At 40.4% G+C, this 265,027-nt stretch overlaps 13 protein-coding genes and 1 long non-coding RNA gene across 33 annotated transcripts; 9 read left to right on the top strand and 5 right to left on the bottom strand.

Moving 5' to 3' along the window:
- The first annotated feature begins 16,742 nt into the window (after nucleotides 1-16,742).
- dhcr7 (7-dehydrocholesterol reductase) lies at nucleotides 16,743-23,597 on the top strand. The gene is made up of 8 exons (XM_051380630.1): nucleotides 16,743-16,834; nucleotides 17,997-18,102; nucleotides 19,567-19,789; nucleotides 19,860-19,950; nucleotides 20,063-20,276; nucleotides 20,366-20,570; nucleotides 21,312-21,443; nucleotides 21,802-23,597. Exons 2-8 carry the CDS (start codon nucleotides 17,999-18,001, stop codon nucleotides 22,264-22,266), a joined length of 1,434 nt encoding a protein of 477 aa, XP_051236590.1. The 5' UTR covers nucleotides 16,743-16,834; nucleotides 17,997-17,998; the 3' UTR covers nucleotides 22,267-23,597.
- A 21,957-nt stretch (nucleotides 23,598-45,554) lies between these two features.
- On the top strand, nucleotides 45,555-51,900 carry LOC127352154 (uncharacterized). Its single transcript, XR_007881050.1, has 2 exons — nucleotides 45,555-48,798; nucleotides 48,885-51,900. It is a non-coding gene; the product is annotated as an uncharacterized LOC127352154 (long non-coding RNA).
- Nucleotides 51,901-74,958: 23,058 nt separating this feature from the next.
- mmp15b (matrix metallopeptidase 15b) lies at nucleotides 74,959-105,876 on the bottom strand. The gene is made up of 10 exons (XM_051379312.1): nucleotides 104,809-105,876; nucleotides 97,526-97,674; nucleotides 96,949-97,071; nucleotides 96,337-96,644; nucleotides 92,626-92,787; nucleotides 91,706-91,902; nucleotides 87,819-87,957; nucleotides 84,077-84,227; nucleotides 82,829-82,947; nucleotides 74,959-82,299 (listed from the first exon to the last, which is right to left on the bottom strand). Exons 1-10 carry the CDS (start codon nucleotides 104,926-104,928, stop codon nucleotides 81,779-81,781), a joined length of 1,989 nt encoding a protein of 662 aa, XP_051235272.1. The 5' UTR covers nucleotides 104,929-105,876; the 3' UTR covers nucleotides 74,959-81,778.
- A 3,940-nt stretch (nucleotides 105,877-109,816) lies between these two features.
- On the top strand, nucleotides 109,817-121,508 carry LOC127351899 (adhesion G-protein coupled receptor G2). The gene is made up of 14 exons (XM_051379875.1): nucleotides 109,817-109,975; nucleotides 112,039-112,109; nucleotides 112,214-112,283; nucleotides 112,499-112,640; nucleotides 113,746-113,865; nucleotides 115,394-115,519; nucleotides 115,881-115,926; nucleotides 116,090-116,184; nucleotides 117,626-117,741; nucleotides 118,170-118,438; nucleotides 118,554-118,641; nucleotides 118,970-119,099; nucleotides 120,617-120,773; nucleotides 121,175-121,508. Exons 1-14 carry the CDS (start codon nucleotides 109,968-109,970, stop codon nucleotides 121,273-121,275), a joined length of 1,539 nt encoding a protein of 512 aa, XP_051235835.1. The 5' UTR covers nucleotides 109,817-109,967; the 3' UTR covers nucleotides 121,276-121,508.
- Nucleotides 121,509-121,526: 18 nt separating this feature from the next.
- Nucleotides 121,527-127,589, top strand: LOC127351900 (piggyBac transposable element-derived protein 3). The gene is made up of 3 exons (XM_051379876.1): nucleotides 121,527-121,665; nucleotides 121,920-123,445; nucleotides 123,679-127,589. The coding sequence occupies exons 2-3, from the start codon at nucleotides 122,871-122,873 to the stop codon at nucleotides 123,959-123,961; spliced, it is 858 nt and encodes a 285-aa protein (XP_051235836.1). The 5' UTR covers nucleotides 121,527-121,665; nucleotides 121,920-122,870; the 3' UTR covers nucleotides 123,962-127,589.
- A 643-nt stretch (nucleotides 127,590-128,232) lies between these two features.
- Nucleotides 128,233-135,969, top strand: LOC127352042 (adhesion G protein-coupled receptor G3). Of its 2 annotated transcripts, none has more exons than XM_051380125.1 (14): nucleotides 128,233-128,377; nucleotides 129,072-129,145; nucleotides 129,487-129,696; nucleotides 129,903-130,071; nucleotides 130,672-130,837; nucleotides 131,009-131,128; nucleotides 131,527-131,649; nucleotides 132,174-132,213; nucleotides 132,372-132,478; nucleotides 132,713-132,828; nucleotides 133,615-133,883; nucleotides 134,354-134,459; nucleotides 135,140-135,462; nucleotides 135,594-135,969. In XM_051380125.1, exons 2-14 carry the CDS (start codon nucleotides 129,094-129,096, stop codon nucleotides 135,704-135,706), a joined length of 1,914 nt encoding a protein of 637 aa, XP_051236085.1. In that variant the 5' UTR covers nucleotides 128,233-128,377; nucleotides 129,072-129,093; the 3' UTR covers nucleotides 135,707-135,969. The 2 variants fall into 2 exon arrangements, with proteins under 2 accessions (XP_051236085.1, XP_051236086.1); XM_051380126.1 differs by lacking the exon at nucleotides 128,233-128,377 and adding an exon at nucleotides 128,493-128,879.
- Nucleotides 135,970-136,530: 561 nt separating this feature from the next.
- LOC127352043 (adhesion G-protein coupled receptor G1) lies at nucleotides 136,531-150,456 on the top strand. 14 transcript variants are annotated; one of them, XM_051380128.1, is made up of 13 exons: nucleotides 136,532-136,684; nucleotides 136,766-136,879; nucleotides 137,031-137,085; nucleotides 137,569-137,656; nucleotides 138,279-138,407; nucleotides 139,212-139,370; nucleotides 139,454-139,508; nucleotides 139,600-139,691; nucleotides 140,037-140,155; nucleotides 148,758-149,038; nucleotides 149,305-149,407; nucleotides 149,557-149,882; nucleotides 149,970-150,456. In XM_051380128.1, exons 1-13 carry the CDS (start codon nucleotides 136,627-136,629, stop codon nucleotides 150,086-150,088), a joined length of 1,698 nt encoding a protein of 565 aa, XP_051236088.1. In that variant the 5' UTR covers nucleotides 136,532-136,626; the 3' UTR covers nucleotides 150,089-150,456. The 14 variants fall into 14 exon arrangements, with proteins under 14 accessions (XP_051236100.1, XP_051236088.1, XP_051236093.1 ...); XM_051380133.1 differs by lacking the exon at nucleotides 148,758-149,038 and adding an exon at nucleotides 145,248-145,528; XM_051380138.1 differs by lacking the exons at nucleotides 148,758-149,038; nucleotides 149,305-149,407 and adding exons at nucleotides 145,248-145,528; nucleotides 145,796-145,898.
- A 447-nt stretch (nucleotides 150,457-150,903) lies between these two features.
- LOC127352045 (E3 ubiquitin-protein ligase TRIM21-like) lies at nucleotides 150,904-153,987 on the bottom strand. The gene is made up of 2 exons (XM_051380142.1): nucleotides 153,890-153,987; nucleotides 150,904-153,489 (listed from the first exon to the last, which is right to left on the bottom strand). Exon 2 carries the CDS (start codon nucleotides 153,477-153,479, stop codon nucleotides 151,860-151,862), a length of 1,620 nt encoding a protein of 539 aa, XP_051236102.1. The 5' UTR covers nucleotides 153,480-153,489; nucleotides 153,890-153,987; the 3' UTR covers nucleotides 150,904-151,859.
- Nucleotides 153,988-155,158: 1,171 nt separating this feature from the next.
- On the top strand, nucleotides 155,159-161,705 carry slc7a6os (solute carrier family 7 member 6 opposite strand). The gene is made up of 5 exons (XM_051380146.1): nucleotides 155,159-155,402; nucleotides 156,512-156,841; nucleotides 158,998-159,204; nucleotides 159,728-159,857; nucleotides 160,775-161,705. Exons 1-5 carry the CDS (start codon nucleotides 155,214-155,216, stop codon nucleotides 160,906-160,908), a joined length of 990 nt encoding a protein of 329 aa, XP_051236106.1. The 5' UTR covers nucleotides 155,159-155,213; the 3' UTR covers nucleotides 160,909-161,705.
- Nucleotides 161,706-161,927: 222 nt separating this feature from the next.
- Nucleotides 161,928-172,016, bottom strand: slc7a6 (solute carrier family 7 member 6). Of its 2 annotated transcripts, XM_051380143.1 has the most exons (11): nucleotides 171,915-171,970; nucleotides 168,029-168,058; nucleotides 166,995-167,577; nucleotides 166,130-166,255; nucleotides 165,542-165,686; nucleotides 165,315-165,438; nucleotides 165,100-165,203; nucleotides 164,839-164,935; nucleotides 164,556-164,705; nucleotides 163,417-163,600; nucleotides 161,928-163,309 (listed from the first exon to the last, which is right to left on the bottom strand). In XM_051380143.1, the coding sequence occupies exons 3-11, from the start codon at nucleotides 167,482-167,484 to the stop codon at nucleotides 163,242-163,244; spliced, it is 1,488 nt and encodes a 495-aa protein (XP_051236103.1). In that variant the 5' UTR covers nucleotides 167,485-167,577; nucleotides 168,029-168,058; nucleotides 171,915-171,970; the 3' UTR covers nucleotides 161,928-163,241. The 2 variants fall into 2 exon arrangements, with proteins under 2 accessions (XP_051236103.1, XP_051236104.1); XM_051380144.1 differs by lacking the exon at nucleotides 168,029-168,058 and having other exon boundaries at nucleotides 171,915-172,016.
- Nucleotides 172,017-173,572: 1,556 nt separating this feature from the next.
- Nucleotides 173,573-191,812, bottom strand: LOC127352041 (adhesion G-protein coupled receptor G5). Of its 3 annotated transcripts, none has more exons than XM_051380123.1 (15): nucleotides 191,794-191,812; nucleotides 183,714-183,786; nucleotides 182,625-182,890; nucleotides 181,984-182,170; nucleotides 181,383-181,428; nucleotides 180,984-181,098; nucleotides 179,667-179,789; nucleotides 179,016-179,132; nucleotides 178,053-178,095; nucleotides 177,832-177,938; nucleotides 176,781-176,896; nucleotides 176,420-176,682; nucleotides 176,222-176,321; nucleotides 175,753-176,027; nucleotides 173,573-174,737 (listed from the first exon to the last, which is right to left on the bottom strand). In XM_051380123.1, the coding sequence occupies exons 2-15, from the start codon at nucleotides 183,775-183,777 to the stop codon at nucleotides 174,616-174,618; spliced, it is 1,944 nt and encodes a 647-aa protein (XP_051236083.1). In that variant the 5' UTR covers nucleotides 183,778-183,786; nucleotides 191,794-191,812; the 3' UTR covers nucleotides 173,573-174,615. The 3 variants fall into 3 exon arrangements, with proteins under 3 accessions (XP_051236083.1, XP_051236084.1, XP_051236082.1); XM_051380124.1 differs by lacking the exon at nucleotides 191,794-191,812 and adding an exon at nucleotides 191,037-191,509 and having other exon boundaries at nucleotides 176,420-176,679; XM_051380122.1 differs by lacking the exon at nucleotides 191,794-191,812 and adding an exon at nucleotides 191,037-191,507.
- A 6,179-nt stretch (nucleotides 191,813-197,991) lies between these two features.
- On the bottom strand, nucleotides 197,992-205,485 carry LOC127352047 (synapse-associated protein 1). The gene is made up of 9 exons (XM_051380145.1): nucleotides 205,180-205,485; nucleotides 204,388-204,506; nucleotides 204,104-204,170; nucleotides 202,974-203,047; nucleotides 202,697-202,836; nucleotides 202,412-202,563; nucleotides 200,418-200,467; nucleotides 200,138-200,300; nucleotides 197,992-198,784 (listed from the first exon to the last, which is right to left on the bottom strand). Exons 1-9 carry the CDS (start codon nucleotides 205,379-205,381, stop codon nucleotides 198,654-198,656), a joined length of 1,098 nt encoding a protein of 365 aa, XP_051236105.1. The 5' UTR covers nucleotides 205,382-205,485; the 3' UTR covers nucleotides 197,992-198,653.
- Nucleotides 205,486-206,015: 530 nt separating this feature from the next.
- On the top strand, nucleotides 206,016-210,221 carry phospho2 (phosphatase, orphan 2). Of its 3 annotated transcripts, none has more exons than XM_051380147.1 (4): nucleotides 206,016-206,123; nucleotides 206,645-206,722; nucleotides 206,971-207,065; nucleotides 207,197-210,221. In XM_051380147.1, exons 2-4 carry the CDS (start codon nucleotides 206,652-206,654, stop codon nucleotides 207,760-207,762), a joined length of 732 nt encoding a protein of 243 aa, XP_051236107.1. In that variant the 5' UTR covers nucleotides 206,016-206,123; nucleotides 206,645-206,651; the 3' UTR covers nucleotides 207,763-210,221. The 3 variants fall into 3 exon arrangements, with proteins under 3 accessions (XP_051236107.1, XP_051236108.1, XP_051236109.1); XM_051380148.1 differs by having other exon boundaries at nucleotides 206,049-206,294; XM_051380149.1 differs by having other exon boundaries at nucleotides 206,049-206,350.
- Nucleotides 210,222-214,928: 4,707 nt separating this feature from the next.
- LOC127352044 (kelch-like protein 23) lies at nucleotides 214,929-221,763 on the top strand. The gene is made up of 7 exons (XM_051380141.1): nucleotides 214,929-215,113; nucleotides 215,811-216,062; nucleotides 217,341-217,598; nucleotides 217,944-218,513; nucleotides 219,566-219,702; nucleotides 220,033-220,185; nucleotides 220,371-221,763. Exons 1-7 carry the CDS (start codon nucleotides 215,103-215,105, stop codon nucleotides 220,682-220,684), a joined length of 1,695 nt encoding a protein of 564 aa, XP_051236101.1. The 5' UTR covers nucleotides 214,929-215,102; the 3' UTR covers nucleotides 220,685-221,763.
- The last annotated feature ends 43,264 nt before the right edge of the window (nucleotides 221,764-265,027 follow it).

Here is a 265,027-nt window from a genome sequence, read left to right as displayed (position 1 = left end):
GGAATGTGTCCTGATGACCCTGATTAATCACTTTTATTTAAAAATATCACTTTCATAACCCCTGTGTGACCTGTAAGGACTGCTGGTTGAGGTACTATTATAGGATCCCAGGAAATTGTGTGGTTTTGATTTGTTATTAGGGAACATTAATCTGTATGGAAAGTGACAGTCAGCAAACTGAGGAGAGTTAGGCTCATTAGTTCAGTTCATTTGACTGGAATCTGTGTGACCTAACTCTCTGTCAACAAGTGTGTCAAAGTTTTTAAGTGTCATCATGATGATTTAAAACACTGAATGTTCTACTCCTAACCCGCCTGAGTGTTCACTGGTTTCCCAGCCCCTCACCATGAATCAAAACATCATGAAATTCAACAAGGACACACATTTCTTTCCCTTTAAACTTGACCTTTGACCCTTTTTTGAAAGTTAAGATAGTCTGTCTTTGTATTGTCTGCATAATAATAAGGGGCCAAGGCAAAAGGTATTAACTTCCATTTGATCACTCACTTGGTTAACTGATCACTATATAAAATCAGTAAAGGATAATAAAAATAACATCTACATAAACGTAATTTTGTTTGTTCTGCGTTTCACAACCATCTCCACCAACATTTTACCTTGAGAACAATGGGTCATTCTTAAGAGCTGGCTCCAACACTGTTTGCCTTAAAACTCTATTAAAGCTAGTGTGTGTGTGTCAGAAATGCTTTGATGATAGATATTAATTATTACCACGCTGAAGCTGCGGTGTTATGCCCATGTATTACAATAGGCATTACATTGTAACTCCAGAGCCTTAACTGAAGAGGACCTAAAGGCAGACTACCTTAACAGAGTACCTTAACTCAGCTTGAGTGTTTGGAGCGCAGTAGTTCCTCAAAGGATGCTGATTGGTTCGTAACCACTGTGTTCGGACACAAGCACATAGATTTAAGCCTGGCAAGATGGAACCTAGTGTGACCTTGTGATTTTGTCATTTTACGAGTCAAGGTTCCTCACAACGTTACCCTGGTTTCTTCAAAACTACAGGAGAAGTCAATGAGTCTTGTACTCCCCCTTGCAACTCTTGTGGTAAGGTACCTCATGGGAAATAACTATTAAGGACTATTATAGTAATTGTACTTTGGCCACTTTGTGTTGAATTCATTCACCACTTCTGCCAACATCCCCTGTTTGCATTAGAAGGACTTTAGGAGTGGTTAGCAGCACTCCTAAAGTCAGTTTAATCAGCATGTCATTTGACATGTGTGGCCAAAGTACAATTACTATAATAACAACATTAAAGAATGAAATTGACAAAAACAATGTAAATGCAAATAAAATAAATAAAAATAAAAGAGATTACACATTATCTATAAGATTTTTCTAATATATAACAGTTATGCCACAAAACCTGTGATGTACTAGACTTAAACCTGCAATGACTGTTTATTGTTAGTTTTTTTGCTGTAGGGGGCAGTGAACATAACATTGAGGTGTGAAACTGATATGGCAAATGTGATAGCAAACAGTTAGCTGATTACAGAGAAACATAATCATTCATTTAGAGTCATGTTTCTGGCCACCTGGCTAATGTAAGACCAATATACACTTTCTTTTATATCTGCTTTTGGTCTCTACCAACTCCTGAGGGAAATATCTGGCTCCTGAGCAGCTAAAGTTCCATTATGTTCACTATCTTGTCACCAACTGTGTCTGTCTGCTGTTTGGTGCTGAGCAGGTGGTGTACTGTGGGTTTCAGAGCTGTTCTGCCTGCTATAGCCGGATGCAACCCTATGAGAGCAGTGACAGTGAACAAAAATTGTACAGCAGCTAAACACTGAGCTAAAACCCGCTGTAATGCTCCATAAAGCCAAAGGGAGCTGAAGATTCTCTGTAGGTTGGTCAGTGCCAGTGACCCCTTTCACATAGTCACACAGTGATCCTGAGAATATATTAAGATGACTCTGGTCATAAGTTTCATAATAACTGTTGTTGATATCACAATGCCTCTAGTGGAGACAGTTATGTAATTCTCTAGAAGTCACAACTAACTAAAAAAATGTTTCCTAAGGCAGTTCTTGCATGAGTAGAAATCCTTTTAGTGGGAGTTTGGATCTGTTTCAGTGCCCTTCCTTGACAAGAACAAAGCTCCTGTTTTAAACATTATATTTTAGGTAATATTAGGTTTTGCATGTATATTAAGATAAAACTGAGCCAAGAATAGGAAACAATTGTGTATCTGCATAAATCTGAAGTAAAAAAGAGCAATAACTTTATGTCTGCATGCGAACTGTACTGTACTTACAGAGTACTCAAGTAACATGATACAGTAAGCAACCAGAGTGATGGTTAAAAGGTCAAAGGTCACAGTGCCCTGGATATTCCTGTGACCACAGGTGGATCATGTCAGAGAGAAGTGCTCGGAAATTAGACATCAGCGGGGAGTGGTATAGGATCTTTTTCTTGTATCAGTTTCAGGCAGTAAGGTGGTATTGTCACACGATAACCTCGTGAGGATTTCAGAATGTGGTGTCTTAATTATTACATTTTTATTGGAAAGGCCTTTGCGTCGAGCTGAAAGAATCCCAGAAGTCAGGAAGTCTACTCAAGATAAATAGAAATGCAATTCCAACTTAAGAATCCGATTTTTTTTCTTTGATATTCCTAAAATCTGAGTTTTGGTGACACAATACAAGGTTTTCATCAGTTGGTTCATCAGTGACAAAAAGCCACAGGACCTTTATTACCTTTTGTCTACCAAGTTCCCTCCGGGTGAGCCCTGGTCTAGAAGAAACAGTCCTTGTATCTACACAGAGCAGGTGACAACAGGCACTCACACACATGCCAGCTCTAATCTCATGCCAAATTTTCAGCATCCTTAGAGAGCCCTTATATGGATAAAGGAGAGGACACGCCCATGTGAGCATCTCCAGCGTGTGTGTATGACTACCATATGTGCACTCTATATGTGTACGTGTTTGTGTGAGCATTCATGTGACGATGACAGTGACCTTGACAGGAGGAAGGATGTAATAGATATCACATGGTCTTAGCCTAGCCCTTCCTGTGTGTTTATCCGTGTACTTATATTCACGCATTTTCTTGTCTTTCCTCTGTACAGTTTGCTCACACACTCTGCGGTCACCTTATAACACCCAGAAGACTCAATGATTCGCGTGGACTTGGAAGGAAACTGAAGAGCACGTGTTCAGTTGCAACAAAATCCTCCTTTGGCTCTCATTATCTCCCATGAGGCCTTTCCTGAACAGATCAGCTTAGAGAGTAAACATACTTCAAAGAGTCATGAAAACAGTGTGGCTGTATTAACAGCTGTGTATGGTAAAGTGACAGATTCCAGCCAGGTTAAATCAATTTGACAAGGTTTTACTGCATTCCTAACTGTGGACCTGGTTTCTATTTAAAGGTGTCTCACGCACAGCTACTGGAGGGCCAGACAGTCCTGTTTCTTTCCCTTTATACAAATGAAAACCTTTACATTTTATCACCTGCTCTCCTGTCGGTATTGGACACAAAATTTACCAAAGAAAATCTGAAACCTTTTTGTTGTTGCTGTCACTGTTGTGGATAAGCATCCTAACATTCACAATTTGATTTCATCTGTGCACATGCATGATAGGGATGTCATTTTCTACACAATTTATGTTTATTATAAAATGTACTTGTCATGCCAGAGCACCAGCGTCTCAGACTAAAACAATGGGCACTATGGCTAACTAGACTCCACTGACAAAACATTTTACGTAATTGTAAAACACACTTCAAATTAGACCTTAAACAAAATTAAACTCACCAAAACCATATTTTTTTGTTTTCCCAACAATCACCAATGGTAGTTTGGTTGAGATAAACCCTTAATTCACTGAATTAGATGAGAAAATAGATATTTTGTTTACCCAGATGCAGCCGTAATATTGCTATTGCTCACCACCAGACTCCATAGAAAAAAACTGTAATTTTAACTTTAATATTATTTTAATATCATAACTTCAATCAAAGTGAACAGAAACAAAATAAAACTCAAAACAGTCTTTATTAGTATTTCCACAGCTCCAACAATCACCAACTCTTGGCCAAAATAAATCCTTAATTCACCGAGCAAGATGAGAAAAACAGCAGTTTCAGTCTCTCTCCTCTGAAAACAGACAGGCTGCATTAGCAACACAACAATGTCAAGGTAATGTCATTCTCTGCTCAGGACACCATGACCCCCAATTCATCTTTACGTAGCAAAGAACTTTTTGCAGCTATATTAATGTTTAAAATCTCATATATATATATATATATCCTTTAAATGTTTTATGTATTTTATAACTGCAGATTTTGAAATGTTATTGTAAAATAGGAGAGAAACCACATAAGAGTGTTGGGAGAGGGGTCATAGCTCTGCAAAAATTGGGAGTGGATAATCATCCCTTTCTGTGGAAACTCAATTATCTGACTGTTGCACTTGCAGCAGGGGGTTAGCAAAGTCATTGTCACAATATCATGATAGATTATGTATATGTACAGAATATTCTGACTGTTTAGAAAGGACTGTCTATATAAGTTTGTATGTGGCACTCATCCTAGCATTTCCAAAACTGTTCTTGTACACACCACACATCGATAAGACATCAGTCAGCTCTCAGTTCTTTGAAAAATTACTATTGTAAGAGAATTATACATCAAAACATTATGCCGGACCAGCCCATCCATAAATGATGCTTGTTTGCCGTGTATGCCAAACCAAGCTGCCATATGTGACAATTTGGTAGTGAGAATGGGCTAATTCCTCTCTAAGTCTCTAATGATTATTTAAAAGTTTCTGGACACAGCTGTGCATGACACTCTCACTCTTTAACTGGAAGAGGTCTCCAATAAACTTAAAGTTAGCGTGTAGAGGTTTTGAATTGATCTAACTGGCACTTAAACTCTTTTTAACTTAAAATTTGGCTTTGTCAAAGCTGAGGTCAATGACCATCTTCAGCCTCCCCTCAGTGCCCGCTGCCAGCTCTTTGAGCTTCATCATTGGCTCCTGAAACTGCAGATGAATGCTCTGTGATGCAGTGATGCTAAGGGACAGTAAAGTGTATTTTATCTTATCAGATGTTAGCCTGCTTAGTGCGGTTTTCACAAAAGAGAAGGTTTGGTGTACTAGACTCTTGCAGATGCCTTAGAGGGAGCTTTACCTTTAGGTTTCACTTTGATGGAGGCTGAACACGCCTTACAAACCCTTCTCCATCCTCCTCTGATTGGTTTGATGTTGTGAGGCAGTCTTCTGGGGCAGGCCTTTGCTTCTTGTTGCTTCCTGGAGGAGGCTGAACGCTCCATGAAAACAACACTCCACTGCAGATAGAGGAACTGGCACGAAAGATTTTTTTTTACATGTTCTTGCTTGTGTTTGAACAAAGAAAAAAGAAATTGGTTCTACTGACAGTCTTAAAGTCGATGAATTGTCTGTGTTGGTGCGAGAAGAATCAAATGATGACTGATCCATCAAGAGAAACATATTTTGAGAAATGATGAATACAGCGACTGAAGTGAATCACATCCTCCCTAGCTCTCATTCATTCAGAGGCTATGATGTTTTTCATTTATATAATTCAGTCCATTCACACTCATAATGTGTCAGCTTGTGTCAAATACTGCAACAAAGAGTTCAAAGCAACATTATGTAACTTTTCTACCTTAAAATAACTTCACTGTCATTTGGATGCTACACTGAGTTGTAATAGGGTAAATGGTGTCTGTCAATCCTACTATGCTTGTTCTTGCACTGTTTAGTTTCTGTTCGCAACAAGTGGGCAAAACTTAGGCCACTAGTCACACACCACTAAGTACGTCACTGATTTTGGTGAAACTGGATCATATTTTATGGAGAAAAGGTTTTCTGGTTTGTCCTCCGGCTGCTCCAACTCAATTCGCTGTGATTTACAGAGTTAAAGTAAAGGAAGCACTGCAAAAGGTCGCTGCTGTTAGCTTGTTGGCTGAGCTGTACTGCCTGGGACTGGGTGCTCAGAGCACAGGGGGACTGCTGGTGTTTACACTGGCAGCGCCAGAGCTTGGGGCCGTGAGAGGAGGACCATTTTTAGGCCTGGGACAGAGAAGGAATGGTGACGGAAGGAAGTGCTGGTTGTGCTAAATTCACCATCATCCTGTTAACATAACATCAAGTGCACTCTTCCATTTCTTTTGATAGCCAAGCTTTCAGTCTCACTAACCGCTTTCTGGGCGTACAGTATGAACATTTTCAGCATTGTGGCATCAAAAACATTGTCGGCTGAGTAAGTCCTCACTTATTTACTTTTTAATTTGTTCCGAGCATACAAACTGGAACAGGAAGCATTTCACTCTGTTCCTTAATACTTATTGTTTGAAATGCTCCTGGTAAAATTGCTCAGAAGATTAGTCAGTGGGTTTTAAAATGGCATTTTTATATGCCCTGAATAGTGTTAGCACATAAGATGATTCAGATACTGCAGTGAATCACATATGACGAAAATGAGTCTATATGGAGTCAGTGTAGGAAGCTGTGATGTTTAAAATTAAAATGTTGTTTTCTTTTTAAGAGGTGGACATCTAATAAAAGAGGCTGAGTCACACCCAGCACAGAGAAAGCTTCAGCCTACCTCTTGCTGTCATTTTGAACTAGCGACTGCTGCCTCACGTAATTTAGAGAGTAGAGATGACTGTTATTGTCAGTTCAACCAACAAAATGTTCTGTATCTGTATCCGTGATCGTAATGGACGAGGCTTAGAACAGATGACTAACCCGGAAGTTAGGTAGTTAAGTTAAGTAGTTAAATTCATTTTAGCCTGAAATTGATATGGGTTGATCCGAAGTTGCTATATTTATTAGAAAACTGTTTGGCTTCAGAGCAATGTAAACACTAAAATAACTCGATAAAAGGACATTGACATGTTTTACTCTAGTGAGTGCTCACTTTTTTATTCATTATTATTATTATTATTATTATTATTTTCAATTTCAACAATTACACAATTCTTTGATGTAAACAAACCATGAGATCATTAGAAAAATAAATAACTAGTGATAGTCTCTATATTTTTCTCTATATAAAGCAAGTTCCAGCTCTGTGTTGTGGTGGCCTCTGCTGATGTGCACACACACAAACACACACACAGAGACATAAAGCAGAATCTGCTCAGACTGATGTCCCTCGGTAGGGTCAGGGGTCAGATTTCAGCTGACCGTAAAAGCTGCAGACTGGGCATTTCTTTTGAGAGGAAGCAGCAGAACTTGAGCAAGTGGTGTTGCCTGCTGAAAGCAGATGTGAGCAGTTCCCAGTACAACCATGTCCAGCAATATGTGAAATTGGTGGTGTCACCTGCTGAGGTGATGACACCAAGAGCGAGCAAACTTTCTGTTTTGTTTTTGTCAAAGAGGAACTAATAACTAATCACAGAAAGCAGATTATATATGCTTGATAAAGGCTTAAAACTATTTCTGGTTACACTTTTCGTTCACAACAAAGCACAGTTTGGTTAGGTTTAGGCACCAAAACTACTTGGCTAGAAAAGAACTTAAGTTACATTCCTGTCAAGTCAATGTTAATAGTAGTCTCTCAGGTGCAAGTCCTGTGCTTTTTTAACCCATCCATCCACCCCAGCATCCTCCCTACATGGACTCCTTATACCGCAACATAATACACACGAGCGAGGCAAAACATGACACTGATACGGTATCCCCTAGTGGACCGACAGATCTATTACATGCTTTGTTGTGAAACTCTACGCTGTTAACTACCTTTCAGAAGGACACATAACTTTAGAACTATATTCCCCTCAATTAGTGTGTTTCTAGGAAACTTCCTACGAGAATATTGGAAAACATGCAACTGTGTTTATACAATAAAGCGTTACTGTGACATTTCCCGACATAAAGGTCTAGATGCGTTTTCAAAACCCCTGGCTGGAATAAAAATCGACCTAGTCTTACTAAAATAAATAAATAAATACTAAAATCCTTATCCAAAACAAAGTGTACATTTTAACTGACAAAACTATGTACAGTCTTAAAATGCACTTTACGGCAGTCTGTATCTATCTCTGTGTACTGTGTGTCACGTGTTTATGAATCTGCAGGTGGAGGAATGACTTCCCCCATAATCCTGGGATATTGGAACACAATCTATACTAAGATTGGTGTAATATTTTCTCTCTCTAGCCCTCCATGACATCGACTCTTTGCCTTCTTCTTTATCTTATGGTCACTCTTTTCTCTCCTTCGCATCCAGAGTCACTTCCTCCCTGTGTGCTGAGTAAGCCCCTGCGTCTGTCAAGTGTCAGCCCGGACAAAACAAAGAGATGTAGGGAGGGTGAAGAGAAATGTGAAAATTCAAGACGGAGGTTGCCATTGAAGAGGGGAGATAAAGGAGGGAGAGGAGTACAGGAGAGACCCCAATTTTTTTACACTACTGCACCCCTCCTCCTCCATCTCCTCCTCCTCTGTATGGCTGAGCAGAATGTAGGTCTGCGCTTGCCTACAGCCATCAGCAACAATCAGTTCTGCCCCAGTTACTGACGCATCTCACAGACTAAACACACACACGCGTACGTCACAACACGCAGGAATGCACACACAAATGCACATAGAAACAGACACACTTACAATATGCTTGCAGAAACACACACACACACACAAACAGAAGTGCCTCTGAAGAACACACACATGCTGGCATACAGAGACATGATCTGCAAGATGGCTGCACAAATGTATGCAAACATTTGAAGGGGATCACTTTTTAAATTATTATTATCATTATTATTATTAATATTATTATAATGGTGCAATAATATAATGAAGGCACACACACACACACACACACACCAGTCTGGTCACACAGCTGCAGATCATTGTCTTGCCAGCTGGTTTTGCAACACATTGAAGTTAACTGCTGAAATGTGAAGAATGTGGATTTGTGTTTCACAGTGAGTGCACAAAATTTGAGTTATTATTTTTTTTAAAAACAAAGAGAAATCTTACCATTCCATAAACGTACATTTTTCAGATACCATGAAAACCATACACTTACACCAAAACCCGAAATGAGCATAAAAATAAATCTCTCTTCCAGTCTGTTGCTAGTCATATCAGAGAGGGCTCTGCACACTGACTGACTGCTATAAGATTTTTTAGAAAGAGGCCAATATCAGCTGGAAGAAAAGCAGTCTAACCTTTGTGTCAGCACAATTAAACCACAGCCTCTTCATGTCTCATTTTATTATGAGCATGTCAGTGTGAGAGTTGACCTGGATGAGTCAAAGCACATACAAGACCCACAACACCTGGTTAAATCTGCTTCTGTTGATTTCAAAGTTTACCATGTCTTTTTTGTATTAAACAGCATTGAGTACACGTTGTAGAGAGGTTTATTATAAAAATTGAATTGAATTGAATTAAACCCGTTCAAACAGGCAGTTGATTATACACATCCAGCAGTTAATAAACAGCATTATCATTCATTTAGAGTCGTGTTTCTGGCCACGTGTTGAATATAATTCCTATATTCATATATAGGTTCGCTCTACCAACTCCTGAGGGAAATATCTCACTCTTTCGCTGCTAGATGCTCCACTATGTTCACCAGCTAGTCTCTAACTGTGTCTGTCTGCCGTTTGGTGCTGAGCAGGTACTGCGCAGTGGTTTGCTAGAGCTTTTTGTCTGAAGACAGCTGCCTGCTGGAGCAAATTCAGTCTGTCGAGGCCAATGTTTTGGCAAATATTCAAAATATATTACAACAAAAAAAGGAACTCCAGTGCTTAGTTGTGTACTATTAGAGTTTATGCATAACTTTCTCACCGATGTGTTCCCTTTATCTGAGCTGCTGAAGACCACAGAAAAAAATTAAGTTAGTTAGAGTATCAGCAGTCCTTTTCTCAAATCTGCAACTGATGAGATTGTCTTGGTGTCTTTTATGACAAAATTTGTCATATTAAAGGAACAGCCAGTGCCATAGCAGACACGTTTCCACGTCCTTCTTTGTGTTGGTTACTCTACATTTCATAGTGCCTTGCTCCGGCTTGCTAGTGCTGTGCTGTCTTTAAGATGCTACCTGATTACGATGGGCCAACAAAATCTGGAAAACCATGGGCTCGGGATATATAAGCTCAAATGTTCAGTATAGATATGAATCTCAAAGTCCCGCCCATACGCCTGGCGTACTCAATCCCAAGCAAGGTTCAGCTGTCAATCATGACATGAAACCCCCTTTTTGTAGCTTCAAAAAACAAATTGAAACCAAACTTATCAGAAAAAACATGCATCAGCATTATAAGAACTACCGAAAATGTATTTGACGTGTACCTTTGTAGTACCCACGTCCCAGTGGCCCACGTCTCATCTGATAACATGGAGGCAGTGGGATTTATTACCTATACTGCAACCAGCCACAAGGGGGCGATCATGATGTTTTGGCTTCACTTTTGGAAAGCTGTCATGTCGTCCATCTTTATATACAAATGTCGATGGTTGGATGATTATTACATCTGCAAGCTATAAGTGCCTGTTTCATACACCTCTTCATCCAATCACGACCACTCATGTTAACATAGCTTCACAATGAAAGTCTAGAATGGTTGGCTCGTAGGAAGCCTGCATGAAATAGGAAGTGCATGGACTGAGTTTGTTCCTAATAATGCTGCTTAATTGTTGAATGACGGACGTTTTTTTAAGATTAGAGAAAAAAGCATTGATGCTAACAGAAAGGATCAACCATGCAGTATTGTGGCTCAGCTCTTGCTGACAGTGCCACAGGTGATCAGGGGATAAGGAAAAGGAAATGTCTCACAGACTTTAATTTAATTGACTTTTGCCACAGTGTACTGTAACATTTTCTGTGTACTTGTTTCCATTGAGGCTCCAGACTTCTTAAAACAACGTGTTGGTTCAGTTATTGTGTCGGTCTAATTCTCGTCATGAGAGTGCCCCATAGGCACGAGGACCAGATATGCAGTAGATTCATGACTTTATTGGTAACATGGACTACTCAGGGTTATTTCTCTTGGGGTTGCAGAGCTTTTATTAATTCACAAACCAGGAAATGAACTCAACACAGCATCCAGGTCAGTTCTTGAACAAGGGCAAATGCTACATGTGGTCCTTCTTAAACTTTTGACCTTTCATTTCACATTAAAGCAAAGTACAGTATGCTGTAAATGCATTTTATTGTGCCACTTGATACAATTTCCTTCAATTTCCTTCACGTAGCTTTGGTTGGGTCAACAGCACATAGGACATGCAGAGAGCAGAAAAAGCATGTGCACTCCGACCATAGTTATTCTGTGCACAGTGTGAAGGATTTAGTGGCATTTAGTGAAGATTTCAACCACCTGAATACAGCTTGCCTTCCAAGCATGTAGGAGAAAGTAGAGTCTGTGTTTGCTTTGTCCATTCTGGGCTACTGTAGAAACATGGCAGTTCAATGTGGCGGACTCCATCCTCCTGCAGATAAAAACAGCTCATTCTAAGGTAATGAAAACTTTTCTTATCTTCAGGTGATTGTACGCTAATGAAAACCTACTTATTAATATTAGATTCCTTTAAAAAAAGATTTAAGAATCACCCATTTTCCAATAATCGTCATCTATCCTCCTTGTCCTCCTTCTGAAATCCAACACAGATCAAGCTTAGTGTGTAGCACTGGTTCTCTAAATTTAAAACAACAGATCACCTTTGCTTTGGAATTTCTCTAAATGAATCATTGTGAGGTGACTCATCAGGATGCCCATCTGGGCTGCTTTCTAAAGTTCCCATGAGATAATCTGTGTTTTTGTTTCATTACATCCTGTCAACATGGTCTTACGCACATTACCTCCAGTTTGTGTATATTCTACAAAACACATACATACTGTATACAACATACAGCGCCATTTTTCTAAGGAACATGAACATTTCACCACAATTATTTTACATGTATTTATTTATTGAGTTCACACTGTTCCCCTTTTTTTGGGATACATTTTTATAAACGTAAATACAAATTTCCCATGACATCATAATCCTGCTGTTCCTGGTCCAACTGATACATAGCATTGTATTAAGCTTGCTTTAGATTGGTCATTATGTGATGCTATTGTTCAAAGCCATATATTCAACTATGCTAAAGCCTTTTCTTAGACTTGACCAATTAGAACTTGAAAATCCATCATGCACCATATGACCAAAATGAAAAATTGCAGAGAAACATAATCATTGGAAATAAATCTATATATATATAAAAGAAAACTAATTTTAAGCATTGAAAAAAATATAAGCACAAAATGTGCAATAATAATTTGCTTTATGAGACTAAGACACATATCAAACATCCACACCACCACGACACTGGAGAAAACAATCAAGATATTATTAATGCAAAAAGTGAACCCCATCTTCAATAAATAGCATTTACTACTAATTTGGTTTAGCGACTACACAGCTCTGAGTAGTAGGCCGAATGTAGTTACAGGGAGAATGCCTCATAAGTCAGGTAGAGGAGATGGCAGAGAACATTTGCAAAGGACAACGTTACAACAAAAAACTAGCCTGAAACATCCTCTGAAGGCTGAAAATGTTTAATTGCAACCTCAAAGCTACTCAACACTTTTAGAAAGATGTGACTGACTTCAGAAACACAGCAGCAGAATGTATCAGCTGGGACCTTTCATCAGGCTCAGCTGTTTCACATTCCCTCCTTATATGGTGACAAATTTGGTGTAAGATATGGGGAAATGGGCAAGTGTATCTGAGGGCGGTTTATCACGGACACATGTAAAACAAGCAAACTGCAGATTCTTGAATTTTAATGTTGGTGACACTGCTGATGGTGAGGCTAACTAAGCAGGAGAAGGGAGGAGGACATGTACATCAGGACAACGGGAGAGGGGGAACGGGGGAGGACAAACAGAAGAGGGGATCTGCTCTCATTAATTTTTCACTTTCATTTATAGTAAATTATTTAAGAGCCATGTTGCACTGCGTCGCTGATGCAGCACGGGCCCTCGTATTCATAAGACACTTAAACACCAACAAAGGAACACACACACTTGGAATGTTGCACGTATATGCTCTCACTGCTATGCATACAGACACCGTAAGCACTGTCCCAGGGGAGCTGATTAGGGGGAGATTTGTCAAGCAACCTGCCCCGCCCCACCCACTGCCAGCCCTTTTTATATTGATCACACAAATATGCACACAGACCGAGCACAGACCTTCCTCCCTGCACTTGCTAATAACGTTGTATTATTTTGTATTCAGTTTGTTGAATAACCCATGAACTGTACTGGAAAAAGGAGGCCTGTCTATCACAAAAACAGACGTATGTATTTTTGTGGCAATTTCATTGTGAGGCATAGTGACTATAATGTGCACAGATTTGACTTAATATTATTTTCTACAGCTGTGGTTCCCAAGCTTTTTCCTACAGAGACTCCTTTTCTATCATTGAGTAAAATGACGTCTCCTGAATTAGTGACATATTTTATTGATTTATGGATATTATATTCAATGAAACCAAACAGTGAACTCAGTAACTACAAGACGTTTGTGTAAAATGAGTGATTTGGATGAATTTTGAACAGATTATTTCCTGTTTATACAGTTTTCTGTCTGTATTCTGTATTTTTGTATTATTTTTAACAATCATATCATTTTCATTTTTTTACAAATGCAATGTTTTCTTGTACCTGGTGCTTCGCCATTGTTCTATTAGACAATTTACTTAATAATTTAATTTTTCTTCACAGAAGTAAATGGAAATTATTTTTATTTTTATTATTATTTATTTTATTATTTTCTTACACTCTTTAAAATCAAGAAAGCCTCGCGACCCCCCAGGAAGCTTTGGCAGTGGGGAACCATTGCTCTACAGCTTGTGTTCTGATCAGCATCCATGTTTAAAATGCACCTTTCACCTTCCTCACTAGCAGCCCCAAATTCTGAAAGCAGACTTGTTCTGGGATCTATACCCAAGGGTAGGAAAAAACATTTGTTTTTCTGATTTCACTACCATTGTACAAATCTATAACTTTTTTTGAACTTTTGCACCACATATGTATATCTTAATACTAATTTACTAAAGCACTAATTTCACTACTGACTGCAGACAGGGCTTTTTTATTCTGACATTTTGACATTTCATACAGGAAAACAATTTCTGCATTCCAGGTTATCCAGTCCCAGGGCCTTGGTACCGTGCAATTTGAGATCCTGACCGATATGTCTTTTTAGAGGTCAATTTTAGATGGGAAAGATTCACAAGTTATCAATATGGCAGACAATATTGTGAATTTTGAGCTGAAATGAAAATAGACCGATTTTGCACCTATAAGGTACTCAGAAGGCTGCTTTGTTAAACAAATTATTTTATTAAAGAATATTTAAGTTAAATATTCTACATTGTAAACAGTTCTAGAAGAGAAACTGAGAGTGAGAATATAAAGAACAAATCAAAGTAAAATAAATAGCTTGCTTTACTTGAAAAAATTGGTAATATGAATTATTGTATGTATACTATTGCCATGTTTTGTGCTGTGGTTCATAAGGAGTATGAACTCCTATAAATGAACTCCCTGAGAGCAGACTGCAGCATTTTTACATCAAATTCCAAATCTCACAAGGTAACAAAAGGTGCCAACTGCACAAAATCTCTTTTTTGTCTGAGACATATTGTGAAGCAGTGATGTCTGCTGCTTGGCCCAGATACATCATACTGTCTGAATTCAGCATAGCAACAAGGCATCTGATCAAAGAGTATGGAAGAGAGGAATGGAAAGAGAGAAACAGAATAAGGACTGCAGAGACTCAGACAGAGAAAAAACAAGGGGAATCGCAAAGGGAAATAAGAAAAATAGAAAGATGGAGGTAATTTGATGAAGCAGGATGATGCTACAGGAGGCTGACTCCTGCAGGGAAGCAGCAGATCAGGAGTTTTTGTTATTTCAACTGAAGAAAAGCCTTTTTGATACTGTCCAATGAGCACACAGCTTAATTTCTTACCAGCAGGGTCGTGAAGGAGCGTGTTTGGTGCTGATTACATGAAGGGGGTAATATGATGGTGGAATGTCTGACTTGGCGCAAAACGGCCACAAGTAATGAGACAGGAATGTATCCTCGCTCCCTATATTAGAGCCTGCACCCCAAATCAACTGTTCACATTTCACAACACATTCCAAAGGTGGATTTAAAAATAATAGGATTCTCTCCTTCTCTCCAACCTTTTTTCCTTTTTTACATTTGGCAGTTTACTGAGATTTGGGTTACAGGTTTAGGTTTGACCTATTAGTCAGTCCTATTAAGAAAACCTATAAAAGACATGTTGATCTATTTTTATTTTGCTTATATACAAGAAATAACAATTAAAAGTGGCCAGTGGCTCCTTTTATTTTCTCTTGCTTGTGGTTTGGCCCAAGAATCCATCATCTGAGAATCCACTTCACTAACTGTTGATTCCCACTGACTCAGATGTTTCATGGTGAATACACTGGCTGGAGAGAGATGTAATATCAAATAAAATTATTATTAAACAAAAGTCCATAAAGATCACGCATATAGGGGCATAGATGCAGCTCTGTCCAGTCAGCAGCCTCTATCCAAAACATACAAGACAGTTGAGACCAGTGAGTTGCTGAAGTTCTTTCCTGTGTGTTGTAGGCTGCTCTGCTCTTTGGAAAGGCCTTTGAAATATCTTTGCAGCAATGAAAATTCAGCTGGGAGAACTAACTCCCACTGCATAAGTTCTCCCTGCAGGATGAACAGATAAATGAAGAGAAAGTTCTGTGCACAATGTTCCACATTTGTTGGATTATTCCACAGGCTGGAAAATGGACATAAAATTCAGTGCATGTCCGCCTATAAGGACAGGTGATGGTAGTGGTGGTATGGACTGCATTTGAAGACTTTTGTCCACTCAACCTGTACGGGAACTGTGACATTTTTCATTTCAAGCAAAGAGCCGGTTTATGTCACAGCTGAGTACTGCCCTCTTGTGGTTAATTTATGTGCATGCACCTGGAAAACAGGAGCACTTACATCCCAAGTGTTCACTATGAATCCACAAACATTTTATTCCCAAAGAACAAAAAATGTAAACGTAATTACAATAACTAATTTAACTAATAACTAATAACTACATTTCCTTTAACATTTTCTTATTTTAATTGACTCAAACACTATAGAATTGTGTATGTTGATGGATAAACTAGAGACTGACCAGGTATTAGTTGATTGCCCAGAAACAACTGTTTCAACTGGGTGCTCAGAAATAATGGGCTTGATTTTTTTTATGTGAGTGGTTTTGCTATTTAAGATGGTATAATACTAATTTTGTCAAACATGCATGTCCTAGAAACAACACATACAATGTGTGTGGTTGAGTTCTGCTCAGTGAATTTAATTGCTTTAAAAATTCAATTTTCATTGTCTATAAAATGCACTACAGAATCACATGAATAAAATAATCGAATAATAATAGTTTTTTATGTCTTTATGCATTTATCATTAGTGTCATCGTCACATAACAGCCTGTTATAAAAAGCAAGGATGCCAAAGGCCAGTAAAATAGATCATTATGACGGCTATTTCATAATGTTGCCAGTTCATTGTTTGCTCCGGCTGAGCCATTCAACCACTGGCGACTTTGTCAGGTGCTTATGGCTCCAGTTAGAATTGTCCAATCAGGCGCCAGTTCTCTCCCCAGGCCCGCCTTCGCCTAAATAACATTGGTTGAATTTTAATACGTAGTGGCGTTATGGGCGGAGTCTCCACGGTGAGTTTTCTCCAGCGGTTACACGATAGCCTGCACCTGGACCAGCTGCCTCCCTCGCTGTCTGACGGTACAGTTGTCTACAGGTGAGTGAGCTACGGTGTTATAGTGCATACTGTAACGGGGTTTGAATCCGGTGTGAGGCGTTTTTAACGTTAACTGATGTCCATAACTTTAGCCCGGTTGAGGATACAAAGGATGTTGGTGGTTAAACACAGTTATTTCAGGTGCTTAGCTAGCATCAGGAAAGGGCACGCGCAACACACAGCAAGTGATAGCGTTCAGAATTTATTCAGAAAGGGGGACAGGAGTGGTTGTTGTTGAGGTTATGCAACAACAACAACCCCCATCTCATCTGTCTGCGGGACGAGCTGCGGAGCAAACATGCTAAACATGGACATGTTGGACAAAACAGGCATTCAGGTCATTAGTTCTATTGTTTATGTAGCTTTAGTGTGAATGCTGTAACTCCTGCCCACCCGGCAGTACCTTTACTCCAAAAGTGTGTGTGTGTGTGTGTGTGTGTGTGTGTGTGTGTGTGTGTGTGTGTGTGTGAGAGAGAGAGAGAGAGAGAGGGAGGGAGGGAGGGGGAGAGAGAGAGAGAGAGAGAGAGGGAGGGAGGGGAGGGAGAGAGGAAACCCAAAGTAAACTATATTGTTCTATGAAATAAAGAATGATCCTGACCAAATACAGGCTCAGTGAGCAGTCTAGAGATGAACAATTAATTGATATATTATCAAAATTGCAATATGGCCAAGTGCAATATGCGACTCTCAAGAGCTGTAGTGTTTTGATGAAAGTAAAATCTGTGACAAAACAGCTTTATAATGAAGCACTGTAATGACCACCAACTAGCCATAGAAACTGGAACCCAGGCAGGAGAAACAGAGATGCCTGCTGTACGTTTATTAAGCTGACCTCCATTCAAGGCTCTGTTTGTTATCGCCAAGGACGTGCACTTTAATTCCCCCAATTACCTCATTATCTGTTTATCTGGCTTGTGGAACTAAACTATGTGTTCTGACCTCTCATGATACTTTCCCCTTTAAACATGTGTTAAAATAGAACTAAATCTGTGAAAACAAATGAGGAAGATGATATCTTTTTCCCCCATTGTACCTGTTGCTTGTACATTTGGTGAATGCCGCTGTGTGTTGCGCTGTCTTAAAAGCACTGTAGCAGTGTGCAAAGTACAGCATGGTGCTGCATGATGGCTGATGTTAACCTGATAACCTGATCCTTCAACAGAGATGAAAGGTGCAGTGGCCATGGAGGCCACCAGGAGACGTACCCAGCACAGTGCCAATGGGAAAGCGTCTGAGGAGAGCCAGCAGCCACAGTGGGGGAGAGCATGGTGAGTTGAAATTATGTCACTGGTTGCTAAAGGCCATTTTGTAATCTAATGCAGTGGTACTCAACTGGGTTCACCTTGGGACCAAAATCTTCATTAACTCATGGTCATTAAGTCATAAACCACACAGAATTCAAACCAGGGAAATGTATTCTTCAAATAGGCCAGTAAACACATATGTAGACCTTTTTAAACATAAAATATACACGTATTTTCATCCCTGCATTCAGGGAGGGTGCTGTTAGATCCAAATGCCTTGCATACTTCTACCCACATCAACACTGCCAAGACTGGCAATACGCACACAGAGCAGCCATACAGGCAGTAAACATGTATTATTTCTTTTTTTGAATATTAAAAACATCAAAACAGGTGTTTCGCAACCAACCAGCTGAGAGAGCATGATTTAATGTACGTCACTAAAACACTTAACAAGGTTATCACAACGTTGAGTTTTGGGCCTGAAATTCAAACCTAGACTCACCTCATTCAAAAACTCTTGTTAAAAAGTAAATTGAGATTGAAGGGAATAACTTTAGAGTACTGCATACATGTAAAGCTCTGATATAGGACTTGTCCACAACATTTCTAATCCACCTGTCCAAATCCATGTAATTAAGTGATAGACTCATCCCAATATCATTTGAGTATCACCAAGTCTTTGGGATTATAGCATGATTACATGAAAGGTGAGGATGATGATGATGAACTGGTGACCTCATGCCCTTATGACCTACTGACATTAAACTATATAATGTTTTTAGGGACTTGACAGGGAGCGATGAGGAAGAATACAGCACAGAGTGCATCAAGTTCATTGTAATTCTCATAAAAATAGCCTTCAGTAGCGTATAAAATTACATATGACATAACTAATGTTTAATGTCTCTTAATTACGATGCTTTTTCCCCTAGTCTAGTGTGGGAGTATCTATTATATACAGAGTGTTCTTACTGTCAACATATATCTAAATGTACAGAAGGTTAAAGGGAGATTAGAGGAGGGACATAGACAAACAGATGCAGCTAATAACCTTCATTAAAGGGCTTTTGTGTTCAGCATGATGACTCACTGGGACAGCTAAATAGACCAGGGTCATCATTATTTTATTAGTTACAGCTGTTCTTTTCCTGTTATTGGAGTTGTGATGTTCACAGTTACACCGTGTCTGCACAGGAGGCGTTGTAGCAGCAGCTTCAGTCCTCGGTTTGTGTCTTCACAGGATGCGTTCAGGCACAGTTTTGAGTGTCGCTCACCCACATTTTGGCAGTGCTCAGAGCCAAACAAATAATGACTGTAGTTACGCATGTAAAACAGAAGAAAATAGACATGAAGGGTAAAAAAATGCATGAGACAGTCAATTGAAAATGCAGCTGAAACGCCTCTTATGTGGACAAGCACTGAAGCTTAAATCTGCCATCATATTCAACTGTTCTCATACTGTATGTATGTGTGATTCATTCTCAGGGAGGTGGACTGGTTTTCCCTGACTGCCGTGGTTGGCCTCCTCTGCTTCGCCCCTTTCATTGTCTTCTACTTTGTGATGGCCTGTGATCAGTACCAGTGCTCTGTCAGCCAGCCTCTGTTTGATTTGTACAGAGGAGACACCACGCTGCTCTCCATCTGGGCCCGCTCGCCCTCCTTCACCTGGTCCGCTGCCAAGATATATGCCATCTGGGTGGCATTCCAGGTATGAATAAGAGGCATTGTCTTCAGCTCTTGGCAAATGTTAGCAAGTAACAGGTTGTGTTGTCCCTTAGGTGTTCCTGTACATGTGCATTCCTGACATTACTCATAAGTTTCTTCCTGGCTACGTTGGTGGAGTGCAGGACGGAGCACGGACTCCTGCTGGTAATTAACACACATTAAAGCAATCTGGCTCAATGCTTTTGGAGGGTGTGATAGAATTCTGTAATAAAATGTTCATGATCAAACCTGTGTTGTTTCCGGTTCACTACTTTAGGCTTGATTAACAAGTATGAGGTCAATGGGCTGCAGTGTTGGCTGATCACTCATGCTCTGTGGGTTGCCAATGCCCACTATTTCCACTGGTTTTCTCCCACCATCATCTTCGACAACTGGATCCCCCTGATGTGGTGTGCTAACATACTGGGCTACGCTGTGTCCACCTTTGCATTCATAAAGGCCTATCTTTTCCCCACAAACTCTGAAGACTGGTGAGTTCTGGTGAACAGGACATATGTTCTACAAATTAGTACACAACTTTATCAACTTGTTTTCTGGAATCCTTTTTGTATTTCTCCAGCAAGTTCACAGGGAATGTCTTCTACAACTACATGATGGGCATCGAGTTCAACCCACGAATTGGCAAGTGGTTTGACTTCAAGCTTTTCTTCAACGGCCGCCCCGGCATCATAGCCTGGACTCTTATCAATCTGTCCTACATGGCCAAGCAGCAAGAACTGTACGGCCACGTCACCAACTCCATGATCCTTGTCAACGTACTGCAGGTAAGTGGGAATATGGATGGATTTTAATGGATGGATCATTATCTGTTGAAGAACTGAGCAAATCTGTGTGCTGATCCTGTGGAAGGCAGAGAACTGAAAACATACCATCATGGCAATGTTAAAGAGCGTATAAAAAACGATTTTAAATCTGTGCTAAATGTGGTTACCTGTGTAAGTGATTTAGTTCGGGCTGCATGATGTGTAAAATGTCTACTTTGTGAAAACTTATTTACGATGTGCCCAGTCCACTGACAGTCCATGCCTACAGTACAGCTGTATGGGATAGCATTTATTTTTGTATAATGGTGTATAATGATGACACCATTGCAAGTAGTGCAGGTCTTTTATAATTGTTGCTCAACTGTTGCACCTTTGGTGGACCTAAAGAAATAAAGAGATGTTGTTCTCAAACAGAAATAAATCCTTGGTCTACAGTTTTATAACCATTTAGCCTATAATGTGAACTTTACACAATTACTATATTCAAGGTAGCAACAGTGTTGCTCACTTATTGAATGTAGAAGAGTTTGAGTTTGCAGGATACATAACAGCAGAGCTGAACTGAACTGAATGGAATCAAAACAAAACGATTCTGGACTTTGGAAATTGAAATGAATTGAATTAAATTGGGTTCTGTTAAAGATAAATCTCCACCCTTCTTTGACTTTATTAAGTTAAGAGATTTTTTTTAACTCTGCTCGTGGGTCATAATAACAACTGGAAGATTGTGTTTTCTCATAGGCCCTTTATGTGTTGGACTTCTTCTGGAATGAGGCGTGGTACCTGAAGACCATTGATATCTGCCATGACCACTTTGGATGGTATCTGGGCTGGGGTGACTGTGTCTGGCTGCCCTACCTCTACACACTGCAGGTATCAAACTAATGCATGCTAATCACACAGTAATGATTATGTCTTCAATATGAGATGATATCTTTGGTGGTCCTTAGTGGCATCATGTTTAAATACCTCTCTGATAATCATTTCTGAAGTTAAATCCTCTGTGTCTGTGTCACCCTCTATCAAACACTTGTCATCCCCATAATCATTATTATAACTTTTTCTTTCTAGTTAAACTTTAAAATTGAAGCATCTGAATGAAATGAAATTGAAATAAAGAATAGAATGTGTGTGTGGGTCTCATCTATATTTTAGTGTATGCCACACTCTAGCACAGACATTGAAACAACAGATTAATTTGAGCAACAATAAATGTGTTTTTGCCCTTCAGGGTCTGTACCTGGTGTACCACCCAGTCGAGCTAGCAAACGCTCACGCTCTGGCTGTCCTGTTGCTCGGCCTCGTTGGGTATTACATCTTCCGCTCCACCAACCACCAGAAGGACCTGTTCCGGCGCACCGAGGCCTCCTGCTCCATCTGGGGCCGGAAGCCAACGTACATCGAGTGCTCATACCGCTCCGCCGACGGTGGCGCCCACCGCAGCAAACTCCTGACCTCAGGCTTCTGGGGAGTGGCCCGGCACTTCAACTACACCGGTGACCTGATGGGGTCGCTAGCCTACTGCGCCGCCTGCGGCTTCGGCCACATACTCCCATACTTCTACATTGTTTACATGACCATCCTGCTGGTCCACCGCTGTGTGCGGGATGAGCACCGCTGCAGTAGCAAATATGGCAAGGACTGGAAACGCTACACAGACACTGTGCCTTACCGGCTGATTCCTGGGGTGTTTTAGAGTGGGGAAGAGGAGTGGGAGGAGGGAGGGAGAGCGGTAGGGTGTGGGCTAAAATTAAGCTAAACATGAGCTGTGTGTGTGTTTTATACACATCAAGAATACACCACACTGACAACATTTTAGCATCACATTTCATACATATATTTTCTACAGGTGTAGACTGCTGTACACATGTAAATGCAGGTACAGACAGTTTATTGCTATATTTCTCTGCCTCAGTAACGGCAGTTTGATACACCAGTCTGCTGCTTTCGTTATGCTGTGACCATTTAACATAGTTAAACACATTTTTTAAAAATAGGAGACTATATCTTTGGAGCTAGTGAGTCCAAGTCCACACAACGTAAACCACCTCGGTTCTGTAGGGGAGAGGTTCTGTGACTATTCTGCACATTCCCATGACATTCCCTGCCTGCCAGTGCAGCTTTGGATGGGTTATATAGCAACTTATAACTTTATAACTAAAGTAATTTGTCAAATGAGGAAAAAAATAACCAATGACAAGTTGAGTGAGTGAGTATGAGTATTTATCAAGAAAAATACTGAAACATGGCTGGTTCAGTTTCTCACATATGAGAATCTGACTTTTTTTTTGATTGATATCATTAGAAATGTAACACTGTTGGATATTTTGTCTGTTGCTTAGAAAAATAAGCAATTTAATGATGTCACTTGGCACTGAGATAGCCTATGACAAGGCCTATTCATTATATTTGGCATTTTTAGACTAAATGAGTGATTATAAATGAAAAACTGATATATTTATTAATCAATATGGACTATAATATTTTGTTGCTGCCCTACTGGCTTAATGGACCAAATGTGATTGCTGGCTCCACTGACGTGACCCGCCTCATAAAAAGTTATGTAATCTTTGTATAAAGGTTGTCTGAGTGCTCAGATTTATTCACTCAGTCATTTTCAAGTCTGACTGTAGGGGAAGTTTGTTACGAGAGACTTGGGTTCGGTTAGGTAATTGCTTGTCTTGCTGGTGAAAATGTCACTCTTTGTGGTTGAGATGTTGACATAAATCAGCCATGTTATAGACCAGTTTAAAGACTCATTAGACTATAAGAAGAAATTCCCAAACTTTAACAGCAAGGAACAGCCCTTTCTTTTCTTTCTGCATTCTGAAACTTAACAAGTACAATTTAGTTAGATCATTGTATTTGCTTTGTGTTAATCCAGCATGTAGAGTAGTAATGGTCTAGCCATGTTTAAGCTCCATGCTGACAGATTTTTTTTCTGTCCATCCATCACATTTGTTTTGTTTGTTTTTATGTCCTCATACCGGTACTGCCTTTCTTAAAGTGATAAAGTAACAAAATACAGTTTTGTCTATTTTATTTTTTTCTATCTATGTACAGTGCGTCTTTTTTTCAGAAATGCTCACTCATCTATTCTTGCTATTTCTATTCTTGTGACATTCTTCCATTTTGATAAGTCAGATTGTTTAATAGGTTGGATTTGAGACTTTATGTATCAGTGAATATACTTCCAGACAGAGATCCTGAATCCTTAAAAGCCTGGATATATTTGTGAATGTGAGGGTCAAAGCAGCTAACACAGCAATATGAAAGGTAACACCAGCTCACACCACTGTAGCCTTGATGCCATTTTTAATGTTCAACACTAGGGGGCAGCAGGTGACAGCTAATCCCAGTGGTCAGATACAGAGTTGTATGTGTTTGAAAGAGTTGTGTGTATATATGTATGTATAAAAACAAAAAAACCTCTGTTTATATATATATATATATATATATATAAATATATGTGTGTGTGTGTATATATGTATATATATATGTATATGTATGTATATATATATATATATATATATATATATATATATATATATATAAATATATGTGTGTGTGTATATGTATGTATATATATGTATATGTATATATATCCCTAAACAGGAAACAAGCCACTCAAAACACAAAATTTGTGTAGCTCCCCATTCCGAATCTTTTCCTAAAAGGTCATTCAGCCAATGCAGGCCCAAACCACTGCACTGCTGTTATTATGCAGAAACCTTCACTATGTTATCACCATCATTAAGTCAGAGCAGTTGTGCACACATCCAAACTCAGCTCCCTTTAATTTCATTTATAACATTTCTACCAACTACAGGTCTTCCTCAGGCAAAACAATCATTAATCATGAACTTTCAGTCAACTGCACAAATAGTGTATACAGCAGAGATGTTAAAAACCAGAGTGGTAAATGGAGTAGAAGAATGGTGATTGAAGGAAAAGTTTGTGCCAAAAAAGGAGAGGAACCCTTTGGATAGATAGAAGGTTGTGGAAGAAAATATATTTATTCTTATGAAGTAAGTTATGATAATGTGATCTGATCAAAAGACTTAGAACAGGTTCTAAATTGACCTTGTTTTTCTCAAATTCTGCCAACATGGATGAGTGGTGCCTGAAGTTCTCTGTAAAAAAATGGAAATTGGAACATCTTAAAGTCTATGATATCTGAGCAAACTCCATCTGCTGATAAAGATCAAGTGATCTGACCAATACCTGCAGCTGCTAAATGGACCTTGTGGTGAGACTGTTTTCTTAACATCTTTGTCAGGGTATTCAAGGGTGAGCTTTCCATTAACAAAGGTGTACGTCTGAAACTACAAGCTACCTTGATATCACATCCAAGATACATTTTGAAGGTGGATCACAGGGGGTCATTCCTTCTAGGGTTATGGTTAGATTTAGGGAACTTAGGACCCTGCGAACATAGATGCACTCCCAATGATAGTAGGTGAAGATATTGCTGTCTGAAGTGTTATAATAATCTATCGGACCTGACGGTCTATTATGCCATGTAAGCACCGGCCTGCTCCCTCAACCTCACCATCAGTAGGTCTCCTATCAGTGTAATGACACAGGTTATGGCTGTAAATCAGTTATGATAATGGAAGACTCATTGATCCCTCTTGCCTTTGTTCAAAGCTAATGCAATATGCACCAGATCCATTACATTGCATTATATGGAACCAAATTACGGAGCATTCTTTTTTCAGGTTAATTGATTCTCAAATTATCCCTGAAGGCGAGGAAGTGTTGCATGAGATTGAAGGGGCTCTACTGTGGATGGCCGGGTTCACTCATAACCGAGTTGACAAATAGCTCTCTGTGAAAGAGATGGAAATCTGAAGAAAGGGATGATCTTTTTGTGACGACACTAAAAGCTAGACTATTGAATTTGCGAGTAGGGATCATGCACCCATCCATATAAATGTCCAGTGTACACAATAAGCGTATTGTGGAAACCCCTTTTTGCAGCTGCACATTCATCTGCAGTGAGGGGCAGGTGGGGGTCAGGAAGAAGTTCTTAGCCATAGAAAAGTGAGTGGCAGAAAGAATGAGAGTGAAAGAAAGAGGTAGTAGTAGAATGCGATGTACGGAAAGGCCAATGGGATACTTTGAGTCGGTGCCACTCCTCAGCCAAAGTTGGCTTGATTTCCCTACAGGCCAAATTAGTTTTTATTGGAAGTTTGGGGGGTAAGAGATGTGGGTGAGAGTCGTAAGCCGGGAGGAAAGGGGCACCTCAGAGGGAGGAAAGTAGGTACATGATTTGTCAGCAAACTGCGGGCACTGGCGATTCACATGTACCATAAAGTACACCAGACCTCTAAAGAGCATTCCCGGCCGCGGTCGGTCTAATAATCACATTGCGGCGGGTGAGGTTAGATAGACTGGATGCTTGTGGTTGGTGGCAAAGGAGCAATTCTAGCCATCATAATGTTTATTTCTTGTGCTAGGGTTTGATGGTTACATTTATTGGAAGTGTCTCTCTTTCATTTCTTCACTCCAGCAGCCTAGCCACTAAAGGAGTCTTCCTTTTGTTTCTGGCCAAGCTAGCAGCATGGTTCTAGGGATGTCAGTCGATCCAGCACTTTTTAGGATACTTTTTCCAGCAAAGTATCCTACTGACTTTAGTCATCCCCTGACCGTTCTTTGAGATCTGTGAGATATTTCATTAAATGGATTGCTGTGAAATTTGGTACACACATCCATGCACCCCTCAGAACATTGCTGACCTCTTAACTTTTCATATAGTACCATCATTAGTTGAAGCTTTTAATTTGTCCAATGCTTTTGTTCACCACTGACTACCTACAGAACTTGATGTTCCCGTCAGCTTCAGATCTTCTTTGTGTTAAGTGCTAATTTGCAAATATCAGAATGCTAGCACATGGTAAACATACTTAAACATCACCACTCCTGAGCCGAAGTGAAGCCTCAGAGAGCGTTTACATGGCTGTAGGCTCTTAGTTTTGTTTTCTTTAACTTCCCACTCAAACAGTCTTACATCACTGTTTCTCTCATTGTACGTCTGTCTGAAAACAAAAGACATCACTCAAGTCTTCCATTTGTTCTTCATTCTTCCACGGACCTTCCTTCCTTCCTTTTTTTTTTCTCCTCTGACATTTGACCTTTAGGCTGGTCTGTTTGCTAATGGACTGATGAGACTGCCAGACTGACCCATCGGATAAAAAAATATATATATCCCCACTACTTTGGTGCTAAAGGTCAAGGCATGCATTTAACACTGAATGGGAGCAGCAGGGCAAAGATGACTGGGTGACTTCTATAATGACTTTGGAATTCAGAGCAGCGGTCAGATATCTATTCCTCCTCATCTTAGCAGAAACTTGGACTTCATGGCTCCAGACCAAAAGCATCTGTCTGAACCCTGAAGCCAGACAACACGTCCCACCTAAATTTCAAAATCTCTTCCTCTATTGTGCTCTTCCAGCCATATTGAAACAGGTCTTAAATTGAGAAAAGGGGTCCGCCAAAATAAGCTGACAGAATCCTACGCCTACATTTTAGACTTGACTCCTTGTAAGTCACACAGAGAGTTGAATTAAAAAAGGATTAGGAGCAGAGAAAGAATTAGAGGGATTAAAAAGGATTCCCAGACCGCGCCACAAATCCATAGCTGATGTGGTAAAAATGATTGGTTGTAGATGCGGCATCTCATATTAACAAGGCTTGTGAGGCATGGAGGCGCTCTCTTCACACATCAGCAGCCACACCAGCATGAGCCGAGGCACCAAACTGCCCATATTTTACATGTTTGGAGTGTGGGAGTCAAAGGCTTGACTTCTACTTCTCCCGTGTTGATAGTCAGACTCCACTTGAGAACAGCTTGAATCCTGCACTGCTAACACTGAGCCAAATTGAGCTTGACAGCTGCAGGGAAGCTGCTGTGGCTGTGGTTACACTTACACTGTTTACTGGATTATAAATGATGCCGAGAGATCAGCAACATTGAAGTTTAGTCCCGAAAATACAACCGGAGGACAGAATGAGTAATTTACTTCCACTAAGCTCACAGATACACACACCAGGAACTGTACAAACATTAACAGGATACTCATGAACATGATTTTGAGCATTATATAGCACATACATAAGAAACAGGTGGTAAAGTTTTCAGAAGGAGGTGATTTGTTTGACATGTTTGGTTGCTTTGGAGACAGGCAGCCATGGGCTTGTGTGTGTGTGTGGCAGAATTGCCCGGGTGACAGCCAGTTGTCCAGAGGGTAGGGAGTAGGGTAAGGGATATTAGCTGGCACTGGAGTCCAGAGATGAAGCTGCCAAACTGGGCAGACTCCAAGTCCAAGGACCCCCTTTGACCAGATTTTCCCACCAGGCCTTGCCCTACTCCGGAATTTTGAATATTAACTTGCATGGCACGACAATGACAGCCGCTGACAGTAATTTGGGGGTCAGATTGATGCAGGTCACAATTATTCAAGATTCTCAAGCCGAGTCGCTATTCAAAGCAAGATTGGAAATGTGTCTTTTTCCACATGATAGCATACTTCTAGTGAAAGTATGACTCTTGTCACTTGAGCCAATTTCTGAAATGCAAAATAACATGAAACAAGTGCTTCGCTTTCCACTCTTGCATAGCACATATGCACATATAAGCAGCTGCATATTTCCATTGGCCACTGTTGATTTAAGCAAAGAAGTGTGTCTGGAAGATCTGATCAGATGAGCTAACATGAGCAGGTTGAAAATTTCAGTAGACTTTTGAATGTTTCTAGTTGGGGGGTCTAGGGTGCCGTGGTATTTCACCTGGTAGACCCATACAAGACTGAGTCCTTGCCACAGCAGGCTGGGTTCAGTTCAGTTCTCCCCATAAGCACCATAACCACGTGTAGCTGCTCAGCATACTTGTTTACAGACAGTTTTTAGTATGTTTTTACTCTTAATGTTACAAGAGAAAAGGCCTTTAGGATGACAACTAACTTAACCAAATTTGGCTCAGGTTGCTGGAGTGTAAACTTCCTCCTAAATAGGGCTGAGTGACTAACGTCTCCTTTGTGTAGGTCTTTGCAGAAGCATAATTCCAGCTAAACTGAAAAAGGCTAAGAGGAAATTATGTCATTTTGATTATTTGTGTGCTACCTTTGGGAAAATTTGTATAGTCCACCTCCAGAAAGTTTGTAACATTTCACTTTTTCTGTAGATGTTTGACAGATTATTTATAGATTATATGTGACAAATCATGAACATACCCTGAACACGATTGTTTCTTGTTCCTAACCTTAACCACAGTGGCGTAATATCAGAAAACGGTTGTTGAATCACAACTAATAAGCTATTAAAATGTTACATATACACATCTCTCTGTGGGCGTACTATCCAAATAAAGTATGCAGAGTCATCACAATTACTTGGAGTGAGTACCAAGTGGATTAACAGAGAAATACCACCAAAACTAACAAACATTTTCTTTAGAAGTGCTGATAGTTGTTTACACAACTTGGAAGTAAGATTGAGCAAGGCACTGAATCTATAATAGCTCAAACTATTTTACAATGTGAGTAAATAAGGTGTAAAAACGTCCTAATGCCATGGTATCCTTCTTGCTCCCGACTTACTCTGTGTGAACCCGTAAAGAGATGCTGAACAAGCCTTGCACTTTTCCCTTACCAATTAGCTGACTGGTCTGAACTGGACCTAATGATAATTGAAGCAGCAGCAGCTCCTCATACAGCCCCTAATAGCTTTCTCTTTAATAAATCACAAGGGCCAATCTCTCTTCCATTACCTTCAGTCACACTTGCCACAATCACACACCATTAAAATTCTGCTCTGTATAGATTAGACATGATGACAGCAATCCAATCCGTCTTCTCTTCTATTATCTGAAGTAGAACCAGAGGTTGGATGTAATGCAAAGCCTGGTGTAAAGTCAGCATTTTAGTCACACATGCGCCCCATAACTGTTCAGTCTTGCCGTTTGTTGGCAGTCAAGCTGTGTTTTCTTGCTTTGTTTCACACGTTAACCACGCTGCTCCCCATACTGGGTCTCTTCTACTAGCCATCTTATTGCTGAGCCCAGCTCTTCCTCGCCACATTATTAGCTTTGACCTTTGCGTGTCGGTTCCAGCGCTGATACCAAGCCAGAGAAACTCTGCCAGAACCTGAGCCAGAAATAAAGGGCTAACACATGTTGCATTTTATGAACAGTCCAGCCATGGAACATACTTATACAGTGATGAATACAGTTCTGTAGGGACTGTGAAACCATGTTAGGCTCTTCACACACAGAGAGCCCGTTCCCATCCACGCCCTGCTGATCTCCCTTGGCCTGATCCTGAACTCTGTCTATCTACATGTCACATCATCCTTTCGCAGCTCACTTATTCCCATTCCCATCTTCACCTTCATCCAGCGTGACAGCTCTGAACACATGCTCTCGTCCACACCCTTAACTCGACCTTGATCCCCCACCCTGCCATCCCCATGCCGTGACTGTTACTGGTATCACAATTCCTCCTCTGATTCTGTCACCACAACCATCACCGCCACTCATTCATGATCATGGAGTCACCTCTACTCCCCTTCCTCCTCAATGAAATCCTGTGGTCTAAGGAGTGATGTCGGTGTTCAGCCCATTTCTGCCTTCTCAGCAGCTTGTGAGTAATTGGTCACCAGAGGTTGTTGATACTCCTCATATCAGTGCATTTGTCAGTTACAGACTCACAGACAGTAGACTGATCTGGACATTCTGAAAAACACAAAAAATGTAGACCTCCAGTGGACTACCTTCACTATTTTGTGTCACTATCTTGTGACTTTATTTTACAACATTATCCACATATATTTAGTATCTAGATAAATCCACATTTCCACATCTGATCAGATATTAAAGCAGCACTAAGCATTTCTTTCTGCAAAAAGTAGAAACAAAAACAGCAACCTGTTTTTCCACCGCAAAGTGAATACCCAACCAAGCAAAACAAGATGATACAATTCTGATGAAATTGTGGTGTTAGTATTTACACTGGCAGGAAATCATTACAAACAGGAAGTCCAAAGTGCCTCCTTAACAGCAGGGAGCATGCTGCTCCCTGCTGTTAGGTCGAGAGAAAGGTGGACTCAACAGCATTAGCAAGCAGAGGGCAGATTACTAATGTCACTTCAGAGGATTTCTGAATATCAGAGTAAATAAGACTGAAAGTTTATCTTCACTAGCAGCCCCCAGAGACCTGTGGCTGATCTTAGTCCACACTGAGCCAGCTAAATCCACAAGCACTGTTTATGAATAAAAATAGCATAACAACGCTACTGTTTTTGGAACATTTTCAGAAAGATCTGTCCACACCAAACACAATAGGTTGGGAGAGAGAATTAGAAATAACAGAGAGACCAACCGTTTCTGAGTAGGCTTATGTCTAATGGCTAAGACTAATTTCCCAAAAGCTTTGTTTAATGCTGTAATGTGGGGCCAGCATTTTCACATGTTTCCCCTTTGCAGCAGACAAAAACCTTACCAGTAGTCCTGGGAGTAGCATTTAAGGAAAAGCCATAAAGTCCTTCCCCTTTGGAACATGACTGTGCTGAATGAATTTCATTGTGATCTACCTGTTAGATTATGAGATAACTGACAGAGGAATTTGTAGCCTGATGGTGAAACTAGAAGGGTGCTAAAAGCATTGGGTTTTATCCTCTTGGGACCCTAAATTCTGATTACTGATATAATGGAAATCTTGCCAACAGTTTTTGAGATACCTTGCCATGGACCAAAGTATTGGTTATCGATGGCACCTGGAGTGCCTAATGTGAAAAGGGTTCATTCTCTGGAGATCAGGAATGTTCAGTATATTTCATGGCAAGTTTTCCCCCAGATTTTGATATCCATGTTGCTCAGAGGAAACGTTTTGGGTGAAGAGAATGTGAATGTAAGCAATTTAATGAGACAGCATTGGTGGTAATATAGAGGAAACCAGCAGAGAGGTTGAACCTGGCTCAACTTTCACTGCAACACATGAGGCATGATGCAGCGTTGGCCAATCAAATATGGTTAAGTGCACTTTCCTGGTAGATAACTGAGATCATGCAGATTACATAAACAGCATATTTCTGCCGTTAACCTCATCATCATCTAAACGAAGGATGCAATGATCCTGAGATACACAATCCTGTCTCATGGTATAAACTGTGATATAAGCTATAAGCTGTGTTTTGGCTTCTAAAAAGCCTTCAGATTCATGGATGTATTACTCAGACTGGCTAAGATAATAATTTAGCCTCTCACTGAAAAAAATCCCATAAATGGTAATCTAGCTGCAATTGACCACATATGGTAACTCTAGAACAAAGCTTTGAACCAACAGAGCCCCCATCCACAATAATCCTTTTTACACTGATCACTATCTAAGCTGTCTGATGCTTAATACATTTATTTCTATTTCTGCAGTTAGATGGTTTAGAGGCTCTTTGTGTGAAATGTGGCCAAATTCATCTCTGACAACTTCCAGAGGATGTGTAGGTGATCAAATATTCAGGTCATCTTGGGTGCATTAAGAAGCAAATTTAATATATTTTATAACCTCCTGTCTAATTACAATGTGCGACCGCTGTCTGCATGTTAATACCTGATGGAAAGAGACACGCTGTGTTTAAATCATTTCCCCTGACTGGACTGGAATGAGCTGAATTGATTGAATAAAGGCAATTTTTTGTACTACATTTAAAATTCTGTTCTGTTCCTCTGAGCATCCTGTTACCAGTGGTCTTGTGTTATAACACGAGTCTCTAAATCTTTCAGAGCAGCAGTGGCTGTAGATGAATGGATTTCCAACAGAGTCTGACATAGCAGTGCTGTGCAGAGCAGTAGGATGTTGAAGGTATTGTCATCAGCCACTCAGCACTTCCTTTCTCCACTTCCTACTTCCTGTCTGTCCAGTGGCGCTGCAAAGCTAGAGTATCCCTCTGTCAAATGCTGAGAATAAAAACTCTGTGAGTGTTTGTGTTTTATTTAGTTTTGATCTCAACAAAAGGTCCCATGATTTCCTTCCCTACTTCTTTGTGGTTAGTGTTATGTGACCCACTTTGTGCACAGCTGCATGCATGTATTCCTGTGTGCATGCATGTGTGTGTGAGCAAGTGTGGTGGTGGTGGTGGTGGTGCTGTGGTGTGTTTGTACAGGTAGAGGGTGATTTATGTTGGAGAGGTAGTAAGAGTTTAAACCATATTTACATTTCTATGAATTACTGCTGGGCATGCGTTTTTCTGTGCATGTGGTTTTACACAGTTCCTATAGCAATCATTCACCCCATTTTATTTTCATGCAACATGAAGTAACGAAGATGTAATGGCTGCTTTGCTGCAATTCGTCCCCCTTCTTTGCATGGGATCATGAGTGAACAGCCTTTTTCAAGTTCAACCAGAAATTCTCGATTGATTGATTAACATGTTGTTTTGAAGCCATTAAAAAAGCTACATTTTCGTCTCATCAAAGCAGAGAAACTTACTGTTTCCGTGTTTTGTGCATTTCGCGGCCACCATAGTCTCTCCTTTGCGCTTGGAAGGGGAGAGTGAACCGGACACCAAGGGATATTTAGTGAAATGATCATGTATCTATCCCCTGACTTGTGTGGAGTTGTTCCTTTGTCTTCATGGTTGAAGTTTTGCCATAATTCTGATACACCAAAAGTTGAACATTCCAGAAGTGTATACTACAATCAGCTGACAGCCCCTGAAAACTATGCAAACAAGTATAATAGTATTAGTATATAGTATTTTGTATTAATTAATCAAATTCTATCACTTCGTAGAGATCTGTTCTCATTTTGACATCATAAGATCTTTTTTCTGTTGATGAGTGTCAAAAAAGCCACATTCATTATTTTTATACATATAAATATCATAAAAATATATACTTTAAAACTACTACTTTGATATGCTATTGTAAATTAATAAACCAGAAAAACTTTCAGGGCGGATCATGAACACATCGTCCTGCCAGGCTAAACAGGCCTCGCTGCTGATTCCCATCAGCGGCTGCCACAGTGATCTAGTGGCTGGGCTTTGTGGGCGAGCTGTTTTTAGACGGAGGGAATGTCACTGGATTTATGTGGCTAATGCCAAAACAGCTGCTGCCATGAATAGCTGAATGAGGCCTCATAGTTAATATCCAGATCCAGACAGTGTGTGTGGTTCAGGAAATGTTGCAGGTGAAGGTTAAGACAATAGAAAGTAAATGCATATTATAGTATAGACAGTGTGCAGTGATTGTCTTGACACTCTCAATTGTCTCTCTCTCAGTCTTTGTATCCTACACACACACACACACACACACACACACACACACACACACACACACACACTGTACACACATACACCAGTTTCCTCCATCAGCCAGCTGGCACAGTGCCCATCTGAGTCCATTCTGAGGCCTGTCTGCCATTTAAGTTCCCAGCTCGTCCACAGGCCTTCCCCTGCATGTGTGTGTGTGTGTGTGTGTGTGTGTGTGTGTGTGTGTGTGTGTGTGTGTGTGTGTGTGTGTGTGTGCGTGTGTGTGTGTGCATCTTCCTGTGGGCCAGTCCCTTGGCACACATAGTCACATTTCCACACCCAGTTCCTACACAGCTCCATCCGCACACCTCCCCATTCACACTGTCACAGTACATCAAACTCACACATTGACGGGTTAGTCGGTTAGAGCCGAACCTGCTGTTACTGGAAGTGAGGTGTGGGTGGGGTCTGTGTATGTGAGTGGTGGCAGTGTGTGTAAGTGTATGTGTGTGCGTTGGTGAGTGTGTGTCTGACATGCTAAGATGAGATAAGTCAAGAAACTGGGCTCATTGTACTACCAGCATGTAATTGAATATTTCTAACACAAGGGATTAGGGAACAATCCCGGTCATGCTTAAAACAAACAGTGTCGGTAGGAAACAGGAAGCACACAGCAGTGTCCTATATCAAAGTCTGGCATTTTGTTGACCCATCCATCCACCATGACCTCCTCCCTCTGTGGACTCGTCGCACTACTTCCTCCTTTGCTCCCAAAGGACAAGACTCCTATGGCTGCAGGAGGACACTGGCCATATATACACTTGTCATTTCAAGGGTCTCGTATTAGTATCTTAGCCACATTTGTGCATCTCCATTAGCCAGAACACAAATGTTATTGCAATTTAGCTTGTTTTTTTTTCCTGGGCTACATTCAAAACTTATTTGACTCTGGGTGATGCACCTAAAGCTGCTCAGTAAAACACCAGAAGAATAACTTGCAAACTTTAGCAGTTTAGCTAGTGTTGGCTACCTAAAACATATTATTTAAAGGTTCAGTGTGTAACATTTAGGAGAATCTATTGGCAGAAACCGAATGTAATATAATAGGAAGTTAAGTTGTGTTTTTGTTACCTTAGATAAGTTGTTTTATACCTTGGGTTGCCTTCCATGGAGTTCGCCATGTTGAACTGCCATGTTTCTACAGTAGCCGAAAAGGAAAACAGACCAAACACTGGCTTTGATAGGGCTATTTGTATTTTTTGCGTGGAGGGTGAAGCGAGGGAGTTGCGATCTGTAACTATATGAAATGACACCAATAAATGCCACTAAATCCTACCAGCCCTTTAACTATGTTTGTATTCACAATCATCTTCATGGGCTTTGGTTGAGCCGATCAAGAGTCAGATAAATGCAACAATAGCTGGGTACGCTTTCTGTATGACTGTATGTGTATGTGTATGAAATCACTTTAATGAGACAAGGAAAATGATGGCACATTTCAGTCTAACGTTGGCTGCCATTGCCAGAGGTACAGACCTTGTAGAGGCTCTCCACAGAGTGTTTCATTACATAACTACACTTGAGAGAAGTACTGATTAGGTATGCATCTTTGAGAGACAGATGCACTTACACCTTTTCAACATCTGCCTAGAATGTGTCTCAAACCACCCCCGATTTCTGAGTCTTGAATACCTCTTGAAAGACTTAGCTTTTCTGAGATCAGATCAGATCAGCTGTCCAATTTATCCAAGATGCATGAAGTGACTAAGTGTAAATGAGGTCTTTGTCACTTGAATGTAAACACGTCATTTGCTGATGACTGATTTAGTCATTTTACTTAGGAGGAAAGTGTCTGCCTACTTTGTCTATAGCACTTAACCGCAGGCCTATTGGTTTTTACTGATGACATGACTCTAAGAATGGGTCACAAATACAGTTAGATTACAGCTGAGTGATTTTCTAAAAAAGCTGGACACTAATTTTTAAATAATGCTGCTCAAACAAGAGTAACTAGTCTTTTGGTTTTGGGACTATACTCTGATGTGGATTAATACACATCACACTTTAGTGAGTATATACAGTAGCAGTATGGTGTGGGATCAATTCAAAATTACAGTTACCACGTTTATGGTAATAAATGAACATGTCACAGCATGGGCAGCAGTGTGGCTGACAAATGTGTTTTTTAATAGCTGTTGACCAAAAATGGATGGAAAAGACATTTAGATAGGCTACACATACACTTGTCAATAGGCTCGGTTTGTTTTTGGTTGTGGTGTTTCATGAGAGTTGTTGACAGATAAAGAATATCACCAGTCTTATCCTCCAAATTAGCTAACAGATGTCACCTAATTTCATTCCATCTGAAGGTGAAAACAAGACACAAAACACTCAAACAAACAAAATTAACCACTGCTGCGCCGCTGATGGTAGAGCTGATCTTACCCATTCTAGAAAGTTACGTGGCTGGTCTATAGATTTGACACCGCGAAAATAAGAAGTTGATGTTGGTAGTGGAGAAACACACCATTCTGTATCACATTACAGATCCTTTTTAAAGACAAAATACACAAGTCAGCAATGTCAGGCAGGCCCGGTGGAATTTTGCCGTCACACATGGCAGAATCAGCCTTGGCATCTCTAAGCCAGCAAGAAAGTTTCGATTATGAAATGAACAATATTTATTATTCCCCTTCTGCTGTCTAATCCCGTACACCCGCTGATACATCCTAAGGAGATCTTCTGGAGGTTTCAGGACTTACAGTGGACTCTCTGTGGATACTTCATGTTAGGTTTCGTAGAGAGAGAAGGGAGATCTGTCTAGATTAAGAGCAATAAAATTTGATCCCAGAGTCACAGTGAGATATTAGTGCTATGAGTGGCTGCCAGTGGGAGTTGGTGTGTCTGTCTGCATATCCCTTCATAAATCTTGGCTGTTGAGACAGGAGATGGAATGTACACCATAATGCATTATGCATCTTGAAGCCGGCGTTACCACACATGCAAAAATCTATTTAAAACACAATATGGAACCTTTAAGATAAGATGTGCAGTAATCTCATTACAAACGATGGTAACGTTAATCAGGCTTGTAATCAAAGCTTTCTCTTTCAGCTTCCTCATCAGACCAAAAACAGCAGTGAGTCAGAGAAAAGGAGATGAGGAGAGAGACAGCAGGCAGACACAATCCTCCTTTGCTTGCTTGCTTACTTCAGCTTAATTGTATTACTTAGCGGGGCCGAGGATGTCTGAGTCCACATTGTCTGCCCAGATGATGTAGTGTGCCTACAATGTCTTGTATTTTTATGTCTGTACACCTTGTGCAATTCCTCTCTAATTATTTGTACTAGTACTGCTTTGGCAGCAATTTATGTTATCATAGTTGTTTTAGTCCCAGCGTTGGTTCAAGCTCAGGTCGCACTGCTCAAAGCACACAAATATTACAGTTTTTGCTTTTTTGCTTACACACTAAAAGTGAATGTTCAGACCAAAGCTTCAAAACCTGAACTTTTGTAACCATCATCAGAAGTACAAACACATTTTCTGCTTGAACCTTGCTAGCACTTCTCCCCAAAGAAGGGGACCAGGGATAATGTTACTATAGTGCCACCGTGCTGCTCTGGTCTGGGACCGGTTTGTGACATTGCTTGAGATGGGGCCAGACTCTAACAGAAGATCCATAAACCATGCAACCCATCCCTCGCAACCTATTACAATACTATTACTATTATGTCATTTTACTGTCATTTTTTTTTTCCCAGCCTGTATGAGAAAATTAAAAAGGCATACAAAGTACTGCAGGCAGCAGTGTTTGTATACAGCACATATGTGTGTTGTTGCTGCTTTGAAAGAGTCATTCAGATGTTGTATGTGTGTATCATTTGTTGCATTTTGAAAAGGGATTTCTAGGTTTTGAGTGCAGAGATTCATTGACATGAAAGTGAGATGTTTAACTTCAAGTTGTTGGGTCTTATTTGGCTTGCATGTGGAGTTTTGACACAATAAATGCCAACTTCTGCAATAAGTGTGTAAGCATTGGGCAAAAACTATTAAGATTTATGCATTGCGTTTCATCAAAATCACAATCATGTCTAAAGATCTGACCTTTTATAGCGACTCTGGGGCTATCAAGTGCTGAAACACAGACATTTTATCATAATTTTGACCTTTAATTATAACTCTTTTAAGGCCATTGACTGACTCTTTTAAATTACCAGAGCATTGGTCTATCAGGTCAATCTTTGTCAGAATCAGGGTAGAGTATTAATTTTTTAAGTCTAAAGTTTGACCTTTAATGACGACAGGCCTATGCGCAGTGGTAATGCTGGCACTAGTCTTCTGATAAAGATAGAAATGCTGCGACTGAAAGGAAGTAGAAGAAGAAACGGGGGAGGACAAGAGGGAGAGAGACAAGCGAGAACCGCACAGCTCAAGGACACGTCCTCTTTGTACTTTTTGTCACTTGTCCAAATTTCCACACTTGAGAGGGTAAGTGGAAATAAATCAGCCGACAAGCGTGTATGTGAATGAGAATCAGTAGTGTTTGTGTGTATGAGATAGCTGGAGAAGAAGCACACACTCATTTATTTCCGTGTGCCAGACAGATTGTGAGTGAAAAACCATCTGTCATCTCCACCGCCCAGCCTGACTCCACCTCCTCTGTCTCCATTCAGATTGTCCCGGCCTCAACAAGTACCAGAAACCTGCACGGCCATAATTGGTGAACTGTCTGCGCTGGGCGACTGTCACATCAGTCGTCTGTCCACCTCGCGTCGTGCTTTGTTGCCTTTAATTTAGGGGCCTTTTTTGTTTTTCTTTGAACATCCATCTAAAAGTATCATTTCATTTTTCTTTTCCACCAGTCCATCTATCACCCTCATTGGTTTATCCTCCTCTTTCAACCTCCCATGTCCCCTCGTTCTGCGTATTCATTTAACTCTGTGGCCCAGCGTACTGTGCTGAATGCTAATAGGTTCCCACGCTCACAAGGTACAATATAGTGAAGAGTAAATGATTGTGTGTGTGTGTGTGTGTGTGTGTGTGTGTGTGTGTGTGTGTAGGAGGCTGGGCGGTCAGTCCACAGTTCCATTAGCCTGATGGAGTTTCTATTAAATTAGAAACTCTCTCTATCTCCGTCTCTCTTTCTCTCTCTCTCTCTCTCTCTCTCTCTCTCTCTCTCTCTCTCTCTCTCCCAATCACATTAGTGCTCTTATCTCATTTGTGGAAGCTCTGCAGGCAGTGAGGGGTGGGTGGGTGGGGGGGGTGGAGTTATGATCTGGAAGCGGACAGGAAAAAGGACAAGCCCTCGTAAATAGAGAGAAGCAGGGCGGGCAATTGATGTGTATCTACAGTATGCATGTGTGTACATGTGTACGTGGAATGACAGTGTGTGTGTGTGTGTGTGTGTGTGTGTGTGTGTGTGTGAGAGAGTGTGAGAGAGTGTGTTTGGTACATATAGAATCATGTGTGTGATGAGAGTAATTTTTCAATTGTCAGGGATGTTTAAGGAATGAAACTGGTCCATCAACAACTCTGACAGACATGGCAGCGTTTAATGCTGCCTGGTGACAAAATACAGAGAGGGTGGGACGAGTAGTGTGTGTGTGACCATCATTCTAAAGAGCAGATGAAAAACAGTAAAACACTCAATGAGGACAATTTGTTACTTCTGCATTGGGCTTCTGTAGGATTTGAGTTTGGGTTAGATTATATGTTTAGAATAATAATAATAATTTGTCATTTTGGAAAATTTACATATTCGGTTTGATGAGAAAATCCATACTCTCATGTCTCCCAAGTAATTATTAAGTCAGCAGGCGGTTAGCCTAGCTTAGCATAACAACTGGCAGCACAAAGAAACAAAGCACAAATTAACATGGTACATCTCATTGGTTTAATTTGTAGAAAACATGCTTTATTCTGTACGTCACATAAAGGTCAATGTAAGGATAATGTTAGGACTGAGGCAATGGATGTGATCAGGGACTATCATTAGAAAGCACAGTATCTTGCATAAGCGTGTGTGTGTGTGTGTGTGCGTGTGTGTGTGTGTGTGTGTGTGTGTGTGTATGTGCATGTTCACCAGCCATCCAGGGGTGCCCAGATGACAGAAGTAACGACTTTGTGGAAACTTAACAGGAGATGTAGTGAGATGAGAGAGGAGAGATGGACGCATAGATACAGACTGGCATGGAGAGCAGCCATACTGAGACATTGTGTCCCTGGAATGTATAATTATCAGTGTATGTGTGTGTGTGTGTGTGTGTGTGTGTGTGTGTGGGTGGGTGTGTACAGGCGACAGTGAGCCATTAGCCAGGTTTAAATGAAGGTCTGCATCAACAGCAACTATTCTAATAATGACTGCCTTGGTCACAGACAAACTAATGTACTGGTGGCGTCTGCGATGTCCTGTTGTGTGTGTGTGTGTGTGTGTGTGTGTGTGTGTGTGTGTGTGTGTGTGTGTGTGTGTGTGTGTGTGCGTGCGTGCGTGTGCATATGACACATACCTCTTAAATTGTCCAAGGTGACACTTGGTCTCTATGTGCAGACATCCCTTATAATGCACTTCTGGCAGCGATAGGGTTTCTGCTGAGCACTATGTTACACACACACATCTAAGTCAAACAGCATCGAGCACAACATATTGGACTTAATATATGTTCAACTTTTACAATGTCACTTTGTTGTGTGTAATTATATGTTGTACTGTTAGACCTTCAAAGAAGGCTTTTTGTATTTCTAAGAAATGGTTCCTCATTAAAGTAAAGCCTCCTTACAAAACATCTGACTTATACGGACGCATGCACACACACTTGCTGGCACAAACACACACACATACACACTCGTACATGCATGGGTTCACCTCACCTCTAAATCACTCAACCACAGAGATTAAATGCAAAACTCAAGTGGTTACAGGTAGTGACCTCACCGCTTACCTCATTCGTTTACCCTCTGTGATTGGTTAATGCTTAATGTGTGCCATTTAATGCCATCTGTCTCAATAATTAACCTCCTCTCTCTATACTTTTCCTAAAGTCCTTTCTTTGTTGTTTAAGACCTTTCATTTTTTTCAGATGTTTTTGATTGTTTTCCCTGTTATATGCCCAATGCCTTGTCTTGCACTGCAAATAATCTGTCAAACACTAACCCTAAAGTATAGCAGGATAATGCACTTCAGAAGAAGCTAATTTCATTCAACATGCCATATAGTAGTAGTAGTTTAGAATTAAAAACTGTAAAATACAACGGTATCAGAGTATGGACTGCTCTAGGAAAAAAGAATGGTTTGTAGCTGGGAAACAGGTTGCATCCTTTGAACAGACTGTGCTAACTGGATTTCTGTTAGTGACCTGTGCCGAGCTGAAAATGACAGGGGGAGTGGATGGTACAGATAACATAGAAAGAAGCTTAGGGAGCCTTTCCCGGCTTGCTAGCTTAGCATAAGTTCATTCAGAAGATTATGCTACTCCTCATTCACGTTTCTCTCTACTTCTTCTCCTCCTTTTCTCTGTAATCATCTGTGTGTTACACTTTTATTTAAACCAAACAGATTTCCATCACTTCCAGTGCATATGTCTGTGCTAACTCTTCACGTCCATCCACATCTCAGTAAATAATGTTCACTCTTAATGAAGTCTGTCCTGATTTAATAGTTTATCAACTATTCCTGTGAATAGTCGCTACGTCACCAAGCCTCTTATATGTCTATTCTGCTGAGAAGGATTGATCTGAGGGTTGATTTATCTGTGTTTCCTTCTGGTGCGACTGGGGCTTTAGAATCCTTTTTTATGCCTTCCATCATCCATTTCTGTTTCCCCCACTCTATTTTACATCACTACGCACTAATAGTGTAACTTAGTGAGGTTTCTTTGGGCTGTATTATGGATGAAAGTTAATTAGGTCCTAGGCCGGTCATTTGGAGGTTATAACAATTAACAAGTAAAGCAAAAGCGGCAAAATTCTCTTCAGGTGGTTCATCACTTTCTAATGTCCTTGTTCTCTTTTCCTTTTGTTTTCTGTGGCAAAACATTTCTGCTGCACTCATCTAACTTTCAGAGGATTATTAATAACTAATCTAGTTTAATCTGCAATGTTTGTTCTGTACATGATACATTACTTTTTACCCCCCAAGCAGTCTGTGAAATTGATGCTGCGGAGAAAAGCAATACCAGTCGGGGTAGCAGCTTTAGAAATGTCTGGTTAACATACAGTAACAAAATAAGTGATGAAGATAAAACACTATTTATCTGTCACAAGATCTTCACACGCACATTTTCTTATATTGTATTTTAAAACTGAAACTGACTATAAGATTTGTTTTTAATAAAAGATATTGAATTTTATTTCATTATGCTGATGCACAGAGAGAGAACAAGCTGTTCCTCAAATGTTACAAAATAATCCATTGTGCAGTTCCAGGAAGACTTTATTATCATTACTATTGGACTGATCGATTGGCCCTCTCTGTCCTGGCCTCCAGTCATCCATCCATCCAGACTGTGATGTCTATTTGTGTGAGTGTGTGTGTTGTTTCTCCCAGGATCTCCTGTCTCTAGGTCCTGGGAATCAAACATAGTAGCAGACAGTAAACACAGCTGGGGTCATGTGGGAGGGGGGATATAGGTTTTATGTGATCATGGTCAGTTGAACCGAGAAAAAAAAAGTTCCATGCGGTGTATCAGTATCACTCACAAAGAACATCAGCAGCGATTCTGGTCTGCAGCTTTATCTGACGTGAGACCTTTTATTACACATCAGATATTTATCAGTAACAGTTTTTGGGAAAGGAATTCTTTATTTAACTGTCAATGATTAACAGAGGTTGTTTCAGTGTCCTATTATAGTACAAATGTTGTTTCTGTAGCTTTTCCAACCTGAGTAGAAGGAGGATTTAGAGGAGTCACTGAGTTCTTTAAAGTGTTTGTGATGAGTATCAGTACTGTTATTCACCTTAACTCAACTAAACAAATCAAATAACTATAAAACTTTATTAGAATTATTTATATTTCAACCATTTGGCGTAACATTGTGTCCAAAGAAAATTACATTCTTGTACTACTAATTTGCATCAGCAATATTTACTGAGGAACATAATGCTTCCCCAATTAGTTTTTCTTATCAACATAATGAGGAAACATCTTAAGCTAGGGACTAAATAACAAGATATAACATGCTACTTATAGGGGACCTTCATCTGCACTTTTGTCAAGTCAAACCATGCTGCGAGGATTTGTGTTTTCATTCGGTCAAACGCACACCAGTCAAGTCGCACCCAAGATGAACCATGTCAGTCCATCTTGGGTGTGACTCGGAGTCGAGTCAAAATGAGCCCAACTGCCTCCATGGTTGCAGAGACGTCAGATGGGCTTCGTCAGCTGTGGTCCGTGTGTCTGTTTGTAGGTGGCGAAAGCGCTAGGCAAGGGGTGTCCAGATAGCTCACCTGGGAGAGCTGGTGCCCCATTTACTAAGGCTCAGTCCTTGCTGCTGCAGCTCAGGGTTTGAGTCCGACCTGTGGCCCTCTGTCGCACGCCATCGCATCTATCGACCCCCTCGCCTGTCTATCTTCAGCTGTCCTATCCAATAAAGGGAAAACCCTTTAAACCCTTTAAAACTGCATTTACCCAAAATCAAGCAATTTGGCACTTTCTTGCATGGTTGTGTGGAGGTGTAATCACTATGAAACAATCTGAACTTATTCACTGATTCCCTGCTTTGCTCAGGCTAACTTTAGATGTGCTGGTAGGTGGATTTTGGAAGTCTTTGTGCTAGGCTAACCAGCTCTTCCTCCTCCTTGCTGTAACAGACAGAAAGAGACGCAAACTGTTTTTGGTTCCTGATTCCCACAATGGATTTTAACATGCAAAGGCCCCACACAGACAGACTAATAGAAACAGGCTCCAGGTAAACGTCATGTCCATGTCCTAAACTAATGGAGTCCAAGCGGTCTGCTCTTTATCTGTTCTTCAAAGGCACTCTTCTGAGAGATTTGTATCAGTTTTATAAACACATGAGACATGTGTCTGTCTTTTGTTCAAGGGTCACGTGTGTGGATGCATGTTTGCCGTGAACTACACACTATCTAGACACTTTCAGGAGCTAAGATTAAAAGCCTCATATTGAACTTGCTCGATAGACATTTCTGAGTTTATCCGAAATACTGAGAGGTATATTAGCAACAAAGACTGTAGCACTCACAATGTAGCTCTAACATGACAATGATATAATTCTGCAACTCTATTAACAACTGCCTATAGTGTTACCACCCACATCTGTGGGGTTAAAGGTCGAGGACCAGAAAGTGAATATGACAAGTTTATCTCTGCAGGGTCTTTGATGCTGATGTGTTTGACTGACCAAACTGTCCGTCTGATGGATGCTTCTTCATTACTCTCTCTGGCACAGGTCATGGATATCTGCTTCACATAAAAGAAGCTGCTGGCTCTCTGCCTTTCCTCATGTCCCAAAACAGACGTCAAAACAGCATTAACTATATCTACATCTGGATTAGCTGAGCAAGCGAAACTGACAGGAAGACTGAGATCCAGTAAAAGTTAAATTAAAGGAGAGGAGAAAAAATGGAAAATGCAATTCCATTTCCCTCTGCATCTGACTAAAAAATGTTTAAAATGTTTCAAAGTCAACTTTTGCACTGATGATGAGCTTAATCAAAAAAAACATTTAGCAGATATCTAAACTTGAGGTGTAAACACTTTATTTTTGTAATTGTGAGCTCCCAGTGCATCGAGACACCAAAATACTTAAATTGGAAGTCATTATCTCCAGAGTGCAATTTGATGGAACACAGATGGCTGCCAGCATGTGTGCCAGTGGTTAGTGCAGTATGCATGTTTGTATTGATTTGTTGTATTGCCAGGATCTATACTGATAGCTTGACTGATATCCATCTGGACTTTTCTAGTCTTGTATTGGGGTTTCCTCAACAAGTAAAATGACTTCCAGTAGTGAGATTCTTCTAAAGAAATTCTGAGCACTTAAAGGTCCAGTGTGTAACATTTAGGAGGATCTATTGGCAGAAATGGAATATAAAACCTATAGGTATGTTTTCATTATATAATCACCTGAATGTTACTTGCTGGACCTTTAAAGTACCAAAAAGTGGAGGACAGTTTCTTCAAAGATAAAATGTAAGGATTCAGTCTGTTTTGTTCTGTCTGCTGTTGCCAGGCCAAGAACTTTTTTTTTGGCAAACATGGTTTCATGGGAGCAGACACTTACTGGACATTGTGGTAATGTTTGCTTATTTTCCAGTATTTGACCTCATTAAGGTGTGAGAACTGACGGGCAGGGCGGTGACTAACTATTGTTACATATTATCCTGTCTCACCACAGCCCATCCTCAAGACACACACGCACAGCACACACAGATGCACACACATATTGTACATGCTTAAAACTTTCAGCTCACAGTTCTTTTCATTCCATTCCTTTTTGGCTTGTTAAACTTATAGATTCCCGAAGTGATTAGAATAATTCTTTTAGATTAGAGATTAAATGAATGATTTTCATATTTTTTGACCGGTAATTTTATGTCCTCAAAAATAAATCCATTAAAAATATTTGAAGTCTATCACTCACACACATAGACACACACACTTATCTGCTTGCTGGCACTACTTCCCCCAGTAGCAGCATGTAGTCACAAATGTAGTTGTAACAGGAAGGAGGTGATGTCACCTGAATCTCTTCCTCCTCTCCTCTACTCCACCCCTCCATCTTCCGACCAAACCTTCTGTTGTTGCGTAAAGGAAAATAACTTACTTCACGTAATAGCAGTAAACCTGATAAGACAGCGACTTCTCTTTGGAATATTTATGTCTTGACAAAGGAAAAAGGAAATAGGAGGTAAGGAAAGGAATTAAATCTAAACTGAATGAGCAAACAAATAAGAAAAGAAGAAAAAACTTACTGTGATAACATGAAAACCAGCTTCAGCTATTATACAAGTTTTGATAGCATCTACCTCAGTGTGAACTCATGGGTCACACATTATTATGAGTTAGCATTTTCTATTCAGTTTCCTTTTCTGAGCGAGCAAGCCTGACATTAAAGAGCTGCAACTTTGTGTGTGTGCACATACAGTATGTGTGTGTATTTTGCATGTGTGTGTGTTTCTCCATCATTTACTCAACTCCACCTGGCTATGATGAATTGGTCTGACCTGCGACCCCTCCATCAGAGTAGCTGATGGTGAGTTATGCCCGTGGGTATCTCTGCCAGCTAAATCATTTAGTTGGAGTGACTGCTGGTAAAACATCATAGAAAAGGCTTTTATTGCACAGTGCTGTAAAGAAAATAGGATTTGACTCAGCATATAGTTCTGTGGTTTGGACAGTAGCTGACAACTGCTGTTACAAGTTTGACTGAAATATGTATCACTACAGAAACATGTATACCATTGCTTGGTAAAATGCCCCATCATGCTAATATACAACTATGTAGAGTCTTCTGTATGCATGCATTATTAAAGGAATATTCCAGCAATTTATCATTCATCATCTCCAAGTCGGAGGACAGATGGTTATAAAAAACCCAATGTTTACAATTAAAGCAGCAGACACTGAGATGTCCTGATTTTTATTCCTTTGTATCAGTTAAAGCAAGACTATATCTGTGTTTCCATCCAAATGTATCGCAAGTTTTAACTGAATTTCAAGTAACTTGCCAAATGAAAATGCATATGAATGCTTGTTTCTGTGAATATTAGATGTTGGTTCATCGGGATAAGCAAGAGGTGGCAACAATTCTCCAGTGGGACAGCCAGAAGAAGATAGCGCAACAAGATGACTTAATTAAAAGAAAGCCAGTCAAGCCTCAAACGGTTAAAAACAATGTCTGTGTGGAGCCATCATGGATGTGTTATACAGCCATGGGAGTGATGAGGAGACTGTCGGAGCAGAAACAGCTCATCAGTCATGTGAAATGTTTAGTCAGAACTTATTCGGATAAAGGGTTTCCATCAGCTTGTTAACTCTTTTTGAAAAAGGTAAAACCACCTCCAGCTGGCCTGAAAATCTTTTTGGGAAATTCAGGGACGTTTTTTAGTCGTACATTGATGGAATCACGGCTAATGTAACTTTTGAACGAGGAAATAGCACTCAGGGTTTTGTTACTACAGCCTTACTTGGTCTGGTATGACCAGTAGTTTACTTAGCAAACAAGATCAATGCCGTATTACTGAGTCAGACCAGTGACTTTACAACTCTTCTCTACTTGTGTTACTGTTATGCTTCATTTTAGCATCTACTTTTGTTCTGAACTGAGATAAAACTTTCAGTTCATTCTGCAGCCACTAGGAGGTGCTTATTCTGTTTTGCATATTATTGGCCTCATTTCTTGCCCTTCGAAACCCTGTAGGAGGCCATTTGAGCACTCAGAGAAAGCACATTGCATATGGGCTTATCAAAACATCTGCATCCATCTTCTTTTGGGGTCACTTATAGAAGCATTGTCTGTAAGTGCAGTTCTTATAAGGTGCCCATATTTGCATTGATGTTTACATTTTGTGTGGATGGCTGGGTTGGGCCATTTTTGTATCATGTACTTTTTATTGCCCACTGCTTTCAGCTAGCTATATTTGTTGGCCATGTATGCACCAGGTAGGCTTTATGTGGCACATAATACGTACATGATGGAAACTCTTATTAATGAGGCTATCCATACTCATTGTTTATTTTATTGTCTTTCTTCATTTCAGTTTTACTTTTATTCTTAGCCACGGTGGCGAATGAAACTCTACAATGTATTCTTTACGCACATACCTTTAGTTATCCTTTGTGGCTTGCTTCTCTCGTCTTGCTGTAACCTGCAGAATGTGGTTTTCAGAGTGAGTTGTGTTAGTACTTGTGCATTCTTTAGAATTGATCCTATTGTTTTGTGTAATATAATAGTCTGTATTGTGCCATTTGTGCTCATAACCAAATACATATTTCTGCGCTCCAAACACACTGACCCTACACTCCAGTGGATATTTATTACTTTATTGTGTGATGACCCATCATCAACATATTACTGCCCCCTTGTGTTGTGACATATGATATAAACTACTTTTTCAAAAAGAACCCAAATATACCCATATTGGCTCAAACAAACTGTCAATACAAAATGGTGGCGCACAATAATCATTCATTGGCTAACTGTGTTGAAGGAGTTGTCTGTCTGTCTAGTTAAGGGTGTAGACTCTATGGTGCTATCCATTTGTCTCGTAAATCCCCCGCCCGAGTTGCTCTGCTGCGAGAACGTAACGTAATTGACTTATAGTGTTCCATTTGTCTTTGGGCATTACGAGTCAGAGAGAAGTACAGCAGCTGTCTTATTATTGCTTGTGGCTCTTCTAAACAAGCTCAATGTGAAATAATAATGTTTTTCTACAGAAACACTAACATTTCAAGTAATTCCGTTATTGCAAGTCTTACATTTCAATAATGTTTTGCCATTTTTGCCTATTTCAGTTTCAACAAGTGCTGTGGCGTTTGTCTCGAGCCACCAGGGGCCACCAGGGGCCACCAGGGGCAGTGTCAGGCTAGTGTTATTGTTAGCTACACTAGCCTATTTAGCAAACCAGCTCGAAAACAAAACTTTACATTGTGTTGCACGCACAGCAACACCGTGCAATGCATAAATTGGTGACCGGACTAAAGCAGCAATGTAAACAAGTGTCACGGCCCACCGGCCTTCATGGTGTGTGTGTGTGTGTGTGTGTGTGTGAATGTAGTTTTTGTATTTTCTCCCCTTTGGTGTGCCTGCTGTGTGCTTGGTGTGTTTTGGTTTGGTGTCTATCTCTGTGTTTTGCTTTCCCCACATGTTCTGAAAGCCGCTGGTGGGCGTGGTCGCTGGAGCTCCTGCTTTCTCACCTGTGGTTCATCACACCAATCAGCACACCGGGTCCTCGTCTACAACCTACCCACCCTTTATAAACCAGGCCGACCTTCCAGTCCCCGCCGGATCGTTGAATCATTTAGTATGAGAACACGCCAGCCAACCTGAACTTACTCGACTCTGAAATATCGCTTACTAACTTGTTGTTTTTTCCCTGTCACGTCCCAGACCATCTCACCCAGATCCTGGACCCAGTTCCACCTGCCAGCATCGCAACACCCAGAGCACTGGAGCCCGGAACCCATCCCCCCTCTCTGTCACATCTGAATCTCGGTCACTTAAATCACTTTGTTTGTGCCTTTCAAATAAAACTCCTTATTTGAAACTTCACTCTAGTCTGCGCCCGAGTTCCGGTCACCATTCCTGACAACAAGTGTGTAGGAGCATTTAAAATCGACATTAAAACGACCAACGTAGTACAAATACAAAGAAAATACATCTCAATATGGGTGCTGCCATCTTTGTTTTGCGGGTCGTACGTTCGTCCTGGTTTAGCTCGGTGTACTCTGAGGTACCCCGAGCTGGACGGCTGAAATTACGACCAAAAGGGGGGTGTGTCTCGGGGGCATGTTGCGAGATAGCTGCGAGATTTACACTTTCCAACTTGGGCTGGGGGTTTACAAGACAAATGGATAGCACCATTAGTATCCCATAATTCCCATCTATGGCCAACATCCATCTAAAGTTACATAGTGTTACTTTAACCTCCAACAACACTGGATCCTACATTTCCCATTAACCCTTTGTAGGGCACTCAATGAAATACTTGGAAATTTAAAATTTCAACCCAGGAGTGTTATTGGTGAATATAAGAAGAAATTTCTGTCTTTTTCTGCTAAAAATGTTAACTAAAGCCCAATCAGCACAAAGCTTCCAGAGCCACTGCAGACACTGTTCAACTGTTTCCAAAGGCTGAGTATTCAATTCAATTCAGTTTTTTGTTGTATAGCGCCTATTCATAACAAAAGTTATCTCAGGACACTTTTCAAATAGGGTAGGTCTAGACTGTACTCCTTATAAAATCATTTACAGAGACCCAACAGTTCCCGTCATGAGCAAGCACTTGGCGACGGCAGCATGGAAAAACGTCCTTTTAAGAGGTAGCGGTAAAGACAGAAGGACAGAGACACAGGTGCAACAACAATAGCAACAACTATACTAGTAGAATAGCAATAGCAATAATGATGATGAATAATAGTCGCTATGTAGAGTAGTGCTCCTGTGATGAGTAAACTGATTTTTATTTATAAAACGGGTGCAATTCCCCCTTTAATGCAGCAAAACTAGCTTATTTACAGTGGTTGGAAATACTCTCATACTGCTGAGAAAGGCCAATAAAGTCTGTTCCAGTCAGTACTTGCAGATTGGAAGTGATATTTCACACCATGTTTGTATTTTCATGCAGTTAAATTCATCTCTTCTATTTCTGAACCAGTACTGACCCCAAATATTTTCATGTCACAGACTCATTTAGAAACACATCAGAGTCCAGTCCAGATCCTGACTGATACGGGGGCTGCATACAGACAGACTGTTGTTATTTGCACTGAAATACGCCGAAGGTGATGAAAATGACGGCCAAAACAGAATCAAGAGAGAGACAAAGGTCACTGTCAGGGCACATTGCCTAATAGGGATCATTATAGTGAACTGGAACCATTATTCACTTTGCTTGAGGACCTCCACTTTGAGAGCTACTGATCTGGAACTGCAGTGGTCACATAATAAGCCGTTGTTTCCCCTTCCTCCCCTCTTTCCTCTTTTCCTCCTTTTAACGTCCTTTTCTCCTCAAGGCTCCTCTCTTCTTTCTCACCCTCCAATCCATCATGGTATAGCTCTTTGCTCTTGTGGCTGTCAGAGGGGAAAGAATGGTCATAGTGGTGAGTGGACTATGTTTCTATATTTCTTACTGAAGAACCCTTTAAACCTATCCAAATATGCCAGTTACATTACCCATTAGCGATGACAGCAATAAACACACAGTCTAGCAAGGCTGGTTATTATGTGTACTGAAGTGTCAAAGGTGATGAGCATCAAAGTAAAAGCAATCAATAAGTAAATCAATGAGGCTAGTGATTTATACATCCTGGGATCCCTGGGGTTCAATACATAAGGCACTTCCTTCATGATGCTTGTTGGGATGAATCAAAGACGTCTTGTCATTGATAGCTCCAACTGTTCTTCCGAAGGAGGAGACAGCGTGTCTGTCACAGCTTTGTATTAAACAGGTGAGTAATGCAGAAAAGGCAGAGGACAAATTAAAGTCAGGGATGTAGAGTTAATCTAAATACAGATTACAAGTACTTCACCTCTGAGAGATCACCTGTCAATCAAACATCATAGATGCTATCGCTCATTTGATCATTTTGTGGATTTTTGTTTTTGTTTTGTCTCTATTTGAAATACCTACTTTTCTTTGTGCTGCAGTCCTTGTCACTGCTATCTTTACTTTTGTATAGGACTACAGACAGACGTGCTACCGCTGGAACTCTGGGTTTTACTTGCTGTGCAGCAACAAGGATAAGAACACTGGCTTTCAATCTACGAACCATTGTGGTTGTTCAAACAAATGACCAAACTGGACGTACCGTCTTTCCTGGTGGATTTTCTGAATATTAAATCTTTACTGTAGCAGGCTGTTTTTTCTTCTTTTTAGCCATGGCAGCTATAGCCTCACGAGCCAATCTCTAAGAGCTTCGGTCAATAAAGACAAGACTTTTCTTAGTTTACATTGCCTAAAATGTGGAGACAATTAGAGAGTTTTAAAAACCAGCATTGCAGAACCAATCCAAAATCTTTAGGGTGGTAACATGGCATTTGTGTGCTTGTAAACACTGGACATCGATTTTCAGTGTTTTTTAAAAAGTTCTATCCGTGTTATAAAGTTATTCGCTATATCTCCAGTTTGTTTCACTACAGAGGACAATTAAGGGAGAGCATTGTTCAGGTAAGGCATGTCCTTGAAGTAAGGGAGTAGGTTGGTTAGTGTCAGTTCTCTCCTCTGTTCAGGCAACTACTTTGCATTTGAAATCATCAGACGATTGGTTGGCGCTGAGATCTCTGATCTTCTGGTACCAAGACCATGGCAACTGTAACTGTGCATGCTAACTGTGTTATGCTTCAGTTTGTCCCAAAAATAAAAGTTTTCCCAATATGAAACTGAATAAAAAATGTAATTACTGTGTGACATGTTCATTAGTTACACAAACACAAGTCTTTATGCTAGTAATGTTTGAGAGGTGATTTAATTGTATAGTATTTTCATTTTGGGACTGAAGTTACTGGAGTTGTTGCTGTAAGATGTGTACAGCATATCAATACACATTTTTCACATAATGTCCAGTGTCCAATGTATTGGATTTCATTTGATCAGTGGCTTCCAATCTGAGGGCAAGGATTCCCTAAGGAGTCCCAAGATGATTGATAAGATAGTGTGATTGATAAGACACTAAAACCTACTCAATTTAACGCTTAGAGAAGGTAACATCTTTCTTTGGCTGAACTGCTCACAGCTCATAGATGTCAAACCTGTGACAAAGGATCATGGCTGGGTATTGCTTGGTTATAAAGGGTACCAACCCCCCATATTTGCCTTCAGTCCACTCGATGAGTGACAAATGGTCACTGAATCCTGGCATCGATCCGTCCAGAGGAAATAGCCATTGAATTAAACAGTAAGGTCACTAACAATGATGGGGGCGTTCACTCTTCACTCGACCCCTGGGAATTGATCAATCCTCTTAAAAGTGGCTCAGTATGGCTTAATATGAGGCTCAACTTTTCATGGCCACACACCCACGTAGCACAGAGTACAGTAACAGACTCACCCATAAGCAGAGCAGGCAGCAGGACTGTATGAAACAAGATACGCCTGTTTACTTGTTGACCTTTCAATGAACTACCGTCGGTCTACCACCCATGGCGCAGTGTCCATATGCGTAGGCCAAATAGCTAGACGTAATTATCCGACTCATATGGAAATCCTCTGAAACACAAGAGAATTGCCACAGTCAAGCGGGGTAGGCAGATTCAATCTGATGAAGCCCTGTAATTTACATAAATGGGGATGAGAGACATGAAAGGATGAAATGTGATGTAAAAAGCCTTGTGTTTATTGTCTGATTTGTGTGTGTTTGTGTGTATGAACCTATGTGTGTGTATGGGTGTGAGAGACAGAGTAGGAGGCGGTAATTATGGGAACATCAGCCTACACTAGAGATCGAGATTGAGATGGATGGATGAATAAGTGATCAAAGAAAGAGTGTAGAGTGTGTGAACTAAGGGGAGCAAAAATAAGATGGAAGGTTATGTTTCATTTCATCATTGGCATATAGTATCATTTTGACTTCCTAAAACCCTGTTGAAGTTGTGTTGGTGTTATTATTTAGTTATCATAAACTACCCAGTATTAGTCTTGCAGGAACCAATGATTGAGGAACTATGCACCTACCAATGGTCTGGGGAAATACTGAAGCTGTCCAGGAGGCTTGTGGATCCAACATTTTAGAATTCTACAACATTTCATGATGGGTTTTCCTTTTTTTTGTCACTTGTTTATATGTATGTCAAGATGCATTATAAAATCCATGGAAATCAGACCAACATTTATCGTTTTGCCGACTAATTCTGTGTCATTTCATTTTGTCTTCTGGTTGTTTGGTTCATTTTTCACTGACGGCTAAAGGTTTGACCATGTTATGTATGTCAGCTTTACATGAGATTGTTAAATAATTTAATCAAATCTACCAGCAAGTATCACTACATCAATCTTGTGTATAGAGCTAGAAATGAGTACAAAGGGATTTGCCTGCCATATACTTTAAATGGTTTAAGATATTGCGCACTACTGTCACATCGCATAACCACTGCACAGTTAACCCCATGTTAAAGCAGGTGCACAGTAACAAAAAAATTAAAGAATTTAACTTTATCTTAAGTTTTCACTCAGTTTCACTGTGTTACTTATATTCACTTGTCACCTTGTTTGTGTGTGTGTGGGTGTGTGTGTGTGTGTGTGTGTGTGTTTAAATGTGGGTGCGTCAGAGCAGTCCTCTGTGCCCTTGCCATTAGTGACCCTGGCAACTGGTCTCCTTGGTAACCCTGACTCATTTCCAGATTAGTATGATTGAATAATGTGAGCCAACCAATGTTCATGATGAACCTTTCTTGACAGGAATGAGAAAATGGTTATTAAATTAATAAACAAGACAACACCATTATGAAATCAATAATGTATTTGTGAGTAATACTCTTAATGTAGACATGAAAATAAATTATGAAATTATTTAATAACTTATTAAAACTTCCATTAGTGTTTTGTGTTGCCCTTCACATACTAATACACTAATTTATGATTTTTTTACGAGTTGTGACCAATTTCCACTTTCTCACCATTCAACTAATCGCATGCCGCATGCGGACAATTCCAAATAATGGGTTAACCTTTAATAATAAAGATCACACACACTCTTCACGATACACAAAGAATTTCACGCTCTCCAGGTTTGACCTGGGGTCATTCAGTTTTCCCACATTTTCATGTTTTCCCTGAAATAAAATAACTGAGGTTTGGTTTTAATTCAAACTCCTTTTTGCGATTCTGTGTGTGTACACAGTAAAGATGGCATGTGCAGAGTCATATCCACTCTACCGCTATCCCCTATGGATCAGCCTAGATCACTTTAAACCACTGCATTTGCTCCAGGCTATGTGGTTTGACTAATTGGTCTCTAAATAATTAAAGACTTTCATTCCAAAATGACATATCCACCATTTGTACAAAAGTGACACCCACGTCTACAAAAAGATTGATAGCACCATTTAAAACAAATTATCATACTTTGCAAGTCCTTGACTGACAACATTACAATACTTTCACAGACTACAGTATATTGATTGGGGAGAGTCTGTGATTGTAGATGTTTGGACAGATCGGTCCAGTGAGAGACGGGTCAAGATCAAGCTGCCAGTTTCCCCCACAAACCACGTCCCACACTTCTTTTTGTTTGTTTTTATTGGAAAGAGGCACAAATATCTATCCATTAACCATGAAGGACGATATTCTGGCTTACCTCCCACAATGCTCTGTGCCAGGGGAGAGGGCCAGTGGATTGGCTGACCTCATGACTTGGCTAACTCTCTTTTTCTTTCTCTCTCTCACACACAAACATGCACTGGCAAACTCGGCAGCAGAGGTGCTAAATCACATGTGCAGGGCTAATCAGCAGCTGTGCACGCATGAGTGATACGTCTGCAGTATTCTGTGTGAAAGGGTACTAGAGAGATGCAGGGACTGAGACACAATTCAATATTCTGGAAATTGGACGTCATTTTCTTATTCGTGGGTTTAATCAAATTGACTGGTCATTGATCTTTAGGTTCAATCTGTGCACTTCCATATAAACACCAAGTATGACTCACCAGCAAACTCCAATCAGTCAAAAAGAGATAACTGAGATGACCAGGCTGAGAAGAAAAATCCTTGTTGACAGCCTCATGACAAAAACAAAATAATAACTAAATCAAAATGAACCATTGTAGACAAAATGGGCAAATTACTTACAAATTTCTCCAATTCCAACCCACGCTGGAATTATGTAAGGTAATGAGACTCCATGTACTAATAACAATGACAAATGTGCATATTTTCCTGCTGTAACAGGTGCAACAAAGCTAACAGGAGAGTCAGAGAATGGCAATTAAGCACAGCACTGATATGAGGTCTAATCAGCCAGAACAATTAAAATCACGTGTGGGTTTACCATGGGTATGCATGGTCTTTAAACCTGTATTAATTGCTTTTTTTAATCATTTGAAGGCAGCACACACAACACAACATTTCATCACCTTAAAAAGTTGGTATGGCAAACATATTGGCAAACACTAGGCCGCGCAACCAGTAGATATGGAGCAACATTAGCATTTATTTGAAGTTTCAGATCACATTGCTGGTTAAATGTGTTGGTTATTTCAAACTCAAATATTGGAGAAATAATCACGTAGACTGAGCTGCAACGAGGGAGAGATCTTTGTAGATGTATTTGTTTACCGGCACAAAAGGGTGAATAAATAACAACAAAACATTGGCATTGGTTATCGGCAAAATTGCTATATTTGACATCAGTATTGGCCTGAAATTTAACAATCTGTGTATCCCGAGTGTACCTGAGCTGAATTGGGTGATAATTCTCTGCAGGTTTGTTATCACCAGCGATTCCTTTCAAATCATAGAATCTTAATATAAAAATATTGATCAGAGCAGCTTTAATGATGTGGAAGAAGTGAGGAGGTATATAGAGTCAATTCCCATAGCTGATTTCACAAGAGACAAGAACAACACTTGGAACGGTGCCATCAGTCCACATTAAACACAGTCTTAGAAAGTGTTCTTACTTCAACCTGAAGTATAAACTGTTCCATTACATTATGATAAGGCATGCATGTGTCTAGTGACTTGAGGATGGTGCTTGATTTGTTTCATATACTTTAATAATGAATCCTTCCTTTATATGACTGTGTTTCTACAGCATCTTCCTAACATCTTCTAAGCCTCACAGAAAACTCCTGAAACTCTGCAGAGACCTGAGGCAATAATCAGACAAATGTGACGAAAAGAGATATTTATCAAAAGGCTGAGTCTGAAAAACAAATCTTATACATTATCTCCACAGAGAAAATGATATATTTTGATTTGTGCAGCTTTACATCTGGGTGAAAAAGCAACTTGCTTTCAGATTACAGATTTAAAACTGGGTGACAAATAGTGAGAAAAGAATTTGGAAATGGGAGGGAGACTGATCTCTCTGTGTGTGTGTGTGTGTGTGTGTGTGTGTGTGTGTGTGTGTGTGTGTGTGTGTGTGTGTGTGTGTGTGTGGCCATAATGTGGTATACATAGCGGCTGAGTAATGGAGTTACAAGGGTTTTTAAAAGGTGGCCAGATGGGTTTGGACCACAGAAGGAAGCGTCCAGCAGCTGGTTGTCTGTAACCACAGAAGGTGTTCAGATCAAATGGTCCTCGCTGGCTATGTGGCTTCCCTTCCTGATGCGTCTGGTTAAAGCGGCCATGTGGACTAACCCATAACCGTCTGTCTAATTCAGAAAGCTTTATAAAATATCCAATTGCACGGAAGAAATGTTGCCACTGGCATGAGCTCTCCCATAAAAATACCTAACTGAAAACAGAGCAATCTTACATGAAGCTAATTGGCTTTGAAGATATACCAGGCACAAGTTTTATATAGAATACATCCATGCTGTCTGCCTAAATCAGACACAGAGTTGAAATTCAGAGGAGGATCAAATTCCCACTAAATCAATTGACTGTTTGCTCAAACTCAATTGTGGCGTTTTAGCATCAGAGGCACTGCTCTGGGAAAGTGATGAATCAGAAAGAAACTAAATTTAAACTGTCTCCTCAACAGCATTGAGCTGCACTCCATCCAGGGAAAACTGGGCTCCCTGACATTGGCCCCTAAAGCTAATGACCTTGTTAAACCTTAAAACTAATGGAGTAAAACATCAGCTTGGCTCATAGTACTCAACAGTACTATCCTTCCTAGTGATGGAAGCAAACCAGCAAATACTTATTTCTCATTTAGCCTCTTTTAGCTGACTGGTTTGGTTTTCTGGCCTGTAAACTATGCTCTGATCAACCCCGTTCCATCAGCAGCAGGAAACTGTTAAACGCTATGATAAACCCACTGTACCCTACCTGCACAGCACCAAACAGCCAACAGACAAAGTAAGCCACCAGCGAGTGGACATAGTGGAGCATTTAGCAGGGTGGAGTCCACAGTCCTCACACTGTGCAAAAAATGAAATCTAAAGTTAAACATGTGTGTAATTTCTGCCACTAAGCGGCTCTCACGTCAAAACCATAACAGGAGATGTAGTTTTATTGTGAAGTAGCATGGGATTATGGGAGGTGTTGTCTTAAAACAACCACCATTGCCAATGAAAATTTATCTGACGTGACTCAGGCAGAAATTGTTCAAGGACAAGGCAATATATGGATCACAGCGTTAGTTCAGGCCACGAAGTCAAGCTCATCTCACAATTCCAGCTACATCAGCTGATCGCAGCTGATCGTAAACACACATCAGCTGATGGCTCAGCTGATTCTCTCCTAAGGTTCCAATTGGAAAATGACCTACAATCAGTATGCTGCTTCCTCTGCAAGCCACTTTGCAACCCACCTCCACCCCAGCTCCTCCTTTTATGCTGTATCTGATTTAATCAATGTCATTTCTGTTGTCATTGATGCTTGCTCTGTTCTGTACCCGGGGGGGTCTTTGCTGCTGCTATCCTTGTCGGGGGATCACATGTAAGTTTGTTGGTTGAAACAAAACAAGTGTTACACTTTTATATTTTTATAACCAAGACTGCTGAAGCCTCATTAGCTGAAATTTTGAATTTATTTTTGCCAGAAAAGGGACAAAGAATTTTGTCCTCTTTCTTTTACAGTGTAGTGTGGCTTATGGATGTATCTCTTCACAACCAGTGTAGAGAGGAGGAATTAATACAGAGGCAAAAACTCTGCAAACCATATATAGGGTCATTCTTCCTAGGCAGCAAGCTTTACTAATTCAATGCTATATGTAGTTGATGGTTAATATAACATATTACTGAGTTTTCTTCGAAGTGGTCCACTCAGGGAACAGAAATCATTACACACAAACAGTCTTTACAGTCTGTCTTTAAATCAGCCTCAATTTGTTTTTCTGTCTCAGCTCCTGAATTGTGATAAATGAACAAATGAAGCTGAACAAGTATAATAGAAGCACTTAATTCACATTAAATCAGCACAGCATCAGACTGGTCTCTGTCTGCTCTGTGAAACGCTACAGAACTACATTTCTACACCGTCTTTGACACAGGAAAAATCTGAAAGCATTATTCATATTTAGGATTCTTTAAACCAGCAACACCGTCCTTCAGTCCCTTGTTTCCCAGTAAAGTCAGAGACACCGTGTTGTAATGGTGCGTACAGTACATCTACACCGCCAGACTGCGACTTGTAACCAGCAGGGAAAACATCACATGAACTCAAAGCAATACAAACATGCACACACACACAGAGTCCCACAAACACAATGCACAATAATCCATGTCCTAAGGGATCTGGGCTTCATTGTAATTCCCCTGATGAGGCAGGAGGCCTATAACTTAGCTGTGTTTGGCCTGACATCCCCACCACCCCTACCCCTTGTCTGTTTGTGGTTGAGGTCTTACTTCATTACAACCTCGAGGCTCATTTCTGACATTCTTAACTCGCCTCCTCAGTTGGTACTTAATGTTGTTTTGATGTAGTTATTTTAAAACCACAAACCTCATGTGCTGTTATGAGGTAAGGGGGGGGAGAAGAAGCTGCTCTGAAACAACACAACATTTGCAGCATCCCTCTTGTTGCCTCTTTTGCAAACTGTCGTACCTGCCACACCTGTCGCACTACCTTCAGAGCTTGAAGACACGCTTGAAAACGCAGCTATTTTTATTGCTTCTCTGCTCTAGATCACACACAGTGGGGGGAAAACAAAGTAGGCGTAGTAGAGGGGATGACACACAACAAAGGTCATGAACCAGACAGTGCTATATGCCTCTTATAGCCTGCTATGCCTCTGGGGAAACCCAAGAAAGTCAATTTCCCATGAATTGTCTCTGGTTGCTTCAGCATGTGCAGTGGTTGCACCATGCAGAACATGACATTTGGTTCTTAATATCTCCAGCCGGGTCTAGCCGCATAACATTTAAATAGCATCTATTCTCATTAAGTGAGATGTACTTGTGGTGTGCATCATCCAGGAAGAGGTTTAATCCACACCTACACAGCTGCATGACAAGAATAGATGATGACCAGACAGACAGCCGACCGGCACGATAAATAGCCCTATAAATCTACCGAGCAGCCTACTGTCTGTGTGTGCGTGTGTGTGTGCCCCAGGGATGTAAGTTAGCGGTTAAAACAGAGGTGGTTGCTAACTTACTATCTGTCTGCATTCCTGAGCCAGATGAAATAACAAGACAGCACAATACAAATACCAATGCAAACACATTCCATGCGACAGAGAATAACCGTGCTGGCAGAGATGTTCGTACAGTGGCGTCTCATTTAATTTTCACCCAGCATGCATTATGTCTCCTGGTGCTGATCCTTTTTTATTTGTTTTCTCTCTGCTTCCTCTGATCCTAACTCTATGTTGCGACCTTGAATGCCAATACAATGAAATTATTGTTTTTTTGGGGAGCAGTATGATTCCGAGAGTCTCATTCTACCGAATAATAATGTTAGATGGGGATACTGTATTTTTGCAGAGGTTTATATTGTTGCTGAGTACCAAGGACTCAATAGCAGACGGGAGATCTCTAGATAAGATTTCTGGCTTTTAAGAACTCTTTTAAAAAGTTTTATTCTTAAGTCATAAAAGAACACTTTGATTACTGCAATATTTAGCAGCCTCACACTTCACTTCTACGCTTCTTCTTGTTTAAATATGTGCTATACATATCAGTCTTACCCCTCTCTGTTGTGAAGGCGTGACTTCAGTATGTTTGACTGTTAGTCTGGCTAATAATAACTACAGTGCTGTTTTAATTAGTTGCCATATTTAAATCTATACATTTTGCGCCACAAGAGACACCAGTAAAGTAGTTTGGTGTTGCCACAGTTAGCTTTCAGGAGACATTTCTAATTGTTAAAAATACAAATTGTGAGACTGCAATTATGTGCAAATATTGAAGAACAGAGGGAAAACAACTTGGTAAGGTAGAACTTAGCTTAGCTTAAAAAACAGCTAGTCTGGCTCTGTCCAAGTAAAAAAACAAAAAAACAAAAAGAAAACTAAACAATATATTTATATATATATTTTTCACTTTAGACATGAGTCAGGCTTTCAGACTTTGTGCTAAGCTAATTGCACAAACCATTTATGTACATCACTCCATGATTTATAGTTTTCCCTACACAAGCCTTAGAGTAAAAATATTTAACTGTTATTATTTTACATATTATCCAGCAGCAGGTTGCATAATGTATTTTTGGAATCTCATATATGTCTACTTTCCTCCCAGAATGAGAAAATGTTTAGTCGGGGAGAGACCAAAGTTTAAGTCTGCAGAATGCATCGCTCTGTCCTGCTTTTCGTCTTCGCTGGAATGTATGTTAAGTCCACTGTGCAGGCCGTGGCGGTTTCTGGATGTATGAGACTAAATCCTAGAGAAACATATGGAGTGCTGAGGTCAAAAAAGGGCCAGTTATTTGCCTACTTAGTGTACAAAGTTGTGGTATCGATCTTTTCATCTAACTCATGGCAAAAAAGAGAAAAAGCCTATTCCCCAAACTGTGGAACTTTTCCTGTAAGTATTACTTAAAGATAATTGGCATAGGAGCTCTCCATTAGGTTAATGGCTACAGCCTCCTCATTCAAAGACGTTACAGAGTTTAAAATCAGTCCACAACCAGTGTGACACCCAGTATTTGTGTACAAGTGTATCATAAACACATGCTACACACCACAACATTTATAGCATATGCATTTGCCTGATCCTAGATCAGCCTTTATAATACATAAAACTCAACAAGAGACAGTAGAAAGCTAATTCCATATTCAAATGTTTTAAACATGCAGACAGAGTTACATTCTTATTCAAAGCTGAACTTTACATTGCATGTCACTAGTTTTTAGACAGACTTGTTCCTGTTGATGTTCCAGCTGGACTGCTTTAGGCATTTAATATACAATACATATCATATGGAATGGTATTCCCCTACAGCTGTTCTCCAGCTCTGCTGACAACATGGCCTGCCGATCTCAAGGATGCAATTTGAAAAGGTCATAGTACAAAGACAATGCTGCCATTCAACCAGCAGCAGCGAGATGGGACATCCAGCAAGTCAAACAGCCAGTATGTCTGCAAGGACCTGACTCAGAATGTACAAAGTCATGTATGCCCTCTGTGAACTGAAATGTGTATGTATGATTGGACATTAATTCATTCAGTTATTGAACCGCAGTCTCCAAATAACGTCAGTGTTGGACGATTGTGAAAATCCTACGGAAGCCGAGAACGGCCATGGATTTTTCTTTTTTTTTATTATGCAGTTTTCTCGTGATAATGACTTATTATCTCGTTATCTCAATATAACAAAGACTGTTTTCTCGTGATAACGAATTAATTAATAATGTGTTCGTCTTGATTTCAACCTACAAGAGCTGCCACGAACGGCTTCCATAGCCACTGGCTGTAGCTGTAGCCTAACGGTGAGTTACACTTTACGTTAGTTTGTTTACTTGACTGGGTTTGTTTAGGGGCTACCGGTTAGCAGATGAGAGGGTTTCTGTTATATCAAGATAACAAAATAATTAATTTGTTATCACGAGAAAACAATCTTTGTTATATCGAGATAATGAGATAATAAGTCGTTATCACGAGAAAACTGCATAAAAAAAAGAAAAATCCATGGCCGTTCTCGACTTCCATAAAATCCAGAATTTCTACCAATGTCAACGTTTTGTAATTTGTTATTCCAGCACCAGCCATGTGAGGTGCTGTTGGCACCCAGAACAAGGTCAGTTACTTAAGCGTATGAAATATCTACTCAGTAAATTAGCGTATGGTTACTGGGGACATTGTTTGGCTGAAATATGGGCCACACATTGTTTGTTAACCCTTGCCCTGTGCCAGTTGGAACTGCGTACCATTGCCACTGGTGACACGTCAACATGTTTCACTTCTGTCTTCTACAGAGCTATTTGTGGTTTGTTGGTTTTCAGATGATGGATTTCCTGTTGGAAAAGATTATTTTATTTGGGGATTTCTTAGTTATTTTCCAAACAAAGTGACATCATGAGACCCACCCCTTCCCCTACACCAGAAACCAGCATTTCAAACATTAACGTAGCAATCCACGCAAGATCTGTTTAATTTGTCAAACATTAACTTCTGCTGGTTTGGAATGTGTCTGGAAACAGCTTGTATTGTCCAGTGGTGGGTAGAGTACTGACAATCTATAGTCAAGTAAAAGTTAAAAAAAGTACCTGGTTAATAAAATACTCAACGTACAAATTACTTCACATTTTAGTCTTAGTTAAGGTGAGATACTGCTGCAATTATTAAAGTAACATGAATGTTGAAGTTGGCATTATATTAGTTTAACTGCTTTCTAAATCACACCAATTTAAAAGCCCAACAGACCACAGGCTACATGATAAGTTAATGTCATTTTCATAACATCAAAGATTAATGCTACACATGAAAAATAAACATAGCTGATGTTGGCTAGCTAACTACATGTTCACCTGCACCAGTGGTTCCCAACCTTTTTCCATAAGGGACCCCTTTTCTACCCCTGAGTAAATATAGACCCCTGACTAAGTTAAATATTTTATAATATTTAACATTATATTCAGTGAATAACAATAACAGTAGAGAACAACTTAGGAACTGTCCAATGAACTAAAACAGTGAACGCAATAACTGCAGAAAGTTTGTGTAAAACGAGCAATTTATGAATTATAAACAGATTATTTTCTGAATATTGCGTCATAGTTTTTCTTTCTTTTTAAATATTTTTAACAATCGTACATACTAAATAGGCTTTTTCTTCTCTCTGATACTACCATTGTTCTCTTAGCTCTGTGGTTGTTTTAACTGCATAATGGATGGCATGCAGTAAAGGGCCGCAGGTTGGACTTGAACCCAGGCTGCTGTAGTGAGGACTCAGGTGAGCTACAGTGTGCCCCATAACTAAACAAGGCTGTTTATCAGACAGTGAAGGCTCTGTAAATATAATGTATAATAATCTTCAAAGTTTATATCTGAATATCCTAAATAAACAAAATTTAAAAAATACCAATATCATTTATTTTTCTTCACAGAAATGAACAGAATACTGAGATATAGCCTGCTGTGTGTATTTTTTTTTTGTAAAATCAAGGCTTCGCGACCCCTGTGAACCCCCAGGTTGGGAGCCACTGACCTACTGTATGTGAAACTTACTTCAAAGTGCTTGCTTGGTTAGAAGAGGAGTTTTTAAAAGCCAGGGTCTCAGTGTTTTTCAGGAGGCACAGCAAGCACTTCATCTATTAACTGTTGTCTTTTATAGATTTTGGTGTAAAAAGTGTCCAGGGATTGGTTCTGGATGCTGCCTCTTGTTCTGGGTTTTGCTCTGTCATCGTCTCATTGTGGTCAAAAGACAGGTGGTGCTTATTTTTCTTCCAAGCAGCTTCAACTTAGTACTTGCAGTAGAGGTGCTCTTTGTCTGCTCTCCCCCTGCACACTCAATCCCCACATTAGACAGACTAGTTGTAATGACGTAAAAGAGGAAGTGGAAAGAGTAAAGAGAAGAAGGAACATGGAACATGAGTAACACTTCCTTAAAAAGACTAAAATACTTTTACGTGTGTTACTTGTCTGTTACTGCCAATTCTCGGTAGTGTCCTGCGCGGTGAACAACAGCAGGGGTCTGTTTGATTTTTTTATTGGTCCAGTGCTGACAAAGTTATCAAAACTAAAGAGACTTCTGAAGCTGCTCCTGCAGCATTACCCCTTCTCCGTTCCATATTTGAATGCTATACATGTCGACACACTTTTGTTTTTGTCAAGTCAGAATGTGAATATTATGACATAAACCACCACAGGTCACGGTTATTTCCATTCGTCAACTTACGTGAGTATTTTGCTAAACTCTGGGTTGGACTCGGTGTAGCCTGATACATGTAAAAACTCAGATGCTGTATAAAATTGAAATGGGGCTAGTATCTCAACAGGCATAAAAACCTAAACTCCTTGTAACACCCACACTTAGCTGGTTGTCAACCCTGTCAGCCTGTCACACAGGCCGACTGCAGATAGAAAGCACCCACCTACTCAGCCCACTCAGCCAGTCAGGAGTGCACCAAGACTGAAGCCATTGCCCTGGGCTGAGTTGAGACGGAGGCTGGAATGCATGTAGAGGCGAGGCCGGACAGCTCTCGCTCTGCACAAGAATCCTTTATTCTGAGGCAGACAAGAGAGAAGGGCACAGTAGTTTTTAGGCCAATGGAAGGCGGGGGTGAGAGGAGACTGATAACCAGCCAGTAAAATGAGTGAAGTTGCAAACATCAGAAACAGCAAGGGACATCTCTGAAGCAGGGTCTGGCTCAGTATGCATTCCGTTCAATTAAAATTCAGAAAATGGAAATTCAAAAAGTCGACTGCACTTACATGCTCCTTTTTTCACCTCCTATCCATAAAAACATTACTAAAAGAGAATAGTTTTCCGTTATGGCGTAATTTGCAGGTTTAAATTTAACAATTTAAATCAAGCAAATTGAAACTGAACTGCCAACAGGGACCTGATACTTCAAGTCACTCTGAGTCAGATGCTCTCTCTCTCTCTCTCTCTCTCTCTCTCTCTCTCTCTCTCTGACTTACAGCCTTTCCTTCACTCTCTTTCATGTGTGCCAGTGTGCGCAGGCATATCTCAACTTTGAGGACTCTATCACAGGAATCCTTCTGGCCCCGGGTGGGATCTGACGGAGAAGCTGAAACGTAGACAGAACAGGCTCGTCTCGACAGTGCGATGAATGAGCGGGAGTGATAGAGGGAGATGAAGTGAGCCGAGAAGTGATTCTGCCACAAAAAAGATGAAAATGGGGGAGAATGGGAGCTGAGATGTAGAGGCCCAACCTGAGAAGAGTACTTGTCTCTGTCAGCATGATTGTCTGACTATTGTCTGTAGTGACTGAAGAAGCTATTCTTGTAGAATCCCTAATATTTCATTTGGAACACGTAGCATTCAACTTTCCCAATTAATTTGGATACCTTGGTTTAATCATCATGAACAAATGAGACTGTGGTCCCTGTGATGGCAGGAAGTATTGCTCATGTTAATGTATCTGAAAATAGAACCATATTCTCTGAAATCTATTGCTTCTTATAAACAAGAAGTCTATACTTGGATCTATTTATGCTGAAAGTGCAGTACATCTTCCTCTTTTGTGCCTTCAGGCAATCTTGCCTTGTTCCATGCAGCATAGAATAGATATAATCCACAGTGTAAAATGACTAGAATGGCATTTGATGACATTCCTTATGGGTCTCATTTGTTTTTTAGTGTAGCCATCCACTGACATCAATATGGTAAATAGTTAAAGCTTTAACTCCTACTGAACAAGTGTGTTTTCTATTCCTTTAATTAAAAGTGCAACATCCCTTTTTCACCTGATTCTGCCAGATGGTTTGTTACACAAAACCATGTGGGAAGTTGTTGTTGGAAACTGTTTGGAATAGGGAGGGCACTTTCAAGAAATACTTTGATTGGATAAACCATCCGTCTATCACTGTCTTCCACGGGCAAACTTCAACCAGTCAGATCAACACACTATAAAACATAGTCAAACTCAAACTGAAGCCAGCAGAGCAAAAACATATTTTCCATTGATAAAAGCCTTCAGTGCTGTTCTTTGCTCTGCAGTTCTGATATAACTGATATTAACTTCTATGGGAGCCACCATTGTTGTTTAACCAACAGTTCTTTTGCAACGCCACACCTAGCGCCCACCCTCATAGCCGACAGCTCTCCTTCACTGATTGGTCCGGTACCACTGAAGTGTGGCCACAAACGCAGCTGCAACTATTCAGACTGTTTAAGTACCCTTAATTGATGTCCTCAGTGATAATTCATGTTTTGTTTATGTTTATATATAATTTTTTTTTCATTATTGGCAAATATCCAGTGTACATAGAATTTCTTCCCTTAAGCAGAATTGGGGCAATGGGACATGGGAATCCACCTGGTGCATTAAAGTTTCTCATTTCCTCACACACACACACACACACACACTTATGTGTCTTTCCTTCTCTGTTTTGCATCTGTTTGTTTTCTGCCAGCTTGGTAGTAGCCCGCCTCACCATTCCTGCTCCAGCTGCCTGGAAAACATGACGGCATCTCCAGAGCCTCTCCATGACCAGGGGCTCCCCTCCTGCTGTGTGGCCCACTAACGCTGCCTCTCGCTGGACTCCGCCAGCTCCAGATGTCCCTGCCCTGATGGAGGCAGAGTTTCCCCAGATGAAGGTATTGTGTGTGTGTCTGTAGGTGTGTCTGTAGGTGGGTGTGTGTGCATTTATGTGTGTGTGGGTGCAACCATAACAGCTGTTAGACTGCCAGAAATCATTGGTAGACAATGTTTGACTAATCTTGTATCCAGATGCTCGTATCTGTGTGTGTGTGTGTGTGTGTGTGTGTGTGTGTGTGTATGTGTGTGTGTGATTGTGTTTTCTGCAATATCAGCTGAATAACCTGCAATAAACTCACACACACCAACACAACAAACACATGCATCCATTTACAGAACTATGTCATTTTCAAAAAAAAATGCTAATTGAAACTAACCATAGAAGAATGAAGACTAATTAAGAAAGAAAATAAAGGGAACAAAGAAGTCAGGAGCAAACAGATGAAAGCCTGTGCATAAGACATTTTTGAGCAGGCCCTCTATTATTTATGTATAACAGTGTGGCTCCTTCAGTTGCCAACTGCTGTTTATACTCGCTGCATAGCACATCTCATGTTCCTATACACTGTATAAACGGCCATTTCAGTCTTGTTTACAAGTTTGCTTGCAAACAATCAGTAACACCTTATTACAAAGGAGTAATCACATTACTTTAATGGTTTCTCAGCAAATGAGGTGATACATTAATGGGTTTGGATTGCTCAGTTAGTAACCCAGACCCACAGTCCCAGGCATCCAAGGGCCCCATGAAGTCCCAGGTTCACTGCATGTCAGTTGGTTTTGATCATTTGATTGATTGCAAGAGTTTGCACCATTAAAGTACGGTATCAACTCAAGTGGGTTCTGCATTACTATCTAAACCTGTGGTAATTTCCTGTGACAAATTCTACTTTTATTATCTTAGATTATGTTATTTGCTTTGTGTTTCTAAATGGGGTGTTTAATCAAAATGTCATACACTAATTGTCACCCAACATGGGGTCAGGTAGTCTGCTGTGTGTACTCTACTTAATGGGAACTGGAGGCCAACAGGGCACATGCACAGTGCACTGATGGCAGTAGGTGGGGTGGCGTGTTCCAAGACCACAAAACAACACCCTGAGGTGCTGTCCTCCAACTGGTGATTCTCAGATATACTGGTCAGCTAAGAAGACCTAACATATTCAGATACAACCTACTGCAAACATTCGATTTTTGATCATGTATCTGAATGGACATATTGTGTGCAAGTGTTGCTCTATACATATATAGTCTGGTCACTTGACTGTGATGTAGAGCTGGGACAATATATGATATTATGGCATATTGCGATATAAAACATTACATTTATTGTGGTAAATTTCCCTTATTGTGATGTCCCTGAATCTGGATAATCGTGAATATCGTCACATGACTTGACTTGTAAAAGCTGCCAGCATACAGTCCTATATTGATTTCCTGATTTACTTTAAACAAGGGGACAAGGGTCATATTGGGTAGAAACTTTCTTTCCCACTGTATCCCCACTAAAAAAGAACACTGAGATGAGGTGCTTATATGTGCTGTAATAAATGAATGTGTTCCTTTGCGAAATGTAAGGTAAAGTGGTTCCAGTATGTTTTTTTATGAAGTGTATTTTCATGATTATCATGATAATATCGTGTATCGCAATTATTTTGAACTACTATGATGTCAACGTGATGTAATCTGTTTTATGCCTGCATATACCTCGTCCTTCCTCATGTTGGCCATTTGCCTGATGAAGTTGCCTGAGCTTTAATCCACATATTCTCCATTTGTTCTCCAAGACACTGAACAACCCACCCTCCCGAACTGTTGAATCAACAAAGCATTCATGGGAGAAACTGTTATGTAATTACTGAATTTCAGCTTGTAATCCCTCATACTATTCATTATTGGAGAAAGTAATCGCATTACTGTAACACCACTACTCCTCTGTTGCTTTGGTCATTGCAGATACTGGTCTCTGACACAAACAGAACATAGCTTCATAGCTTTCTCTCACTCCAGTCACACTCATACACACACACGTACACAGCTACAGATACACACACCATGAGTCCCTTGTGATGTTTTGCTCATTAACTTTATTACATCCCATAATTTTATGAGCTTTCTTGCCGGTTGTTATGATAATAGGTTTAACATCAGCGTGAAAGCCAACTCTGTGCTGGTTTTGTCTGCATACACATCCTAATGCATGCACATAGGAGTGTAAACACATTCACACACACAGATACAGGGTTTATTGTACAGATGGGGGAACTGCATATCATAATAAAACACACGGACACAGCAGGTTTGCGTTAAGTCTCACCACCTCATCTGGGTTCTCTTTGTAGTGCACATCAATGCACAGAGTGGATGTAGGATGTAATAAAAGTTTAGAGACAGTAATATAAAGGGGGGAGAACATGATGACCAGGTAAGTCTTCCTATTGCTGTTGTGTGATTTCTCTGTGGATTTCCATGTGTGAGCTGAATGTAAAGCGTTTCACAGGCCAGGCTGCAAATGCTCCCCGCAGGGTGAAAGATGTTCTGAATATTTTGGTTCATCTAAGATACAGTGATGTAAGGGGATAATAACTATAGTACAATAATAAAGATCTGTGAGGAAAGCAATAGATTTTTCCATCACAGTTTCCTGAAAAACTAATCTGTTTACTCATACAGTTATGGAATTGTTATGAAACGTGCTAATTTCCCTATTACTAAACACAGTACCTTCACAGATATATGAGAGGATTCATTTTGAGAAAACATATCCTGCTATTGTGTCTCATTCCTCCTGGGTCTGTGTAGGTCAAAGGTTCATAACGCAAGGGGTTGTGGGAAGTGAAGAGTCTGCTTGCTTTTGAATTCAGCTGCTGCGGAGACGAGGTCAGAACTTTCTCTGAGGAAAAGGAGAAGGTTTGAGGAGACATTTCCGGTGCAACTGGACCAGTCGGCCACACAAATCCAGACTAACACACGTACATGTGCGCTCATTGTTTTCAGTTTTGAAAGAACTTGACCGGCGTTTTATGTCTCTGCACATACAGGCTGTTGTTAAACATTGTCCTTGCACGAAGCTGACAATTCAGAAAATGCTTCTGGTATCAGAAAGCGAAGCAAATGAGCAGTTAATTATGCAGCAGGGTCAATTTAAGTAAATAAAAAGAGATTGTAACAGATGGTGAGGCAATTTGTGCTGCAATTATTATTTCATTGTCGCTCAGATCTTCGTACTGTTATTGTTTTGTTTTTTTAATAACCACAGTAAACAGATGAGCCCTAAGGATCTGCTATCATTTACCACATAATGCGCTCTGTCGACACCCACCTGTGTATTTCTAAGGTACTCATGCACCTGCATCTTTATATGTCAGTTTGTGCATTCTTTGCATTTCTGTGTGTGCAGATGGAATTTGTAAGTGCATCCAGGTGTTGTTTGTGGTTCCATACGGGAGTCCAGCTGAGCACACTCAATGACATAGAAATGTGATGGTTTTAAAATCTAAAAAAGAAAATCATTTTTTATTGCCTTGAATCGGTAGTGACAGCATAAGAGTGACAGGAAAAGGGTGAAGAGAGAGAGAGAGAGGGGATGGCACACAGCCACAGGAGTTGAGCCCATAGTCGCTGTAGCAAGGACTCAGCCCTGGTACACGGGGCACCAGGCGAGCTATCAGGATGCCCCAAATGAACATGATGTTTAATAATCCAGGACTGTGTGATTGCCCTAACACATTAGTGATCCAACATGGAAGCATAATTATTGGTGGTGCTGGGTATAAAACTGCGAACAGGGCTCTCTTGAGGGGAGTAACTAAAATACATTTCTAGAGAGATTCTCGTGCTGCTTTATCATCCTAGAAATGTTCTTCACAATTAGTAAGTAATTAAACATTTGTGTTTAATCCTTTGGGCTCTAATGTTTTTTTCTCCTCAATTTTTACATATCTTAAATTCGACTTTCATAACATGATATATCCATGTGTTTTATATCAAAATGTGCTCCTATGTGGCCGTAGCTTTCGGTATAACATGGCACTGTTTGTCCTAGTGCACTGTGTAAAGACCTAATTTGAACCTAAAGCAGGAAAATGAAAAAACGTCAATTTCAAATCTCTTGTGAATACACACCTTTAATCACGTGGACCAATTGTTTTGGTGCTTGCAATGGGTTTATCAAAGACTTTGAAGCGGAGAGTGTACACATTCGGACAGTATCCAAACCATATTTCTGTACTGTATCATCGCAGAGATCTTAATAGACACATTGCGAAAACACCCCGGTGCATTCGCTGACCCCAGAGGGTTGAATTGTTACTGTATGGACCACCCTGCTTTGTTATGGATTGAACGAGCCAGGTGTAACAAGTGTCACTGTTGTAGCTATGACCTACACATCGGACCCACCAGCATTTTTACAAGCATCAGGAGTATCGTGGCACTGACCAGACCACTGGCAATCACATGAGTAAACCTGTGCTGCCCTGCCAGCAGCATATCCACACCCTCTGCTGTGGTGATGTGTGCCAAAGTTAGCACCAAAACACTCTGGAGCGAGCTCTATTACAGCTCCAGATGTTACCTCAACATTACCTCACTGTGAAACAATAAAAGGGAAGGAGGGACGGGGGAAGAGACAAGGAGAAATAGAGATTATGTTTTTATGGTGAGGAATTTATACCACATCACATACACGCATGTTGACTGTCGGATACAGTACTTGTCCAAGAACCGTCAGCACATGGCAATAGGGATACCACACTTTTTGGTTCTCATATATCTATCACATTCACTACATTTCTTTTATTCTAATTTAGTTTCAAATGATGTCATGTTCTAGCCTATATTTGTGTTGTTTCTATTCTTTGTCTCATGGTTACATGTTGAAATTCTGTACATCCTTCATGCTTTTTTTTCTATTTAGCTGTTGTAGCATGCTCAAATGGTTCTGTTGAGTTGATGGACGCTCATCTGCTTTATTCTTATTTTTCTTTGCTGCATCCCATTATCTGCTGCCTCACCCCCAGCACTCATTAAAGTTTCATCTAATCTCATCAGCTAATCTAAATAAGTTATGTTACACCTACAGAAAAGTTAAATAAAAGAACATTGGACTCCTTTGGATTTATAGCACATTTACTCCCGTCTACATCTATTTTACATTTCCCCAAATTGCTTTAGGATGCATGCTGTATGTAATTACATTTGGACTTTTTACTTTTCAACATTAATTTTTAAAAATGTGTCAAAAGTGAGACCATGGCCAAAGATTTAAAGTCTCCAATAACCATGACTGCTAATTAAAGTTTCATCTGTTTTGGCATTTCCACCTGTGAAATGTCTGAAACCCCCAAACACAGTGGAGGTGAAAGGAATTTCATCTGTGAGTCTCAAAATATTTGAACAAGACCAAGATTCAGTGGATCTGACTTAGAGGACCACATTAGGAGTGGGATCTCACAGGATGGAGAGCAGGCAGTTCTGACCTTGCTTCGGGCGGGAGCGGGGGGTCAAAAGATAAACTGCAGGTTCTGGGATTTAGCTCTTGCCCACCAGGATGGAGACGGAGTCAACAAATGAACTGGGGAGGAAGATTAAAGCGGGAAAGCAAAGGAAGGCAAGTCTGACAGTTGGAGAAACTTCTCAGTTGTTACTGACATAGTGAAATAACATCTTTTCACCTGTGGGACAGAGGAAGACACAAAATCTCTATTGTGCAGGCGCAAATGGTCAGAATATTGGCGGGTGCAGTGGGTGGACCTAAAGGTCAGAAATCCAGCAGGATCTGGCGGGAACAGGATTAAGAAAACAGCTCCGTACTCTACTCTGAGGAGAGACACAGGCACAGTGGTGCTTTGAGCTAAATGCTAATGTCAGTATGCTGACATGCTCACAATGTCAATGCTAACCTGCTGATGTTTACTATATTCACCATAGTTCAGCATGTTAGCATGCTCACATATGCTCATTACCACTAGACACAAAATATTGATGTAGCTGATGTTAACTGCAGCAACGTAACGCAAACACACGACAATGAGATATAGCTGTGGGGTATATATACACTGTTGTTTTGCAGGAATTTAGCCATAAACTGAAGTATTGGGCTGACACTGACATCTGTAGAGCCCCACTTCTAGGGTAGAAATTCAATAGCAATCTCATGTGTGCTTTTTCTGGGGGGGGGTAATCTACATGACTGGTTGTCTTCATAGGGACTATTTCTTTTGTAGAAAGTTCCAGTGATAAACTAAATTCAAAATCTGTACCAGTCATTTACTCTATTTTTATACGGGACTGAGGATGCCTAACAGGTGTATTACTGTAAACGTATTCTTAAACAGGTGGTTCAACTTTACCACTTGCAGATCTCATTTGCAGCTAAGTCATTAGCTGTAGCTGCTAGCCATTAACTTCCTCTGTGTGCACACACTCGTTGTGGGCGAGTTAATTTTCTACCCAGAAAACAGAGATGACTGCAAGTAATTACGGTACTCCACAGGGTGTACCTAGTGATAACTGTAGCAGATAGGTTTAACAAGCAACAATCCTGGCCAGACTCAGACTTCACATACACACACATACACAGCAGGAAAGAATTAAAAGCACGTAAACACAGTGCAAACCAGGCGGACATGCCCAAATACTGTGTGCACACACCACATGCACCAATGAACTTGTTTGTTTACAAAGTGCACATAGGTATGTCCATCTTAGAAAAAAAACACTTAATGGTTGACAGTGCATCTCAAACTAGGTCACTATGGAGGAAAGTTTGTACACTGGTTGTGAATCTATCCTCTTCCAGTATTATAACAGGCCTGACAATCTGACATGGGACCAGCTAAAGGCTACAAGTTACAGTACAAATAGTACATTTCTCAAATAGACTAAACTCAGTAGAGGACAGGAAATGTTTTTTTAAGCTGTTACATGCTAAAAATAACAATGCATAATGTGAAAAGATTGTCTCATAGTAACACCCCCACAGATATCAACTGAGCAGTTCCCGTCACCTCAACAGAGCATTACACACACCGAGCTGAAACCAGTTAGCACAGTTAGTCTATCAGGTAGCTGGTGAATATACCGGAGCATTTAGCAGCCAAAGTGCATCCTCAGATCAATGTCCAAAATAAAATACCATGTATCGAATGTCATGCTACATCAACATTGTGGCATCAGGCCAGAAGTCAATCAGTCTGAGGAGATTTGACACCAAGGACAATGAGAAGCTCATCTTGTAAGTGTTTCTATACTTATCCTTTTTAAGGACAGAATACACGTCAACAATGTCAGGCAGACGAGATGCTCCGCTTCTGAAACGCTCTTGATGGGATTTGAAGTCACCCGAATGATGGAGCCATTACGACGCAATGTCATAGTGCGGTGCCCAGTGGAATTTCGGCGTCAGCTCCGTGTGTTCACCAGGTTCATTACCTTCCTGTGATTCTTTGTCTGCCTGCCTCCTCTTGCAGCTCGTCAGTCTGCCTTCCAGTCACCAGCCCAGCTCTTTCTGCTTGCCCTACTTCAGCGTGGAACTCTGGTCAAGCTCACCAAACGTCATCTCTCTTATGTTTTACTTTAACCCGTGGAAAGCCTTAACAGACACCCTCAGGACATGTCTCTAGCATGTCTTCTTTTCTTTTTCTCATCCCAGCCTTAAATACATTGTTTTTCTATTTAAAGTTAGAAGCCCTCAGCTAGGCTCCTCCATCAATTGATCACGAGGACTCAGATGAAGACATTTGGTGTCAATTTTGCCCAATTACGCCTGCGACAGGATGTGAGTAGGTGTCACTTTATTTTCAGTCTTGGAAACAACTTACTCCAAGTCACAAAAACATCTCATTAAAGTCTGCCATCGATCTCTGTTCTGTAATTTTGGTGTTTGGATGAAATCCATCACAAAAAAAAGCATTGTCTTGCTGTGAACAATGAATTTCCTCTCAGTGTGATGACACCATTGCGTGGTCAGTTTCTTACAGGCTCTACAAGCTGCTTGCTAACTTCCTCCCTGCTCATGTGGCTTCCTGGCAATCAGCCAGACCCCTCTCTCCCCACCTCCCATAGCCCATAAAGCCACTCTGCTGCCTGTCCCGTGTGAGACAGGAAGCAAGGCCCTATGGACAGTGACCTCACTGCAGGAAGAGAGTAGAGGGTGTGTGCACTCTGTGTGTATATGGCTTGCATAACTGACAGTTCAGAGAGCATTGTACTTCACCGGTTGCTGCATAAAGAAACACAACTTTAAATATTTTCAGAGCAATTTTTAATGTGTACATGTCCAGCATGGCTTGTTAACACACTCAACTAGAGGTGAACACACAACAACACAAATGTATAAAATCTTACATTTTCTACAGAAAAACAAAAACAAAACACTAACAACCAATCAAACAAAACTAATTGGAATGTTATTAACAAAAAATGTCATATCAAGTTTGGAGAGAGAAAAAAATGCACAAAATAAGACAAATTATGAACCATTACTCAGGTAGTAACGAAGAGAGAAGTTCAAGTGTGAGATGCCAAGTTCCACTATTGATGGTCAGTATAGGATTGACTGAATCCAACAAAATCTACCCTCTACTGTAGCTGCAGTTAGCGGATGAAAACAGTTTTCTTAAGCGGGCTGCTCAACAGTTTCGATGCCCGTCTGAAGCACAGTGAGAGCCGATCCGCCGCACTCTGCCGAGGCTGCGACACAAATGCTGAAAGTCATTTGCTGTCAGCCATCTTTTCTGCTTCATCCTCGCGCTGAGTAGTTGAGTTAGTCAAGTGGTGATTTGAAGTGTGTTTCAGAGTGGATGGGCTCAGTGAGCAAGGTGAGATGCACTCTGGGGGAAAAAGAGAAAACTGGACAACCCGCAATCATCTGCAATCGAGCCACAAAGTTGACCCACGTCAAACTGTCACAGAACAGTCTCACTGTACGTCACGTCGGACAGATCCTTTCTTTTCCTTTTCTTTGATCGTTTCAGCCCGTTATTTATTGATCCGGTTCTTCCCGGTAGAGTTCGGACTTTGCACGCGGCTGATGCAATGACTTCTTGAAGCTTCTGGCTTTTTAAGAAGTGCAGGGATGCACAGGGAGAAAGCTGGAACACAAAAAGTGCACAGAGTGGAGGACACACACACACAGCTAGAAAAATACCTGCCTCATGAATGATTGTGGAGATGTTCATTAAAATAAAAGACAAAAAAGAACGGTACAAAGCCCACGCTCAGAGCCAAAACAGCAGGGCTGAGCAAGGAACGCTTAACATGCAGTGTTTACAGAAACACATCCTGAGAGAGATGAAAGCTCAGACAAGCTCAGCGATGTCCTAACCTTACCGAAACTTTGCATCAAGGCCCTGCACTTCAGAACGAACAAGGCATTAACATAAAAGAACCTCTGCCTTTGCATCTTTAAATCTGAATGTGACATCCTGCTGCCAAGTCTGCATTCACCCAACTCAAAGCCTGACAGGTGAAGTGTTTTTTTTGTGAATCCTTCCAACAGTGTTAAATGTTGCTGAACAAGGAGGTGGATCTAAAAACAGGCTCTGCTGTGGACCTTGGCCTGGACTAGTTTCCTAAGAGGGGGAGGAGGAAGGTGAGGTTAGGGAAGACAATAATGTGTTTGTGTGTGTGCGTATTAGGGAGAGAGAAAATAGAGGGGGGGGAGGAGAAAGAGAGTGTGTGAGAGAGAGAGAGAAGGCCATTGTTGTTATTATGATCCCCTCGGGCTTCGAGGGCTGGGCTGAGTATGCGGAGGGGAGGGCATGGAGGGAATGTGGGAGATTTACAGTCAGAAAACAGGCCTTGCTTATGGAGAGTGGAGCTGATTAACTGAACACCTCGACACACACACACACACACACACACACACACACACACACACACACACATGCATCAATCAGCGTCGACAGATTTCTTTTCTAACCTTTCACTCCTTCTCCTCTGCTTTGTGCCCAGAGACAATGAACTGCACTAAATTCAATCTCCCTTCAGTGTCACCTCACAGAGAATCTCCCAAACTGCTGAATCACCCAAACTGTGATTTCAAGTAAAGCAAACTCAGGTACGCTCCACTTTTTTTTACTTTGAAGTGGTTATTTGAGCTTTGAAGTGGTTAACTCCCTCCGGGCTCTCTGTGTGGGGGTTGCAGAGGAGAAGAGAAGTGTTGATAAGGAAGAACTCTGTGCACAACGTTGTGTCTAGAGCAATGAGTCTGCATTTTCTGAGCATGTCCAGACGCTACGCTGTCTAAGTACCCGTTGATGTGCCGGTAGGAAGCGATGGAAGAGCAGGACAGGAGAGGAGAGGGGGTTGGGGTTGCTTTTAACGCTGATTAGCTGTGTCCGCCAACCTCCCCCCACCTCCCCCACCGCCAACCCTGATGATGAGGAGGTGAGCGATGGACACAGGACACCGTTTCCCGGCAACCTCTATCGACTGGCCACAGATCAATCTCCAGACTTCTGGTGACGGCTGATAATGCTCTTCCTTTTCTTCCTTTCAGTACAGGTGTCCTGTTGACTCTGTCTGGGTAGGTGTCTCACCTCAACCTGTCTTCACCTCTCGCGCTGGAGGCCTAACAGCAGTAGGGTTGTGTATCTGCGCTGTCTGTCAACATACCGTCTGACTGCCACAAGAGACGGATGTACCAATACTGCTACCACTTGTGAGGCACAACTAGAATTAATATGCAGGGCTTTAAAACAAGTCATGAGGTAAATACCAGAGGTGTAGACTCGAGTCAGACTCAAGTAATGAGTTTGAACACTTTAGACTCAACTTCAAATCAAAAAAGACTTGGACAACAGTGACTTGTGACTTCACCTGCACTTGTATGTTATTTAAAGTGTGTCAGGAATCAGTGAATTTCTGTTCATTTCGTCAAGGTAAGGAAGCGAGTCGACACGTAACTCCCCAGATCCACTTTGTTTGAACCAATCCAACAGCATCCAATCAAGAGGGAACGATGAAGACGTTACTGAGAGACAATCGGAAAAAGATGATACCAAAGATGATTTTGTTTTGTTCATTCTGTTGTAAAATGGCATTCCATTTGGTGAAGAGCGCGTTATGACTTGTTTAGAACTCGAAACTCAAAGTTTAGGACTTTGGACTTGACTTGGGACCCGTCAGTCTTGACTTAGGACTTGAGGGCAAAGACTTGACTTGGTCCCACCTCTGGTACATACACAACTACCAGCAAAGCACTTACAGTCCTAAAAAGGGACTGTCACTTACTGTAAGCTAAGGTTTCCTCTTTGGCTAACAATGTTGTTGAGCTAGCAGGAGAATATAGGTCACATGAGCTGCTGCCAGTGGAACAGAGCCATCACAGTCCCCCCCCCTCAGTCTTCCCACCCCTCCTTATTCCTGAGATCTAAACTTTGCAAGCTCAGGGAGACGAGGTCAGCCTCCCTCCCCCTTCCCCCCTTTCCTTGTCTCAGCTGCAGGAAATTCAGTCTCTCTTCACCCTCCCCGTCCACATCTGTGTAACCCGAGCCAGGTGAACTGAGCCCCCTCTGGTCAGATTGGCAGCTTACTTCTTAAATGCGACCTCAGATAGGCCTTCCTCCTATTCATATTTGAAGTCGCACTTGAAAGTTGTCCACTCCTACACTCGCTCCCATTTTAGCCCTGGTTTGTAGACTCTTGTATTTTTATTATTTTCCATTACTGCTACACTTGTTGAACATCTTGAAACACGGCTTCTAATTTTACAGGCTTAAAGGTAATGTCACCTTGAAATGATCTATGACTTAGATGAATAGTGTTTCTCTTCTTTTAAGAAAGAAATATGATTTTAAAGGATACCACCGGTTTTGCACATTTTAGCCCCCTATACTATAACGTAGTACAACGTTTTGCAAATCACACTATTTTTTTTTGTTTTTGTCAATTTATGTTTCCATGGCAGCTATTTGTTTCCATTAATTTACATTAATTTATAAACAATACAAAAATCTGTAAGCAGATTTAAACAAACTTGCTTGAGTTGCGTAATCATGTTGTACTGTGAGCGATATTTTCTTTGTTAAATAGCTCTACATTCCAGCAGCCATCACTAATATAGTGTTCAGTCAGTAACATTTGCCTCCCAGTCCTTCCATACTGCAGTAAACAGAGAATACATCTTCTAGTATCCCGTTCCCGCTTTATCCAATCAGGAGACAGAGCTCTACAAAGAGGCGGTCCTAAAAGACAGGCAGCAGAATTTCAGTGTGGTAAAGTGGGGAGGAGGAAGGGAACTGTTTAACTGCAAGAAGTAGGGAAGTTAGCCAAAATGCTTATTTCACTTACATCACCTTTAAGTTTGGCCAAAGTTGCATTCATTTGCATTCCAATTGTCTGCCAGATTATTTTCATTCTCTCTATAAAATGAAATGGATACCAATGGCAGTCAGGAACAGTAGGGAAAATACATACAAACGTAACTTTATTACGTTTGTATGCATAATTTAAAAATGGTTGCCTCTGATTTTTACTTAAATAGGTAAAATGTACAAAACCCCTTGTATGGTTCTTTAATATTGTTATAATAAGTAGTTAAGACGGTCATTTTTCTGTGCCCACAGCCCCTTCAACCAACCTTTGTTCTTACAAGATGAAAAGGGAGTGGAGAGTGTTTTTGCTTCTGAGAGTTCAGGGTTTAATTTAGGGGTCGCAGGGGCTAACAGCATTTGCACACACCTGCTGTTTTTTAATGAAGAGGATTAGTCTGTGTTCACATGAGCCCGCACGGCCCGAGCCCACCCTGGTGCTTACAGCTACACTATATTTACAGATTTGACTGATAGACCCCGGGTCATCAATGAAGTTTCTAAAAGCGTCCTTCCACAAAACCCTTGCAGTAAAAAGTCCATTATAAGCTGCATGGTACATTAGCTACACCGTGCCAGTGCTGTGTTGCATTTGTGGTGTTACATCCTGTTCTGAAGTTAAAGGCCGTGCCTTTGCTTTGTTTCTACCTTGTTTTATGTCACACACACGCACACACACACACACACACACACACACACACACACACACACACACAGATGCATTAAATGCTCCCTCTCTGGTGTTATTTCACAGTGAGCTGACTTTTTAAATTAACCATTAGTCTGTCTCCTCTGTAGCACAAAGAAAAGGTCTTATTGTTGACAGAAGGGAGGCTCTCTGAGAATTAGCCACATAAATGAAAGTTAAGGGAAGAGGTCCCCTTTAAAGTCTGTTTAGCCTTTCAGCCAAAGAGCTCTTTAAATGGTTTCCAAATAAGGAAAAGAAAGAAGGTAGGCCCAACTCTGTGAGCACAAGATACAGAAGGAAAACAGGGCAGTAGTAGTCTGAATTTAATGTGAAATTAAAAGGATGAATTACTATTTATTACAACTTGTGTCTTATTTTCATACCTATCTGTTGGATAACACTGTACTCATTAAAACTGATTGTTAATATCGGGGAAGATGGCAAAATGGTGACAACAAAGCCAGACATGGCAAAAAACACGTTCAGTTAGACACCCCACCACGTTTTAAAGGAATAATTCAACATTTTGTGAAGATACTGCTCTCATGTCTGTACAATATGAAGCTAGACACAGCGGCCTGTTAGCTTCAAGGCTTGAAGTAGGGGGAAGAGCTACCCTGTCCAAAGCCCATTTCCACCTGAATTTGTACTAATTTTACACAGCTTACACAAAGAAGGTGTAACATGTCAATAAAGTTTAGAGGTGCTGATAGGGCCCCTTCTTCCAGTCTTTATGCTAAAATAAAAATAAATAATAAAATACTAGTTGCCTGCTGGCTGTAGCTTCATATTTAGCATATACACATGAGATCTTGTCATCTTAACTGTCCACAAAAGTGTATTTATCAAAATGTCAAACCATTCCTTTAAACAGACGGCCATGTTAGACAGATTATCTTATCTAGGGGTAAACCAAACGTGAGCACACCCAGAATGTAAGTAATCACTCACAAGTAGTATACGGTGGGCCAAAGTAGAACCAGCAAGCTGGTCTGTAAACTGGTTTACAACAGACAGTGTGCCTACTGTCTGTTTTCATTTTTTCCAAAGACGTTTGGCCAACCTGGTGCTTTGTTTTAAGCCTGTATGATTCACATATTTTTAGCAACATCACCACATTACCAGACCTCAGCAATTAATTTGATGAGTACAATATTATTACTACTATTAAAATGACCATTAAAAATAAGATCTAAGTTGTAATAAAGTGGAATTATCCTTTAAAACCAACACAGTGCCTGTATAACTAACAAACTGAACTCCTTCAGAGTTATAACCGCAGCCTAATCACAACGAGGAGCAGTCAAAGGGAGGATGATATCTGGGCTGAAGGCCCACAAAATACCTCTTAATGTAAACTACAGTGAAATGTCTGTTTGGACCAAACCCTGTTTCTCTCTAACTCACCTCACACCCCATGACATATTGCACTGTAGAGAAAGGAGAAGAGATGGAGCAAGACGACGCGAGGAGGAGGGAACACTACTGAACCCTACTTGAAGCATAGTGGTCCGTCTACAAATCTTTTGTAACCCTATGCATTTCTTTTTTTTAACGGCAACTGTGATAGCATAAGCAGATGTCAAGTTATCAGCGAGGGAAAAAAGCCCTGACTGACATTAGGGGAAGGAGGAGGGCGGTGCAGAGGCGGGAGAGAGAATGAAGGGGCCTTCCTGGTTTAGAAAAAAACAAACATCAAAAAGTCACTCAAAATGAACCGAAACAAAAACAAGAAGGAAAAAAACAATGTGCAAACTTCTCTCATATAAATAGACTACAGTCAACGCATTGTAGAGCACCATGGGAGACAGGAGGAGGTTAGGGTGGTGTGTGTTGGGGGGTGGGGGTGTATATGTAAGACATAATTTATGCTTGCTGCTAGTGTGTGTGTGTGTATGTATCAGTACAGTATTGGATCTACTACCACATGTACTACGACTTGCAAGAGCCACTGAGCACAGAGACTTGAGACGGATGGATCACTGGGAAGAGGGCTGGATTAGAGGAGGGCGGGGTCTAAGGTCCAATTTAAGTTCAAAGTTCAGTGTCCCCTAATGTCAAAGGTCAGACCCAGTCCTGCAGCGAGCGCTTGCAGTGCACCAGCAGCCGCGGCGCCCCTTTGCTCTGCAGCGTGTTGATGATGGCGTAGATCAATCCCAGGATGCACAGCACCAGGACCAGTGGGATGGTCACCATCAGGATGTTCATGGTCCGTTCCTCGCTGTCGTCCACCTTCAGCACCACATCCACCTCGTTAGTGTCTTCCTCGCGGCCCTCGCGGTAGTCTTCGTCTTTGTCTTTGTCGTTGTCCGTCCCTTTGCCCGCGTCTTTGTCCGTCCCGCCGCGATCCGTTCCATCCCGGTCTTTGCCCTTGTCGCCGTCACGGCCCACGTCCGGGTTGAACGGTGGGCGGTTCACGTCAGGGAATTTGCGTCCCGAGTCTGTGTCCGTGTCTCTGTCTGGGTCCAGGTCCACGCTGCAGCCCATGAAGTCCCTCAGAATGGACTTAGGGTAGCCGGGTTCACTCTTCATGCGGTGGTTGTCAAACTTCCAGTACTTGGAGCCCTTGTAGAAGAAGGTGTAAGCTGGAGAAGGAAAGGAGAGCGGAAGATGTTAGTCGACATAACAATTTAAAGGAATAGTTTGACATTTTGGGAAATACGCTTCTATGCCGTGTTGCCAAGAGGTAGATGAGGAGATTGAGAGCCAGCTGCTGGTTAGCTTAGCTCAGCATAAAGATGAGAGACAGAGAGACAGCTATCAATATTCTCAACAAACCCTGTGCAAAAAAGCGAATAAGCGTATTTACCAAAATGTCAAACTATTACTTTCAACATTTTATTCAAAATTGTTTATTGATCTAAAATAATGTGTTGTATAAATGGAAAAATGTCTACTCCCTATCACTCCTATCTATTTTCACTCTAACTGAGCCCAGCAAAGCAAAAAGCCCCTCACATGTAGGCTCAAATTCACTTTCCAACAGACAACATACGCCATCCCCCCTCTCTCCTGATGATTGCATGGCCACACCCTGATTCTTTGTTCCAGGCGTGTCTGTCCCAGCCCCTCCTTGCGCTCTTTCACCCACACAAACACACACGCACAGCTCACCCCCATCATCGCTGAGGAAGGCCCCCTTGGGAGTCGAAGGCACTGACGATCCCCAGATGCTGATTGGTTTGGGGTAGCCTCTGTCAGCCAAGCGCGACTGCTCGTTGAAGCGCCAGTACCTGCGGACAGCCACGGAGAAGATGGTTGTTACTGTTTATCAGCTGTCTAAACAAGAAAAGAGCAGACTTCTTACACAGGACAGAACATGGTGGACCTGCATGGTGTGTATAAAACAATAGCGTTTCCACAGAACATTCACATCTGTTCTGAGCGTCAAATCACTAGAAAACCTGAGGCGAGTCCGTCATACTGTGCTTGGTGAGGGCTTATTACATTTTCAGACCTACAGTGAAATTATTTTTCTATGAGTATTTTCATAAATGTGTTACTCTTGCATAAGCTTGTGTTATTTTGGTTCTACTGCAGTGCGAAGAGTGTTCAGTATGTTTGTATTGTTCGCAGAACTTTCTAACTTTGTTAACAAAGAGCTGTACAAATACAGCTGCTGCTATATTCTTGCATAACTTAAAACTTACAGGGCTATACTGGAATTATTCATGTGATCTCAATCCATACACATGGAAATAAAAGCAAAAAAAAACTCCAAGTGGACAGACATAAAACCTTCATACTGTATTGATTTCAGTATGTCCACTTATTTTCTGCCTCTCTTTGAAGCTAAAATCAGAAATCAATTACAAAATCAATCCAATTTGTTACTACTGTAGTAGACTTAGCTGTGTTTGTCTATGCAGGGTTGAGGAAAGATAGACACCAAACTGTGTAGCTCAGTGGGTAGAGCTGATGCCCCATGTACCGAGGCTGAGTCCTTGCTGCAGCGGCCCAGGGTTCGAATCCGACCTGCGGCCCTTTGCTGCGTGTCATCCTCTCCCTCTACCCCCTTTCCTGTCTGTCTTCTGCTATAACTATCAAATAAAGGCAATAAAAGGCCAAAAAAATAACTTAAAAAAAACTGTGTCTACTGCTGTACCTGTGGTTACCATTCCATAAACCATACGTGCTATACCAAGACTAAGCCTCACTAGCTGATTTGTGAGGCTGTACTTAGGCACAGTGGTGCTTCGAGTTACATGCTAACTTTAACAGGCTCATATATATGACTGGTAGAATTTGTGTGAACTGTTGCGATCGCAACATTGCAACTTCCTGAGGGACTGTATGATATACTAGTATACTTGGTAATTAGAGGGGTTTTATGTGATGCTGAACGGTTGCAAGCTACTTTACCAGTCTCCTTGAAAGATGTAAGTGTAGCCGGATGGCTCCCACCAGATGGCTGTGTCTATTCTGTCGTAGGGAATATCTCGACCGTAATCAACCAGCTCCAATGGATAGCCCTGCTCCAGGTTAGCCTCCCTGAAAAGCCAGAATCTGTTTCCTGAGGAGAGGAGAGGAGAAAAAAACTGCTTAATGACCCTTTATGGTGCGTACATTCCCTATCCACTCTCACTCAAAACCCTCATGGACTTAATTAAAATGTTAACAACACAGACCCAATCATACTGTATGTCTCGTGCACTTATACACGTCCACAAGAACAGATGTACGCATAGACACTCTGCTTGTGCACACACATTTAATTTGCTGGCACAGAATATGTCAAATAAGTGAAACTGAATGAGGTATAAAAAGAGAACAATCCGAGAAACCAAACCAGCATTTACATGCACTTGTGAATTATGTGAACGCAATAATAATTTGTTGGCAAGCAATCAAAACACAGCAGAAGCGAGTGCGACATCATTGACTAAGGAATTTGGGTTTTGCTCGTAATTATCCATTAGGAGCGGCTTGTCTCATGTCAGGCTATAGCAGATTTCTCGCTGAAGGGAAGGTTTTATTGTTTTCACTGTGTCAGGCAGGGGGACTCCGTTCCTCCTGGCACCATTACATCTCTCCTCTTGGCTTCAATCCGCTTTTCCCTCCCTCTTTCACCCACACCCACCCATCCATCCACCTCCGGCCCCTTGCTCCTCGTTTAAAATGAAAGCTCTACACTCAGCATCTGGAGAGAACAAGTGGTTGACGCAATGCTTCCCAGGGTTCCTGCGGTGCACAGCCCTGATGTAAAATCCCATGACTTATTCCATGACTTTCCATAACTACACCAGAGCGCTTCAGTGACCTAAAGATTTGATTTCTTCCTGCTGTGTAACTGCTGTTTTTCTTAAGGGATAAACGGTGTGGTTTCTATTACAGTTGGACTTGTTTGGATAAAAACAGCTGTGAAACCTCTGGGTAATACAACAGCTGTGTAAGAGAAATGGATGAATACAATTATGCATGTTACTCTACTAAGAATTTGTTAAAGTCTTTGATGTTCCTGTACTTTCTAGGTCTGGATTAAACCATTCAAGTATTTCAAGTATTTGATATTAGTCCAATATGTCCAAAATGCCTGTTATCCTCCCTGTTATGTACTGTACATTTACAGCAAAATTAAGTCTTGTACCATACACTACGCTGCCTGTGTTTTCATTTATATATAATTATTCATTTTTATTGACGCTTGCTGAGATAATTCTGTTTGGCCCTGTCACTCAACACAAAGAAATGCTAAGCTCAGCACAGCAGGGAGTGACCATAATAACTGCTCCCATAGGGTAACGTAGATAGTTGTGGGTCTCGTTGTCTGCTGCTATTACTGCTGATTCAATGTGAAGTGTACACTACACAATCGCAGATTGTGAAGGGACTGCTGCCTTCGTGCTGACAGAAATCTGATTGGTCAATCTGATACCCCACGCATCCCCATGCTGTGTTTGTCTCTCCTTCTCTTGTGCTCTCAGGTCTGCCAGTCCTTCCTTCCTTCCCTTTTTTCTCTCCTTCCTCTTCCTTTCTCTTGTTCTTTCTTAGCTAATGGCTCGCGGCCAAGTGTCACACTGAGAGGCTTGCCGATGACATCACCCTCCTCATCATCAACAGCTGCCCCAAAGCCTGTAGCTCCCAGAGTCAGGCTGCACTGAAGCCTGAGCTCTTTCTTTTTCATTCAACAACTTTATCCACCGTTATAAAAGACAAGCTGCTCTCAGTGACTCACAGTATAAATAATGACCTGCGCTAAAAGAGATTTATACCCTGCATGTAGAATACATTATGTAGCGCTGCTTTCTGAAGGAGTTGGGCGTGTGTAAAGTATATCTTCGACATTATCTAAAGAAGATGAAGAAAGTCCCAGAATCTGTTTTACTGTTAAAATATGAAAGCATTAAGACATGGATTGGTTGTAAAGAAGAAACCAGATGGTGGATGGTTTTTGTATGTAGGAGAGCATACTTATGTTCCATGTGCTCATAAAAATTGTAATATCTTATCTTTAAAGACGAAAACAAAATAATATATTTACCTTAAAGAGCTGCTGCATATGTAAGACAGAGTGCCTTATTATAAAACCTGGATCTTGTGCTATACCACAGGATCCAGTGAATCCAGCTATGATTGTATTTTGGCCTGGCAGAGTAAACAGGCCTGCCTCACCGGAAATTGAATCCAAACACTGGTGATGTTTGTCAGTGCTGTGACACGAAGTTTGCGTGTTACTTTCCTGCATGCTGTATGGCATTTCAAAACTAAGCATATTCTCAAAGGCTGTTGTTGCTACTGTCATGCTCTAAGTGACAGGACAAGATTATTCAGGCCAGTTTTTACAGCAACAATAACCAGAAACGTAGATGGTGTGTTCATTCCCTAAAGGAGACAGAGTGGAGAGATTGCTGTTTGCTCACAGGAGAAAAGGGGCGTGGATAAAGAAGTGTGTGTACATCACGCGGTTTGATGATCTTCCAAAAGGAGCGACCACTTATATGAAACCTTCTCCTATTCACCCTTACAAGCCAAACTGTCATGAAATAATTTAATTATAACTTATATAATTTAGAAGTATTTAATACAATTGCATAAGAAATGTAGTTATTTTGGTTTATATGTGTTTTATATCATCCAAAAACATGATAAATGCAGGTTTCTGTTTAAGTTAAATGTGAGTCAATACTTTCCTAACCTAGAGGATGAAAGATAACAAATACCGGTACTGACCACTTAGGGCTCCTTAATTCTCTGCTCTTGTTCTTTACATTAATGACAAATCTCAGAATCGGCTATTGTCTGACAAGAATTTATCCTCTGGGGGCAACGGGCAATGTTTCAGGGCTTCCAGTGTAGCCAGTGAATATCCGGAAAAACGGATAACTGGGCCAAGACTTCCTCTGCAGTCCGATAAGCAACTTGATACACAAGAATGACGAGAAAGACACATTTCAGCACACAACAGAAAACACATATTATGTGCATATGAATGCGAGATTCCTTTAGCTCTCCAAACAGACTGCTTGGTCAATACTACTCGGACTACACAAACCAATACGCTTCAAATGCCAAAATCTTGTCCCTTGCCTACAGATTCTGCATTCATATGCAGATATCTGTTTATAGAGGTTACTGTAATGCGTGATAAATGATACACAATCTATCAAACCATTTCACCTTCCTCTTTAGGCTGCAAGGTGCAAGGTGGCTGCTTCAGATGATGGACTTCTTTCCAAGTCACCTGGATTGTTTTATTTTGGTGTCACAATTGGTCCGTCTGGGGCAATGCGAAGCTTGTTTTGGGTTGCAAAAGTCACAGTTTCTTTGAGAATGGTACAGACCAGTTTGAGCTTCAATACAAAGTAAATCAAAAGACACTGCACAACACTCCTCTAGTACATTATTCTTTATGCACTGAATATGTTCAGCTATCTTGCCTCCATCAGACTGGTAGCCAAAAACATTTTCTGTACCGGAGAAGAGTTGTGAGGTGTGTTTTAATTTGTGTTGCAAACCCACAAGCATGTCTTTAAGCATATGGCAATTTACTTCATATTTAGTTATATTTTGGGAGTTTTGTGTTGAGCAGCATGCATCCGTCAGTGTGTGCTGTGTGTGTGTGTGTGTGTGTGTGTGTGTGTGTGTGTGAGTGTTTGCTGCTTACCTTTAAAGAAGACGAACCTGCCGTCGTGTCTCTCATAAGCAGCATCTATGTCTCCAGGCAGACCCCTCCAGAAGTGACTGATGGGCATGGGGTAGTTATCCAGCACCCTGTTCTTACGCACCCGCCAAAACCAACGGCCCTGAGGAGACAAAGTTAAGAAGTGTGTTTGAGTGTATCATTTCTTATCGTCAGTTAAACACAGCTTGAAAACTCACTAGTTTCTCTCTTTCTCTGTCTTTCTAAATTCCTGGCTGAGCCTCACAGCCTACAAATAAATCCAAAATAAACCAATGCCCAAATAAGTTCAAAACATATGTCTTCATATCTCATTCTAAGTATATCCCTGCCTCTGCCTTTTCAAAACATTCCTGTGCACAAGAATATGAAGTCAGGATGGGAGGGATGCACAGATAGCTACTGTGAGAAAAGTATTCACTCTCATTAGTCAACTGATTTGAACTATTTGTCCCACTGAGGTCAGATAGCACTGTCGTAATGCTTCCTGGTCATTAGGTCAAGCAAACTGAGCTCTGCAGGATAACTAGACCAGAACGTACAATAAACTAACAATAGCGGAACACGGCAGGCTAATAATAGTCAGTCTCCGCTCTGGTGGCTTTATCACGTCCCCTTATTACAGCCTCTCTGCTGATCACAGCCTGCTACAAGATAACTCTTATAAAGAACTGTTGGATTACATTGTCAGGTCAGCAGCACAAAACAAGGGGAATCACTAGTAGCACATTTAAATCCAAGCACAGACAGACGCTTATAGCTTGTGAACATTCATATCTACTGTATATATGCTGTGCACACATGCCAGCAGAGAGATTTACACCAGGAGCCCTCAGACTCATTCATAAGTGGTGAGTCAGTAGCCCTGCTTGTCCTGGATAATGTAACGGTAAAATGCTCAGTGCTGCTTCTTTCTGGCAAGCACGCCTAGTTTTGTCCTTCGCGCAGGACACGTTGGCAGACAGGACGGCGCGGTACGGTATGGAATGAAATAGACTGGAGATGTGCTGGCCCGAGCTGAGAGAAACAACACACTGCGCGCTCTTCGATTCGTGTGGTCTGACAGCTCCTTGCGTTGACCAGATTAAGAGTGAATTGACCATATTAGTCCTCAGCAGAACGGGCCAGATCTCAGTGTGGGAGTTTCAATATAGAAAGCAGCTCAGTGTGCTCTGCTGGTTTATTTTATGCCCAGCCCTCTGCTGTGAAGAACTACTAGTGAATAAAAAGAAAGGAGAAATTTCCCTCCAGAATGACAGCCCCTTTCTTTTGTTAATGGAAAAGTCTCTATGGAGAAGAGAGTGGCACTGATTTGCTACAGATTACTCCCACTCGTACACTGCATAAAGTAAGTAATTTTGCCTAGGCAGAGTAATAGCAGAAAGGAATAATAACTTCAATTTCTGAAGAGTGGAGGCGTCACTTCCAAATTGACATGAGGACAATCTAAATATGAACAGCACGGTCGGAAATCAATCCCAAGCCAAGTCCTAAATCACAATATAACATACAAATCAATAACAGTCAATGCATGCTGATAATATTCTGAGACTATAATATCTGAAGGATGTGTCTCCTGTCAGTCATTTTTGACATACTTTCTGTCCACAGGACTATCAAGAAATGCAGGATTTCCAGCCTTTGTCTTGTTCTTCTCCTCTATGCTTTGTTTAAAAAAAAGTTTAATGCTACTGTACATGTGCTGATACACAGCCAGCAGTCTACACTAGTGGCCATGTGAGCTGTACTTAGGCAAACTGGTGCTTTGAACTATATGCAAACATCTGCATGCTCACAATGACAATGCTAACATGCTGATGTTTAGCAAGTAGAATGTTTACCATATTCACTATCTTAGTTTAGAGTGTTAGCGTGCTAACATTTGCTAATTAGTCCTAAATACAAAGCATAGCTGATGTTGATGGGAATGTCATTAGTTTTGCAGGTATGTGATAATAAACTAAAATATTAGAGAAATGTTGACCTGATGATGGCCCTAGATCAGTCACACCATCACACCAGAGCAGCTGGTACACTATCCATCAATCCCCGGCTCCTCTCACTGCATTTCAAAGTGTCTTTGGGCAAGACATTGAACCCAAATCTCTCCTGATGCTGTGTCATCAGTGTGTGAGTGTGTGTGAATGGTTAGTTATTTTCTGATGAGTAGTTTGCACCCTTGCACCTGCCATCAGTGTATGAATGTGTGTGAATGGGTGAATGTGACATGTACTATATAGCGCTTTGGCTGGTTGGAAGACTGGAAAGGTGCAGTTAATTTACCATTTATCTATTAGGATATATTTCAGTCTGGACCAAAATGGTGGACCGACAGACCAACACTGCCGTGTTTATAGGGTCACACTGAGAAACTTTTGATTTAGCCACAATTTATGGATTTTACTATTTGGCACTTGGTTGTTTTAATTTTTCACACAGTACGTAATCGCATTATATTCATAAAACTGAACCCATCACTGAACGCATATTAATTACAGGTCATTTATATTAGATTAAAAAAACACTGGGTGGCAGGGTAAAAGTTAATTTTGGACACTGATTAATGGCTAGTTTCATGACTGTGGATGAAACCCAAGAACACAGATATAACTGTGTGACCATGTGCAGCACATGTCCAGGCAGCTGTAAGCCAAGTTAGTGCTCTACTGGTCAGTGTCAGGGACACTTACAGTTCAAGATAGGAGATATTCATAGACGGATCTTTGTGTGATTGGAGAAAGAGGGCTCTGTCATATTCTACTCTACAACAATAACTCAAGCCCACCCAGTAAATGTGTTACAACAGTTGTCATAATCAGCCATGCACAAACATGTCCATCAGCTCCAAGCAGGTTTATATTTCATCCTCTTGACGTAGGCATGTCAAAAGGTTTACCAGTTAAAGATGCGGTTGATAGTGTTGGATATTTTCAGCTGTTTGAATGCCTACTGCTGCGGTTCACTGCTAAATGTCAGAATTTCAGACATCATGACAGCATTTCTGGAAGCGAAGCTGAGGCTCTTTTACAGTACAGCGCTGCCTGATATCTGAAAACCTCTTCAGTGTACAGCACTGCCAACACTGGACACCTCCTCTGACCTCTCCCACTGAAACACATCATTACTTATCTTTGTAGAGCTGCACTATGTATAGAGTGTCACTGGACAAAATCCTTAAGAGGAGTAAGTACACAGGGAAAAATGGAGTCTGGAGAAATTTCAGTTAATCCAACTTTGAGAATGACCACATAAATTTATTTCATCATCGACGCTGACAAGGAGCCATTACCGCCACGATAGGCAAAACACTTAGCAGATGTATAATAACAAATGACCATAGGGCTGGGCTGAGATGCATAATATTAAAAGACCTTAAATTAAGTAAATAATAAAACCCAGCTGACAGCCAAATGACCAGTACTGGCAGACACTTTTCTACAACATATCTGCTTATGGTAAAATAGCTCACTGCTGCTTCAGCCCTTATTGAATGTTTTGTGTGGGTCCAGAGGCTCTTTAAGGCAAACACCTGACCACACCCCACCCTTTAAACAGTGTTCCGTCTCATAAAAAACACTGGCCCCGTTGGTTTACAATCCACAAGGAGCTGATTGAAAACAGACCCCTTGTTGGCCGCGCACACACCATTTGTCCCAAACTGATTCTACAGAAAGGGATAACTAATTTATTGCCACAGTTAACTTGTCAGGACAGCTCCTCTGCTGGAAGCCTGCTGAATTTCCAAGCAAGGACATATAATAAACCATTGTGAAGGTAAACATATCTCGTCTAATGTTTTATGCTCATGACAAGGTAGCATGCTGTGACTTAAGTTAAAAATGTCCCTATATTCTGATCCTCAAACCATTTACCTTGAAAACAAACATCTCTCCTCGGAGCATGGCGACCGTGTCAAAGTTCCCTTCACAGATATTGGGTCCGTAGTGATCTGGTCTTTCGGTGGTCCTGGGGCGATCAGGATGCCGAGGAGGTGTCTGAGGTGGCCTGGGCTCCGGGCGTCGGGGTGTCACAGTGGGCAAGGCCTGGGTGGGACCACTGTCTGGTTGACCTTCAAGGAGAAACAAACAGTGAGGGTTAAACCGATTTCACCACGTTGTGCAAAATGACAAGCAGGGAGGCACGATAAAAATAGTAAGTTGAAAATGGAAAATGTATATTATTATTCGGATAATTAAATTAAAGCTGATAATAATAATTTATGTTGCATTCTTATGTAACACATTTGATAGGCTGTATGTTCTATGAAAGCCAAAGGATGTTTATGAAGTTGTTTGATGTACTTTATACAAAAAATAAATGAACATTTGAAGAGTCAGTTGTTTTTAGTAGTGATGTCAGTTAGATTTGATGAGATCAATAATATGGAATTTTCAACCATCCAGCTTTGCTCACTACATTTTAGCCTTTCTTACTCTGCAACTGCAAGTTATAAACTTATTTTTAAATCACAAAGCAAAATTATTTGTTATGTTATTGGGAATAGCAAAGGGTAGCAGGTAATGATCAGGTATCGGCTGGAAAAAAAATCCACATCGTGCATCCCTAATGACCAGAAATAGGACATGTTAAAAATTAATTTGACCCTTTGTGATAGGTGTTAGGGTAAAAATTAAAAGAAAATGGTCTTGTTTGACAGAGTGGTCATTTTGTTGTTGGAAAAATGGGAAAAACTTTTAAATTTACTTTAAATAAACAAAAATCCCCATGTGTTCATGATTTAACAGAGTGTAAGTATCCTGGACACCAGGAGAGTTAACCAAAAAACCCCTACCATAGATCTGTTGGATGCCTCGCTTGTCATCCTCAGGCAACTGGAAGTTCTCAGTCTCCATCCATTGGTAAAAGGGAGCCATGATGGCCAGTGGGTTGTTGGAGTGCTCTAAGCCCAGGGCATGGCCCAGCTCGTGGACTGCCACCAGGAAGAGGTCATTACCTGAATGGATACGACAAAGCAAAGAGACAAGTTAGGGCAAGGAGGAAAGTTGGACAATGTATACTTAATTCTTTACACTTAAAGGGCTTGTTTGAGTTTGTGCGGAAGGAGAAAGAGAGAATACACGTGTTCCCCTGCATTAGTGCCTTATGAAAAACACAGAAGGACTGCATAAGCTGCCAGCCACACAAAGTCTGAATAAATCTGTGCGTATAAGAGACATTAATAGTATAACATGGCTGTTCATTGTTTTCCTCCAGTACTGATGTCAATAAAAATCTCCACAGATCTGGCAGATAAATCACACACAGGCAGGCTAATGATCGCTGATAGGAATCAGCATACATTTCTGACCAGTCAAGCGATGCTGTTGTCCACTGCCACCACGACAATTAAAAACTGACAAGACCGCAACATGGCTGTGACACACTGACCCCTGCATCAACTTCCTCTCTTACACAAAAGACTTCTTACAGATTTCTTTTCAGAAAAGTAAAACCAAAGAAAACCTTGTTTAGAATCGACCAACATATTCCTATAAGTTTGCCTCTGTAGTGAAGCCAGCACACGTTAGGGTACTTCCCCCCTCAGTCAATACCTCTTTGTTGCCCGGCCCTGCTCTCGGTGAACTCTGAACTTGCGAGCCATTTCATCTGGCCCGATGGCCCATGCTGACTGATCACATTTGTGCCAGTGACATCATGCCGTTGGGGGATTGGGACATGATGATGTCACTGCTGTGCATGCAAAGGAAGGGGAGATGCTCCGGATGCCTGTCCTTGTGCATCTCCTCATTTCCTCATTGCAGAACACACACAAGGATACACACAGTCGCCCCCCCCCCACACACACACACACACTATCTGTAATTTCAGTCACATGAATGTCCTCATGGCATATTAAGCTGCAGCTAACACTCAAGGAGAGAAAATAGCAGAGGGTAAGTAGTGTGCTAGAGAAAGCTGAGGATGAAAAAAGAGAAAGAGAGAGAGCGCTGAGAGAAGATAAAGAGGCCTTTGTGAGGTAACTGTGACAACCATTCAGTTCGACAGAGAAAGGGAAGAGTAAACTTCAAAAGTCTTGGCGAAGTTAGAAGTTCAGCCAATGCAGTTATTGCTAATGCTGACTACCCTGTACACACACACATTTTGTCAGTCAAGTCCTTTTTCAGCTCTTTGAAGCTTTGTTCACCATGTCTCACACTTCGTTCATCAGAAGCGAGGGGGGCTCACAGTGAAGAACAGGCACACAAAAGCAGCACCCTGACAACCAAAATGCACTCTCCAAGTTTGCTCTGCCTTTCGCCAGCGACTCACCCTCATTAGTCTCATCTGACCACAAAGAACCACAAAAGCTTCTGACCTTTTCCCACTACTGGCCTACAGCGTTTCAGCTGTGTAAGGTGTGTTTGAGTGTGCATGTCAGCGGGTGGTTCAGATAAAGTGTAAAATCTGTTTTTGTTTGAGCATCTGTGCCAAAAAAGACTGATTAATCACATTGTGCGTCACAAGGTTTACTCCAAAAGTGTTTGGGCCAATAGAATTTTTTTTCACTGACAAATGAAACTGAGGTCACCAATGTGAAAAGAAAACACCCTCACTGCAAAGAATGGATGACATGGATTTGTGCTTTTACCGTCATATACATTTTTTCATGTGTAACTATTGATCCATTAGCTACTGTCTGTTTTTGTTTGACCCCCATCCAAAAGGAGGTCAGAGGTCAGAGCTGGTTCTGTGTCAGGACACTTAACTGAGGCTCACTTCTTTATACAATTCTGCTGCTTCGTGTGAGATTAAGGTTCAGTCTCCTTTACTTAATATGAACATTGGCACTTCTTGAGGAATATCCTTATTCTCCATCAGTACCAAAAAGATGTCAACTAACGGTTGCTTCGGTTAGTAGTAGGCAATTTGAAGATACACAATGTAAAACCTTCCGTCCCTCTCTCTGCTGCCTCGTACCCCAACGCTAAGTCGCATTTATAAAAGGAACCATTCAATTAAATATTGTTGGTGACACACAATGGTCACAATTAGTTATTTCAGCCAAAATTGTAACGAAATATATCGGTATAATAGCTTTAAATTGGTCCATACAATAGTCTACAAAATGTTTACTAGAACCTAACGTGATATTTTTACATTTTAACATTTGCTTGTTTTGTGCGACTAACACTGTAAAACCTAAAGATATTTAATTTGCAATGATATAAAACAGAGAAATACAGCAAATTTTTATATAAGGGGCTAGAGCCATACAATGTTAATGTTGATAATTGAATTTAACAATTAACTGAATTAAGCAAACAGTATAACAGGAAAAAAGATACTTCAACAGCCAATTGATGGGTCAAGCTGCATGAGTTTTGCCAGCTGAAAGGAAACATCAAATTGAAATTTCTCAAAGGATAAGGGCCACATTTAAGCACCCGTGCAATTGGAAGGCAGCAAAAATGAGTTAAATGAAGACAACATCTGTGAAAAGTCCAACTAATTGGACATGTGTCTAACTCATGTCAGACAAGATTGTAATTTGTTTGTACTTTGCTTTTAAGCTGTGTAAGTAGCGTGGCGCAACAAAGGGACCAGTCTATCGCCCAGAGTGGACCACACTCCCACTTACTGTGGCATTTCAGCATCCCTGTGATCTGTCCTGCGACACATCCCACACACAGCTGATCACACAGATGCACACACAAAGTTGAGCTGTCCGTGTCTGCTGTGTGTATGTAGATAACAGGGCAGGGACGCACGCTGTCGAAGTCAGCAGGGTTAATGGGTTCACAGCGCTGAGATGAACTCCTTTAATTCCTTAAGATTCTTAAAAATGAAGATATTTGCTTAATCCTCACTTCTGCATATGATTAGTTTAGTGCTATACATTGGTGTTAAGAATTATAATTGGGTTAAGGTTCCATTTTAAGGAAAGTGTAAAGGTTACGCATGGAGGACTTTGTGGATTAGTGTTAGTCAGTAAATGTTCTTAGCAACATAATTGGGGGTAAATTTGAGAACTATGAGGAGGTGCAGTTGGGGGCAAAGACTGTGTGTGTGTCACCTTTGAACCTCTGCAGATGTAAATGGAGCAGCAGAGCCTGACAAATGAGAGGCGATGTAGCTCGCTGAGCCATGCCAACTCTAGTTAGGTGTGGAGGAAAGCGATGGGGATCTATTAAATAGATCCATTGCAACATGACATGGCTATAGTGCTGCAAACTGCTCATCAGCTGAACACTCACAGAAACGACCGCAGATGTGATAATCCCTATATCCTCCATTTCTACCTATAAATTAAGCAATGACTCCCCTGCATCATCCGAGCCCTCAAGAAAAAGCTTCAAAACACAGCAGGCTGCAGCACCTGAGGCCACACAAGACTTTCCCTCCTAAAAACCTCTCCTAGAAAGGTGTTTGGTGGAGATTAGTTTTTTTTTTCCTGTTGTTATTTATACTTTCTAATTACTGTAGTCGCTAAGGAAAATGACAACTGTTCCTAAAATCCATAATACAATCGGCCTAACAAATTATACTGACAGCAACCATTTACCCTGTACGTTCTGGTTTCCTATGGTCCATGGTTCATCGGAGTCAAAGTGCGTGTCCCCACCCATTCCAGGTCCAGGGAAGTAGGCATGAGCGAGGAAGCCTCCCTCCCCATCAAAAGGAGAGCTGTCTCCATGGAACCCCGAAGCAAAGAAGATCATGATGTCGGGCTCCTTGCGGCGTCCATATTTGATCTCCTGGTATGGGATTTCATCAAAGGTCAACGGGGTCACTCCCTCCCAGACTTTAAACGCCCGCCGGATGGCTTCGTATGAGTTATACTCTCCAATCTTGGGAGTGTAGTTCTGGATACTGTGGGAGCGAAGAGGGGAAGAGGGAAAAACAATCATACAAAGGCTTGTGTGAGTTTCAAGGAAAACTAATTTCTTCGTTGATTCAAAAGCAACAAAATGAATGAAAAACATTAAAGCTAAATTAATTCAAATCCCAACTTGAACACATATTGATTTACAGTAGCCACCTACACTGAAAAATGAGGACTGCTGCAACAACTTAGAAAATGCATCCGTGTGTTACCAACAAAGTAAGACATTGAGCATGTACTGTGGCTTTGTGTCAGGTTTTCTTTACAAACAGAACATCTTTTTTTTGTTACCTGTAAGTGAGGTGGCTCTTGTTCCATTTATGTCCGGTGAGGGCGTAGCGTTTCCGCCGCACGTTGGTTTTGATCTGGCCTCCAAACTTGTCAGGCACACCGCAGCGGGGTCTCCTCATGGCACTGAGAGAGTTGAAAGGAGTCAGGAGCAGGCAGGAGATATGTGTGATATGTGTTGAAAGGAAGGAGCACCCAAGAGAAGAGATGAAGGGGAGAATGACATTAAAACCCCCACTTTCTCGTCTTGATGTCTATGTTCTTTTTTGTTGTTTAATTTAAAGCGTACCTGTGAGCTGCCTAGTGCAGCCAGACTACTGAGCGGCAAGCTACTGAGGAGAAGGTGCTCAGCAGTACGAGGAGGTGGAGACATTACCCATTTATACCACTGACCAGCAAATCATGTCCTGGTTACAACTCCATATTTCCCGATTCTACCTAATATTAGCATATTAACAATATCAAAACATTTCAGGGACATGCAAAACAGTAACAATTTAACTTAATTTTGGGGCCCAAAATGAATTTCATGGAGCTGGTGAACACTCTTTTATGAGTGTGTTTAAGTCTAAATGCTGACCTGATGGTTTGAGGGTCCATCTGTCCAGTGACCTCCAGGCCGTAGAAGCGCTGCATGTCGCTGACGGCATTGGACAGGATCTGAGCCGATCGCATGGTTGACATCTGCCTGCTGGCCTGGGGGAGGTAACCGTACATCCTCAGCCACGACTGGAGAGACACAGGGAGGAAAACATAAAGGAAACTGTTAACAAATAAAGAAGCATCCTCTGTTCGTATAATGCGACTCACTTGAATCAGTGCTAATTAGGTTTACATTGCTGAAGTTGACAGCAACAGCAAAATAAAGATTTGAGAAAGAGTATGTTAACATAAGGCCTTTAATCCTTGACGGCTTACTCTATGCAGACATGATCAAATTTTAGAAGCAAGAGACTTTTTACATAATCAAGAGGTGAATTATGATGAGAGAAAGGAAATAAAAATTATGGAAACACACAGTTTTATGAGCATATGGGCAATTTGTGTTGTTTACAGCTCAGAGGAATGAGCTCAGCTTCAGCTTCTGTAACATGATGGAGGTTTGCGTTGGTACCCAGCCTTTGTGGAATTTGTTATTTGATTCTGAATGGAAGAAATGGGCCATGTGTCGTTATGTGATATCATAATGCAACATTGCTTTTTTAAATATATTCTACAGTTTATTGGCTATCTTGGACATTTAATATTTTTTATATAAAAGAGAGAAAGCAGGGAGGTTTCAGGTCTGAATGAGAACACTGTGAGGACTTCTGTATCTGACTACATTCTGGGAGTATGTAACTGGGAGGGCTGGGGTGGTGGTGGTGGTGGTGGGGGTGGGGGTTAATGACAGACTTGAGGGAGAAAACGTGATACTCGACCCAATCACAGATGACGCAAAGTCTGTCCCACCTGTTATGTAGAAACCCAATATCTCACGCACACACACGCTCGTACACAAGCAAGCACTTGCATATTGGATAGTCTAAGATACCAGATACGCCCACACGTGGACACACTCCCCACGGTGGCGCAGGGAATGTAAAAGGGTGTGTATCTGATTGTGCACGTGTGCTTGTGCATGTTGCTGTGTGAGCGTGTGTGTGTGCAAGTCCCATGTTTACGCCCATCTTTCACAATGTAAAATAGTACTTATTTACTTATCTGTATTTACTTACCCACTCCTTTAAAGCCATAAAAACAAACTCACCTCTTTCAGTCTTTATCTATGTTTCTCTCTCACACGTACACCCATCTTATGAAAGACTGTGGTCAAACACGATACTGCCGACCAAACTGGTTAGTGGAGTAGGTAGCCACCCGCCCAGAAAGGGGTTTATTTGCTCTACGTGTGTCCAACACAAACTAAATGTCCCAACAGTCCAATGAAAACTAATTGAAAATGGCCTCCAGACCTTTCTTGATTTACTCTGTTAACCCTCTGCCTGAGTGGACTGCACTGTCTGCACAACTTCAAAATGAATGGATGTTAGAAAAAGGTCAAAGGGCCAAAGGTGTGGACCTGTGCTCCTCTTTGTTGATATTATCAACATTAAAAATACTAGACCAGCTGGTGGTATCAAACCTCAACGTAACTTCACCTCCAACATTCCCAGCTGGAGAAAAAATATATTTTGCCTCAGTTGTGTCCTTCCTCCACCATTAGATCAGTCCTTCCAGTGCCGCTGTGATTAATTCTCCTGAAGTAAATGCATAATGCCAGATCGATCAATCACTGTCAGCTGCTGAGCTGAGTCTGACAGATCCTGATGGCATCTCATACTTTGTGATCAATTAAGGTAGTTGATGACTTCTGTCGCCCAATAAATATATGGCCTTTGTTGAAGTAGCCCCCCCCAACCCATCTCTTTCTCCCTGAAGGTTAAAGTTTTATATCATAAAATCGTATTAAGCTTTTCTGACAGCAGTAAAAAAAACCTGCACAACAGACAGGGAGCTCACTCACCAAAAAATGAAAAAAAAAAACATGAATAACTCGAAGACACAGTGCAGTGAGGCAAAATTCTTTGTTACTCTGCACCTGAGACTTTGTGTCTTTAGGGTCTATCCACTAGCCATCGGGAGGGTGAAAGGTTGAAAACCGCAAGTGTTTGAGCCCTCAGGCTTTGGAGCACTTGGCCTGAGGAGCTGAAACCTTCAAAACCTGTTTCATCCTCATGTCACATCTCCAAACACATTTGTAAAGACAGCCTGCTATGTGGGGAGCTTTGTATTGTTATTCCATCAGTTATGAAGGCCATATTATATGCCATGAGAGTTTTCATAAATGCACGTGTCCATACAGTTGTTGCTGGACTTTGGAGGAAATATCCAAATAATATATGGAAATAATATTATTTTACCATTTTTCCCTCTCTGTGTCTCATCTTTATCCTCTTTCTGGCAGTGGATGCACGGGCTGTATCAGCTCTGTGAGTGTGTAGGAGCAGGAAGAGACAGAGAGGGCTGAACTGGACGTGACCCTGACCCACCTCTGCCTTTAGATAAGAAAGCTTCAAACACACACAACTACACACACTCCCCCTTTCTCTCTCAAACACAAACATGCCTTTCCTGAAACACTATCTAAATACTCTCTCTCACACACACACACACACACACACGCACACACACACACACACACAGTCGAGGCGAGGGAAACAGGTGGCAGGGTTCACAAAACACTCTTTTCATCTGAAATAACTTCAGAATACATGTTCTCACAGTTACACAATAACAATAAGTGCACACCACTGACAACATCAGTATAACACAAATAACTGATAACAAAGCCCCGCCCCCTTAGTTACCATTGCCACGCCTGTCAAAAAAGGTTTAATTTAGCTAATTTTCCAACACCGCTTATGGATAGCCGACTTATATAACTTCATGAGTCACAGACCATGGCAACAACAGGTGTGTCCCACTTAGTCAGTGTTCCCTGTAAACAGTTTCTGTTGTTATCTGTGCTACTAGCTTTCTTTATTTGATTGTTTCCTCTTTTTGCAGCCTTTTCCTTAATTTGCCTGTGTTTTGTCTATTTGCTTGTGTTCCGTTAATCTGCTGAGCTCTCAGGGCCACCGTATAAAGCTATCCCAGGTAATGAGTTGGGGCTTATGTTAAAGCAGAAAAACGCGCTGATTCATACATTTCTTTGGCCTTTGCTATGTCTTCTTGGTTTTAAAATTTAATTTAAATTCTTTAGATGCAGAGTATCGCTACCTTCCTACAACCCCACGCACACCACTTTGGCATGTTAAGGAATCCAAAGCCTACCGCGCCAGTTGCTAGGCTGTGATTGGACGCTGTTTGGGGGAGGGTTTTAGTAAATGGCCAATTGTTTAATATCAAATACTCAGAGAGGCCCTAACAGAAGGGTTTCATTTCATCGCAACAGCTGTACATGCATTCAACTGTTGAATAAAAGGGTCTTTCCACTTGTCTAGACTCCATCACGAGTTGAAGAAAATAGATGAATTTCTTAAATGACAAAAAACATGTCCACAAGAGACAGAAAGTCTTCCAAGAGCTGATTAGTAACGAGCTGTATTGATTGTTGTTTCATGACAGCTAATGCTGTTCATATTTCATGCTGCCTGGAGATAAAAAAACAAAGCACTTGCTGTAATGCACCCACTAACGGTCATCCAACCACAACAGACACTGCGGGAGAAACAGGGGTAAGACTGCAATTCCCATCAGAATTCCAATAAAAGTCATTTAAAGAAAAAAAAACGAAGCTATTGTTCCGTGTAATCTCCAACATGCATCTTTCCTTATTCCAGCCACATCCTCTCTGCTCCTCTGTGATCAGCACCTCCACATGGTTGTCACTGCTGCAGTGATATGGGCAAAAAGGGAAATGCCTTCATGTCTGTTGATGTTTGTGTCTTTGTGTATATCCGGGTATCTGATGTTGCCTCTACGCAGTCTTTCTCTGTCCCTTCCTAGCAAATATTTACAACAGACTGTAGTCGGGTGCAAGGGCAGAGCTGCAGTACTGTTGGGAAGATGTATGGAGGCATATGAACCCCTGCAACCCCCATCGTCTAAAACAGTAAAGCACTTCAGTCTGCCCACTCACCTTCCCTCATCAGCTGGGCTGAATACAAAACACGTCTTAGACAACAGGAGGAATAAGGGAGTACTCGTGTATGTGTGTGTGTGTGTGTGTGGGTGTGTGGGTGTGTGGGTGCGTGCGAGTACCGTCTATTAAATGGTCTTTCAAAGAGTCCTTGAGCTTACCTGCCAAAACCAGACCCAGCAATATACAAGGAGTTGTAAAACCTGCCAGGAGTGTGTGTGTGTGTGTGTGTGTGTGTGTGTGTGTGTGTGTGTGTCCACCACAATGTCAGCCAAGATACTAACAGAGCTTTTATTCCGAGGCTTGGTCTGCTGCCATCTTTTACCCCCCCAAAGTCCTACCAAGAGGATGGATAAGTAAATGGAGCAGTGAGAAACAAAGAGGCACAGACAGACAGGAGGAAGAGAATTTCATTTGTCCAATTTTGAAAATTTGGTGAACACACATGGGGTTAGAGAGGCAAACAGATGCTTGTTTTTCTCGCACGCGAGGATGCAAACGTGCGAGATTTTGCAAAACATATAAATAAATAGTTCAGATAGTTCCCATCTTGTGGCATTCCCCGGCTTAGTCCCCATCACTGTAGCAATGGGAGTCTTTGTGGGCACGGTGATAGCCAATCACAGGGGAGCAGGGGGGAAGTGGCTGGAATGTGAAGAGACGGCACGCTGCAGATTAAATGGATACAAGGAGGATACGGATTGAGGAAGTTCTCTAGTTATGTGCGTTATAAGTCCCTGATTACCCAGCTCCTCGCTGCTGTTACTCTGCTTTAGCCACAAACTGCTGTTGCACACTTTTTGCCTTCTCTCTATACAGCCTGTCTTATCACGTCCATGTTTCTCTCTGTGCTCTCTCATCTTCTTTCTCTCCTATTCACAGGTTTTCTCTCCCAGCTCTCTCTCTTCAGACAAGAGGGTCCATTGTATTTCCAAAGATGCCTTGGAGTCCCAGGCCCAGCATGCCTGTGCACTGTGTGTGTGTGTGTGTGTGTGTGTCTGTGTGTGTGTGTGTCCCAGTTAGAAAACAGCTGTCACATTCAGCCATCACATGCTGCACAGCTGAGACTGACCGCTAGTATCCCCGTCAACTTTCTCCCTCGTCTTTGTTTCTCTTTCATAAGTAACTCCATGACTGAGCTCTCCTGGCTGTGTAGCTGTGACATTTCCCTTTTTCAATCAAAACTTCTCAGATTCTTGCCCTGCCCCTGATCCCTCTCTATTCCTTTCTTCTTCTACCCTCCCACTTCATCCTTTTTGTCCAGACAGAGTAGGAGTTGAGGTCTCAGACCAACTGCTAAACAGAGGGATTGAACTACATCTGAAGAGTGAGGATCGGATCGAACTCTAGACAATCTATTTCAGTATGTGGACAAACTGTAGAGGAGGTGTATAATGTAGTTTCAACATATTGCAACATAGTCTGGGTTTTGTTTTACAGATACACGCTGCTATGAAACAAATATGTCGATTATATTGTGCAAGTCCTGCCTTACCTGTCCTTTATTTCAGACTGTAGACCACAGTATGTGCTTTACTGAAATTTCAGCCTATTTTCTGTTCAAACATAAACATTCAGTAAACGAACAGCGTGACTTCTTTAAGTCCTCAAGTGACAAGCAATCTTTAAAATCTTTTAAATCAAACAGATACGAGCCTCCACGTTTGCCATGTTTGTCGGAGCACCACTGCAGATTTGAAGCTAGGCTATCAATGCAAACAGTCGCTGCTACAAGTTAAAATCATCTGAACTGGACAGGTGGAGAGCTACAAGCGACAGGTTTTAATTACAATTTCCTCCCGGGCTAATGCACCAATACCGTTTACTGTGCTATTCCTAACATTTGGGAAACGACTGGTCACCTCACAGGCTTTGGTCACAGCTGATCAACATATGGCATGGCACAAGCATCCTGAGCAGATGGATTCAGCATATCATCATATTAATGTTATAAAAACTACCTGAAAACAATTCTGACCCCAAAGTAAAGGTAGTCCTGACACTTTCATAATTTCACTTTTAATGCAAACAACAGTGTGCCAACTTATTATACTAAAACGCTTTAAAAAAAGAGAACTTCTCTTCTACTTGCTTTCAGAGATCTATGCTTGGGTAACGCAATTGTTATTATTTCAGCTGACACACACACCCCACACACACACACACACACACACACACACACACATATTTAGCAACAAGTGCTTAGGAATTTCTCATCAGTCCACACGTTGTGTAAACCCTCTGTCTCTTGTCTCAGTCAGATACATTAGCACACACCTGCACACACACACCACAGCTATGTTAATCAGAATGTGTTGTAACCTGACAGACTGACAAGCAGACCCCCTGGTCACTGAGTTTGGTAATACCATCTCACCTCTAATGACCGGGCGGTCTCTATGTCTGTCTGTCAGTCTGTCTCTGCAAACCACACACACTCCACCACCCATCATCAACCCATCTTATAGGTGTAGAGCCGGCATTAGTAGGATGCTGTGTTTTTGTGTGTGTTTGCCCATTCACCTAAGGCTTAAGAACGGGATTCCATGGGGGTGCCCAGAAGAACAAAACGTCTTGACTAAAGCATCTCCAATTACTGAAAGAGGCGGAGGTCCCTCCGGGCGAAAATACCTTATAGATGGGAACGGTCAAGAGAGAGAGTGGGTCCGGGCAGGGAGGACTCTGAAACCCTTGTAATGTAAACGACTGCAATGTCAAAGCATTTATGTCCACACAAACTCCAGTTAAGCCTGTTACAGTGTCACTGTCCAGGGTAAGCACTTATTTCTGTACGCCTGCCTAGGACTGGGACATGGGAAAATAAGAGTGTGTTGAGGGTAGTCTATGATAATAATAATAATAATGTAATTGACATTAGTACCAGAACAAAACTAGATGTTGTGCACTGGACAGTTCTGCATTAATTGGGATTGGCTGGGTCGTGTTTGAAGCTTCTGTTACAGTATTGGTTAACAGAGACAGGCCTATGACATTTGGTCACCTATATGACTTGAGCAAAGAACATGTCAATTTGTATTGTTTGTGATAGTGAATACGTGTTTTTTTGTGGAAGCAAAACGCTGCTTGGCATCATGGCTTTGGGTCATTTTCAGTGCCAGAGCTGTTTATATTGGGCTTTAAAGTCGTCTCTAACCTCTGCTGCTTCTGGTTTCATCGCAACTAGTTAGTAATTGCATTGTTTAGTCGGTGTTGTCAGTGAAAACGCCGCTGTGTTTTACCTCTGCGTTGAAGGTGCTGGCATCCTCCGCTCCACGCGCCCCCAGCGCACACATGGACAGCGCGAGGAAGGTCCGTCTCCAGAGCAACCAAAAGCAGCTGTTCCGCGAGGGGGATGCCATGGTCTGGGCGCGAGGGGAATCAGTCGGTGTTCGTCGTGGTTCACTCTCTACGGTGTAATACTTTGTATTTGACTAGTTTTTAGTCGTAATATTTCTAGTTTGTGCAGTAAAAGTCGTAATAAAAACTGTAGTGAATTACCCCCTAGCAAGAATGCAACAGCAGTCTTCAACAGAGCACTTGCATCCTGGAAAAAAGCTCCATTCCAGATTTACAGTCAGAGCCGCATTACAAACTGACCCCGCATCAATGTCGGTAAGTAAGTTCACTCATATGAGAGCCAATGAATGTCCATATAGCTTTCTCCTAGAAGTTTTTACCTTTAGTTTGCACCGTTGACAGACCGCCTCACCTTGATCTGCGTACTGTGCCCTATTACAGCCGGGGTTACCCACGAGAGCGCACGTCTCATTTAATCAACATCAAAGTGGCTGCCTAATAAGTAACCTTGAAAGTGCACTTTACAAAAGAGCCCCAGCGTCTCCAGCAATGCCTGCTATCAGCAAAGCGGGTCTGCCGCAGAAATGCTTTAGTAAATCATTTACTGCCAACATGTTCAACTTAACAACACCCTCTCGTGATAATAATGCCCAATGAAGTGCAGTTAAATGTACCCTGAGAAGTTGCAAAACCACTAAACAACAGCCAAATAATAAGCCCGAAGTTCACCGCACTTGACCGACTCCTTCAGTGGTATCATCAAGTAACGGTAGCTGTAAAAGCAAACACGGCTGTTTTAGATCGCGACCTCTTTTTAAAAAAAGAAAAGAAAAAAGAAAAAAAAGATTGGATGGGATTTTGCCCTCTATATCCAGTTTTTCCCTTTTCCCAGCAAAAAATTTCTTGGAAGCCGGTACTCAGCTAGTTGCTATCAGTCATGTCCCGAGTCAGTGGCTCTGTGTTGTGTCCCCGCCGGTGCAGGACGAACAGTGGTCTGTTTGTGGTGTTTCGGTAGCCTACCTAACGTGGAGATGCTATCGTCAAGCCGGACAGCACAGGGCGGAGGTGCCCCCGTCGTGACTTTCAAAATAAAAGGAAGGTAGTCTGACTCGATTGTAATGAAAATGGAGATAACACAAACAGGCATCTATGCTACACTAATAATTATAATTTTCTCCAGTTAAAATCCGGTCTCATTTTTCCTTTTCAGATATTGTCCCATTAACAGCATATAGGCCATAAACAGTTAAACACTAATATGTGTTTATGAGACCTCATGGAAGAGATATACAAGCTTATTTAATCAATGTGATAACATTTGACATTGGCAGCAAGCGATAATTAAACTGCAAACTACATATCTTTAATAATAATAATAATGGCAACAATAACAATAATAATCATACAAATAAAATATGTTTCTTCCCAGGTGTGAGCACTTTTGCCTTTTATTTTGAAATGTATTTCCGGTATTGTCTTGTCTTTCTGTGGCTGACTTGACAGAGCTGACCACTACAATGCTCTTATCTACCGGACGGATGGAGGTGGAAGTGGGGAGGAAGCAGAGAAAGAGCCTGAGGCGGGCGCCAGCAAACATGACCCTCCCCCCTGTGTTTTATAGCTCCACCACAGCAAGGTGACCACACACACACACACATAATCTGAATATAACAGGAAAGTACTGATAAGATATGACATTTAAAACCACAATTATGTGTCATAAAATGACTATAGCCTCACAATTCATTAACTAATATGGGAATGTTGTTACTGTAAGTTTCCGTCAGGCACACACACACACACACAGTGGTTACAACTTCATGAATGCAATGGTATCTGGTCTATATCTGTTACATTCTCGTGTTTGTAAGCAATAATAAGCAATTGCACCATTAAATGTGTATTTATATATAAATCTGTCACTTTGAAATCCTTAGGGTTAATGGGACAGCAGAGAATGATCCTCAGGCAGTCCCTGTTATTTTCACCATAATAAGTTGTCTACATAGACATCTCAATGGATCTAAGGCTAAAGGACTTACAGAATGGGTATGTCATTGGTTACTGGTTCAAGACCTCAATATTTAAGCCTCGGCTCATGTAGTAAATTCTAATGTTTTCTCAGCTAGTGTTTTAGATGTAGTACAAATGGGGAAACAAAGCAGCAGTTTCAGCACCTCAGAAATCCCCATCCCTGTTGTATGATGTGTAGCCACTTTTGCTGACAATTAAAAATGCTACGTTCACATTCACTACAGAGAGAGAGTGCGTTTATCACCCAGGTTTTTCCAGTTGGTCATAATGAGGATCATCATCTGCCGTGTGTGAGTCATTCTGCTTCACTGCTCTCCTTCTATCCAGGTGAGCAGTCTTTGATAGTTTGTCACAGGTAGGATCAAACCCTAGAGGCTAACATCTGTCAGTCCTTGTCCGTACACCAGTGATCTCAGCTGTCTTGGCGTCACCCAACCGAACACAGGGAAGTCCCCCGCCAACAAAGCCATTACTAATAGAATTTTTTGGAACTGTGTTTCATTGTTTCCCTTAAACAGTAAACAGTCACATTTTTCTCCCAACTATAAAACTGAGTTACTATATACTATATAGTAGTATTACTATTGTCTTTGAAGTAGCTTTTGGTTTTACTATTTTGTTTATTTGAATTAAAAAATGTTATAATCAAAAACATTTTCATTTTTACTGTATGTATTATTCCACATATGTCCTTTATGTAACTGAAAAAGTAAGGCAATACAAAACAAATTAGCTTATATTGAGTATACTTACATTTGTAGCAGTGCCTGAATTGGACCAAAAAATGTGCCAGTACCCTAATTCAGCACAACCCGTCTACACAATATAACCCCACCCTATTGTTTTTAATCCATTCTAAGGACATTTTCAGTGCTGTTTTCTTAGCATTAAGCTAGCTTTGTGCTCACACAGAGATGCAGTTACACAGGTGTTTAGGAGTGCCTCACCAGCATTGCTGTACTCATGCAATAAGAAGTAAGGGTACTCATGTGGACAAAAAAAGTGACAGTACTCAGTGAGTACCAGCTCACTAGTTCAGGCACTGATTTGTAGGATATCTTCAAACATAGATATCCTCACCTAAGTCTTCCATAGAGTCACACAGGAATGAAATGAGGAGCTCACTGATGTATGGTCCAATGTGCAGTTTATGTACTATTACTTTTTTATTTACTTCTTTAAGATTTATATGTAGCAGAATGTAGCAAATTGCAGTACAATTTACAGTGATTTTGGGTAATGTTTGGTATATGGGCTTTGAACATACATTTCACAGTTTTTGAGTGAGAAAACAACTGATAACATTTAAAAGATATGGTCACTGAGTGCACTATGTATTGAAGTTATTCACTGTTGTGCTGACTATGTGAAGAGTTTTGAAAACATGATCTCAATATTGAGAAATGTGTGTAACCAAGAAAACAGTCAACTGAAATGTAATTATTCCTTCAGGGAGAACAATCAATCAACAACAGTCTTACTGGGTTAAGTAATCTATGTATTATGTTGTGTTCTTTTCTATTCCGTTCCATTCTAATTTACTGTATTCTGTTTTGTTCTGTTACATTCTATTCTGTTCTTGTCTGTTTTGTTGTCTCTAAGGCGTGTTTGCCACCTGGCAGAAAGGCCACCTGCATGCCCAGCCAGTAAACGTGCTGATGGATAAAGCATAATGTACAACACACACATACACACACACACACCCACACACAGAGCCATGGAATGCATGCACAGTGTCACGAGCTACAGGTGGGTCCATAAACACATATGGGTCGGTATTAGAATCAAACAGGTGGCTTGAATCCGGGCCTGACAGCTATGGACCTCCAAAGTGTTCACTATTAAATGATTATAATTCTTTCCAAATAGCACTTATATTTCATGTCACTTTTTCTTTTCGTCATAGTGATGTAGTCACTGCCCTCTTATCTTTCAGCCAATCACATGTCCCCAGCTTCTTTAGCTAGCAAGCACAACAACCACATCCAGAATTAGTCAGATAGCAGGCTAGACATAGAAAATATTCTTGCTTAACGAGATTGTATATGCTAGCTGTAGCATGAGCTGCCTTGTTAAGTTAAGGCTTAAAAGCTACATAAATGTAATTACTATTTTTCTGTGTACTGTGTTTATAACAGCAGCAGTCTTTAGTTGGTATGATTCAGAATAATAATAGCATTGTTGTTGCTCTAGCTAACAGGAACTAACTGGTTAAAGTAGGGAGCAGTTGTTGAGCTTGCTGGCTTAAGACAGGGAAGGGGATTTGTGATTGGGTGAAAGGTGAGAGGGGGGTGACAATACAACTGTCTTAAAAAGGAATGCTATAAATTTTTTTTTAAAAATGTGAAAAACAATTAAATAAAAATGATCTCCAAAAACTGGTTATGAAGAAAATGAATGATGAAATAAAATTTCGTAATAATGGGTTAATTTTCTTTATCATTTTTCATTTAAACATTTCAGTAGAAAATAACCATAGGATAGAAAGCATGTGAAGAATGCATGATTTGCAACACATGTTCAGGTTTACACTCAATTCAGATTTATTGATCAAGCAACCAGGAGGGACACTTTAATTCCTGTAATAACAAGAAAAAATCAGAACATACACAAATTGGAGGATTAAAAACATGAATTTAAATCTCAACACCTGGTTTTGTTTGAGTTTTTGATCTGCTACTCCCCTCTGCTGCTGGGAGCGGGGACATGCAGCCATAAACCAAGTAATGTGGGTTATTTTTTACCAGTGCTGATAAATTCTATGAAGTTTAGCATAAACTTCTACAGTAAATACAAGGTATGTGTGGTGACCAATGTTGAGTATAATATTTTTCAATTATTTAGGGTGAGCTCATATTCACTTTATGATTCAGTGACTACAGAAGGATGCAGCTTCCTGTTGGTTGTGGCTTCCCCTTTTTTTTTCTCAGAATGTCATTTACATGTTATTTTATCAACTTCCTATGAAGCTCTTCGATTTAAGCAGGTTTCCTCACTTGCTATTGCTCCGCTGTCACATCAGCTGCACTCGTCAGATGAAAAAAAAAGCTCACAGGACATCAGTAACATGAAAAGGTAGGCTATGTTTTGGTATTCTTTAGGTCAAAGTCATCTAATTTGGCTGTCTAAAGAGAGTTGGAGTCCATCATTGTTAGTTCATTGTTCATTGTACAAGTGAGATAATGTCTATTTCCTTGTAATAGCGCATACAGGATACAGTTTAAAATTCTCACCCCTACATACAGAGCTTTGCATTTGTATGTACACACAAATATATACATATATATGTATATATTTCTATGCTTGCCTATGTTGTGTGTGTGTGTGTTTGTGTTTGTATTTCTATATTTATATTAAATTATATTCAATATTTATATATTATATTTATATATTTTTAGTTGTACATTTCCTGTTGTGCCTTCGTTATTATACATTGCCTCTGTAAAGCACTTTGTGACTTATGTCTGTGAAAAGTGCTACATAAATACCGTTTCGGTAACACTTTATAATGAGTACACACTATTAAGCATTAGTTAAGCATGAATAAATACTGAATTCATCATTTATAACGCATGAATACACATTAGTATGTAGTTTATAAACACAGTTAAAAATGTTTTATTCATCATTGATAAGCACATTAGTTATGGATTAGTGAATACTGAATTCATCATTTATAAAGCATGATTCTGCTGTAAATAGTCATTACTATGTGGTTTATAATCCCAGTTATAAATGTTTTACTCCTCATTGTACTGTACATTTCTGCATGCACTTGCACATCCACTATTCAGACATGTATTAATGATTAGTGACTGTGTTAGCAGATGTTCTATAAAAACTCACAACAAATTCATTTTCTAATGATGGCCTATAAACAGTTATTAATGCAGGAATTCACAGTTACAAAGCACTTACTACTCGTTAATTAAGTATTTTGCACGAGCTTATCTAAAGTGAGCACTATCTATGGCTTATTAAGCATTTACAAATGAGATATAAAGGCTGACAATGCCTCGACACTCACAAAATCAATTATGGTTGAAAGATAACGTTAGCTTGTCACTTGACACTAACGACTGACGTTACTAACGTTACCGACCTGCCCGCGGTGGCTAAGCCGACCTGCCGCTGCTAGGCCCTCACCTCGCCCGGCTAGACGAGACTAGACTAGGTCAGCTTAGCCACCGCGGGCGGGTCGGTAACGGTAGTAACGGTAGTAACGTTAGTAACGTTAGTCGGGGAGCGAGGGCAAACACCTGCAGCTGCTGACAAGCTGACGTTATCTTTCAACCATGATGTGTGCTACCAAACAAAGACACATACTCTCCACTAGAGCCGCTGACGGCCGCAGACTCTAATGTGCTCCTCCATGCTCCCCTTGGCTGCACTGTCACAAACTTCTGAGAGTTAACGTAAATATGACGTAACATGCTCTCAGCACGTCATCAACGTGATGACGTGCTGAGAGCGGGAGCTCAACGTACACGTCCCAAACAGATAAGATCACAACAATAGCATGTCTTCATAAACCACCCTTGTTCGTCTTCATACAATATGTTGGGAAGTTGCAGTAAATATCAATACAATATGTTCTATATCCCTTTGTGTTGTGTCTCTCCTTCGTCTGTTAAGATAACTGAACATTTTGTGAGTCTCGAGGCATTGTCAGCCTTTATATCTCATTTGTAAATGCTTAATAAGCCATAGATAGTGCTCACTTTAGATGAGCTCGCACAAAATACTTAATTAACGAGTAGTAAGTGCTTTGTAACTGTGAATTCCTGCATTAATAACTGTTTATAGGCCATCATTAGAAAATGAATTTGTTGTGAGTTTTTATAGAACATCTGCTAACACAGTCACTATTCATTAATAATGACTATTTACAGCAGAATCAGGCTTTATAAATGATGAATTCAGCATTCACTAATCCATAACTAATGTGCTTATCAATGATGAATAAAACATTTTTAACTATGTTTATAAACTACATACTAATGTGTATTCATGCTTTATAAATGATGAATTCAGTATTTATTCATGCTTAACTAATGCTTAATAGTGTGTACTCATTATAAAGTGTTACCACAGACTTTTTTTTAACTTTTACTAAATGAATCCTACTCACTTAACAGGGTGACGTGGTGGCTCCTCTGTTGGCTGCTCCTGTCTTTGGTGTTCGATAATATCAGCTGTAATGGAAAAGGTTCACCTCCCTCTAACCCTTTCATATAAATTATCATTATATTTTTCTGGAAACACTCTTTGTGTTTATCTTAAATATCAATAAACCATTCATTTACCCTACAGATGCCATATTCCATTGTATGAAACACGTAGACACGATTTTGACAAATGGAACCCCAGAAGCCACTATTAAGTAAATATATTTTAATTCTGTATCCAATTTGATAACTGTTAGGTTTTTTATTGTTTTAGTTTGAGCATTTATGTGTTTTTGTTTATGAGCTATTTAATAAAAAGTCTTTTTTTTTAGTCTTTCACCAGATATGTACTAAGGTTAAGGCATTCTGTGGTCCAGGATTAATGATCAGAATGGGGTATATTTCTCATTTTCTTGTCCTTCTCCACAAGAGCCATGCAGAACCTAGAACAAACTCTAGAGGAAGCAGATTTCAATGAGACTACGTACATGTCAGTCAACCACTTGTTGGCTGTCTTGCACAAACCCAAAGGCCCTTTCCGAGGCCTTGACTTTTACGCCAGTGAGAATGAGGTAAGGATATATTTAATCTGAACTGGAGACTGATATAAAGTCAAAATCACAATGTCATTTTTAACTTTTTAATAAAGATTTTTAGTAATATAAGCAGCATTGCTAATATCTCTATAATAATCATTTTACTCATTTATTTGGTTATTATACTTATCTATTTTATTATTATTATTATTGTACACACATTCTTAGTCTCCAATTTTGTTAAAATTATGACATATATGATTAACTGCTCAGTGGATTGCTTTGACATTTGCTACAGATATTCATGCTTCCCAGACAATGTATCCAAATGACTTTAACCATCTCCTGACTATTTCTCTAGTCACATCATGAGGCTGGCATTTTATTTTGAGTGAAATGTCTCAACAACTGCTACATATATTCATGTTCCCAAAAATAAATTGTAATAGGTTTGGCTATCCCCTTACTTTTCCTCTAGCACCACCATCAGTTCAAAATGTCAATTAGTCCTGCAGATACCTGCAAAACACATTCACAACAGCTGTACTTTGTGTTAGTGCTAAAGGTAAAGGAGAGCATGATAAAGGTAAAAAAAAATTAGCATGTTTGCATGCCGGCAATAGCATTTAGCTCAACGTACTTCTTTGTACAGTCTGAATGGGCCTGCAAGAAATACATACATTTCTGTGTTTATACATCCTGCAAACCTATGATCAGTTTGTATTAAAATGTAGGCTGACAGGGCAATGCTACTTTTAAAAAAATCTTCAATTGTAATCTTTTCCATGGTGTTGAATATGGAAAACACTCATCACAAACAGAAACTAACCCATTCATTCACACACCGATGCCCAGCAATCAGGAGCAATTTGGGGTTTAGTATCTTGCTCAAGAACACTTTCATGTGCAGCATCGGGAGTTGGGGATCGAGCCACCAACCTTCCGGTTAGTGGATACCCACTCTACCTCCTCAGCCAAAGCCACCCCCCAATATGTCTTAATTCAACAGAAACCCACTCAAAAGGATGCCATTATTATTCTTCAGTAGCTGTCAGAGTTGCATTGGTGAATATCATTGTTATTGCAGGTATTTGCATGGCATGTTTCCATTGCTATTTTTGACTCTGTGTCTCTGATATAGGCAAATTTAGACAAGGCTGTCACCAACAGCAAAGTGAGGGTTCAACTGCCGAGAGAGCTGAAAGCTGGATCAGACAACAAGATTGTGTTCTGCATGCTTACCTGGCCTGAAACAAACGGGGTCAGAGATTACACTTTTTCATGTTCAATCTTGTAGAAAAGAATCTACTATATTTATTTTGCATAGTACTTACATTGTACATTCAAATTAAAGGACCACTCTTGTGGGTTTTAGCCCAGTTTTTGTTCAGTTCTTTCCATTGGTTATGACTTTGATCGGTTATAAAATCATTTTATCCATTAACTTGATTACAGAGATATCCACGCTGGCTGCCAGAGGGATATATCTATTCATTCCATTCAGATAAGATTCTGTGTTGCTGCATCTGTATATCTTCTGAGCCTGTATTGCCATCTTGCTTCCCATTCAAAGTGTTTCAGATATCCCCTGAACACCAGAATACAGCTCACAGTTATATACTATATACAGTGCCCAGCAATACAACACAGTTTAAGCAATCCGATTTCAAACTCCCTGTTTAAACTATTTACGTAAGCAGTGTATTTATTTCTATATGAAAATCAAGGCCTTACCCGAAATGTTTGTTGTTGTAAGGTGTGGGTGCCCACAGTGTCTTTTGACAGTAAAACTTTAATGGCATCATGTTATTTGAGTTACGAGCTGGAGCAGTTCTGAAAGCAGAGTGGTCCTTTACTGTGTTGTGTAAATATGTTTAAACATTTTTTTAAATGAACCAAATAGTTGCAGTTTTTTAAATTAACTTTAAATTCACATTTATTGTCTTTTGTGGTTAAGGGTAAAATCCACTCTATAGAAATAATTTTATTGCCAGTATGAGCTTCTTTCTACTCTCTACCGACTGCATGATTTTGTAAATACAATGGTTGTGCCTCAGTGAACAAGGTTTGGGCTGGGTTCATAAAAAGAGGAACAGTTAAATGTAGCAAATCTGCCTTCATACCTGGCATGTGATCATTCTTTCTAAATGGGTTAATATATTTAAGCTCATGTTGGAATGACCACATGGTTTTGTTCTCCAACTGATTACTTTCTACTCATTTTAACCACAGGAGGACAAATGGTGTCAGGTTAAGTGATATAAATAGGGCATAGGTAAATTCATTTCAAAATGCTGATATATGACCAGCATTGTCGTATTAAAACATTACTTAGCTAAAAACAACTATACATTTCATTTATGGCAACATTTGCTCTTTGTTGAGTTTTTAAAAATGTCTTTATTATCTGGTCAAATTTAGATAATGTGGCATACAAAGAGACCACTCTTGAATATAATAGGTAAAAGTGATGTGACTGTAGTGATCTGACACATCAATTGTAGGAAGTTTTCTTAGTGCCTCACTGTCAAGAAGTAAAGGTCTCAACAATCAGCTAGGCAGAAATCTTTCACAAAAGAGGACAAGCTGTTAATCTCTGACTAAATATAACATCCCCTAATGCAGCACCAGATGTATAGTATGTTGCTCTTTGCATACAAGTTTAGAGAAGTCTCTAGAAAGGACAGAAGGTTACAATTATGGCTTTTTGCTTTTTACTAAAGGTACATCAGTGATTATATTCTATACTGACAAATTGTCAAACTAATTGATTCTATGTTGTACTGTAGACGATATGGGGATCATCTGAGCCAATATATGAGAGCAGACTGGTTGGCCTGAGTGTGCGGGGCAAGAAAATTTCTGGACTACAGGAACATGTCAACATCACAATGAATCTCACTATGAGCGTAAATGTAATTACAACTTCCTTCCATATATCATTTACCATAACCCTAAAGGTCCAGTGTGTGGGATTTAGTGGCATCTAGTGGTGGTGTTGCTGATTGCAGCACTCTCGTCTCACCTTCCTGTTCCAAGTGAACAGAAGAAACTACACCGGCTTATTCTAAGGAAACAAATGTTATTTTCAGGTGATTATACACTAATGAAAACATACCCTATGAATATTATATTCCATTTCTGCTAATAGATCCTCCTAAATGTTACACACTGGACCTTTAACTTCCTTGTAAAATTGTATAACAAAAGTAAGTTAAAATCATAAATACATACAGTATAAACCTAATGTAAACCTGGTTTGTTGTTGTTTCACAGGAGACCCGAAAACCCAGCTGTGTTTTCTTTAATTTTTCAACAAAGAGTGAGTAACCAAGCACAACTGTCATGAATGATAATAACAATATGTACTTTGTGATGAAGATGATACAATGGATTCATTGTGTTTTCTCACTTGACCAACAGAGTTGCTGTAATTCAAATGTGATAGAATCATTGGTATTATGATTGTTTGTTTGACTTACCAGAATTTAGCAATGACGGCTGCATAACCCGGTGGAAACCTTTCCAGAATCACGTCACCTGCTCTTGTGACCACCTCACATACTTTGGCGTGCTCATGGTAGGCTTGGCCTTTTTAACCACAGACAGACAATCACAACAAAATGATCAGTTTATTGAGACTGCACATTTAGAAGATGAGCATCTGAAATGCTTTTCATTTAATGTGTGATGATTGATTTATGGTAGCAATCCATAAAAAGAAATCAAATGAAAAAATGCTATATATATCATAACATACAGTAGGGTGTGAGAAAATATCAAAAAACAAACCCCCAACCCCAAGATTGTGTTGTAAACCTAAACTAAAACTGCTTGAAAAAGTTAACTTTTTCAGACTTTTTATGCCTTTTTTTGACTGCAAAGCTTGTTAAAGAGGACGGGATACAGATATGCAGAAAAGGGCCACAGGTTGGAATCAAACCTGGGCTGCTGGTGTAAGGACTTCAGCCTTAGTACATGGATTGCCAAATTCTTGCCAATACACAGCCCTAACGTACAGTACAAATACTCTGCAGTAGGCGTTTTTCACTGCAGACACAAGAAAAGCACAGGTGTTACTGATAAGATCCAGTTTGGTGGTAACAAATCGATTTAGATTCATTTTAAAAATAACGTTAAAAACATAAATTATCACATATAATTTAATGATCTGCTATTGTCACATTTAAGACAAATGATAGGTTTAAGTTCAATGAAAAACAGCATTTATTTAGGAAAATGTCTCATGATTTGGAAATAAAACAGTTTGCCACCATTAGATATTTCTATTCAGTGCCTTACTAATGTTCCACAATAATGTTTCTAAGTTCAAATATCTCCATTCGGGGGCTTTTACAAGCAAATATTGATCTATGTGATTGTTTTTAATTAAATCAGCATGTATTTCTGCCACCATTTAAAGTCACCATGCCCCTCTTGTCAACCCATGTCTATTAAAGTGTCCCAGTAGGCCATGACAGTGTAAGAGTGAACCAGCATCAACAGTAGCCAGACCCTAAAACAGAAGCAGCTGAATGGAATTCAGCCATCGCTCATTTTATTATTTGCACCTGTGCTTTTCCTACTGTGGCATGATAAATCAGAATCAGAATCAGAAATGCTTTAATAATCCCTGTGGGGAAATAACTTTTAAAGCGTATTCCATAAAAAAAGGCCTGCTAAATGAATATAAACTGCAAAATATTAGTGTGAGTAGATGATCATCCACAAAATACATACAGCAAAATAGTGAAAACTCACTCACCATGAATCCATTATGCATAAAATCTTTAGGAATTGGTGTACATATAACAACCAATATATATAGTTGATAAACCTTTACCATGACTTCCCCCACCATCAACCACTGATTGCAATATCCTAAATAACTACAGCATTATTAGCAGTATTATTTGTATTATCAGTCTGCTTCCCCAGAAACTATATCTATGAAATAAATGGAATGAAGTAAAAAGACAACATTTGCCTGTAGAATGTAATTACTTGTACTTTCTCCACAGGTGTCTGCTTCCCTCTCACCTGAAGACCAAAATATTCTTTCATACATTACTATGATTGGTTGTAGTCTTTCTCTTTTTACCCTGGTCATCACTGTTATACTCTTCATCACAAAGAGGTAATTTATTCTTCCCCAGTCGACGACTCTCCTCTCATCAACTCATTTGTTGTCCTTCATCCCTCCTTACCTTCAATCTATCCTCCCCTCTCACATATTTCCAGGAACAGCTTTCTGTCCTTGCTCCCGTCACTTCTTCAGCTCCTCATCTCTCTTCATCCTCTCTTGTTTGACTTTTTCTTGCCATGTTTTTGTAAGGTCTTTTGTTGTCTAATATTTCTTTTGCATATTGCAATTCTATTACTTTAAAATGCAATATGCTCTCCCTTCCTTCCAATAACATTTTGTCCCACTTCTCACAGTAAATGCCATTATTTCTTCCTTTCTTCCTCCACTTTATATAACCTTTCCACAACCACCTTGATCCAGCCATGAAATCTGCACATAATGTAAGACTTACCACAGATCAGTTCTCCTCTGTCTGACAGAAAAGTCAGGGCAGATGTCTCTATGAAGGTCCACATCAACCTCGCCATTGCCCTGATCCTCCTCAACGTGCACTTCCTCCCCAGTCAGGCGGTGGCAGCACTGCCCTCCAGTGGGCTTTGCTTTTATATAGCTGTTGCTATTCACTACTCTCTGCTAGCCACTTTGATCTGGATGGCCCTGGAGGGATTTCACCTCTATCTTCTTTTGGTCAGAGTCTTCAACATCTATATCAGAAGATACTTGCTAAAACTCAGCATGGTGGGATGGGGTGAGTACTGTTGGAAAGGCCTGCAAGTTGTCAGCATCGGTCGAACAAGTTTTGGGGGGATTCAACCCTGTAAAAAGTGAAAGGATCAATCCCATGCTGAATCCTTGTGTTTCAGGTATCCCTGCAGTCATCGTATCCCTTGTGATCATCATAGACAAAGACTCCTATGGACATGTCCCTCTGACTGACTCCGAAAGTCTAATGTAAGGGAGGAGCAGGAACAAATTTACAAGCATGTACAATGTAGAGTAATGATTAACTTATATTTATCAACTGTTTTGCATGTGCATTAGGGTCTCTGTGTATTTGAATGTTTTTGGAATATGTCCACAACCCCTGTTCATAGTAACAACAGTTACTATAAATTATAGGAAGCAATAGCTAGGATTTACTGATATATTCCATTTCATGGGCAGAACATTTACATAAAGCAGAATTATTAGGCACCTGTAATGACATTTCTATTGCAGAATTCATATTTGATTTTGCATTGTGACATTATATTCTTATGTGTACTTTCTCTCTTTGTAGATGTTATATAAACAATGACATAGTGAAGATGGTGACTACCGTGGGAATGTTCTGCCTCGTGTTCATCTTTAACATTGTCATGCTAGGGGTGACAGTCAGGCGCGTTGTGAGTCTCCGCCAGAGCAAAGAGGTGCGAACACTCTTATTATCTTTAAAAAGGATCTTTAAAGGAAAATTCTGGTAATATTCAATATGTTTCTTGCTTTCAGCATATCCCATGGAAACACCAAAAGAATGAATGAACAATGAATTGATCATTTAAATACTGTCTCCTGTGTATTAAAAGCCTGATATAATTTATTCCTGTGTGTCATAGAGGTACACTGTTGTCTAAGACCATTAAAAACAAATAATGCAGCCCCAGTGTTGAACTGGGTGGCATGTTCCTTCATTATCATGAACACCTGCACTGTACTTGATCTTTTTTTTCTCAAAAGAGATTATAGCAAGACTTGAAATAGCCTACCTATTAATTCTTATGTCCACCATTAAACACAATATGGTATTAAAAATACTGCACACTTCGAAATGGAGATTAAAATATGAGTTTAAAGTTGTAAAAAGAGGTGAAAATTTAACATAATCATAAAATAATACTCACAACTCACTTGCATTGTTTACAGTTTGTAACCCAAGGAAAATCAACGTTAAGTCATTTGTCCAATCCGATTGCTATCTAGCTGGCGACATCACTCTACTGATTTCTTCATATAGCGCAGATCCACTAGCCAATGAGGTTCTGTGCAGTCTTGAGACAGAAGAAAGAGAACATTAAATACCACAATCTCTACAACTTTCCTGAAGAGTAGATTGTGGACAACTTAGATCAAAATCTTGATCTAAAATGTTCATATTGGGTGCCCGGTTAGCTCAGTCGGTAGAGCTGGTATATATATACAGATACATATACAGAGTTGCAGCGGTGGTCTAGGTTCGAATCAGACCTGCGGCCCCCTGCTGCGTGCCATCCCCTCTCTCTACCCCCCTTTCCTGTCAATCTTCAGCTGTCACTATCCAATAAAGTCATACAAAGGCCCAAAAAATTACTTCAAAAAAATGTTCATATTGCCCACCCCTTCTGCTGCTGTACTCACTCCAGCACCAAATCTGTTCTAATCCATGGCTGAAAGTAGTTCCTGACAAATAAACTATTTACTCCTGTTTGAGTAACGCTAGCTAACAACTAAAGTGGCCAAGTGTTCCAGGGATTTTAAAATTAAACCATATATTTTTGACCTATTTGTCAACATTTATGTCTTCAGTAGGAACCAATAGACTTGGGGCTGAGTGCCACAGATGGTAGGGACATTGGAAAGTATCACAGTAATAGACTGACTAACACATTGTTTGTTTTGATCTTTTCATTGAATTTGTTCAATATCCCCGGTCTTCCTTAATCTTTAATCTTTTCTGATATTTGTTTAATATGGTGTCATTCATATCATAGTTGTCTCCCTTACACATATAGACTGTTCAAGTGAACTAGTCTCTAATATAAAAGCCTTCAATATGGTGATGACTTTATGACTCCTGAGAGTCTAGGATAGTGTGCTCAAAAGCAGGTTTGGTGTTCAGCATTTAAATTTCTTGTTTCTGGTTGTGTATGTCCTGCTAATGTGTCATTTTACACAACATTTTTCATGTCAGTTTGGGCAGCGTGACCATGACAGAGCCAAACGAGACATCTGTACCCTGCTGGGAGTCATCACTCTGCTCGGCATTACGTGGGGCCTGGTCTTCTTCTCATTTGGCTATCTGGCCACTGCTGGCCTCTACCTCTTCTGCATCCTGAACTCACTTCAAGGTCTGCTCAACCTCCTTCCACATGTTTAGCTCTATCCCATGGGGGTGTTATTTTAAATATGACAGAAAGGCTTATATAGGCAAATGTATATGTAAATGCTGTATATAAATGTGCAGGAGTACTACATGGCCATTGGCTGCATACTGAAGTGACAGCTGTTGATTATGTAGATGCAAAGTTGATCTTGATTCTTGGTTTGACACTGACATAAATGGAACACAGGATGTGGCTCAATAGTGTGTCCATGACTACTGAAAGCTGAACATATCAGGTCTAATCCAAACAATATAATGTATTTAAACACACACACAGTCAGATTGCTTATCTGTGTCATTTGCATGATCCTCTCTTCCTGTACTCTCTCTAAAAATGTTCTTATCTCTTTATCTCTTTTGAACCAGGTTTCTTCATCTTCCTGTGGTTTGTGATGTCTCTGAGAAAGATTGAAAACTCAACTACTAATACAAGCAGTGAATCACGTACCACCAACAGCTCAACCTGAACTCAACACACCAGGACATTTTTCTTTTGTGTGTTTGTTTGTGTGTTTATGTGTGTGTTAAGGGGATTCATACTGAAATTCTGTAAATTTGCCATTTATTATTTCTGCTTAGGTTACTATGTTTTCATGTACAACAATGTAGCAAACTCATGTATGTGACTGTACTATTAACCATTTTTGCCCCACTGGCCATCACTGTCATTTTCGACTCACAATAAAAAATCTCAAAGGTACTAATGCAACTTTTTCCACTTATATGCAAGTAGACAACATAGACAAAGGTTTTGATTTTTAAAAAATCGTTTCCAAGTGCTTCCTATCGCATGACATCATCTGCTTCCTGCTCCTTCCGGCTGAAGACATGGCGGTTGCAAATCTTCCTGGAAAGAGGTAATTTTCATTAATTTCCTATGATTTTCCCCGCAAACATATTTATAATTATTTAATCATTCAAGTCTCTAGAGTAACCCTCCCCCCAAAAATTGTACCTAGGATAAATATTTGTTCATGGACTTATTCCCCCCCCCACACACACACACACACAAATCCCCTTTTTCCCTCTGGTATGCTATGTATGTAAGCATTTTTCATAAAATAACATAGGTCAAAATAAAAATCAATCATGTATGTTGTCCTTTCCTTAGGTACACCGTAGCAGAGGTCCTGGCCATGCTGCAGGACTCTGAAACTGTGGCGGACATCACTGTTGTGCCTGAGTCAGAAATGCATGCACATGACACAGACTGTGACAGTGACCAATCTGATGATGAGGCCACTGGTGACCATAACCGCCTCCCATCGAGATTACTAAAAGGTGAAGGCTTTCTACCAAATTCAGACATGCAACTGCCAAATCCCCCCGATGATGATCCTGGGTGCTCATCCTCAGTGAGTCAGACAGAGACTAGAAAGGTCAGTGGCACAAATGAAATGGTGACCAGTCAGATCGTTGGGCCCATGCTCCACAAAACTAAGAACCAAGACAGGAAATTCAAAAAAATCAAGATTGCGGCCAAAGCACCAGCACAGGCCAACAAAAAATATCAGATCCCTCGCTATGTCCCCAAAGAACATGATCCTGTCTTCACATCAGATGATCCAGTGGATATCTTCCTCACATTCTATCCCAAGTCCCTCAGAGATGCCACACTGGAAATGTCTAATCTCTACGCCGAACAAAAAGGGAAAACACTCAACCTGACTGAGGATGAACTTCTGACATTCTATGGTATTCTGTTGATCAGTGGATACAATTCAGTCCCAAGGCGGCGTCTTCTCTGGTCAGACGATTATGATGTCAGCAACACTGCTGTAAAAGATGCCATGCGGAGGAACAGGTTTGATGAGATTATGTCTTCTGTTCATTTAGTAGACAACATGAAGATGACAGCTGACCCATTCTTCAAGGTGCGTCCCCTTTTTAAGCATATGGATGACATCAACAAAACAATCCCGATAGCAGAACATGTGGCAGTAGATGAGATGATGATTGAGTATTTTGGAAGGCATGGTGCAAACAGTTTATTAGAGGGAAGCCTATTCGTTTTGGGTATAAAATATGGAGCTTAGCATCCTCCTCCGGGTTTGTCCATCAGATGGAGCCATATGTAGGAAGCCACACACATCTGGTGGAAACTGGACTTGGTCAGGGTCCAAGTGTGATCCTTGGCCTGGCAGAGAAAGCTGAAGTGCCACCTTCAGCTTTCAAGTTTTACCATGGCAACCTCTTCACAACCCTGTCCCTGGTGGATGAGATGACCCTGAGAGGCGATGGCAGCTGTGGCACAATGCGACAAACTCAGCTCCATAACGTTCCCTTCACAGCACCCAAGACCTTCAAGAAGACACCCAGAGGAGATGCTGAGTATCTGGTTGAGGTAGAGAAGCTGATTGTAAGGTGGACTGACAACAGCGTGGTCACTGTGGTGTCGAACATGGAGAGGGAGTTCACCGAAACTGAGGCGAAGAGATGGAACAAACAGAAGCGGACCATGGACAAGGTCAGACAGCCCAAGTGTATCCAGGACTACAACACACACATGGGAGGAGTGGACCTGCATGACCAGTTTGTCAGCCGCAACAGAGTCAACATCCGGTCCAAGAAGTGGTGGTGGCCATGCTTCAACTGGGCCCTGAACAGTGCCCTGGTGAACAGCTGGTGCTATTACAGGTACACAAGGCTGTATGTTATTTAGCGATATCACAATCGAGTTTGTGATGTTTGACTCAAGGTCATCGCTAGTGCTCTTCGGTCGACAAGAGCAACAGTGATGATTATACATTATACATATGGGGCATGACGCTGTAGAAAGGATGATATTGATGATTCATCAATAGCATCATATGCAAACATAAACATGGCACATTCATGCATCTATCATGCTTGTTTTGTCATTCATTTAGGTCCTGGAAAAGCGGGCAGAAGGATCTCCTCTCCTTCCAGAGGCTGGTAGCCCAGACCCTCCTCCTGCGCCATGGAACAAAGCCAAGTAGGCAGGGCAGAAGATCTTCAATGGCGGTGGCAATAACTGATGCCACCAGGTTTGATAGTTTCAACCACTGGCCCTGCAACACTGGTAGCAGGTACAAGCGATGCAAGAACTGTGGCGGACGCACATCATTTGCGTGTGGAAAGTGTGATGTGCCACTACATGTGGAGTGCTTCAAGAAGGACCACACTGAGTAGAACATGCATGAAAGATGATGGAATGTATGGGAAGAAATATGTTATATATATATATATATATATATATATATATATATATATATATATGTGTGATGCGATCTGGGAAAACCCGTCGGATGTCGCGCTGGCACGTTTCCAGGAAATAGTAAAAATAGGTCGATTGTCATTTATTTGGCAAAATTGGGTTTTCATTAAATTATTATTATATAACATCTTGTCTATAATTCCTGAAAATATCTAAGTGAAATTCGCTAGTTTTATACATTAAAAATGAATTTATATTGGCCAAGCTGTCTGAAAGATGATCCTACATTTGAAACCGCGAACGGCGGAGGTGCATTAAAATCTCCCATAACGTGCTTTGTCTAGGCTATAAACACTACATAGACGGTTCACCAATCAAAGCCCTAAACCACATGAATGAAGTCATATCATATCAATGCACATTTTCCCGCCAGATATACGTTGTAACAATGTGATATGTTTGATGAACCTAACGTTAACGTTACGTGAGGATGTGAGAGTCTACGGAGATGGCGGAGCTCAAGAGAAGAGAGTCTGAGGTAGCTGCTCACTTAAATGATGCTGCACGTCTCAATTTGGTAAATCCTGGCGATGCCAATGCCCTGAGCGACGTGATCATGGATTATTTCACATCCAGAGATCCAAGAGATGATGAAGGATCGGATTATAATGAATTTACCGAAGAAGAGGAGTCCAATGAAGGTAAGCTAGCCATGCTATTCTTGATGTAAGATACAAGGTGCACTTGCTATTTTAAATGACCAATGTGTAAGACTTGTTATGAAAACCTACAAGGATAACGTTACGATTAAAACATCCAGAGACCGCACCAGTAATAAAACAACAATGAAACAACAACAATTTACTAAATTTTAAAATGCCATCCCCCTCAGGTAACTTATCTCCTTGTGTAATGATAACCGTGATGTAGGTTAGCCTAGTGCTGTTCCTGACAGGCTAGAAAGTTCCCTGGAATATCTCGTTCGTTCAGAGTAACTTTATCCATTACCATTTTCCCGTTATACATTTCTTTTGAACGGCGACACGAAGGCTTAAAACTTCAAATTAAAGCCACAAACTATGGCTGTTTATGCATGCAAGTTCATGTGAGTTTAAAACGGAGACTTAACGTTAATGTGAATGTTCGAGATGCAGACTGTAGCATTAACGTCAGGTTAATAGACTCGGTGAAGTTCATGATCAGTGACCCTCATTAGGGTATCTGCCTCACTGAAGCTCACACAGACTGAGCAGTAATGTTGGACACAAACACACCCCCTCCTCTCTGTCACAGCACTGCAAACAGACACACCAAGTTGCGCCTCCCCCCACCTGTAGTTCTACATGCTTGAAAAATGGAGTGAGATCGACAGCCCAAGAGGAAAGGTGGAGCAGAGAGAGAGAGGCTTAAAAAACTAAAAGCACTGACCACAGATCAGCGAAGTGCTGTAAAATAACTGAGCAATAACTATGGCCTATCCAGCACCACTATCTTAATGAGGAGGTTAGTTCCACTTTGTGGAAGCTGATGGGCTAAAACTGACTTAATAAAACAAATGTAAGTGCAAATTTTAGAATATGGTTAACTAACATAGGCACAACATAATAAATTATATTAATATTGAAATCCTTGTATTACATTATTTCATTTAACCTTTATTTAACCAGGTAAAATCCCACTGAGATTAAGAACATATTTGTTGTTATATGAACATAGCCAATGCATGTAAAAATTGTCAATTAGTGAACAGAAACATTTATTTTGTTGGGGAAAGAAACAGAAAAAGCTGTGTGTGGGCACATGTGGAGCCTTTGCTCTATTATTTTACACTCTTACATCAGTAGGCGCCAAACCTAACTCACTCTTGGTGTTTTGCGTTAATCCGGTGGTGGTGGCCTGAATTATTGTCCCAGTCCGCCCCTGTTCATGATTGCTCCATGCTAGTGACATTTAAGGCTGTAGTAGATTGCATTACAGATGGTGAAGATGGTTTCTTCAGTCTGTGACATATTTTGCAATTTAAACGTAAGACATATAAATCCTACTTTGGGAGAGAGATGTTGGATTGAGCCAGATCCGATTGCTTCTTGTCAGCGTGATGTACAAGCCTGCACGTAACATGTTAATTTTTTTTAATAGTAGGCTACACCTTAACATATTGTTAATGTTTTGGTCGCACCTTGTCAAACAACATAATCTAATCATGATGATGATGATGATGATGATGATGATTTTGAGTAATAATAGTAGTACTACTATAGTAGTAGCCTATGTCTTATGGGCATAGACATATTGCAATGGTGAAATACTTGTGTGATGGATTGTTAATGTTGATTATTAGTAATAATGTAGTTCAGCCTTTTTTATATAATACATATGTCTTACAGTTATTAATTCTTCCTCATTTCAGATGATGACCATCCCATATCCATTATTGAAGATGTAGCAGAGATACTAGCACCAGTTCCACTTCAAGAAGATAATGGTGATGATGTGCAAGAGTTTGTATGTGCATGCAAATACAACAATGGTCATCCATGTTCAACACGTTTCATGCAAGAGGAGCTGCAGATGATTTGCTACTGTTTCCTGGAAATGACAAGGGAAGAGCTAGATATTGCCATTCTAGCTAAACTCTCGTGTGGAATGCATCTTTCTCAGCTAACATCCCGCACCCATAAAAAAGAACAGACAGTTCGGAAGTCCCAAAGAACTGATTTCTTTCACCATGGGGAGAAAATATGCAGGGATACGTTTAAATATCTCCATGCCATTGGCCAGGTCAAGCTAGATGCTCTTATTAAGCATTATAAAGAGCATGGTGTTACTCCTCGAATGCATGGCAACAAAAAGCGTCAGCCTCCTAATGCACTGAAGAAAGAGGACAATATGTATGTTGCACATTTCATTGTAAACTATGCTGAAACTCATGGCATGCATCTTCCAGGGAGGGTACCAGGCTTTTGGAGGAGTGATTTGAAACTTCTTCCAACTAACTGTGCGAAGGTGAAGGTGTACTCCGATTACTGTGTGGCAGTTGCAGCAGCAAATCAGCGTGTGGTTTCTGTAGTTACGTTTGAATAATGAATGAATAAATACATTGATTTTCATCTAATTCATGAGTGTTGTGTGTTTGCTTGGTGCCAAAGTAACAATTTTGTATCTTTTCCAACATATACAGTGACTGAAATAAGTCTGTGCCATAATAGAGTAATGAAAATTTAACATGTGATATTTGATTGTTAAAATGTTCTATTTAGAATGTCTATCTTTAAACCTGTTTTTCTCAAAATTCCGTTTCATAAAACCATGTTAATAAGCTGACTTCAGATAATAATAACATTTGTTACAGACATGCTATGAAAAAAAGGAAAACAGATTTGAAAAGAGCTTGAAAGCAGGTGGTATCAGAATCTTAAGTTGGTAAAATTTCACCATGTGATGGGTTTTCCCAGATCGCATCACATATATATAACATGATGGAATGTATGGGAAGAAATATGTTATATATATATATATATGTTTTTAGAGGTTCTAAGAAAAAACAGTTTGTTGACGTTTTGAGTATAAAAAAATTGAGAATAAAGAAACCAGTTCAAATTGTTTGTTGTTTTGAATTTTATACAGGGGGAACCTGAGGCTCCACCTTTTTGTTATTATTTAATATGACTTTCTTATTATTTTATTATTACTATATTATTATTATTATTTCTCTATTATTATTAGGTGACATTTGACCTAGTGACAAGCTGTGTGACTACTGGCAACAATAAAAATGCTAAATGGAAGTACAAAATGGAAAAAATAAATGCATAACATGATTCAGAGGGACTGATAAAATGATATGCCTTACAACTCTGAAAGAAATCTGGGCACAAATGGGTTAAGTGTTGTAATTCTTTTTTTCTAAGTTTGTGGCTTTGTAGTGAAGGGTTCATCTGTCCTCTAGCAATTCTTCTGCTTCACACATTCTGTGCACAACAGCACTAACATGAGAAGAGCATGCAAAGTGAAAGGCAAACATTTGGGAGTAGTGATCCACAGCAGGAAACTTTACAGCATTCAGTGGCTATCCAAACCATGGGGTTATTGTCCACGATATCACATCTGTGTTGACAGACCGGGTTTACTGCAGAAGTGAAATGTAGACTGTGACATCAGTTCTTCGCATATAACCATGAAACTAACACACACTGTCATTTTGTTGTACTGATAAAAAAATTAATATTTGCATAAACCAGATACTTCCAGCAGATCGGACACAAGACCAATTGTATTTTACCTTAAACTCTCAAACATGAGATAATCCAACCAGCACAGCTCACCAGTGCAGTTCATCCTGTTCACTTCAGAGGCAAGAAGAGAAACTACTCTGTTCAGTGAGAATCAATGTAAGTATTATTTTTACTATTTTCCCTTTATTGCGGTATACTAACTTTTAAGAATTTGATCTACCTGAAAAGTTGGTCATTTTAATTAGTTTAAAAAGATTAAATTATAGATTAACAATGATTTGTTGTGGTGGACTTGAGTTCCCCCTTTAGATGGAGCTGTGTAAAAGATTTTTTTCTCTTTGGCCATCAGTATGGTAAAAACTTAAAAAGCCATAGCAAGTATGTCTGATTGTTTCTGTAGTGGATTTACCCCATATTTGTCCTATGTTATTTAGGAGTGGACTGGACCACTGTGTCCATGGAAGGGCAATCAAATAAGAAGAGAGAAAGAAAGACCATACAAGAAAAGCTTAAGTGACTCATTGCTGTACTGAGTTAAAATACATTTTTCTTTAATTTTTCAAAAGACAAGAAAAGAAAATCAAGTGCAATACTTCGAAAAAGGGGTGACCTGCTGCTTGTGCCTGTTTTCCATCATTGCAGACTGAAGTTAATATTTGTCAGTATTTGATTTCTATTACTCACAAAACACTTGGCAATGTTCAGGAGCATAATGAGCATCTCTTTGTCATTATATGGCTTTTGAGTGAATTTCTTTTGGATGTAAATTAACTTACAGTTGAGATACACTGAATGTATCTGCACTAAAATGTAGCTTTATTTATTTTGTATTTTTTATTTATTCTATCAGTCACAAATTCAGAGGAAGTGCAATGGTTCCCTTACTCCTATCACTGCTGCTCCTCGAGTCGCTGGCTGACAAAGGTTTGGATGATTATTTTAGGTTTTCTTCTTCACCAAAGAAAGAGTAATGCATTTTTTTATTTACTTTTTTGCAAGGCATTTTTACTTTAACTTTATTTTAACAGTGTACCTGGAAATGAAATCAAAAGAATTACTCCAATCTAACTGCAAAAAAATAAGCAACTTGTTGCATAATGCAAGTATATTGAATTATAAGAAAACATTCTTGCTAACATCCTTTTTAAATCACCCATCTGTGTTTATATTAATATTGCTGTGACCTTAAGTGTTCTCTCAAAGAATGTTTTACATTTAGATACAGTGAGGTGTATTTGATTCTCGTCTTCTGTTTCTGTGTTCAGTTTGTGTCAGCATTTCAAACAGTGGCATTAACACTACCTTGGATTATGCAAACATCTTTGAGGACCAATATGGTAACTTGAACTGTTCGACGAGTGGTTTACCCTGCATCTTTCAGTGCACGTTCAGCAGTTGGTTCAATGGATCATCATCTTGCTTAGAGATCAATGTGACAAAATTTCCCACTGAGGTTGTGGACATCACAAAACAAAGTGAGTACACTGTCTCTCAAGAAGACTGCCGACTCTATACATACAGGTCTCTAGAACTGAGCACTACAGTCCCCTACAGAGTGAAACACATTATTATCACTGATGATAATAAACTGATTCTTAATCCATCCACAACTGCTCTTGTTTCCAGAAACAGGGTGATTATATGTCTGCATCTTAAATCTAATTCCTCTCTCACCACTCAGATGAAATTTGCATTGTCAACTTATGTGAGGACGAGACCATCTTACCACTGGTTGAGTTACTGTATAATGACACCTCTCATCAGAAGGAAATGATGCAACTCTTCTACATCAGGGATTCATGTGCACAGCTCTTCAGTAGCAGCCACAATGTCACAAGAAGCTTTATAAAGTAAGTGTCTGTTGGCTGTACTACCATTTTTTAGCCATGCAAACGGCATGGTCAGTTGGTCAACCACTTTGGTCCAGACTGTTTGTCCTCTGTATATATCCCCATGATTGTTGTCCCCCTTGAGGTACTCAGTGGATGAAAAAATTATAATGACATATTTAGCAGAGTCAGTAGTGATGTTAGAAGACCACTTTGTCGTTTAGAGTATTTTCTAAACAGTTAGAAAATATGAATACTGGCTGCTAATTGATAATGCCATCATAGCAGTACTATGCTGGTTGCTTTCTATTTGGCTAATGTGGCTCCTCGCCTCCCACTCATGTGTCCCTCTGGTGTCTTAGCTCCCTTAGAGGTAGATACGAGGAGAAGAAGTGATGTCCAAACTTATTTAACTTTTATAAATTGCGACGTCAGGGCAACAAAGAATGTGACTGATAGAAATAACAAAATACTAAAATATGTACTGTAGGTAACATGAGAAGCAATTGAGGGGACAACAATCATAGGGATATATACAGTGGACAAAGATTTAAGTTAATTTTGGTTTATCTGTTTTTTTTATTTAAACCAAATTCATTAATTCCCATTGTCTTTCTTTAGAGTGGAAAAGCAGATAATCCATAACATCATGCGAACAGCCCAACTGGAAACTGGAGACTCCATACAATACTACCTGAAAACCTTGTTTCTGAATGTGGTAAACCTCAGTGATGCTGAACTAAACTCCACAGAAGATGACTCCACCATTCAGATAAAAGCTCCACAGGTAAACAAGCTGTGGTGAAGATGGTGCTGATGAATTTAGAAGGGACAGTGATGATTAAGATAGCATGATGCTGAATATGTTAATGTATTTGTTACGTTAGGCTGACATGACTTTAGGCAGTGCTCAGTCAATTTTCTGCCCTAGTTTGACATCATCTACTTTTATGCCTAGCTGCCTCAGAACAAGTCATTTGTCCCCGACATTTGGCTGCCAGTGTTTGACCTGCGCACCATCCCAAAGGACGGGAGGATTATTGGTCTGGTCACCTACATGTCGGACAGCCAATTCCAAGTATATATTTATCCTATTTACTTTTGCATTGACACCCTCATGTTTCAATCTGTAATTTAAATTTAAAGGTCCAGTGTGTAACGTTTAGGGGGGATCTTTTGGCATAAATAGAATATAATAGTTCTGTTTTCATTAGTGTATAGTGTTTTTGTTACCTTAGAACACCTCCTCCTACACACTTCACGTTGTATTCCCAGGTTGTCAATTACAGATACAAGCTGTGTTTAGTTATTTGCAATCTGCAACTTCACCACTAGATGCCACTAAATCTTACACACTGGTCCATTTAGCCATGGTCATAAATGTTTGCAGATTCTTCGGCCATTACATATATACTGTATATACACTGTGTTATTCCTCTGTTTATCATTTTTGTGCTGAAACTTTCTCCTCATTAGTTTGAACAAGAACATTTCTCATCAATGGTCATCAGGATAGAGCTACTGGGGAAGAAACGGCTTCATAATCTGAAAACGCCCATCACAATGATTTTCCAAACCTTTACAATCGCAGATATGGACGTAAGTCTATTTTCAATCTATTTATCAACTGCAGAGGATAGATAGTGCCTTATGGTATGCTGTAGATTTTTGCAAATTGTGGGCTACATAAATAAGATGGACTTGATTTGACTCTATTTTGGTGATGGCGTATGTATGACACATGGCAGGCATTGTTGAAGTGGCATTTTTGACATTTAGATATTGTTTTCATAGTTGTTGCTTTTGTATTTTAGTACTTAGTTTATTAAACTTGGTTGTACCTCAGTAGTGGTCACTCTACAATTTCTGCTAAGCAGTCCATCAATCTCCCAGAATTAGTATGTGTCAAACCAAATTTATTCAATCAGGATATATTGTGCTTTTTGTGGTGTAATCACACAGAACTATTATAATTAATCACACAATTGTCAAGCTTTAGCTTTAAAAGGGAGTGAAAATAATAGATTTTACTGGATTTGTGCCACCAGGGTTTTTTGTATTTAAATGGGAAGCATGTACCACTGTTAACTTCACTGTAGCTATATATTTTTGTATTTTCACAGAATGACTCATGGTTAGAGTGTCGCTACTTTGATGAACATGGTAGGCATATATCAGTTTTTATATATTTATATGGGTATATCAAATGTATATAATGTCATTTTTTGTATGCCTTTATGGCATGTTGGTCTTGCTATTTAGATGACCAGCTGAATTATGCCTATTTAAGTAAACTAAGTTACAATGTCCACATTCCTCAGATTATGTCTGGAAAACAGATGGATGTGAGACATACAACAGAACCAATAGTAGCCAAACTGACATTATTTGCAACTGTGACCATACAACACCATTTGCTGTCCTAATGGTAAGGTGATACATTGATAAGGAGACAATGACTTGTTCCTGATGATAAATCAACCAGTTAGTCGAGTATTTATTCATTTGGCACCTTTAAAACAAGAAGGAAAAAAAAAAGTACAACAAATGATTATTCAGCACTGGTACAAAACTGGTATAACTCTATATGAGAAATGACTTTTTTTCTAGATGTTGGTAAACATTACCTGCAGATAGATGCATTATTTCATCTTTTCTGCAGATAAGAGAATCAATTTCAGAGGTCCACTGGGAAATACTGTCATACATCAGTTACATAGGCTGTGGCCTGTCAGCCTTCTTCACTGCTTTGTCCCTTGTGATATATGTCTTCAGTCGGTAGGTGTACATGTATTCTATGCATTCTATGAAGCTAGCTCTCAGACAGCTTTTTATCAGCTTGTGTCCAAGAAACATCCAAGAAATGGCACTGACATCAAATACGATAACACAATTATACTGGACTACTACTGCTGATAGTCTCTGTGTTGTCTATACACACAGAGGCAATATTTCACCATGTCGATCAGGTAATAAAACTGGGCTCAGTAGCTTCCCAGTGAACACACCCCGAACACGGCCTTAGAGACCAATGGAGGCCAGATTGATGACCGAGAATACAGTACCAAGGTGATTTACTGCGGCTCCGACACAGGACTCTGACTTCAGGAACAGCAAAGACACAACCGGTTCAGGCGGTGACAGGAGAGACATGAGGCGGGTCAGGAGTGAGAGGGAGGTCGGGCATTACTGAGCACCCACCTCCAGAGACCTGAGGGGTCAACCCTGCCAAACCAGGCAAGAAAATCACCTCGGTACTGTATTACCTGTCATCGGAGGCTTCAGTTCTGGTACAGAATTTGCATAATAAAGCAGAAATGCATAAAGAAATCAAATTAAAAGAATATTAATTTATGTCACAGTTTATAGATTAATTAATGCCTACATTTATATATTTTTTTTTGATGCACTTGACAATGATATATTAATTATTACTAATCAAATCGTTGTGTCATTTATTTATTACTTTATTTATTTTTGATTAATTCAGTTTTGGTCCTCCATAGACTGTACCTGTGTATTTGTTAAATGTCCCTATGTGCTGTTCTTCTTTTCCTTCCTCAGAAACCACAGAATGGATTACTCCATCTCTATCCATGTATCTCTCAGTGTTGCCTTGTTGCTGCTCAATACAACCTTCTTGCTTACCGAGTGGGGGGCCACGGTGAAGTCAGACTGGGTGTGTGTGTTTGTTGCAGCTCTCATGCATTACTCCTTGCTCTGCTGTTTCACCTGGATGGCCATAGAAGCACTTCATCTCTATCTACTGCTGATAAAGGTGTTTAACACCTACTACAAACACTACCTGCTCAAACTGTCTCTTGCAGGATGGGGTGAGTTTTGCAAAACCTACTGTTGGAAACATGCTGATGTGGTGTGTGATGTCTAGCATTTTCCCACATTTGTGGGACTTCCCGTGTTCTAAGTCAAACTGATGTCATAAGTTTTCAGTAAGACTAATAGAGGAAACGATGACTGGGGCACCCTTATTGTGTCTGGATAGCATGTGTATCTCCTGTAGTGCTTTTCTTTATATATAATTAATTGTTGCAGGGTAACAAAAGAAACGCTTTGGTTCTACTGATTGAGACCAAAAGGTGATGACTCACCAGTGTTTCGGATGAATGTTTTCTGTCTTCAAACTCTGTTGTAGCGTCACTAGAAATAACTTAATGTGATGCCAAATTGCGCATGCATGATATATTAATATCTCTTTAATGCATCTTCCAGAATACATTAATTAGATTGATGTTAAACTGTGTGCGTGTGTTTGTGTGTGTGTGTGTTCATGTGTGATCCTCAGGAATCCCTGGTATAATTGTGGCTGTCTCTTTGGGAGTGAAGGACTTTAAACAGTTTTATGGAGTTACACCAATGATCATGGCCGATACTAACCAAACTAGTGTCATGTAAGTAAATAATCCAAAAAATATATAATTTTCAGCCAAAAAGCTTAATAAAATCAAATAAATCACAATATGATCTATCACAATCACAGAGCATGAGAAAATGTGTAATTTACACACTTATATACACTTTGTATATGATCATCATTTCTTTATTTGTCTAAGTGGTTTTGGCATTTTCAAACAGCTTTAGCACAGCATTTTTTTTTTACTTATGTTACAATGTATATACTTACAAGATTATTGTGCATATGACTCATACATACATACATACATACATACATACATACATACATACATACATACATACATATACATGATAAAGACCTTCTGGTTATATACAAAACATATTAATCAGTATAATCTTGTATAAAATGTGTATGAAAAAATTGTGCGGTTTAACCAAAAAAAAGTCACTTGTGTGTGGAGGCAAGTTGAATCTTGCAATGGAATAGCCTACTCTGCCACCAACAATAAAGACTACTATACAGAATGTAAACACATTGAATGGCTAATACTGGCCATAAAATCTTATGGATTGTAACTTTAAACATTTAAGATAGTGTTTCTGTTCTTTACATATACTGTCCTGTATGTAACCTGTAAACCGAGAGATCATGTATTTTCTGCAATGTTGTGTAACTATATTCTGACAGCCTTTGGGTGTCCTGCCTGTCCCACAGCTGCTGGATCACAGATGACTCCTTCTTCTACTCTTTGAACTTGGTGTACTTCACCCTTATATTTATCTTCAACTCTGGCATATTGATGGTGGTGGCCTCTAGCATCTGTAAGATGAAACGAGTGACCAGGAGCAAGCCAACGCTTGGAGATGAGGGAAAGATTTGGAGAGACCCAGAGAGGTTCACTGAGTCCTGCAAGAGTGGCCTCACTGTGTTGGGTCTTACCTGCCTTATGGGGACCACCTGGGGTCTTGCCTTCCTGGGCTCAGGATATGTCAACTACCCTATCCTCTACCTTTTCTGCATCCTGAACTCTACACAAGGTCTGTTGAGTGTTTGTCTCTTCTTAGGTTTTTAACTTGTTTATATAGACATGTTTGTGTTCATCAGCTGAATCCGTTCAGGTTCTCATTTACCAGCTTGTAACTACACTCATGGTGTCTCCCTTTTCAAGGTTTCTTTATCTTCCTTTGGATCTGCCTGTCAACCAAGAAGCAGAGAAAGAAAGACATGGAAGACAGAATGACTTCAACTCCTGTGAAGACTTCAGGTATCAAATCTGATTAGACCCCCTTTCCTGCCATTAGTCCGGATGAGATGATAAAGCCCAGATGTAATCTTTGATAGTAATCCCTCGTTAATGTAACCATAGCAACAGTAACCCCTGAGATGTTATATTCCAAGAACTGTAAACTTTTAATAAATATTGTTGTCAATTCTGTCATTAAAGTAAACTTGTTTCCTTCACTAACCTACTGTAGAATACTGTATATATGCTATTGAATAAAGTCTTAATATATCAGTATAGAACAATGGTCACCTGTTTCTATTTGCAAATGGTTTACCATACTTGTTCTTGAAATCATATGTAAAGCTTTGAATTATTGAAATATGAAGAATTTACAATTAGTCCCAGTGTGAATTGCATTTTCATTTCCCTATGTGTTGTGCCAACATTGGAAACAAAGTTTTGCAGGTCTGAGTTTCGCTTCCAGTTGTGTCAGTTGACTTGCGGACCATTGTGACTTGTTTCTTTTTGCTTGCGTCTATTGAAAAATAGTAACTTCCTGTTTTCTTCTGGCTATTCTGTCTATGTTGAAAATTTAGTAATTTTTTTATGAACAACCAGAGTAACATAGTTAGTGGTGGAGATTTTATCTTCTTTTTTTCAGTGATAACTGTTTAAAATAAACAAATTATACTTATCTACTAATCTATACAACCCCAACAGGAAATCTTACTCTGTAATGAGCAGATAAAGAGAGCTTTTCTGTAATAACCTCAGCAGCTTAGAAGGACAGAAACCTTAAAATACTATTACACATGAATCACTTCCTGTATATGTGAGTTCCCCCCCACACACACACACACACACCACCACCACCCCCATGTAATATATGACGATGTGAAACTCCCTGCATGCCTCATGAAGCAAATCTCTTGCATGGAACTGTAACATCTGTGTGTTTGAAGAACGGTGAGGCACAATGTGGATTACTCTTTTTTTCCTCACACTCGTCTGGTTTGCAGAGACCCAAGCTGGTGGTGAGTTATTCTCATGTGTTTATAGTGTTTATTGTTGTGTGCTTATGAGCTGAATACCTTTTTAACTGGTGATGTATCAAGGTCGTGGATCATCAAACCAAGGGAAAAGTAGAGGCACCGCTGGTCCTCTCCTAACCGTTGTTAGGGACTCTTACCCAACCAGTTCTGCAACACTAAAACCCACAGTTTCCCATAGTAAGTTGTAACAGTTACAACAGATAAGCCTGCTTCTCATGTTTCTCTGGAGTGAGCTGTCAGTTGTATATTCAGCTGTCAGTCTTGTATCCAGAGTGTCCATCTGTACTTTCTTTGACTCTTTTGCTTTCTGTCTTACTTCCTCTGACAGACAACTGTGAATTTGTCCTCGATGAGTGTCTAAAAGGTGATGTCCCATGGACCAGGTAAATCATATTGTGGATACTAAGCTAACGCCTCTTTTTTAAGGCTAATGTATCTTTCCCCTGTTATTAATGAATAAGTGTAGTTGTTCCCCACTGTCTAATGAATAATAGCTTTTACATCATTGTGAGGCCCTGTAATAAAATAAGCAAATCAATCATTTTAATTTTCCGTGTAGTTGGTGGTAGAAATGTTCCAGCATTTATCAGGAAGTAGATGACGCACGTGACTGTGCATCTGTTTATACCACAGTGTGTTGAAATGTCAGTCAAATGGGTGCACAGCTTAGGCAACCTATAGATGACAATCTATATCTCATTAAAATGTCAGAGGTTTTCACACCTTAGTGCTATTCCATAGAACATAAAGACAACTTTTTGTGTTGTTTGTTGACATAAAGACAATGCCTATTAAAGGAGTTTTAATTGTATATTGTATGCTACTTGTTGCAAAAATGCTGAAATATGCTACATTTGTATTGGCAGGTGTTACGAGGACAGAATTGGAAGCTGTGTACAAAAAGGGCGCTTCACTCCAGGCTTCGTCCGTCTGAGAGTGAACTCGTCCCAAGAGGTGAGGCCATATTTTGGGTAACTGACTCCTAGGTCTTGTCTCATCTGAGGCCATATCCATAAAGCTTTCTAGTACAAACAGTTGCTCCTAGTGACTAAAAATTCTATTCAAAGAATTATGAATGAGAGAATTATGAATTAGAATTATGATAAATTTCCCTTTACGGTCAAAACTGCATCCTAATAAAGATACAAGTGATTAAAAGCCCTTAATAGAGCTCCAAAAAACTGCTACATTTTTGATCATGCTGGGGTTTGTGGTCACTCTCACATCTCCCATCCAACAACACAACACACTCAGCAGTGGTGACTTGGGTCTGTCTCAGTTATTTTCCATTCTAAATTAAAATAGGCCATTCTAAAGCTTTCAAGCTTTGTATGAAATACACTGACGAATGAGCAAAACGGGTGAAAACCATCATCTTCATCACATAAATTGGTGTACAGTTGAGTTCTGGGTATTACAACCTTAACTTGGAGCATATAAAATACAGCTACTAAAATCCTCCTCAACAAGTTACATTTTATGTGAATAGTTTTTTAGTTATCATATTAAACATTTTCCTTGGTATAGCCTATGGTCTAACAATACATTTGTTGCATGTATTGTTCCGTTTCTTTAGGCTGAAGCAAGTCCCACTTTTAATCACAGGATTCACATCCCATCCTCAGCTCTCCGAAAAAGCAGAGGAACTGCGTCCAATGAGGAGGTACTGCTGGTGGCCGCTGTGATCAACAGCACTCACTTCAAGGTCAGTAGCTCCTAAGGTACAAAGTTTGAGACCTTAGTTAATCCCTGCTTGATTGAGTGGTCGAAAGACTAGAAGGGCGCTATATAAACACAGTCCATTTACCATTTAAGGTAGCACTTTACTCTGAATGCTGATTCCATGAACTCTGTATGCTCACAGTCAGCTGTTGTGTTCTTTGAAAATCAGCTAGCTAATGTTGCAATTATTCTACACTGTGAAACCCAATGAGTAAATTCAACTTAAACTGTTTGAGGAAACCGGTTGCCTTAAACCATTTATCAACTCAAACGTTTAAGCTTGAAATGTATTTGATTTGAGTACAAGAAGGTAACTTGGGTAAAATAAGTTAATTATCAATTCCATTCAGTGAATTGAACTTGACTGAATATATAACAGTCATGGATGCATTTCTCCAAACTTATTTAACTTATTTAAATTGATCTGAATAAAGTTTAAAGTTAAATTAAATTAAATGCATATTTTTTATACAAATGTTACCACTTGGTAGCCAGTTAATTTTCTGTCAATCATCTAATCTAATCTAACCTTAAAGTGTGTGATGCTTACATTTTTGTTATGATATAAAGTCAAATTAATAAAATAAGTCAATGGAACAAACTGGAATTATACTGTACTATCATTGTATCTAGATTCAGATGCGACTCCACATTTCTTGGAGGATTAACTTGACTTCCTTCATTTATTAAGATATGCACACATTTTGGAAGTTGATTTACCTCTCATTAACCTCACCCCAGCATTCATGTAATGCGTCCCCTCTGACACCTCTGTGTATCTTTGCAGCTGAGTCCCCCTCGGAAAAGGAGAATGTTCATACCCGCCCAGCCTATCCACATGCAAGGCACTGTTATGGGAGATTTAGTCCTGGCAGTGAGGGCAGGGAACTATGCTGTCAGAAACCTCTCACAACCCATCAAATTAACCTTCACACACAATAAACAGGTAATGACAAACTCAGCTGTGCTCACGTTACACTTGGAAAATCTACTTTCTTCTCATTTTTAATACGCTTTTGACTGTTGCAGGCGGTTGTTGGGACTTGTGTGTTTTGGCAGGAGTCAGAGCAAGAGGATGGAACAGGTAGGCTTCATACACTGAACCAGCCTACAGTATTTCTGCCCTTAAATCAAAAGATAAACTCACATTTATCCGTTATTATGTGTGTCTGAAGGTCACTGGAGCACAGAAGGCTGTGATACCAATGACAATGGAATGGAATTTGTTTGCAGCTGTAACCACATGAGTTTCTTTGCTGTTCTCGTGGTAAAATTATCTTTCTACAGAACATTTACCTCTCAGTACCAGCCTCCCCTAAACTGCAATTGTCTAATTATAGCGTGGGTTTGTGCTAAAACATTTAGAACATTTCACCCAAACTGTGTGGTATCCACCCTGTGTGGAGCCTTGTTAGCCCAGTTATCTAGCTACAGCCAATAAAAGATACAGTTTTGTCACTTGGGGTACATCATTGGGTTATAAAAACGTCAGTCAGGTTTCTATCTAAATTTCCAAAGGACTTAAGTCAAATCAAAAGCAACTAACAGAGTCTACCGAAAAGGCTTTCAACAGAGATTTGAACTTAAAATATATTTTATATATCTTTTCCAGAACCCTGTATTAACAGTGGATGAAACTAATGCTGTGACCCTAAGCTACATCACCTACATTGGGTCTGCTCTCTCCGTCATCTTCACAGTCATCAGCTTGATCATCTATATATGCCTACAGTGAGTTTTCTGTTTGACTTACAATATATATTATTTCCACTAATTTAGGTTGAACTATATTGAAATATCATAAAATATCTGTACTGTTATGTGTAATAGAGATAATAGTCAATTTAAGAGTCAAGAGACTGAAGCAAAATGAAGATGTTGCGTGTGTGTTAGGGTACTATTAAATTAGTGTCACAGAACATAGCATGTGACATTGTGGCATCTAGTTTTAATATGAGACACGTTGGTGCAGATGGTTGCTATGTATTTCTCTGAGGCTGTAATTACACCTGTGACACACTTCTCTCTGCAAAGAGCTGTTTAGGGTCCCAAAGTCCTGAGATATTGCAAGTCAAACAAGCTCTCTCCATGATTGAGCTAACTTTCTATCAAGTTTCTATCAACAGGACAGATCTTCGTTACACAGTGCTGCTCCATCTTCCATGCCAAATCTGATACGAGGCAATCTGCTCAGCCAGTGTGAAGTGTTTCTTGTGAGAGTTTTGACACATTGGTTTCTGAGGCAGCGGTGGATACAGCGTTTTGCTACCGATCAAAACACTAGACCACATTAGATTTTGAGATAATGTCTTGATTCATTGTATTACAGTTGCAAGTTAGCCTGCACATAGTGAACAAGAAAGTGTTTATCAGTTGCTAGGTTAACATCAAAACTGTTTGGGTGAAACACAATGTGACAACCAGGACTGCATCACAAGTATACACCCCCCAGAACCACCCACTCATTGACTGATTCGGTCCCAGTTTGTGCTGCAGTTATCCAATTCACTGACGTTTTTCATTCACTTTTTGAGGAGAGCAGGAGAGAGGAGTGCAGGAGAGTTTCCCGACTGGAGCAATACGCTAAAATTGTCATGTGGATAAAAACAAAGTAAAGCTATTTTAAAATCTAATTCCCTTAGTTTAGATTTCTTTCAACCGCCACAATCATCTCTATTATATCCGACTATTAAAATCCACACTCTGGAAACATGAAGCTAGAAATGTACACCAACGTTTTATGTTAGAAATCTAAAGTATGGGTCCCCAGCATATAGAAACTACTGGATGCTAACTTGCATATGTTGGGAAATTAGCAAAATTGCCTATATAGACAGTATTTCAGCAACTGCTTGGCAAATTTAGACAATATAGGAGTGGTTTAGGGGGTAATTGAGGATGCTGAATCCATTTCTGACATTTTTAAAATACAAAATGGCCGTTTAAACTGGAAGAGGTCATATTTTACCTCCCAGTGGGCCAATTCTACTTTGTACAGCCATTTTGAAAATGTCAGAAATGGATTCAGCATCCTCAGTAACGCGCTAAACAACTCCTATATTGTCCAAATTGGTCAAGCAGTTGTGAAGTCTTGTCCATCTAGGCGATTATGAAAGGGAAGTAGACTTTCAGGTGGTAATGAAGAGTTAACAGTAGTGGTTGCCCCAGCATAATTGGAGTGAGTAAGGGAACCAAGGGTAGCACGACCTTCTTGGATGTTTTGACAGATGGCTGATGTGGGGGTTTAGGAGAATAAACCTAAGAGCCATGTCCAAAAAGAAGCGCCAGTATCCATTCTTGAGGGAATCAATCAATGTTAGCTGTATCTGCTAAATAGACAATACAAAACTGATCATGACATGCTGAATACTGTTTCTCTTTCAGACGGCGGCGTCCAGAAAAGGCCATCGGTGTGCATATGCACCTAACAGGGGCGCTGCTCTGCCTCCACCTCAGCTTCCTGCTGAGCTGCTTCTGGGTGCGTCTGGTGAATGAGACTGAGGAGGGCTGGGTTTGCCGGGGTCTGGGTCTCTTTTTACACTGGTCCATGCTGGCCACCTTCAGCTGGATGGCTCTGGAAGGATTCCACCTCTACCTTCTCCTAGTCAGAGTCTTCAACATCTACGTCAGGAGATACCTGCTCAAACTCAGCTTGGTGGGATGGGGTGAGACAGTGATTCTGTTAAATGTTAAAGTTTTAGGAATTTGATTTCTTCTAGTATACTGGTGATAAGTCTGAAAAATCATTAAAATGTTCAGTTCAAATGGAGTTTGGCTATTATATGATTATGAAATAGCCTTCAATTATTTTTCCAATAAAATAATAATAGCCATGTAAATGCTTAAACTAAAAGAGCGAGTCAGCAGGCACCAACAGGCGATTTATGACGGTAGTGTTGAAGTAAATTCTGTATCTTTTTTGTCTTTTGCAGGTTTTCCTACACTGACTGTGCTGGTTTGTGGGATTGTGAGTGTTTATGGCAAATACAGTCTGGAAGTGAGCGACAACAACAACCAGAATTCAACAGCGCAGATGTAAGAAACCAAGATTCATTGTTTGCATACACAGAAAGTCTGACTCCTTAGCAAACACATACTGTGCTTCTAACGGTGCTCTGCTTTGTGCAATTCAAAGTTAACTTTATTTAAATCAAATTGGACTTTGTTTTGTTAATAACCTGCAGATGCTGGATGAGCAGCCAGTTCCCACAGAGGCTTTTAGTCAGCTACATCACTACTGTGGCCCTCCCGTGCCTGGTGATACTGTATAATTCCTGCATGCTGGGGCTGGTGGTGTTTAAGCTCTGGGAGCTAAGGAGAGACCGTGGAGGCACTGAGAGCAGCAGTGGCTGGAAGAAGGTGAACAAGGAGAAAAGGAGCAGGCTGTGGAAGGACTGTGCCACAGTGCTGGGCCTCAGCTGTGTGCTGGGCTTACCTTGGGGGTTAGCCAGCACCACCTACATTTCCCTCCCTGGGATCTATGCGTTCACTATAATAAACTCCCTGCAGGGTCAGTATGTGCACCATCCACATATCATACACACTGTGCTCTTATGATTTGCTGGGAGAGTTCACAACCTTTCTCTTGTCTTCTCAGGTGTGTTCTTGTTCCTGTGGTCCTTGGCTTTGACCTGCAAGTCTCGACCTGACAGTAACTCCTCAGTCAGAGACACTTCTTCCACTCAGAAAATGATGACTACCAGTTTCAATAACTGATATTCACAGCTAAAACAGACATATAATCTATTGCCTATATTAGGTGTTTACTGGACTCTGGTCATATGCAGTTAAATAATAATTAACAATAACTTAATTAGCCGATGTCTTGCAATCTTAATTAAAAAATGCAATGAAAATCATGCATCATGAACAGTAACCCCTTTTAATTATTTATTGTTACTACAATTATGTATATAATTATCAAATATATAGACAAGCAAAGCTTATCAACAATTTGCTGGTGAATCACTGAATAGAAAATTCCCTGATTGTCTTTTCTGCAATAGTGAGCACTATAATACACATCATGATCAGAAAGACAACTTTGTTAAAGCAGCAACTATTAAAGACATGTGTTTTCTGGGGATATTGGTCTCTCTGAATTTGCATTAACACATCTGATACATTTTAGAAAACATCCTTACAGAAACTGTGCTGTGGCCAAAAACATTCCACAGAACAATCTAACAAAATGTACACAGTATGACAGTGTGTGCTGTCTAAATTCTGTATAACACGTTCTGTAAGGGGTATGGCAGTGTTATTATGGAAATGTATCCATCCTACACACTGCAATTACAAGCATTTAATATTCATTACATACAATACTTTGAACACTAGAATTTAATATAATATCAGGGCAGTCGTAGACTGAAGCAAAATGAAGATGTTGCGTGTGTGTTAGGGTACTATTAAATTAGTGTCACAGAACATAGCATGTGACATTGTGGCATCTAGTTTTAATATGAGACACGTTGGTGCAGATGGTTGCTATGTATTTCTCTGAGGCTGTAATTACACCTGTGACACACTTCTCTCTGCAAAGAGCTGTTTAGGGTCCCAAAGTCCTGAGATATTGCAAGTCAAACAAGCTCTCTCCATGATTGAGCTAACTTTCTATCAAGTTTCTATCAACAGGACAGATCTTCGTTACACAGTGCTGCTCCATCTTCCATGCCAAATCTGATACGAGGCAATCTGCTCAGCCAGTGTGAAGGGTTTCTTGTGAGAGTTTTGACACATTGGTTTCTGAGGCAGCGGTGGATACAGCGTTTTGCTACCGATCAAAACACTAGACCACATTAGATTTTGAGATAATGTCTTGATTCATTGCATTACAGTTGCAAGTTAGCCTGCACATAGTGAACAAGAAAGTGTTTATCAGTTGCTAGGTTAACATCAAAACTGTTTGGGTGAAACACAATGTGACAACCAGGACTGCATCACAAGTATACACCCCCCCAGAACCACCCACTCATTGACTGATTCGGTCCCAGTTTGTGCTGCAGTTATCCAATTCACTGACGTTTTTCATTCACTTTTTGAGGAGAGCAGGAGAGAGGAGTGCAGGAGAGTTTCCCTACTGGAGCAATACGCTAAAATTGTCATGTGGATAAAAACAAAGTAAAGCTATTTTAAAATCTAAATCCCTTAGTTTAGATTTCTTTCAACCGCCACAATCATCTCTATTATATCCGACTATTAAAATCCACACTCTGGAAACATGAAGCTAGAAATGTACACCAACGTTTTATGTTAGAAATCTAAAGTATGGGTCCCCAGCATATAGAAACTACTGGATGCTAACTTGCATATGTTGGGAAATTAGCATAATTGCCTATATAGACAGTATTTCAGCAACTGCTTGGCAAATTTAGACAATATAGGAGTGGTTTAGGGGGTAATTGAGGATGCTGAATCCATTTCTGACATTTTTAAAATACAAAATGGCCGTTTAAACTGGAAGAGGTCATATTTTACCTCCCAGTGGGCCAATTCTACTTTGTACAGCCATTTTGAAAATGTCAGAAATGGATTCAGCATCCTCAGTAACGCGCTAAACAACTCCTATATTGTCCAAATTGGTCAAGCAGTTGTGAAATCTTGTCCATCTAGGCGATTATGAAAGGGAAGTAGACTTTCAGGTGGTAATGAAGAGTTAACAGTAGTGGTTGCCCCAGCATAATTGGAGTGAGTAAGGGAACCAAGGGTAGCACGACCTTCTTGGATGTTTTGACAGATGGCTGATGTGGGGGTTTAGGAGAATAAACCTAAGAGCATGACAAAACTGATCATGACATGCTGAATACTGTTTCTCTTTCAGACGGCGGCGTCCAGAAAAGGCCATCGGTGTGCATATGCACCTAACAGGGGCGCTGCTCTGCCTCCACCTCAGCTTCCTGCTGAGCTGCTTCTGGGTGCGTCTGGTGAATGAGACTGAGGAGGGCTGGGTTTGCCGGGGTCTGGGTCTCTTTTTACACTGGTCCATGCTGGCCACCTTCAGCTGGATGGCTCTGGAAGGATTCCACCTCTACCTTCTCCTAGTCAGAGTCTTCAACATCTACGTCAGGAGATACCTGCTCAAACTCAGCTTGGTGGGATGGGGTGAGACAGTGATTCTGTTAAATGTTAAAGTTTTAGGAATTTGATTTCTTCTAGTATACTGGTGATAAGTCTGAAAAATCATTAAAATGTTCAGTTCAAACGGAGTTTGGCTATTATATGATTATGAAATAGCCTTCAATTATTTTTCCAATAAAATAATAATAGCCATGTAAATGCTTAAACTAAAAGAGCGAGTCAGCAGGCACCAACAGGCGATTTATGACGGTAGTGTTGAAGTAAATTCTGTATCTTTTTTGTCTTTTGCAGGTTTTCCTACACTGACTGTGCTGGTTTGTGGGATTGTGAGTGTTTATGGCAAATACAGTCTGGAAGTGAGCAACAACAACAACCAGAATTCAACAGCGCAGATGTAAGAAACCAAGATTCATTGTTTGCATACACAGAAAGTCTGACTCCTTAGCAAACACATACTGTGCTTCTAACGGTGCTCTGCTTTGTGCAATTCAAAGTTAACTTTATTTAAATCAAATTGGACTTTGTTTTGTTAATAACCTGCAGATGCTGGATGAGCAGCCAGTTCCCACAGAGGCTTTTAGTCAGCTACATCACTACTGTGGCCCTCCCGTGCCTGGTGATACTGTATAATTCCTGCATGCTGGGGCTGGTGGTGTTTAAGCTCTGGGAGCTAAGGAGAGACCGTGGAGGCACTGAGAGCAGCAGTGGCTGGAAGAAGGTGAACAAGGAGAAAAGGAGCAGGCTGTGGAAGGACTGTGCCACAGTGCTGGGCCTCAGCTGTGTGCTGGGCTTACCTTGGGGGTTAGCCAGCACCACCTACATTTCCCTCCCTGGGATCTATGCGTTCACTATAATAAACTCCCTGCAGGGTCAGTATGTGCACCATCCACATATCATACACACTGTGCTCTTATGATTTGCTGGGAGAGTTCACAACCTTTCTCTTGTCTTCTCAGGTGTGTTCTTGTTCCTGTGGTCCTTGGCTTTGACCTGCAAGTCTCGACCTGACAGTAACTCCTCAGTCAGAGACACTTCTTCCACTCAGAAAATGATGACTACCAGTTTCAATAACTGATATTCACAGCTAAAACAGACATATAATATATTGCCTATATTAGGTGTTTACTGGACTCTGGTCATATGCAGTTAAATAATAATTAACAATAACTTAATTAGCCGATGTCTTGCAATCTTAATTAAAAAATGCAATGAAAATCATGCATCATGAACAGTAACCCCTTTTAATTATTTATTGTTACTACAATTATGTATATAATTATCAAATATATAGACAAGCAAAGCTTATCAACAATTTGCTGGTGAATCACTGAATAGAAAATTCCCTGATTGTCTTTTCTGCAATAGTGAGCACTATAATACACATCATGATCAGAAAGACAACTTTGTTAAAGCAGCAACTATTAAAGACATGTGTTTTCTGGGGATATTGGTCTCTCTGAATTTGCATTAACACATCTGATACATTTTAGAAAACATCCTTACAGAAACTGTGCTGTGGCCAAAAACATTCCACAGAACAATCTAACAAAATGTATACAGTATGACAGTGTGTGCTGTCTAAATTCTGTATAACACGTTCTGTAAGGGGTATGGCAGTGTTATTATGGAAATGTATCCATCCTACACACTGCAATTACAAGCATTTAATATTCATTACATACAATACTTTGAACACTAGAATTTAATATAATATCAGGGCAGTCTAGACTGAAGCAAAATGAAGATGTTGCGTGTGTGTTAGGGTACTATTAAATTAGTGTCACAGAACATAGCATGTGACATTGTGGCATCTAGTTTTAATATGAGACACGTTGGTGCAGATGGTTGCTATGTATTTCTCTGAGGCTGTAATTACACCTGTGACACACTTCTCTCTGCAAAGAGCTGTTTAGGGTCCCAAAGTCCTGAGATATTGCAAGTCAAACAAGCTCTCTCCATGATTGAGCTAACTTTCTATCAAGTTTCTATCAACAGGACAGATCTTCGTTACACAGTGCTGCTCCATCTTCCATGCCAAATCTGATACGAGGCAATCTGCTCAGCCAGTGTGAAGTGTTTCTTGTGAGAGTTTTGACACATTGGTTTCTGAGGCAGCGGTGGATACAGCGTTTTGCTACCGATCAAAACACTAGACCACATTAGATTTTGAGATAATGTCTTGATTCATTGCATTACAGTTGCAAGTTAGCCTGCACATAGTGAACAAGAAAGTGTTTATCAGTTGCTAGGTTAACATCAAAACTGTTTGGGTGAAACACAATGTGACAACCAGGACTGCATCACAAGTATACACCCCCCAGAACCACCCACTCATTGACTGATTCGGTCCCAGTTTGTGCTGCAGTTATCCAATTCACTGACGTTTTTCATTCACTTTTTGAGGAGAGCAGGAGAGAGGGGTGCAGGAGAGTTTCCCGACTGGAGCAATACGCTAAAATTGTCATGTGGATAAAAACAAAGTAAAGCTATTTTAAAATCTAAATCCCTTAGTTTAGATTTCTTTCAACCGCCACAATCATCTCTATTATATCCGACTATTAAAATCCACACTCTGGAAACATGAAGCTAGAAATGTACACCAACGTTTTATGTTAGAAATCTAAAGTATGGGTCCCCAGCATATAGAAACTACTGGATGCTAACTTGCATATGTTGGGAAATTAGCAAAATTGCCTATATAGACAGTATTTCAGCAACTGCTTGGCAAATTTAGACAATATAGGAGTGGTTTAGGGGGTAATTGAGGATGCTGAATCCATTTCTGACATTTTTAAAATACAAAATGGCCGTTTAAACTGGAAGAGGTCATATTTTACCTCCCAGTGGGCCAATTCTACTTTGTACAGCCATTTTGAAAATGTCAGAAATGGATTCAGCATCCTCAGTAACGCGCTAAACAACTCCTATATTGTCCAAATTGGTCAAGCAGTTGTGAAATCTTGTCCATCTAGGCGATTATGAAAGGGAAGTAGACTTTCAGGTGGTAATGAAGAGTTAACAGTAGTGGTTGCCCCAGCATAATTGGAGTGAGTAAGGGAACCAAGGGTAGCACGACCTTCTTGGATGTTTTGACAGATGGCTGATGTGGGGGTTTAGGAGAATAAACCTAAGAGCCATGTCCAAAAAGAAGCGCCAGTATCCATTCTTGAGGGAATCAATCAATGTTAGCTGTATCTGCTAAATAGACAATACAAAACTGATCATGACATGCTGAATACTGTTTCTCTTTCAGACGGCGGCGTCCAGAAAAGGCCATCGGTGTGCATATGCACCTAACAGGGGCTCTGCTCTGCCTCCACCTCAGCTTCCTGCTGAGCTGCTTCTGGGTGCGTCTGGTGAATGAGACTGAGGAGGGCTGGGTTTGCCGGGGTCTGGGTCTCTTTTTACACTGGTCCATGCTGGCCACCTTCAGCTGGATGGCTCTGGAAGGATTCCACCTCTACCTTCTCCTAGTCAGAGTCTTCAACATCTACGTCAGGAGATACCTGCTCAAACTCAGCTTGGTGGGATGGGGTGAGACAGTGATTCTGTTAAATGTTAAAGTTTTAGGAATTTGATTTCTTCTAGTATACTGGTGATAAGTCTGAAAAATCATTAAAATGTTCAGTTCAAATGGAGTTTGGCTATTATATGATTATGAAATAGCCTTCAATTATTTTTCCAATAAAATAATAATAGCCATGTAAATGCTTAAACTAAAAGAGCGAGTCAGCAGGCACCAACAGGCGATTTATGACGGTAGTGTTGAAGTAAATTCTGTATCTTTTTGTCTTTTGCAGGTTTTCCTACACTGACTGTGCTGGTTTGTGGGATTGTGAGTGTTTATGGCAAATACAGTCTGGAAGTGAGCGACAACAACAACCAGAATTCAACAGCGCAGATGTAAGAAACCAAGATTCATTGTTTGCATACACAGAAAGTCTGACTCCTTAGCAAACACATACTGTGCTTCTAACGGTGCTCTGCTTTGTGCAATTCAAAGTTAACTTTATTTAAATCAAATTGGACTTTGTTTTGTTAATAACCTGCAGATGCTGGATGAGCAGCCAGTTCCCACAGAGGCTTTTAGTCAGCTACATCACTACTGTGGCCCTCCCGTGCCTGGTGATACTGTATAATTCCTGCATGCTGGGGCTGGTGGTGTTTAAGCTCTGGGAGCTAAGGAGAGACCGTGGAGGCACTGAGAGCAGCAGTGGCTGGAAGAAGGTGAACAAGGAGAAAAGGAGCAGGCTGTGGAAGGACTGTGCCACAGTGCTGGGCCTCAGCTGTGTGCTGGGCTTACCTTGGGGGTTAGCCAGCACCACCTACATTTCCCTCCCTGGGATCTATGCGTTCACTATAATAAACTCCCTGCAGGGTCAGTATGTGCACCATCCACATATCATACACACTGTGCTCTTATGATTTGCTGGGAGAGTTCACAACCTTTCTCTTGTCTTCTCAGGTGTGTTCTTGTTCCTGTGGTCCTTGGCTTTGACCTGCAAGTCTCGACCTGACAGTAACTCCTCAGTCAGAGACACTTCTTCCACTCAGAAAATGATGACTACCAGTTTCAATAACTGATATTCACAGCTAAAACAGACATATAATCTATTGCCTATATTAGGTGTTTACTGGACTCTGGTCATATGCAGTTAAATAATAATTAACAATAACTTAATTAGCCGATGTCTTGCAATCTTAATTAAAAAATGCAATGAAAATCATGCATCATGAACAGTAACCCCTTTTAATTATTTATTGTTACTACAATTATGTATATAATTATCAAATATATAGACAAGCAAAGCTTATCAACAATTTGCTGGTGAATCACTGAATAGAAAATTCCCTGATTGTCTTTTCTGCAATAGTGAGCACTATAATACACATCATGATCAGAAAGACAACTTTGTTAAAGCAGCAACTATTAAAGACATGTGTTTTCTGGGGATATTGGTCTCTCTGAATTTGCATTAACACATCTGATACATTTTAGAAAACATCCTTACAGAAACTGTGCTGTGGCCAAAAACATTCCACAGAACAATCTAACAAAATGTACACAGTATGACAGTGTGTGCTGTCTAAATTCTGTATAACACGTTCTGTAAGGGGTATGGCAGTGTTATTATGGAAATGTATCCATCCTACACACTGCAATTACAAGCATTTAATATTCATTACATACAATACTTTGAACACTAGAATTTAATATAATATCAGGGCAGTCGTATTTCTATTGTCTTCATATAATATTTGGTTCCACTAACACCTTAGCCAGCCAGCACATAATAATATTAGCTCTCCAAGCTGTTTTCTCTCTAATGCGCTGTGTAGTCCCCTGGCATTTTGTCCTCGGGACACCTTGCATTTAATTAAATAAAGAATTAGCTTGGTTGCTTGGTTCACACACTTTATTCTGAAGACGTATTACCTGCTCAGAGGAGAGTTAAATAGAAGTGGCATCCATGAAAGCTGGACTGTCTGGCTCTGTTTGCTGAATGGTTATCAGCGTTGAGGTAACTTGCTATTGTAATGTGACAAATGAGTGCCATCTGTTGGCTATTCAAGGTCAGTTTATTCATCTATAAAAAAAATGGAAATTGCAGTCCATCCTAATAAACCAAAGCTGATTACCAGAACATATAAAATAAATACACATTAACAGAAATAAAAACCCAATATATTCCATAAAACACCTACTTACAGCTTTCTGATTGTATTGTCGTGTATCTCCACTGGGATAACATACAGTATACCCCAGGTCAATCAACCCTTAGCATAAAGAGGAAAAATAATTTTCAAGTTGTTTTCTTCTATTCAAATGACAAAAATAAAACATTTTTTAGTTTAAGTTTCAACTTTTTTGATTCATAACTCTTTAAGTCTTATTTTGATGTATTTAAGTCTTATTTTGGAGATTAGATTTGAATAAGGCCACAGCCTTGCATAACCACCTCAACAGATCGATGGTTTCAAATGAACTTGCTTCTGCAGTTGCCAAGGAATAAATAATAAGCTCAAATCATTTCTAAAAAGAACAACAGAAACACTTAAATTATTATTTCATTAAAAACATGTCCACAGTACCTGAACATACATTGACGAAGAGTCTGTTAAATAAATATAAATAAATCTAAATGATAAATGGTTGAAACATCTAGCTTCTTAGTGTACAAATGCAAACCTGACCCAATCAAAACATTGACTGTATGAAAAATACTGCATTGTCCACCTATATATGGTTCTAGTGTTAAATAACATCCAGTTTAAAATCAACACATGATGAGTGGTGTTGATGAGGGTATGCGTAAATGACAAGAAATCAATTCTGGGGAAAAAAATGCCTGATTCAGTCAGTTTTATGAACATCAGAGATCCTGAGAGGGGCAGAGTTGTCACCACCATCATTAAAACAGGGACTGAAGAATGGGTAGAGTTTTTCAGTGAAGGAGCAGGCAGTGAAGGAGTAGATAATATCCGCGCTATCAACGTCACAGAAGGAGACCAGACCCTCCTCGTAATCCACAAACACTCCCACCTTCTGAGGCCGCGATTTCAAAGAGAGGAAGACATCAGGGTCAGCGAGAGCTACGTACTCATTTCCATTCCTCAGCTGCAGAGTCCAGTAACCAGCCTCCGGGCTCGATACAATTTCTCCTTTCCTATTGGCCGACACGCTGACCACTCCCAAATCCCACTTAGTTTTTCCTTTAACTTCGACCTCATGGTAGAATCTGCCAGAAGAGAAACTCTGCTTTCCCAAGACAATGACACAATATGAAAATCTCTCTGGATTGTCTGGGAGATTCTGCTCTACATCCCTGTGATTTACTTGTTTCCCATCGTCGGACAGAAGGAGTTTAGGGTGTGCTGTGTCAGGATCAAGAGCCACGTCCACCGCATACCGCCGCACCCTCTTCAGCTCAGCTTCAAGCAGCTTCTCCATCCCTTTGTTGAGTGTCTCCCGAAGTTGAGCCGCAGCTCTTGCCACAGTTCCCTCATACGATGGCTGTCGGAGGGTGACTGTTGTCCAGTGCTTAGTGGGTAGAGAGGCGTTCAGGGAGGAGAAGCTTTGGAGGAAGTGGAAGTGATCACCAGAGCATAAGAGCTGGTTCACCTCAGCGTTTGTCTTCATCAGCTCGGAGACCTCCTGATCCAGTTCTCTGATCAAATCTTCACTTTGTTTTGCTGTAGTTTCGTGCTTCCTTTTGATCTGATCCATGAGCTCAGTCAGGCCTGTCTCTCCAAGCTCAGTCAGAGCAGTGAACACCTCCACGCCCTCTGCTGTCTCTTTGTCAGCGGCTTCCTTGTTGAGCTTTGCTGAATGTGTGAGCTCCTGTATCTTCAGCTGTCTGTCCTGGACCATCTGCTGAAATTCTATCTTCCTCAGCTCAGTTTTCTTTCCTTCGCATTCTTCTTTTAGAGGAACAACATCGTGCAACCTGTGATCTGACTCAGTACAAAACTGACACACACACATCTGGTCAGTCTTGCAGAACAGCTCCATGAGTCTGTCGTGCTTTGTGCACACCCTGTCTTCTAGGTTACCCAGAGGCTCAATGAGCGTATGTCTTTTCAGTCCAGACACCGTCTGATGTCGCTCCAGGTGCGTCTCACAGTACGAGGCCAGACAGACCAGGCAGGACTTGATAGCCTTTGTTCTGAGCCCGGTACAGATGTCACAGGGAACCTCTCCTGGTTTGGCTTCCTCCGTGGCTTTCTTCACCGCTGACTGTCTGAACTGAGCAACCATGTCAGATATGAAAATATTGACATGCAGCTCATGTCTTGTGTCAAAAAGCTTTTTACAAAGGGGGCACTGTATTTTTCTATTGATTCTCCAGTTTTGAGTGATGCAGTTTTTGCAGAAGTTGTGTCCACACATTATGGTGACCGGAGTGGTGAACACATCCAGGCAGATGGAGCACAGAAAGTGCTCTTCAGACAGCAGACAGGTGGCAGCTGACATGCTGACAAGACTGAAACATGTGAAATAACAATGTCATTGATATATGAATTCTTGAATACTTGTTTCAAAAATATGTTGGATTATTACAACATTAGCTTAGTTATTGTATAGTTACAGTTATTCCAGAAATGTCCATTTGTCAAGGGAAAGGCTGCAGTTTGTGGTACTGCTGAACTGTGTTACATTATACAAAGATATGTTTCTGTTATTTGATTTATCTTCATTTATAGAAATGGAGTGGACAAAATAATAGAAACACCACTCAGTATAACACAGTACAACCTGATGAAGCTAGGAATTATAGCAGGACTGTTGTATTACACTGCATTAGCTTTAACTGGGTGTTCCTAATATACTGGCTACTGAATGTATGTTAAAGATGGTGTATATAGTGTGAAATGTGTACTCACCTGGATAAGACTTATCCGGTATTCTTGAAAAAATGTCAGAAGAAGCAAATCTCGGGTTTTCTTTCTTTCTTCTTAACAGGGACCCACTGACTGCAGCAGCTGACACACCAAACAAGACTTCTACTTACACTGGGGGGATGTGACTCCTCTTTTCAGTGTGGCTCCACCTAGCCATGCTTAAAGGGGTCACATGACTACACCCGGCAGCCAATTGTTTTTTTTTCTTTTGTCTTTACAATGTTCAGTCCTCCTGGAATTTAGACAAACAGCTAGAGCTTTTTTTTTTAAATTATTCAAAATGTGACATATCAATAGGTGATAGTATCAGCAGGTAACAGGAGAAATGTCTTTAGATTAATGTTTCTTTTAGTAATTCTCTGCATCAATTTAATCTCCTGTTATTTTTATTACCCTCTTTATTTTTAAAACTTCAAATGATACCATAATTTAGCATATACTATATACACTAAATATACTATATACACTAAATATACTATATACACTAAATATACTAAATATACTATATACACTAAATATACTATATACACTAAATATACTAAATATACTATATACACTAAATATACTAAATATACTATATACACTAAATATACTATATACACTAAATATACTATATACACTAAATATACTAAATATACTATATACACTAAATATACTATATACACTAAATATACTATATACACTAAATATACTAAATATACTATATACACTAAATATACTATATACACTAAATATACTAAATATACTATATACACTAAATATACTATATACACTAAATATACTATATACACTAAATATACTAAATATACTATATACACTAAATATACTAAATATACTATATACACTAAATATACTATATACACTAAATATACTAAATATACTATATACACTAAATAGACTATATACACTAAATCGGACTAAAATATTGTTTGAAAAAGATTGTTACATCTGCAAAGTAATAATTCTACTTGATTATAGTGTAATGATTTGATATTTGTATTATTATTGTTATGCAACAATTTAATTGGTTAGAATTATCCACTAAAAAGTCAAGGTGGCACACTCCACACTCAGATTCAATCATTTGTGCATTAAGTAAATCGAGGAGATAGGAATTATACATTCAAGTTATAAGAGGAAACTACAACTGAGGATGACATCCACGCTATCATCCCCACGACCTCGGCCTGCGCCATACTGTGACGTTTGTGGTACCCGGAAATAAAGGCGGAGTGAGAGCTCTCCAGTTCTCCTCCTCTTTCTGTCTCTGCCAGACAACCCAGACTCACTCAGACAGCGGGACAACATGGATCCAAACGCGACGATTCTGCGAGTCAAAAGAAAAAGGGGGACCGACCCCGCAGATGCTTTGTTGCTGGCATGCAAACGTATCCGCCCAGAGACGTCCCAGGGCTCGGGCGAAACGGTACCGGAGCCCAATGAAGCCGAGGTGGAAAACTCCGTCTTCAAACTCGTGGCGACCGTAGCGACACAGGTGAGAGGCCCGCTGGCACAGCCGCGCTGCTGGCTAACGTCAACGGAGCCGGCGGTGGAAAACGGCAAATACACGTTAGTTAGCGTCTCCACACAAACTTAACGACTTAGTGAAATTGACCGGCGGATAGAGAGCTGTATTTAACGTTTTAAATGGATGGTAATAGTCGTTGGAAAACAACCCGCCTTCTGTGCTAGTTGTTGTTAGCATAGCACTCAGGCTAGTCAACGCTGTTAGCCAACATTAGCTAGCCGTACGTCAGCCCCAGATAGCGTTAGCCTGTCGGTAGCTGAACGTAGTGGTGACCCGTTCACAGGCCCCGGAGACCATTTCACTGTGTACCGAATCAAAGCCGTCGAAGATATAACATTAACATTAGCGCTAAATGTGTTCAAGTACACAATGTCAAACATTTGTCTCATTCATCACGCAGCTGGTAAACATAGTCTCATGTTTTAAAAGGCTCTTTGGTTCAGTGTTATTCTACTTGAATAAAATATGGTGTAAATGTGCCTCTGCTCACTGACAGTGTTTGAGTGATGCAGGAAGGATTGGGTGGTCCAGTGGTTCAAACCTTTTCCTTTTAAGGGACCTCTTTTTCTATCATATAGTAAACTGACGACCCCTGACCATGTTCTATGAATATTTCATATTATATTCAATTCTGTACATTTTAATACTGAACTCAGTAACTACAGGAAGTTTGTGTAAAATGAGCTATTTGGATGAATTTTGAGCAAATTATTTGTTGTTCAGTGAACCTTTTTCTACAGTTCTGTCTGTATTATGTATTTCTCTCCCTGTTAACAATCATACACTCTCCCATAAATTCTGTGTTTTCTTGGCCGTTGTTCTTTTGAACAATTTACATTTAGTTTTCTTCAGAAGTGAACCAGATGTTGAGCTATATGCCTACTGTGTATATTTTAAAGGTTTTCTTGTACACCTTGGACATCCATGAAGCTTTTGCGACCCCCAGGTTGGGAAACCCTGGTGTGGTCCATGCTTAAATTCCTTCAACATCTGTGTTTTTGAGGATTAAAGCCAAATATGTTCCCATGTGCACGTTATAGCGCTGTAGATTCTCACCTTTGTCATCTCATCGCCAGGATGCTCCAGTCCAGACGCAGGTTCGGCAGGCTTTGGCTCGGCCTCGCATGGTCCACGCGCTGCGCCCCTCTGCCACCAGTTCACAACGGATAATTGGGGACCTACGAAGCACAAAGTGGAGCACCCGGAGGGAAGAACGCTACAGAATACTCTCTAGTCACCGTACAGGGTTGTCAAGCCCAACTGAGCAGCAAATCCCCCAGACAGAGGCCTCTGAGGGCGTGGAGGAAACTGGGAAAGAGCAGGACAAATGTTCGGGTCTTGGAGAGATCCAGGTGGTTGATCTTGTACACGAGGATGTAGAGGAGCAGGACAAGTCTTCTGGCAAGGTGAGTTGAGCACTATTGTAGCTGGTTAAGGAGTACCATTGGGATTTTCAGTTGCCTTACACAGTCTAATTGATTGTTGTCCATCATTTAGGGAAAAGGGGGTCTGGAAATGTCATCACTGCTTCACTTTTAAGTAACAACAGTGAATGCGTGCCTGTCAAAAACAACTGTCAACAGGCCAAAACAGTGTTAAACAAATGAACATAGCAGAGAGAATGAAACATCTTTAAGTGCAGTAACAATTGATTTGAGTTGACAATAATGCCACGTGGCAATAATGACAGTACAATAAGTTTATCCAGTACCAGGCCACTAATACATGAGCAGACATTCACAACCTGCCCACAGTCAGCTGTGGTCTTTTTAGTTTGCTGATTTTTCCCATTGCACATTATCTGTTGTGCAAATGCAGTGAGCGTTAACTATATTTTCATTCACTGTGCTGAGGGGTGTCTGCCTGTCTGCTGGACCACCATAACTTTCACTGCACCCAATGGTTTGTTGCACAGAAGCATCTGGAAAGTTGTGTTGTAAACTGTTTGGAAAGGGCAGGCACTTTCAAAAAATACATGGCACGTGATTGGATGAACTGTCTTATCTTCATCTATCATGGGAAAACTTCAACCAATCAGATCAACGAAAGATTTAACACAGTCGTTCTGGGTGAGATAGCAGATGGGCCGGTTTTAATTTAACACATGTGTATTTTTAATATACCTCCATGCTGGTGCATAGCTGTAACAGCAGCTGTAACTCTGTAATAGGCAGTGATGTTGGTTTCGCTGTAAAGAGCAGTACGGTCGGGGCAAGCAGTGTAGTGTGTACTGAGAGGGTGTACCTTTCTTACCAACGCTTATAACATCACAATTAAGAATCCACAACTAACTGTCATTGACAGGACAAAACACCATGGTGACAATCTGTTTATTACTTGTGCAATAAAACATTACCTCAATACTTTCAGTATTTTATGTTAATAGCATTTATATGAGTTTTTAAATATTAAATTTGAAAGGGAAGCATTGTAAAAGTTGATGGCATTAAAATGTTTTTATATTCTATGCTCTCCTGACAGGAGAATCAGCCAATATAAACGACCAGTCATGCAAAAATAAATGAATACTGTGAAACCGGCAGGATCTTGAAGAATACAGTGATACAAATTGTTGCTCATACTGCCCACCAATCGAACGTAATCAAACTCTTACTGAAGGGAGTCGGGAGCAGAGCCAAACCATCTTTTTCATGGAGAAAAGCCTTCAGTGCCCTTCTTTGCTCTTCTTTCAATGAAGAAACACTCTCAGTTCTGATAGACCTCTCTAGCAGCCACCATCGTTGTTTTCCACTCACATCGTCACACACACCTTAAACCAGCTTCCAGTAGTCCCTCGTAGGATGCCACTTGGTGCGTAGCTTGAAACCTGGTGAAACGGATTCTCACGATCTTGCGAGTCCAGCTGGTTGGTATGGTTACAACATTCATAGCTCTGTCATCACTGTCAGACACCCTGGAGAGCCCCGTATAGAACTACAGGTTAGAATGATAAAGAAAGCCGTGGAATGCATTACGCTTATACAAGAAGTTATCACAGCACAATTGCTTGTGTCACCAAATGCTTTTAACACAATCAATAGTAAATATTTAATAGCTTATCAAATAACAGTTGAAATGCTGTTTGAATACAAATAATAAATGTGTTTGTGATGTCAAGTACACAAAGGCTTCAGCTGCTTAGCTCCTTATTGCATAGAGTATTAACTGGTTTGTAACAATGAACAAAGGATTATTAATCAAGTCCAAACATTGTTGAACATTGCTATTATGGATAGCCTCAGTGATCAGTTTATCCTCTCTAGGGTTGCAAAATTCCAGGAGTTTTCAAAGTTGGAAACATTCCGTGGGAATATATGGGAATTAACGGGAATAAACTGGATATTTTTAATATTGCTTGTTATAATACTGTTAGTCTAAAAGTCAAACTGACAAATAACTCAACTGGGTTTGTATTCACTGTATATGCCTGTCTGCTTATTACAAAACAAAATGTTTATATTTATGTTTGTATAAGATGGAGTTTGTATGAATTACCCAACTTTTCCAGTTAATTCTCCTAAATTCCCATTTATTAACCCTAATCCTCTCTGTATTTTCTAAGACGCTGTCCTCAGACCCAGAAGTGATCCTGTGCAACAGCACCAAGATGCTGCGGGAGCGTCTGAGCATATCTGGAGAGAGGCTGGGGGAAGAGCACCGGGAGCTGGATGCGGAGTACGTCTACGACCTTTACTACCAGGAAACGGTCACACCAGGGTGGATCCAGGACATCCTGTCTGTCAGGGCCTACGCCGATGAGGGAGAACTGGTGTGTGTGGATGGATGGACGGACAGATGAATGAGTGCTGACATCTGAGTGAGTGAATGAAGACATGGGTGAAGTAGAGAGTAGACATGGGGGGGGGGGGCTATGTGCTAACTGCCTGTGAGATTTGTGTTTGGATAAATTGACAGTCAGCCTCCATGCAGCTGCTCTTTGCTACCTTTAACTCAAAGCAGTGGTCCTGGATCAAACTGCTTTAGGCCAGTCAGTAGATGAGACCAGCGTATGGATAAAACTGTCCCTCAGTAATATTGCTTATTTCTGTCGGAAGCAGCATTCAAAAGTGTGCCTGACATTTGTTGCATTCTTATCATTTTGGCCAAAAACATTCCCAACAGAGAAATCGATCTTGCACATTTGAAAGGGGAACAAAGTGATTGTCCAGAAGTGTTTATGGCTTAAATCATAAAGCTGAGTCCATAGAGTTATTAATTATTAGAAACAATTTCTCTGAGGACACTAAAACCAGTAATGAATCAACAAAAACGAGAGTTGTTGTTTGTACCAGGTGCCTGACCTTGTGGTTTGTGAAGAGGAGGTGTATGAAGACGAGGACGATGAAAATGAGGAAGGCAACTGGAGGAATGACTACCCTGATGAGAGCGATGCAGACAGCGACAGAGAGGAGCGCTACGGAGGTGCGTATTTATGAATGTATGAAGGCGTTATTCAGGCCTGTGTCGGTTTGGACACTGTGCTGACAGACGCTAATGCTGGCTAATGCTAATGCTGACAGAACAGAACAGAGCTCTAGTAGGTCGCAGGAACATCTTAAGTGAGGACTATTGAGCACACCTGAATAAAAGCCGCACCAACTAAATTTAAAAAGAACATAACTTTTTTTACATATATAGGCCGCACTTGTCTATAAGCTGCAGCTGTCCACATTGTAACATGAGAGATTTGTAGACCACCAAGATGGTACACAGAAAGATTTTTATTTTTAATTAAATAAATGCTGCTCTCCAACGTCTCACCATCGATTCATTGGTGCCAAGCTTTCGTGCAGCAGCTCTACTTCAACAGCCAGATCAGTTGCCTTTAACTTAAAAGCTGCATCATGTGCATTTCTTCTTGGCTTCTCCATGATGAGGGTGTGTGCATGATGCGCAAAATGACTGAAAGAATCAAATGAATTCAAAACACAATCAAACTAGCGTCTTCCTCGGCGCATTATCTCTTCCACCTGTCTGTCCTGCTCTTGCGCTTCCTGCTAGAGCGCCCCCTGGAGGACATTAGCCCGTAAAAATCTAGAGATTAGCCGCATCATTGTTTAAGCCGCAGGGTTCAAAGCGTGTGGAAAAAGTAGCAGCTTATAGTCCGGAAATTAGGGTAAGGTAACAACAACAACACAATTCTTATTTTCAGATGATTATACACCAATGAAAACACACCTATGAATATTATATTTCATTTTTGCCAATAGATCCTCCTCAGTGTTACACACTGGACCTTTTTGTTTATGTCTCCTATCCATCTCACCTTGAAACTTAGTGCTAACACCTTTCCAGATCCTCCCGTCACTGATTGGCTGCTTTGTGTCTCTTGTGTGCAGGCTACTGGGAAGAGGAGCACTCGTACAGCCGGAGGAGCTGGCAGTGCTACCAGACGGAAGAGCTGCGTGAGCTGGGCTGCCGTGGTGGAGATGACGATGAGGATGATGATGGAGACAAATATGATTCTGATTGATTTACCCCTTAAGCCACACCCTGTCAGTGGATCTTCCCATTGCCCTCTTCACAAATAACACCATACTCCACAGACCTCTGTGTAGGAGAGGGTGGGGTGGGGTGGGGTGGGGGGGACTGACGGGCACAGAAACATGCCTGGGGTGGGGGGAAAATGCACTTCAAGACATCCCATCTCAAAGTGTAGCAATGTATGTGTAGCACTCATCAGATTTATAAAAAACATCCTGTTCTTGACCCGTAACTTGTTCAGAAAAGTTTAATTTCATGTCACAAAGTTTGTCGACCCCTATTGGTTCAGAAAATGGTCATCTCTTTATGGTGGAATCCATCCCTCTCTACTACACAGGGGATGAAGGAGTAGGTGTAATTTCCAGAAGGATCCAGAGTGTCTTTTTTTTTTTTTTTTTAAACTGGTGGAGTGAACTTGTGTGTGGGTGTTTGTTAAAAGTGGATGTGTGTTAGAAAATGTTGCGTATTAGTGTTACATGCCTGGTATGCTTTGTGCTGTTAACACTTCTGTTAGTGAGACGTCTCGGGCCGCGTGTGGTTGCAATTTAGGGTGTTTGCATTTTGTGCATGGTAGTGTGTGTAGGTGTAATTGTGTGTGTTAAGATTTTTGCATAATGTGAAAGCGTGGTGTGTTTATTTTGTTGTGGGTGTGCGAGTTTGGTTCAGAAATTCCCTTTTTTTGAAGTTAAGATTGTTTTGCTTGGATGCTTGTTGAATTAAACTTTTTGTAAATATGTAGATGTGTATAAAAAGAAAGCTTTCAAAATAAACTTCAAACATCTCAGAGTCAGTTTGTGCTGCATGGTAAACGCCTGTGTGAGGTCACTCTACAAAATAAGTCACAACTGGTATGGAATGCCAGATGAGATGCCTAAAACATTATAGGCTTCAGGGTCAAAGCTTGTGATCAACCTCAACCATCTTAGTCAGGATTTGGTCAAAGCTCGTCCATCCCGCGTGCTGCACATCGGGGGGGAAAAGATGCTCCATGTACAAAACCACCACCACTGCACAAAACAAGTTGTCTTTAATTTCATGCTTCATTCAACAAACCACGATGATTTGGAATTGTGGCTGCATTACTGCACATCAGTTTCCTCATTATACATGATTTAAAAAAAAAAAAAAAAAAGGTTAAATACATTTTAGTTAAGAATGCACCTCATGGCCTCGTGTGTGTCTGTGTGTGTGTGTATGTGTGTATGATGCACCACTGGACCAGCAGTGGACCAGTGCCAAAGTATGATCTAATTAATGGCACAAGGTGAAGCCCTCAGTGAAACCAAGAGGTGCCCAGGTTAACGTGAATAAGCTCTTAAGTCCTGTGCACATTTACTGTATCAGACAAACAATACATTGCATTTTCTTTTTCTACATCAAATTGTATCTATTTCTAAACGTACAGGATTCATGGATTTAAACAGTACTATTGGAAATAACTGCATGGTATTATATCACAGTGTTGAAAACGGAGCTTTCATGCACTCTTAGCATCTCAGGCTCACAGCTGACATCTTCCTGCTAAGGGAGAATAAGTGGCTCCATGAATAACCTCTGGATTAAGTGGACTCTTCTAATTTAAGCCACTCCTCACAGGGATTCTGAGATAGAGTATGTCTGAGGCATAGTTTACTTGAGACCATGTGTGCAAATGTTAAACAGCTGGACATAAAGATGGTGCATTACAATGGACACCTAAAGTCTTAACATCTGTCTTGGATATAGCATGGTGAACACTGAGTGGATTCAGTTCACCACTCAGCCAAACATTCCCAAAAGTCATTTAATACACCAAAAAACAAAACAATGTTCTATTTCAACATAGTAATGAAAGTTAAAATGTAAGTCAGTGGCACCACGAGTACATAAAGGCAACGCCATTAGAATGATGACTCCACCTCTTCACATAGCAGCAGACAAAAAAAAACAACAAATCCTTCCCTTCCCGATATTCTTTTCATTCATAAAATGTCACAGGCACATTCTGTAGGCATCCATACAGTTACCTGTAGACCTAACCAGGCCAAAGGTCACTAAATCATGTGATGGAGAAATGAAACCATTACCACAGCTCTCATTATACCAGCAGCTGTCTATCCTTACGGGCTGAAGTCCTCGATCGTCCTTGAACTTCAGGATAACTGTGCAAGTGAACGTGAGGCAGCATTTTCAGTGTCGTAAAACACGTCAGTCTGAGTGCTTCAAAATGTAGTAGTATAAGAAAAGTGTTATAAATCCTCTTTTTTCCCCCCCACACAGAAGGATCCCCTGGTGGCTGTCAGCCGTGAGGACGCAGAGACTGCTGTTGAGGTCTACAGGACGCTATTCACTTTTGTCCAGCTCCGTCAGTACACAGTAGCAGGTGTACTGGGTGCAGTGAGTCAGAGAACCTGCGGTAAGAGAAAACAACCACGTTGTTAGCCACGTTGCTGAGGCGAGGTGAGGTACAGCTCAAATGACATGTTGTCTTAGGGTGCTGGATGTGTGGTAGACTCACGCAGCAGCTTGGTGATGCTAGGCGGTCGTTTGGACTCTGGTAGATGGACACCCAGGAAGTAGACGGGAACCCCTGACAGGGCAATGCCGATGCCGATCAAAGAGTTGACAGTGTCGCTGTAGAGAGGAACCGCCACCAGGAAAACCGTACACAGACAGAACACCACCGGGTACACTAAGGTCAACTGCAGAGAGAGACACACACACACACACACACACACACACACACACACACACACACACACACACACACACACACACACACACACAAACACACACACACACACACAACCAACAAGACATATTTTTATACCTAATTTGAAAATCTTTGCTTTAATGATACGACTTTGATTCAGATTTTCTTTATGTCATTTTCCCCCAGACTCTGGCTCTGAATGATGTCACTGATGCGACAGCCATGTTTTATATGTGGATGGTATGATCTCTATCTGACATGACAGCAGGAATACACTAATCAATGCATTTTATTCATTGTAAATATACATATACATAGTATTAACATAGCATATACCATTTACCTATCTCCTTCACTTTTTCACTTATTGAATTTCAGCCTTTCTGTCTGTTTACAATACAGAGCTTACCCACAGTCTATCAGCTTAGCCAAAGTTTTAAATGCACACATTAGTTTTTAAAAAGGTTTTATCCTAACTAAATGTGTGACTGTATTCAGCTGCATATTTCAATATAAAATAGGACAAACCTGCAGTATTTCTCAAAGTAGGAAATGTGTTTATTAAGGGTCCAAGCAGGGAAGCTTCTGGAACCCTATTTTATCTTCCTCTTCTGCACTACAGTGATCTGGTTATCAAAACAACAGTTGACAACATGGTGATGCTATGACAATTCATTTTTCAGTCTATAACTTTTGAACCTTAGCTCTCAGAAACAAAATACTCCTTTTCCTGGATTCTGTTGGTCCAGAAAATCTACCCTCACGAGTCACGGATAAATCTATTTTCATTTTCACCTTGATGAAATTTCCATGATTTTGAATTTGGTCCAGATCGGTTTTCACTACTCCTCCTACAAATCTTGAACAATCATCAATATTAATAATCACTGATCACAATCTGGATGGATGCTCAGGCTTACACAGGTGTGTTTAACTGGTCTCACCTTGAGAGGTCTGGGTCTGTCGGGCTCTTTCCAGCGGAGGTAGATCTGCCCGGCGATTGATAGACCCATGAAGAACCAGTAGCTAAAGCTGTAGTAGTTGATGAGTTGGAAGACGTCCTCCACTGTCAGGTAGATGAGTGACATGATACACTGGAGAGTGGGCAGAGGAAGAGAGGGAGGATGAATACATTAAGAGATGAAGAGCTGCCAGATACACCAAACTCATTCTGGTTTCCTGTACTTCCTCCACTATGAGTGACATGTAAGAGACACATTTCCCTACATTGAAGATGAGAGCAGGGATTGGGGTGAATCTCTGTATGTGGATCATGGACAGAGCGTCTGGAAGGTGTCCCTCACGAGATCCCACAAAGAACAACCTGGACAAACAAACAGGAATGAATACGGACAACAGGATACCTACCAAATGTGGTCCTCTGTTACCGGTCATATAAAAAAAGAACCTAAATAACCACTGCAGTGCTGTGTGTGTGTGTGTGTGTGTGTGTGTGTGTGTGTGTGTGTGTGTGTGTGTGTGTTGTACCTGGATGCAGCTATAATGGAGGCGTTGAGGCCTCCATAGCAGGACAGAGCTACAGCAATGGGGATGGTCCAGCCCATCACACCGAGTGTGTGATCTGCAAATGTCTGAGGCAGAGACAGGAAGTGGTTCAGCTGCTGCAGTTTCAGCGTTTACACATGCAACTCATTCTCCATCTCAGTAGATCTCAGTAGTTCGTTTACAGTTATTTTACATACCACTGCCACTGCGTCACTGGCCAGTATAGCACTAACATCCAGAACAGCGTAGTAGGCCACATTGGTGAGGATGTAGATGATGGTGACAATTGGCATAGAGATGGCGATGGCCAGAGGCAGGTTCCTGAAGCAGCAGAACACTGGTTCATTATCAGGCTGATTCAAGGATTCTGACTCGCCTCTATTCAGGCTTTCTACTGAAAAGGACACATGCAAGGAAAAGTTACCTTTCAGGGTTTTTGATCTCCTCTGTAACAAAGTTGAGGGTGTCCCAGCCGGAATAGGAGAAGAGGGCAGAGTAGAGCGCCAGCGCGATGTCACCGGGATCCGTAGACGATCCCTGAAAGGCTGATTCAAAGTTGGCTGTGTAACCTAAGACACAAACAAACAGTTAAAGGGACAACTGGTGAAATTATATTACATCCACGTACACAGCGATCATAATAACTGCATTTGTCACATCTGACTGCTAGAGAAGTGTTATTCCGTCATTGTATGAATGCTACTGACAACGCAACACACACAAGTCACAAAATCCCAAATGATCCCAAGCCTTCCCATCAATTATCTACCCAAATTCAAAATTCTTTTTCTCTGCCACACAACGAAAAGCTGTGCGGAAAACCACAGAACCACCGCTGATCACAGAGCGGGTGGGCGAGAGAGGTTGGGACAAAGCTGTGGAGGAGAAGACACTTCTGGACGCTAGCCCTGTCCATGATTATTCCTTTAACTGTGAGCCTGGCACTTTCAGCAGTTACAGTATGGCATAGAGGAACGGTGTGGAAAGGGTGCTGTGTGGTGACACCGCTCACCCTGGCACAGCTTGACGATGCCAGTGATGATGATGACGATGAGGGCCGCCACCTTGGCGTAGGTGAAAATGTCCTGCACGCGGGTGCCCCACTTTACGTAGGCAGAGTTGATGAATGTCAGTAAGCCTGGGGAGAGAGGACAGTTTCAGAGATGGTCTTAGTATAGAATAGAATATTCTGTCTTTGGCTCAAAACAAGATACAAACGAGCAGAACAACCAAGGTCACATTACACATTTTAAAACAGTTCCTGTCACCGTCTGTGAGTTGAAAGAAGTTAAGAATTAATGGCACTTAGGATGAAGGGCTATTTAAATAAATTTTTAGTTGTCAGAGGGACTCTATAGCGCCTCCTAGAGGCTCAAACCGGCTAAAGAGAGGATGGGAGCTATCTGCCAGGATGCTCTTCGCTTTCTTCCTCTTCCTCTCTCTTAAAAAGGTTGAGTCGAGGGCGTTTGGGGTTTTCTAAAGGCTAAAGTTAAAACGCTGTCAATTGTTTTGTACACTAGTTCTAACATCTGCTGACTGACACAGCTGAGTTTTCTAAGAGGACAGTCGCTGTGAGTATCTCTTATAATAATACCTGTATTTCTGGAGAAGCTCACATGGAGTCCAGAACTGTACCAAGTTATTTAAAGTTTTCCACAGTTTCAACAGGCTGGCCATGAAGGAAAATTGGCTCCCATTTTCAAATCTGGTTTTTCGTACAAATGATTCATTCTTTTGGTCACATTAATTTCTAGCCGGCTGTTTGAAGGACCTTGGTGTCCACATACAGTCCAAAGTATTGTGTCTACACCTGTGGGAACAGCTACACAGACATGGGCAAACAGCAGTGGGACAGAGAGTACATGAGAGGTCCTTACATATACACGCTGCAGCGATGAGCCTGGATGCTACATACGGTGGTTCACATGTTGGAAAGAGCGGCTGCACCAGGTAGTTTGCAAATGTGATGGCAATGACCGCCTGGCTGGTGGGCTCAATAATCAGCAACGACGTCCACAGACGAATGAATGCAATGAAGCCACCGAAGGACTCCAGGATGTATGCGTAAGACGCCCCTGATTTGGTGATGGTGGTGCCCAGCTCGGCGTAGCAGAGGGCCCCCACCACGGAGAACAGGCCCCCAATGACCCAGATGACTAGCGACAGGCCGTAAGAGGCGCTGTAGATCAGCACGCCCTTGGGGGAGACGAAGATGCCGGAGCCGATCATGTTCCCTACGATCAGGCTGACTCCGTTGAGCAGCGAGATCTCCTTCTTAAGCTGCATGCTCTCTTTGGGCGGTTCCAGAAGATGGGAAGAGTGGCCAGCACTGCCGTTCATCTTCTTGGATTCTTCCTGGTCGGTCATGGTGCCGTCGTCTCAGGGCTGAACCGGCGGGAACTGAGGACCGACTGTGGACGCTACAGGCCCTTGTCCCTTTCTGGCAACCTCTGGAACAACCTGTCCAACACATTCAGAAGTACCAAGTCAGTTTTGGTGAAGTGAAAAGGAACTCAGTTCCAAATTAAATTAAAAAAAGAGGCCATGACTTAAACACAGAGTAGGCAGAGAAACAGGAAAGAGTTTTTTTTTGCTACAGAGGACAGGAGGATGAGAAACATAACATAGTGGCCTGAGTCAGACATGATTTATGTACCATGATGCTGAGGGCGATTCAGTACAAAATGCCATATGCTCATGCACCAACATCAACTAAATGACAAAACAGACATCAGCTCAAAATGTGATGATGCAATTACTGATAGACATTTGGTAAAAGCACTGTGTGTCTGTAATAAACTAGGGAACTGCCAGATGTAACAACTTATGAATGGCATCAACAAAACAACACGGAAGGAAAGCACCATAGCACAGCACTTTTTAAGTTATACATTTCATGCAACTGTTCAACCTTTTTTGTCATGTCATGTTCTGTCAGCATCTGCAGGAATGAGATCAACAGAAAAAAATATCCCATTAAGAACCAAACTAAAGATCCACTTCTGTCACAACCAATTCTAATCCACACATCCCACCCACCCCCTTGTCATGTCTTCATCTGTCTCATGGTAAACATAGCAAGAAAGCCCGGGGGAGCGCACAAAAAACAAACCTGAGACAGACAACCATATTTTAAGGTCATTGTGTCTCACAGCTCACCAGAGGAGGGAAGTAACTAATTAAGTACACTTACTTCTACCCCTACGTTTTTACACAAATATCTGTACTCTCTACTCCTTATTATTTATTGTTTACATCATTGCACACCATCCCAACATCCCAAGACCGGTGCATATCATGCATGACATACGTAACTTGACGAAAGCGATGTAAAACACTAAACAAACGAGAGTTTCAGTTTCAGAAGCTCTGCACAGAAACAGCCGGTAGAAATGTCCTTCAGAGAAACCAAGAGAGTACTTCTCACTTTTATACTGAGTACATTTCAGCCTGTACTTTTTCACTTTTACTTGAGTAAAGCAGTTCAATCAATACTTCTACTTAAATAAAGAATGTGTGTACTTTTGCCACCTCTGTACAGGCACATAGACATTAAGATAGAATGCAAGAGAAATATTTTAAACTTCATCACTGGACTTGGTGGACTGGTGAGGGGGTCGCATTAACAGATTTATTGTAAGAATTTCATGTTATATGTTATGTTATATGCCTGTAACACAATGGACTGGTGCTTGTGTTTTGTGTTTTTGTGTCAGTGTGCATGTGAGGCGCATGCTCCAATTAATCATTAGGCATCTGTTCCACAAACTCACCAGCACACCACCTGTTTGTCTGGTGATAACAGACCAATCAATGATGACCCAAACAACAACCACAGTGCTGTTGACTTGATTCTCATAACTCGACAACAGACACTTTCCCACACACAGGTAAAAGAAAAAGCCCAGCAGGATCCTCGAGCCTGAAGCCTGAATGTCGAGTGGAAGCACGGAGCATGCTTCATTCAGGCTAGGAGCTAAAGGTGTCGGTGGTGCTGGTGTGAGTCTTAATATGTGTGTGTCAACGTGTGTTTGTCAGCCTGTGAAATGCGTCAAGCATTATGCAACTCAGTTAGCAATCCTGAAGAAGAAATAACATAGGCGTGATGTACAGTAAACCTTATGATACTTCATCCAGGTGATAGAGCTAGAAATACCTCAAAGAAAGCACTGACATCCAGCAGTTAGTTCACGGCTCTGGTGCAATCATTTGACAAGTCAGTTTGATGTTTTGTTGAGATCTTAGATTCCTTAATATACACTGAACCAAATTATAAACGCAACACTTTTGTGTTTGCCCCCATTCATCATGAGCTGAACTCAAAGATCTAAGACTTTCTCTATGTACACAAAAGGACTATTTCTCTCAAATATTGTTCACAAATAAATATATACGACAGCGTGTTCCAGGTCCTGCCAATATCCAGTAATTCACGGGCAACAGCTCTGGTGGACATTCCTGCAGTCAGCATGTCAATTGCACGCTCCCTCAAAACATGCGACTTCTGTGGCATTGTGCTGTGTGATGAAACTGCACATTTTCGAGTGGCCTTTTATTGTGGCCAGCCTAAGGCACACCTGTGCAATACCCATGCTGTCTGATCAGCATCTTGATATGCCACACCTGTGAGGTGGATGGATTATCTCGGCAAAGGAGAAGTGCTCACTAACACAGATTTTGACAGATTTGTGAACAATATTTGAGAGAAATAGTCCTTTTGTGTACATAGAGAAAGTCTTAGATCTTTGAGTTCAGCTCATGATGAATGGGGGCAAAAACAAAAGTGTTGCGTTTATAATTTGGTTCAGTGTATTTAAAAGAAAAAGATTCTGTTGACTGCTGCCACCTGGTGGCTGCACAGGTGTAGGTAAAATGTAAGGCATATATCCTGGGTTTGATTTGGCCCAGGATCTTTGCCCACATCTCACTCTCTCCTCTCTCAAGGGTTTCTCCGTTTTCTATTAAAGGCTTAAAACCTTAAAAGACAAACAGGAAGCTGAGTATGAGGCACTGAGTAATTCATTTTCTAATGTTGAGAAAAGGTCAACACTGGAGAGGACACTGGTGTCCCTGGACAGCTTTGTAAGATGGCCAGTTGCAGACAGAGAGCAGTGCAGTGTCTTCTCCTCACATTATTCAAGAAATCAAACCAAAATAATAATAACAAAATAACTGTTCTCACATTTAATTCATTGATTGGTTGATAGACGGACAGTTTAATTGGCAGCTGTTTTGACGAAGTTAATTGTGGAAGTGTTTTAAAATAACATAATGTGACTGATCTGTGTGTCTACTGTGAGGATAAACAAGCTGTTGGATTACATAACTTCTGGCCTCTGGAAACATTTTCACTATTTTCTTACACTTTATAGACCAAACATCGATTCATCAATTACTGGAGAAAATAATCTGCACATTAATCAATAATGAAAGTAATGGGTAGTTGAGAGCCTACTTACACCGATCATTTAGTAGCTTTATAAAACAAACAGCCCTTTGTTAAGATGTTCTGCAACAAAGTTTAACTGTGTCAAGTTCAACAAGAACAAACCGTTTACATCCCTAGTGTTAGGCCCAACCTGGATCTGTATTATAACTATTATAGTTTCTTTGCCCAGGCTATCACTCTGAAGAACAGTTACATAAGTCATATAGTGTCAACAACCATTTACAGTATATTCTAACAGGCGTCTTATGGCATACCCCAATACAAATACTGTAGGCTTAAATGTATGTCTGAAAGGTGAACATGCTGAAAGGGGGGGGGGTTAATACTGTCCACAAATAAAGGGTGGGCAATGATGAGCTATCTGATGACCTAAGCCGCTTCCAGATGAGCTCTTTTCAGTTTTAGGGCTGGGTCAGTGGGACCAGTCTAAGTTATTAACTGGCATTATGTTAGAGATATAGTGGGAGACTAATGTCTGCCACATGATAATAAACAGGAGCATTTAAAACATGTTTGAACGTTACAAAGCATCCGGACCAGCGTTTTCTTACTAAAAATAACCGGTATCAAGTGAAACAGAAGTAAACCTGACTTCCGCTAATGACTTTCAAAATAAAGTCACAATTCTGTCTGTCACCACAGTAATGGGAGTATTTTTTCTCTCGAACAGTATTTTACTAATACTGAATATGTCCAGTCTAACGTTAGTTAATTTGTAACCCGAGCCCCAATCCATATATTCTATCACATAGGGCTTTACGGTTCACGGGGCAAATGGAGATAAACAGCTGGGATTCAGAGGAGGAGCCCATCTGGGATACAAGCCGCCATACAATAGCAAAACAATGCTAAATATATTTCGTTATACAATGTTCGCTATTAGTAGACAGCCATAGATACGTCTAATAACAGGTTTAATAACAATAGCCATATTTTTGTATAACAACGTTTGAGCATTACTAACGTTAGCTAGCAAACATTATTACCGTTATTTGAATTGATTCATTAGGTGAACTGTTAGATTATTCTTTAAGCTGGCCGGCTCTGTTAGTGGGGCAACACAAACCGACAATTTGTTTCACCTCGCCTTAATGAAATAACCCACCTACTGTCAGAAAACACACAATTCGAAGTGAACGTCGCTAACGCTGGCTTTCATTTTGAATGTGAACCTCCTACCTCCGGTGGCTGTCTGCGGTTAGCTTGTCGCGATTCCACACAGACCTAATTTCTCTTTTGTCCTGTTGCTGTATCTAAACCCAGGCATAGGGACATTTGTCTCTGGCGTACACACGGAAACTGTCTCCATTTAACGAGAAGTATTCCTCGGAACCTGTTCCAGTCTCACCTGTGCTGGTTTGCCTCCTGTCCAGCGGTCCAACACGGCGTCCGTTCACAAATGCATCAGGAGCGTAAACAACGCGGCTGCCGCTGCACAGGGGACGTCATGTGACGCTGTGGTACTATAGGAGCACACAGTATGCATACATGTGTTAGGATGATTCCCAGAACATTATATTCCTTCAGTCAGTGAACACAACATTTCAGTCTGACTTACTGATGTGCTGCTGATACTGTATAACAATACAGGAGTCAGGAAAGGGCATTATTATCAGACGTTTTATTTGCTTAATAGATTTCTATCACAATTGAATTGAGAAATGTAAAACAAAATTGACTAAGTTATAAAGAAAAACATGTCACAATAAGAATGAAACTTATAATGAAATATGTTGGCATAGTAAAAACTAACTAACTCATTAAGAACACATTGAATTATCATCCTTTTATAGACCATAGCTGATTTGCCATTTCCCTCATCAGTGTCTCTCTCTATGACATGAACATAAAGGGTCCCCTGAGACTGCCCTGAAGCCTCACACACTGCTGCTGTGTGAAGAACAGACATGTAATTAGAGCGCTCCTGCTAGGAGCATGGGGCCGACGGGATGGGCCCTTGAAGAGTATGTGTCATTATCGTGTTAGTGAGGTGTAAGAGATAGTGAAACAGATTTACGCACACAGACACACTCAAGCAACAAACTGGGGTTTTGCAGAGCACCACACAAACACAATAATGTGCTGGCATGAGCTCCTGATGTACAGTGCGGGACCCAGTCATTCATTTAGTGTGCAGAGTAAACAGCAGGGTTGTGCTGGAAGGGAGTCCCAGTTCCCCACCTTAGGTCAATATGTACCTTGTCAATAAGGGAATAAGACACACAATGAAGCAGTGTCTTCAAAGAGGAAAAACAAAGCTAAATTGAAGTGTATTAGATATATAAATATAAATGTCCCATTTTGTTGTGTTGCTCAACTATTATTATTTTTGCCATTATGTGAAGGAGGATTCTAAATGACACACAGCTACGTGTGAAGGATTACACAGAATAAACTCATTGCATTGTGGTCCTTGGTGTAAAGAGAGTAAAGATGCAGGATACCAGCATAGATGAGATATTACCAACGAACCAATGCAATACCCAGTGCACTGCCGCTGACAGCCTCTACAGCTGGACAGACAGTGCCACCTGCAGACAGTGAACCAGCCCAGCAGTGAGAACCATCTGCACCAGAGCTGAAGATTGAATAAACAGTGAAGCCTGGTACCATGTAATGTTTGTATGAATGTACGATTGCTTTTCTCGACAGTTTGGGGCCTTCTTTATCACACTTTGACCCGTCGTGTCTGTGTTGGCTGGCAGTGAAGATAAAAGTCTTCTTTTCTGGTGACTGTTATGTTGGCTTCTTCCAAGGACAGCCCTGAGTATCATGATCTTGGGAGGGCAGAAAAAAATACCGTAGGCACCAATACTAGCAGAGACATTGAGAATTTCAAAGGCAAACAAGCAGCCTGCTTGTGAGGAGAACAACAAATCTAAAACCTCCAGGGAGGAAACACACGGGTAAAGATAAGAAGGAGGGACAACTGAGCAGGAAAACAGCAAGCCTCCAATGTGCTTACGTTGCACTGGTGCACATTCACACTTAGACAAACACACAGCCTTTCGTTTATTAATACTTTATATAAAGCCACAAAAACTTAAATATATACAAACACACATATATACATCATTTGAGTGACATAAAAAGTGCAAATATCACAGTATCTAAAAGCTCATGTGTTCAGCTGAGGATGAAATGAATGTTCAAATTAAGTTTAATTTAACTAACTAATACATTTTGGTCCATTTTGAAGGTGAAGACCTGATCATTATTATGTTCATTATTTTTAACTAAAGGTGTGAATACAGTCTGGAAAAGATATGGAATCATCCTGGAGTCTATTATAAAACATTCAGCTATTATTTTACAATGCATTCATACTGTATATGAAATATCTTCTATTATGCATATCAGAGCAATACAACAGCAACTCATTGAGGTTCTATAAGTACTTTTTTTTATTGAAAACCTAAAGTGCTACTTTAAAAGTCTTAAAATTAGCTATAAAACAAATACTTACACAGTACAAAATTTAAAATAAAAAGCTTATCCGAGGTTCAAGGAGAACTTCAATAATAATATATATAGTATATTACATTATATAGTTTTTCTTTACAGACAATAGAATGGAAATCACAGCAAAGTAACCTGCAGTCATATAACTTCCCTATGTTTCCATCTGGAAATAAAGCTTAACTTCATTCCCAGCTTACAATTTAAACTCTCAAAGAGATTCTTTCCCTTCTATAAATAGACCCAGTCTAGGTATTCTGTAAATATAGGCTCCAGGCCTATATTATGAGTTCCTGAGTGATGGTGTCATCTCTTCTCCACTGTCCCAGAGAAGAAAAATCAAGTAATCAAATATCTTTTTAAACCTGTTTTAAAAGGATGGGGTTGATTAAAATACTTCCAGCAAGCTGTTAATTATATTTCTACTCTCCAGCCATATGCTTTACACTTGTGAGTACCATCTGTGGCTCTACACAATTTACACCCACATTAATGACTGATCAAGGCCATTTAACTTGATAAGCTGGTGCTAATAGACAGTGATGCCACATTCTTCTCTATTTTTTCACTGACTTCTATAAGATTTCCATCTAACTCTTGTCCTGTAGCATGTGTTGTCTGGTAGATCCGGTGCTGGTGCTGCCTAGAGCAGAGCCACCAGCCTTTTTCCGCATCCAGTCCAGCATGTAGAACCGCAACATCAGGAAGAAGCCTGGGGGAACAGAGCAGAACCAAGGTACAATTACAGTTAAAAGTGCAATACATTTTAACGTAGAAATCAGCCATTTTTTATAATTCAGATGGAAAGTCTTTACTTACGTTTTTTAATTTTTAATTTTTATTTAAATTGTATTTTGGGATGGTTTGGGATCGAGGTGAAATAAGTTAAGTTGGAGCCCTGCTTTGGACAGAGCAAGGCTATATGTTTCCCCATGTTTAGACTAGCTGAGCTAAACTAGCTGGCTCCCTGCCGCAGCTTCATATTTAGCAAGTAGCCATGAGAGTAGTATGGATCTTCATATGCTGTATGATTCCCAGCAACAAAACAAATATGTCGGTTTCCCCAAATGTCTTTTTCTTTCCATATTTAGTTTCAGGTTTTTGTGCTGGTTAATACAACATCCACCACCTATTAAAGAACAGTTGTATCATTAAACGGTCACTGTTAGCCAGTTGGTATAGAATATTATCCGGCTGAACTACCAGTGTGCAGCAAAAATGGGGTTAATAAGTAGTTTCTGGACCTGAATCAAAAACAAGCATGCAGCATGTGAGAGGAAACAGCTTTCCTTCTGATAGGCACAAGTAACAGAAGGCCTTGAGTAACCATGGCCATTGTCTCATTCCCACACTGATACAATGGACCACTGGCTCCAAATACACAGTCACCAATCTCTGGGCAACAATGAAAACAGGCCTGTCCAAAGACTGTCTGTATATAGTTAAACCTTCTGTGAAGGCGGTAATAATGCAGTAAAACTACAGCAATGGCAGCCGTGCCATACGGTCCAGTTACACCGTGTAATGCCTGAAATTGAAGTCTGTCCTATCGTCCTATTGTAATAGCTCTGTGGTCTCTTACTAATGAGCAAAAAATACAAAATAGTCCACACAAGCTGACAGAAGCCAATGTAAAACTGAGTATGTCAACATAATATAAATCCCAAATGCAATCTAGACAGACTGAAGTCTATAACACTGTTTAACTGTATGCTGCAGGTACAGACCTTGAAAAGAGTTGAGGATGCAGGAGAGGAAGTTAACCAAGTCAGAGAGAGGTCCAAAATTCAGGAAGGTCAGACCCCAAGTTGTCCCAAAGAGGCAGCTGAGGCCCCAGATGCTGAGAAAAGCCACCTGGTTCTGCCTCCATTCTTCCCTGTTGCGTATCTCCCTATAGACCAGGAAGAGCATCACAAAGCCCGAGGACACCAGGATGGCCAACATTGTGATGTTGGTGAAGTAGTGGGCCAGCAAGGCACTGTAGTTACCTTTCATCCCGCACCTGAAAACAACAAATACACTCAAGTGTTCTGAAAGTGAAATTACACTTCCTAGTTGACAGTAGTCTTCCTCTGCTGAAGACTACTGTCAAAACATGTGGTGTGTGAATTACTGTGCTTGTATTTGTACATTATCCAGGCATCACTGCAAATGTTTCTCCATTGCAAATATCTTTGTCCAAATAATGTTGCTTACATCAGATAAGGACTGGATAGGTCATCACATGGCAGCACCTCTCTCACTCCATAAATGTCACCCACTGCAGCCAGGATGACAATGGGCACAGCAGGGAGAGCTGTAAAACACATGTCAAAGGTCAAACGTTAATATTATCTTTACCTTTATGTTCTATGAAGTAAGTTTCCTTTTGTAAATGTTACTTCACACACTCACCAAAACCGACTAGGTTCCACACATAGGGCTTTGGCGAGGGGTTGAAAACCACGTAGACCAACCAGAAGGTGTGGAAAATCTCTATGCCCATCCAGGTGAAGGAGCTAAGCAGGGTGTAGTGGAGGCCTGCCCCCACCCAGGCGCACACCCTCTCCCCTCCCACGTTGGCCAGGACCCCAGTAAAGAAGAAGAGCAGGTTGAGGAAGGCAAGAGAGACAGTTAAGCCCAAGTGGATGGGTATGGACTGCTCCTTAGATCGCCTGCTATAGGGAGAGTGAAATGAGTATCAGTGGGTTATTTACTTGATCAAAATTCTTTATATATTTTGAGAATTAAATAAGCTCTCAAAAAGTAGTATTACCTCTTCCTGCAGAGAAAAACGATAAGAGCAACACAGCTGATCACAGACACAGCACAGCCCAGAGATGTAATGGTGGTCAGTGCCAGGAGGTGGCACACTGGGCGAGGCTCCAGTTGCTGTCACCGGACACAGAGCAATGAGCAATATGTATGACAGTGTCTGTGTAAAATCATGTATAGATGTTGGTTTTTAAAATGCTTATTCAGGGCTCCAGACTAACTTTTTGCATTGGTTGCACTGGTGCACCTATTTTTTTTTTAGGTGCACCAGCACAAAATGTAGGTGCACTCAAATTTTTCATTGCGTCGCCTTTAATGCCATAAGGTCACCTTTTTATCACTCTCCATAACTTTCATATAATGTGAATGATTTTTAAACAAGAATAGGGTGTAGAGAAATGCTTGTCTTTATTTGAAGCACAATTATATATAAAAAGAAAAATATAGTGTTTAAAGTGCTTCACTGAGCTGAAATTGAACATTTCAAACTAAAAGTTCGATACGAAATGTTGTTGACCCGCTCACGAATGCACTATTTCCATCCATATTCTGACCGCACTGCTGACAGTACACGCAGTGCATTGCGTTACGTCCTTTGTTGTACCTCAGCCAGGGAAATTGTTTCAGCCAGTCCTGTCTGAAGAAATATATTTTGACCTTTTTAATTTGGGTCTCGGAGCCGGGCTCTATCCCAGACTAGGTTGTCTCCTCCTCTGGTTCCGAGTCTGATGCTGTTGCCGAAGGACCGGGGCTCGGCAATTTTTAAACGCACAATTTAGCGCGGTGAACAGGACCACAGCCAATCAGAGGCAAACACCCGCCCGAGCTCTGTCTCTTATTGGTTTAGAACACGATATGATCCTACCATGAGTGTGTGAGTTCGGTCACAGGAGAACACAGAGAGATGATGCGTTTGCAAAATAAATTTCTGTTTTCACCCGGGCAGCGCCAGGTGCAACAGTGCGACCTAGAAAAATTATTATTCGCACTCTCACTCTGGAGCCCTGTTACTGTTTCAAAAATAATTGTGTAGTATCTGCTGCATGTCTCACCACAAGCACAGAGAAGTACGTCAGGTGGTTGCAGAGGCACTCTGTGTGATTCGCTCCTCGCTGACGTGTCTCACATCCGTTTACTAACCACTTGACCTGCATCGGATCTGCACAAAAAAACCACAGATTTAAACATACTTTACTGTCACAGTCACAAATAAACAGTGGGAATACAGAATATTGAATGAATATTGTTTATAATGGTAATAAAGGGTTCCAACCTGTCCTGGTGTCCCATGAAACACATTTCCTTGAATGTGTTTTCTGAAATAAAGAGGGAGAAATGTGAGCAGTAATCATTTCCCATAATCATGCTGAACATTTCTATTCATACTAGAAGTGCTTTGAGTGAAATCAGCATTTTGGCTAACTTCCTGTCCATACTTGGAGTTAGCATTCCCCCTACCTCCTCCCCAAGTCACCACACTTCAGCTGCCTGCCCTTGAGGAGTGCCTTTGTGGAGTTCTCTCTTCTGACTGAATAAAGTGGGAACCAGATACCAGAAAATGTATTCTCTGTTCACTGCAGCAAGGAGCCAATGAACTGAATGTGAGCTATTTAACACTTATTTTAACAAGAAAATATTTCTTCCAGCACCTTTAACATAGTGTCAGCTCACTGCCTCCTTTGATTAAGTAGTGATTGGCAGAGCAGCCACCAACAATAGTTGCATTCATTACTTAAGTCCTACATGCAAAATCTGCTGCGTGTCACCACATCACCACAGATGGTTTGAGTTACATACAGATACTCGTAATACCGATACACTATGACACTAAACAGTGGGTTTATTGGGCATATGTGCATTGCAGAGAGGAAGCAACAGAAAAGCAAAAGCACATAGACAGCACCATCTGTTTTCATAAGGTCTGAAGTAAAAAAAAAAAAAAAAAAGTGTTTTTATGTGATCTCTGTGTACAGGTAGACAGCTTGAATCAGAAGTCATGGAACTGAAAGGGGGCTTTTTGAACAGCATCCGCAGCAAAGCCACATTTGAGAAGTTTGCTTGATAATTCTCATTTATAGTGCATCAAATGCTTGTTGAATTTTGGATGGGAGACTTTTTTTTCACCACATTTTTAAAATTGAATTACTTAAAAAGAACAACATTTTGAAAGTAGAGATTGAGGCAACATGAAGTGAACATTGATCACACTCATACGGACAAAAGGGCACAGACGTACAGGTATGACATCATGGTGAAAGCCTATCCGAATTGGCTCAGGCAGATTAGTGATGACCTCATTCTCCACAGTGATTCCCACGACATCGTCAAGAATCCTGCCCACTTTGTCTCCCTCCTGGAAGACACACACATACACACAATATCTTTACCTGTCCTCTCAAATAATGCAGCCTTTTATACACAGAAAACAGAGAACTCAATGGAAATGGTGTACTCTCCTCCTCAAAAATAGAATAGCTGGATGTTTGAGCTTCACGGTGCAGAAGACTGTATGTGCAGAGTTTGAAGGATGTTTCCACATTCATCTGCTGAAAGTGGAAAGTTTCTCTGAGCTCACTGGAAGTCAGTCTGGTCCAATTAGCAACTTCTACAAGTGTGAAGTAGAAACTTGAAGCCACCAGTGCACATACACTGAGAATGGACAGTGAAGGAGGAGACATCTTGATTTTTTTTTTTTATTATGAATGAGGCAGGAGTAGATGCCTTTTTAAGGATTTTCATGTGGAAAATATACTTTTTAGTAGAAAATCATACAATTATTGTTCCAACCATATTATTTGTATATATACGTCTTAATACATGTCTCTCTTTAAGCCTGGATAGCCTGGGGGTTGTGGGGATGGGAGGTGCAACGGGGGTACAGCCTTACCTGGAACAGGGAGTTGTTTTTGAAGAAAGTGCAGACTACTTTGTTGGTGTGTTTTGCGGCTTGTTTTAGAGCGACGGGGATCTGGACAGTGATAGGGGACTCTGCAGACACAACTTTAGTGATCTGGAGAACAGAATATATACAGAGAAAAGGACCACGACATTGCACAGTTAGAGACGGCACACCAGTGTTTGGAACAATTCACTTTCAAATCAGTACAAATGAACAGGGGAACCCCTAGCCATTAATACAATGTTTTAAAATTTTGAGTTAGATCAATGACTTGACTTGTACCACCCTGCTGCTTAGCTTGTGACTGTGCACTACATTCCAATGCTGTACACAGCTATAATTGGTAGATCTGCTTGTGGATTGCTGGGTACTCGTACAAATGGCCCTATTTTAAGATAGTTTGCAAGGGAAATGTCAGCTTTCAAAATCTATCCTCTACTTGTCAGTAAAATGCTGCTGTCATTCACTTTCATGTGGCAAACCTCTCACCTATTTTCTCAACTAAATCACCAACACCCTCGACTTGAATGAAAACGTTAAGACAGTTACTCATTTGCTGGGTTAAAAACCTGCTATAAAGTAAGCCCCTGATTAAGAATGGATGCACACAAGAGTGAAGCAGCCTACTCAGTTGAGCTGCATTGTACTGCAGGGTAGAGACAAGTCTGTTCACTGCTATGGGGAAAATAGACTGATGAAATAAATATGTGAATTCCTTTCTGAATGAACTGATTGCTTTGTATGTGAACTGAGAGACGTTCTACCTGTCGCTGCCAGTAAAGAAGAAATGTTTTTGTAGTGGCAATTGCAATCTGTTTCTCTAGACAAAACTAGTTATATGAACGGCATTAAGTTATCAGGTCATTAACTCAGAAATAATCAGTGGTATGAATGATTGCCTATGAAAATGAACTGCTGTGTTTCATGCATGCCTACCCTTTGCTCAATGGCTCTAAACATGCATAAGAGCTTAAATAACTGTATTTAGGCTCAGTTTCTTTGAGTCAAAGAGGAAATGTGCTTCACTTCTGAGTATGCAGCAAAATGTACGTAAGACGGAACCAATGTGGTCACAATGCTGCTGATGTGGCCTGTGTAGACTATAGTGTAGGTGAACACATGACCCCAACCCATACTGTGTAAGTCCTTTAGTTCAAGGTTTGTTCTCGACCAAAGAAACAGCAGTTTAAATTTTGATTTTATGATTGAAAGCTCCAAAAGAGCTCCTAAATAAATCTTGTGGTGAGATTGTTTTGTCAACTGCTGTTCAAGAATGAAACTCTAAACCTCTTTTGTGTGTCTTACAGGCGATGTCAGGTTGTAGCCTCTGAAATCCTTCTTCATCTCCACCTCAGAGCTGCGAGCGCAGGGATGCTCAACAATGGCTTCAACCAAGGACCTCTCCATAACGTCTTTGATCCTGGACACACACATTAAGACACACCACCATGATATTATGTTAAAAACTCTGGTTTAAGATGGCCTTTTAAAATAAATAAGGTTATTTTTGTAACCCCCGCCCTAACACAGTATAAAGCTTAGTTTCCTGTCTGTACTCGATGTTCAGCCACTTGATTACATAAAGCAGTGGGCTTAGCAATTAAGACAAAGTCATATGAGGAGGAGGATGTTGACAAAAAACACACCATCATGCTACTTCAACAAAAAATGTGATGTCACATTTGATAAAAGAGAGGAAATTACATCTTGACATGGCTGGATCCCTGGCTTGCTTGATCACATAATTCCGCTGCAAAAAAACAGAAAAAAGAATAATTTGACACTCTTAATATATCATAATACATACAAACTCTAAACTGTGACTTTTAAACACAAATCGTATTCTAAAGTTGAGGGAGAGGGTTGAATTAATGGACCAGTGTGTAGGATTTAGTGGCATCTAACAGTGAGATTATAACTATCTTGCCTCTCCCTTCCAAGTGTGTAGGAGAAACTATGGTGGTGCAAAATCTGTAAAAAATGTGTACAGCCTATCTACAGCCAGTATTTGCTTTATTATAGGCTACATGACGGTTCAACATAGTGGACTCATTTCTGCCAATAGATCCCCTTAATTGTTACACACTGGACCTCGAAGTTGACTTTATATTTTAAAGCTCATCCTTCCACGCATATATTTGACTGCACAGAAGGACATCATAACAATCAAGGTGGAAAAACTGACTGAGCAAAAAATAATTCACAAAATCTTATAATTTAGGTTAAATCATATAATAAAACTTTCATCTTGCTAAATGTATTCCATTTACAGATGTGCTGTAGACAACCATCCATTCTTCCTTACAGCAGTTGATGTATGTTCCATTAAACGTGTAGGCCATAAGTGTTTTGCTGGTGACTTGATCAGTTTTGACCGTTCCATTGATGATGCCATAACGTGCTTCGGCCGTGTTGGCGCCATGAGACAGATCCGTGCAGCAGCGGCCCTGCAGGCTGGCAGGCCAGCACAGAGTAAAGTGCTTTTCTCTGAACTGTACAACAAAACAAAAACAAAAACAAAACAACCTCCATTAAACTCATCAAGGAGGAATGCAATTGAGCTACTGTACCACATATGCTGATGCATATACAGTACACATTACACTCTGTTTGTTCTTGCAAGTTGTGCCTTTCACTTGGTACTATTATGAGTCTTACACATTTCACATACACACATTTTAGTATAAAACATGACCATTTCATTTTCAGAGCTGGTACTGCAGTTGTTTTCACACCTTGTACTTTATAGACTGATGAGTCAATGTCATCCTTTCACACTGAGCCAGCTTTGAAATAGCGAAAAAAAAGCACTACCCTCTCCAGTACTTTCATGTTACTGAGCCAGATGATAGCTAAAAAATGACTTTAGATGTGAGGGGTGAGGACCCACTGCATGGAAACGTACTTCTCAACAAATCCCCATCTTGCCTCCATTTTCTGATTTACCTGCAGCCTTAACTGGTCCAGCAGTGGCTCCCAGTACAGACAGAAGAAACTTTCCTCGGCTGAATCAAATCCAAACTTCTTGAGGGAAATTACATCAGACCACTTGCACTGGGCTGTGATCTTCCCATTGATGGACAGAGTGGTTTTATTGGCTGAGATTGAGATGCCATCACAGCCTGGGGAGACGTTGCCACTGAGGTTCAGGTTGCCCTTGCCATGGCGCCAAGTGCCGCAAAACTTCATGTCAAGGTCATTTTCACTTGAACCTGAAGGAGACAAAAGTAGGCACAAAGTGTTACAAAATGATGTCAAATCATACATTCAACATACATACATTCAAAAAAGGTTTATCGTATAAAAGTGATTTAATCTAGTTCTGACACAGTATAATCTGCTTGTTTCATTTGTATGAGCTCAAATAATGGTCACTAGGATTTTGGACTTGTGAAATGACATTCAGAAAAAAATTCAAAGCCTTCTGAAACCTTTCAAAAGACAAAGAGATGTATGATAATACGAAAACATGGATTTGTAGATGAAGAAATTTGATAATGACTCAATATAATTTACCGGTATGCACAATTCATATCAACAGTCAGGTTGCACAGAGACCCTGACAAACATAACTTTTAGTTTTTGTGGACTGTCCACAGATTCGGACAAACACATTCTTTTAAAGTTGAATTCACGTTTTTGGACATACTGAAGATCCAGTGGTCACAATGTTTCACAGGTGTTAAAGTGCGCAATGCTATTTGGCATCACAATAATTCGTAAAGTATTTTCCTTGTTTTAAGAGACACTTTAGGAGCCTAATGGCCACAGTGCTACACTTAGATAATACACAGATATATTAAATGTAACACACTACTGTATGGCAATGAGATTCATTTTACATATTTCAAGTACTTATATGTACAGAGAAGTCACAAATATATGAGTGTGTTCCTCTCCCACAGAGGAAACGTGGTGTATGTTTGAAGTCTCAATCAAATGTTGCTTTTGAATGTCTCCTGAATATCTTGAGTTGTGAGAAAGAATATGAGGCTACTTTAAGCTAAAGATGTTTTTCCAGTGTGTTTATCTTACATGTAGAGAGGAGGACGATCAGGATGACCGCAACCTTCAGATTATCTGTCAGTCGGGGCTCCATTGGTAGCAGCTGCCATAGGGAAACAAAGGAAATGCAGTTTTAAAAGAGGAACACATCTATAGTTTCTTTCTGCATAGGCAGGGAGAACAGGTAGTCAGCAATTCAAATCACAACACTTAAATCCTTGTCTGATAAAGTGGAGGATTAATTGTAAAAGCAATGTCTGCATTTGCTGCAGCTTTATGACTATAAAAGGCAAACTTTAATGAAACACAAGCATATCTCTCCCATTCTTCCTATGTGCAAAAACACATCCTATATAAAACAAAAAGGTCCTATCTAGAGGTGGCACAGGTTTGACATAATACATTTTTTTAATGATACTATTCCAACCCAGACGCCTGCTTTGTTATCTATTCTCTCTTATCAATGCATACAAATGAGTTCAGGCTAAAAATACACACAGGGTTCTTTCTCTGCTGTTATCAATGAAAACAGTCTTTCCCTTTAACTGGCGCGCACACACACACACACACACACACACACACACACACACACACACACACACACACACACACACACACATCAAAAATCCAGTCTTTCCATCACTCTATAGCAAGTTAAATTGTGTTAAAAAACACACTGTAGCTGACATTAAATGTTTGAATATTAATTTGAAACAGACATTACAGTATTCAGAGCGGAAGAGAATGCAAAAAGTTTCAAAATCTCAAAAAAAACCACTGACTTACTGATAATGATAATCATGTGTGTTAACCGACAGACGTGTCAATTAAGCACACATATACACACACACACAGTTCTCTTTCTGTTTCCACAGAAGATGCCAACTCATCCCAGACAGTTTTCATCACAGCGGCTTTCAAGTTTCACATCATTCTTGCGTAGTACCCCTCTTGCCAGCTTTGTCACAGCGCTGACACATTGGCACACGCTCACACCTCGCAATTTAAAATACAACAAATACACACTGCTTCTGTGACTGTGTGGAGTTACTGAACAGTATGTGTGACAGACAGGGAGAACTCGTGTAGAGATGCAGATGCAGATTTTGGAGGGGAAACAGAGCAGTCGTGGTTGTCCTCACCATCACAAGACAGACAGGAACTGGTTGAACCACAGACAAAGCAGAAAAGCAGCAACAGACAGAAAAAAAACAGACAAAAGGAAAATGTCAAGATGCATAGTCTGGGTGGTCAACTGGCTACTCATAACTATGTACACTGAAACACACGCCTGATACTCGAGAAGGACCAACGCCTTGGACAACCACAGAGCAACGCACAGAGACACACTGATAAACAAACACACAAATAGGGAAGGATGTTTAAGCAAAAAAAATGTCATTCATCATTCACTGGTATTCACTTTTTTGTGTAATTAAATGAATTCAGGGACCAATGGAATGTGCTGCTTTAGAGTCATTTACACAGAAGCCAGCAGTGCTAACATCAATCTCTTGGGGAGATATCTTGCTTGCTAACCTTTAGCTGGTGGCTTTTTCTAGTAGCAATCTTCTTTTGATACAGCAAAAAAAACAGCACTATTGTCTTAGCTGTGAAGAGTGCTATAGTCAAGGCAAGCTATGTGCTGAGGGCAAGAAACTGAAGAACAATCTCACCAAAATATCTTCACTAAATTAAATTTGTGATTGAAAATACAAGAGGGGGCAACAAGATGGTATTCAAACAGCATTTACACCCGTTCTCTTGCAGTACATTACTTGTGATGTATATCCCTTTTTGACATTTGTTTTTTTTTGATTTTTCACATGATGTGTAACATTATAACTGAAACTGGGCTTGAAACCAAGAAGACATGATTAGAGGACTGCAACAAACTGAGCTAACAGTGGAACTGAGTTCATCTATGTGTCTCTAGAGTCTGTGCCCGCTGGTTGCCAAAGCTTATTTTTAGCATTTACTAATGAGCCACTTTTTGGATTTATATTTCAGTCTTCATAGTCTATGTTTAAAATGTGTTGCTCTGTTCACATAAATCATTAATGCCTCTATCTTCTGCATTATGAATTAATGTAATGTTGCACATTTTAAACATGCACAATAGTTTTGCATTGGTCTGATTGTTTTAGCTCTGATGTTGCCTTTTAGATCAGATTAATCCTGGCTCAGGATTTATTTGATTTGTTAGGCCCATTCAAGCCATGCTTTCACAATAAGAGTTTTATCTAGTCCCCTTTAACCCCCCAGCTAGTCAATCTCTTTCTTGTTTGATGGTTCAGCTCACCCAAATGGATGACTAATAACCTAACTTCCTCATTATAAACTACACACTTACAGGTTCCAATGTACACTCCAGAGACCTGGAAATGTATGATTAATGTATTATCCAACCAACTTTGAAATGAAGTACTTTTATCCTCTTACTTTTCTCAGAAAGGCAGATAGAGGGCGTAATGATAAAGGCCTTGACTGACAAAGAGCACTCAGATATGACATGGTATGAGTATGTATTCTGAGGAGTCTTACATGAAGAAAAAATATAATATTATCTCTCTGTTAATATACTATTACATAAAATAAAACACAAAATAATGTAATGTGAATCCCTTAAAAGGCAATATAGAAAGTGCAGGAAGAGTGTGTGAAACTGCAACCTCTGTATATTTCACACAGCATGACTTCTTTGACGTCTTTCTTTGTGGTTTTACACTTCCGTTTTTTGTTAATACAAGGCAATACAATAAAAGTTTTGGGGAAAAGGTGTTAAGGTGTGACTTAACAGTGGTTTTATGAACAAGGAACTATTATGTTGTACACCCTCTTACAGAGAGGGGTAGAGAAGTGTAGTGGTTTAGCAAACTAAATGACTGTACAGTGGTGGCCTACTATGCTAGGAGAAGCAGAAAGTTGCTGTGGTAGAACCATAGCATACATAGCTTACAGTAGCCCATAATGACCTAATTACCTATCTGTAATCATCGGTGTGAATTCAATATTCCTAATGTATAAGCACAACAGGCGAGCCTTGTAGTCTGACCCGCTACATACCCTGTTGTTCTTTCAGTAAACTAGGCTTTTGTTCTCTTCGCTACAACAAAATGGAGACAACCACTCAAATGCCACTGTTGATCAATAAATATGATCAGACTAAGGCTGTTTGCTGACTTTTGATAATTGCAGAAAATGCAAATTCCTTACAGTAACGTAAGCTTGTCACTCCTGTAAGGCAATGCCAGCACTGCAAAGGAGCAGAAACTAATATTTTAGGATTTAGGAGAATAAAAGCCACTTATAGCTACATAAGCTACATAGTGATTTCATTTAAGGTTTAGATATGTTGAATTTTGATTGAGATGTCTCAATCTTAAAGTCCTCCAACAGAAAATCTAATGACAAAGACAATAAATATAAAATAGGATATTTTCATAATGTATTTAGAAATAATGTTAAACAAGTTTTGGTGATAGCATCACATATTTAAAACTATGTCCAAATCTATTTAGACCAAACCAGCAGTACACTGTCACATTTTAGGGTGAAATGACGACAAACAACTTAACAACAATCTTCTAGAACAGTCATTCAGCATCACACTGGTGGTGAATTCACCCACAGCATTAATGTGTGACTCACGTCAGCCTCGACCAGATCCCACTCATGACGGCCAAGCCACTATATTTTCCCTCTCTTACGCGTTACAACTTGAATTGGCATGACATGTAAACTAACTCTCTCTCTCTCTCCAACCCCCCACACCCTGCCTTTTGTCCCTGCACGGCGCCCAGGCATCAATTCAGCACAAGAATTTCCCCTTTTCTTTCACTTCCTAGCACTTGTGTGTGTGTGTGTGTGTGTGAGAACAAGGCACTGACCAAAGACTGGTACAAATGGATGTGTGCGTGTGTGTGTGTGTGCATGTGTGCAGACCGGAACGCTGCTCACATACCATAGTCTTAGCATATCTAATTTTTCAGTACCCAACCCACAGTCATCATGAAACTCGTCACTCCCACACATAATATGGAGGAACCCTGATGTGCATGTATGTGTGAACGCAACCCACGCATGTGTGAACGAGACAGCCTCCTGTAACCCGTTTGACCCGCATCTCTGTCGCTTTGTGTTTCCCAGTAAAATTTCCCATGTGTCTTCCCGTCTCTGCATCATATAGGCGTATGATTCACACCGTCGCACTCAGCTGAGCTCATCTATATTAATCATCTTCACAAGTCTTGTTTGACCTCACGCACATTGAAATGGCAGCCAAAAAAATGTGTGACACAGGCAGCAGATAAGAGATAACTCTTCTCAGCAGTGTCTGAGCCATTTAAGCATTTACGGAGGTTCAACATTTTTATCTTGACACCTTTAGTGTCTCTAACAGCGATGTCTGTTTATAAGTCTCATAATTGAGGTCTATTGACTTTGTGGATTGACCTGTCCATCGGTGCCACCGCAACGTTACTATTTTAGATTTTTTATTGAAATGTCTTAACTATTTGATGGACTGCCAGGACAATTGGTTTCCGCCTGAAAAAACTGTAAGTGTTTTGAACAACAGGACTTGTATGGTGTTATGAACTAATAAACGCGTCAACTATTGGCTTAGTATTTAGTCGAGAGCAGCCCAAATCAAAAGGTTGACCTGGCTTTTAAGCTACAGCTGCACCGATCTTAATTTCAAATGCTGTGATGTACAGGACCTGTTTTCAGTACAGTAAAACCCCTTCTAAATACCACTTCCTGCCCTTCACAAAGATTTTAAAGCATTTGAATGTTGCATATTCTGTGGCCGCTTTTCATGCAGTGTTTCCTCTATGTTGATTTTGGAGCGGTGGCCCGCGGCTGTTAAATTTCTGCCGCCACGGTATCAGAAATGGGGCAGACGCACAATGTAGTCACGGTTGCCTTTTAAATGATCCTGCCGACATCACATTGCAATTTAACAACAAGTAGTGTCAAGAGGTGTCACTTCCGTTTCATACGTAAAACGCGTGACGGGGGGGGGGGGTCTCGGACGGGCCTGCCACCGCTGCTAAAAAAAATCCTAGAGGAAACACTGCCATGTTAGTACTGCCCTCACTACTTGTCTCATTTTTTGTCATGGAAGAAGTTGTTGCTTTGCACAGCACATTTTACATTCAGCTGACTACAAAGTGTGACAGAAAGAAAAGTTTACATCATCTTGCCCCCACATTTACAGTACACACTGTGTGTACTTGTGTTTTTTACTGCAAGAGTTTCAGCTTGCATGCACCCAACTCCTCTACAAGCAGCAGAGTGGAGGACCAAAGAATGCGCATGGAAGAGTAATTCAAGGAACAAAAGCTGCTCTTTGTTGTCAGGCCTTAGAGCCGAAGTGACAGCGGGCTTGAATAAGGGTCAAAGATCACTGGCTGGTTTGGAGGCTGTTTAAGCCTTAAAATACGTACACACACATACACAAACAGCTCTCACTCTCTGCACAACACCCAAAATGACAGGCCAGGTATGGAGGTTAAAGGCCACTTTGAAAAATGATATTTTATAATTATAAAATGAGTACATTTAGTGTGAAAGGTTTGTAATGTCTGTGTTTTGAGTTATTGACTTAATTTTCCTCTATAAGAGTTTCCTTTCAAGAGTGAGGACAAAATCCAATTCATGATGTTAGGTACAGTAAAACGCAACAAAGCTACACTGAGCAAAAAGACAGTTTTGTAAAGTGAAACACTGACCTCATTCTCATTCATTTTTGCAAAAGGCACAACTGTGAGAAGACTGCACTGTCCTACTTTGCACTCCTGCCAACATGACTACAAGATAAGATTTGTGGTTGTTTTCTCAAGTCAAAATACAAGAAGCAACTGGCACACAATGGCTGCTGTTTGACATGTTGATATACAGCATGTACCATTAGCAGTTCAGGACTTGTGTGTGAAAACGACAGGTTACAGTCATATACTGAGCAGCTGCTAAAATAAGCTTCTGAAAGTGAGACTCATAACATGTAATTGAAAGTATTCATAATAACACTTCTCTTCTCACCAGATGCAGCAAACACTAAAACAAACCCCCACAGAGCAGTGACGAAGCAGGAATGAGCAGCAAAGTCCTCGGCACTGAAACTTTTCAAGTTTCAAGTGGATGACTAGATGTAATGTGGCTGATGTGGAATGTTCCCTAGGCTACATTTGCGTTAGGACCTTGCATTCTTCGCGATAGCACCATAGTGATACAGTGTGCACGAGTGTGTACGTGTTCCTTTTTCTGTATCTTGGCGTCCTCCGTGAGGAAATTGGAGGAGCAGGTGGAATGCTTGAATATTTCCTCCGGGCTATGAATAAATCAATAAACACACACACACAGACACATGCACAGACAAAGCCAGCATAATAAGGCCCAAATCACCCCCAGTGTGCCCTTGGGTGTGGGTGACAAGGTTCATTTTGCCATCAGGGGGGTTTCTTTTCCTCATTATAAAAAATGAAGTCGTTTCTGCCATGAGTCACACATCTATTGCAATATTTGCATTTCAAGGGACAAGAGAAAAAAAGACTCTGTCATTTGTACACTTTCAGTTTCAAACATCAAGTGCTCATCTGATCTGCATGTGCTAGATTACAAATGATTAAACAAAATATGGGCAATGCCAAAGCCTTTTCACACTTTTTTTTTTTTTTTAACGAGTGAAGTCTTTTGATTGTTCACGAGGTAAAGCCAGGAAACCGCATACTACCGCTGTGACAAGAGCAAGGCAGAGCAATAGAGTTCCTACTCCCTGTCTCTGATCTCTGCCTTTTGACTCCAGCATGAACCAAAACACTGTCTCTTGGTACAGGTCGGCTGGTAAGCGCAGAGAAACAAATACACAAGCCTCGGTGCAACCCTGTTAGTGTTACTGTAGATAATGGTAAGGATGCCTTCATGACTCCACCAAATACACACACATAGAGAATTGTTGGTTACCAGCTATTGTTGAAATAAAGAAGAAATAAATGAATGAATAAGATATTGACTACAGGGGTGTTGCCAACATGAGCAATAGAGGAATACAAACCAGGCTATTTTATCATTTATTACAGATAATCAATTTACAACGGTATGTAGCTGCATGCTGATTTAAATCAAATCCAGCACCTGATTCACCTCATTATATATTATATAGTATATTAATTTTTTTCAAAAGAAAAACTTGAATAAAAATACAATTTAACAGTGATACCATAAGAACATTCTAAATGGGTCAAAAGGCCATTAATGGAGGTGCTAATGAATACAATATATTACAGTCTAGCATTATAATGTTGTAGCCTAGCTTGTTTTATAATTGTTAGTATTCTTCCACAGGCTTACCTCGGCTAGTTATCCTGTCAGTTGTCGAGGTTTCTGCTCTCCTCCGGTACACTACAGGACTATTTGATGCTCAAAGTCTCCGGTTAAAACTTTCACCCACAGAACTGGACCCAGCAAGAAATTCAAAAAAAGTGACAAACTGAGATGGACGCTCAAACTCGTTCAGCATACACCGACTGAAGCTGACCGGAGGGAGAGAAAAAAAAACACTTCATTCGTGTTCACTTGCTGCTTTTCAGGTGAGTTCTGACGTCTTCAACACAGTGCAGACTGCTGAAGATATCTTAAAAATAGAAAGTCCGAAGAACCAGACGCCGGGTTGAAGCGTTGACTGAATCCGTCCCAGAGAGCCTGTACCCGGGGGCAGACTGTCAGCGCGAGCGGAGTGTGAGCGAAACAGAGAGCGGCGGCAGCTTCAATGAAGGAGTGCAGCTTCCGGTAATGACTTTCATAATAAACCAACGGGCTATTTTGAATCATGTAGAAAACTGCCCACCTTGCTCAAAGGACCCTGGTTTTCCCCTATAATTATCTCAGTCCAAACCCCCTGAGTGCGCAGGCGTATTTGTACCTATGATACGTATGTTGCAGTTAACCATTGCTATAAAATTACCAGTTTTTTACGAGAAACAAATACATCAGATGTTCTCATTTCTTGCACATTTACTGCACCTGAATGCACGATCCTTTGCTTTTATTTAGCCATCGTATTTGCGTTTTTTATTTAGAAGGAAAGGTCATTTTCCGGTTCTCCTACCTGTTTCTAACTTTACAGCTGTAAGGCAGCGGAGGTGTAGACTGTCTGGGTCTGGGCGCAGTGCAGCTCGGAGGAGAGTCTGCATGAGATGAGGGAAAGTGTGATCAGTCAGTTGCCTTTCCAAAGCCACTCTCCTTTATTTTATTTTTTCTGTGACAGTGATGAGCAAGCAAGATTGTGTTATATTTTACAGGCAGGTGGCACATCTATCGGTTTCATATGTGACCACAGACCACAGTTTTGCCTTGAGTAGGCTTTGAACATTGCAAGTTGGGAGAGGAAAAAGAGACTGTCTTGATAGCTGCAATAGAACAACAAGCATTGTCGGGCAAACATAAAGCCCCTTGAGTGAAGTCTGAAATCGATAAAACGGGTTTTAAGCAAGCAGCTGTAAAGCAAAGCATAAATTGCTTCCTTTAATAAGGAAGTTCAATTGGCAACACCCCTGTAGTCAATATGTTATTCATTCATTTATTTCTTCTTTATTTCAATAATAGCTGATAACCAACAATTCTCTTTGTGTGTGTATTTGGTGGAGTCATGATACCGTAGACTGAGAACGTGTTGTGTCCTTTATAAGTAGATCTTCTATTCCACAGCTTTTTCTGAATTAGTCTGACCAGAATCTGTTCTGGTTACAAAGTCCTTCAGTAAACATTACAGTTACCTTTATGGCTCTTCTCTTGTCCATAAAGCTCCTAATGGCGCCACAATAAATGTCTGATATTGGCCTCTAGAAGTGAACCAAACACTGTAGAAAGAAGAAAAGAAACTTTTTGCAAGATAAGCACATGTGCATGTGCAAAGGCCTTCTGTGGTTGCATTTGATCTGAAATGATAAATATTTCTTTAGTAGGACTTCTCATGCGGTGCTTCCTTGCTAATGCAATTTGTCCCAGAAATAAAGTTGAAATCAACTTGACTTTGAGCTGTATTTGTATTCTGCTTTGCACAAAAGTATCCATGACGCACTTGTGGATGCTAGTGTGAAAGCTGGTTAATGTTTAAACCCACAGTGTTATCTGAAGTCATTGTTCGTGCTTACCCAACAATTTAAAGCACATTTTCCACTAAAAACCTTACACTTCAATTTCAACTTATATCTCAGTGAGAGAAAAAAACAGGAAACAAATGTGGAGAGAAAGTGGGTGGAGAAGGAAATGGGTCCATTCAGCACCTGGCTCCTCTCTTCTGTTCAACTGTCCGTGTGTGTGTGTGTGTGTGTGTGTGAGTGTGTGCATGCATGTGCGTGTGTTTGTCTGGAGTAGGATTTGTCAGTTGAATTGTGTGGGCTTGGGTAATAAAGGGCCCACTGTTTCGGTGGTGACAGGTGTGCTTGGATTTACACACACACACACACACACACACACACACACACAATGACTACGCTCGAAGACGAAAGTGACAATACATTTGTGACAGATCTGCTGTAAGGTTTGTGAGAACAGAGAGGGTGAGGGGGAAAGACAGGCTGAAGAACAGGTGAGAGACACAAAAAAGAGAGACAGGAAAAAGAACTAATAAAAAGCGAGAGCATGAGACACAGAGGAGTTGGATTCAGCAGACAACCCTCAAGCCTATACAAGTTAGTGATCTTATCAACCATCTCCATGTAAAAACCATAGCAGACATTGTGGATGACTGGGGCCCCTCCGTAATACATGAACTATTAGGTGTGCTTTTAACAGGGTGAGGTGCAGCAGAGCAGAAAATGTTTGTGAATTCATGTCAGTAGTGAAAAATGTCCTATTGGCCCCTCAGTGCGCAGTGTCATGATCTGGCAAAAGCTCCAAATATGGCCAGTCTGAACTTGAATTTTCTTTTTGTGGCCTAATATGTGTCAAGCATTAGTAATAAGTCGGGCGGTCAAGTGTGAGTGCGACAGGAAATAAAACGCAGCACTTTGCAGCTCTTTGTAGTTGATCTATCATGCTGCTATCATGGTTTCCCACCAGCAACAACAGAAGGATAATATACAAAAGCAAACATTCTTAAATCCGTCACATGTGTTGTTTTGGGATAAATATCAAGCTGTTAATGTGGTCTGTGCTCTCTGCGCTGTGAGGGGAAACACACACCTTCTTAGAGTGAGACGCTGCCCAAGGTATTAACAATGACACATTGTGTATGGGAAAACACGTTGGCATTACTGCACTTGTAGGGACCAACGCTGACAACTCCATCGTGCTACGCTACATGCAAGGAGTATTTTTTTACCTAAATATAATCCTGTTTCCAACTGAACTTTGCCCTTAATCCATTATTCCATACTCTCTTAATTCTTGTTTTATGTATTCTCAAACTCTTAAACCTAAACTCAAAATCCTCCAAATACCTCAACCGTGTTTTCGTGGTGGAGGAGAACTCACAGGAGCCCTTTCTTGTTAAATTCACCAACAATAGTCTCAGAGCCTTTTGGGGTCTCGGGGCTACACCCTCTACAGTTTAAATGACTTTACAGAACAGTCATAAAGGAGGAAGGCCAGCATTCCCTATGAAAACAACAGCTTTACAGGGGTTTGCATGCAGTCATTCATATTTAAGGTGACTTTCTTTGCAGTGGGTGTCTGTTGGTCCCATTTTTGGTTATTTAATTTCTGTCAGTGTACAGGTTGCTGTGGTTTAGTGAGGTGTGGTTGTAGGTAGGAGGTCAAAGCCAAAGAGAGAGAGAGCTTAAAGAATCAGTTACTGCAGTTAATTTAAAAGTTAGTAAAAGCAAAGGAGTTTTTAACTGGTTATGAAACAGTCAGTTTAATATTGATGTCACTGTATGACCTACACAAACAAACAAAATGGAAAAGGATTGGCTATTCTTAATGCCTGCCACTGGGTCGGGTTTCCCTTGAAATCAATAAAGTGAGAGGGCGGAAACACTACGGCTTTTGTCACCAGGGGTCCTTAGAATCAACACAAAATGTTCCTTGTAGAAGCTTTAAGTTTTAAGTTTATGTTAGGCAATCAAAGTGCCCTCTGTCATATTAGACCAGTCATATCTATAGCAACTAAAAACGAGAGGTTCACACGAGTGACAGGAAATCCTTTCATTTTAGGTCTAGATTTTTTTTAACATGAAAATAATAAATTTCAAAGCCACAGTAGTTTCTCAATCCGTTCTCATGCCCAGGTTGCCAAATACAGACGCAAGCTGTGTTCAGTTATTTGCAATCTGCAACTTCACCGCTAGATAAATCCCACACTGGTCCTTCCACAAATTTCAGATGCGTATAAAATTTGAATGATTATTATGTTTGTCCAAGGTTTGCTACAAGTCTTTATTTTCACCCTCTAATGGTAGTGACAATGGTAACAGTAATTGTATTGTTTACAGTAGTTCCAACTGGGAAATAGAGCACATCTCTTTTTACATAGACTTGTACTGTATGCTGTATTAACCCCCCAGTAGTCCAGCTGGTAAGGTGAGAAATATACCAAAAGGTGCTGAAAATGCTCTCTACACAGTTTTCAGGTAATCTGAGCAGACATGCAGCGCTTTTCTTTTCACACACTCTCAACCCCCTTAGTCCAACAACTCTGATCCTTTCCCTCTTTCTCTGTTTCATCTTTGCTTTTTTTCCCCACACTTCCTCATTATAAGAACGTTCCTTCCCCTTTGTATACCGGCAGTCTATTGATAATTTTGCATTGACCATTAAATACTGTGAAACACTGAAAATGAGAAAAACAACTGGTTGGGTGGATTTGGAGGATTTGTGCCTAACAGCATATTGAATGCTACACAAGAAACACACACTCTGTGATGTGTTTGTTTCAGGGGGGATTATCTCTCTCCTCTTTCTGTTGTGTCTCTTTGTCTGAATACAGACGTGAAAATCTCCAGGCTATGTGGGCTAGACGTACACACAGAAACCCACCCCACACACACACACACACACACACACACACCCACCCACCCACACACCCACACACACACACACACACACACACACTCACACACACACACCTTTATGCATTATTAAAAGATAGTTAAACCAAGCAATAAACACACACACACGGGTCCTCATCTGCTGGTCTTTGTCACCATGGTGACAAGTGTGTGTCCTTGCCAGAGACCAGCTGGTGGACCCTGACTGTGATGGGAGTGATGTGTGTGTGTATGAAAAAGAAAACCAAAACAAAGAAGGAGCGCACCGTGCAGCATTGACTCTGTTTTTCCCATTATATGCCTGGACACACACCTGGAACCCAAGACAAAGAGAGGAAGCACAGCCGACATTAGCATATTGATCTTGTATTGATTGCCAGTTGCAAATGACTATTTATTCTCCAATTCATCCGTTAGTATCTTTATTGTGGTGGGAGCAGTGTCGACACTCCAGACAGCATACCATCTGTTTCCACCGCTCTCGCACAGAAACGTAAAGAGCATGCAGAGACAAGTCTGGCTGTCTGGTTGGCACAGGAAGACCTATGTGTTTGTCTCATTTGACATGATTACAGACTTTCTACTACCAAAACATCCAGGCCTCCTTTCCATCATTCCACTCTTACTTACTCACTCCCTCCCATTTGTTTGTTCACGTAAACCATGTATTAAATGTCAAACTCTCAGAGCACATCAATTCAGTCTGGAGGTCATACAGAATAGGACTTTGCCTGGAAGGAGTGTCCACTTGAAAGGGCTGAACACAGGGCTACTTTCCATCTGGAGTAAAAGGCAAAAAGGACTGCCATGAGCTGAAGAGGAGATCTCTTCTACAACAAAAAATCACTCATCTTTTTAACGTTTTTTTGGCTTTATTAGTCAACATAGCAACGAGCTGATAGGAAGTGAGGAGCGATAGAGACGGGGGAGGAAGGGGTGGGTGGTAACATGCAACAAACAAAGCCAGACTCAAACCAGTCGAGACGACATGTTGGACGTCTTCATGGTAGGGGACCCGCGGTGTCTGTAGATAAACATGGCTCATTCTAATGTAAAAAAACAAGATTCTTATTTTCAGGTGATAATACACTAATAAAAACATACAACAAGAATATTGTGATACTTGGATTAGGTTACGGACTACATTTTAACAGATAATTAGTAATTGTATTAAACTAAATTTTTTAAGTAACCCTCCCAACTCAAAAACAAGTAAGGAGGTCACTGGGATTATGGATCTCTCTGGATCTACAAAAATATTTCACCTGACAAACTGCTTCGTCATACTGATCATTTACTGGTGTTATTGTACTATTGGTATGTCTCTTATGGGTAACATACAGGATAAGCAAAATAAATACACATATAACAAAAGGTGGCCTACACAGGAATGATCCCATCAAATCTTCTATTCTCAATTATTTCTACAGCTCTATCAGTGGTGTGTTCAGATCCTTTACTTTAGCAATACCACACTGTTAAAATACTCCACTACAAGTCATTGTCCTGTGTTCAAAAAGTCCCTTCCACTCAAAAATCAGTGTTTCTTCTTCTTCCTACACTGTGCTGTTTGAATGCTGTATGTGCAGAATTTGAAAAAGGAAATTATTCATTTTTTTAGTGTAAATAATATACATTTCTAGGGTGGATCTTTAAAGCCTCTACAAGGAACTTGAATTTTATGTGGAAAAAAGTGGTAGTGTTTCCACCACCTCGTTTCAATCATTTCAAGCCTGACCATCTTCTCCCTGATGGTCTTGTTTGTTTATGTAGGTCACATAGACAGCACTACCTTTCAGTAAACGTATTAAGTAGGCTATGAAAAGTAAAACAATCCCAATCAGTGTGTTACTTTATACCCAGTATGTTTGGATTAATATTACTGTTGCATTAATGTGTATGTTGCATTGCTGCAGATGTTTCAGCATGAGCTAATTCTAACAACTTTCTATACTGTTGGGTAGTTTGATCAACATCAGTGTATCATATTCTGTAAGATCCTCATATGTTTAGTGTTGCTGTCCTGTTAGAAACAGAGATCTCTACAAAGACTTTTCATGTGAAACCCAGCCATTTTCGTGAGGACACAGCTCTCGTCCCTTATGTGTGTAATTTCAGTCTACATGAATGGCCAGACCTCATGGAGTATCAAATTAAATGTAAAAGGAGCTCAACGATGTCAAGCTTGTAATGTACTGGTATAAAAAATAATTTATGGCTCTGCAGCACTGATCAAAACTGATTTTTCTATCATTTTCAAACCTAGTTCCCCTGCGCTTTGTGTCCACCTTAAACACAATGCATATTGTCCACAATAACAGATAAATATTTATTAAAGGATGACAGATAACAGAAATAACATAACAGAAAATGTACAGTATTTCAGTTGCAGGGAAACAAAGTAAAGAAATGCACACATGAGTTTGTCCAAATGTGATACAAAATGGAAAAAAGACAAGCGGATGTACTGACAGGGAAAAGCAAGCTGAAGTAATGTATAGTGTCAGAATCCTCTTTATTTACATTCATGTAATTTTACATTGGATTTTACTGTACTGTGACTATACTAAGACTGTACAAGCCACCAGAGAGCAGCAGTGGAAAACAGATCCAATGTGATTTCAAACAGCCCCTTCGATTATAAAACTCATGGAGCGCCCTCTACTGGCTTCCCCCCCCCATCATAAAGCACGAGGGTAGGGGAAAGCAAGTCAATGCAACTAATTTAGGAAGGAGCAATGAAGTAGCACTTTACTAAAGTGCCTGAACATAACCGCTGTTTGGTGTCATGGTGACACACTCTTGCTATTATTGGATGTACACCTTCATCAGGTACAGGAGAATGTTTACAATATAGCAATCACAGTTGGGTGGGGCAGGGGATGTGGAAGTTCATCCCCTTGTGCATCACTGGTCACTACTCATCCCTTCTGGGCCAGATCACCGTGCGGGAGACAGGCGCACACACAGTAGCTGTCTAGCTGTCGTCGGCCTGCAGCATCTTCTCGATCTCTTGGTCCCATTGGTCGTCTTTGTTGTCCGACTCAGTCACCACCTCGTACTCCTGAAGCTCCTGCTGCAGCTCCTTCTCCCAGTCCGCTGACTCATCTGAATGTAAAAGAAAGGGAGGGTTATGAGCAGGGCAGTTATTTAATCAGTGCTGGAATGTAACTAATCACTCATGTACAAATTTGAGGTACTTTACTTTATTTCATACTTCCTACTTTTGCCTTTTACTTCACTACATGTGTTTGACAGCTTTAGTTACTGGTTACTTTACAAATTAAGATTGTTGCATACAAAAAGAGGAAGAAGAGCTTCTAAAATATGATGTTTTGTAATAAATGTAACTACCCAACAACATATACCAGTACAGCTGAAATTATTAGTCTATTAGTTATCTGATTTTGAGGTTTGTACTGTTGGTTAGACCAAACAGGCATTGTCAAGGTGTCTCTTTGGACTCTGGGTAATTGTGATGGTACTTCTACTGTTGCAGATGAATCCAAGGAAAATAATCATCCGTTGCAGTTCTAGGTTACAGATTACTGTGAAAGCCTGAAGTCTTCAAACACTCACGAGAGCATTAAATATTATCTGCATTATGTCCAAGATTTAAAAATGTGTTTTTCGTCAAACTAATTAAAACGCTTTGCATCGAATAAGACAGTGGCATCCCAAGCCACCTCAGCCTTAGTAGAGTACCGGCGCTTGCCAGCAATCTCTAGGGCTCATCTTTACTAATGTCCCTTGTGATCACTGGCGAGGAGCACTATCCGTGTCTCAGCGGGTCCCAAAACCCCAAAGGTGTATTTAAAGGGCTCTAATGTCAACCTCGACTTATTTTTATGACCATTCTCTCACTCGCTTAGAACAGAATCCTCGCTGACAGTGCATCAGTATCCAGAGGAAAAAGAGCTGCATTACCAACCACCACAACAAACAGTCAATGGGCTGGTGGCGCTGTTTCAACATGCAGGCTGCTGGTAGGGAGAAAGTATAGTGTGAATATGTGAGTGTGTGAATAAAGTGGATTTGATGGAGAATGTCATCAATTAATTTAAAAATGTTTCTTGAGCTGCTCCTGGACCAATTTCGCTTTACAAGGAGCATGATCTATTATAACATAAAGAAAGTCGGTAATATCTGTCAGTGACTTTTAAAATGCCGGGAAGTGAATAAATAATTATTGATTCATTTATTTGGAACAGAAGGCAAGTAATTATATTTTCTTAGTTCTGTCCAATGAACGATTCCTGTTCCTCTAGATTTACAGTCAATAAGGGAACAATAAAGTTATTATGCTGCAACAATGTCCACCTGAGCCTCATCCTTTAACCTGCTGTTGTGCTTCCACTCTAAATCCAAATTGGCTGGATAAGTACAGTAAGTACTTGCAGTTGTGGGACGTGATTACCTAAGAGACAACAAGACAAATCAATAGAAACTCTTAAAGCTAACCATCAGGAGAGGGCACGCTGTCCTTCTTATCCAGCACCAGCTGCTCCATCTCTTTCCTCAGGTCCTCCTGGTTGATGGCCGTGGAGTCGAAGGCGTCGCTCACAAATTCGGAAACTCCAGGACTCGTCGACATCTCCTCCTCTTCTTCTTCTTCTTGCGGTGGCTGAGAGTCACAGTGACAGGGCAGAAACTCAGCGTAATGTTCTTTTTTTTTTAAGATTGTTGGGAAATATGAAGATGTGCATTCACACCCACACACGTCTTCATTTTAGCACCTTACCTTCTGTATGTCGCTGATGGAAACTGGAGGAGTTTTTGGTCTGACGCTGTCTACAAAAGATAAAGAAGTGCTGTTAGTTTTCCATAAGCAAATCACAAGGTGGTTTTTGTTCTACTGAATGACCCACTGATTTCCCCATAACCCACAGCACAGGTTACTACGTATAGAAGGTGTGATGATGCGGATGGCGAGAACTGAAGGCTTGATTCTCATTTACTTTTCACATGAAAACCTTCCTAACATCACATTCAGCACGGATGCCGTATGACGCTACAACACGAGCTGCGCCTACAGGGCTCAGTCACACCACAACTTCAGAGTCTTTTGCTCCCAGGCCCTCCAATCAAATCTCAGACTTCTTTCCCAAGATGACAAAGCCCTCCTGCTCCTGACGATGAGTCCAAATCTAACAGCAATCTTTGTGGTGTAATAAGTTATTCACAGATCAGGGACACATAAAGTGACAAAGCAGATTTTTCTCTCTTACCACATGTCCTGTTGTGGAACATCAGTCTTTATGTGCCCGTTGTAAGTAAATAGGCAGCAGACTAAGAATACGAGGCCATGCACGCACAGGTTAATTTATGGAGCAAGACACGGGTGATATGATAAGGTGCAGACAGAAAAATAGGGTGAGAGAAGAAATACATTATTTGTTACCTGATCTTTTTGTACACAGTATATTTTCTACACAGTGATTTGTAAAATGTGAACCAAAGGCACATTTATAAACTTAATTTTGTGTGATTTTAATTCATTTTAATTATGTGATTTAATTCTAAACTGAAATTTTGACATTTACAATCTCTTACATCCAGACTTTTTTTTCATTCTGATTGAAATCATTCTAATTAAAGATTTCAGGTCAACTGTTGAGATGGGATGTGATCTAATATGGTTTGGTGTGTACATGCGCAAAAAGTGATTCATTTGTTCATGCTTTTGTAAAACAGTGAGTGGGTGGGGACGGATCCATGTTTGTTGTTTTAGGATTTAGCGTTGTCACACTTTTTCCACAAAGTTTTCCAGCAGTTTTCAGTTTGTTCAACACTTCTAACCTTTATTTATTATTGTTTATTTTTTTCTTGGACTTGTTTGAATAGGTTATTTCTTATTTTCTTACCGTCTAATATTATCAGGTTTTTAAGGGTTTGTTCCGTAAACAAACTCTCTGCTGGGGTCCAGTTCAGTTTGGAAGCTGCCATTTTTGGAAGTGGAGAAACATACCTACCCACACAGCCATAAAGTAATCAGGTTCAATAATTCACATGGTATAATTATTCTTGAGATGTGTTTATGAAAAGGTTTAAACTACCCCACTGCAACCAACTGAAATTATAATCTGTTTTGGCCTGTTTATTATTATTATTATATTATTACTGTTTGTATGGAGTATTTTTATTCTGTTTGGGCTTTTAAAATAATTATAATTGGAATATTAGTTTCCCTGTTAACATAGCTGATTGAGATTTCACCGCCAATGATAGTTTAGAGCCATGGTTCCCAACCTGGGGGTTTTACAGGGGTGTCACAAGGCCTTCTTGATTTTAAGGGGTGTAAGAAAATATACAAACTAGGCCTGTTCTGCATTAAGATAATTTATAACAAGCAAAGAGCTAACAGAACAAGTATCAGGGAGAAGAAAAGAAGCCTGTTAAGTATGCATGATTGTTAAAAAAACAAAAAACAAAAGAAAATAGAGAGATAACTGTATAAAAATTTCCCAAAAATATCTGCTATCTGATCACAAGGTCAAGATCACTGCAGTTATTGCCTTCACTATTTACAGTTTATCAGTTGCTCTGTGCTGATACAAGTTGTATGCCTCTAGCTGCTGAGGTTCACAGTGAGACTACCAGACAAGTTCCACCAGAGTGAGTTGCATGTATAGCTGTAAAAGCAGCACTGACAGCGGCCCACGTTGATGTGAATAACAGGTGAAATGACCCTGTGGAGCATCTCCACTGCTGTTAAAGCACGGATTAAAGTCTGACCTGTTAAGACGACGTCCTCAGGTGAAACACTGGCCCCTCTGTCCTCACCGTCCTTCTGCTGCTGCTGGGCTGCCAAAGCTGTGAGCTGAGCCGACTGCTTGATCAGAGACACCCGGTAGAAATAATTCCTCCAGAAGACCTCCTCCTTCACACTGTCAAACACAAACACATCATCGTCTGTTCTTGTTGACTGCACAGGTAAATGTAGCTGCTGAAACAAGCACACGGTGTACAATGCATACTGTGCACACAATCACACACACACAATGCTGGAAAACTACTGACTGTTTAGGAACCAAGTCAAAGCGCATGCGGTTGAGGAGCTGGTCTTCCTCCAGCATCACTGCAGCCAGAGGATACATCTGCTCCATGTCGAAGTGGAACTGAACACCAGCGGGAGGGTCTCGCAAGAAATTTCTCTTGTCCTGCAATCAGAGAGCTCGGTTTCAACACCAAAGGGCTAATTATTCCAGAGATGATCAGAAGGATGTATTGATCAAAGACAGACGTAATGTCACAGACGTGTCGACACATTCATATAGCGTATGATGTCTTTGCTTACGGCTGACAGAGCAAGGATCTGCTGCTGGATCGTCTCCTCTTCGTTGTAGCCGACCCAGGGAGGCACTGCTGCTTCTACACACAAACACAAACACAAACACACCTCAGTCACATATTGTGAAAAATGGATACAAAGTACATCTGACAAAACTAGGCTTCAATGAGGTGTTGCATCACTCAATCGCAAGTCTTATCTCTAAAAATACACACAAGCATACACCTGGATCTGTGATAGCAGAAGCTGTTTGAACGGCACAAGCTATGAGAGCTGATAACATCATGGCATCATCATTTCTGCTGCGAGTCCACTGCTTCACACTTTCTGTCGATACGGCCTTGCAGAAGAATCTGAATTCATTTGGACATTTTAAGAAGGTGCGATTCACACTTCACTGTGAAACACTGCAATGTTGGGACAATTCAATACATTACATTTGATTGACTCATTTCATTGTATTTCAAAAAAGAGGCAGGAAATAGAGAGGATTTTAAATAAGTAATATATTTCAGTTTCCCACCTGGCACTCGGGCAACGCTATTAGCAAATAACTTGGTAGATTTTCCGTCTGTATATACTGTATATGTTCACTACATATTGTATGTCTAGCATCCTACTAGTTATTTTCATCATATACTCTTTTTCTTTTTCATTGGTGTTGTATTTCTGAAGTTCTTTCACTGTTTGTTCGATGTTCCTTTACAAACAGTGCTACACTATATTGGGTTTTTACTTTCTTGTGTGTAAGTGAGCGTCATTAAAAATAAATTCTATCTTTTGGGTGTCAAACACTCACCACCTGGTGGCTTAAAAGGTGGCAGTAAAAAGAAGCGCAGTGCTCCGTCACTGAGAACAGAAGCTGACGCCACTCTGGATTAACACAGATTACAGTGGATTCTAATAGTATCACTTTAAGTACTTATGAAACCTACAAAACCTCATCATAGAAATAAAGGTGTATTAATACATATTACAACATTACTACTAACACTGTTTCTAATGACATGGTGTGCAAAACATGTGACTTCATTGGTAGCTAGTTTGCCATGTAAAGCAAGAGTTCTTTAACAGAATAAAGATCTATTGAGGAGAGATCATCTTAAGAAGATTGTTGTTTTGCCTTTTGATTTTACCTGATTTTTTTGCTTTCTTTTCCTGGACAAACTTCTCTTGCTCCTTTTGGAAATCTCCTAGAAAGGTCTGCATATTAACACACACATACAAATACGTGTTAAAAGGAGGAAACAGTTATTATTTGGTAAAAAAAAAAAGTCTCTCAGGCAATCTTTCTAATGGATATTGTCATGATAATGTTATGTTGTTTTGAGCAAAGTGCTGCAACAAGTAAAACCTCACACATTAACCCAGAGCTCTGAATGCTACCAAACTTGTCAGACCAACCAAAGGGGCCACATACCTTGTCTATGATGCCGTCGATTTTCCCTTCTTCCACAGTCTTCTTGATGGTCTGAGCTGTTCCTACCACCGACTCAGAGATCTTCTTCGTGGCATTGGAGGCAAAACTGAAGATGTAATCTTCAGACAGAAAAGGAAGGTAAGAAAATGGTGTGGTTGACAACAGCATCAGCCTGTGGGACTGTCACTAAAAACGAACGCTGCATGATATGGTGAAAAAAAAACAAAAAAACACACACATTGGGATTATTTTGACAAAAACTGTGATTGCTAAATGATTCATGATTAGTGGGAAGTGTCATTTTTGCATCACAATTTTGATTTCCTAAAAAAAAAAAAAACTATTATAATTGTGCTGATGAGATTTGTTAGGGGTTCTCTCAGATCTGGAGAGAAGCTTTGTAGGCCAAGCACTCTCTGCAGCACTACAGCACTTCATTATAATGCTGTTTGTCTCACATTTGATCAAAACACTGCAGCTTCTTGCGATTTGGATCTTGTACTTGGCCATATTGTTATTAGGATAATATTACTATTAACTGTGCAGCCTTACTAAAAACGCTGCCAAAACATAAATATATGAGAAGACAGCAACTCCTGCTACATAATCCTCTTGTAGACAGACAGACAGACAGACAGACAGTCAGACAGACAGACAGACAGACAGACGTCGCGCTGAATAAAAGCAAATCCTCGAGACACCGAGAAGCAACTTTGCTAATTACCTAGCATGACGGTAAATGGAGTTAATGGTAAAAACTACGATAATATATGGAAACTTGTTGTTTCTCACCACCCAGTCCCTGGCCCTGTTCAGAGTGTTCCTGGTCGGCCTCTGGTTCTCCATCCTGGTCAGCTGGTTGCTGTTTGTTTACCTCGTTTTGTGCTTCCACCACCTTTTCTTCCTGCTCCACATTCAGGCTTTCTTTGTCGTCCGGCGCCTTCGTGTACGTCGGGCTCTCCAAACCCAACCACGTCCCTAAACCTTTGAACATACTGCGCGGAATAAAATAACTGTAGGAGGAAAAACAACAACCTGAACAGAGGATGATTCTTGACTTCGAACCAGGAACTAAACCGACAGGATTTCTTCTTCTCCGTTTGATTTTTGTGTAGCTCGCGTTGTGTGTTCCCGCCACTCAGTGGTCGAAGTGGTGTACTGATGCGTTCAGGTGCGCTCTGGGTCAGCGGGAACACAGTGGCTGCAGATGGATGCAGATGTAGAGGTAAGGTTTATAATGTAACTGACAAGAAGCGGAGAAGGAGTAGCAATAACGTGCATACTTCCTCCTTTTAATTACATTTTCTGTTGTTTATGATTTATTTATAGGGTATGTGTATAAGGTTGTTGTTATTTTCTCTTGTTTTTTGTTTTATTTTTTATTTTTACACGTTCAAAATAAACGTAAACGTAAACAAACAAACAGACAGGTGCAAACTCGCCTCGGTGCTTTGGTCTGAATAAATATACTGAACTAATTTTGGCAATGTTATTGAATTGAATTGATTTTTTTTTTTTTTTTTTACCAAACCCTACTACAGACATAAAAATATCTAAGTAAGTATAATGTCTGTATAAAGTGTATTTTTATTAACATTAGTTATTATACAAGACTCCACACAGTTCACCAGTAGGTGGCGGTAATGAGCCCGGAACTGTTGCACATCTTGTAACAAACAGACGAGGAGCAGGAAGACAGACAGACAGACCGGTGGGCTGATGTAAGGCGGGCTGAGGTCAGTTTGCGGTCGATTGCTGTCTCAGTATGTCTTTATATTATATATCTGTTAGCCTGGCTGTAGGCCGGTGTAGATAGCACTGTTATTCCCCCTGAGCCTGACCTGAACCTGAACCGCTGCAGCACAACTGAAGAGGACGGAGTAGCCGGACTGCGAGGCCGTTTACTTGTAAGGAGACGAAGTTCCACCAGACTTCTTTTAAAAAAGAAGTCACTTAAAGCATAGTGAGTTTAAACTTAACCTTTATCGGGAACATGAAATAACTTTCAACATATAATGATTAATTTCGGTCTTGTGCTACAATCGGCCGATAAAGGAGAGCGATTTGGTGAGAAGTGACAGTTGGATGATACAGTGTACAAGATAAGCTGCTGTAACACGCAGAACAACTGATCATACAACAACATCATTTTATTAAGCAGACCCTAATGTCTCGCACCAGAATGTTACATAATAATCATTATTTAGTTATTTCTCTTGTTTCTAAAATAACAATTGCTTCTTACTTCCTTCTCCAGGTGGAAAATGAAGACCCTGATGGTGTTTGATTTTGACCACACTGTGGTCGATGACAACAGTGACACTTGGGTGATTAGGTAAATACTATATTGATTGATTCAATGGATAATCACTGTAAAATACATTAAGTATAGATCTTTACTGCTGCAAAATGTATGCAAATGAATAGGAGCACTGACCTGCTACAAGACTGATACTAGGACATTGGAAACCACACTGCTAGGATCACTACAGTATAGGAAATATTTGATGTATTATTCTTTTAATTACAAGCAACATCACCACTTAATCCACAGTGGATCTTCTTTGTTGTCTCTCGCCCCAGATGCCTTCCAGGTCAGACTCTTCCGGACTCTGTGAAGAATTCCTACAGAAAAGGCCACTGGACTGAGTTCATGGGCAGAGTGATGAACTACATAGGTGAGAATTCCTTATCCTGTCTGTAGGCCATCCACAGAGCGACTCAAAATGTTTGTACATCAACATTTTATCGCTCCCTCCAACCTGCCTGTTCTTCTGTCTCCTGACCTTTTCTCTGTCTGTCCATCCAGGAGACCAGGAGGTCAGTCCAGACAGGGTCCGCAGTGTGATGGAGACCATCCCCTTCACAGCTGGAATGACGGACTTGCTGACATTCATATCGGAGCATAAAAGCACCATCGACTGCATCGTCATCTCTGACTCCAACACCATGTTCATAGACTGGATCCTCCGCGCATCCGGACTCCAGGCAGCCGTCGATCAGGTTTTCACCAACCCGGCTAAGTTCAACGAGCTCGGGTACATGGAGGTACAGTGCTACCACTCTCACGACTGCGACCGATGCCCCGTCAACCTCTGTAAGAAAAAGGTCCTGGAGCTGTATCTCTCGGAGCAGGCTGATGGAGGCGTGGAGTACGAGCGCATATTTTACGTGGGGGACGGTGGGAATGATCTCTGTCCTACCTCCTGTCTGAGGGGGCATGATGTCGCCATGCCCAGGAAGGGGTACACCCTGGAGAAACTGCTGGCCAGACTGGAAGGTCAGGAAGACAAGGCTTCTCTGAGAGCTAAAGTCATTGCCTGGAGCAGCGGCACTGAAGTCCTGGAGGAACTGAAAGCAAGTATGCAGTCGTAGTCGCGGCCTATCAGCGGTACCTGAGATACTGCACTTATGGCAAATATAGAGTCTGCACTGTAGAGGGAATATGCTGCTCCCCAGAATTGTTTAAAATGTAGTTTTTATTATCACGACAGTATTTTTAATTTTTAAAGCGAAAATGTTGATGGTGGAATGATTTTCATGTAATTACAAATCCTTTAAAAGTGATGATTCTTCTGCAGGAACTTTTATCTCTGAAAACAGTAAGGACAACAAGGTTTCAGTGATTGAGGTGGGATATGGAGGCATCTGAGCCCAGTTACAATACAAATACATTACAAAAACAACATTTACGCATGCAGTGTGTGTTTGACAGTGGATCATAATTCAGATAAGGTTATATTTAGTATAATATTCAAGATCTGGTTGACTGGAAAGTATGGGGACTGCTGCCCTAAAAGTTTTTTTTTAAGTTTTTTAGCGCATTAAAAGTGACAGTTGGAAAATTTGCTCATTAACTTAGTGCTTAGAGTTATACGAGAAGATTGATACCCCCTTCCTGTCTGTACACGAAATATATAAGGCTACAGTCAGCAGCCAATTAGCCTAGCTTAGCTTAGCATTAGGACTGGAAACAGGCTGGAACAGCTTGCCTTGTTCTGTTCAAAGGTAAAAGAACTCCACCTACCAACCTACCAGCACCTATAGGCTAAACAACATGTCTTCTTTTTCTTGTTTGTTTAATCGAAACAATGAACCAAGGAAATATGTTAACCATTATACAACACAAAGTTGTATAATGAAATGAAGGCTTTACAGTTCTTTCGTCCTGCACACCTAGAAAAAGAGAATTGAATTCCTAGAATAACATGGAAATTAAAATAAAATAAACCAATCTATACTGTTATTTAAATGGATATACACATTTACACCCATGAAACAATGTTGCAGTGCATTTTTGGAATTTGCGTCTTTCATCTTCACAAAAAAAAAAACCGTGTCAAACAAACAAGAAAAAGAAGCAATCTTTTATTTAGCTTTACCGGTGCTGGTAGGTGGATTTTGTTACCATTGGACCGAGCCAGGCTAGCTGTTTCCCCTTCCTTTCAGTCTTTGTGCTAAGCTAAGCTAATGGACTCCTTGCTCTATCTCCATATTTAGCTGACAGACCTGATAGTAGTATAGACCTTCTCATTTAACTCTGGTCAAGAGCAGATAAGAGTATCACTGCAGGCTAATTCCCAGGTGTCAGCTCTCAACCATGAAGCTCAGCAGGTGTTCATCAACCACACTGAAACACACCACATTTGTATCCACCCTGTCAGTACTTAATGTCATCACAATATGTTCAATAAGAGTTTATAAATGTCACTCAGCACTTCAGTCATGTGTGAAGCCATTGCAGTTTGCTTCACTAACACTATAAAACACACAAACACTCTTTATGACTTTATTTATGTATTACCACTGTGGCAATAGTCCCTTTTTTTGTTCAGCCATCGCTCATTTTATTCTTCACACCTGTGCTTTTCCTACTGCGACAAGACAAAACATCTTCAGTGAAAAAGGTGGATTATATTATAGCTACAGTAGCTAGCTCAGGGCTGCAGCCACCACTCTGAATGCATACCACCTCATGATGAACTTACCTCAGTTGCAATATAATACAATATAAATTAAATTGATAAAGATTAAAGAAATTACAGTGTTTCAATTGTTGAAACATTTTTTCTAAATTATTGAAAATGCAAACTGTCTTGCCTAATACACTTTTCAAACTATGTCAAAGTTGTTTAGTGTTACTTAGTCTTACATCTGAAAGCCTCGCTTCCAACAGTAAAAATAAGTTCAGTTGCTTACAACCCTAAACCGACACATAACTGAGCTAACAGGGTTTATTAGCTTATTATATTGAGTTCTTTAGACAATGTTTGCTACTCTGTGCCTGTGAACACATCTGCCCTTTAGTGATTTCAACTGATTTACATCTAAAGTCTGTGGTGTGTAGCCAGATCTCTGAAGCTGTCTTGATTGTTTACACCAGGTTTGGATTGATCTGGTGTTAACTCTCAGTTGGCTCCGTTAAATGGCACAAACCATAAGTATTTTTTAAAGCTAAATGAACAAAAATTCTGTTTTTCTACAATAGCCCACAGATGTACTAAGTCCTGTGAATAATTTTCCTGAGTGAAATCCAGAAGCACTGTTTTAACATCCGTCCACACTTTACACGTTTGAGAAAGTTCCAGTTTATTCAGTAATATTATCCAGATAACCAGGAAACTGAAGATAGTGTTGGATTAATCCTGGGACTTCATCCAGGTTTCACATAGCCAGTTTATATCACTGGGACAGAGTACTGGGTTTCCAATTTCATGGAAACACATGCTTTGAGAGATTTGTGTTGACACTGTCATGAGGCAACATGTGAAATGTTATGTTTGTTCTTAATCTTGTAATTCTAATGATGCAATTAAAACCAGAAACCTCTTGTATCCCTGTTTGTTTTCTATGCACTGTTCACTGACTGCAACACAATGAAACAACAGTCTAACAGTTCAGTATTTAACTGTGATGGTGTGGTGTTGGATTGCATTATATTGTAAGATCTGTCTATAATTTTTGCATTCTATATATAAATGGAGTGGACAAAGGACTAGAAACTCCTAATGCAGCCCATTAGATGTCTAAAAGGGGCGTTGGAGCCATGCAGACTCTGTCACCACTACAGTATGTTGGCCCTTCATTAGTCGTGGAGAATAGTGCAGGTGTAACCTGCTGAGAAGTGTCCAGTCAGTCTGTCAAAACCCTCTATGCCAGCGCATGTTACCAGGTGATGGCTGTAATGGACACAGTTTGCCAACTGAAAGAGGAAAAAATGAGAGTGAGTGAGGATAATGGAAATATGAGAAAAACAGGTGTAATATGTGTGTTTAGTGGAAAGTTGTAACAAGGAAATGGGACAGAGATTAATGATTAAATATGAACTAGGACTAAGGAAAGAGTGAAGTTAAAAAAAATTGTATTTCTATTTTTTTAATTTTCAAGAAATGGTGAGATGTGATTACAGCAGTCACAGTCAGTCATTGCTAGGCTGCTGTGTTCACCATCTTAGTTAAGCATAGTAGCATGTTATTATTTGCTAATTAGCCCTAAAAACAAAGTACAGCTGAGCTTGATGGGAATGTCTTCTCATCTGTATGTATAGAGTATATATAAAGTAAAGACCTTTTTCACAGCAGCCATTTTGACATGAAATAGTGTTCTGTTCTGTTTAGTGTCAACAAACAGCACCCTGACTCTGTTTGACCTACATGGTACAGAACCATAATTAACACCTGTGTTTACCCTATTTATACGATACCCTATTTCATGTCAAAATGGCTGCTGTGAAAAAGGTCTATTAGATTAGATTAGAAATGTTGACTTGATGGCACAAGGTGAAAAGATACAGGATGACCAACGTGTCTTCATCCTGAGGGTAACATAAATGTCTGAACCAAATTTCTGTGTAATTAATCCAACACCACATATGTCAACCTCATGGTGGCGCTGGAGGAAAAGCCACCAAAATCATCAGGATCCATTGTCTGGAAACCATGAATGTCTGAACTCAATTTTGTGCCGATCCAGCAAAATATTTCACAGGATAAGTGAAATAGAAGAAAGTTCAGTCAGTAGGCTTCGTCCTCTGGAAACAATAAAACTTAGTAACAGTTATTGATGCCACTTTATTATGTACTGTTGCCTCAAAAACCTCCACCATTGGTGAACTGAAGAACTCTATTTTCAGACGGGCAGATACATCCCGTGAAGATGCAAAAGATTATTTCCCAAGACTGGCAGAAAAAAAAAAACATCACTAAAATTGGCCCAAATGTAGAGGGATTTGAAGACGGATTTGGAGAGGGAGGGAGGCCAACAACTCAGAGAGACAGCTCTTCCCCAAGATCTAACCTAGTATTATGGTCCAAGACTCAGCAAGCTTTGTTTACTTCCTGAATTCAATCTTCAGTGGGAAGAAGCTTTAGATGAGGCTTGCTGTATTAAAGGAAGATGCTTAGTTGCATAAGTAGCAACCGGGCTCAACAGTGAGGCTGTCAGACTGGGATGCAAGTCTTGGAAATTTGGACAAGTTTACACAGAAGCTTTGCTGTTCAGGCCAGAGACAGGGCCCAGAAACAGCTGGTGTCTGTGGATGACTGGAGCATTAATCCATCATATTGTGAACTGCTGCATGTATGTCACGATGGGGTAACTATAATCACTGTTTATGGGTAGTCACATACAGCATTACACTTGGATAAACTGGCTGTTTGTGTCTCCAACACATTCATTATGCAGTGTACTGGGAAAATCCAGACTGAAGTAACATAAATGGGGTCTATTGTAAGGCAGTATCAGTTTGCCTACCTATACCAGCCTCAGTTGACCTGCATACAGTGGGGCCACAAGAAGTTTTTATTATGTTGCTATGGTTAATTTTTGTCCACATGTGTATAAGAACACACAAACTGAGTGCAAAACATTCTCACCTCTCTGCTGAAAGGCACACCATGAAGTATCTAACAGTGTAAACAGACATTTCAGAACATTTTAAGCAACCTCTTTTTCCCTGTTTGTGCAACTCCCCGTAAACATTCATTAATTATGAGTACGATATGAGTTACTTGCTTGTCATGGGCCAGTTGTGTGCCAAAGTCAACTGTAGCTTTACGTGTCAGTAACAGTCAGACTTCCAAGTAGTGCTAGTGTAGTTGCAGATTCCAACTCACTCTCTTCATCCTCCCTTTCCAAGTGCAAAGGAGAAACCATGGTGGCCACGAAACAAGCAGAAAAGAAATTGACTGCCCCTATCTAGTGCCAGTGTCTGTTCTGCGCTACTGTAGAAACATGGTGGTTCAACATGGTGGCCTCCATGGAAGGCAGCCCATGGCATCTGTAGATATAAACAGCTCATTGTAAGGTAACGCAAACACAACACTTCTTATTTTCAGGTGATTATACACGAATGAAAACATACTGATGAATATTATATTCCATTTCTGCCAATAGATCCTCCTGAATGTCACACAATGGACCTTAAAACCATAATAAAATGATCCATTTTAATTCGCTTGGTAAGGAGCTCCACACATAGTTTTAATACATCTAGCAGTGGATTAATTAAAAGTCAAAGAACAGATGCCACCATTCACTAGTTGCAGCTTCATAAATTATAGCTGGTTTCCTTATGGTGCGTGTCCACAGGGGCATGTTTGGACCAAGTGTGAACCTATTGTTATTGTTATTGTTAATTTTAGGTGAGAAATAGGCAACGCAGTACGAGAATCTTGCTTTACCTAGTTTGACAGTTTGATCTAAGTTTGTTGCGTTGAGCTGGACAGACTCACTGAGAATGACCCGTCAATCATTAGGTAGCCACGCCCAAAAGCAGACACGGCTTTATCGTCTATTTTACTTTAAATGGGACCAAAATGTACTAAATGAACATCATGCTGTATGTCAGAAGACGTGAAACTAGCGACTGAGACCATAATCTTGTTAGGAAACAGTTTACTGAGCTAATACATGAAGTGACAAGTCGGCTCATTCTCCATTAGAGTGAATGGTATCGCAGCCAATGGAGCTCCCCCTGCTGGCTTTTACATAGAATGCAGGTTTTAAGACATTTCCATGTTGGCTCCATTTTTTAGGCCCAGAAGCTCTGTCCATCATATATACTGCTTATAGTCACAAAATGCTGCACCCTTCTACATGGTGGAAACTTTCTCTCATATTACGAATAAGGTTCACTGAAATGTGTTTCTGAAAACATTTTAAGTGAGAAATAGGCCATGCAGTTTCATTTTTGATAAAGTGGTCTGGACATCAACTTTACACAAATGAGAAACGGCCAATGTGAGGCCCTGTTGCATTGCATGGCTGCTTACAGAGACAACAAATGGAAAGCGTGGAAATGACTGATGCTGTGGACACACACCTTTAGTCTTCTATGATTGTAAACTGAATATCTTTGGGGTGTTGGATTGTTTGTCAAAGTGAGAGATTCAAAATCTTCACCTTGGACCTTGGTAAAATGTTGTGGGAATTTTCCATAATTTACTGAATTTCAACTGATTAAGTTAGAAAGGAAAATGTCTGATTAACAATATTGAAAGATTTTGACCAAAATCTAGAGTTTGGGAACCTTAATATGCCCAATATTGATTATAATCTGCCCAAGCCTAATGGTCTCTTGCGTGAACCCTCCCCCGACTACAGCCCCCTCTTTACAGCGTCTTTAATCTCATTTCCAGTTCTGTTGACAACAGTCTGTGACAGTGTGCATGCATGCATGTGATCCTGCTTGATTTTATTATCAGAGCTGAGCCGTGATGCTGGTGACACACAGTTTAGGAGCCAACCACTGAACCGTAGACTCACCAGTGACTGCTGTGTCAAGGCAGACGCACGTAACCGGAACAATAGCGACTTGGTCTCCAAAATAAGTGCTTATATGTGCATCAAAATTTCAAAGTAAAAGTTCAGAAGTATTTACTACTGTCAGTACTGTCAGTGTCACATAAATTATAGCCTACAGTTTGATCATATATTGATAGCAGTAAATGTTGAACATGTAAGCAGTATTGGATGTTGTAAAATGTAAAGGCTAATTTCAACTGCTCTATATACGGTTGACTATCTTAAAGCTGCAGTAGGTAACTTTCATAAAAAATAAACTGTTGTCATATTTGCTGAAACTTTCACTATATCTTGACAATTAACTCCAACCTCCTAACCCAAAGCATCTTTCTAACTTTCTCGGCTCTGATTGGTTGTTTTGGTTCAGGCCCGGTGGATTCCTGCAAATGCCTTCAGGAGCATTAGGAGGAGCCAGAGGAAGCTGATTTTATCACAGATTATCTGTCTCATGTACGACTGTCAGGATATAATGAAAGTTTCAGCAAATATGACAAGAACTTATTTGTATGAAAATTACTGCAGCTTTAAACCAATTTGTTCAGTTGAAAAATGTTTATGTCTGAAATGTAGTGGAATGGACTATAAAGAGGCAGAAACGTTACTTTTCCCACTCTGGATCATCTGGCAGTGACCAAAGACTGGTTCATGCTTCAGGAGAAGTATGTGCTGAAACGCAAGCAAGCGTCTTATTTTGAAAGTCACGACCAGAAGTCATTCTGGACACGCGGATTGTCATCTGTGCAGTGTTATTATACCGAAGGCAGGGCGACGTCGTCAAATTAAAAGGCCATGTCACTTAAGAATAACCCTTAGAATCTGTCACGATTATTTTCGCCAGCAACAGAAATTAAATCTCTATCTCTGCAAAGTCTTTAGAAGATCAGTGGAACCGAGATCGAATCCTGTGGACCATGCTGATCAGGTATGTTATGGCCATTGTCTATTTACATTGATACATCATGCCCCAAATATGGTTTTGTGTAGAAAATTCTAACTTTTTATTATTTTACTCCAGAATGTATTTTACCACATGGTTAAAAGTTCATTATCAAGGGGAAATATCCAAAGTCAACGAGTTGTAAAGCTAGAACTCCTAATACAAAAGGCAGTATTGCAAGTTTTTGTCACTGGCTTCACCTGTTACTATTGATCATTTTCTAATGTGTTTTCCATGTGTTAATTACTTAATTAATATTAGCAAGAGCTGTCTGAGGGAAACCAGATCTATAGGAGAAACTCGACACCATAATTTAACACCGCAAATGATGCATGTATATGCATTATATCACTATAACACCATGTATTATGCATGAAGTGTTGATAAATATTTAAAGGAGCAATCCTTGATTTCAGCAGGCTACTGTCTCATTTGCACACCAAACTGAAGAATGGGGTAAGAGACCGTAGGGCACCACAGTAATTTACATCCCTCTCTTCTGATACACTACACTTTTTCCCAAACTTTTTCCTTTCATCATCGAAAACAATAACAATTTACATGCAGAACAAAATTTTTTAAAATGTCTGTCATAAGTAAGCAAACTGACAATAATATCCAATATGACTATTATAAGACATGACTGTTCAGTTTTGTTGAGTCCATCCTTTTAATGCCACAGACCGACTACGACTGCGTCACCCAGAAGATCCCAGGATCTCTACTCATACGATTTCCATGATGTGAGCCACCCCGAGGAGGTCCTGGATGCCCTGAGGGGCTTCTACTCTGACGGCCTGTTCACAGACATCGCCCTGCAGTGCTCCTCCGGTCAGGTTCTGCGCTGCCACAAGGTGGCACTCTGCGCACGCAGCTCATACTTCAGGGTCATGTTCACTGCTGACATGAAGGAGAGGACTGATAGCCTTGTCAGGTATGTGTGAGTGTGTGGGAGGAAGGGAGCGGTAGGGGTCATCATGGATGGATTATGCCAATTAAAGAGACTAAAAGCGGTCATATTGGAACCCCCGCTGCCATCTGCAGGCAATCAGCATTGACCCACCTTGTTCATCTGCATCATCTGCATTAACCCACTCAAGCCTGGTCTTATTGTGTAAGCAATACTAAATATTGAAGGGAGACACTCTTGTATGCAAATGTGTATGGATGAGTGGATAAAAAGCACTGAGGGCAATATTAATTGCATGAATAAGAAATATTAAATCATGACAAAATAATAACAGCATAGAGTATACTGGTTCATATTATGGCTTACAGCGTCACATACACCTTCCTGGCAGTTAGTTATCCAGTTGAGGACATATTGCAAATGTAATGATTTAGAGATTTTAAAGGCTGTCATTCAGGGGGACAACCTTGGTTCACATCCCGTGTTGCTAACGTCAGCAAACATCTGCTGAGCTGTACTGGCCTTTAGAGAGACAATGAAGCCCTACCAGCTCCAGCAGGGCTGTTCTCCAGCTCTCCCTGACCTCTGACCTCCCTGTAAGAGAGTGGGCAGGAGAAAAGAGAGAACATATTCTTCAAGGAATCAATAAATTATCACAAAAAAACGTTGAAACCACCATGGTGTCACCAGGGTCTTGTATTCTGCCTGACCAGATGGTAATTGTTATCAGGGGAGCTGGGTCATGAAGAGAAAAGGCATTTTACAGGGTTTTTCTTCCATATTGTCCCCCATGATGAAATTATTGGGAACAATGGTGATCACCCAATTACCCTGTATAATGGATGTCAGGAGCACTTGTGGGGAATAAATCAATAATAACATTTAGAGGTTTAAAAAGCCAAAATAAAGGTGCAATACACTTTTAATGTGCCAATATCTTAACTTTTAACTTTTTTGTGTTTCAGTATTTATGGAATCTGTTTTTTTCATTTCTGATTTCAGCCACTTTAGCTACGTTCACATTGCAATTCTGATTCAGATCTTATTTTTTTGTTTGGCTGTTAACATTATTGTTTGAATGTGGCCCATATCAAACTCAAAGATCCAGATTCCATGTGATTTGTGACACATATGAGTAAAAAACATACGTGTTGTCTGTGTGGAAGAGAATGCAAATCCATGTAACTAAAATATACCAAATTTATGGCTTTGAAAAGATCGAAGTGTAACACTTTTATGTACCTTTCTTTGTCCTTCATTTGGTATTCTTATTATTATTATTATTGTTGGGTCTCCTCCCAGGCTGCCAGTGGTGGAAGTGGAGGTCTTATCAGCCTTGGTAGACTACATCTACTCCTCCAGACTCACCATAACCCAGTTGAACGTGGAACGCATGCTGAAGGCCGCTGACCTGCTGCAGTTCGGAGCGGTGAAGAGGGCCTGCGAGGCCTTCCTGGTGCGTCTGCTGGATGTAGACAACTGCCTCGGCATGCTGGCGTTCTCCCAGCTCCACGCGTGCCTCACCCTGGAGAAAGAAGCCCGCAGGCTACTAGCAGGCAGGTCAGATATCGGCTCTTGCCATTTGGTTAATTTTCTCTTGCAGTGTCGATATTTTACATTTTAGACAAATTGGAGGCAGAGAAATGCCTTTCTTGATTCCAGTTTTTGCTTTGCATGTCACTAAATGTGTTTCCACTGTGTTGTGATCTTTACAAGGTCATTAAGGTGAGGCTCTTCAAAGAAATTTCACACATGAACAAATGAATGCAGACATAAATCTCAGTTCTTACTTCAGAGCTCTTTCCTAGGATATAATAAACCATGTACTGTAGCTATGATTGCCATTGCTTTTCTCTGTAGAAGATTCTTATGTCGTCAGATGTCTAGACTGACACGTTACTGCAGGTTTCAGGAGGTAATCCAAGAAGAGGAGTTTCTAGAACTGGATCCTGACAGCCTGAAGACTGTCCTAGCGGAGGAGAACCAGGAGGTGGTGGCCGAGGCGGTGGGCAGGTGGCTGGGTCATGACCCACTCATCCGAACAAAACATCTCTCCTCCCTGGCACTGGACGTTAACCCAGCAAACCTCAACAATGCCTTGCTGAAAATGCTTGGTTACGATGAGCTTAGTGACTTTGACAGCTTTCTGTCCTTGCTCACCTTAACGCCCATGTTCAAACAGCCCTCCATGAGCTTCACCAGGATGAGATCCAGCTACAAGATGATAGTAGTTGGGGGATACCATTGGCGCCCTTTGCGTGAAGTTCAGCGCTGGGACCTGTCGAGTGGGGAGTGGGTGCAGGGTGAAGACATGCCGGATCACTCCAAGGAGAGTTATGCGGTGGCCTTACTGGGCTGTACCATTTATGTGAGTGGGGGGTACAGAACCAACACCACTGAGGTGCTGGATGCAGTCTGGGAGTACAACAGCGAGTCTGACTGTTGGACTGAAGGGCAGCCCATGTTGATTGCCAGGTACTTTGATAAAATGTCAGATATGTTTTTGAGTTGTTTGACTATTCATTTTGCTGCCTCTAATTAAATAAGATTTCAGTAAAAGTAGCAATGCTACTAAATCCTTTAGGCTGTGTTCAGACTGATGTGAGCTCTGTGTGGAAAAATGCAGCATATGGACAGTTTGTGATGCATTGGGGATACGCCAATGCAGAGAGCAGCTGCAAACAATCACACACACACACACACACACACACACACACACACACACACACACACACACACACACACACACACACACACACAAAAACGCAGGTTCACATGGTGAAAAAGTTTAACAACAGGAACACAATGCAATGATGAATCAAATATGTTGAAGTGCACATTCCTGGTATTTTACTTTGTAACATGAATGCCATATAATATATCTTATATTTATCTGGTAGTGATAAAAAGGAATAAAATGTTGGGCATGGTGATAGCCGTCCAGAGTTGTAAAATGCTTCCGTATAATATTATAAACAGCTGTGTAGTGTTTTGCTATCTGATAAGCCTTCAAACTCTTGGGTCTTTTAAACAACCTCGTCTTCCTGGATCGTTTTTCATTGTCTCTCATTGATACCTGAAACAACATGGCCCCTCTCACTGCAACCCCTGGTTTTAATTTAAATGCCCACTCACAAGTAAATGCATTCAAAATTTCACATACATATTTGTAGCAAAATGTTGGTAAAGTATCAGAAGTAACAGCACTAATAATGGAGACCGATCCCTTTCAGAATGTTGTATAATGTATTATTGTAGCTAGTTGAGGTGGAGCTGATATGAACTGCTTTACTGCTAGGTAAAGTATTATTTATGTCTGAAATAAAATAAAATGGAAAATGGAAATAATATTTTTTTAGTACTCATAGTACCTCAAAACTGTTAGTACAGTTATTGTGTAAATTTACTTGCTCTCCCCCCGCTACATTAATGAACATTACAGAACACAAAAGTTCTATTTTGGCAATACTGTTTAAACATGGTATTTTTTTTATATCTTATAATAATATTCATAAAACTCTGTTCAGGTACTACCACTGTTCTGTGGCCTGTTGTGGCTGTGTGTATGTTATGGGAGGCTACAGAGGAGGTTCAGCAATGCCCCGGACTGAAATGTTTGATCCCCTGAAGAGGACGTGGATGGCTGTAGCTGATATGGTGCAAGGTGTGTTTCTACAAGTATGTTACACATTTTACATCTCTCTGTTTCATGTAGATGTCATATTCAGCTGGCATAGGCTGTAGGATTTGTGCAAACAAGCTTACATCTTTTAATGGGAAATATGCTTATTTGCTATGTCGCATAGAGCCAGATGAGATCTATATAGGCTACTCTCATATCTTTCCTGTAATATATATGTGGCCTATATGTGGCTACAGCCAGCCGCTGGTTAGCCTAGCTTAGCATTAAGACTGCTAACAGATGGAAACAGCTTGAATTAATTTTCCCAGTGAATAAGCCTATAAATTGACATGCTATTGCCTCTTTTTACAGGTGTAGGGAATGCCTCTGTGACTGTGTTGGGAAACAGCATCTATGTGGCAGGTGGTCATTATGGCTTCAAGGGCATCTGTAACTACGACAAGATCCAGAGGTACAAGGTGGATGTAGACCAGTGGAGTACCCTAACCACTTGCCCCCATCCAGGTAGTTCTGATATCAAATGTATTTCTGAAATAACCGACTTCTCAGGGGTAAAAAACATAACTGCTCTTGATTGCACACGCAGACGGACAGGACCTGTTTCCAGTTTAACCATTATAATCCAATAATCTTTACATAAAAATGTTCAGATTGAATCCCTGTTCTTGTCATGTCGTTGCTCCCTGCAGAGTACGGGATGTGCCTGGTGTCTTTGAACTGCAGCCTGTACCTGGTAGGGGGCCAGACCACCCTCGCTGAGCGCTTCAACCCCGACACAGAGGAATGGATCCCGCTGGCCAGCATGAAGGAGAGGAGGATAGAATGCGGGGCGGTGGCCATGCTGGGCTGTGTGTACGTCACTGGGGGCTACTCCTGCTCTGAAGGGACCTACCTGCAGAGCATGGAGAAATATGACCCTCACACAGATACATGGGACATAGTTGGAGATCTGCCCGAAGCAGCTCGTTTGCATGGCTGTGTCTGTGTTTGTAATGGCACGTAGCACGGAAGCGCAGCGGCGAGCCAGAGATACTGCATCATCACCTCGTCTTGGAACCACTGTTGTGCCATTTGGGTGAGCTGGTGTAATAGCTCCCAGTCAGGCAGTGATGTAGCAGCTGGTTTAAGTTTTATTGTAGTATATGTGGTTCTCCCGGGGTCTGTCTCCTCCAAACCAACCGGGAACACTGGAAAACAAACTGGAAGGGGAATGTTTAATGTCCATGTACATTTCATTACCTCTGGGGTTAAAGAAATGGTTGACATTTTTGGGAAATATGTCTATTTGCTTTTCTTTTAGCCCAAATATGACAAAATGGGTCACATAATTAGGTTAACAAGTAACTATACAAAACATAGCAGACTGTTTTTTCAGTTAGTAGCAGGAGCTGAAAGACTCTATAATAGTAAAGGCTTGTTTCTCAGCAAACATTTTGACTCATCAAAGCAAAGGTGTAATACCACTTTCTCTGTTGCATTGAAGCGTCAGTGAGGCAGCCGGTACAATGGCAGCGCCCTGATTCAGTGGCATGCTGTTATGAAGGGTCTTAGCTAACCTATATCATTTCATCACATGATCAAATAGAGACTTGACATTGGACATCAACATCAACATACATATCACCCAGCAATTATCACTGCATCTGTGCATGATAAAAAAATACCAAAGAAAATAAGAAGATATTCATGAATTTATTTATTTATAGTTTATGTAGAATAAGCATATAGTTTTGTTATATTTTGCTACTGACTATTTTGCCAAATAAAAATAAAACCCATGATGGAGAGAGATATGTAACACATGGTAACACTTTAAATGTTATGTTCTTTGAGCATACTTCTGATGTGGCACTTTGAATCACTCTGTTCTGCATCCAACACATTGTTGGAGAGCCCGCTGTCTCTATGTATCCCCCATCTCACGGCCCTGGTGCAACCACACTGTCTGCACTGTCTGTATTTATTGGCCCTGAAACTGCTAAAGCTACATGTAAATGGAGGGCAATCCTTATTTATGTATGCTATATGATTACTACTAGGTAAAAATGTCTGCCATGAAAGAGGCCTGTTGTGCTCATCATTCTTACCTTATAGCAAATATATTTGATTTTTGTCAAGTTTTATTTGTTTCGATTTGTTGTCATTGTTTTGTTCTTAAAATGAGTGAAATAACATTAAGTTGAAATGAGCATGGTTGCTGTTGTTGAGTGTTTGTTGACTCTGACTCAATCAACTCAACAACAAATACACAATAGAGAAGGCCAGCCTTATAAGCACAATGAAAGTTAGTTATTAGGAAGCTACCTCTCCTCTTACCTTCTCCTCTGGGCTGGCAGGCAGACAGGCAGACAGGCAGACAGACAGACAGACAGACAGACAGACAGACAGACACAAACTTGGGGCTCTTGGGCTTTGCTCAGTGAGGTTTAACTCAAATGTAAGATTGTTTCTGCCTCCTGAAAAGCTCCTCCAATAAGGCCAATCAGCTTGCCTGGGTCTGGTTATTGGGTATCCTTAAGCAAGTAACTTCCAATCAATGTAGAGTTTTATCTGTTCTGAAAAGGGGACACTGTGTGTGTTTTGTGTGTGTGTGTGTGTGTGTGTGTGTGTGTGTGTGTGTGTGTGTGTGTGTGGCTGTTTGAGAGTTAACAAAGTAAAAGAAAGAGATAGATGAAGACAGATTGACAGGCTGCCCAGCAGATATGGAGGCAGTCAGACACAGAGGGACAGTCTTCGGTCAGCTGTGTCTTTCTACCTCATCCTTATCTGATCTCCTGAATCACAGGGAGTTTCTCTCTGTACACTCCTACACTCATCATCACAGAAATGATACCATCCAGAGGAGAGTAATACCACTTAAATACAGCTGAAACTCTTCATGGAACTGGAGCGTTCCTAGCTGTGTTTATGTGGTTTTTGCTTCAATTTTTGGATTGATGATTGTCGATCAGTGCCACAGTGTGTATGAACAAGTCAACAGGGCTACCGTTTGAAAGTATTTATTTTATTTTTTAATCATTATTTTTAGCCATGCTGATGGAGTGCATGGCTCTAGGGGAGGCAATGTCGGACTGTTAGCTGGTCGATCAATCAATCGCTGTGGTTCAGACTTAAATATTTCAACAACCACTGGATGGATTTCCATGTCATTTTGTACAGATATTCATGGTCCCCAGAGGTTGAAGCCCAATGACTATCCCCTGACTTTACCTTCAGCACCGCCAGCAGGTTGACATTTTAGCTTTTTAGTGACATGTCTCAATGACTATTGGATGGATTGCTGTGACATTTGAAACAGACATCTCTGTCCCCCTGAATGATGAAATGTAATCACTTTAGTGATCCCTCAACTTTGCATATAGTGCCACCATCAGGTCAGCATTTCAACATTTCAATTTCTGGCTAAAATTAGATTTCACAATTCTTGCACTTTGATGCTTGAATGACAGCAAGAGAAGATTAATGATTGATTGATAATCTGTTTTGAAACAGAATTGCTAAATATGAAATATTGCATGAGTAAAAATGTAATTATGCAACATAATTGAAGGCTTTACTGTGTAAGTCTGTGGGGTTTTAAAGCGGAGAAAGCGGGTGTCTTTATCAAGCAACTGAAGGGTGACACATATTAATTATACTTGGGGATAGCAAATATGGCAATGGCTGCAATAAAGCAAATATGCCTTTGTAAATTGTGTGAAAGCCTATTAGGTATGCGCAGAACCCAGTCTGAACTAACATGACAAATGCTTACCCTTTTCTACCAATTACTCTAAAGTCTATGCTCATTGTTCTCTCTGACAATAATGGCCCAGATCTAAATCTCCTTGACCCATTTCATTTCAAGTTCCACTGCTGTGCTCTGACGGCTGAACACCAGGCTCTTTCTCCGCTCTTTCTTACAAGTTTGGTGCCCTCTGCAGCACACAGTCTGTACGGGTAAAAGTAATGAACAGAGGCTGCCAGGGGATGGCAGTCTTGCTCTATGTTGAATCTGTGAATATGCTTGACAAAAAATACACAGTCCGTGTGACAAGGAATGGTTTGTACCATGCTCTTTTGAGTTTTTCTTACATTTTTGAAAACCAAACTCAGAGGCGCTTTGCTCTTGACAAGCAAGGACACGAACAATCGTAAAATCAATGAAAGAGCTGATGGACAAGAGAATCTTGGTGAATTACCTTTGGATGTAGCCTGAGTAAGTGTTCATCCTTCATCAGTTATGTGGTGGAGGGTAAAGCTCCCTCATCTAAACTGCTTTCACTCATGGAATGCAGTTTCTCCACCTTTTGAATGCTGGGAAGCATGTAGCAGGTTGCCCTTGAACACGGCTCTTAACCCTGAGCACCTGCATTGAATATATCTGTGAATGCTTTATATGAGCTTTGATCATACTGGTGACTCTACCATTACTTAACCAGGTGCTAAGCAACCCCCTCTTAGAACAACACGCTGCGAGGGAGCAAAATATGTCATATACTTTACCATAAATGGTCAAAAGGTTCTCGTGACAAAGCAGTTTTTCATTTTTGGTATATATTTACTAGATGTTTTTGTTGTATGTATTGATTGTACTGGTAATAGCAAACCATTGTGGCTCAAGGGGATGAAAGGGTTGAGGGACTCGTGTATGAGCAGATAAGATCGGTGGTAACTGGTTGTCAGTAGAGGTTGATAAAAGTCAAAATTATTTAATGTCACTAAGAAGGAAATCCACATCTTTGACACACCCAGTGTATTCCGCTCATATTTCCCCCTTTCATCTTTGCTCTCGTCACAGCTCAATGCCCCGATCCTTGTTGTTTTTGCCCACTTAAAGCTGATAATGAAATGTATGCACTGGGCGAAGCAGGCGATTAATCAGAGCAGATGTGTATCTAGGTGAGTGCCAGAGCAAGTCTCTGGAGCGCAGCGGTCTGACACCTCAAACTCCACACTGGCTTTAGTAGCGAAGCCGAGCCCCATGCACCCCCAACCACCCATACACCCACCCTCCCCATGGCTGTCATTGCCAACGTACGTGCCAGCCTGCCTTATTACAATTAATTAGCCGGTGCCGAAATGTCCTCACACTTCAGAGGCGATCATGTCTCATCTCGGCCACAAAAAGACTGCTGGTGGGCTGTTGTCATGTTTGCTGGCCTGATAAATCTGGGATGACATTTTACTAACACAATATAGTGTTTTTTATCCTTAAGGGAATATCAAAGTAATCTTCCTGTAGTGTTTTACATTGAAATGAGAATATTGGAAGTTGGTAAAGTTTGTTCATAGTCATAGTATAATAATACACTTTATTTGTACAGCACCGTTAAAAGCAGCAGATTGGTAAGTGATTTAAAAATATGTTACTCATTCTTTGTACTCAATAGTTTATTTCATCCCATCATTGTCTTATCTTATCCTTCTCATTTTTATTTATATTTTCATAAATCAATGCCATTGGTCACTTTACGTATGTCTGTGGGTTAAAAAAGTGAAAGGTATTTAAAAACTAATATCAACTTGACAATACCATGTTCAATTATTGTAAAAACTGTTTTTTAAAAATGTCTAATGTCTGGTTTTATACATACAAGCCTTCTGCTCCACAGCAACACTATCATAGTTTATCTAGTAAACTTTATCAGTTGTTACACATAATTCATGGTTCCATTCTTCTAAAATGTGTTTACAACAATTCATCTTTCAGAGGGCCACACCAATGAAACAGTAAGTCTGTCAGTATTGGACTAAACATTCTCATAACGTTGCTTGCTTTATGCCTATAGATTAATTACAAGCCGGATGTCATTCCGTCCACTCTGCTCATCACACAGATTCAGACTTTCCAGGAGTTGGCAAGAGCAGATGCCATTGCCTAGCTGATTAGTTGGAATGGAAATTATGCTAAACCAGAATTTGGTCCATTGCATGGGACCTGATGCAAATACTCGAGGATGAACTTAGTGAGTTAAAATAATCAATTTAAAGTGAATTTAAACCATGTAAAACAAGGAAAACATGTAGGAAATAAAATATACTGCCGAAAATTAAATTCCAAGTAAAAACGGGATAGGCTCTAAAAATAGCTTATTCTAAAATGCATTGATTCTGATTTTCAGGTGATTATACACTAATGAAAACCTTTAAATATTATATTACTTTCTGCCAATAAGTAAGTATTTAAGAATAATCTCATAGTGTTGTATCATAATGTTTCTAGTATTTTTCACTGTATGCACAAGGCAAAATTACTTCTTGTAAAGTAGTATGCTGTACAGAGAGAAAGAAACCTCCTCACATGGGTGTAAATTGTGCTAAAGAAAAGAAGATTAGAAGATTAGATTTTTCAAATTGAAAGCTAATTAGGTATTATGGGTACCTGGGGCAGCCAATATCAGTGGTTGAGGCATGTGTGCAAAAAGTTAAAATGTCCTACAAAAGTGAGATATTGCTTTAAAGAGTCTGAAATGGCACACTAGGGCTGTCTATGGCACAGGATGGCACCTGTTCATAAGCTTCTCAGAATGTCTATATTGTAGCACTATAATATTGCAGGACTTAGGAAAGTGATTTTAAGAGAAAAAAACGAGATTAAGCAAGGATATAATATCATGAAATAAGGATCATTTGAGGAAGCAGAATACTTTTGAGGTGAGGGGCCATCATTAGTAGTTTTCTCATGTGGACGTCAGTGTGATGTGTTGCTTGTCAATGAGAAAAACAATTCATTTTTAAGGGATGCGTTTGTGGATGTGCGGGAACTGAAAACACTGTTAGATTTCTGATGCAAAGCAGATATTAGTTTTGTTTGGCTGAGCAGCAGATGTAGGCCAGTTCTGCAAGGAAACACCAAATGATAAAGTTATTTTGTGGTTAGAATTAAACACGGTTCATCACATGTTTCCTATCACATGGCGTTAAGTAAATGAAGGCACCGGCAATCTTCCTTTTCCCTTCATTTCCTTCTCTGCAGGCTATCATTTACTCTTTGCTCATCTGTACTTCTGTGAACTCATAATCACTGTCACTCAAGACATTCTCACCCTCACACACGCACACACACACACACACACACACACACACAAACACACAAACACAGTAAACATTTGTATCTTATGGTACAGTTTCAGTATTTGCAATGCAAATCTATGACATTAGCTCAGAAGTGTTGCTTTAACAAACTGGTGTTAATATTTCTACGTACTAAAGATCAAACTAAACACTCCCCAGGTAGATAACGTAATAAGTAAATCCAAATCTCCACATTGAGATCACAGTACACTGCATGGAGTCAGCCAGTATCAACCTGTCTGCTCAGCGGCACTGCACACAATGTTGCATGTGATTTACAGACCATAAAACAATGTAATATCAACTAACTAGGTATGATTAGGCATCCTTATTGCCAGACAACAATGATGGTATCAGACGATTCTGTGTCATGCTCTACATGTTTTAATAAAATAAACGCTCTACAATGTAGTTGCAGAACGCAACTCCCTCACGTCACCCTCCCCTCCAGGCCCAAAGGAGAAACTACGGTGGCTGCAAAATGCACAAAAAATGCAAATGGCCAACATGGTGCCCTTCATATAACGCGACCTGCAGCAAACACACTTGGTTGTCATGGTTTGGGTTTTTTTTTTGTGGCTATGGTTTTGGTTTTTGAGTCTTGTTTTACTTTCCTTCCTGTCTTTGTCTATTTCCCCTCCAGTTTTGATTGTTTGCCCCGCCTCGATTATTTTCACCTGTGTCTTGTTATGTTTCCCCTCACCTGTGTATTCAGTCTTTATGTTTTCTTGCTTCTGTGTCAGTTTGTTTTTGATAGTGTCTCTGGATACTTTGCTTTGGTTTTGTTCCTCGTTGTTTAATCCCTGGTTACTTTGTCTCTAGTTGCTTTTTCAATTTTTTGCTTTAGCATTTCTTGGAGCTGCATCTGTACCTGTACCTACTAAGTGGATTATTACATTAAATCACCAAATTTTAGTTAGTTATATGTTTGGGTCCAATTCTGAGTTTCCTAGTTGTGACAGTTGTCAGCTACAAAAAATATGATGTATTCTATATATTGCACAGCCCTGTAAACCAAGTGTGGAATCATTGTAGAGGTCTTCAGACTGAAGCCCACAGAGCTTGACATCAAGCAGGACACGGCCCCCTGGGAAGTCTGCCACTAAGGGAACTCTTCCACAAGTGGAGGTGACCAAGCAGAACCACAGAACAGGTTGGTGAGATTCTCATCCTTGAACAGTTCTGTTGCTTGCTGTCACCAGAGGTCAGAGTATGGGTCAGGGAACATGATCAGAAAAATGGCCCACACAGTAACAAAGTGTTGGAGACCTACACTACCTTGAAACAGAAAACTAGACCTTCTTTTGTGAGACCCAGCTAGCCCCACTGGAGCCAGAGGACAACTTTGTGGGTCTGTGGGGTTTTATTTCAGATCCAGGAATGAACTAGTATCAAGGCAGAAAATGTGGCAAGGTGGCAAGGTGCCTTCGTCTCCATTTTCTGTCACTGTAGGCAGGAAGACACATCCAGGCCAGAATGCAGAAGGTTGCACAAAAGGAGCTCTCCATCTGTACACTTCAGGAAGCCCTGCAAAAGCACAGATCTCTCAGAGCGTCAAGTGAGAATGATTATCCTCCCCATGTTCAAAAGGACTATAGCAAAAGTGCCCTCATGCCCCTATGATAAATAAAACGTGCCCTCTGGGGTGCCCTTCCAGTGGGAGAAATGCAGTGCTATGTAGGCTGCCCTACATGCTAGAATAGTGTTTGGAGGGGCCTGACTTTCTGTGAGCTGTGCCCTTTTAAGTATCAGTGGTGGGACAGACTCTGCCCAGAAGAGCGACAAATCTTAATTCCAGGTAGAACCTTCAAAGGCTGGAGGAGCAAATTGCCCATGTTGCAGTACAGCATGTTTTGTCTTTCCACAGGAGAGATGGCTACAGAGTGGATGAGACAAAAAATGGAGGTAAAGTACTCCATATGATAACCATCCTGCCATGACCATTCTGGATTTGACTGCACCAGCTTTTTGGGAATCCTTGTAAGTCCTTTCTAAGTTTTTAACAACTGCCATTTTATTAAATAGAGATTCAAATCTGGTTGCATCACTACAGTTTAAAGCGCTTTAGTAGAATTTCTTTTTATAATGACATAGAAAATGACAATGTGTATTGTGAAAGGTATTGCTCATGGTGATGGCCCTGTAGAGACTCTGCAGCTCCCTTCACATTTATGGAACTTTATAGGGACTTTCAGCGTATTGTTTAGTTGTGCGATCTTCAACTATTATAGTACTACTACTACTACTATTTTGGTTCACTCTCACAGGTCTCATTGTTTTAGGCCACAGAAGGAAAAAAAATCTATCTACCATCTGCAAATGGTAGGCAAACTCTGTCAGCGACTAGCTGGTGAACATCGTGGATAATTTAGCAACACAGAGCTGAAGGAAAATGAATATTGGACTGGCATTCGACTTGTGGCCAGAAACATGACTCCAAATGAACAATAGTGTTGCTCTGTATCTGCTGGATGTGTAAATAAGCAAATGTTTGCTGTAAAGTTTGCCCATATCAACCTAAAATATTATATGTCAGCAACAACAACAGTTATTCCAGATAGAAATGTCTTAGTTAGTAAATACTTTTTAATGTGTTGATAGTAAATATCTGTACCACTGTGCAATTCATTAAAAACAATCAACCATGTAAAAAAATGCTACAATGACAAATTGTTGTCAAACAAATTCAACCAATATATTTCCCTTGGAGAACTGGGTACCATTTCATGCACCCAACATTATATAATTGTGCTAATTAAGTACATGACACTTAAAAAAACAAGTCTTTTAAATGTGGAAAAACTAGCTGGAACAACTAAAGTCAGTAATTGACTTGATAGCTTATGTTTATGCTACCAATTATTAAGTAGGTGGTAATTAAAAATAACTTCGTTCCAGGGCGCCCGGTTAGCTAGGTTAGATAGAGCTGGTGACCCATGTACCGAGGCTGAGTCCTTGCTGCAGCGGCCCAGGGTTCGAATCCGACCTGCGGCCCTTTGCTGCGTGTCATCCCCTCTTTGCCCCCCTTTCCTGTCTATCTTCAGCTGTCTCTATCATAAAGGCAATAAAAAGCCAAAAAAATACTTAAAGAAAAAAATATATAAATAATAACTTCAATCCAAGAGGAAAAGCTCATTCCCCTAACTTAACTCAATTTGGTTCATTGGCTGAAAAAGATTGATGCAAACTGTTTTTTTTTTTTTTTTTTGAGCCAAGACATCTGTTTTTAGAGTGCCACAGTTATAGATCATCACGCTACTACATCTGTCTCAGGAGAGGCCAGGTTTCTCCAACCTTAATAGAAAAAGTTCTCTCTAGCACAGAATCAATTTCAGCAGCTTACCTGGGTGACGCTGTCATCTTCAGAAACTCATGGCAAGAGCACTCATTCACATTGAGGACAACTTGCAAAAGATCAGACTGTCAGGTCTCTCCATAAATCCAGAAAAGTTCTCTCTGGGAGTTGAAAGTTGCATTTGGATCCCGAGTGTTTTCAGACAAGAGGACAACATGGAGGCAATAAGAGGGTGGCACATAAAAGCAGTTGACAATTACGGATCTTTTTGGCCCCGGTGGGATGGAATTTTTTAGAAAAAAATTTGCTGCCATTCTCACTGCTGCCAATAAAACCAAACTAGCCTGGGGTGAAGAGCAGGAGGGGGCATTCATGGATGTGAAAGAGCCCCCCTGCAATGAATCTTTGCTTCTGAGCCTCAACTTTGATCTCTGTTTCCATCCAAACAGATGCCCCCCCTAAATGTGGTGTCCTTTTGTTATTAATTAAATGTTTTTTATAGAATTTCCATGCTTTTATGCATAGCCTTTATTCTGAAAACAAGTGTATAATGTTGACGGACTATCAATTAAAATTGACCTTTTTAGGGAATGTAAATTTGTTCTCACTCTTTGATAACTGTCAGCCCCAAGTTCCAACCGATACACTGAAGATTTTGGTTTTTAGTGCTGGATTTTTCGACTGAAAAACTCCTATAAATGGTCATAAACTTCAAAGGTTGTGAGGTTAGAGGGATGAAGTCATACTTGCTGGTAGAATTTGTCTTATAGGACCTGTGGCGGTACAAGGTGGGGTTCATTTCACATGAACTATTATGAAAAATATACACCATTGGTTTAAAGTTCCAGTGTGTAACATTTAGGAGGATATATTGGCAGAGAATCGAATATATATATTAAGGTATGTTTTCATTAGTGTATAATCACCTGAAAATAAGAATTGTTGTGATTTTATTATTTTAGAATGAGCCGGTCTTATCTACATATTATCCTCTTCTATGGAGGCTGCCATGTTAAACCGCCATGTTTTTACAGTAACCCAGAACGGACAAACCAAACACTGGCTCTAGATCTGCACTTTTTACCCTTGGTGATTGGGGATGTGGCCCCTCTTGGTGATTATATGGATTCTTCATCTACATGAAAGAAATGAGAATGGACTTTGACCTGAAATAACATGACTCAGATACACTCTCTCTCTCTCTCTCTCTCTCTGTACCATCTGTCTGTCCGTCTCTTTGCTCCCTGGTTTCTTTCCCGATGGTCAAATGTGTCTCTGTGGCCGTCTGTGTGTGTTTAACTCAATAACAAGAACGCAGCAGGCTAGTCATATTGCTGCAGGTTGTTTGCATAGCTGTTTGCATGGCTGTTGAGTTATGGTGTACTGTCTACATGGACACAGTTGCCGGGACAGAGCTTGCAGTTTTTGGGGTAATTTGAGATTTCTCCACTATTGCATTTATTGGTTGTTCAGTCACCTGTTGACTGAGGATGAGCCTGTGCAGAAAGTGTGATAGTTGCTTGTGAGAATTTTTCCACTCCTGTTTTGCAGATGTGCTGCATAAGTAACCAGTTTAAAGGGACTCTGCAGTCCTTGTAGGCTAAGATAAGAGTGTGTAAGTAATGTGTTTGATACAGGCATTGATGATTTTTCTGTGAACATGAACTTTTAGGTTTGACCTTGATCATTATTATGGTAACTCACAGTTTACATAGCAAAGGACATAGAAAGAGATGCTTTGTGATTTTGCTGATTTACCTAAACAAGTAGAACAAAATGTAAGTTAAGAGCTACAAGGGTGCCCCAATTTGATTTATATCCAAACCTTTCTTCTGGATTTTTGTAGCCAATCGTCAGGGACTCACAGGAGGTGGAAGAAGACGTGGGAGCTTTTGCCACTCGGGGACTGTTGGAGAGGAGGATTTTTTTTTTCTCATTAAGAAAAGAGAGCATGTAGTTCAGAGTCTGCATATGTATGCATGTTTTATTAGTCAGGATTTGAGCTATATTCTGTATCTGTGCTTGTGCTGGAAGAGGAGTAGATGTAGTGTCTGTATTTACTTTGAGAAATGAAACTTCTAGATTTAAGAGTTTTCATGGGTAAACATGCTCTATCACAAAAGCATTTGAGTAATGCACTGGTGTAATCTCGTGAACATATAAAGCTAAAATATGTATTGACAATGTAATTTAAGTAGCTACATTTCCAGTTGTAGAATTATTCTGGAGGTTGTCATATTTTCTTACTGAACTAAACAAAAGACTACTCAAATGTGAATGTAAGTCTGTCATAATCACATGGCCAATGTCCTCTTCATCCAAACAGAATTTCTTTTCATAATATCTTTGGCCTGACATCAGTAAACTGTTGTTGTTGTTGTTGGCATTGTGCAAGCAGGTGTGTCCTTCTGAAATACATTGCTGAATTGAAAATAACTTACTGTGTAAGAATGTACCTTTATTCAGGAGAAATGATTTATCAGTTTGAGTACAACACAAGTTGGGTCGACATTTCAAGCTGCAAATGAAAATAATAAATAAGGACCATAATAATAAAGCAATATAGTGCAGCCTGACACAAATGCTGGTGATAGACGATTGCAGTACTTTCTCCTTTCTTTTGTTGCAGCGCTGTGTGGCCTGATTAACCTTGCAATGTTTGAAATAAATTCTGCTCTTACCACAAATTTCATAGGTGATGAAATTTTTATTAAGGTGAGAAAAATGTCCAAATGATGCTGTTTGACACAAAAAAAAAACTTAAACCCATTTAACTCAACATCCAGTTTTCTTAATGACTCTCAACCACATCTTATGGTCAACCGATGACATGTCATGAAAATGGATACGCCGTCATGTGTTTTTGGTGTTCATTCGGTCTCTTGTCAAGCGAGTCAGTAGACCCTGAGTAAAGATTTTCTTCAAGATGTAGGACGCACTGCTTTTTTTGTGTTGCCGCTGTACACTTCCACTGGAAAGATTGTGAGGCCATTGTGGCCCCTGAGGTTTGTGGCCAATCATAATCAGTTAGCCGTCACTAACTGATTATTTGATGATAACAGTTTTGCATATGATTACAATTTCTTTGTATGCCTGTATCAAAAAGAGGGGGCATTGCTATGTTTATAATTAGCTAGTATCAATGAGAAATATATATTCCCAAAAAGTAGTAATACTTTGGAACTGTTTAACCTCACCAAAAAAAAAAAAAAAAAAAAAAAAAAAAAAATATATATATACATACATATATATATATATATATATATATATATAACTGAGCAGAGGAAAAAATAGGAACCTTCCACAAACAGACAGGAATGCCAATATTATGTTCATTATATCATAATTCAGCTCTGGATACCAAGTGAAGGGTTTAGAAAAGCAAACATTTCTTGGAAAACTGCAGAACATACGTAACATACTGAAGGCAGGACTTTGTGCACGTTATCAGGCCAAAGCAAATGTCCCAGCTAGTTATGGTTGAAATGAGTCAAGAGCTATAGAGGCAATTACTAATGGACCAATCTATTGCTTCTGTAATTAGCTATGACACTGAACATGTCAGCCAAATTTAGATTGAATGCATGACAAAGACCACACACTGACAAATGCATGTCAATAGATAAGTGACAGACGTTTTATCTTGGTCAGATTTTAATGTTGTATTACACTTGGTTGAGAAAATAAGAACACACCTGAGCAACAGTTTTACAACTTTTAATAAATTTGACATTTGATTTGAAATGCAGCATTGGGCAGGGTTAGGTTTTGGTGGTCTGTCCACCACATTTTCATCAGACTTCTGTCAAGAATGAAATATATGAACACTTACTGGATTAATTTGTATAAAAGTGTGGAGACATTCATGGTCCCCAGAGGATGAAACCTACTGGTGTTGGTGATCGTTTGTCCTCTCATGCTCATCATCAGGTAAAAATGTTCCCTTATTCTGTGAAATATCTCAGTGTCTATGAGATGGATGGCATAAAATTGTGTATACTCATGGTTTCCAGAGGTTCCATTCCTGATCCAGCCGTTGAATGGTTTGCCATTAAATTTTGTCCCCTTCAGGATGAATAGTAATCACTTTTCGTCTCACTGACTTTGACTTGACTTTGGCACAAAACTAATGACATCAGCCTCTGCTGCACTAATTACCAAATGTTACCATGCTAACACACTAAGCTAAGTAAGACGGTAAACATGGTGGATATTACCTGCTAAACAAGAGCATTGTCATTGTGCCTAATTACAGCCTCCCAGAGCCACTAGCTATAACGCTGTCTCTATCTAAACAGACTCAGACGCAGAGAGAAGCACAGGACACTGTGTAAAAATCAAAAAGTCATAATCTTTACTTTAGAACCAGGCAGTAAAATCACTCCAGAAAAAGCTAAAAATCTAGACAGGGAATAGGTAAAATCCAAAAACCAGGACAAGTCCATAAATAATTAAAACAGTTGGAGAAAAATGCTGGAGACCAATGAACAGGCAGAACACAGACAATCTGGCAAGGAGCATGTACAACAGGGTTGAACAAAGGTCAAGACCAGGGGCAGGTGAAGAACGAGGTACACTGATGGCAAAACCCAGGGGCAGTAGGTGTGGATGATCAAGGGTGGGAGAAAACACGAGGGCAGTAACTGAAATGATGGGAAATATTAGTTACCAACATGAAACAGGAAATACAAAAGACAATGTAACGGGATGTTAGACTAGCTGAAGACTCGTACTTTGTTTTAAATGGAGTCATTTCAAAGACTTCAAAGATTTATGTGCTAAACACACTTAAGTTTCAAATGTGCTGTGATATTCCATGGTGCCAGCATGCAGCTAGAACAAACAAACCAGTTTAATGCTTTATGTAACTGATCCGGACCTGACCTTGAATCATTTATTTAACAGAATCTCATCGCCATACATTATGGCGAATAATGAAAGAGACTTGCAAAAACACAGTGCATTGACTGTTCATGGAATACCTTCAGTGACATTCAGCCGTTGCCTTTGGATGAAGAGCTGGCCCACAGTAATTCTGAGACAGAAAATCTGCCTTAGTGATTTGTACAAGACGATCTAAGAGAGAGCTTTCTCTTGTGAGCACGCATGTGTATAAGCTATGCCCTACATAACTGCACCCCTCACCTTTTCTGTCATTTTACAGGACAGGCTTACCTGGAAGGCCCTGTTTAACAGTGAAAGGCGCACACAATCCTATTTGAAGCCCGCTCTATGGATTTAGCTACTTTTTAAATTCAAATCACTCACACCACAGTGTCAGGACAAGGGGAGGGTGGGAAGGGGAAGGTGGACTTAATATAAAACCCAAATCCCATTAGAGATGGACCGCAGGAAAATGAGGGTTTGGCACTGTGTCGCCTTACCACAGGATGTGAAGAGAGAACTCTTTGATGGGGGTCAGAGATGATGTCCCATATTGCACACTTTTTCCTTTTTTTGTTTTCACATTTCTACCCATCAAACTGGAAATCGCCAGAAGTGAAATGTATCATTACAGGATCTGTGTCCGCAGAGGAGCAAGGCTAGAAGGAGTAGGTGACTTATCTGCCACAGACGTTGGTCTTTGGGGTAATAAGGCATGCATGAGAAGCTGTTTCCCTCCTCTGAATGGGGTATCCATGTCGCTTGGTCCCTGTGTAGCCCGCAGACTCTCTGAAGTGGTCGACTTAGCTTGGCCTTCTTGTATAATTAGTCTCCTGAACCATGTAGGATGTGTTTCTCGATGGCTCACCTCCTCTACTTTCACTTATACCTGTTCATCTCTCTCTCTCTTTCTCTCTCACTGGCTCTCCCCTCCTCATACTCTCTCAAGACCACACACACATAAACACAAACACAGAAAAGAAGGAGTCATTGTAAAAATCACAACCTCCCGGGTGTTCAGTGCAGATTTGAGCTCCTTTGTTGCTATTGACCTCCGCATGATCAAACAGTAAAACAGTAAATAGATGTTGCTCAGTGTTAAACTGGCTCTACTTTTGAGCAACCTTTTAAAGCAATGTAGTGTTCATCCAAAATTGACCCAGGTGTGTAACTACCACTGACAATTACTCTCTACTGCCAAGACTGATGGATTTTTTAGGAGCATTTTTCACATCTGTCATTCTCCAGTCTCATAGAACAGATACACTTCCATTTTGTATCACTCCACACTGACTCAGAGAGTCAAGTGCAGGGTGATTTACACAGCTGTCTGTGGACACTACGCTTCATTAAGCATGCAAAAGAATAAAAAATGGACTTTTTAGAAAGGACATTTTAAAAACAGTTGCTCATCTTTTGTACTGGGGATTCAATTGGGAGATATGTCCATCCAAGCCTTGGAAGTGCTCCAGCTGTCAGCTAACATCATCTATACAATAACTTAACAGGTCTTCTACGTCAACTATACTGCTATATCCAGATACCGTACCCCAAAACAAATCCTCCCTCTTTGCAGCTCTGAATGTAGATACAGAAAGGTACAGTTTAGATGGTTAGATCTGTAAGATCTCGCTGAAATCTGGCAATCAAATATCATGAACACGTTGCACTTGTCAATTTCCGGTACATCCTATGTTTTGACCTGTAATTACACCCTGTGTATCTCAGACACCTTTGACAATCCGCCCAGAGCTGCAGCAAGAAACACTATTTACCACAGAGGTAGAAGCAAGCATGCAACCTTGGGGTCATCTGGTTCAAATTTCAAGATTGGCAAGGAAAAACCTCTGCGTAGGAAGTGAATGAGTCACTCTCTGACCTTCGTCAAAAAGTACCAATCAGGTGCCTTTAAGCAAGGCCCTTTAACCCCTATCTTTGCCTGTAGAGCAACAATAGCAGACATTTTTTGAATCTGCGGCTCTCACATGTGGGTGTATGTTTGAATATAGAACAGTTCAAAAAATTATATTTATGCTAAGTCAAGCTTCCCTGAATACATAAACACTGAAAACAACAATCATGTGTATTAGTAAGGTAACGCTCAGTGTGCTATAACACAGATTAGCCATCCTATAGACTAGCTAAAGAGTACCACTCCCATGGTCACATTTCCTCCATGCTCCAGCACGACTGAGATTGTTCCTAAGTTGAGAGAAAATGAAGAAATAAATGACTGAGACATGGGAGGGAAGGAGGGCAGCCCAGCTTCGCTTGCCTGCCTTGTTAAAGGAAAGAATAATTACTGGAGCATTACACAGTAATGCATCAAATGATCATGTCAGTTTTGACTGTGCATGGGGAATGATTAACAAGCTGGAAGAGCTGTCTCGCAGTCTTACATGGCCACTGGGCAAAAAAGGACTTCACTTTTCAGGGTTGCACTTTCCTTGAAGGTAATAACATACAACATTTTCGAATAAATAAATGTGTTCCTACTCTTATCGATGTGAGCTTTGCTGTGTTACCGGGAGAGAAAGGTGCAAAAATGTCCAAAAGAGTATACCAAAAGAATACACATGTGGTCCATTGCTTATTTGTTTTGTTTTGTGTCCATCGGAGAAAAATACATTCACTCTGCCTTTCTTTTATGTAATGTTCACATATCTATCTCCTTTAGGGCTACATCTTTGAAGAATGTTTCCAAAGTACAATAAAAACAATACTAACAGATTAGGAGGAGATGAAGGGCCATGGGGTTAAAGCAGTGGTTTCCAGCCTTTTTCCTTAAGAGACCTCTTTACTATCATCTATAATTTTATATATTATTATTATAATATATAATATCATATAATATTTATTTTATATTCAATACATAACAATTACAACACATTACAGTGTAAAACTGATTTCTGAATATTGCAACATAGATTTGATATTTTTATGAACTTCTTGAATTATCTGTCTGCATTATGTGTTTTTAAACACATGAACAATCATACATACTTAACAGGCTTCTTTTTAGACAAATTGGCCCTTTGTTCTATTAACTCTTTGGTTGTTTTAACTGTGTACTTTTTTAATGCAGAGAGTGTACGCTCTGTAAATATATTTTGTGCTCAGGTCTAAACTTTAAAAATAACAATTTCATTTAGTTTTCTTAAACTAAGGAAATGCTGAGATATAGGCCTGTATAAGCCCTTCAAATCTAGAAGGCCTTGCTAACTTTGGCGACCCTTAGCGGGGGTCCCAACCCCCAGGTTGGGAACCACTGGGTTAGAGGGTCACCACCAAGTTTTAATGTTCAGGCATGCACACATGCAGTACCTATAAACTTTCTTTCTTGGCTTTGATTGGTTTTATATGTATACTGACAAATTAAGCAGCTCTGTCAGTGGCCCTAAGCTTCACACTATGATGCTGTAGGTACCCCTCTAGCGTCCTTTCTGGAGGTGCCTGTTTAGTGTAGTGAATGTTTTGATGTGCTGTCAAAGTCAGGTGACAATATAAAGGTGATAATAGAAAGAGTGGGAGAGTCTGTGTATGGAGGAGGTTGGGTGGATGGATAAGTCAAACAAACACAGGACTTTTGGTCCAGGAAGACCACTGTTCACGTCCTGCGTGAGTATTTAACATTCTCAGTGAAAGCTGAACAGACAAAGAAAAAGCACATAAACTCAAATTCATCATGAGAAGACACCACAGTGCTGAAAACACAATTAGACACAAACAGCCCCAATGAGGTGAAGTGCAGAAACAAACTCAGTATAGATGGAGACAGAATACATGTTGATATCTAATGTAGACTAAAAATAAACCATGTCTTTATTAATAGACAATGCATGTGTCATATATGATGCATGCCCAATGCTGGGACAATCCAAGGAATCTCATATCAGATATTTATGTTACGTCTCTTCAGCTAATCCATCGTCACTCTGTAATCATAATCATAACTCCACCACAGCCCAAATGACAAACCATCCAGTCATAGAACATATTGCATTTATAACTGGAGTTCCCACAAGTGGTAAATGTTCCCTCAGCTGGACTTATATAATGTATTTAAAGCACAAAATCCTATCTTACTTCTTTAATTAATTCCATAAATCATTATTAATAACCTTTAAAGCCCCCCATCTGCATGGTTATAATCACCATAGTCAATCTTTGGTGTCAGGTTTGATTGCCAATCCATGTCCTTCTCTAATTGACCTTGTCCAGTGAGGGAAGAGCAGACAATATTGCGTTTTCCCACTGGTGCCCCACTCATTTCTACTCCAAATGAAGACTGCTCCCAGTTTGTTCAGCAGATTGAATTCCATCACTTTATCCTTTAAACAGCTGACACACATGCTACTTCAATTTAAAGTTATTGAATGTGCAAAATCCTTACCAGCATTCAATAAAAACAGATGAAAAAGTTGTCATTTTAACACTTACAACAGAAAACGTGTTTTTATTTGTGTGAATGATATCTTTAATTTGGCTGTGTGTGGTGAAGTATATGCCGACTTATGTTCAAAGATGGTGTCACAGCTGCCCTGCTGGCTGACTCAGCATCCATTCTGAATAGTGTGGAGTAAAAAAGTCAGAAATATCTCTTAAACAGTTTTTACCAAGCTTCATAAAATCCTAACTGCAGCCTTAACACTGACTATAGTACTGCCAAATAGAGTAATGTTGTGAGTTGATAAAATGTCTCTGTCACTGTCCAACTGCATCATCTGTCTGGTTCCGCTTCTGGTCAGTAGGGATGATGTGTGTGCTTTGCAACCTTCTCTTCAGTGGAACAATTTTATTAACAGCAACAAAGTACAAGAATACTCTGTTTCACTAGTGATAATTGTGTTAAATCACAGTTATTGTGAGTGACAGGCTTTACAGACTACATTTATTCAGATTAAAAAAATTAAAGGCAGACAAATCTAACTCATTAAAGAGAACCTAATTGTTCAGTATTTATTTACCCCATGCCCCAGAGCTCTTTAAGACAGTTAGTAATATGGTTTCCAACATTTGAATTTGTGATGGCACCCAATGCTTTCACAAAACAAATGCAAAGATTTCTCACCATTGTTTATTTCTGCAACATTCATGCACAAGTTATAAGGCCACAGACTCTTATTTTTCTGTATTTTATCAGTATTTTATACCATTTCTCCTTCAAAATATGTTTTGGACTAAATGTAATTCCTGCCTGGGATACATTCACTGGCAATGTTTTTCCGATGTAGGAAGTGTGACTCTCCTACTACACAGAATGCATTGGGAGAAGGTCGAAGTGGATTGTTGTTCATACAAAGCAGAATACAGCATGTTTTATTATTTCTATTGTGAATTTTATTTATTGTTTATGCTATTCATTTTAATATATATTTTTTATAATTGTGAGTTGTCTAAAATGCTGCTTACGTTCCATTAATATCTTTAAGCCTTGCAACTTTTTAAAGCATGTTTATTTAGTGGCCATTTAAGACTGCGAGACAGCTCTTCCAGCTTGTTAATCATAAACCAAGTTCCTTGAGCCCCTAAGCAGAAACCATAAAAGCTTAAATCCTGCCATACTGTAGTTGCTAGAAGTGTATATTGTGGGAACAAATAAAATACAGTGATCAGTTTGCAGATATTTTCAATATATGTTATTTTGCTAACAAAATGTACACCAGTCAGCATTATATTTCATACAAAATAATTAGCTAATGCTAAATAGTTGCATGTGAATAGGATTTTTGTCAGCTGTTGTAAAAACTAAAATACATGAAAACATTACATGTCCTAATTAATTATACTAAGTGAGTATCATCTGTTGTATAGCTTAACACAACAAAGTTAAATAAGTGGAAGAAACTCTGCTGTAGGGTTGAGCAATGAATTGTAGTTTGTTCCTCAAGTTGAAGCGATAGTGGTTAGATAGATTGTGCCATTGGACAGATCAGGTGGAGCCACCAGCATGCTGCCATTTCCAGATCTTCTGAAACAAAAAAAATACATACCTGTAAAGGGAAGAGAAGATGAGGGATGTAGCATTGCAGCAGTCCTGGTATACAGTTCTCTAAATTAGAGCTTTGTCGGGTCCTTATTAGGTTTGTTAACATTGTCCCTTGGGGCTTGCCATACAGGTGAAGGTATGGCCCCAAGGCATAAATTATCAAACTGGACCAAATCTCAGAGAAGGCTGGTGGAAACTGTGCGTTTGCAGAATAGTGAGAACACAAACTGGGGAAGTAAAATTCATTTTCAACATTTCAGCACTTTTATTTGAGCCGGGTACTTTCCACCTCTGCTGGTATTACTTCGCTGTCAAGCGACTGCCTGTTTCTAGAAGTCTATTCATCAGTCTTTTCGTTGTGAGAAATATGGTGAGACTTCACCTTTTGTCTAACAGGGACGTTATTCACATTTTGAGACAGGCTTATTTTATGAACTGTTACGGTGTGTCACAGAAAGAGCTTGTCTTAATCGGCTGCAGGGTGCTAGAAATGCAGGCCCACATGACAACAACTCAGGGGCTCTAAAACAATAAATATCTAAACCGCATAGTCCCTGTTCAGCTCTGGGCCCCCTAAATTATTCAGGGTACCCCTCCTGTGGCGTCCCTGATTGCTGGAGCCAACTGAGTGCATTGTGTGTTTGAGTGGAGACAATATACTATTTGATCCATATTGACAAGTGTAAAATGGAGCCACAGAGTTTGGTAAAAGATTACCTGCTGAGCATTACTCTTGATTATTTGATTTACTGTACAGTGACACAGAAGTTAAACCGATGCTGCTCTTTGTGTCCTTTGTGATTCCTTACCTTGTCAAAAACTATGCTAAACAAAACAACTTTTCAAAAGTGACCCAATAACACACATACACGCACATGGACACACACACACATACATCGGCAGGGTGATTTATTTTAAGACTCAGAGAGTCTAAGAATGCCATTTAGTAAAGATGGCAGTGGGTAATAAATCCTCATCAAGTCTGGTACATCCTGTTAGCTTCTTCTCTCCTAGTGACAGCTTTTTAATAAGCTGTGTGTGGTCCTGTATGTGTACTTGACATTTACTAGCTGACGTTACCCCTCCCTGTCCGTCAGTGCACATTATGCATATTCTACTAGAACCCAAGCAAAGCATTAGAATGTAATATAACCATGTCATTCGTGCTTTTCAAGGTCTAGGGGAATGGAGCTAGCCTGTTTGTTGCTGTAATTGATTTCTTTTCAGCTGCGCAAATGAGTTTCTTATTTCTTTGGAAGTTATTTATATGGAAATGGTGTGATGTTGTGACTACATTAGTCGAGTTATTCTCACCTCCCTCTAAAGTCACTACCTCCTGGGGAAACTCCCTTTGTTGCCATTTGCTGTTTTGCTGATTCTGTCAGCAAAAATTAATTGGTGTCCATTTTAACTCCCCTCGAGCCTTCATTTCTATGAGCAGAGAGATACCCAGGCCCAATTAGGTGGTGTAAATAACATTTGCTCTATAATTGCTTCAATAAAGATTTATCGCTTTCTCTTCATTGTCCTTATGTTAAGGCATTGCGAGGCTAGCCAGAGGAGACTGAGGCATGGCAAAGTTATCTGGCAGAGTGGTAAAGACAGGGCACGCTGCTGAATATAGTATAGACTATAGTTTTGGCTGTGTCTGTGTGTATTCTCCATGCCTGGATATCAAAAGTAGCTTGCATGCTATTGGGTATTGTGTGAATTGCCTGGGTTGGTTGGGGAAATCTGAAAGTGACAAGGACACTAATTATTGTAATCTCCACTGATGGGCGTCAAATGACGAAGTGACAACCTAACAAATGCAAACTTGCTCTGAAAACAAATGTAGGGTACAATATATCATGAGTATCCCCAGCTGCCCCTTTGCCTTCATGACCGCCTTAGTTTCTGTCACTATATCTGTAGCTCACAATGGTCACAGTGGCACTCGAAATTTGGAATAATTTTTGGGTCCTTGGTTTCAGATAGAAGTAGACAGAGACCACTGATTGATTTTGCTGGCTGAAATAACAAGTGACACTGGCATTTTTTATCAGCTGTAGTTAGCTAGGTAATTGTCGTTAATTGTGTGAGTTGATCTGGCTGACATTTTGGTGTCTCCAATGGATTCGCTAGAAAACAACAGCAACACACACACACACACACACACACACACACACACCCACCCACCCACCCACACACACACACACACACACACACACACACACACACACACACACACACAAATTACATGATGGCAGAACCTTTTCACCATGTCCACTAACAAATTACTCAAGAAGATCAGGTCAGAGTAGTGCACTGTTTACTGACACCACATTACATGATTTCTTAATAAGAATAAGAATTTATACAGCACCTTTGATAACATAGAATGAGGCTCAAGGTGCTTCACAAGAGAGACAAATCAGTGACACAGGTATTAAAAACAAGAAACATAAGGAACGATAAAAGAGATAAAAGACAGAGAGCAAACAGAAATAAAAAGGAAATAATGTACTTCAAACTATGTTTTAATGTGAACAGCATGTTAATGGAATATAAATGTTATGAGAAGAAACTAAAGAATGAGGTCACCTTACAAGTAAATGTTTAGGTATGTGTATGCAGAGGCATAAGAATGTCATGCTAAGAATGCTTTTAAAATATTTCATGCACCGGCACAGAGCCAATTTATTGTTACCGCATTGTACAGTCTCTTAAATACTGGAGACCGTACATCAAAGACGATCAATTTTAGAAAACCTGTTGGGGTGATGTACGATTTAAACAGTGCACAGCTATATTAATGATGTTTAGAGTTATGATTAGTGAGGTAGAGCTCTGGCTGGCAAAAGGATCCACTGCTCATCAGGGACCTTGGAACCATCAGTTTGCCACCATTACTAAAAACTATTGCTTGCCTATTCATCCATTTCCCATGTACGATCCAAATAAACATGGCAGTGCTTGGTCTGCCAGGTGGATCTGGGGCTCGCCACCTCCTCTCCTCTGTTTCTTTTCCCGTATTAATAGCTCCTCAAGAGAGCCAGAGAGGTCTGTATGTCAGGTTTTATCTCCAGAGAAGAACAGGGGGAAAACTAAATGAAGCCTGAACTTGAGAACAGCCCCATCTAAGCTTCTCAAGGGGATGCTCGGAGCACATTAAGGGAAACATCAGTAATGTGCAAAACAAATGGAGGGATGTGAAAACCCCCAAAGACTTTCCCCCACCAGCTATGTTGAGCTGCTGCCATAAATCTCAGGACCCCTGTGCACACTGTTGTATCCAGACTGGGGAAGAGAAACGGGAGTGAGCAGAGCCAGGTTTCTTCCACATGGTTACAGTGTAACTGTCAGAAGGAGGCTTTTCATTTCAGCGCTTAGCTCCAAATGTGGGCTGCTTGTTGTCTCTTTGCCAAAGGCTTTTCAGACTTGATGCACTAAACAGTTAGTCAAAAAGTTAAAGCAATTATCCATTGTTGCTGTCCGGAGAGTATTTCTCCTGCCTTCAATGACAGTCTGTTTGTAACTACATGATTTGGATAAAGACTAATGGAGTGTGAGTAAAGCACAGGAGCAACGGGATTATACTAATAAAGACGTATTATGGCTGAGAACAAAGGGCCTTGGCAAGGTATCCGACCACTGGGGCTTGTGGGTTGCTTGTGGATGGGGAAGTGGGCGGTACACACTGAGCTGTACATTTTCCCTGATGAAATGTAGGCATGCTTTGCAATGATATTGCAGATTATATTCTGAACACAGTGAGCGGTGGAAAGGCAACCGTGATCAAGTTTTACATTTAGATCTTGTGGCGTTATCTTTTAGCAATGCTTGCAGTGTGGCTCTAGGGATGACAATGTCGGGTTGTCGTTTGGTCCACACTGAAATATCTCAACAGCTATTGGATTTCCGTGAAATTAGACATTAATGGTCCCCAGAAGATGAAATCTGCTGATTTTGGGTCAGCAGGTTTTGTGTTTTGGTTTTCACCAACTGTTGGATGGTTTGGATGGATTGCCATAAAGTATGATACAGATCTCCATGGATACCAGAGGATGAATCCTGATGTCTCTGTTGATGCCCTGACATTTTATCTAGCGCTATCATCAGGTAAAATCTTTTATTTATTTATTAATTTACTTAATACCTAAGCTACAAAACTAATAACATTCCAATGAGCCTAAGTTGCACTTTGTGTTCAGTGTCAGTTAGCAAATGTTAGCATGCTAACCTGCTAAACTGGCAACAGTATACCTGCTTAACATCACCATGTTAGCATTGTCATTGAGAGAATGTTAGAATGCAGATGTTAGCATTTGGCTCAGTCTAAGTACAGTCTCACAGAGCCGCTAGCTACCGTGGCGTTAACAATTCTAGTTTCAAAGTCCATCCCTGTGGTCCAAAACTTCAGGTGAACTGGAGCATCTCGGAACAATTTAACAAAAATCTATCTTAACAAACAAACAAACCGGCAAACAGACCACAATAAAAGAGAACATCTCTGATCATTTCTGCTAGCAAGCACTGACAAGAATTCTTAGAAATCTGAATTAAACACCTTTGAATACCCAAATCAGCAGCATTTAAAATGTCAAATGCCATTTATCAACCCGGTAAAGGCAGCAGAGCAGTTTGCAGATTGGGTATGAATTACCATTCTCCTCCTTCCCCTCTAGCTGTTGCTCATGCCGAATGGTCAGAGTGGCTTGCCTGGCCTCATTTGCTGGTTAATTGCATTTTATAGTTGAGCTAAAGACCTGTCATCTGTTTCTGTGGTTTCATTTATCTTACAAATAACCTAGAGAGGGTGGGTTAAAGTACCTGTGCAGGCCAAATAAGCTCTTTCGCCGAATTTCTCACATAGCCTTTATTGCAGCTATCGCCTTTTCACACCCTATTTCACGCCCATGATGAGACAGAATTAAATTTTGGGAATTAATGCCGCTGAAAATATTAGGGAAAATAAAATATGAACAAAGGTAAGTCCAGGTTTGTGAATTCCAGCTGTCAATTAGGCACGGCTAGAACAAAAACCCTTGCAGCATACAAAAGTGAATTTTGTCCCAGTTTTCGAGCTGTAAATTCATTAATAATCAACCCACCTAAAAACACGAACAATACAACATCAAAATATTTCTGCTGCTACAGCTCACAACATTGTGTTGCATCTTTTTTTTCTTCAAGGTAGTGTGTATTCCCACTGTGAATGGTGTCCCCATTCCTTGTAATTATGCAAATGACACATTAATGAGGTGTAATTGTGAATTCATAAAACAGCAGGGATAAACTGTATAAAGATGCCATGTCTTAATAGGGGTAGTGGGAAGCTTCATCATTGAAAGGCTGAATACACTAATTGTTTACCCACCACTGCTACTTTAAGTAGCACATATTCATTTTAGGGGCATGAAGTCTAGTTATGCGTGTTTATACTACTTAATGAATGGTGTTGAGTGTTTATCATGGCGGCGAACATTTACAACACAAACTATACATTTCAAAAGACACAGAGCCACTGTAAAACAGCCTGGAGCGAAGGCTCTTTAGCTATTTAGCCTTGACTTCCTTTCTTCTGTATCGCATGCAAGGTAATTAGTGCATTGCATTACTGCTTATTGTAATCTGCAGCCTTTCACAGTTGAGGTGAGTCAGCAGTTCCACAAGCAGCAAAATATTTAAATGCATCTCGAGTGGAAAGATAGAGGAAAGATAGAGAATATCTTATATATGCTATGCATTTTACAACCTGCTTTTAGACTTGTAAATGTAAGTTATCATGTATGTACTTTTTGATGATACAAAACCATATTAAAAAGTATTCCATTCATTTCTATTCCCAGACTTTAATATTTATCAGTCATTTTATTCAACCTCTGCAACGGTGTAGCACCTGCAAGCCTTTCAAAGTTTCCCTCTACTCAACAATGTGTTTTGCTTAATGTTACTTTACTGTGATGTACATGCAGAATGATGTATGTTTGACGCTAAAAGGAAGGAGGTTTTCACATTCATCTACTGTATGAGGAAATTTTCTCTGTGCTCATCTTAATCTCAGTCATATCAAGTCAGACATGTGCTGTACAAGGTCTGCACGCGTCTGTTTTAATAAAATGGCCAAACATCCTGGAAATAATTTTGGTTCGTCACTCACATTGCCCAATTTTCTGTTAAACAATTTCAATTCTACTTGATTTGAACTGTAACTGATATACTGTAGCCATACTGTTATGATGAGAGGAAAACTGTTGTGAAAGAGACTGAAGCAGAAAAATCGTCTGGGCTGAGAACAGCCAAGTGCGCCACGAGAGCGAGCTAACGTGGAGTGTCCCACATAAAACGCTGACTACCTCCCTGAAATAAACCTGAGACACACATCATGAACCCTGCATCGTTAAAAAAGAAGTCAATACTTGGCTTACCGGTAAATTATATGACCATTTGGGAGCAAGTGCTGTCCTGTATTGTCGATAAAAACACCAGGAAAGTGTCCTGGAAAATTATTTCTTAAAAAGAGAAGGGAACCCTGGCTCTAGCATACCGCAGACATTATGGAAGCCAATCACAATCCAGTATGCAACATATACAACAGCAATGTGGACGTTTGACTGGACTTTTCAGTGAACATTTTGTGTTCCATAGTTTGAAATAAAGAATATTATTCTGGACTAAGTAAGTAGAACCAATTCTTGAATCTATTTTTAGCGATGTTGCCACGTTACGAGATCTCAGTTCAAGTTGATCACGTGCAATAGAACTGACAGAGCTCAGAAAATAAAACCTAAGTTGTAATAACCCGTATTTTCTCTAAGCATCAACACTAACCAATCAAATGTTTTAGAGATGCTTGTTAGCATTCAAACGTGGTCTTAAGGTGGCAATGGATCTGCTGAAAAACACTAAGTGCGTCACTTCTCTTTGGCTTTAGTAGAACAAGTTACTCTGCGGGTGTCGGTGGCAGTGAGTTAGAGAGTGACAGAGAGGGCATGCTTTTGCATTCGCGACACATACAGATGTCTAGAATCAACTGCACATGTCAGGGCTTTAATTAGTTTCAACACTAAATCGATGGGGGCTGATTAATAAGACAGGGGCCAGTGCGAAGGTTGAGGCAGGTTACTGAAACAAGAGAGCTTGCTTAAGGAGAAAAACTAATTGTATGAATTATTGAGCAAGCTGTCTATTCTGAGCAATGATGCAATTGGTTTTTTGGTTGGAAAAATAAATAAATAATAAAATGGAATGTACCCACTGGACCTAAAAATTTCTTTAACTTGATTTGCTGTATGAGAACTGTGGTGGGCGAATGAAGACTTCCGTCTGACTGCAGAAGCAGAATTCCATAATGAGAGGCCATGGAGGGACTGACTGATAACAAGATCATACATTCACTCTGTGAAATCATTATGTTCATTTTGGTCTTTTTTTTTTGTCTCTGAACTGTTGAATGCTGCAGTCTGGGACAGTCCAGATTCTGATTTAGGGGAGTAGCTACCATCCTGCTTGTCATCTCGTTACATTCTTCAACATACTAATCATAAATCAACTTTTATTAAACACATTTTCTTTTTGACGGATTAAATTTGTGGTAACAACTCCATAAATGTGAAGCAGATGTGTGGGACGATACAGGGGCAACAAACCTCAAAAGACTATTCATCTGGCCAGAGAAAGGAAAATAAGTGGTGGTTATAGTGCTGTTGCAAGTTAATATAGATTATGTGTCATACATTCGCCAATGCAATTAATGGTTTCAGATTTATAATCAAAAAGACATGTAATTAAGGCTGATTACTCATCTGTAAAAATCTATGAAAATGAATTCCGTATTCATGACAGATGATTGTGAGTTGACAGAAATCAGTTACTGACACCTTAGGAATGCTTCCTGTGTGATGAGTAGGCATAATGCTCTTTTCATATTAAATACTTAAGTTGTTTTAATCCAATTTAATTTAGTGCAACTTCCTGTAGTGGCTGACTGTGAAAACCAATCTCCAGAAAATATGTTTAAACCACAACTTGTCAGTAATGTGCTGCCGCTGCTATTTGGATGGAGACCACAGCATGCAAAATAAGAAGCTCTCGAAATACTCTGAAAACAGCAGATGTATAACAGGGCGGCATGTTCACACAAAGCTCCTCTAACATACAGGTAACTTTTACACCTACTTAGTATTTTTCACTTCACACCTGCTATGCTTCATCATGCAGCAGATCTGTGTTTAATAAAATTCCAGTGTAAAAAATATAATAGCTAATGCATGATTGATTACATTACTTAGTACAATAGTATGTTATAAGATCATAGCAGTGTTTTAAATGGGAAATTCAGAGAACTGAAGTTCATTGAGGCAGACGTGGTCCTACATGAAAAGCACATGCGTTACATCCTTGCAGGCAGGGGCAGGAGGTCTCTGATGGTTCTGTCACCCTCTCCATATGCATGTAGGGTTAGCACTTCTTTTTTGTATTGTTTAGCAAAAGTAACAAACCGTTTTAATGTGATACCATCATAATAGTTGACTAACTATCAGATAAAATGACAAATCCGTACAGATACACAGCAGTACAACAACAGCTGATCTGTTTGAAAATTTAAGGTTAGAATCCTCAGTACTCAATATTTGAATTTTATGAGGATTACCTAGTGGTTTGTTTAATTGGAGCCTTCTCTGTAAGATTTCAAGTGCATGAGATGTTTATGTTCTTCCTTAGAGGTTTGGACTTCCTGAAAATCCTGAAATATATTAAATTGCAACATTTATGAATGTTTACTGCATTAATAATAATAACCAAAATGTCTGAAATGGCAACTACAGCTAAAAGTCTTTATCACTGATACTTGATGCTTTGACAATTGCTTAACCTGGATTTTGAACTGAAAAATATTATATCGCAATATTTTATTTCGTATTATTGTATCTCTATTGTATTCTCAAAAACCCAATATCGATTTTTGCATTAGATCATCTAACTGCTGGGTTTCAGTGTTACTACAGGGACTGTGAGAAATACAAAGGCAGAGCTCACTGTTGCTCCTTTTACTCAGATTTCATACATATGGTGGGGTGCTTTATGACAGTTTTCCTAAAATTTGATCTTGAAAAATTGCAATATTTCACCTTGCTAACCTTAATCCTAACCGAGTATCACAATAAATCACAACATAGAGTAACGTCACCCCTGTATCGTGATACATATGGTATCACCAGATTTTTGCCAATACACAGCCCCAACAGAAAATGGTGCATTACTCCTGTGTGGGGTCGGTAAAATATGGTTAAATACAGTATTTTTATGCAGCACTACATCTCCCGAATCCCAAATAAGTCTGTTTGGATTCCTGTTATTGGAGTTTTATAACAGTTTGTTCATAAAAGTTCTAACTGACCCCAAAAATGTGGTTTGTGGACTTTTCTGGCAAGTAAAAGAATATAAGCTATGTATTTGTTAATCCTCATTTGGTGTAATAACAATGCTTTATGGTCATTTCTGTATTCATACAACTTCAAATCCAGTCTGTGGTAAACTAGCTTTCTACATATGGGGGGTTAACAGTAATAAGGAAAGAAGAAAAGACAATAAAACATTTTTGGAGGACTTTGCAATTGCTATTATTATTTTTACAGATACAGTGGTTGTAAGTCTGTGGGACCCCAAACAATGAAGAAGTGAAGCCAACCAAATAAGAAGCAATAAATATTTACTGTACAAAAGCTGACATTAATTGTTTAGTGAAGAGTGATCTCTGGTGTCACAGTCAAAATGTCACAATCACCACCTCAGCATCCAGGACGGACCTGTACAAATATTCATGGAGACTTTAAGGGGTGACAGAAATGTATGCAGATTTCATTGCAAACAATCATATATTAGTATTTGCTTGAAAAAAGCCCCCAAAATAAATTAAATAATGTATTTCCAAATCTTCAGATGTCTTTTTTCATTGAACTTAAGCTTATTATGAAGTCACATGAAATGTGGCCGTAACAGATCATTAAATTAATTTCCGTTTTTTAACACAGTACTTTTTTAATCAATCTAAGTTAATGTGTTAAACTTGACAGCATTTGACACCAAACTGGAGTGGCAGCTGTGGTGGACAGGCAGTTTTTAGGGGTGGCCACTACAGCCACTCTAGATCCACCCCTGCTCAACAACAGATTTTGGAAACTGTGACTGCCAGAGACCACCGGTAATCAAGAGGTTGGCTTACTACCTAGGGGTTCACAGACATCAGTGTTTGTATTTGCCTGCATTTGTATTTCATCCTTTTTTCCCTTACTTTTTATTTATTAATTTAGTCATTGAGTCATTTAGTCATATTGATGCATTAAAGTAATTATTCTACAAGCACCTATTACAATAATGAGCAAACAATAAACAGCAATTGGCTGCTGAACTGCACCATTTTTAATACAAGGAGCTGTCAAATTCACATTATTCATTCTTTTTTTTTTCATGTTTGTTTAGTGTTTGTCTTCTGGCTTTGAGTTTCTGATGGCTTTTAGATTGAGTGCTTCATGTTGAATCCAACCAGGGTTCTCCTGTGACAATTTGTTTAATTTGTTTAATTATGAATCCTGTAAATTACTGTGTATGCATGTTTTTCAGTCCAGTGACAGCACTGACAAAGACGGCTGCCCTTCTGAAAATGTAAATTGAGGGTGATGAATAAATGACTCAAAATATGAGCTCTAGATGTGTCCTGCAAACTTATCTATGCTCACAGATGGCCTCTACATATTTAAATCAATTACAGCTCTATACAGTCGATAATTTGTTAGACTAAAGCAACCAGCGCTGCCTTCAACCTGTCTACCCACATTGACTTTCGACTCTTAATTAGACAGGGTTAACAAAAGGAGAGCGACCCCCAGGCTTCACCCCTCTCTGGCATGCTGGAAGGATGTTTTCACTCGCCAGCCCAGTGGCTACCTCCTGTGATTAATGTGTATATATGTCGAGGGCTACTTTTGACAGGGTCTAGTCTGACATGTCTTGAAAGTTCAATTGTATTCATGGTAAGCAGCGTTTAATTCAAATGAGCACATTAGAATTGCAAATTCTGCTAGATGGTTTAGAAGTTCAAGTACAATGTCTTATTAGGTAGGGTTAAAAATATCTAGGCAGGACTGTATGTGTGTGAATGGGACGAAGAAAGGAGTGGTAAAATACTTATTGTTAGGTGGAAGCATATCAGAAATGGCCATTATTTAAAACAGAATAAACTGGAGGATTAATGGCTAAATTGTATCCAGACAGAACATCAGGTCTATTTGACTCTTTGGTCAAGATGAACTCTCAGTCACCAGTCATGTCATCAACATTCATTTCAACAGCTGCTTGTTCAGATCAACCTGTTAGGACTCAACCACTTTGCAATGTCTCATTTCAAGTGCTCTAAACTGTGATAGATAGAAATAGACAATTCCACTACGAATTGCCTGTTAATCACTTTGGCATTTTTCTCCCAATGTGCCAAATATTTCTTGGTGTTCAGAATTTTCATTTGCATGCTAATGAAGGTGAAGGGCAGAAGCCACTAATTACAATCCAGTAAAGGCCTGCCTAATGGTCCACTAAAGACATAGCATGGCTGAGCCCATAATTCCATTATGCAAATGCATAGTCAGGAGTGGAAAACCCACAGTCATTGCAAACTAGATTGGCTGTTGCTGGACTTATTCGCACTTGGTAAAGATGTAAAACAATATACTGGTCTTTGCAGCGCCTGTGAATAATGGCTAAAGACATACTGCAAAAACACCTTCCTTATCTCTACATCCAGGCTCGGTGGGCTGCGAAAAACTGCATTCTGATCAATGACCATATGCATAATAGTAGATGTCATGTTGTCCTGCTAGTGTTTCCCACAGTACTAATCACTCTGAGGCCCCGAGCAGTGTAGTACATTTAAGTACTTAAAGGTGCCCTATGAAGTTTTCTTGTGAACCAACAACATTTTTGGTTCCATTCAATGTTACTCACCAGAACGTGTTTACTTGAGGTCCAACCAAGTGCATTTCCTTCCTCATAAAATATTTGCAAAGACAATTTTAGGTATTGTTTACAACCATTCTTTACTAGCTTGCAGTCTTCTGCCCTATATGCTGGTGCATTTCTGCATATCTTGAGGTGTTACCATGTGCAGCGTCACTCGCATGCTCACTCATAGAAAAACTAGAAGGCTAGAACTACAAATACTTTACTTATTTCCATTATGTTTTATTATGTTTATGACAAGTTTTTTTTTTTACATACAAACCATGTGATGAATTTATGAAATATAATGCACTGTCTATCTTTATACAATATAGAAATAAAAAGAAATGCTGAAAATGACCATATCTGGAATTTTAGACACATTTTTCATGAACGATCACAGTGCAACCCTGTGCTTTACAAGTTGCACGCTTTAACTGGCAGTTGTACCTGCAGACCCAGAGGTGTCCTTTTTTATCTCACAGATGCTTATCCTATCATTCCAATTTTTTAATTTGCTCCTATTGGCTTCCTATTATTGTTTTCTTTCTCTCTATTATTTAATTTGTGATCTCTGGGGGACCCCAGTCAAAAGCACTCAATTCTGCCAATGCAGTTTTATAGATGGTGCTCTATCTTAATTTTACACCATTTGCAAAGTAACTTTAACTTTCCCTGAGAAATTAGTTAACATTTTGCAATGATGGTTATTTCTTACAGTAGTTTACTCTTGAGGTCCCCGGGGACCCCAGTTGGTAGTCCTTGTATGTTAAATGTGTTGGTAGGATGAGGGTTGATGTGCAGCTGTAGAAAATGTTTGATTGGCATTTAGTAGTAACTGTAGTAGTAGTGAATCCAGCACAGGAATGGTGGACCCCGACACACACAATGAAAACTACTATATATTGAGGTTATTTTAGAATGTAAATAAATTCAATGGCTATTAAAAAATGCCGACCATAAATAGTATCAAACGTGGGGTTTGGTTTCTTGTCCCTGAGTGACCAAGAGGTAATACAGCAAGACACATCCTCTTACTTGAATGACTAACAGAAAAACTATGCGAGCAAGCACCAAGTTGTCAAAAATTACTGATCCAAAAGAAAAAAAACCTCTTTGTGCCTGTCAAAACCATACATATGTAAATTACATGTAAATCTCCCCATTTTGCCTTCTTAATAGTGATTTGCAGTTGAGGTTAGGCAAATTGAGATTGTGTCTAATCCACTAACACTCACCACCCACACTCCCTAAAAGATTCTTAGCACAGGCAGTGTGACGACTTTCCACAATCATTTTTTTCCCACCCAGAATGACTCCTACCATCGCTGCCAAGGCACAGTATTGTCACCAGCAAGTCAGGTAAGCAAGAGAGAGGTTTTTCCATCCTAGAAACTCAGATAAGATCAGAGCATGCTTCATTTATAAAGAGGCTTTAGAGTGCAAAGGTGTCAGCTTTGGTGGATTAATTTTAAAGCTGAGGCAATTTGCACTTGTAATTGGTAATGAAGGAGCTATTTGCTTGCACTTTTCAGGGGCTTGTTTGCACCACAACTTGATTTACATAATTTTATTAGGGAAATAGGTAAAAATGCTGCAGTTGAGTTGCCAACACATGCACAAATTGTCCTTGAATCTCTGCTTATAGCACAGAAGGGAATCAATGCTGTGTTCTGGATACTCTGTAGGTTTGACAGTTTGGCCAGCACCATGACATCCACCACCTTTATGTATTCATGTATTCATGCTTGGACACTCGCTGGTCTCATTGAGATCCATACAGAGAGACAGATAAATAAAAAGAGCAACTTCCCCCTAGCAGCTATGGTTCTGTCATTGAGAGGTAGTCAAGTGTCTGTCTGATTTGCAGCAACCTGCCAATGATCACAGCCTCCCTGGGGGAAATACAGCAGCACAGCAGGTGACAGTCATTTAAAAATGTTGGCTTGGCTCTAGATCCCTACTTCAAAGACGAAAAAACGGGACTAATCTCTATTCAGGTCTTGCTCGTGGCGTTCTCTGTGCAATTATGGAGGGCTCACGTGGGCCATGGAACACTCTCTTATTCTGTACTGCACGCCAAAATCATAGTTAAACACATTAAAATACTTTTAAAAGACAATATCTTTTACTGACTAAGTTGGAGTGTCTTGCATTATAAATCACACATACTTCGACAAGTGCAAGTATGATAAAGGAGTGCCTGTGTTCTTCCAGGGATCCAGGGAGCCCCAGGAGTTTGTGACAAAGGTGCTATGGTAAGCCGCAGAAGACAAAGTGGGAATAATCAAAAGGCAGCACCAGAGATTTAATATCTCTGATAGTACTTGTAGCGGTGTACTCTCTTAAGGCTGGGTGCTGCAGTTCTCCCTCTAGCTGCAGGCTGGCTAACACCCCTAACAGCACTGCTAGGAGTGCCTAGCACCAGGAGGAGCTGCTGTAGCCAATCGAGTCTTTAACTCTTCCACTTTTTCATTTTCACTTGGGTTCCCTTTGACAAGTTAATTTGATGTTAAAACAATACATTTTCATCACCCTGCTGATGTACCAAAGGAAACTGAATAATAGTTTACATCTCATGTGACGTTGGCAACATGAACTGCACAACGTGATTCCAGTGCATAAAAGGTTGATATGGCAATTAATGGCAGTTTTGGACGACATTAAGAACACGAGAAACAAGAGGCGAATAATAGAAAATACGGATTTTTTCAATGTCAAACATCTTGGTGGAGATGAGGCAGGGCTATTCCTGGTAGGGATATATTGCTATACAGACCCAGTATAACACTGCTTGCCGATAATTCATGTGAAATCATTCCCAATTAGAACATGTAAAAAATAACTACTGTTATCTGCAGAGGTGGGAAGTAACAAAAGACAAATACCGTGTTACTGGTCTTAAATAGTCTTTCAGGTACCTGTACATTACTTGAGTATTTATTTCTCTGACAACCTTTTACTTTTACCCCCTACACAAATATATGTACTTCTCCTCAAAACCTGTTTGCTTTTAATGCATTTGCATTTTTTTCAATCATTTGCTCGCCTTCCCAACATCAAGACCAATGCATATCACGGATGACACCTGTAATGGGACGGAAATTACGTAACAAGACGAAACAGACAAGAGAGAGACTCAACCCTATTTTAAGATTCAGTTAGCTTTGCAAAGAAGATGTCCTTCAGAGAAACCAAGAGTGTACTCTATTACTTTGATACTTTGAGTACACTTATCTATTTTCACTTTTATGTGAGCAAGAAGTTAAATCAGTACTTTTAATTTTACCGAAGTCATTTTTTACACAAGTATCTTTACTTGAGTAAAGAATGTGTGTACACCTCTGGTTATGTGCAGAAATGGAATTTACATAGAAGAAAGAAAATAACAAAAAGAGCGATCGATCCCAAGGACACAGAATGACAATTTGAGGTCCGTGCTATAAAATTTGACAATGCTGCAGTTCAATAAAACTATTCTTCCAAATTCTTCCAAAATAACTGAAATTAACTTTTTATGATTCTTACAGCCTTCGGAGAGCATTAAAGATGTTAGCGTGTAAACATCTGTTGTCACGTCTTTTAACAATTGAATACACCAAAAGGGAAACCATGGAAGGAGAACTGTGACTGTACTTAACTTTCTAACCTTTGCATGGACTAAAATAGCATAATACATGCTATAGTAATTATGGTTGGAATCGCCGAGGGAGAGATGACAGTGTCTCTAAAGCCAAAAGTCTAAGACCCTGCACATCTGCTTTGAAAGACAAAAGAAAACAATAAAACGTTTCTTTCCAGTCCATATGGCCAATTAGAATAGAAGTCCTTAGTGAGTTTCACCTTAATTATTTCTCTACCTCTCACAATGAATGGAATCATTTTACCGTAAAGGACTTCTAATCAAGGAAAAAATGTCACATTATAGCAATTCATGGCAGGAGATGTTCCCTTCCCCCGGCGCAGAAAAGTTTCCAAGTGCAGATGCGCTTAAGTGCACCTTGCTATAGGCAGCTGTAAAAAAACAAATCCACTTGTTGTGCGAGCATCTGTGGGAATGTATTATGAATAAATAAACTCACTGTCAAATGCAATCCCTTTGGGTGGTTTACAAAGCAGCCTCTTGATGTGAATAAATGATTTTGGTTCCCAGGATTGAAATCTGGTGAAGAGAAAGGCCTGCAGCAGGCTTTCATTTAGTTATCCCTCTCTATAATAAGCCAGTGACTTACTGTAGCTCCTCAAGGACTGTATCATATCAAACACATCGAAAAAATACACACAGGTATGCGTAGTCACACAGGTGTATGAAGCCGTAAGCCTGATTTCCATAGATTATGCGCATTCTTCGTTTTATCTACACTAGCTCTTTCTTATGTATTCCATTTTGCTATGGTCTTGTTTAGCTTATCAGCACTTATTTAGTGTGAAAAGAAAAGGGCCCCGATAGCTCAGTTTTATGTTACCAACTGTGAAAACTAAATGTCTCACGCGCTTGCCAACTGTTTTGAAGAATTACAGAGTGAGAACTAAAAAGACTTTTATATTTATTGCTTTCCAAATCCCTCCTGGTCTATACATGAGGGAAATCTCGGCAAGAACTGTCTTCCTTTAACCCCTGTCATTTGATATAGAAAGAAAAAAGCATGGTTTCCTACAGCTGCCTTGTTCTGTTTTTTTTGGATGGTGATGAAGATTTAGTCTTTAATTAAATGTCATTTTCCCACTGCCAGCTTTTTTTCCCCCCTTCTCTTTTTGTTTATTCATTCTGGTGTCTTCATAAGACTGCCATCCAAGTATGTTTTTATTCTTTCACTAGACCTGCTAGTGTCCTTGAATGCGAGCTGCTTGTATGAATGAGCCATGTCATTTAGGGGATAAAGAGCAGGAGGAGAGACGTTTAACCTCGCGCTCCCCTTGCCTTTTTGCAATCTAACCTCACGCGCTGTAGGTCTCAACTTGCTCAGTCTGAAATGTAACACCCGGTGCATAGCAATGGCCCTGTCTTCAGATGCTGTTGGCCCATGCAATCCCTCTCAGTCATTCTTCATTACACAAGAGATGGAGAGGCTCATCCTATCCCATATTGCTCTGACTCCTTTACCAGCACCGGTATTTAGATGGTCTCATCTCTCTCTCTGTCTCTCTGGCTGTCATCATGAAAAGGTGTTTGAGTTTGGAACTCACATCTAAGCTCTTTTATTTTCTGTCTATAATAATCAGCCATTGTAAAAGAAGAGAGGAGAGAAACCAGTGTTGTTATTGTGCAGAGGTGTGTGTTCGCATGGGATCAAACCATGGCAACGTGTTTATTTAAAGGATATGGCCGGTGTTATTCTATGTTCCTCTTATTGCGAACAAATCCCAGCAAAAGAACAAAACAAAGAACGTGTTAGTTCATCTCTCAGTACTGTCTCTACATTGTCTGTAGTCTGACAGGAAGTAGGCTCTTGGTAGGCTCTAGCCTGCCACTGGGCGACTATTTCAGTCTACATTCTCCTGCTCTTCTGCTATCATTGCGTAAAACTATTGAGCTAGCACCCTAACCATAAACCGATTAGTGATTGGTTAAGGGTTAGGGTGCTAGCTCGGTAACGCGCAGATAGCGGAAGAACAGGAGAATGTCGACTGAAATAGTCGCCCAATGGCAGGCTAGCAGCTGTTAGCTTTACTTTTTTTTTTAAAGTTATTTTTTGGGCCTTTTATTTCCTTTATTGGATAGTGACAGGCGAAGATAGACAGGAAAGGGGAGCAGAGAGAGAGGGGATGACACGCAGCAAAGGGCCGCAGGTCGGATTCGAACCCGGGCCGCTGCAGCAACTCCGTACAGTCGCGTTTCTTCCCCCTATAAGAGAATGATAATGGATTCAGTCAGTGCTAAAATGAAGTAGGGAGGTCTGGCTATGTAAGACTACCTTGTCTGTGGTTCTCAGGCCCATTTGTCCCTATAGAAGATGTAAGGCTTTAGAAACAGGTCACAAGTCTATAGTTTCATATCTAAAAAAGGCTAACTGATTTCATAAAACAGCAGGGCGCTGTAGTTTTTCCCAAACATTACTCAAATAGGAGTAAATACTGCCTGTTGGGGACTATTTTCAGCTGTGGAATACTACACATTTAAGGCTCTAGTGAGTATACAGCTGCAGCAGGACAGTGTGAGGTTGACTTAAAATAAACTATAGTAGTCACGTTTGTTATAATGAAAGAAAATGTCAGCCAGAGCAAAAGTGTGGCACACTGATGTGTTTTTAATAGTTTTGGACAGCAATGAAGGTCTATGCCAGAGAAGATATTTCAGGCTTTGGCAACACAAACAATACTTGTTAGTAGAAATGCTAATGTCAACCTGCTCATATACTCACAATGACAATGCTAACATGTTAATTTCTTGCAGGTAATGTTTACCATGGTCACTATCTTAGTTTAGCATGTTAGCATGCTAACATTTGGGTAAATTTAAAGAATTTTGACATGATGGTGGTGCTTATATGATTGTCTGTACCAAATTTCATGGCAATCCATACAGAAGTTTCTCTAAAAACCACAACATCAATATAAATACCACAAGGACAAGTCAGGTCATCACTACAGTAATTAGGATTCCCCCTCTATACAGCCATGCTGCTGGGCTGTCTTAAAATCAACTGACATTAACAGTAAGTAAAAAAGAAATAACTAGAACTTCACCAGCCTCATCGTTTAAATGTGGCCATGCATGGTATATTCTGAAACATTAACATTAATCTAACTGAGCAGATGGGTTTTTATTCCCAAAGTTTCAAATCTACCAAAACTTTGGTAGCAGAGAAGTTGAAATGGTTACGTACAGTCCATGACCGTCCATGCTGATATGAAAAATAGATTTATTTTCAAACACCAGAGTTCTATTTCAACTATATTTCTATGAATCTGACAACATAGTTGTTATACAAGTTCAGATAGAAAAGCACTATTCTATGAGATGATTCCATGTGAAAAGCAGAGTGGGGCGTTTTGCTTTGATTTGAGACAGCTGTCGTAGCACGTTGTGTGAGATTGTTTTAGTTCTGTTTTTCAGACCTAAATTGTCACCTGAGGTGGAATTAGATGAATTCAAGCGTAATCGGTGATTCAATTTCCGACATAATCTCCTCACAAGCGTTTGAACAAAATGTGAAAATAAAATGCTAGTGACAACTCCTCATACATTTATGCAATAGATCAAATATTAGGGTATTACAACAAGTTGACACATGTGCCGCAACCTCCCCGAAGTCAAAACACAATATTCATCTCTTACAGCTATAAATGGATCTGCAAAGCGTCTGTTATTGTTTGATAAGTCCCACCATGAAGAGATTTAGGTGTGCTGTCTGACACTGACATTGGCTTAGAGTTGAACTGGCTCTAGAGTGACTAAACTGCACAACACTATCTAGCCTGCAACGGTTGGAAATAAAAAATAATAAAATAAAACTCCTTCATGCTCCTGAGCTGTACCCTCAAAATTAACCGCACCCATCCGTATGTATTTTCAAAGCGTGACAGCTGGATTGCAGTTGTTTCAGTTTTCTCAGTCAGACGATCGCGACTTGGAACGGCTTTCTATTCTGGCGCTGGCAGTCAGTGCCGCCTGGCTTGACAAATAACCCTTAAGCGCTTTCCACCTACAATCCGATCCAAGAATATGTGCACTGTTGCATTTGATAAAAGAAGTAAATGGTGAATATGCCTCCCGACGACTAAGTCCATCGACCCTCCGCTGCTGGTTTTGGGATCAGATACAAAGAGGCCACTGGGAGTTCAGTGGCAGATGGTTTTAAACAAGAGCCGGGTGGTAAGCTTTGACTGACAGTCCCTCAGTGCCCCCCCCCTCCCCTACCTTCTTGGTCTCATTGATGGCTTAATGGTGTCAACAGGAGAGATAGGGTCCTGACTCCTTTATCTGGACAAAATCTTAGACCCATCACCTTCTCTGTTTGCAGTAATTGCGGGAGCAGTGTGGACTCTGCAGGGGGAAAGAGGCAAAGTAAAAGCCAAATCAAAAGGCTCAGCTTCAATCCACTTGACCGAGTGGGTCAACGGAAATAAATGACTTTCCTTTGACCAGCTGTACATCCATCTCTTCAGTGTCACCACTGTCAAGGACACTGGGGCCTATCTCTGCAGCACTCCCGCTCTGATAAAATGAAAACAGATTGGTGGTAAAAAAAACACACCAACAACATAAAAACCAAATAGCGCTCCTTTCTGTCTGTTGGGTCAGTTATGAATTGGGAGCTATCCATCTGTGGCCAGCATCCCCACGCATCCACATCACCTCCAGTTGTCGATTATCATATCGGGGAATAATGCATGAGAGAAGGCGCCAGACGTGTGAACCATGAGGGAAGTTTAAGGTGTAGGAAAATGTGAGATTCCTCTACAGTTACATTCTCTGTCTACACATCTGGTAATTTCAAGTTCGAGGGTCTTTCAGTGTGTACATGCATGTGCGCAGGCAGCGTGGATCTACTCCACTCCCCACCTGAGAAACAGAGGGAAGGAGGTGGTATTGGCACAGGCAGACGTGGCAAGTGGCAAAGCAGATGGCTCTCTGCTTACCATCATTTCCTCTCCCATAATGCTTCAGGAGCGTAGCGCACGGAGCACATACTACACTCTGTCTCCCCATGGGAAGAAGTAGCTACAGGTTAGTCATTTTTAAGGAGTGAACAAGCCCAAACACCGCGCAGGAGCGCTAATTGTTTACCAGATACCCACTTCCTGTTCCCTTGCTGTTTTTTTTCCCCCCTTTTTTTCCCTCTTTTTTGGAGGATCAAAGACAACCAGAAGAAAAAAAAACAGGCAACAAATGCGTGAAGAGTTGATGCTGCTGATAATACCTTTCCTTCCTGTTTAGCCACCTGCCTCGTTAGCCACCTTGCAGCCGGTGCCAATGAACTGGACGACAAATCCAATTGGAGCCTTTCATGATGTTCCCCTTCTTCCTGGCTCCCACAGTACTCTATTCTTTTCATTGGCTGCCCAGGTGCCAGATGGAGCCCGTCGTCTCTGCTCCACCCCGGGGCTCTTTCTCTCCTTTTGAGTAGGTAGAGCAAGACCTGTTTACACCGCCGTGGCCAACACACACACACACACACACACACACACACACACACACACACACACAGGGACAGTCTACCTTTTCCTTTCTTCTTTACAACACTCACATGCTCATTCGGTGAGTGTCCTAATTGTCCTGAAATCGTGGGAGAGTTTAGTATAGCTGCTTGATTTAATAAAAAACACATTTTGATGTTTACCACAGTGATGTTCTGCACTCTGTCTGCATGCAAGAATACTTACCCTCTTGTTTGTACTCATCATTCTGCCTCAGAAACGTCTATCCAAGGTTATACCTGAGAGTTTGATGACATGAAAGATATAACAATGCCTTTTCTTCATTTATTTTGACAAAGACCTGTACATTTTCTTTGTGCTCCTGCAACATCTCTTGTCCGCACAGCAACAGCAACACCACAAATAGCAGATGGTGGTCATCTGGTTTGTATACTTACACTCATCTGCTGCCCTACTTCTGCTGGATCCACTGATGCTAGTACAAGATATCAGTGAATCTACAAATGTTTCCTGATGCATATATGCACACATGGATGTTGCATTAAATATTAAGAAAGTCCCAAAAAAATCATGTTTATTTACATCTTCACAAAATACCTTAAAGTTACAAGACACGAGCGAGCAGATGAGACAGAGGCTGGCGTACATAGAAAGAGGCATGCACAGTGAAGTCTTTTGCAGGTGCTCATCTGGCAGTCTAGCACTCCCGTATACTATCTGTAGATGGCAGAGAAGAACGGGGACAGCGCAGGAGGGGTGTGCACATTTTTCTCATATATCTGACTGTTGGCCATTACCACATAGGTGATAACTGAACACAGCTGATTAAATCTCCTTTAAAATGCTGTGGATAATAATAACACGACAGAAATCCTTCAGTCTGAACAAGCACTATCTGAGGAAAGATAGAGAAGATTTTCCACACTTACATGATCATACTTAAGGCTGCCATCATTCAGTGTAATAGGTAAAAGCCAAAGTACTGCAGAGGACAACAACCTGCCATCCATCACTATTTTACCAACACTTGTATGATTACACAAGCTGTCATTGAGTAGCATAAATCAAGAACTAAACCCTTGAGGTTATAGAATAAATCAGCAAACATTAGCAAGGCCTCTCCATTTTTCAGATAATGAAGACAGGTTTATAATCATCTTGCATTCTACCCAATATAAAACCCCATGGTAAATAAACCATCGTTTTTCATGCACTCACTAACTTGCCTCCTGATGCGCCTGAGCTGTAAATAATCGTTCCATGTGCGCACGTCGATATATTTCACCACAGACAGGTCAAAAGGCATTATCCGTGCCTTCTACCACAGCCAAGAAGAGTTGCTGCTGCAGGTGTTTGTCTGTGTGTGGGGGTGTGCGCGGCGCATCTGTGTAAGTGCATGCCTGCGTGTGTCTGTGTGTGAAATATAACAGCTTTGACTGGCACAGCACCGCGGCGATGTAATTGGCTTTCAGAGAGAGGTAAACAGGACTGCAGCCACGTGGAGGGCAGCTGAAGATTGACCTTCAGAAAAAGCGAACGAAAGGAACGGACGGGTGGCTGCCTTGGGCACCTCGCTGCGCTAGCTGTCATCTGACTGCAGCTTTGACACCGGAGCTGTTATTTTTACTTTTTTTTTTCCTGTTGGGGGGAAGGCGTGAAGGGGCACGATAATCAGATCCAACCTCCAATATCCCCATTACTCATACGGAGCACTTTGTAGGGAGGACACCTTCCTCGAGGATCACTGGGTTCCTCGTGTGATCGGGGTCATCCATGTTTCTCCCTCTGATAAGGCTGGGCAGTGTCTCTTGTCTGCAGTGGTGCACTCTGTGGCGCTGGAAGTGTGATTACTACACATCTGTAGAGGTGAAAGCAAGACACCTGCTGAGAGCTACTAAAAGGTGTCAGAGGCAGGGTGACGGTGTTGTATGAGGTTTCAGCCAGGGATTTTTACCTTCCTAACCAAGGGGAGAGACCTCACTCTCTGTGGTGGCTGGCACACGGACAATGACAAGCTATTTGTTGAACTAATTGCTCAATGCATATTATAATGTGGCTGCGTATGCTTTCCTTTGCGTGCGCATTGTGTGCATCTGTGTCATAAATCAAAATTCTTGGCTTTGCAAACTCTGGAATATTCAAACAGATATGGAGCTGGATTATGCTGTTTTACCCCCACCCGCTCACACACACACAAATACACTCCATCGCCATCTGCTTGTATATACAGTAATAATGGGAGCCAATAATGGCCCTGCACTTGGTTTACAGTGGCAGTTTATGATGGATGTTAGAGAGTTTAATTGGGAATAACGAGCCTGTTATCGGGACATCATCCCCTTACCATGTGGATGAAATGAGCACACGCTACAAGCATGCAACCCATTTCAGTGAGTCTCATACTGAACACTAAGGGGTGGGATAGACTGGCGTTATTGAGAAAATGCTGTTATCATGATTATAAAACGCTGCCAACTGCATCACCCCTTTCCTTTCCTGTCCTGGGCGTACTCTTTTGATAAATACAAAGAGCAGTGAAGTGAAGTGCGCTTGATTAACTTCGGCTAAGATGGCCGGCCCTGTACACTGATGACTTTCTTCCACTCAATCTTAATTATCAAGTGGAGATGCTTCCGCAGGTTTGATGAGGTCAAAGCCATTCATTTTCCAGCTCAGCGGGGACCTTTCTCGCGTCTCCCTTTTGTATTGACACTCGGGGATAATCATATCGGTGACCTCTCTCTCGCTCGACTACGTCTCTGCCTCTCGCAGAGCAACACAGCGGATGGTCTCGCTTGAACTGCGAGGGAATCAACGCCCTTCAATACCTCTACTGAAACAGACAGACAGAGAGAGAGAAAGAGAGAGAGAATCAATCCAATCCAAGGCTTCTATAGAAAGAAAAGGGAGAGTGAGGGCGTGTTGGCTAATACCACAGCTGACAGATAAAGGTATTGGGTACAACGACACCTACCATGCATGTGCTTTTGTTGCCAGCACATCAGTCATGACATACTGATTTCCAGGATGATAAATGCCATCCA

The sequence above is a fragment of the Dicentrarchus labrax genome, unplaced genomic scaffold (genome assembly GCF_905237075.1).
Source record: "Dicentrarchus labrax unplaced genomic scaffold, dlabrax2021, whole genome shotgun sequence".
Lineage (NCBI taxonomy): Eukaryota > Metazoa > Chordata > Actinopteri > Moronidae > Dicentrarchus > Dicentrarchus labrax.
Note: the sequence above shows the minus strand (reverse complement) of the source record. Positions and strands in the feature narration are given on the sequence as shown.

Bases quoted from the DNA above. Each gene is read 5' to 3' on its own strand.
- dhcr7 (XM_051380630.1), top strand. From the start codon at position 17,999: ATGAAAGGTGCAGTGGCCATGGAGGCCACCAGGAGACGTACCCAGCAC. The intron at 20,571-21,311 runs GTAAGTGGGAAT...GTTTTCTCATAG, and splicing joins TCCTTGTCAACGTACTGCAG to GCCCTTTATGTGTTGGACTT. The intron at 21,444-21,801 runs GTATCAAACTAA...TTTGCCCTTCAG, and splicing joins CCTACCTCTACACACTGCAG to GGTCTGTACCTGGTGTACCA.
- LOC127352043 (XM_051380128.1), top strand. From the start codon at position 136,627: ATGTGGATTACTCTTTTTTTCCTCACACTCGTCTGGTTTGCAGAGACC. The intron at 139,371-139,453 runs GTAATGACAAAC...TGACTGTTGCAG, and splicing joins CCTTCACACACAATAAACAG to GCGGTTGTTGGGACTTGTGT. The intron at 149,039-149,304 runs GTGAGACAGTGA...TGTCTTTTGCAG, and splicing joins ACTCAGCTTGGTGGGATGGG to GTTTTCCTACACTGACTGTG.
- LOC127352044 (XM_051380141.1), top strand. The intron at 216,063-217,340 runs GTATGTGTGAGT...GTCTCCTCCCAG, and splicing joins AGGACTGATAGCCTTGTCAG to GCTGCCAGTGGTGGAAGTGG. The intron at 217,599-217,943 runs GTCAGATATCGG...ACGTTACTGCAG, and splicing joins CGCAGGCTACTAGCAGGCAG to GTTTCAGGAGGTAATCCAAG.
- LOC127351899 (XM_051379875.1), top strand. The intron at 115,520-115,880 runs GTAATTACAACT...GTTGTTTCACAG, and splicing joins ATCTCACTATGAGCGTAAAT to GAGACCCGAAAACCCAGCTG. The intron at 119,100-120,616 runs GTGCGAACACTC...TTTTCATGTCAG, and splicing joins GTCTCCGCCAGAGCAAAGAG to TTTGGGCAGCGTGACCATGA.
- LOC127352045 (XM_051380142.1), bottom strand. From the start codon at position 153,479: ATGTCAGCTGCCACCTGTCTGCTGTCTGAAGAGCACTTTCTGTGCTCC.
- phospho2 (XM_051380147.1), top strand. From the start codon at position 206,652: ATGAAGACCCTGATGGTGTTTGATTTTGACCACACTGTGGTCGATGAC. The intron at 206,723-206,970 runs GTAAATACTATA...CTCTCGCCCCAG, and splicing joins AGTGACACTTGGGTGATTAG to ATGCCTTCCAGGTCAGACTC. The intron at 207,066-207,196 runs GTGAGAATTCCT...CTGTCCATCCAG, and splicing joins CAGAGTGATGAACTACATAG to GAGACCAGGAGGTCAGTCCA.
- LOC127352041 (XM_051380123.1), bottom strand. From the start codon at position 183,777: ATGGAGCCCCGACTGACAGATAATCTGAAGGTTGCGGTCATCCTGATC. The intron at 182,891-183,713 runs GTAAGATAAACA...TGTCTCCTTCAG, and splicing joins GATCGTCCTCCTCTCTACAT to GTTCAAGTGAAAATGACCTT. The intron at 176,028-176,221 runs GTAAGCAACATT...TGTTGTTTTCAG, and splicing joins CTATCCAGTCCTTATCTGAT to GTGCGGGATGAAAGGTAACT.
- LOC127352047 (XM_051380145.1), bottom strand. From the start codon at position 205,381: ATGTTCAAAGGTTTAGGGACGTGGTTGGGTTTGGAGAGCCCGACGTAC. The intron at 204,171-204,387 runs GTATGTGGCCCC...GTTAATATGCAG, and splicing joins TCGACGGCATCATAGACAAG to ACCTTTCTAGGAGATTTCCA. The intron at 200,468-202,411 runs GTCAGACTTTAA...TATCTTTTGTAG, and splicing joins TGAGGACGTCGTCTTAACAG to ACAGCGTCAGACCAAAAACT.
- slc7a6 (XM_051380144.1), bottom strand. From the start codon at position 167,484: ATGACCGACCAGGAAGAATCCAAGAAGATGAACGGCAGTGCTGGCCAC. The intron at 164,706-164,838 runs GTAGGGAAATGT...CCCACTCTCCAG, and splicing joins TCCCTGCTCTCATCTTCAAT to TGTATCATGTCACTCATCTA. The intron at 163,310-163,416 runs GTGAGTCTACCA...CTCTTACCGCAG, and splicing joins TAGCATCACCAAGCTGCTGC to GTTCTCTGACTCACTGCACC.
- slc7a6os (XM_051380146.1), top strand. From the start codon at position 155,214: ATGGATCCAAACGCGACGATTCTGCGAGTCAAAAGAAAAAGGGGGACC. The intron at 156,842-158,997 runs GTGAGTTGAGCA...GTATTTTCTAAG, and splicing joins AGGACAAGTCTTCTGGCAAG to ACGCTGTCCTCAGACCCAGA. The intron at 159,858-160,774 runs GTGCGTATTTAT...TCTTGTGTGCAG, and splicing joins CAGAGAGGAGCGCTACGGAG to GCTACTGGGAAGAGGAGCAC.
- LOC127352042 (XM_051380125.1), top strand. From the start codon at position 129,094: ATGGTTCCCTTACTCCTATCACTGCTGCTCCTCGAGTCGCTGGCTGAC. The intron at 131,650-132,173 runs GTAAGTCTATTT...GTATTTTCACAG, and splicing joins TTACAATCGCAGATATGGAC to AATGACTCATGGTTAGAGTG. The intron at 134,460-135,139 runs GTAAGTAAATAA...CCTGTCCCACAG, and splicing joins ACTAACCAAACTAGTGTCAT to CTGCTGGATCACAGATGACT.
- LOC127351900 (XM_051379876.1), top strand. From the start codon at position 122,871: ATGGAGCCATATGTAGGAAGCCACACACATCTGGTGGAAACTGGACTT. The intron at 123,446-123,678 runs GTACACAAGGCT...TCATTCATTTAG, and splicing joins AACAGCTGGTGCTATTACAG to GTCCTGGAAAAGCGGGCAGA.
- mmp15b (XM_051379312.1), bottom strand. From the start codon at position 104,928: ATGGCATCCCCCTCGCGGAACAGCTGCTTTTGGTTGCTCTGGAGACGG. The intron at 97,072-97,525 runs GTCAGCATTTAG...CAACTCTCTCAG, and splicing joins ATGGACCCTCAAACCATCAG to TGCCATGAGGAGACCCCGCT. The intron at 82,300-82,828 runs GTGAGCTGTGCG...TTCCTTCTCCAG, and splicing joins CTTCCTCAGCGATGATGGGG to CTTACACCTTCTTCTACAAG.